This window comes from Aquarana catesbeiana, linkage group LG06 (genome assembly GCF_042186555.1).
Source record: "Aquarana catesbeiana isolate 2022-GZ linkage group LG06, ASM4218655v1, whole genome shotgun sequence".
Lineage (NCBI taxonomy): Eukaryota > Metazoa > Chordata > Amphibia > Anura > Ranidae > Aquarana > Aquarana catesbeiana.
In genome coordinates this window covers 330,133,194-330,421,551 of record NC_133329.1, presented here as the reverse complement: position 1 = coordinate 330,421,551, position 288,358 = coordinate 330,133,194, and the positions used below count along the sequence as shown (strand labels likewise).

General features: G+C 42.4%; 1 protein-coding gene across 1 annotated transcript; it reads right to left on the bottom strand.

Annotated features, from left to right (window-relative positions):
* Positions 1 to 131,629: 131,629 nt before the first annotated feature.
* MTX2 (metaxin 2) lies at positions 131,630 to 274,491 on the bottom strand. Its single transcript, XM_073633848.1, has 10 exons — positions 274,342 to 274,491; positions 255,317 to 255,364; positions 240,795 to 240,841; positions 204,635 to 204,707; positions 171,841 to 171,917; positions 164,474 to 164,566; positions 159,904 to 159,942; positions 159,303 to 159,428; positions 150,970 to 151,046; positions 131,630 to 138,302 (listed from the first exon to the last, which is right to left on the bottom strand). Exons 1-10 carry the CDS (start codon positions 274,379 to 274,381, stop codon positions 138,092 to 138,094), a joined length of 831 nt encoding a protein of 276 aa, XP_073489949.1. The 5' UTR covers positions 274,382 to 274,491; the 3' UTR covers positions 131,630 to 138,091.
* Positions 274,492 to 288,358: the final 13,867 nt, after the last annotated feature.

The following is a 288,358-nucleotide window of genomic DNA, read 5'->3' as shown; positions in this document are numbered from 1 at the left end:
CATGGGCAGAGAAAATGATAACAGAGCGAGATTCTTTCCTGCACACAATTGATCTATTGACTCCGCCCACCCAACCATAAGCAGAGACTGAGCTCCTTTTCTTTGGGTTTTGGCACCCACTGATGCTCCGCAAGCGTCATCTCTGCTGTCCCGCTGGGTCCCTGGCTTGGCACTCACTGAAGCTTTTCCCACTTCCTCACCGTCCCCGGCTGGCAAGAAGACTTCTCTGGTACTGGCTTCAGATTACTCACAGTGGCCTCCGGTAACAAGGTGGTCGGCCCCTTAGTGGCGACAGCTTCCGCTTTTTACTTCTGACCACAGCTGGCTCCCCGTCCGGCTGAACCACTACTTCTGGTTCGACTGCAAGCCAACAATCCCAACCCTACGCTGCACTCCTGCTTCTGGATAGGCCTCACACAGCCTAGCAGCCAGATGTCCCCAGGATAGGCCTCAGGTTTGGCCTAACAGCCCGGGGCAGTATACAACACACGTCCACCCAGACAGCTGTCCAGGTGGCACAGAACCCCGATCACCTGACTCCACCCAAATAAATAAGCTCTCCCAGCAGGCCAAGGGACCAAAGAACATCCTTGCCCATTGGCTGAGACTGTAAAGCCCCTGTCTTATCTAATGTCACTAGCATAGTGCCACCCAGTGACAGAAGAGAAAGGGTGCAACAAGTCCAGATTTAGAGAGGAATCAATTGATCTCCTGACAACTGGCCAAGGGAATTATCACCTGGCAACTAAATTTGATAGCAACCCTGCCTAAACATCAGGGTGCTACATCAGAATAAAGTAAAAAAAAACATGATCTCTTTACAGTAGTAAATTGTGATGTTTCATGGCCTGATAAAGGGGTCCTGTGTGGCCCCGAAATGCTGCAATTTACTGGTGTAATGCAATCATCCTAATAGATTTTTGGACATTATTCTGAAGATCCATGGTGTTTTGGTGATTTATACTTTGAGTTGTGCTGGAAGTGAGGACATGTAAAAACCTTCAGTTATAAGAAGGCAATGCTGTATATCACAGTCCTTTATAAGTGTGTTTTATAGTTTTTTTGTATCACCTTACAGAAAACTTATTGGTTGTACTGTTCTCCTGAATGTACAAGCCCTACACCGTAGAAGAGGAAAGACATATCTTTCACCGATGACAGCAAGAAACAGTTGTATGCAAGTTGGTAATACTGGGTCTGTAAAATTATGTCTGTGCAAGACATCAGCAGTTCTGGATGCACAGATCGCTAAAAGAGGCAAAAAAGGACTAATTTACATGACTTTGTCCTCTTACCTACTAGCAGAGACTGAGCTCCTTGTTTTGAGTTTTGTGCTGGAAGCAAGTACATGTAAATACTTTGGGCTTGATTTACTAAAGGTAAGTATACTGTGCACTCTGCAGGTGCAGTTGCTCCAGAGCTTAGTATGCGAGGTAAAGCTTCACTTTGCAAAGAATACCCAATCATGTGCAGGGAAAATAAAAAAACAGCATTTTTGCTTGCACATTATTGGATGGTGGAATTCAGCAGAGCTTCTGCCCATTTACTAAGCTCTGGAGCAACTGCTCTTGCAAAGTGTACAGTCTATTTGCCTTTAGGAAATCAACCTCTTTATGTTATAAGAAGGTAATGCTGTATCTCACAGTAGTTTAGAGACACATTTTTTAGTCACTTTTGTACCACCTGACCCCAACCTTATAGGATGGTTGTACAGTTCACAAAAGCTAAGCCTACACATTTAGTATTATTTAGGACTATATATGCAGTATCTTACATAGGCCGAATCATGGCAGGTTCTCTTTAAACCTATGAAAAAAAAAGAACCATTTACAGTTTATCTGAACCCTAAAACCTAACCCCACAATTTACTACCTAACCCTAAAACCTAACTGTAACCCTAACCTAACTCCTACAAGCCAACATTGAATTAACCCTTGCAAACTTACCTTTAAAATGTCTAGCATGGGAATTATTAACACTCTAAGCTCCATGTTCATCTACTAATGTCAGGAACCACAGAAAAGTCTAATAGATTTCCCCTGCTCTCTTTAGTCTGGAAATATTGTGAATTCTGAAACATTTTGTAGGTTAGGACTACTCTAGTAGAAGATGTGGTATGATGTGCTATGATATGGTATATGCTTTTGGAGCTTCTAGGAATGTGGAAAATATGAATAAAGGGTATTTCCAGAAAAAAAGGGAAAACCGTTTATTTGCCTGCCTTTAATCACACAGGGAATTCCCATCTTCCTTCCATTGTTGTTTTCAGTGCATGGATGTCTTTCCTGTTACTAGGGATGAGCTGAATGAGTTGAACACAGTCCAAAACCCAGTGGGAACCTGTGGGAAGCTGTCACATGATTACATACCTGCTGACCCAATAGGCTGCAAGCGGGAGATTCCCCCCTTAATCAATTTCATGTAACAATGCTTATGACATCCTTAAGCTAATATAAACTAATATGGCCAAATGGTCTTATTAGCCCCACCCCTTTGTAAACATGCAGTTGTGAAGCAATACATCTCCCACCTACAGCTCATTGGCCCAGAAATGCAACAAGCTTCTGGGTTCAGACAGCACCTAGTTTGGACCACACCCAAGCTCCTCCCTTCCTTGTTATTACAAAAATATGGTGGTTTTAAAAAAGAATACTGTATTTTGTGGTTATATTGCAATTCTACTTTTCACCGGCAGATGGCAGAAGTATATGGATTTTATAGCTTCAAAGATACAATCTAGCACTAAAGTAAGATGACTCTTTCAGCTTACAAATTTAGTCTAAGAACATGTTCAGCAAGTATAAAAAATAGTGTGGTCCCTCTTGTTACTAAGTAAATAGTGAACAATCCTAGCTATAATGTAGAAATATTGAAATCGCTGCTAAATCTAAAGTGTACACTGCACACAAAAACAATATATGGTAATAATAGTGATCTGCGCGGATTTCAAAAAGAACTCTAACACGTGAGTAATAAAGTGAAATGATCCAAATACATGTATAAAAATCGACACAATAAATGAAATCCAAAATAAAGTGAATGAATAAAATAAATGACTATAAATACAGTGAAATCGAGCTAGTCCAAATCTAGACTGTAAAGTAATGTGAATGGCGACAATGATAAATGTCCATAAACATGACAAATCTTCAAAACACCAATACTCTTAGATGTAGATCTCCGTGACTAAATAGCCACGCAATGCTCACAGAGCTCTTACCTCCATAAGGAGAGAAATAAGCCTCAAAACGATATCCTGTGATGAAACCAGGTGTGTGGCATCCGTATTTCCAACCCATGCCCGTATTGGAATTCTAGATGTGGATCACGGTCTATTGGGTCCTGCCTTCTCTCTGTTATAGACTAAGTTAACCTCCAAACCCCGTAGTTCCATGGTTAACATTCAGTATTCACCATTAGAGAAAGTAAAAGAAAACAGGCCTCCCATAGTGTAATATGTACAAATAGTTGAAATATTAAAATGCCAAATGGCCTCTTACATTTGAGAAGTTAAAAACAGGCTTATCTGTGCAAAACACGTGTAAAACTCGCTCCTTACGTCACTTCCGGTCTTTCAGAACATCCGGACACGCCCTACACGTTATGTCGCGACACTTGACTTCATCAGGGGTCACCCGTTTTAGAGTTCTTTTTGAAATCTGCGCAGATCACTATTATTACCATATAAAAAATACCCGTTGATCTTGCTGTGAGTTGATTTGAAATCACAAACAATGTTATCTTCCTTCTGTAAACTATTGATCCCCAATCCTCCATGTAATGGGGATAAAAAAAAAAGACAGGCATGTGAATTTATTTCTGGCAACCATGGGTTGCCGAAAAAAAATTCACACGATTCTCCATTAACACAGACAGTATTGACAGGGGAATCAGCAATTGTCTTCTCCAGCCTGATTGTTGCACTTAGTGATGTCAGATGCCGTATTGTCAGCTCCTCCTCTGATGGAACTATTTAGGGAGGGATATATATGTACTGTGGTGGTGTATGTAACTGGATAGCCAGGTAGCGCTTATGGGGGGGTAGGTTATGTGGGTCTTGCGTGTGTTTTTGCAATGCCAGTCATTTGCCTGTTAGTGGGGTGATATGGGAGTCTTTTGAGGGTGGCAGAGTGGTTGGTTGTGTGCTTAGTTTCTATAATGTGGGGGGGGGGGCTGTTATCCTGATGGGTTTAGGGTTTGGGTTATGTGTATGGGCTGTGTATGTGTTTTCTGAATTGGTGGTATCTAGTGTGGACATAGCCTTTGGCCATTGATTAGTGTGGTTTGTATGAATGTTGGGGCAATTATGAGTGTTTTGAGTGCTGTGGTTGTAAGGTCAGGATGTAGGGAATGGCTGGTAGTGTGATGTTGTAGTTGTATAGAGTTTATGTGGGAGTATCTGACAATATGCATTGTGGCTTTGAGGTAGGAGGAGTGGGCTTTGTCTTATCCTGTATAGGAGGCTGTATGAGGGATTAATGCTCCAAAGGATCCTTGCGGATGGTAAGACTGAGAGTTCATTAAAGGGGTTGTAAAGGTAAAAATTTTTTCACCTTAATGCATTCTATGCATTAAGGTGAAAAAACTTTTGACAGTACCGCCGCCCCCAGGCCCCCCGTTTTACTTACCTGACGCCTCGAATCTTCGCTCCTCGTCCTCGTCAGCTTCATTGCAGCTCAGCCTGGTCGCTGATTGGCTGCAGTGGATGGATTGAAAGCAGCGCAGCCATTGGCTCGCGCTGCTGTCAATCACATCCGATGACGCGGCGCACCGGGGGGCGGGGCCGAGTGATACAGCGAGCGGCTATAGCCGCCGGCTGTATCACGGGAGCGCGCCCGCAAGCACTCACCACCGTGCGAGGGAGCTCGCATGAAGGTGGTAAATGCTTGCGGGGAGGAGCTGAAACAGCCGCCGAAGGACCCCAGAAGACCAGGTTCGGGGCCACTCTGTGCAGAACGAGCTGCACAGTGAAGGTAAGTATAACATGTTTGTTATTTTAAAAAAAAAAAAAAAATAACTTTACAACCCCTTTAATTTGTGTGTAGGTGTTTGTGTAGTCATTCTGACTTCTGTTGCTCCCTACTTTGTGTATTAGTGAAGTAGGGCCATATATAGGCAAACTTAGAGTTATGTTATTTTTGCAGTTGTAACGGTGTGGTTGGTTGTGGCCCTCGTTTCCCCTCTGCGTGGTTCAGTGCCCATTACGCCACCCCCATGCTTGGTTGGTGAGGGGCTGGCTTTTAGACCTTGAATGTGGCATCCTCTTTAGATCTAGCGGTTGATACAAATATGACAGACGTTGTGGTAAGCTTATTAGTTTACATGTTCTAATCTAGTATATTCAAAGTGTAATGATATTTGTACTGTAAAAATGTTTTCCTGGTGATAGCTGATGAAGCAGCTATTGACTGTGAGATGCGTCGGCACAGATCAGCGGGATACACCTTAGCATCTAATTTGTCACTTATGCACCTGAATTGTTCTCAATGCTATGCATTATACTGTTTGTAATCAGAGTATAGTGGTTGTGTATTACCCCATCATCTACTTTTAACAGGTTTATAAAATAAAAAAATATATATGGAATTGTGCTGCTATATTTCCAGTATGAAGCCTTTAAAGTCTCCCTTTCTCTTTTAAAAGAAATCTCCTTTTTGTTGTTTTTGGTATAATTTGGAATGTGGCCCACCCCCTGAGACATGGTAAAATTTCTGGCTGTAGTATGCATACCATAGTTTGTAGATGCTATAACTATGGCACAAATCAATACTATATACACTTATTGGATTTTTTTTTTTACCAAAGACATGTAGCAAAATATAATTTGGCCTAAATTTATGAAGAAATTGAATGTTTTGGTTTATATAATAAAAAATAAAAAACCCAGTGGTAATCAAATACCACCAAAAGAGAGTTCTATTTGTGTGACAAAAATATATACATTTCATTTGTGCACAGTGTTGCATTATTGGGTAATTGCTAGTTAAAGTAACGCAGTACTGAATAGCAAAGCATGCTCTGGTCAGGGGGGTAAAATCTCCTGGTGGTCAAGTGGTTAATAAAGAGAATGCATTAAGGTAAAAAAAAAAAAAAATGCCTTTAATACCACTTTAACCACTTCCCGCCCAGCCTATAGCAGATTGACGGCCGGGCGGAGGTTCTGTTATCTGGACTGGGTGTCATATGATGTCCAGCAGGACAACATGCAGGGGCGCGCAGCACAGCGATCTGAGGTGCAGTGTGTCAGTTTGACACACTGCATCTCCGATTGTGGTAAGGAGCCTCTGATAGAGCCGGACAGAGCAGCCTGTGCTGATAATCAGCACATTGATTATCAGCACAGCCCCCATCAGATGTGCTCATCAGCTGCCAATCAGTGCCCATCAGCTGCCAGTCAGTGCCCCATCAATAACGTTTGTCAGTGCCAATCAAAGTGCCAATCAGTGCTCACCACAGTGCCAATTAGTGCCCATCACAATACCAATCAGTGCCCAGCAGTAACACCTGTCAGTACCCCATCATCAGTGCTGCCCATCAGTGCCATCTATTAGTGTCCATCAGTGCCACCTGTCAGTGCCAATCAGTGCCGCCCATCAGTGCCACCGGTCAGTGCCCATCAGTGCCGCCTGTCAGTGCCCATCAGTGCCACCTGTCAGTGCCCATCAATGCCACCCATCAGTGCCCATCGGTGCCTCCTATCAGTGCCCATCAGTGCTGCACATCAGTGCCGCCTATTAGTGCCCATCAATTCTACATATCAGTGCCTCCTCATCAGTGCCCATCAATGTCACCTTATCAGTGCCAACTCATCAGTGCCCATCAGTGCCACCTCATTAGTGCCCATCAGTGAAGGAGAAAACGTAATTTTATGACAGACAGTAAGAAAAACTTTTTTTTTTCAAAAATGTTGGTCTTTTTTAGTTTGTTTAGCAAAAAATAAAAACCCCAGAGGTGATCAAATACCACCAAAAGAAATCTCTATTTGTGGGAAGAACTATAAAAATTTAGTTTGGGTAGAGTGTTGCATGACCGCGCAATTGTCATTCAAAGTGTGACAGCGCTGAAAGCTAAAAATTGTCCTAGGCAGGAAGGGGCGAAAGTGCCTGGCATTGAAGTGGTTAAAAAATGTAAGCTTTGCAGTGCTTCTGAAATTCCTCTTTAAAAAAAAAATCCAAATTTTGTACATTTTTGTTGGTTCAGGTTTTTGTAATATTTTGCGAAAAGCAAAGAACATTTTCCTCTTATGTTACTGTTTATTTCTGGATTATTGTTGTTCCCTGTCTTCTGTCTTAGAGGGATAACACACAGAAAAACCCTTGAGACAACACATAATTGTTTTGCAGTCCTTGGCATTTCACCATAACTAATGCTATCTCTCAAATGTCCAGTTGAATATTTAATACACAAAGCTGTATAACTGTCAATGGTAACTTAATATTCCATTAGGAGCATTGTTTTTATTATCCTCATTCCAGAAGCCTGTATATCCATCTAGATAATTGCATTTCATTCACAAATGCAGCAATAGTATTCGGCTTCATGGACAACGAAAATGAAAATGAGATAATAGAGAATATTGGTTTAAAATCTGTGTATTGCAGTATTTCCACATTCTGTCACATTTATGTTTATAGAAGATCTTGTAAAGTGTGTCTAGTTATCTGTGTGTTAATACAGACAAACAATGCATTTACTAATTTTCCTGTATCTGTAGGCTATTCTAACAATTAGGTCATTTGTATTAGGTGGCACCTACCAAGAGGCGCAGAGCCAGGGCTCCCACACTACCCTCTGGCTCTGCCACATGCTGCCAACACCATTTAAGAAGAAGCTTGGTGTGATGCGGGTCACATTCTCATATCTCTGCAACCACTATTCAGAGATCCTAATGTCAGTCACTGTGACCTGAATTACTGTATTTTTATCAATTTATCCACGTCCATGGCTCGATAAAACAAATCGCTGGGTCCAGTTCCGTCATCCATGTTGCTGGTATACTGGTATACCTTTTCTTTTCAACATGTGACACTCAGTTACTTTAAATTGTTCATTTTCTTCACTTTCTGTGCCCTTTTTTACCTCTGAAAAAGCTCTATTTGAAGAGTGAAACATGTTAGGTTTTGGTGATTTGATTTTGGGAGCACCTTCTGACTTTATTTTCATTTAGATTCACATGATCAAATTTTTGTCCTGACACATTCTTTCCCTCTCCCCTCCATTTTTCTTTTTTGTGGGTTGACATATGCCTTGTGTCAATGCAGTCTTGATTAAGAGAGAAGCTTTTTTGTGGCTATGGTGATATATGGGGCTCGTCCATCAGTGGTTATTTGTGTCCACATGGATGAGTGTACCCGTACCGCATATCTGAGAGATATACATCACCTTACAGGCATATCTATGGTCATACACATACCTTTTACAATTTGCAATAAACATTTTAGACAAGTGGCATTTAGCGCTCAGGGTAGCTCACCCTCATCTAGTTTTATTTGCTGGTATACTGGCTCACAATGCCAAGAGTCCATTGCAGTTTGTTTCTGAAATTGGGTTTTTGTCACTAGGAACAAGTGAAAATTGCAAAGCCCAGAAAATGCCCCTAAGTTCTAAACCATATCCTGCACTAACACTCAAATTGTATCTTCAGCTAATTTTTTATTTATTTTTTTTGGATGGAGAAGAAAGGGGTTATATCCATAGATAATGTAGCACCTGGGGCACATGATATCCTGCACATGATATCCTACCCAATGTTAAAGAGATTGTAAAGGTAAATTTATTTATTTTTAAAATACCAAACATATCTATACTTACCTGCTCTGTGCAATTGAATTGCACAGAGCGGCTGGGAACCTCCTCTTTTTGGGTCCCCTGCTGGCGCTCCTGGCCCTTCCCCTCTGTCCAGCGACGTCCCATGGGGGAACCTGAGCTCTGCTAGTGTGTCTATTGACACATACAGTAGGATTCGGCCCCTCCACCCGCACTCGTCACTGGCTTTGATTGACAGCCCTGAAAGCCAATAGCTCCCTGTGCCCCAGCAAAGGCAGGTGAGGGGAGAGAAGACCTGCAGACTTGCACAGCGCTGGATCGAATGAGGGCTCAGGTAAGTAAAGGGGGGGGGGGTGTGAGGGGGGATGCAGGCACCTAAAATTTTTTTACCTTAATTCAAGGAATGCATTAAAGTAAAAAATGTTTAGGCTTTACAACCACTTTAAAAGCATAGTTCCTTCAGCACTCCATGTAAGATATTGTTTTATTACTGCAAACAGCAATTAATTACGCAAGGTTTAGGACATGCAGGCCCTCTTTGTCAAGACATCAATGCAAGAAATGTTATGGTCAGGACAATGTACTTTATAATGTGTTATCTAGTAATAGTAACATTCACACTAATAGACTTGTTCTATTAGTTTGAAGTCATTATGAAGGTTACCAAGCCACTTGTTCAGTTCTTTCCGACGGAAAGTGTGTGATAGGACCTTGTTGTCGGAAATTCTGACCATGTGTAGGCTCCATCACACATTTTCCATCGGATTTTCCGACACACAAAGTTTGAGAGCAGGCTATAAAATTTTCCGACAACAAAATCCGTTGTCGGAATTTCCGATCGTGTGTACACAAATCTGACGCACAAAGTGCCACGTATGCTCAGAATAAATAAAGAGATGAAAGTTATTGGCTACTGCCCCGTTTATAGTCCCGACGTACATGTTTTACGTCACCGCGTTCAGAACGATCGGATTTTCCGACAACTTTGTGTGACCGTGTGTATGCAAGACAAGTTTGAGCCAACATCCGTTGGAAAAAATCCTAGGATTTTGTTGTCGGAATGTCTGATCAATGTCCGACCGTGTGTACGGGGCATTAGAATGTCAGGCACATGCCCCAGCATTTATATTCACACCCTAGGACTTCTTAATCCAATGACCACCTATTTCAAGTACATAAGTTACTTTCACAGAAGACAGCCTTGGTTCAGGTAAGTTGACTTCAGAAATACAAGATTTTGGTGATAAATACACAGACACATAAACTGGGTGGACACATACATCAAGTTTGAATAGGAAGAGGCACATAATAAAAAATTGGACATTGAGATCTACAGGAAACCTATCCACACAGACCAGTATCTGCTTCTTTACATCCACTGAAGCACAAACTTACTACTAGATACTGTATACTAAGACCTGAAAGAATGAGAACATTTACAGAGAAATATATTTGTTAATCAATAAGTACAGTGGTCAGGACTATGTAATGTACAATATACAGTAGAAAGTTCTATTTCAAATGCTGATGTATGCAATGAAGTACCTCTAAAGACCCAATATGGTCATCTGCTGACATTGGCCCCATTCACATGCAGCTTAACCCTTCAATAAGACACAGAAGTTACTGCCATTAGAGAGTCTAAGCCCTTAGAAGCTACCCATCTAGCTGTCCCATAGCCTTGTCACTGCCTGCAGGCCTTGCTGTGACTGTCCTTATGTGCACCAACAGTATGATTGGGTCCCAACACTAGCCGGCTAAAGATTCAGGACCAAAGCCTGACTATTTACAGTTGCCACATAGAGAACTTTGCTAGTCACTTTATTTATAGGTACCACACAAGGAAAACACATAGGACTTAGTCATAGCTTGAGTACACCCTAAGTAGTTGTAATATCCCTATCGTCAACTAGGTTACTGTTCATATTCACTCTCTATTACTGATCTTGGTGGATACTGCGTTGACACCAGTCTAGCATTACAGAACTTTAATTTAACCACTTCGCTACCGGCTATTGTAATATTACGTCCACAGATGGGATCTCCCATCCTGGGTGGACGTCATATGACGGCCTGGGCTTCCCGGCTGACCCGGTACGTGTGCCCGGCGCCCGTGATGTCCACCGGGCACCCACAATTGCCGGGCTGGACCGTGGATCTGCGTGTGTAAACACACAGATCCACGTCATGTCAGTTGAGAGGAGACCGATCTGTGTTCCCAGTACAGTGGAACACTGATTGGTCTCCTCCCTTTGTCTGTCCCCGCCCCCTACAGTTAGAATCATTCCCTAGGAAACATATTTAACCCCTTGTGTCCCCCTAGTGGTTAACCCCTTCACTGCCTGTCACATTTACACAGTAATCAATGCAATTTTATAGCATTGATCGCCGTATAAATGTGAATGGTCCCAAAAATGTGTCAAAAGTGTCCGATGTGTCTGCCATAATGTCGCAGTCACGAAAAAAAATCGTGATCGCCGCTATTACTAGTAAAAAAATAAATAAATATTTTTTTTTTTAAAATGCCATAAATCTATCCTGTATTTTGTAGACGCTATAACTTTTGCGCAAACCAATCAATATACGCTTATTGCGATTTTTTTTACCAAAAATATGTAGAAAAAACTTTTTTTTTAAATTGGGACATTTATTATAGCAAAAAGTAAAAAATATTGTGTTTTTTTCAAAATTGTCACTCTTCTTTTGTTTATAGCGCAAAAAAATAAAAACCGCAGAGGTGATCAAAAACCACCAAAAGAAAGCTCTATTTGTGGGGGAAAAAGGACGTCAATTTTTTTTGGGTACAATGTCGCACGACCGCGCAATTGTCATTTAAAGTGCGACAGCGCTGAAAACTAAAAATTAGCCTGGGAAGGAAGGGGGTGAAAATGCCCTGTATTGAACCGTTTAAAGCGGAGCGCCGCCGAAAAATTTTTTTTTAAAAGTCAGCAGCTACAAATACTGCAGCTGCTGACTTTTAAAACATGGACACTTACCTGTCCAGGGCGCCCGCGATGTCGGCACCCGAGGCCGAAGCGTCTCTCCGTCCTCGGGTGCTGCCGCCTCCATCTTCGGTAAGGGAATCAGGAAGTGAAGCCGTGCGGCTTCACTTCCCGGTTCCCTACTGCGCATGCGCGAGTCGCGCAGCCCAATACGGATGGTCCCTGCTGCCTTTGGGACCCGTGTGTTTCCCAGCAGGCAGCGGGGAGGGAGCAGGAAATGGCGTAAATAATATCTATGCCAGAAGTGGGTACAGATACCTGTAATATACAGGTATCTGTACCCCCCTCCCCCCTGAAAGGTGCCAACTGTGTCACCGGAGGGGGGGAGGAATCTGATGAGTGGAAGTTCCACTTTTGGGTGGAACTCCACTTTAAGTAGCTCTGGCATAGTGATTCTACTGTCTAGCATACTGTGTCTAAAACCTACCTCCTATATGTTTATTGATGCTAAAGCCTCTATTTACTCCAATTCACTATAATACACATAGTCTCATATCCATTTCCCGGTACTAGCTTGCTACCTGTCATGGATCTGCCACCTATGGGTTAAAATAGTGCTGACTGATTTCAGTGATTGGCAACAGGCTGCCTTATTTAAACACCTCAGCAGCACTGTGTCTTTGCTGTCTGATTTGCAGCTCATACCTGTTCCCGTGACTTCCTGTTCCTGTGATTCAATCTGCTTCCTGTGTTTGACCCGGCTTGTTTGACTATGATTGATCTCTGTTATCCTGACCCCGGCCTGCCTTGTAACCACGCTCAGCTCTACACTGCTTGATATCCCATTGCCAAACTTTGCCTGTATCCTGACCATTCTCTGCCTGTCGTCTATATCTACATCTGTTCATCTGTTACCAAACCCGGCTTGTCTGACTACGTATTCAGTGTCTTCCCATTCTCTGCCTGTCGTCTATATCTACATCTGTTCATCTGTTACCAAACCCAGCTTGTCTGACTACGTATTCAGTGTCTTCCCAGCTCTGCACCTACCAGCCTGCTTCCTGTTTCCTGCTGCACCAGCTGAACTGACAAGACCAAAGACAAACCAGGCACCCATACACCGCCAGGCTCTCACGGCCACTGTTGCAACACCGGCCACCAAGGGCCACCAAGGGCTCAGGGCGCCTGAGGAGGTTACCATAGTCAAGGCACAGAACAAAGAGCCCATGTTACTTAGATGTTCCTTTGGGGGTGGGGCCACAAAAACAACAGAAAGTACATTGCATGTGGGACACAACAGACAACAAGGACTGTACTGCTGCAAGGGAGTAGAAGCCACTTTGTTTTCTTGCTCAACCATAGGTTTATTGTATAAAAAAATGTATGCACAGGTAAACAAACATCAACAAAGGAACCTTTATGCATTTCACACAAAGTGCTTAATTGTAAGGGCCAATGTACAACCTGGTTTATAGAGTGCTACAGTCCAGACTATGCAATGTTCAACAGAGTGTATGGAGTGCAGCACTCAGGACTGTGTAATGTACAACATAGGATATGGAGTGTAATGAACAGGACTACGTAACATTAAGAAAAGAATGCAACAGTCAGGAGTAATTGCCCCCTTACTTCGTATTTTGTGCCCCATTACTTATACTCACTTCCTACTACAAAGTAGGCCAACTTAAAAACACTATCACTAATTGAAAAAAATTGTAGGTAGAAGCAAAGAAATCAAGAATTATAAAGTCATAGTAAGGCCCCTTTCACACTGGGGCGGTAGGGGGCGTCAGCGGTAAAACAGCGCTATTTTTAGCGCTGTTTTACCGTGGTATTCGGCCGCTAGCGGTGCGGTTTTAACCCCCCGCTGGCGGCCGAAAAAGGGTTAAAACCCCTCGTATAGCGCGGCTATAGCCGCAGTATTACCGCGGTATAGCCGCGCTGTCCCATTGATTTCAATGGGCAGGAGCGGTTTAGGAGCGGTGAATACACCGCTCCTTCACCGCTCCAAAGATGCGGCTGACAGGAGATTTTTTCTTCTCCTGCCAGCGCACCGCTTCAGTGTGAAAGCCCTCGGGCTTTCACGCTGAACAAACAGCGGAGGCTGTTTAGGGGCGGTTTGCAGGTGCTATTTTTAGCGCAATAATGCCTGCAAGCCGCCCCAGTGTGAAAGGGGCCTAAAGCTTTGTTTTGTTTTTTTTGTTTTGTTTTTTTCTTTTTTCCCACTTCAGCAGACATGTTTGAGAGACTTAAATCAACTTTGCAGTTCATCTTTCCATCCCTTCTCATTGTCACATCATGGTAGCTTATATCAATTGCACATATATAATTAATTTATCATTCCTTTCACAACTGAATTGGTGTCCCATTAATACAAAATCTTAAACCCAACCTCCCTCCACACCCCCCACCCCACCCTCAACCCTACCCAGCCTCTACATATTATGCCGCGTACACACGACCGGACTTTACGGCATACTTGGTTCGACGGACCGGAGTCCATTGGACAATTCGATCGTGTGTGGGCTCCAGCGGACTTTTTTGCCCCAAAAGTTTGACGGACCCAGAAATAAAACATGTTTCAAATCTTTTCGACGGACTCGAGACCGGTCGAAAAGTCCGCTCGTCTGTATGCTAGTCGGACGGACAAAAAACGACACTAGGGCAGCTATTGGCTACTGGCTATGAACTTCCTTGTTTTAGTCCGGTCGTACGTCATCACGTACGAATCCGTCGGACTTTGGTTGATCGTGTGTAGACAAGTCTGTTCATTCGGAAAGTCCGTCGTAAAGTCCGTCGAAAAGTCCGCAGGACAAAGTCTGCCGTAAAGTCTGCTCGTGTGTACGTGGCATTAGGCTTAATCTAGGTTGTAACATTCCAAATGATCAATTCCCCGTTATAGATCTAAACTCTCAATTCCTCCGCGTAACTCCATGATTTTTTAAATTCTTTCCAGCAATCCCACTTATCTTTAATCCCTTTGTTTTTATCAAAGAAGCAAAGCAAAGAAATCAAGAATTATAAAGTCATAGTAAAGCTTAGTTTTTTTTAAAATAAAATAACAAATGTGTTATACTTACCTGCTCTGTGCAATGGATTTACACAGAGCAGCCCTGATCCTCCTCTTCTCAGGTGCTCCACTGGCGCTCCTGTCTCCTCCCCTCCATTGAGTGCTTGCCCCTTCACCTAGGCTTGCCACAATAGCAAGCCCCTTGCGTGCTTGCTCCCAAGTCACTGGCTGTGAATGACAGTAGCGGGAGCTGCTACTAAGCCAAAGAGGAGGGAGAGAGCCAAGAGAGCCTTAACTCTCGTGCACATCACTGGATCGAGATCAGGCTCAGGTATGTATTTAGTGTAGGCTGCGTAGGGAGCTGCATGCAGATGGTTTTTTACAGTGCCTTTAAAAAGTATTCATACCCCTTGATATTTTCCACATTTTGTCATGTTACAACCAAAAACGTAAATGTATTTTATTGTGATTTTATGTGATATACCAACACAAAGTGGCACATAATTGTGAAGTGGAAGGAAAATGATAATTATTTTTTTTCCCAATTTATTTTACAAATAAATATCTGAAAAGTGTGGCTTGCATTTGCATTCAGCCCCCAGACATGTCAGGGATAAAGTTGTGGAGAAGTTTAAAGCAGGGTTAGGTTATAAAAAAAATATCCCAAGATTTGAACATCTTACAGAGCACTGTTCAATCCATCATCCGAAAATGGAAAGAGTATGGCACAACTGAAAACCCCCCAAGATATGGCCGTCCGCCTAAATTGACAGGTCAGGCAAGGAGATCATTAATCAGAGAAGCAGCCAAGAGGCCCATGGTAACTCTGGTGGAGCATCAGAGATCTACAGCTCAGGTGGGAGAATCTGTCCACAGGACAACGATTAGTTGTGCACTCCACAAATCTGGCCTTTAAGAGTGGCAAAAAGAAAGCCATTGTTGAAAGAAAGCCATAAGAAGTCCCATTTGCAGTTTGTGAGAAGCCATGTGGGAGACACAGAAAACATGTGGAAGAAGGTGTTCTGGTCAGATGAGACCAAAATTTTACTTTTTGGTCTAAAAGCAAAACGCTATGTGTGGCGGAAAACGAAAGCCTCGTATACACGACCGCATTTTCTGCAGACAAAACCTCTGAATTTTGTCCGAAGGCGTGTGCCTGGATTTTGTCTTCCATACAAACGGCGAGGAATTGTCAGGCAACAAACACGTACATAGTGACGTACTACATGGTTTTTCAGCTCTTTAGCGCCACCCTTTGGGCTCCTTCTGCTAATTTTGTGTTAGTAGAAGTTTGGTGAGTGTTGATTCGTGCTTTTCATTTAGCGTTTTTCAGTTCGCGCTTTTCATTTCGTGCTTTTCAGTTCGTTTCATGAACGGCTGTTAGTCAACCAGACATGTTGCAGAATCTGAGGAGATAATGTGTTATTTATTATTGGCCGTGGAGTTATTGCTTTGACCCAAGTCCAGTCCAGGAACTGGAGGAGTTCCTGGACCAAAAATTGGTTGCTTTATTAATCGTGAGCAATTATGTCATATGCCTTTGCTGCGGGAGCTCCAGGAGAATAATCCAGGTATTTTTTGGAATTATCTCCAGATGACGGACCCCTGCTTTCACCAACTCTTGGCATTGTTGACCCCCTATATTAAGAAGCAGGACACATGCATGAGGCTTTATTTTTGAATGCACAGAATGCACTTTTTGGTTAAGTTCTATTGGCAGATAGCATGTCTAATTTTAATTTGTTTTCTTTTTTTAATGCACAATAAAAAAAATGTGGAGAAAAATACTTGGCTATGTGTTTTACTTCAAATGACAGTTTGGGAGTAGGCAGTTACATTTAAAAAAATACAATGTAAAATTGACAAGGGGCACATGTTTGATCTTAAAAACTACGGGATAATGGTGCTGTGGTAACTTGCCCAGAAAAAAAAAAAAAATGTTATTTTTGATATCACTAGAAAAAAAAGCTTTTAAAAATGTGTTTGCAATAACTCCATCAGTATCACCAGCAAAGCAGCTTCATTATTATCCCATTATAGAAGAAGAGAATGTGCTCTGCATTTCGAGATTTCATAATTTGCCACGTCACGAATGTGAATTCTCCATTACGAATGCTAGTTTACAAGACCGACCGCTTCTGGCTCATCCTTGCTTCCGAGTATGCGTGTTTGTACTTTGGACTTTTGTCTGACGGACTTGTGTACATACGCTCGGAAAATCCGACAACAGACATTTGTCAGCGGTAAATTTTAAAGTCTGCCATCCAACATTTGTCCGCAGAAAATCCGACAATTGTCTGATGGAGTGTACGGTGGTCGGATTTTATGCCAACAGCTTGTCATCACACATTTCCCATCGGAAAATCCGATCGTGTGTACGAGACTCAACACTGCACATCACCTGGAACACACCATCCCCACCATGAAACACGGTGGTGGCAGCAACATGTTGTGGGGATGCTTTTCTTCAGCAGGGACATGGAAGCTGGTCAGAGTTGATGGGAAGATGGATGGAGCCAAATACAGGGCAATCTTAGAAGAAAACCTGTTAGAGTCTGCAAAAGACTTGAGACTGGGGTGGAGGTTCACCTTCCAGCAGGACAACGACCCTAAATATACAACCAGAGCTACAATGGAATGGTTTAAATCAAAGCATATTCATGTGTCAAAGTCGGCCCAGTCAAAGTCCAGACTTAAATCCAATTGAGAATCTGTGGCAAGACTTGAAAATTGCTGTTCACAGACGCTCTCCATCCAATCTGACAGAGCTTGAGCAATTTTGCAAAGAATAATGGGCAAAAATTTCACTCTCTAGATGTGCAAAGCTGGTAGACACATTCCCAAAAAGACATGTAGCTGTAATTGCAGTGAAAGTTGGTTCTACAAAGTATTAACTCATGGGGGCCACATACAAACACACTTTTCAGATATTTATTTGTAAATCATTTTGAAAACCATTTTTCATTTGCCTTCCACTTCAAAATTATGTGCCACTTTGTGTTGGTCTATCACATAAAATCCCAATAAAATACATTTACATTTTTGGTTGTAACATGACAACATATCGAAAAATTTCAAGAGGTATGAATACTTTTTCATTGAATGCAGTAAGGTACAGAAAACATCTGCCTTTACAGCCACTTTAAATGCCTGCTTGCAGTGGTTTTTTTTCTTTCTATAAATTGTTTTGAATTCATTTGCAGTGTGCCTTTGGCCTTGCTATGGAATTCAGCCACTCCAGAAAGAGTTAATTCCCTAGAACAACCAAAGTACCCCCGATCTTCTGCTACATTATAGCCCTCTCCTTGTCTTGGAGTGTCTAAATAAAGTCTGTGCTGGCCTAGCTACTGCACCCCTTCCCCTAACCTCCCTACTGAACTTTTTATGTAGTGGCGGGTGGAGGAGTGAAGGAGAAAACTATAGATCAGCCATTCTCAACCATGGGTTCCATGGAGCCCTAGGGTTCCTCTAGAGGTTGCTAGGGGTTTCTTGAGCTGTGGCTGATTGACCTCCCATCTGTTTGTTTCTGGATAATTTTGGGTCCAACATTACTTGTTGCACTTGTTGCTACAGAGCCAGTGGCATGACTCCAATGATTATTTTTAACTCTGTAAGAATTCCATTCTGACCACCACCGTAAAGGTTGTATTCTTCCTAGTGACCGCTAATGTAAGGGGCATTTGTGCCATTGATCCTAAATACACTGGTTTTAATAAGGGTTCCCCCAAGACCCAACAAAAATATTGTTGGTGCCCACCAGCAGTCACAGACCTTTTCGAATGTCTACACAAGGGAGGCTTTTACAGGTAAATAACATGTATAAAATATGTTAAATGCCCATATAACCCAATGGAAATATTTTGTTAAAATAAATGGCCTGGCGTCGGGGTCTCTAAAAATCTAAGTGCACATAACCATATGTTACCTAATTTCATTGGAGTTTTATAATGAAAGGATTTTTCCTTAACTGTTATAAATGTCGCACCAATTACTAAAATAACAGATTTAGTTTAGCTGCAAATTAAAGTTTCTACATTTCAGACAAGCTACATTTAATTCTACTGTAAAACTTTGCAATGAATATATATTTCATAAGTGCGTTTTTAGCTTTATGGCCCATTAATAAACTCAAAGTCGTGTTTTACACAACTCCATCTGATTTTAAAGTAAGCAACAATTGTTTTTAATAATGCATTTCAAGCTCCAGATGTAAAGCTTCTAAGTAAGCGGGGCCTCCTTCTAGATGGATTTACAAGGGCAGTTATATAATCCTCAATACTTAAGACACTAAATAATCTGCCGTTTGCTCTCTCTTCTCTGCATCGGCTATAAATTAAAGAAGTGTAAATCAGGAGCTATCACTGCTGAGAAATGCTTTACACATGTGTAGACCTTTGTGGTATGTTAGAGACTCCAAACTGTGATGGTTGATGGAAGTAAAAAACACTTTTGAAACGCCCATCACTTAATGGTATGGACCTTATCCAGAGCAATTATAGAGCATTGAGATAATGCAAGAATGTTCAACTTGAAGAGAGGCTATTAAATATAGCATGGTTTAGGATGCATTAGGGAAAGTGAAGATACCTTTACCTCGCTTGTCACTGGCTTGTAATATATTCAGAGTTTTACAGTGCTCATTGAAACAGAAAACCAGCGATCCCGTGACATCAACTTTACTGAGGCCACTTAAAGGACAGCTAAGTATGAATGAACTGTTAATGTTATAGTTATATATATATATATATATATATATATATATATATATATATATATATATATATGCGCTGGTAGATTTGCAATCTACCGCATGTTAGGTAAATTTAGTAATTTGTGCGTTAGGAAGGTTAAGTTTGCCTCTGTTCCAGCTTGGCTGACGTTGTGTGTATTTCCGTGCTGACCGGTGGGTGTCGCTGTTATCACCGGTCGGGGTTGGAAAGGCAACGTGTTGAAGCGTATGGATGCTCCTCTGTCCCGGAGACAAGCTCGGTGGAGGTGGTTCTCCGAGTTGCATTCTGGGCGAGGGTATTTATGGGACAGATGCCATATTTTGGGGTTCGTTTTACAGCCACCTGCAGGCCCTCCTGGCCGACAGGTATGCGTTAAGGAGCTACCTCGTGGTCCTCCATTCCGGAGGCCCACGATACTACGGCGCAGGGGTGGGCCCAGAGGCTTGTCGGTCCTGTGTGACGAAGCTGGACAGCCGAGGAGATCCCAGGGGAGGACCTGTCTTGGAGGGATCACGCAGCGTGCTGGTCTATAGAGGGGCCTGGTGACTCGGTTGGAGGACGTATCCAAAAGTAACTATACAGTATATATATATATATATATACACACACACTAACTATATTGTCAAAAGTATTGGGACACCTGCCTTTACACGCACGTGAACTTTAATGGCATCCCAGTCTTAGTCCGTAGGGTTCAATATTGAGTTGGCCCACCCTTTGCAGTTATAACAGCTTCAACTCTTCTGGGAAGGCTGTCCACAAGGTTTAGCAGAGTGCCTATGGGAATGTTTGACCATTCTTACAGAAACGCATTTGTGACGTCAGACACTGATGTGGACAAAAAGGCCTGGCTCACAGTCTCCATTCTAATACATCCCAAAGGTGTTCTATCGGGTTATTCTCAATATTGCACCCTATGGACTAAGACTGGGATGCCATTAAACTTCATGTGTGTGTAAAGGCAGGTGTCCCAAAAGTATTGACAATATAGTGTACATATATACAGTGTATATATACACACATTTACCAGCCACTTTATTAGGTACACCTGTTCAATTTCTTTTTAACACAAATTGCTAATCAGCCCATCACATGGCAGCATTTAGGCATCTAGACGCGGTGAAGACGACTTGCTGAAGTTCAAACCGAGCATCAGAAGGGGGAAGAAAGGGGATTTAAATAACTTTGAATGTGGCATGGTTGTTTGTGCCAGATGGGCTGGTCTACTGGGATTTTCACACACAACCATCTCTAGGGATTACAGAGAATGGTCTGAAAAAGAGAAAATATCCCTTAAATCGGCAGCTGTGTGGACAAAAATGCCTTGTTAATATCAGAGGTCAGAGGAGAATGGGCAGACTGGTTCGAGATGATAGAAAGGCAACAGTAACTCAAATAAGCACTTGTTACAACCAAGATATGCAGAATACCATCTCAGAATGCACAATACATCAAACCTTAAAGCAGATGGGCTACAGCAGCAGAAAACCACACAAGGTGCCACTCCTGTCAGCTAAGAACAGGAAACTGAGGCTACAATTCACACATGCTCACCAAAATCCAACAATATCAGATTGAAAAAATGTTGCCTGGTCTGATGAGTCTCGATTTCAACTGTGATATTCAGATGGTAGGGTCAGTATTTGGCGTATACATGAAAGCATGGATCCATCCTACCTTGTGTCAATGGTTCAGGCTGGTGGTGGTGTAATGGTGTGGGGGATATTTTCTTGGCACATTTTGGGCCCCTTAGTACCAATTGAGTATTGTTTAAAGGCCACGGCCTATCAGAGTATAGTTGCCGACCATGTCCATCCCTTTATGACTACAGTGTACCCATCTTCTGATGACCATTTCTAGAAGGATAATGCACCATGTCACAAAGCTCAAATAATCTCAAATTGGTTTCTTGAACAGGACAATGAGTTCACTGTACTCCAATGGCCTCCACAGTCACCAGATCTCAATCCAATAGAGCACCTTTGGGATGTGGTGGAAGATTTGCATCATGGATGTGCAGCCGACAGATCTGCAGCAACTGCGTGATGCCTTTCATGTCAATATGCACCAAAATCTGAGGAATGTTTCCAACACCTTGTTGCATCTATGTAATGAAGAATTAAGGCAGTCCTGGAAGCAAAAGGGGGTCCAACTCAGTACTAGCAAGGTGTACCTAATATGCCCCGTACACACGGTCGGATTTTCCGATGGAAAATGTGTGATAGGACCTTGTTGTCAGAAATTCCGACCGTATGTGGGCTCCATCACACATTTTCCATCGGAATTTCCGACACACAAAGTTTGAGAGCTTGCTATAAAATTTTCCGACAACAAAATCCGTTGTCGGTAATTCCGATTGTGTGTACACAAATCCAGCGCACAAAGTGCCACGCATGCTCAGAATAAATAAAGAGATGAAAGCTATTGGCCACTGCCCCGTTTATAGTCCCGACGTACGTGTTTTATGTCACCGGGTTTAGAACGATCGGATTTTCCGACAACTTTGTGTGACTGTGTGTATGCAAGACAAGTTTGAGCCAACATCCATCGGAAAAAATCTATGAATTTTGTTGTCGGAATGTCCGATCAATGTCCGACCGTGTGTACGGGGCATTAAAGTGGCCTGTGGATGTATATGCTGCATTCAATATAAAGCCTGGTGTTTCTGCTACTATCTGTTGATTCTTCACATCCTTTTTTTGGAGTAAAAAATCCTTTTCTACTACAGTGAAATCACTGAAAACTCATCTCTCTCTAAAGCCAATCCCACCTTATCCTAACAACTGAACTTTTACTTTCTCCATCAACTCATCACCCCATAGTCACTCCATTGGGTTCAGGTTTGGGTTCAGCTCTACCCAGAAGTTAGCTGTCATTGCTGGGCCAATGAGCTGTGGGCAGGAGATTCAGGCCTGGTTTCCACAAAGGGACTATTTTCTTTATGCTATTCAGCATCACATTTTTACATCTGTGTGCGGTTTTAAGCGACAGTGTCCCCTAGATTAAGTACTACCTGGCCATATTTAGCTTGGGCTTAGTTGATTTTTATCTGTCTTTACTTGGTCTTCCCTTAACTCCGATTGATTGTTTACTTCTACCGGCAACCAGGGAGGGGCTCTGCTAATACAGTGGAAAGAGGCAAGGGTCAGGATATTTATGTCCCTCTCTGGCCAACCACCAGGAGGTTTATACCTAGTGGTGCATGCTGTGGAAAGGTATAAATATCTGGATACCCTTGTGGAAACGTCTTTCCCCCAGGACTTGGCCTGGGGAGGAGGTGTATCAGTTCTTCTGTCCTCTTAGAACTGATGCCAAGATAGGACCTGCATGTAATGGGTCTGGAGTTTAGACCCGAAGCTAGCCCAACCTGTATGAAGGCAAGCTGGTCCAATAAGATAGTGGTGCAAGGTGAAGAATTGGAGGAGTGCTGTAAAGCCATGTGAAGCTAGAACCTCAAAGGCAGAGTAGTGACTTTTCTGGGAGGAAGAATGGAGTCATCCACCCCCTGAATAAAGGTACTTCAAGATACAGAATGCTGCCAATGGCCTTTTTCTTGTGTGGCAGAGAGTTTGGAATCTGGTGTCTATATGGAGCCACAGGTATCCATACCTCCCTATAACAATTTCACCATAAAATGGGGCCCATTGTTTTCCATCACCCACTACCAGTCAAGAGAGCAGCCCTGGGGTAACTATCAGCCTACTTGACCTCAGGGGAACCCCGCTAGTCTCCGGGGAGTAGGGAACCTCTACGCGTGCAAGCCAGGTTTACCCAATCAGGTTTCATATTCTTATGCCCCGTACACACGGTCGGATTTTCCGATGGAAAATGTCCGATCGGAGCGTGTTGTCGGAAATTCCGACCGTGTGTGGGCTCCATCGTCCATTTTCCATCGGATTTTCCGACACACAAAGTTGGAGAGCAGGAGATAAAATTTTCCGACAACAAAATCCGTTGTCGGAAATTCCGATCGTGTGTACACAAATCCGACGCACAAAGTGCCACGCATGCTCAGAATAAATAAAGAGATGAAAGCTATTGGCCACTGCCCCGTTTATAGTCCGGACATACGTGTTTTACGTCACCGCGTTCAGAACTATCGGATTTTCCACAACTTTGTGTGACCGTGTGTATGCAAGACAAGTTTGAGCCAACATCCGTCAGAAAAAATCCTAGGATTTTGTTGTCGGAATGTCCGAACAAAGTCCGACCGTGTGTACGGGGCATTACAGAACGACATAAGGGATCTAGTGACTACAATCCCATTTTATTTTTTTGTACTCAACCTTTTATAAATTGTCCATACTATATAAAATGGCTCAGTATACTGTATGCTCAAATTTTGAAAAAAAAAAAAAATGTTTTCTTCCATTTCTGAATAATGCTTGGCTGGTGTGATTTGCAGTCACCTTTTAATCCCAGAGCAGTGATTCAAAGCAAATTTATTTCTGACTTATTATCAGCTTATGAGAGGTATTTTCTTTTTTTTTTAGGCTGGCAAGGCAAAGACAAAGCTCTTTCTAATATTCGTGATACAATCTGGCAGCGGCTCTGCGAAATGCAATTATGATGGAAATAAATGCATATGCTAAAAGCTTGTCTAATAAGCAGATATTAACCTTCCCCAAAGACATACAAGTGATACGCTCGGCTTGCACTCTGGAATGCGGCATCTCAATATGTGAACAGGCATGGTTGCAGATTTGGTGTTATTCTTTATGAAACTTTCCCAAGCAGATGAATAATATGATTCTATTTGCAAAGTTTCCAAGAAATCCTCTTTCTGCAGCTCTCTATTTTTCAAACTGTGCTTGGCAGATTATCCTGCTAGGCAGGGGACAGTACGAAAAGGGAGGTGATTTAAGGTAAATAGACTGTTCACTTTGCAAGGGAGTTTTCCCCAGAGCCTCACTTTCTTTCCTTGGGACTCACAAGTGAAGTGGCTGGGACTGGAAGGCACAGAGGCAGCAATAGATGACCACTTGACTTCCGGAAGGTTTTACCCCCTTGATGACCAGGGTATCTTTTCTATTCAGCACTGCGTTACTTTAATTGGCGATTGCTCGGTCATGCAACGCTGCACCCAAATTACATTTATATCATTTTATTAACACAAATAGAGCTTTCTTTTGGTGGTATTTAAAGTGATTGTAAGGGTTCGTTTTTTGTTTTTTTTTAAATAACAAACATATCATACTTACCTCAACTGTGCAGCTCGTTTTGCACAGAATGGCCCCAATCCTCCCCTTCTGGGGTCCCCTGAAGCACTCTGCTAGGGGGTTACCTTGCTGGCATGCTCTCGAGTCCATCATTCCATAGTCGCCGAATGTATGACTCGGCCCCGCCCCCCGCATCATTGGATTTGATTGACAGCAGCGGGAGCCAATGGCTGCGCTGCTATCAATCTATCTAATCAGGACACAAGACACCAGCCGGAGCTGGTGTGCTCATTCCATCGCGCAAATTTCGGGGCTCAGGAAAGTATAAGGGGGGCTTGGGGGCGCTGCTGCATTAAAAAAAAATTCACCTTAACCACTTGCTTACTGGGCACTTAAACCCCCCTCCTGCCCAGACCAATTTTCAGTTTTCAGCGCTGACACACTTTGAATGACAATTGCGCGGTCATACAACACTGTACCAAAATGAAATTTTTATAATTTTTTACCCACAAATAGAGCTTTCTTTTGGTGGTATTTAATCACAGCTGGGATTTTTATTTTTTGCTAAACAAACAAAAAAAGATGGAAAATTTTGAAAAAAAATAAAAATCATGTTTAATAGTTTGTTACAAAATTTTGCAAACAGGTAATTTTTCTCCTTCATTTATATGCGCTGATGAGGCAGCACTGGTGGGCACTGATAGGCACAGTTAAGGCGGCACTGATGGGCACAGATAAGACGGCACTGATGGCCACTGATAAGATGGCACTGATGGGCCCTGATGTGTGGCACGGATGGGTGGCACTGATGGGCACTGATAGGTACCACTGATAGATGGCACTGATGGGCACTGATAGGTGGCACTGATAGATGGCACTGATGGGCACTGGTAGGTGACACTGATGGGCACTGATAGGTGGCACTGATGTGCAGCACTGTTGTTGAGGCGCTGATTGTGGGCACTGATAGGTGGCACTGTGGGCACTGATAGGTGGCACTGTGGGCACTGATGGGTGGCACTGTGGGCACTGATAGGTGGCACTGTGGGCACTGATGGGTGGCACTGTGGGCACTGTGGGCACTGATGGGTGGCACTGTTGGCACTGGTAGACAGCACTGTTGCCTATTGCTAGGTGGCACTGGCAGGGGGCACAGGTGGGCACTGATGATTTGGTGGCAGCTCGCCATGATCGGGACTGATGTCCCTCTCACGGCCGCTGTGATCGGCTTTCTTTGTTCTCCTCACGCTGTCAGCGCTTACCGACTCTGTTGACATCACATGATCAGCTGTCATTGGCTCACAGCTGATCACAGAGCGCGCCGCGCACGCCCTGCAGGGGGCACACAGGCCGCTCGGGCACAGGACGACGTCAATAGACGTCGTCCCGGCAAAGCAGGTCCGCGCTGTAGCCGTCATTTGGCTATAGCGCGGATCTCAAGTGGTTAACGCATAGAATGCATTAAGGTGAGAAACGGCAAGGGTTTACAACCTCTTTAATCCCTACTGGGTTTGTTATTTTTTGCTATATAAATAGAAGTACCATCTTAATCAATAGTTAAAATATAACTAAGGGCAAAACCTTTCTTTTTTTAGTTTTTAATAGATTGGAGAGGGGTTAGAACACCTGTCAGTTTTTATCATTGTCTGTGCTCCCATTAGGGAGATTTTCTCTCTCTTTTTGTCATGTTTACCGTTATCATCAATAGTGGAAGTAAGGGAAAATCCCCAAATTTGGTTTGTCCCCAGAACAGGAATCATGGGAATATCCAATGAGGACACAAGTTCTGGTGACAACCAAGGAATTCCTTCACTTTGAAGGCATTCCCTCTCACCTCCTCTTTTGGCTAGGGAAGAGAAATCTCCCCAATGGGACACAGATAGAAAAAAAAAAACCTTACAGGGCTTATAACCTTCTCTTACTTTATCCAAAATGAAAAAAAAAATGTTGCCTTTAATTCCAGATATGATTGTTAGGCTTCATTCACACCATGCATGCAGCTTCCCGAAGACGCCCAATCAGTGGCGGCTGCTCCATTAGGGGCGCCACCCCCCTAATCTATGCGTCCGGCCCCTAATCTACATGTAGGGCACGAGACGCATGGATTTCTTAGGGTTTTATTTTTTTTTTTTGGAAGAACGCGATTAAAGCCTGAAGCCCTAATTGGCAAAAAAAAAAAAAGGGAGGGCTCCCGGCTTTATATGTTTTAATAAAGTCGGCTGCTTTGTGCAATGAACTTTTTCTCTGTAATTGTTTTTTGAGTGGCAGTGTATGGCCCTGGAAGGAATTGCATTCTGCTACAATGGTCAAGGTGGTGAAAAGATACACAGTGGGTCCAACCAAAAAAAAGTGCAGTGAGACCTATCTAGTAATAAAAGATCCATCCATTGTGGTGAGTGCACATCCATGTGGGGTCACCTGGAGCTCCTGGAAGTGGTCACCTGTTTATCTGTTACTAATGAAACCAGCATCTGTTCACTTACCTTTTGTTTTATAAAGTGTTACTAAACCCACAACAGTAAAATCAGTCTGTATATGCAGTAAAGCTTGTTAAAGTAATGTTTGTTATATCCTCTGCATTATGTTCCCAATTTATCTGCTGATTGTACAGAGCCTTGGGAGCACTCTGCACACGCTCAGTTTGGTGTGTATTGCTAAAGAATTTTTTTCTCTTGGGAGGGTGTATGTGATCAGCACAGGGCCAATCAGCACTGTTCAGACAGAGGGTCAGGGATCCTGCAGCTTTATAGGACAGTCAGAGTAGAGAACTCCTCCTACAAACTTCAACCAGACACTGATAGAAGTCACAAGACTGCTATATACTGCTGATCAGGAAAGGTATTTAGCAGTTTATATTTACTAAAATAGTTGCATTTTCATGTTCTGTGTACTGTGGGAGACTAGATATAGTAAATGCAGGGTCCTGGGTTTAGTACCACTTTAAGCAATTATTTTTTGAATGGGACTTACTGATACTTTGGGCATTAGTTGTATTTTTTGGTGCTGTTCATTTACTTTTTTTCTTTGCACTTTTATGTAGTAAACTGTTTAGTAATGTTAATTCACATGTTTGGAAGCACAGTCTATATACCAGTGATGGCGAATCTTGGCACCCCAGATGTTTTGGAACTATATTTCCCATGATGCTAATGCACTCTGCAGTGTAGTGGAGCATCTTGGGAAATGTAATTCCAAAACTTTAGGGGTGCTAAGGTTCGCCATCACTGGTATATACATATAATATATCCACGCATTGCATCTAAGGCAGCCCATTTATTTCAATGGCCTGCCCTACACTCAAGAAACATGCAAAGGAACTGCTGTGGCACCATGCGTTTTCATGTGTGCAAAAACATGTGCGTTAGCAGATGCATGGGGGGAATTAATGGTTCCGCCACGCATCCTTTAAGGGCAGCACAATTCTGTTTGAGTTGTGATCTCATAATCTGATCAAAGTACAATTGTTTTCACAAACTAAGGGTGCTGATTTACGAAAGCCGTGCGCCATCAGTAGAGGTGCACGGCGAGGCGCAAAGAATATTTTCATATTTACAAAATGGTGCCCCGGGAACAGAGAGCGAATCCCCCATTTACTATAGCGATCTCGGCACACAGGAGAATGCAATCTGTGCACCACTATGGACAAGGCGCATGGCATCTCCAATTCAATATTAACAGAAGATGGAGATGCCAATATTATGGGGTGATGTGAGGAAGTTTAGTAACAACTGCCCAAGTAACAAATATGCCCAAAATAGAATGAGAAAGTAACGTTTTCAGAGAAAGTCTGCTGTGCCTGCAAGTACGTTTAGAACTGTGTGAGATCAATGTAAGCAGTGCGCATGCGCAAGCGGCTCTTGCGCTCGTTCAAATGCGTTTGTTCACTGCGCAGCCAAAATCTTAGTAAATGTTAAGCAACGTACATGGAATTGCGTGGGTTGAACGGGTGCACCTCTAAACTTGTCAATTTTTTTTTTTACGCTGGTTCACCTTTACTGTATGTATTTTTTTATGGAGATTTGCACACAGGTCATGTTAGCATGTTACATTACCAACATGTGACATGCACCTTGTTAAAATTATGTAAAAAGACTCTCGCTCCTCTAGCCCCTCCTAAAAGGGCATTTAACCTTCCCCCTCTAATGCATATGATTTCCTTGGGCTAACCTTTGTGTTTAAAGGGGAACTCCACACTCCACTTCATTCTCAAAAGGCTGTGAGCTGTCTTCACCAACCCAAACCACATCCTTTTTCAGAGCATACAACAGGGCCAGTTAGGAAAGGGGTGAGAAGAGCGATCGCCCAACCCCCTCCTGAACCATACAAGGCCACATGCACTCAACATAGCTGGCTGCCTTTGGGGCATGTTGGACCCAACCCAATACCAACCACAAAGCACCTTGTACCCACTAGTTTAAAGGGGCTTTCCACATTCCGTAAAGCCCCCTGTCTGCAGCCCCCCACAACCCCAGCCTAGGGTTGTGTGGAAAAGGCCCTTGATCACAAGGTGGTTGACTTTTGGGGGGCCCGAGCCCCTCCTGCCCCCAAGCATCCACCCCCCTTTCATGGGCTGGCTTGCTGTGTGTTTGGCTAGGGGTTTGTTAGTGTGTGGGAGGGGCACAATATTTTTTTAGTTTAGGGTGGTATTTTTGATGTGGGGGTTCTCATTTTAAGCCTTAACAGACCCAAATGGAATTGTATGTATTGGGGAGCAGGCTATCTTTTGTTTTGTGTTAAAATTTTGCAGCTGCAATGTTATTTGTAAGTTTTCTCTAAAGCCGTACATCTTTGAAGCAGCATTTTGGATACATGCAACAGATGCACCACTTTACAGGCAGAGTAAAGCCCCCCCCCCCCCCCAAGTGACTAGCTTTTAAGCAATTTTGCAAGTTTTAAGCAAGTCAGTTCCCATAGACTGCAATGGTATTTGTTGTATAACTTTTGCCCATGTTAGGCTCTTTGTTTTCCCCCCTGGACTGGGGGGTGTTTGTCCCATCAATTTTGCAGCATGCTGGTTAATGTGCTTAAGTTTGGACAGGGGGGTGGCTTATTTTGTGCTATTGTGTGTGTGTGTCAAAATACTAAAGTACAATTTACCTAATGGGAAAACTGACCTGTGTGTCCCCAAGGAAAGACATTGGTAGGGTTTCACCCTCACTTCCTGTTTGGCTATGTGACAGGAAGTGAATAAATTTGAAGGAGAAAGTGGCAAAATTTGGGAGGTGTCTTTACCCTATCAGGGGTGCAGACATCCCCAAAAACTGACAAGGCTTCTAATCCCTCTGCACTCTATCCCCAACCAAAAATAAGAAAGGATTTAATTTAGTTTAACTTTGCAAAGACACATTCCTAAGTTCAACTGTGATGCATGTCAACGGCCCATTTAGACCTTGTTTAATAGAAAACACCAGTTGCCTTTCACTATAAACATTTGTTAGTCCAGTCCTGGAAATCTGCATCTGCTTTACTGTTCATTTCCCTAAAAATTGGGTTCCTGCAGCTAGATGCATGACAAATGTGTATGTGAGATGCACAACTGCTGTGTGCGCAGAGGTATGGTGCATATCTGGTTCCTGGAAATGGTGGCCAGCACACAGGAATGACATCACACCCCTACAGGAAGTTGCTTGTACTGCTGCTAATTTCTTCCTACCACCGTGCCCCGCTCACTGTTCTCTGAGGAAGAGATAATCCTTATTTACAAATTAAGATTTTTTTTTTTTACATGGGTTGGTGTTTGTGTGGGTCATGTGTGGGAGGAAAACCATGCAGGCACAGAGAGAACATGCAAACTCCAGGCAGATGGTGTCACGGGTGGGATCTGAATTAGCAACCCTTTTTGCTGCTAGGTGAAAGTGCTAACCACTACACCACTGTGCTCCCCAAACATATCTCTATAGATGTAGGTTCTTGTGTCCACCAGCTGAGAGAAGTTGGGTAGATGCCACACTCCGAATTCTGGAGGCATAACAATGATCTAGCACAGGGGTCTTCAAACTACGGCCCTCCAGTTGTTCGGGAACTACAATTCCCATCATGCCTAGTCAAGTCTGTGAATGTCAGAGTTTTACAATGCCTCATGGGATGTGTAGTTCCGCAACAGCTGGAGAGCCGTAGTTTGAAGATTCCTGATAACTCTAGCATGCCCAAGAAATATTGTTTGGAAAATACAAGTGGGTCATGGCACATCTACATTCCAAATTTGGCACTTATGATGGTCATGCACTATGCAATCTGATTGGCCAATCTCTGTCCAACTCAATATTTAGGCAAAATAGGTAATAGGAAGAAGCACTTGAACAATTAATTCAAATTATAGGAAATCAAACAGGCTCTTGAACTAAATCTTATTTATTTAAGATCTAACTGATTGCAGTGTATGGTCACCTTTAAAGATCATATAATATTAATTTATTGGGTTTAGAAACACTTCTCTGTTCTTTGTAATGTATTGAAAGATTTGGTTAAAAAAAGAAAAAAAAAATTCAAAGATATACTTAGGGTTACCACCTCATCCCTTTAAACCCGAACACATATGAATTACACAGGTTCTGAGGCTAATTTAATGCAGATAAGGCACCAAGTGAGTTTAATTACCACCTCTGTAATTATTATGTGTTCGGGTTTAAAGGGATGATGTGGCAACCATAAATATATTAGAAGTGATAGGAATGAGATTAGCATCAAAAGGGTTAATTAACTGAGAACACCTACTAATTGCCTAACAAGACACATCCAATGAGATGAAATTAACCAATTGGATTGGGCATGCACAATTATCAATGAGAACACCGCAGTTACCCTAACGACAGTTGCAGTTTACATATGCGGGTATTTATTATCGTTATTTGCGCTTCAAAGTGCGCCAGTTTTCACATTCGGTTAATGACTTTTCCAGCGCACCATTTCATGTATGAACTGGCGCAGCGCATTTTTCTTAGTAAATCAGCCCCATTGCATCTCAATGCCAAACGTTTGATGTTATTCCGCCCTGGCCGGTCGACTCAGTTTGATTGAAATCGATTTGGAAAGTGAAAGTATGGCTATTCAATTGTTTGCAGATTCAATCATTTTGACTGAACCACATATCGATCATATAGTAAAATTGGCGCATGTATGGCCACTGCAACAGTCTTTTTTTTTTTTGCTTAGCTCTTGAAAATTATTATTTTACAGGAACTTTTTCCAGAGACAGTCAGAGCCTCATGGAAAACGGCTTTTTGATGCACAACATGCATGTGTGCATGACAGGTTCACTTTGAAAGCCGCGGCTTACAGTCATTATAACAACATAAAACCGTTAAACAAAAGGTCTCGGGTGGTGTTTAAAAAGCCAGTAAAAGGCAGACACAAGAGGATGACAAAACTCTTATTACATGCCATAAAATGCTGTTAAATAATACATTGTGCTCAGCATCCTATAAAGCTGACAAGCAGAAATGGTGGGTTAATGTTATTTTAACAACTTCTAAATATTTAGCACACACTAAACAAAGGTTCTTTTATGTTTGCTTGTTAACTTGTAAATAATATTTTTGTTTTTTGCATACAGGGACGGAAGATTAGAGATCCTCCAATACACACATAGGCTTGACTGGGAAAGCACACATAAAATATTAACTGGGTTTAACTAGAACGTCCAATAAAAGAGATAAGGCGATGTGATTAACGTTTGTTTCCTGCATACACTAGAAATCCCCATCTACAATCTGATTGGCTGTTAGAGCCTTTTTTTTTCTCATCCTTATCATAAGATCTCAGGTTTGAAGTCAGTCACCCCAAGGAAAGGGGAACTCCGATCAGCGATTCTTAGCAGGACTGCGACATTGCGGCGGCCAAATCTGACACTAAGTGACTCTTTTTGGGGACCGGTGACTCCAATACAGTGATCAGTGCTAACAAAAAAAAAGCACTGTCACTGTACTAATGACACTGGCAGGGAAGGAGTTAATATCAGGGGCGATCAAAGGGTTAAATGTGTTCCCTGGAAGTTTTTTCTTACTGTGAGAGGGGGTTTAACTGTAGGAAGACAGAGATCCGTGTTCCTGCTTAGCAGAAACACAGGATCTCTGTCTTCCTTACTAGCAGAACGGCGATCTGTCTTGTTTACAACAACCGCCATTCTGCCTCTCTCGGAACAATCGCCAGGTTCCCGGCGGACATCGTGCTGACCCGCTGTATGCCTCTAGCTGTGTCTAACCACATCGGGAGCGGGTCGCCGGTGGCATGCGCACGCCCCAGACCCGAATTATTAAATCATGTACAGGTATGCGATTTTGCGCTTAAGGGCCACCCTGCCACGTATGTCAAACAAAAGCCAAGGAAAAATCCTTGGACAAATTTGAAAATACATGCAGTGGCACATTTTTTGTATGCTTGATTTTAGGTCAGGCAACGCATTGACACCTTTGCAGCCATTGTGCTACATGCTGAGTGTTCAATGTGCCCCTGTACCTTTAAGGAGGGGTGGGCTCCCTCCAGTCCATCTGCCTTCATCGATCTCATCAGAATGCATGTGCTTCCACTGTGGAGCCTCTTATAAGTTAGAGGTAGGGTCTACAGATCACAGGGTGCCTTTCCGGGGCCTGTAGCTTACGCATGTATTTGCAAATTTGTGCAACTAAACCCCATTTTTAAACGCATACTGTTAGACATGTTAATCTGGTTGGTCGCAGGCTGGTTGGTAAGTAGAGCTTGGAATTTTTCCAAGAATTTTTCCTTGGCTTTTGTTTGATATGCATTGCCTTCCAATGCTCCTTGCTGCAAAGGTCAGTTATAGGTGAGGGCAGTAGCACATTTTTTGTCTGCTGCAGTATATGTACATGGGTCAGTCCCTAAACGGTTAAATAGAAGTGGGGAGATGGGAGAAAGAGGTTTGGTAGTTCACGGGAGGACATAACATGGAGGCAGAAAAACTATTTAATGAAACATACACTATCTCACAAAAGTGAGTACACCCCTCACATTTTTGTAAATATTTTCTTCTATCTTTTCATGTGACAACACTGAAGAAATGACACTTTGCTACAATGTAAAGTAGTGAGTGTACAGCTTGTATAACAGTGTAAATTTGCTGTCCCCTCAAAATAACTCAACACACAGCCATTAATGTCTAGACGCTGGCAACAAAAGTGAGTACACCCCTAGGTGAAAATGTCCAAATTGGGCCCAAAGTGTCAATATTTTGTGTGGCCACCATTATTTTCCAGCACTGCCTTAAAACCCTCTTGGGCATGGAGTTCACCAGAGCTTCACAGGTTGCCACTGGAGTCCTCTTTAACTCCTTCATGACGACATCACAGAGATGGTGGATGTTAGAGACCTTGCGCTCCTCCACCCTCCGTTTGAGGATGCCCCACAGATGCTCAATATGGTTTAGGTCTGGAGACATGCTTGGCCAGTCCATCACCTTTACCCTCAGCTTCTTTAACAAGGCAGTGGTCATCTTGGAGGTGTGTTTGAGGTCATTATGTTGGAATACTGCCCTGCGGCCCAGTCTCCGAAGGGAGGAGATCATGCTCTGCTTCAGTATGCCACAGTACATGTTGGCATTCATGGTTCCCTCAATGAACTGTAGTTCCCCAGTGTCGGCAGCACTCATGCAGCCCCAGACCATGACACTCCCACCACCATGCTTGACTGTAGGCAAGACACACTTGTCTTTGTACTCCTCACCTGGTTGCTGCCACACAAGCTTGACACCATCTGAACCAAATAAGTTTATTTTGGTCTCATCAGACCACAGGGCATGGTTCCAGTAATCCATGTCCTTAGTCTGCTTCAGCAAACTGTTTGCTGGCTTTCTTGTGCATCATATTTAGAAGAGGCTTCATTCTGGGATGACAGCCACGCAGACCAATTTGATGCAGTGTGCGGCGTATGGTCTGAGCACTGACAGGCTGACCCCCCACCCCTTCACCCTCTGCAACAATGCTGGCAGCACTCATACGTCCAATTCCCAAAGACAACCTCTGGATATGACGCCGGGCACGTGCACTCAACTTCTTTGGTCCATCATGGCGAGGCCTGTTCTAAGTGGAACCTGTCCTGTTAAACCTCTGTATGATCTTGGCCACCGTGCTGCAGCTCAGTTTCAGGATCTTGGCAATCTTCTTATAGCCTAGGCCATCTTTATGTAGAGCAACAATTCTTTTTTGCAGATCCTCAGAGAGTTCTTTGCCATGAGGTGCCATGTTGAACCTCCTGTGATCAGTATGAGAGAGTGAGAGCGATAACACCAAATTTACCACACCTGCTCCCCATTCACACCTGAGACCTTGTAACACTAACGAGTCACATGACATCGGGGAGGGAAAATGGCTAATTGGGCCCAATTTGGACATTTTCACTTAGGGGTGTACTCACTTTTTTTGTCAGCAGTTTAGACATTAATGGCCGTGTGTTGAGTTATTTTGAGGGGACAGAAAATGTACACTGTTATACAAGCTGTACACTCACTACTTTATATTGTAGCAAAGTGTAATTTCTTCAATGTTGTCACATGAAAAGATATAATAAAATATTTACAAAAATGTGAGGGGTGTACTCACTTTTGTGAGATACTGTAGGTTACAGGGCCATTAAGTAGTGGATGAGAATCAATTATTTTTGAAAAATAAGGATATAGTATAGCGTTAAAGTAAACGGCCCATACACCCGTAGATTTTACAGAGAGTGAACGAACAAATGAATCAGCATGTCAGACCAAACCTTTGCATTTTGGAGTGAATGTAATTTCCCGAACGAAAACCACAGTCACTGTTAGAAATTTGATTGTTCGAGAAAATGTTCCCATCCTGCTCCTTGGAATTTTCTCATCTCTACGCTCAAAAACAAATGTTGATTTGACCCCACTAATGATTAGAAAATCGAACAAACATTTGAAAAACAAAGTAGTGTATGGCCAGCTTTAGTTGAGTTGCACAACATTTGTTGCTTACTCACTGCAAGTCTCCCCGACAATGTCTGCCCGACTAAAAACAATAGATTTACTGCAGTCTCTAACTACCTGAAGCACCCACAATGCTCCTGGTGGGCAGAGATCATGTGATCTAATCTGCTTAGGATGCAGGTCACCTGCGGGGGCTCAGGCGCAGTAGCATTTGATCCAAAGAACAAGGGATGGTTTGGTAACACTGACATGTGCCTCACTGATTCATGAGATGCTTGAATTTTATTGGTAGTTCCATTTCAGGGCTTATTTATTCAGTGCAATAATGTATGTGTGTTACTATGTATTATGCCACACGTTAATGTGCATTGTGCTAAGGCAGCCTGCTAAAAACAACAGGTTGCATCCCAGAATAACTTTATACTGTATTTTGTTGTTTTCGATTTTGTAGACTGGGAGCTGTTCACCCTTTTTCACATTCTTTTTGTATATTTGATATTGATGATTAATGTCCTTTTGTACTATTGTTGCCTTTTGCGTTTATACAAAATCAATAAAAATATTGAAAGTGAAAATAATGGGCTGCCGGTGCACCAACTCGTCCTGATAATTGGATGGACAAAAAATGTGTAACACAACACGCTATGGTGATCTGCCATGCGTGGCAATGCATGTGTGTCACCTTAGTGAGTTAGATGATATTCAAAATGAATCGCACCGCATTGCGTCTAACAAGCATGGGGCTGCTTTCACACTGCTCTGCTGAAAAAAAAATCATAAAAATGCAGATGCGATTTTGGCAGATTTTTGATGTGTTTTCATTGCATTTTCTACCCAGCATGCACCTGGAAACTTGGACATGTGACAAAGCACACCAAAAATGCAATGCAGGTGCGTTTTTGCTGCGTTGTCTATTCATTACAATGATGACCTGCGTTCTTTGTGCAGTTTTGAAAGCCGCACCAAAGGTGCTGCAAGAAGGACTTTTCAAATGCACTGCAGCAGCAACGCAGTGGTGCGAAGAGTCCCATTGGATGCAGTGCGATGTGCATTGCATTACATTCAGTGGAGCACAGGGGAGACATCCAGGGACCCTGTCTTATTAAAGAGAACCTGTCACCAAAAAATCATCACATGATGGGGACTTTTTGTTCCTTATATGAGGGAAAAAAGTTAAAGTGTTACTAAACCCAGTAATATGAAAATAGTTCATCCACACCCCCACAGTGCCCACAGCTTATAAATCTTCTTTTTACATTAAAATACTGCCACTATATACCTTTTTTTGATGATCCGTATACCACGGTTACATGATAAACTGCACAGTTTCTCCAGTGCTGAGAGTTCAGAAAGGTGGAGATTTTCACTAGTGCCTGTATACACACCCACATGTGTGATGTCAATATCATGTGACCTGGCTAGCTCTGAGAACAAAAAAATGGTTCTCTCCAGCATAAAAGACACAACTGAGCATGTGCAGGTAGGCTACTCTGCTTATGTTAGCTGGCCTCCCCCAGATAGACCCTGCAGGAGGTGGAGGATCTGTCCATACAGGATCAGAGAGCCTTTTTACACAATGCAGAGAAATAAACCCCTTAAGTTCCACAGTGAGTATAACAAGCATGCTATGCTGCATATACAGACTGATTTTACTGTTGTGGGTTTAGTAACATTTTAAGTTAAAAAAAAAAAATTAAATTAAATTGTAAAAAATTTAAGTTACACCGAAGCACATAAAATCCCCCCCAAAAAGTTTTTGAGGCCCCACCCCCATGTATAGTCACGCACATACATATGTTACATATCGCTGCGTATGTCGGAGTGAGAGCAATATTTATAACACCAGACCTCCTCCGTGACACTTAACTGATACCTATAGAGGGCTTTAAAAGCATCGCCAATGTAAAATATAAGGTACTGACGTTTGTTGCCACTTCACAGGCGCATGCAAATTTAAGGTTTGACATGTTGGGTATCTTTTTACTCGGTTTAACCTCATCTTTTATATTATACTGAAAAATTGGATAATATTGTGTGCACTAAAATTACCACTAGGGACAGTCAGAAGGTTTGGTTGATACGATCTGGGGAAAAAAGTGCTCACTAAATGGAGCCACAAGCAAGGGACCATATATAGTGTAGTGTATTTATTAAAAAGTAGAGATTTCACATAAAAAAGTAAAAGGCTTCATCCAAATGCCAGTGAAATGATTGCCATGACAAATAAAACAATACACTTACAAAGAAAGCCGCCAGTTCCAAGCATGGAAGCGGTGACAAGACGTCAGCGTGTAGCTCAGAACCTAACACGTTTTATGCAAATATGCGACTTCAGGGGATGCTAGTACGCCGACGTCCATACATTACCTCCTTAAATAGCCTGCAATTGAATAAAAGATTGGAACTACCACTATTTTATTCTCTGGGGTGTCTGCTTTTAGAAAATATATAATGTTTTAGAGGTGTTTATGTAATCTTCAGGCCTAAAATCATAGCTCCCAACTGTCCCTGATTTCGAGGGACTGTCCCTGAACTGGAGCAACGTCCCCCTGTCCCTCTTTCTTCCTCATTTGTCCCTCATCTTAGTCTGATCTATATAGTTGTATATAAAAATCTACTATTTATCTTTCAAAAAGTGTTTCCCAGCGCTAGACCTTTCATCCAATTTCTAAATTGCTGCATTTGTCACTTTTAAAAGCCAATATAAAGGAATATTAGTGGTAAAAAAAAGCACTTGTGGATTTACTTAACTTTTTTTTTGGTTATGTCCCCTTTAAGGGGCATGGCAGGGGGCGTGTCCTATTTCTACATACATTTTCTGGTAGGTGTCCCTCATTCCCATCTCAAAATGTTGGGAGGTATGCTAAAATGTGTGCAGTAAAATGCAAAAATGGCAGCGAAAGCGTTAAATACACTAACAAATTTAAGCCAAACTCCAGCTCTCACTTCATAATCAGTTACAGCAAATATTTTTTTTTTCCTTTTGGGATAAAGGTTTTACATAAATAAAAGCTGATCACTGTAAGCACCCCTGTCAGTGGTAAATGGTTTGTCTCATCGCTATCAACTGATACATCTGAAAGAGAGCTTGTTCTTTTGGAAAACAACAGACTTACTGGCCAAATCACCAGATGAAAATAGAAGAAAAAATGCCTAAAAAAGAAAATGATTGCAGTCGTCACATCTAAGAATTGGTAAGCTGCAATATAATAAATGTTTGCTTTTGGGTATAATTCCACTTTAAAAATACATGCTTGAATACATTTTTATACCAGACTTTAGTGTCACTTTATTTTTATTTTTCAAATGAAGCTAGAGTTGGGCTTTAAAAAAAAAAAAAAACAGCCATAATAAGCATCTGCCAGAGTTGGAAGGGCACACTATTACTCAGTCAGCAGTTATTCCAGTTCCTCCATGGAAAAGAGGTCAGTCTCTTACTATGTGTGCAGCATCCAAGTCATCAAGAGAAGATCTGATTCCAAAGCAACAAATGAGGACAACCAGATTTCACCTCCAGATATTCACAGTAAGAAATCAGCCAATGTCTGGCAGCTCTAAGCCCTAAACATCTCTTGTACTAATAAAGCCAGCAGCATCCAATGTGCCTGCTGCAGCAAACCATCCATTAGGTCACAGATTTTGTGTTCTTGGAGGTGTAGTTCCTCCCAAGGCCAGTAGGGGGAGCCCAGCCTGCAGAAACTTCTTTAACACTGACTGCTTTTATCAGCACTATTAGCATGAAGTGAATATGACATTGCATTCCCAAAACTTTATTTGAATCAGAAGGGGACCAGCAATAACTGTTTTAAAATAAAGCTTGATTTATGACAACTTTTATAATACTTGATGAAAACCTTTTAAGATTTATTCTCACAAAAACCTGTAATCGTATATTGCAAAAACTTTTATAGCTGACTGCATGTGAGTCCGTGTAACCAATCCACCCGGGACTAGATAAACATGGCTGAAATTGTTTCAGGATGAACGCCTATTACTTTAATAGCAATATGTTTACAATATGACAAGGTGGGTTGTGCGAGTTTCATGGGTTTGGCATTACTGAACAGTACCAGCCGGTGGCCATATACACCGCAAAATTCTGGCAAATTCATCCAGCTTTGCATTGAAAAATAACTGAACTGTTAATGATCAAAATTGTGGTTAGGGTGGTAGACGACCTTGTATTCCTTGATGGATTTTGCAACCAAACCCTGAAAATTGCAAGAAAGGTTCCATGTGTTGTCCACATAATATCACAATTTTTCATTTGTATTGTAACAATTGCCAATTTGTTGTCCACATAATACCACAATTGTCTATTTGTTGCCCATGCTTCATCACAGTTGCTCATTTGTTGACCAAGTAATACCATGATCACCCGACTGTTGTAAATGTTTTGTCACAATTGTTCATTTGTTGCCCACCTAATAGCACGAATGCCCTTGTGTTGCCCATGTTTTGTCACAACTGTCCATTTGTTATCCACGTAATACCACGATTGCTCATTTGTGGTCATGCTTTGTCACAATTGTTCAATTGATGTCCACATAATACTATGGGGTTGATTTACTAAAGGCAAAAAGACAGTGCACTTTGGAAAGTGCAGTTGCATACGGCAAGAGCAGTTGCTCCAGAGTTTAGTAAATGAGTAGAAGCTCTACTGACTTTCATCATCCAATCATGTGCAAGCAAAAATGCTGTTTTTTTTTTATTTTCCTTGCATGTGATTGGGTATTCTTTGCAAAGTGTAGCTTTACCTCATTTACTAAGCTCTGGAGCAACTGCACCTGCAGAGTGCAACTGCACTTTCCAAGGTTCACAGTCTATTGGCCTTTAGTAAATCAACCCCTATGAGTGCCCATTTGTTGGCCATGCTTTGTTACAATTCATTCATTTGTTGCCCACATAATACCGTGATTGCCCAAATGTTGCCCATGTTTTTTTTCACAATTGTTCATTTGTTGCCCACTTAATACATGGTTGCCCGTGTTATGTCACAATTGTCCATTTGTTAGCCATGTAATGCCACAATTGCCCCATGTGTGGCCCATGTTTTGTCATAATTGTTCATTTGTTGTCCAAATAATACTATACTATGAATGCCCTTGTGTTGCCCATGTTTTGTCACAACTGTCCACTTGTTATCCACGTAAAACCACGATTGCTCATGTGTGGTCATGCTTTGTCACAATTGTGCGATTGATGTCCACATAATACTATGAGTGCCCATTTGTTGTCATGCTTTGTTACAATTCATTCATTTGTTGCCCACATAATACCGTGAATGCCCAAGTGTTACCCATGTTTTTTTCGCAATTGTTCATTTGTTGCCCACTTAATATATGAATGCCCATGGGTTGCCCATGTTACGTCACAATTGTCCATTTGTTATCCATGTAATGCCACAATTGCCCCATGTGTGGCCCATGTTTTGTTACAATAGTTCATATGTTGTCCACCTACAGTGCCTTGAAAAAGTATTCATACCCCTTGACATTTTCCACATTTTGTCATGTTACAAAAACATAAATGTATTTTATTGAGATTTTATGTGATAGACCAACACAAAGTGGCACATAATTGTGAAGTGGAAGGAAAATGATAAATGGTTTTCAATTTATTTTACAAATAAATATGTGAAAAGTGTGACGTGGATTTGTATTCAGCCCCCCTGAGTCAGTACTTTGTAGAACCGCCTTTCACTGCAATTACAGCTGCAAGTCTTTTTGGGGATGTCTCTACCAGCTTTGTACATCTACAGAGTGACATTTTTGTCCATTCTTCTTTGCAAAATAGCTCAAGCTCTGTCAGATTGGATGGAGAGTGTCTGTGAACAGCAATTTTCAAGTCTTGCCACAGATTTTCAATTAGATTTAGATCTGGACTTTGACTGTGCCATTCTAACACATGAATATGCTTTGATCTAAACCATTCCTTTATAGCTCTAGCTATATGTTTAGGGTCGTTGTCCTCCTAGGTTAAATTCTGCCCGTCTTTTGCAGACTCTAACAGGTTTTCTTCTAAGATTGCCCTGTATTTGGCTCCATCCATCTTCCCATCAACTCTGACCAGCTTCCCTGTCCCTGCTGAAGAAAAGCATCCCCACCACATGATGCTGTCACCACCATGTTTCACGGTGGGGATGGTGTGTTCAGGGTAATATGTAGCTTTTTTTTTTCTTTTCTTTTTTCTTTTTTTTTAGCAAAACTATACTCCTACAAAAGCTTATGGCTCAAAAACGCTGATAGATGTCAATTAGCCGCGTTTTTAGTGTTTACTAGCATTTTTCATTGTTTTTAAGCTTTTGTTAAGAATTGGAGCGTTTTTACAGCTGAAAAACTCCTCTTACAACCCACTAGTTCTGGGAATTTTTTACAGCCAGAAAACTCCCCTGGCAAAAAACGCTGATGACAGCCTATGTATGCATGGACACATAGGATAATATGCTGGGGAGTTTATTGGCTGCAGAAAAAAACAACTAAAGCCAAAAACAGTAGCTGTAAAAATGTCCAGTGTGCATAATAGTTGTCCTGTGGACAGATTCTCCCACCTGAGCTGTGGATCTCTGCAGCTCCTCCAGAGTTACCATGGGCCTCTTGGCTGCTTCTCTGATTAATGCTCTTCTTGCCCGGCCTGTCAGTTTAGGTGGACAGCTATGTCTTTTTAGGTTTGCAGTTGTGCCATACTCTTTCCATTTTTGGATGATGGATTGAACAGTGCTCTGTGAGATGTTCAAAGCTTGGGCTATTTTTTTTATAACCTAACCCTGCTTTAAACTTCTCCACAACTTTATCCCTAACCTGTCTGGTGTATTCCTTGGTCTTCATGATGCTGTTTGTTCACTATGGTTCTCTAACAAACCTCTGAGGGCTTCACAGAACAGCTGTATTTATACTGGAATTAAATGACACACAGGTGGACTCAATTTATTAAATAACTTCTGAAGGCAATTGGTTACACTTTTAGTTGGGGGTATCAGAGTAAAGGGGCTGAACACAAATGCGCGCCACACTTTTCAGATGTTTATTTGTAAAAAAAATTATGAAAACCATTTATCATTTTCCTTCCACTTCACAATTATGTGCCACTTTTGGGGGTGATTTCCAAAAGCCGTGCACCATCGGTAGAGGCGCACGGCGAGGCGCAATGTACATTTCCATATTTATGAAATGGTGCTCCGGTAACAGAGCGCGAATCCCCCATTTACTATGGCGATCTCGGCGCACGGGAGTATGCAATATGTGCGCCACAATGGACATCTCCAATTCGATGTTGACAGAAGATGGAGGTGTCAATAATATGGGGTGATGTGAGGAAGTTTAGTAACAACTGCCCAAGTAACAAATATGCCCAAAATAGAATAAGAAAGTAACTGTTTCAGAGAAAGTCTGCTGTGTCTGCAAGTACGCTTAGAACTGTGTGAGATCAATGTAAGCAGTGCGCAAGCGGCTCTTGTGCTAGTTCACATGAGTTTGTTCACTGCGTGGCTAAAATCCTAGTAAATGTTAAGCAACGTACATGCAATTGCTTGGGTTGAACGGGCGCACCTTTAAACTTGACAATTTTTTTTTTACGCTTCACCTTTTATGTATTTTTTTTTTTAAGGAGATTTGCACACAGGTCATGTTAGCATGTTATGTTGCCAACATGTGACATGCCCCTTGTTAAAATTATGTAAAAAGACTCTCGCTCCTCTAGCCCCTCATAAAAGGGCATTTAACCTTCCCCTCTAATGCATATGATTTCCTTGGGCTAGCTTTTGCTTTTAAAGGGGAACTCCACACTCCATTCTCCAATGCTCTTGTCTCACCCCTTGGTTTTCCATGGGCTAGCTTTTGCTTTTAAACGGGAACTCCACACTCCACTCCATTCTCAAAAGGCCGTGAGCTGCCTTCACCAATCCAAACCACATCCTTTTTCGGAGCATACAACAGGGCCAGCTAGGAAAGGGGCGAGAAGAGCGATCGCCCAACCCCCCAACCATACAAGGTCACATGCATTCAACATAGCTGGCTGCCTTTGGGGCATGTTGGGCTCAGCCCAATACCAACCACAAAGCACGTTGTACCCACTAGTTTAACCACTTGCCTGCTTGGCACTTACACCCCCTTCCTGCCCAGGCCATTTTTCAGCTTTCAGCGCTGTCGCACTTTGACTGACAATTGCGCAGCATGCTACATTGTACCCAGATGAAATTTTTATAATTTCTTCAAACAAATAGAGCTTTCTTTTGGTGATATTTAATCACTGCCAGGTTTTTCTTCATTTTTTACTAAAAAAAAAAAAAAAGACCAAAAATGTTGAACAGGAAAAGTAATTTTTCTCCTTCACTGATGTGCACTGATGAGGTGGCACTGGTGGGCACTGATAGGCTGAACTGGTGGGCACTGATGAGGAGGCACTAATATGCCACACTTATGGGCACTGTTAGGTGGCACTAATAGGCAGCACTGGTGGGCACTGATAGGTGGCACTGATAGGTGGCACAGATAGGCGGTACTGATGGGCATTGGTGGGCAACACTGATGGGCATTGATAGGCGGCACTGATAGCCAGCATTGACTGGCGTCGCTAATGGGCACAGGTGGCACTTGCTGGCACTAGTGGGCACTGATTGGTGACACTGTTGGCGCTATATTGCAATCAGGACACTGATGATCAGTGCCCTGATTACATGTGTAGATGTCCCACTGCAAGGAGATGATCGGCTCTCCTCACCACACACCCTGTCAGTGTGAGGTGAGGAGCGCCGATTACTGGCATCTCCGTGTTTACATGTGACCGGCTGTGATTGGACACAGCCGATCACATTGTTAACTGCTTGCCGCCCGCCCACCGTCACATGACGGCGGGGCGGTGCAGCTCTTGTTCTGGAACGACGTCATACGACGGGTATTGCGCGCCCGCAGGAGCGCACAGCGCAGCGGCCGCGCCGTGTTGCTAGGACACGGCGCGACCCCGATCTCTGTAAAGAGCCGCGGCTCTTTAACCATGTGATCGGCTGTGTCCAATCACAGCCGGTCACATGTAAACAAGGAAGTGCCAGTAATCGGCTCTCCTCACCTCACACTGACAGAGTGTGAGGCGAGGAGAGACGATCAGCGGCATCTCCTCACAGCGGGACATGTAGGCATGTAATCAGGGTACTGATCATCAGTGCCCTGATTACAATAGTGAAGAAAAGTGTCACAAAGCAGTGCCCACAATTGCCCACCAATGCCAGCTATCAGTGCCCACCAGTGGCAGAAAACAGAGTCCACCACTGCCCACAAATGGCACCAATCAGTGCCCATTAGCAATGCCATTCAGTGCTGGCAATCAGTGCTGCCCATAAATGCCCATCACTGCTGTCAATCAATGCCCATCAGTGCCACCCATCAGTGCCCATCAGTACCGCCTAATTGTGCCGCCTATTAGTGCCCACCAGTGCCGCCTATTAGTGCCCACCAGTGCTGCCTACTAGTGCCCACCAGTGCCGCCTATCAGTGCTCATTAGTGCCAAATATCAGTGCCACCTATCAGTGCCCATAAGTGCAGCATATTAGTACCTCCTTGTCAGTGGCACCTAATCAGTGCCCATAAGTGCCGCCTCATCAGTGCCCATAAGTGCCACCTCATCAATGCCCACCAGTTCAGCCTATCAGTGCCCATCAGTACCACCTCATCAGTGCACATCAGTGAAGGCAAAAAATTACTTAGTTACAAAATTTACTGACAGAAAAAAAGTAAAAAAACATATTTTTTCAAAATTTTTGGTCTTTTTTTTTTTTTTGTAAAAAATAAAAAACCCAGCAGTGATTAAATACCACCAAAAGAAATCTCTATTTGTGTGAAGAAAATGATAAAACATTTGTTTGGGTACAGTGTAGCATGACCGCGCAATTGTCATTCAAAGTGCGACAGCGCTGAAAGCTGAAAAATGGCCTGGGCAGGAAGGGGGTGTAAGTGGCTGGTAGGCAAGTGGTTAAAGAGCTGTGGACATGGCTCTTTACAGAGACTGGGTTCGTGCCGTGTCCTAGCAACACGGTGCGGCCGCAATTGCCGCGCTGTGCTCCCCCGTGGCCGTTCTGGGACAGCCACGGGGGCGTGCAGCGTGGCGATCGTGGGCACGCAGTGTTGCTAGGACACTGCGTGACCCCAATCTCTGTAAAGAGCTGCGTCTGCGGATCTTTAACCATGTGATCGGCTGTGTCCAATCACAGTCGGTCACATGTAAACAAAAAAATGACGGTTATCGGCTCTCCTCGCCTCATGCTGACAGAGTGTGAGGAGAGGAGAGCCGATCAGTGACATCTCCTCACAGGGGGACATGTAGGAATTTAATCAGGGCACTGATCATTAGTGCCCTGATTACAATAAAGAAAAAAAGTGTCACCAATTAGTGCCCACCAATGCCAACTATCAGTGCCCAACAGTGGCAGCAATCAGTGCCCACCACTGCCCACAAGTGCCACCAATTAGTGCCCATTAGCGATGCCAGTCAGTGCTGGCAATCAGTGCCATCTATCAGTGCTACCCATCAATGCCCATCACTGCTGTCAATCAATGCCCATCAGTGTCACCCATCAGTGCCACCCATCAATGCCCATCAGTACCCATCAGTACCGCCTATCCATGCCGCCTCAGTGCCCACCAGTGCTGCCTATTAGTGCCCACCAGTGCCACCTAAGAGTGCTCATCAGTGCCACATATCAGTGCCACCTATCAGTGCCCATAAGTGCCACCTCATCAATGCCCACCAGTTCAACCTAACCCACCAGTTCAACCTATCAGTGCCGCCTCATCAGCGCACATCAGTGAAGGCGAAAAATTAGTTACAAAATTTACTGACAGAAAAAAAAGTAAAAAAACAATTTTTTTTCACAATTTTTGGTCTTTTTTATTTTTTACAAAAAAAAAACAAAAAAACAGCAGTGATTAAATACCACCAAAAGAAAGCTATATTTGTGTGAAGAAAATGATAAAACATTTGTTTGGGTACAGTGTAGCATGACCGTGCAATTGTCATTCAAAGTGCGACAGTGCTGAAAGCAGAAAAATGGCCTGGGCAGGAAGGGGGTGTAAGTGCCTGGTAGGCAAGTGGTTAAAGATCAAGATCTGAAAATATGCATTTAATGGGCTTAGAAACACTTCTCTGTTCTTTGTAATGTATTGAAAGATTTGGGTAAAAAAAAAGAAAAAAAAACATTTCAAAGATGTATTAGAAGTGATAGGAATGAGATTAGCATCAAAAGTGTTAATTAACTGAGAACACCTACTAATTGACACATCCAATGAGATGAAATTAACCAATTGTATTGGGCATGCACTTTTAGACGGCCATGGTGTCGGCGGTAAAATGCCGCTATTTTTACCGTTGGATTTGCGGCGCATTTCGGCCACTAGCGGGGTGCTTTTACCCCCCGCTAGCGGCCGAGAAAGGGTTAAAAACGCCCACAATGCGCCACAATAGCGGCGTTTTGCCGGCGGTATCCCAGCGCTGCCCCATTGATTTCAATGGGGAGCAGCGGTGGAGAAACGGTAAACACACCGCTCCTTCACCGCTCCAAAGGAGCTGCTGGCAGGACTTTTCCCCCGGGGGGCTTTCACACTGGAGACAATGGAGCAGCTGTTTGAGGGCGGATTGCAGGCGCTATTTTTAACGCTATAGCGCCTGCAAAACGTCCTCAGTGTGAAAGGGGTCTTAATGAGAAAACCGCAGTTACCCTAGTGACAGTTGCAGTTTACATATGCAGGTATTTATTATCGCTCTTTGCGCTTCAATGTGCGCCAGTTTGCACGTTCGATTAATTTCCGGCGCACCATTGAATTTATAAACTGGTGCAGTGCCTTCTAGTAAATCACCCCCAAAGTGTTGGTCTATTGTATAAAATCCTAATAAAATCCATTTACGTTTTTGGTTGTAACATGACAAAATGTGGAAAATTTCAAGGGGGTGAATACTTTTTCAAGGCACTGTAATACCATGATTATTCATGTGTTGCCCCTGCTTGTCACAAGTGTTTGTTTGTTGTCCATGTAATACCATGATTGCCTATGTGTTGCCTACGCTTTGTCTCAATTGTTCATTTGTTGTCCATGTAATACCTTGATGGTTCTTCTGTTGCCCATGTTTTGTCACAATTGCCTGTTTTCTGCCCACTGCCTGTGTAGGACCAATGGGCTCATTGTTTTGTTTGACCTTCAAGGCCACAGAACTGTTGTCTCATGCTCTATTTACTGTCAATTCATTAAAACAATTTAACATTTATTAAAGTGTATGGAAACCCTAATCAAGAACTTCCTTTATTTGGTCCCTTTTGATCTGTTAAATATACCATTGTAACCATTTTGTATATATCTGGATATTAAATGAAAGGAAAAAAAAACTGTTAAACCCGCCAGAAATCCAGTGTTGTCCAGTGTCCTGTGCACTCTGCAGTGTTCTATCAAGCCGTCTTATCAGCCCTGCCCAGCTCAATTCTAATCTAAAGAAAACCTTTCCCCCATGTAATGATGATGAGAAGTGTTGATGTCCTGTAGTCCTAACACACTTCCTGTGCTTGGGTGACAACGCTGTTCCTCCATAGATACAGTACAATGAGAGTTGTCATCCTAGGGCAGGAAGTGTGCTACTGGCAGGATCACCAGGTGAAACAAAGGGGAAAAAAAGCCTAAAAAAAGAAAACCAAAGAAGACACCACATATAAAGACTGATAAGTTTAAATATATCACTGGATTTCTGTTTATTCAAAATTGTCACATCAATGCATGTAACGCATTCATTCTGAAGCATAGACATAAATTGTCCCTTAGGGCTCCTTCAGACAGGTGGTAATGCTTACCACCCTCTTTTATAGGATGGTATAGATACAACTGGCAGGTGTTCAGGAGCAGTGGCGGCTGGTGTTTTTTTGTTTGGGGGGCGTCAAACACAAACCCCCCCCTTACCGGCACTATCCCCATCGGTGCGGGCACATCGGGGATCGGCGGGCACATCGGGCAGTGGATCAGGCTGCGGCAGACATCTGGCAGCGTCTCCTGTGTTCTCGTCTCTTTTGAGCATCACGGCGGCTTCCGACGTGCATCTCTTCCTCTCCTTCTAGGCGCCCAATAGGGTTGCCTGACCTTTCAACCAATCGGGAAACGAGTAACAGAGCCGCACTTCCTGATTGGCGGAGAGGCGATTTAGTGTTAGGAAGACGAATATTCATTTGCTTTACTAAAATATCTGGGTGGGCTCCGAGCGCAATTCTCTGCGTTCCGAGTCCACCCTATTTTGAAGCCTATTAGAGCCTATGGCTCTAATCGGGTGCTTAAAAAAAACACACCCCCCCGCCGCTGTAATTCAGGCGCGTCGGTGTCCTGTAAAGGGGACGGAAGCTATAATAGAGGGGTGGCCATGGCGGCGGTGGATAGATTCATGCAATGCATGAATCTATCCATTACCATATAGGGGGTGGCGTGAATAGAGGGGGCGGCACCCATGGGAATTTAATGGATGGGCCGCCACTGTTCAGGAGGCACTACTGTCCCCTCTTGTGTGTTTTTTTTTTTTTTTTCTTTTTTTACATTCCAGGACCGTGCCGTATTTGTGAGCCAAGCGTTTGCCTTGCAGCTGCGGTGTGGCCCCATTGATCTCAACGCTCCCCCATCCGCCAGTGTGAAAGAGCCCTTACAGTGTCTTCACCTTTATCCTGTGAGTGAGAGACAAGAGAAGAGCTCAGCCTGTCTGACATATGTACTCAACATGGCAGTGGAAGCACCCGGAGAACCAGGACTACAGAACACATTTCCCTGTAATGAGTGTAAAAATATCTCCAACGTTCAGCAAATCTCGTCCTATGAATGTTATTAGTACAGCTGTTTCAGATAATATTTTGGGATGGATGACAGTTTAACACTCATTCATCTGCTTCAGATTAACATTCTGGCAGCTGAGAACACATCTCATCCACCTTTTCCTGTCACTGGAAATTCCGCAGTTAGAATTGTGTCTGTGTATATATACGGTATATACTGTATGTAGATGATACCATTTCTCACTGATGAGATGTCAAAGGTCAGACCTTTATTGTTAAAGCGTGTCTAAACCCAAAAACAAAAATTCATAGTATTGCAGCTTGCCGGTCTTTAGATGTGGTGGCTGCATTCGTTTTGTTTTTCATAATTATTTCCCTTTATTTTAAACTGATGATCCTGCCATTACCTGGGTTCACAACTGTACTGAGCAGTGTTGTCAACCTAGGACAGGGAGTGTGTTAAGACTACATAACACCTCCCTCTTTTCTCCATAACAGGAACAAGAGAGAAGAGTGCACACACTCTGGTGCAATACCCTTTATTTTATGATTAACCCCTTCCCACCCACACTGTAGCCATCTTAAAATGCCGGCAGGGCGTCCATGGACGTCCTCTGGTGCTTGCGTTGCGGCGCACTTTGTGATCACAGATCGGGGTAAAGGGCCAATTACAGTAGCCCTTTACCACATGATCAGCTGTCAGCCAATGTCAGCTGATCACATGATGTAAACAGAAGCCGGTTATCTGCTTTTTTTTCCCCCTCATTCTGACAACGTGACGAGAAAAGGGGAAGGCCAATAGCCGGCTTCTGTTAAAGGGACATTGGTCCCAAAATTGATGACCATTGCCACCTATCAGTGCCCATCAGTACTGCTATTCAGTGCCCACCAGTGCCACCTATCAGTGCCCATCAGTGCTACCAGTGCCCATCAGTGCTGCCAATCAGTGCCCATCATTGCCTCATCATCAGTGTCACTTATCAGTGCTGCTAATCAATGCCACCTACCAGTGCTTATCAGTGCCCATCACTGCCATCTATCAGTGCCCATCAGCGCCACCTATCAATGCAGCTTCATAAGTGCCTCCTGATTAGTGCCCACCAGTGCCGCCTCATCAGTGCAGCCTATCAGTGCAGCCTCATCAGCGCACATCAGTGAAGGAGAAAAATTACCTGTTTGCAAAATTTTATAACAAAGATAACTAAGAAACACACAATAACATTGGGACAAGCCCTACCAATGTCATTGCGTGACTCTACAGCTATCTTTATAAGCGCTTTTATCTGTACAGAAATGTGAGTGTTCCTAATTTTTAATAAATACTCTCTTTATCAACGATATCACACTATGCGGAACCTTTTTTCATTTCTGGGTTACATTGTGTGATTATATGAGTATGATCCGACCCACCCCTCTGTGAGAATCTTTTTCCAGTAAAGAAATTGGGAATTAGTTGAAGGAAGGAGTGAATGTCCTCTATTTGTGAGAGTGGCTACAGATGTCAAGTTCTTGATCATTTGAAGCTTCACCAGAAGCCTTGACAACTCAGGGGGCGGCCTTTGGAGGCCATTAACTCCAGTAAGCCTTTTAACAAGTAAAAAGGCCAATGCTCAGATACCTCAATATTGCTCGTATATGGTCCATAATAGTCCAAAAGGTAGGTATCAGGGAAGAAAGATTTGGTGAGTCTGTCTGGGCTGCCACCAGAGGTGACCAGAATAAAATTTCAGTACAAGTGCTTGACAAAGGAGCGCGGCCACCGTACCACTCGTAGCACGCATGCTCGGAAACGAGTCGCACTATAGTGACGTCACTATTCTGTGCCATGCCGCGTACGATCCAAGCCTCGTTTTGGCTCCCACACTGCACGGCCATCCTCCATCTTTGCGGTGACCAGACGGGATTTCTGAAGCTGCAGCGGTGTTACTCTGCAAGGACCTGACAACACTGCCCTCATCATCCCTGGGATCTGACGTGCTGCTTCCTGCCAGCCTGAAAAAGGACTCTCTGCTACCTGTAGTCCCACCTGCTCATCCCAGAGATGTACCCAACGCCATTTACTTCCATGTGAGTGGATATTGTTTTTACAATAAATTGTTTTTGATATAATCTTAGAGGTGCCCCTGTCCTTGTTCAACTCCGGTATGCCTTCTCATTGTCGGTGGTGGTCGTTTTCAATACTTACTCTCCTCGACTGTCTTCCCTCTGATGTTCCAATGATGTCATCTAGTTGACTCCACTTCCAACTGCCAGGATCTATCTATGGCAGTGGTTCTCAACCTTCCTAGTGCCGTGACCCCTTGAATAAATTTCCAAAGTTGTGGGGACCCCTAACAGTAAAATTATTTTCGTAGCGTGGGTTGTCAGCACCCAAGGCAAGACAAGTAATTTGCGCCCCTAACCCATGGACATTTAGCGCTCCCTGAGTCCTTTTAATGGCAACTATAATCACAGGTAGTGTAACTCGCTGTGTCTCCGGCTTCACTATGTCTCCGAATTTGTGATGTCTCGTAGCAGTGACACCTATGCCGAAATCAGGGGATAGGGTCTCCTCCAGCCCCTCCCACTTCACATTCCTCACCAGTCAGCTGACCTCTAGTCTCTACCCCCCCAGCCATGTCGTGAACTGAATGGGCGCCTGCAAAGAGGCTGAGTGGGCAGCCAAGGGCTCCAGGAACAGCCCTGCCGGGCAGCCGCAAGAAGGCTCGGAGAGTGGTGCGGGCTTCAGGAACAGCCCAGGATTCGGTGACCCCTGGCAAATCATCATTCGACCCCCAGGTTGAGAATGACTGATCTATGGACTCAATCCTCTTTTGGTTTCACTTATGTGTTTTTGTACCCAATATTCATCTATTTTTAACTCATCACGTCGGTAGGATTATTCATTATTTTTATATTTTTATTAATGTAAGAGTTATATGTATCAGCATATTTATCACTTATGCAGTCTCTTATCATTTTAGTGACTGTTCTTTCTAGAGCTGCACATTTATTAGTTATTATTTGTTTGCAATTGTCTCTTTGCTGTGCTGGCTGCTGTTTCTATATTTTTTGAGCGACAAGGTATTTCACCTCCACTATGTTTATTAGAACATCCTCTCTGTAGTTTCAAAGCACAGGAAAATGTGCACGAGCCAGACTGTAGTACATACAATGTGTTCTGGTTTTACTGTTCTGGAAATGTTGGATATTCTACAATCAGCACTTTTTAGTAACATTTTTTGGTTTCTATGACAACAGCCGAGACTTGGATACTTTGGTTGCAGCTTTATTGGTTTATTTTAGGCTTCTCTGCACAATTTAATAGACATAAAAAGATAAAGAAAGCTATATATCTGCCAAAATGAGCCATTAGCAGATATGTAACAGAATATACAGTATATGTTAACACATTAACCGCTTCAGCCCCAGGAGATTTGGCTGCTGAATGACCAGGCCATTTTTTGCGATTCGGCACTGCGTCGCTTTAACTGACAATTGCGCGGTCGTGTGATGTTGCACCCAAACAAAAATTTTTCCCACAAATAGAGCTTTCTTTTGGTGGTATTTGATCATCTCTGCGGTTTTTATTTTTTTGTGCTATAAACAAAGAGCAACAGTTTTGAAAAAAACACAATATTTTGTACTTTTTGCTATAATAAATATCCCCCTTTTTTTTTTTTTTAAAAAGCTATTTTTTTTTCTCAGTTTAGGCCGATATGTATTCTTCTACATATTTTTGGTAAAAAAAAATCGCAAAAAGCGTATATTGATTGATTTGTGCAAAAGTTATAGCGTCTACAAAATAGGGGATAGATTTATAGCATTTTTATTATTTTTTTTTTTTTTTTACTAGTAATAGCGGCGATCTACGACTTTTATCGTGACTGCGACATTACGGCGGACACTTTTGACACATTTTTGGGACCATTGGCATTTATACAGTGATCGGTGCTATAAAAATGCACTGTTTACTGTAAAAATGTCACTGGCAGGGAAGGGGTTAACACTAGGGGACAATCAAGGGGTTAAATGTGTTCCCTAGTGTGTGTTCTAACTGAAGGGGGGATGGGACTGTCTAGGGGAGATGACAGATCACTGTCCATACTTTGTATGAACACACGATCTGTCTCTTCTCCCCTCAGCGAACCGGGATCTGTGTGTTTACTAGGGATGAGCCAAACGACCCCCGGTTCGGTTCGCATCCAGAACATGCGAACATGCAAAAAGTTTGTGTGAACACCGTTAAAGTCTATGGGACACGAACATGAAAAATCAAAAGTGCTCATTTTAAATCCTTATATGCAAGTTATTGTCATAAAAAGTGTTTGGGGACCTGGGTCCTGCCCCAGGGGACATGGATCAATGCAAAAAAAAGTTTTAAAAACGGCCGTTTTTTCGGGAGCAGTGATTTTAATAATGCTTAAAGTGAAACAATAAAAATTAAATATTCCTTTAAATATTGTGCCTGGGGGGTGTCTATAGTATGCCTGTAAAGTGGCGCAGTTTTCCCGTGTTTAGAACAATACCACAGCAAAATGACATTTCTAAAGGAAAAAAAGTCATTTAAAACTGCGTCTGTAATGAATTGTCGGGTCTCGGCAAGATAGATAAAAATCATTGAGAAAAATGGCATGGGTTTCCCCCAGCCCATTACCAGGCTCTTTGGGTCTGGTATGGATATTAAGGGGAACCCCGCACCCAATTTTTTTTTAAAAATGGCGTGGGGGCCCCCAGGCACTATATTCTCTGAACAGAAGTATATATACTATACTGCCTTCCCATATATATATTCTGCAGAAAATTGGGCCTTAGGTGTTGGTGGTACCAGAACACTGTAACCCCTCACAGATACTCTTGGTGGGCGCAGGAACGGCCCTGCTGTGAAATATTATATCAAAAATTGTAATTACAATGCAGTGCAGCCGTAGTCCAGTTGCTACTACTTTTCTGGTGGTGTACACAGTACACAATACAGTGTAGTGTGGTGTTGCAAAACAAAATATACATCATGTCCGGAAGGCCACCAAGGAGAGGCAGACGCGGGATAGCGGGATAGGATAGTCACTCAGCATATGCAGTCTTCAAGGGATCCCACATCCATAGAAAAATCAATCAGTTACAGCAGAGAAATAGGACAAGCGTGCCCCACGGCCACCTGGAGAGGATGCACCATGTCCACGACCAGCACTGTTGACTGTAGACACAGAGCCTGCTTGCCCTCTTTTAGTGGCCTGTGAGCGTCTGCCTCTCCTTGGTGGCCTTTTGGACATGAAGGGGATTTTGTTTTGCAACACCACACTACACTGTATTGTAGTAGTAGAAAAGTAGTAGCAACTGCACTGTATTGTGTACTGTGTACACCACCAGAAAAGTAGTAGAAATAGCACACCATGGAATGCACTGTAGATATAGGCTACACTGGATGCTACAGAGTAATATATAGATATATATATATATATATATATAATATATATATATATCTATATATTAGACTGACTGTGTGTATGTATATGTGTGTGTGTGTATATATATGGGGCGTGGACTTAGTCCACCTGAGCCATGATTGGCCAAAGGCACCCCGCCTTTGGCCAATTATGGCTCTCTTAGCAGAGAGCGCTGGGATTGGCCAAAGCATGCAGGTCAGGTGCATGCTTTGGCCAATCACCATACAGCAATGCACTGCGATCTCACCCCATAATGTTCATTCTTAGGCGAATGGGCGAACACCCGATGTTCGAGTCGAACTTATGATCAACCCCAAAATCGAGCTCATCCCTAGTGTTTACACATACAGTTTCCAGTTCTCGTTGTGTCACGAGCGATCACGGGAGCCCGGCGGTCATCTCGCCCCCTGGGCCCTCGCTTCGGCTTGGGGGCGAGCAGCGCGTGCCCATAGTGGCCACAGGGCGAAACGACGTAACATAACGTTGTTTCGCCCAGCAGTGCCATTCGGCCGCAGTGAAACTGCGGCAGCTGGTCAGCAAGTGGTTAAGGTCCCATTCACAATAGGCATTTTGGAACTGTGGAATTTCCGCTATTCTGCCCGTGATTCCAAATCGCAGCAAAACACTCAACACGTGTTTGGGTTCCATCATTCTATTTTTTAATGAATTCTTTTTGAAACCAAAAAGTTTTTACATAGTTTTACAAAAGTAGAAAATACAATACAGACCACCCTAAACGTGGGTGAACAAAATTGTCAAATATACAGTGGGTATAGAAAAGAATCTCCCCCCTTTGAAATAATCATATTTTGCTGCTTTGCAGCCTGAAATGAAGACACATGTTTTGTTTTATCCAGCTGTATTTAATATAACATCCAAGTAAAACATAGAACACCAACATGTCAGAAACAAAAAAACAGAATCACTGAGAATCCTTGGAAAAGGGGTCACCCCCTTGTGTCAGTATTTTGTTGCACCACCTTTTGCTTTAATTACATCCTTTAGTCTGTTGGGATATGTCTCTACTACCTTTGCACATCTAGACTTTGCAATATTTGCCTACTCTTTTTTGCAGAACTGCTCAAGTTCAGTTAAATTGGATGGTGACCGTTTGTGGACTGCAGATTTCAAGTCATTCCACAGATTTTCAATGGTGTTTAAGTCTGGGCTCTGACTAGGCCCTGCAAGGACATTCACCTTTTTCTCCTTCAACCGCTGTGTGGTCATTTTCGCTGTGTGCTTTGGGTCATTGTCATGTTGGAAAGTAAACCTTCTTCCCATTGACAACTCTCTGGTAGAGGGCATTCGATTTTCCTCAATAATTTGACGGTATTTTGCCCCATCTGTTTTTTCCTTCCATCCTTCCATCCTGACATGTGCTCCAGTCCCTGCTGCAGAGAAACACCCCCATAACAAGATATTACCAACTCCATGCTTAAGCCCTGGTTCACATTGATGCGATTTGGCATGTGATTTGACATATCAAATTTGCATGTCAAATCGGCGGCAATTGACGGCAATGGCAGCGCTCGAATCAGTGCAACGCCACATTTGCGGCGCTGCACCGATTCCCAAAAGTAGTTTCTGTACTACTTTTGCCGATTTCAGGGTGCGTTTTCCATTGACATCTGTGCAGAAACCCACACAGATGTCTCTGAAATCGCTCCCGAAGTCGGGACTGACATGCGGGAATGAAATTGTGCGAGTTCAGCTGAATTCGCACAATTTCATTCCCGCAGTCAGTGTGAACCAAGGCTTACTGTAGGAATGGTTTTATTTGGATGGTGAGTTGTATTGGATTTGAGGCCAAATAATTCAATTTTAGTGTCATCTGACCATAACACATTTTTCCATGTGGCCTGAGAACCTTCAAGGTGTGTTTTGGCAAAGCTCAGTCATGACTGCATGTGGCCTTTCTTGAGGAGTGGCTTTTTTCTTGCAACCCTCCCATACAGACCAAATGTGTGGAGAATTTGTGATATTGTTGTCACATGTACACAATTACCACTCTGTCATAAATTCCTGCAACTGCTTCACAGTTACTGTAGGGCTCTTGGTATCCTCTCTGATCAGTTTCCTCCTGGCTCTTTCATCCAGTTTAAAGTGACGTCCTGATCCTGGGAGGGTCTGTGTTGTACCAAATACAGTGGGGACAGAAAGTATTCAGACCCCCTTAAATTTTTCACTCTTTGCTATATTGCAGCCATTTGCTAAAATCATTTAAGTTAATTTTTTTCCTCATTAATGTACACACAGCACCCCATATTGACAGAAAAACACAGAATTTACATTTTTGCAGATTTATTAAAAAAGAAAAACTGAAATATCACATGGTCCTAAGTATTCGGACCCTTTGCTCAGTATTTAGTAGAAGCACCCTTTTGATCTAATACAGTCTTGAGTCTTTTTGGGAAAGATGTAACAAGTTTTTCACACCTGGATTTGGGGATCCTCTGCCATTCCTCCTTGCAGATCTTCTCCAGTTCTGTCAGGTTGAATGTAAATGTTGGTGGACAGCCATTTTTAGGTCTCTCCAAAGATGCTCAATTGGGTTTAAGTCAGGGCTCTGTCTGGCCATTCAAGAACAGTCACGGAGTTGTTGTGAAGCCACTCCTTCGTTATTTTAGCTGTGTGCTTAGGGTCATTGAAGGTAAACCTTCAGCCCAGTCTGAGGTCCTGAGCGCTCTGGAGAAGGTTTTCCTCCAGGATATCCCTGTACTTGGCCGCATTCATCTTTCCCTCGATTGCAACCAGTCGTCCTGTCCCTGCAGCTGAAAACACTCCCACAGCATGATGCTGCCACCACCATGCTTCACTGTTGGGACTGTATTGGAGAGGTGATGAGCAGTGCCTGGTTTTCTCCACACATACTGCTTAGAATTAAGGCCAAAAAGTTCTATCTTGGTCTCATCAGACCAGAGAATCTTATTTCTCACCATCTTCGAGTCCTTCGGGTGTTTTTTAGCAAACTCCATGCAGGCTTTCATGTGTCTTGCACCGAGGAGAGGCTTCCGTCGGGCCACTCTGCCAAAAAGCCCCGACTGGTGGAGGGCTGCAGTGATGGTTGACTTTCTACAACTTTCTCCCATCTCCCAACTGCATCTCTGGAGCTCAGCCACAGTGATCTTTGGGTTCTTCTTTACCTCTCTCACCAAGGCTCTTCTCCCCCGATAGCTCAGTTTGGCCGAATGGCCAGCTCTAGGAAGGGTTCTGGTCGTCCCAAACGTCTTCCATTTAAGGATTATGGAGGCCACTGTGCTTCTAAGAACCTTAAGTGCAGCAGAATTTTTTTTTGTAACCTTGGCCACATCTGTGCCTTGCCCCAATTCTGTCTCTGAGCTCTTCAGGCCGTTCCTTTGACCTCATGATTCTCATTTGCTCTGACATGCACTGTGAGCTGTAAGGTCTTATATAGACAGGTGTGTAGCTTTCCTAATCAAGTCCAATCAGTATAATCAAACATAGCTGGACTCAAATGAAGGTGTAGAACCATCTCAAGGATGATCAGAAGAAATGGACAGCACCTGAGTTAAATATGAGTGTCACAGCAAAGGGTCTGAATACTTAGGACCGTGTGATATTTCAGTTTTTCTTTTTTAATAAATCTGCAAAAATGGCAACAATTCTGTGTTTTTCTGTCAATATGGGGTGCTGTGTGTACATCAATGAGGAAAAAAATGAACTTAAATGATTTTAGCAAATGGCTGCAATATAACAAAGAGTGAAAAATTTAAGGGGGTCTGAATACTTTCCGTCCCCACTGTACGTCTTAATAATAGACTTCACTGTGCTTCTAAGCTTTGATAAAGCCTTTGACATTTTTTGTATCCATCTCCTGACTCGTGCCTGCCCGCAACTTTATCCTGGAGATCCCGCTGAAAGTGCTTTGCCATCCATAGTTGATTGTTTACTTCAGTTGCGCTACCAGGAACTGAAATGCTCCAGGATAGCTCTTGAGCTAATCAAAATGAGCACAGTTGAAAGTCAGATGGCTTTGTGTGCCATTGAGAAGGTGCTTAGATACACCTGATTGAGTGTACAAATAATAATCACTCAGTGATTCTGTTTTTGAATTTTTAAAAAAAAATTTCTGACATTTTGGTGTTATATCTTTCACTTGGTTGTTAAAGGTTGCACTGAGTAAATATTTCTGGATAAAACAAAAACTGTGTCTGTCTTCATTTCAGGCTGCAAAGCAACAAAATGTGATTATTTTATAGGGGGTTATCCTTTTCTATACCCAGTGTACAATCATAGAAAAAAGAACCTCGTATACAGCTAATCATGAAAACAGTGGTAGCACAGGATGCATATCAGGTGTCCAACAAGATGAGGTACTGGTCTTGTCACCCATCATCACAGCTAGTGTGCTCCACCGATATCTCCTAATGGTACTCACTTCCAGGGACCAAAGCTCCGTATCAAAGCTCTAAGGGAAAAAAAAGGGGGGAGCAGTAGAGGAAAGCCCACTCTGCCTCCAATCCCCCATCTGCTCGAAGCTAGTCCCAACTTCACTTCGTGTCAACAAAATGTGGTCAAATTCAGCAAGCAAGACATGGATGAATGAGTTTGGGGTGGAGAGTCCTGACCTCAACCTGATTGAACACCTTTGGGATGAATCAGAGTGGAGACTGCAAACCGGACCTTTTTATCCAACATCAATGCCTGACCTCACAAATGCGTTTCTGGAAGAATGGTTAAACATTCCCATAGACACACTCCTAAACCTTGTGGACAGCCTTCCCAGAAGAGTTGAAGCTGTTATAGCTGCAAAGGGTGGGTCAACTCAATATTGAACCCTACGGACTAAGACTGGGATGCCATTAAAGTTCATGTGCGTGTAAAGGCAGGCATCCCAATACTCTTGGCAATATAGTGTGTAGCACCCTCTAGTGTGCTAGGTGTGAAAGATACGGGTTTTTTTTATTTCCAGAACATGCTGGAACCTTATGGAAAGATAGGAGGAGAAGTGAGGTGGAGCTGCCTGGAGTATTGTGAGGGCCCTGACCAATCCCCAACTTGGATTTGCAGGGGGCAGGCCTCCTCAAATACTCAGGGTCAGCCTAGCTGGGGAGGAGTTGTTCAGGTGGAAGCTGGAGATGGAGCGTTAGGCTGTCGTGGCCTTTGAAGGAGGCCTTTGAGGGAGCTCCCCAGTCTGGGGTGGGGGATTACTTTGGGCCTGGGCTCGGGTGCAGATGGGACCTTCCTACAAGCAAGAGAGGTGTCCTGGACAGGAGGCACGGGAGCAAGGAGAGAACAGCAGGAGAACACTGACAGGCAAGTCTCCAGGAGGAACAACAAGGTGCAGCCAGGAGGACTGGGAGGCATGCCTGAGAGGACTGGGTGCAAGCAGTCTGGGATGGGTGCAGAGAAAGTAAGGAGGACTGTGGTGGCATGGGCAGTTGAAAGAGGCAGCTGCAGCCAGGAGGGCTGGCAGAGCCTGAAGAGGTGGTACTGTGATCAGTAGCCACGTGGGACAGCTAGCACTGGGACTACCATTTTGCTACACCATAGGGGCCCGCAGTCCCTGCCTGCAAAAGGCATTTGCTTTGGGCCTGGCTGAGCCAGTGTCAGGCCTGCAATTCAGTGCTAGCTGGTCCTGGGAGTTGTAGTTCTAAAAGCAAGTTTGTGCTGGAGGTAGAAGAGGAGAAGTGTGTATATACCGATTGGTGTATATAGTTTTAGACCCTAATTTCCTATCTGCCATCAAGTGGGCATCCCATAAATACCCTATCACCATCCAAGTTAAATCCCCTGAATAAAAACAACAAAAAAAACAAGTACATGGACTGTTTCTTGACTATTGGATGTCTGGGAAATCGTGTGCCTGGCTGTTCAGGATGAGAGACAGACTATAACTACCAGCAGCCCCTACGGGAGTACCGCTACAAGTGTATATGTAAACAGTAAATTGCACCACACATATGAGGTATTGCCGCAAACATCAGAGTGAGAGCAAAAATTCTAGTGCCGGGCTTCATGTTGAACTCTGAACTGGTAACCCGTAAAGGCTGCCGATGAGTAATTTTAGGGACCATAATTTTTCACCAAAAAAAACAGATGAGTGTATTGTCATATGTGCAAGACGATGTGCGTTACACCATGCCTACTAAGCTGCAGTATTTTGGGAAATCTCGAGATCTTGCAAGTTTTTAAAAAAAAAAAACATGAGTATAATGTTGTATGTGCAAGACAAGGTACGTGACATCATATGTTCCATCTCACACATGCGTACTAAGCTGCAAGATCTCACTGTATTCTCATCTTGCACATGCAACGTATGGCATTAGCATCATTTGCCGTTAATAAAAGAAATACAATTTCTGCAAAGCTTTAAAAAAAAACAACAGATGAGTGCAAGACATGATCCCATACATTCCATCTCACACTTGCGCAGAACATCATATTCTTGAAAATGCTAGTGTGGGAGCCACAAGCCACAAAAGGGATCCACTAGAACAAAATGCAGTGTGGACAGAGGTAAATGTACTTGTTAATATATAATGTATTATATATTGTTATCATTTTATTCGGGGGCTCTGCCAACCGCCTCATAGCACATTTACTCCTACAGGTATATATACATATATACAGTGCCTTGAAAAAGTATTCATACCCCTTGAAATTTTCCACATTTTGTCATGTTACAACCAAAAACATAAATGTATTTTACTGGGATTTTATCAGATAGACCAACACAAAGTGGCACATAATTGTGAAGTGGAAGGAAAATGATAAATGGTTTTCAAATTTGTATTCAGCCCCCCTGAGTCAATCTGTAGAACCACCTTTTGCTGCAATTACAGCTGCAAGTCTTTTTGGGGATGTCTCTACAAGCTTTGCACATCTAGAGAGTGACATTTTTGCCCATTCTTCTTATCAAAATAGCTCAATCTCTGTCAGATTGCAGACACTAACAGGTTTTCTTCTAAGATTGCCCTGTCTTTGGCTCCATCCATCTTCCCATCAACTCTGACCAGCTTCCCTGTTCTTGCTGAACAAAAGCATCCCCACAACATGATGCTGCCACCACCATGTTTCACGGTGGGGATGGTGTGTTCAGGGTGATGTGCAGTGTTAGTTTTCTGCCGTTTTGTTTTTAGGCCAAAAAGTTCAATTTTGATCTCCTCTGACCAGAGCACCTTCTTCCACATGTTTGCTGTGTCCCACACATGGCTTCTCGCAAACTACAAACAGGACTTCTTATGGCTTTCTTTCAACAATGGCTTTCTTCTTGCCACTCTTCCATAAAGGCCAGATTTGTGGAGTGCAAGAATAATAGTTGTCCTGTGGACAGATTCCCCCACCTGAGCTGTGGATCCATGGGCCTCTTGGCTGGTTCTCTGATTAATGCTCTCCTTGCCAGGCCTGTCAGTTTAGGTGGACAGTCATGTCTTGGTTGGTTTGTAGTTGTGCCATACACTTTCCATTTTCAGATGATGGATTGAACATATATATATAAAGATCCTGTACTTTTTGGTATCAATCGCAAGTGCGCGCCGCCGGCGGCTCTTTTCCACTGTGATTCTGCACAGCAGGAGCTGATCAGCGGGTCCCACGCACCCAATGTCCGCTGGCACCTGTTGATCATTCTGTACACAGGCAGAACAGCGATCTGCCTATGTAAACAAGGCAGATTGCTGTTCGTCAGTAGGGATGAGCCGAACACCCCCCGGTTCGGTTCGCACCAGAACCTGCGAACGGACCGAAAGTTCGCACGAACGTTAGAACCCCATTAACGTCTATGGGACTCGAACGTTCGAAATCAAAAGTGCTCATTTTAAAGGCTAATTTGCATGGTATTGTCCTAAAAAGGGTTTGGGGACCCGGGTCCTACCCCAGGGGACATGTATCAATGCAAAAAAAACTTTTAAAAACGGCCGTTTTTTCGGGAGCAGTGATTTTAATGATGCTTAAAGTAAAAAAAAAAAAAGTGAAATATTCCTTTAATTATCGTACCTGAGGGGTGTCTATAGTATGCCTGTAAAGTGACGCGTGTTTCCCGTGTTTAGAACAGTCCCTGCACCAAATGTCATTTTTAAAGGAAAAAATCTCATTTAAAACTGCTTGCGGGTTTAATGTAATGTCGGGTCCTGGCAATATGGATGAAAATCAGTGAGACAAACGGCATGGGTACCCCCCAGTCCATTACCAGGCCCTTTGGGTCTTGTATGGATATTAAGGGGAACCCCGCACCCAAATTAAAATAAGGAAAGGTGTGGGGCCACCAGGCCCTATATACTCTGAACAGCAGTATACAGGCTGTAGGTTTGTTGTTAAGTAGAATCTCTTTGTAATTTTGAACGGGTACATTTTTAACGTGTTTAGCTCCAGCCAAAAAATCTTTTTTAAGCTTTTTGGAAAACATAGGGAAGGGTTATCACCCCTGTGACATTTGTTTTGCTGTCTTTCCTCCTCTTCAGAAGATTTCACCTCACTTTTTGTCCCAATGGATTGGAAAGCATCAGTGGAAAGGAGAAATGTTTTTCCCATATTAGCTCTTACAGGAGAGAATTTCTCTTCCTAGGGGTAGATTTATTCTCACTTCCTGTTGTCTCCTTCCGTTTGCAAGTAGGAGTCGTTTGTAAGTTAGTTGTTTGAAAGTAGGGTCCTGCCCTATATACTCAGCAGAAATTTGGGCCTTAGGTGTTGCTGTGGCCACAACACTGTAAGCCCTCACAGGGCTCTGCTGTGAAATATTAGATCAAGAATTGTAATTACATGCCCCTGTTGAACAGGAGCTGAAAAATTAGGCCTTAGGCACTGGTGCTGGTGCCACAATACTGCAACCCCTCACAGACACTCTAGTTGGAATGCAGGAACGAGCCCTGCTGCAAAGTATTGCATCAAAAATTGTAATTACACGCCCCTGTTAAACAAGGGCTGAAAAATTGGGCCTTAGGCACTGGTGCTGGTGCCACAACACTGCAACCCCTCACAGACACTCTAGTTGGAATGCAGGAAGGAGCCCTGCTGCAAAGTATTACATCAAAAATCGTAATTACACGCCCCTGTTAAACAGGGGCTGAAAAATTGTGCCTTAGGCACTGGTGGTGGCACCCAGAACCAAAAATGTTCTTACAAGCTATCAGCGTGATGATTGAGGAGGAAGAGGATAATTACTCAGGGATAGTCACTCAGCATCAGCATAGGCAGTCTTTGAAGGGATCTGAGATTTCAAAAAAAATTATTCGGTTACATCAGCATCAGGTGCTTGGTAGCTGGTGGTGATCCAAGACTCATTCATTTTTATGAAGGTCAGTCGATCGACCGAGTCAGTGGACAGACGCACCCTGTGATCGGTTACCACGCCTCCAGCAGCACTGAATGTGCGTTCCGAAAGAACGCTGGATGCAGGACAGGCCAGTAGCTCAATTGCATACTGTGCAAGCTCTGGCCAGTGATCCATCCTCAAGACCCAGTAACCCAGAGGATTTTCGGTGGGAAAGGTGTCCAAGTCTGATCTTGCCCCTAGGTATTCCTGCACCATGTAAAACAGACGCTGGCGATGGTTGCTGGAACCGATCATACCTTGGGGCTGCGGACCAAAAAATTGTCTGAACGCATCGGTCAGACGGCCACCTTCTCCACCGCTCCTTCTTTGACTGACCGAAGCCTCAGCAACACGTTGTCCAGAAACAGGAGTTTGTAACCTCCCAGTCTCTGGGAACGCGTTGCACAGACCTTTCTGCAAGGCCTCCCGAAGATGTTTCATCCTCTGCTCCCTCTGCGATGGCAAGATAAGGTCCGCAACCTTACCCTTGTAACGTGGATCAAGGAGGGTTGCCAGCCAGTATTGGTCCTTCTCCTTGATACCACGAATACGAGGATCCTTATGCAGGCTTTGCAGGATCAGGGAGGCCATGCAGCGTAGGTTTGCTGAGGCATTCGGTCCGGAGTCCTCTGGGTCACTAAGGACGACATGGTCCGCAGCCACCTCCTCCCAGCCACGTACAAGTCCATGTGTTTCTTGGGACTGATCCCTTAAAGACTGCTGCTGATGCTGAGTGCCAGGCTCCACCTCCATACTGACACAATCTTCCTCCTCCTCCTCCTCCTCTTCCTCCTCGTCCTCTTCCTGTGTGATCGGCGGGCACGCAGGAACACTGTCTGGATAAAGGGGGCCTTGAGAGCTAAGGAAGTCCTCCTCTTCCTGCCTCTGTTCTGCCTCAAGTGCCCTGTCCATTATTCCACGCAGCGTGTGCTCCAACAGGTGGACAAGGGGGACAGTGTCACTGATGCATGCACTGTCACTGCTCACCATCCTCGTGGCCTCCTCAAATGGTGACAGGACAGTGCATGCATCCCTGATCATGGCCCACTGGCGTGGGGAAAAAAAACCAAGCTCCCCTGACCCTGTCCTGGTGCCATAGTCGCACAGGTACTCATTGATGGCCCTCTGCTGCGTGTGCAGCCGCTGCTGATGAGGATGCACCGTCTCCACGACCAGCACTAGACACAGAGCCTGCTTGCCCTCTCTTATTGGCTTGTGACTGTCTGCCTCTCCTTCTTGGCCTTCCAGACATACTAATGGCCTGTAGCTGCACTAAGCTGGGATATATATATATATATATATATATATATATATATATATATATATATGTACTGATACTGCAGCTAGCAAAATCAACTGCCTGCCTGTAGTATGAGAACACCACCAACCTTCTACAGGTAGCTTTAGCTGAACACTGTGAGGTGGACGCACCCAACTAACTTGTAGGTTTAGCAGAACACTGTGAGTAGGACGCACTGCACTAACTGTAAATAGTCTAGCTGCCTGACTGTGGTACTAATAGGATCAAAAGAACACCAGCAATTTTCTTCAGGTAGCTGTATTTACTGTAACAAGACAAGCCTGCCTGTCAGTAAGAAGATAACAGAAACGGATCTAGCTGAACACTGTGAGCAGGACGCACCCCACTAGCTTGTAGGTTTAGCTGAACACTGTGAGGTGGACGCACCCCACTAACTTGTAGGTTTAGCTGAACACTGTGAGCAGGACGCACCCCACTAACTTGTAGGTTTAGCAGAACACTGTGAGCAGGACGCACTGCACTAACTGTAAATAGTCTAGCTGTCTGACTGTGGTACTAATAGGATCAAAAGAACATCAGTAATTTTCTTTAAAATACTGTAACAAGACAAGCCTGCCTGTCAGTAAGAAGATAACAGGAACGGATCTAGCTGAACACTGTGAGCAGGACGCACCCCACTAGCTTGTAGGTTTAGCTGAACACTGTGAGGTGGACGCACCCCACTAACTTGTAGGTTTAGCTGAACACTGTGAGCAGGACGCACCCCACTAACTTGTAGGTTTAGCAGAACACTGTGAGCAGGACGCACTGCACTAACTGTAAATAGTCTAGCTGCCTGACTGTGGTACTAATAGGATCAAAAGAACACCAGCAATTTTCTTTAAAATACTGTAACAAGACAAGCCTGCCTGTCAGTAAGAAGATAACAGGAACGGATCTAGCTGAACACTGTGAGCAGGACGCACCCCACTAGCTTGTAGGTTTAGCTGAACACTGTGAGGTGGACGCACCCCACTAACTTGTAGGTTTAGCTGAACACTGTGAGCAGGACGCACCCCACTAACTTGTAGGTTTAGCAGAACACTGTGAGCAGGACGCACTGCACTAACTGTAAATAGTCTAGCTGCCTGACTGTGGTACTAATAGGATCAAAAGAACACCAGCAATTTTCTTCAGGTAGCTGTATTTACTGTAACAAGACAAGCCTGCCTGTCAGTAAGAAGATAACAGGAACGGATCTAGCTGAACACTGTGAGCAGGACGCACCCCACTAGCTTGTAGGTTTAGCTGAACACTGTGAGGTGGACGCACCCCACTAACTTGTAGGTTTAGCTGAACACTGTGGGCAGGACGCACCCCACTAACTTGTAGGTTTAGCAGAACACTGTGAGCAGGACGCACTGCACTAACTGTAAATAGTCTAGCTGCCTGACTGTGGTACTAATAGGATCAAAAGAACACCAGCAATTTTCTTCAGGTAGCTGTATTTACTGTAACAAGACAAGCCTGCCTGTCAGTAAGAAGATAACAGAAACGGATCTAGCTGAACACTGTGAGCAGGACGCACCCCACTAGCTTGTAGGTTTAGCTGAACACTGTGAGGTGGACACACCCCACTAACTTGTAGGTTTAGCTGAACACTGTGAGCAGGACGCACCCCACTAACTTGTAGGTTTAGCAGAACACTGTGAGCAGGACGCACTGCACTAACTGTAAATAGTCTAGCTGCCTGACTGTGGTACTAATAGGATCAAAAGAACACCAGCAATTTTCTTCAGGTAGCTGTATTTACTGTAACAAGACAAGCCTGCCTGTCAGTAAGAAGATAACAGAAACGGATCTAGCTGAACACTGTGAGCAGGACGCACCCCACTAGCTTGTAGGTTTAGCTGAACACTGTGAGGTGGACGCACCCCACTAACTTGTAGGTTTAGCTGAACACTGTGAGCAGGACGCACCCCACTAACTTGTAGGTTTAGCAGAACACTGTGAGCAGGACGCACCCCACTTACTTGTAGGTTTAGCAGAACACTGTGGGCAGGACGCACTGCACTAACTGTAAATAGTCTAGCTGCCTGACTGTGGTACTAATAGGATCAAAAGTACACCAGTAATTTTCTTTAAAATACTGTAACAAGACAAGCCTGCCTGTCAGTAAGAAGATAACAGGAACGGATCTAGCTGAACACTGTGAGCAGGACGCACTGCACTAAATGTAAATAGTCTAGCTGCCTGACTGTGGTACTAATAGGATCAAAAGAACACCAGTAATTTTCTTCAAAATACTGTAACAAGACAAGCCTGCCTGTCAGTAGGAATATAACAGGAACGGATCTAGCTGAACACTGTGAGCAGGACGCACTGCACTAAATGTAAATAGTCTAGAAGATAACAGGAACGGATCTAGCTAGACTGAATACAGTGTATATATATATATATGCAACACCTGGGATGCATATATATACACAATACACTTTAAGTGCAGCTAACTGACTGACTGTCCTGCCTAATCTAGCTAACTCAAATGAAATGACACTGTCTCTCTCTCTCTCTAAGCACACCGGAACACACTGCACAGGGCCGCCGTGCAGGCGGCCTTATATAGTGTGGGGCGTGTACTAAATCCCCTGAGCCATAATTGGCCAAAGCCTCCTTGGCTTTGGCCAATTATGGCTCTCTGTTAAGGCGGCGCTGTGATTGGCCAAGCATGCGGGTCATAGTGCATGCTTGGCCAATCATCAGCAAGCAATGCACTGCGATGCCGCAGTGAATTATGGGCCGTGACGCGCCACACGAATTTGGCGCGAACGGCCCATATCGTTCGCAATTCGGCGAACGATCGAACAGCCGATGTTCGAGTCGAACATGGGTTCGACTCGAACACGAAGCTCATCCCTATTCGTCAGTAAGTAAGGCATGAATCCTGTGTTCCTGCAAAAGCAGGAACACCAATCCATGCCTTCCACTAGTAAAAGTACCTTCCCCACAGTTAGAAAACACATTTTAGGCACACAGTTAACCCTTTGATCACCCCTGATGTCAACCCCTTCCCAGCCAGTGTCATTAGTACAGTGACAGGGCATATTTTTAGCACCGATTACTATAATAATGTCATTGGTCCCCAAAAAAGTGTCAAAAGTCTAAGTTAGCGTCCAATTTGTCCACCACAATATCCCAGTCCCACTATAAGTCGCTAATCGCCGCCATTACTAGTAGAAATAAATAAATAAAGGTTCCATGAATGTATCCTATAGTTTGCAGATGCTATAACTTTTGCGCAAACCAATCAATATACGTTTATTGGGATTTTGTTTACCAAAAAATATGTAGCAGAATACATAATGGCCTAAATTGATGAAGAAATTTGATTTTTTTTTTTTTTTACATTTTCTAATTGGATGTGTTTTATAGCAGAAAGTAAAAAATATTGTTGTTTTTTTTTTTTAAATGGTCTTTTTTTTTTTTTTTTATAGCGCAAAAAATAAAAACTGCAGAGGTGATTAACTACCACCAAAAGAAAGCTATATTTGTGAGAAAAAAAAAATATAAATTTTATTTGGGTGCAGCATTGCACGACCGTGCAATTGTCAGTTAAAATAACACAGAGCCGTATCTGAAAAAATGGCCTGGTCATGAAGAGGGGGAAATCTTCCAGAGCTGAGGTGGTTAAATTGTTTAGTTTGGGCCTCATATAACTTACTTTTAGTATGTCTACAAATGATCTCACAGAGATTGTCCAGTCAGATTGTAACATATATGGCTTAAATTCTGCACTCAGGTAAAAAGCATCATTTTCTAACAGTCCAGTCACAGCTGGAGCTTTCCATGACACCAAAAGTTGTGTCACCGCCTGTCACTGTGCTTAGGTGACAGGTACACTTGAACTCCCTGGGCAGGTAACTTGGCGGTGTCCTTACTGTTCATACTGTAATAAAATAAATATTAATGAGCTGTGATAAGGATCTGGTAGCTGGAAATGTCCTCTGTTCTTTATTGCTGACAAGTGAAGCTTCACAAGGTCTCATTGCTGTATCTGTCCTTTCCATCTGCTGTAGAGAGATTTCACAATCTAGCCAGGAGTTTTACTAGAAAGCTCTATAAAGTCATTGCAGATACAAATGGCAGATTAGAGATCACGTTTGAAGTATCTGCTCCATAGTCAGGAGTGGGACAGGAGGGTCTGCAGCTCCATAACTCTTTGTAGGTTGATGAATAGCTTTTTAATCACCAGCTCTTGTTCTAGTCTGCTCTGGGTATGTAACTGGACATATTTATGTGTCACAACACCATTTACTCTACATCTATATGACAAGTACGGATATGACACAAAGTATTTTAATGTATTAGACCCCTCTGGATAAGTTTGCCTGTCTTGTCTGATGTATATGTCTTCTTTATAATGGCCACCCATGCCGTTATATGAACATTCAAAACCATAAAATTTGCATGGAAATACAACCAACTTATCACTTCTAGTGCCACGGGCTTGTCCTTGTCCCTCTGGCATTGCTGGAATACACTAAGACAACCCATCCTCATACTGGCACCAATCTGATGATCTGGGAACACCTAATCCTAAACCAGAGATTCTACATGCTACAAATACACAGGCTACTCTGCCCATCAGTCTGTCTGAAGTCCAAAGCTGGCCATAGATGTTCAAACCTCGGTTCGATCCATCTATGAGCGGCGTATTAACCCCTTCGTGCCTAATGCCCTGTACACACAGTCGGACATTGATCGGACATTCCGACAACAAAATCCATGGATTTTTTCCTGACGGATGTTGGCTCAAACTTGTTTTGCATACACACGGTCGCACAAAGTTGTCGGAATTTCCAAACGCCAAGAACACGGTGACGTACACCATGTACGACGAGACTATAAAGGGGCAGTTCAGTACCAAGCGCGGCACCCTTTGGGCTCCTTTTGCTAATCTCGTTTTAGTAAAAGTTTGGTGAGAGACGATTCGCGCTTTTTCAGACTCGTGGTTTTCAGATCGTATTTCTGCTGTTCAGTTTGTGCTTGTGGGTTTGTATCTGGTCTTCAGTGCGTACAGCGAGTTCCCATTGACTTGTCATTGTGTTCTTGTCCGTTCGTTACTGATTTTCAGGTCGCTCTTCACAGACCTTGCTGTTCTTCAGTGCGTTCTGTTACTTCGTTCTGACCAGCCGACCGTTTTCTAGCCATGTTGCGTGTACGTACTCATCGTAGAGTTCGTGCTGTGCGGGGGCTTGGTGTCGGGGTCCTTACTTTGACACAAGCCCAGTCCATGAACAGGGCGAGGAGGAGTTCATGGACCAAGAATTGGTTGCTCCAGCGTGACCAATTCTGTCACATTCCTTTGCTCCGTGAGATCCATGAGAATAATCCTGACGATTTTCTTTTCTTTAACTTTCTCCGGATGACGGACCCCGTATGTCACCATTTGTTGGCTTTGCTGACCCCTTATATCAGCAGGCAGGATACCTGCATGAGGCAAGCCATCACTCCGGAGCAGAGGTTAGTCGCCACCCTGCGGTACTTGGCGATGGGGAGAAGCCTGTAGGACCTCAAGTTCTTGACAGGCATCTCCCCCCAGGCTCTGGGGATCATTATCCTGGATACCTGTTCTGCCATCATCCAGGTCCTGCAGAAGGAGTATATTAAGGTAAGTTTTTTATCCTTTAACCTCCCTGGCGGTTTTCCCGAGTGTGGCTCGGGGTTAAAATTCAGGACCATTAGCGGTAACCCCGAGCCACACTCGGGATTACATCGCAGGATCCTGGTGTGGCTTTACTTACCTTGTCCCCGGGATCCTGCGATGTCCCCCGCTGTGTCTGCGGGCTGTGTCTCCTCCGAAGCCTCTCCATGCCAGGCTCCGTTCCCTGCGAGCGGCGCGACGCACGGGGGCGGAGCCTGGCAGCAAATTCAAAAAAGTGTAAAATCATAACACACACAGTACTGTAATCTTACAGATTACAGTACTGTATGAAATTATTTCACATCCCTTTTGTCCCCAGTGCTTTGTCCCATGCCCTGCATGCAGTTTTATGTTATATATACTGTTCTTTCTGCCTGGAAACTGGAGATTGTCCATAGCAACCAAAAAGTGTCCCTTTACATCAAAAGTGGCTTTAGACCAGCTAGAAAACAGCAATAGTAAATTAGAACACTTGCAAAATTGAGCGATAGTGAATCGTGGGGAAATTTATTTTAGTATTAATTTTTTTTTTTTTTTAAATTATTTATTTTTATTTATTATATTATAATTTATGTTTTTGTGTTTCAAACTTTATCATACCCGGGATATCTACTAGACTCTTGTTTGGACAGATTTAAGTGTGTTATTGTTAAGAATTACAGACCTACACTATAAAACGCCAAATTTCCATGCAAAATAATTGTACCGCTTTCAGCACCTAAAATCCGAAATAATCATACCGCCAGGGAGGTTAACATCACATTTTATTGTATTTAATGTTTGCTAATGTAATGTATTTCTTTCCTCATTCCCTAATTACCATGATTGTAATATGCTGTGAATGTCTCCTTTGTCCTCATGCATGCTGGATTTAAAAAAAAAAAAATTTTTGTCCTTCATACATATTCGCCTTCACTTACCTCCCCAGCATGCTCTCCTGGGCCTATATCCACCTCTTCTAGTCACTTAACAATGTATTTTGTCTGCTCCATAGTAGTGCTCTACCCTTTTGTGATGGGTGCTTTAAATTCTGGCAGAGTGCCAGAGGCTTTTTTTTGTGTCCCAAACTTATTTGGAACCCTCCCTCCCCCGAACTGCTAGCTCAGCTGATACCAATCCTCTATCTGCTGCCTTTGCCAAACCCATACACACTATACCCAGCTCTTTTGTGGTCAGATTTCTGGATGAATTCCCCAAAGTATGTAGTGCAAGGGCCTGCCTGAATACTTTCAAATGGTACTGTTAAAAGTTTTTGTATCCTATTATTTTCTTTATACGTAATATCAGAATGTAAAAATGTGCTTCAATTTGTACAGTGTATATTTATATATTTGTATGACACTTCTTACCTGTCCAGTGGGCTGCCAATAGTGTAAGTAAGGAGGGGCTGCCCAAAGTAATAGACATTATTTTTCATTCATCTCTCAATGAAGTGGAGAGGGTTACCTGTCCAAAACATCTCCCCCTCCCTAAAATTTTTTAAATGGCCCGTGAGAGGGGGGGGGTCTGATAGGTGGACCTTATACCTTTGTCTTTAAATACTCCCTAAAATTAAAGTTTATACTGATGTTGGCCAAGAATGTTTGTGTCTAATCTGCTTTCCATGTTTATGTGCAAAATGATTTTTTTTTTTTCTTGTTTGACTTCACAGTTTCCTTCTAACCCACAGGAATGGCAGACTGTGGCCTCCCACTTTGCCCAGCGGTGGGACTTTCCTAACTGTGTCTGGGCAATTGATGGGAAACTACAAGGGGTTCAATAGTATTGTGATGTTGGCGGTGGTGTCGGCTACTTACGAGTTCCTGTATGTGGACGTGGGGAAGAATGGCCGGATGTCAGATGGTGGAGTCATCACCCACATGGAGTTCTACAGGCATCTCCAGAATGGCAGCTTGGGCTTGCCACCTCCAGAAGACAATGCGGAAGGACTCCCATTCGTCTTCGTTGCTGATGAAGCGCTTGCGCTGGGGGACCATCTTATGCGGCAATTACCTATGAGGACCCTTAACCTGGACCAGAGGGTTTTTAATTACCGGCTGGCCAGAGCCAGAAGAGTGGTGGAGAACACGTTTGGAATAATGGCCAGCCGGTTCCGCCTATTTCTTACACCTATACACATGGCAGACTATAAACTCAATCACATCATCCTGGCTTGCTGTGTTCTCCACAACTTTTTAAGGAGAAATTCTTGGAACTATGCTGGCTCAGTTGGGCCTGAAGCTGGAATTAATATGAATGAACCAAACCTGACAGCGCTTGAAGCTGGCCATCCTGGTTTGCTCCCCCCAGAGTGCCCGCAAGGTCCGTCTAAGATATATGGAACGCTTTGCGGGTAGGGGGGCAATTGATATGCCAGACAATGTCTGAGACATTTTTTGAATAAAAATATATTTTAAACTGAACAAATATTTGCTTAGATTTACTGCTTGTCTTTCTTTTAGCTGACCATGACTGAAATTTGGGGGGTCCTGAATTTGGCGTGATTGTGTAAAATTATAAAGCACTGTTGGGTGCTATTTACTAAACTTAAATACACTTTGCACTACAAGTGCACTTGAGACTGCACTGAAACTGCACTTGTAGTGCAAAGTGGATTTGCCTTTAGTAAATAACCCCCATTGTCACTGAAAACACCAACTTTACTACAAAAAATGATTTTGAGCATTGAAAGAAGAAGCCACACATTGTTGATTCTCAATCTTTTTAATCAAAGCACAATCACATATACATTTATAAAAGGTTTTTAGAACAAACCAACATGTTTGTTGTATAACAATTTTTTAGGTCACATTAAAAAACAGAAATTGCCTTTTAAGGTAAAACAGGCATGTTTAAAACCAAAAAGAAATACACAACTCTGGAACTTACAAAGTTCAACTTTTATAGAAAGTGAAGGCAATATCAGACATGAGTATTTATAAACTGTGTATGATATTGTGTTCAGCAGATGGGGTGAAGTCACCCCTGGAAAAGCCAAATTTTGAAGATGCACACAAATTGCCGAATGTCAACATGTGCTAGCTGCCATCATGGGGGATCAATGGACATGTTTTGTGGGTGCAACCTCTTCCTCTCAGCTACTTTATTATTGAGGATGGGGTTGCACCCACAAAACGCATACATTGATCTCCCGTGATGGCAGATAGCACATGGTGACACACTGTGTGCATCTTCAAAATTTGGCTTTTCTATAATATGTCACAAAATTTTCACAAAATTGGCAGAAAAACACAAAGCACAAATAAGTTAGGGATTTCTAGGGGTTTTAAATTCTCCCTAAAACATCAATGATGTTCTTCATTTTGTTTTGAACATCATTGATGTTTTGCTTGATGTTTTCCAAGTCCCTATTACACCCCATGATCTCCCCGATCAGGATCTGGGCACTTTCACTGGTGAAATGACCTTCTTCCACAACATCACGATCACCTAAAAATATATAAAAAACAAAAACACCATGTATTATAAATATGCCGGCATCCATCTCTTACCTGAGCCTGTGGTCGCAGACACTCACCTGTTGTGACAATTTCCACCACGTCTCCCTCCTCCTCCTCTGCTTGGGTTTGGGGGATTTCCACTTCTTTATGAGGTGGGGGGTCTGTTGTCTCCTCTGAAGAGTGGTGTCCTCCGAGTCTTTTCTCCCCATGTAAAAAAAAAAAGGTATACTTAGCACAGATATTTGAGGCCAGAAATAGGAATATGAAACATTGATTGGAAGTGGGGTACAATTGTCTCTTTTGGCAGAGTTCCAAGATGAAGAAATATTGTTGTCCTTTGTGAAGCTTGAATACTTACCTGTTTTGTGCAAGCTTCACAGATGGATTCACCCCTATTGTATACACTGGAACACCTGTGTGGGCCCCCTAATGAAAAGGGTGTTCTTGTGTCCCACACTAGTGCTCCAACGTCCAGATGTGTAAACAGCTGCTGAGTGTCCTCTCCTTACACAGAATCTAGTTTGCATATCATTCTAGTTACTAACCCATCTAGACAACAAAATTATTTTAAGAGAAGTAGTAGGCCAGAAAAAATGTATTGAAATGCATCTGGACAAAACATGGTGTTTTATTGGCCGAACGAACAATGTTTCCTACGAACAAATAATGTGTCCATGAACATGAAAGTTGCCATTTTAAACTGTACAACAGTAAAGAAAAGCACATGAAGCAGCACGAACGTTCTAAAAATAAGGAATAGGAACACAGCACAACTACTTACTTTTTTGCAGCACTCCCTTGATCCTTCTATACTGATCGTGCTCCCTTAATTTGAGGTCCGACCACCGCTTCCTGAGTTGATTCTTGGATCGCCGTACCCCAAAATTTCTGTGCAGACTCTTAACAACTTTTGCCATGATCTTGGCCTTTCTGACATTGGGGTTGGGGTACGGTCCATACTTCCCGTCATTGTCGGCCCTCTTCAGTATGTCCACCATCTCCACCATCTCAACAAAGCCCATATTTGAGGCCTTAAATCTTCTCCTCCGGGATCGTGACGTTTCTGGCTCCAAGCTTTCCTCCTCCTCCTCCTCGTTACTGTAATTAGCTCTGTCTCTGCCATGTGCTCTTCCCCACTGCGCCGAACGAGAAGGGGCGGGGAATAGACTAGAAAGAACGCCAGGGGCGGGCGGAGTTTCACGCATGCGCAGTGTATATAAAGCGTTGTGCATACGATCTGTGAGCGGAGGAAGGAGTATAGGAAGCGCCGATCGTGATAACGAAGGTAACATTTAAACTTGGGCCTATACTGCTTAGAGATTGAGGCCCATATTGGGACAAGATTAGGAGACTTTAGCCTGACATTAGGGTTTGTCTTGTGTATTGCAGATAAAATGGATGGCTTCAATGACCACAACTTCTTCCCCCTGTTCATGGATAAATACAGGGAGCTGCCCTGTCTGTGGCAGGTGAAACACCCGCAATATAATCATAAACAAAAGAGTCAGGCAGCGCTGGAGAAACTGCTGGAGTTGGTGAAGCCGGAGGTCCCCACAGTAACCATCCCCTATTTAAAAGCCAAAATTGGTGGCCTGAGGAGCACTTATCTTAGGGAGCGCAAGAAGGTCCAGGGTTCCCAGAGATCCGGAGCTGCAGCAGATGACGTTTATGTCCCCAGGCTGTGGTACTATGAGAGACTGCGATTTCTGACAGACCAGACTGAAGTCAGGGAATCCCTCTCAACCCTTCCTTCTACTCTTCCTTCCACCCTATCTTCCACCCCAGCTGAGGCTTCCGATGTCCAACCTGGGACTTCCAACCAGGAAGAAATGGAGGAGCCCAGCTTGAGCCAGGTATAGCATTCTTCTACAGATTTCTGGACAAAACATAAATGATGTTTACTAGATGTTATTATTGATCACTAATTGCTGATTTAATAAAGTGTTTTACATATCAATAGACAGTAGTGGGCAAAAATAATTGGGACAAGAATGAAAAATGCTGGGCTCAGAATGATAGTCTTTCTAAAACTAAAACTATGTTTCTTTTTCATACACAGGAAGACCTCAGCCAGGAGGAGGCTGTGGAAGGTGGCACACAGGAGGAGGCTGTGGAATGTGGCAGCCAGGAGGAGGCAGGGGTTAGTGGCAGCCAGGAGGTGGCCGGGGTAAGTGGCAGCCAGGAGGTGGCAGGCCCCAGTAGGAGCCTGACAGAATCACAGGTCCCTCCCCTCTGCCTTCCAAACAAAAGACCCAGGAAGAGGAGTAACGTGGAGGATTCAGCACTCAGGCTGATTCAGGAGGCTTCTGCGTCCCTCAGAGCCACCCCCACTTGTGAAGAGGCCTTTGCCTCCATGGCTGCCACAAAACTGCAGGACATGCAGGAGGGCCAACGCCTCATGTGTGAGGAAATCCTTTATAAAACATTAAATAAGGGGTTGAGGGGCCAAATCACACCCAATACCCACCTGAGTGAGTTGCATCATCCTCCTCCTCCTCCTCCTCCTGCCACAACTCCACCACCACAGACACAGCATGGAAGGAAGAGTGGAAGGAAGACAAGAAAGTGATGGCCTGGGTTCAGTCTGGTCTGACAAAAGATGCGGGCTCTTGTATGACCACAGCCTGGGGAGAGATATGTCATCTGCTGCTATTCATGATCTCTTGGACTTCTGGACCAGATTGCACTCCCTTATATTAGGATTCCTCAGGCCACCAATTTTGCAGTAAAATAATTGATGTGTGCCCTGGGGGCCAAAGGCTTCGCCAATTTCTGCTGTCTCTCCAGCGTTGCCTCCCTCTTTATTTGGTTAGGACCCCTTAATAAATTTTTGTTTTGTTTTATTATACTGGCCTATGTGTGTTTTCCTTCAAAAAGGACAGTTTGTTTGTGAGGATTCAGGTACATTTCAAAAATACAATGTAAAATTAACAAGAGACACCAACACCAAGCAACCTCCTTGAGATTAAATAATACAAGATAATAATGGTGTTGTGGTAACCTGACACACAAAAAAACACCCAAAACTATTCTGGAGTTAAAAAAAAAAAATAACACAAGATCAGGATTTAAAAAAAAAGAATTTTAATCTAAAAACATCAAAAAATTAATTTTTTTTCGGTAGATGTGACAAATAAAAATATTATATTGATGAAATCACGATAAATAGCGAAAAAACGGCAGCACGCCGCACAGCCGTTTTTTCGCTTGTTATGTTTGGTGCACATGAGCACCTTATAAATGTGAGTACCCCACTGTGGGGATTGGATGTCATTCTAATAAAATTTTCTTACGGTATTATACTATATTAGCCTTTCTCTTTTCTATGATATGATGTGAGTGGAGCCATAACGAATCTGTTTGGGGAATCAGCTGTACCAATCACTGAGCCCAGGGGTGGCTCCAAAAGCGTGCATTGACACAATTAAACACTGTGTCACACGCTCCAAGGTAAGCGCAATCACATTGGGGGTCACCAAGGCACTCCACAGCATGTTTTTGGGCACGTTTGATTCAGTACTGGAACTTTTTCTTTAAAACATCACTAGTATATTGATTTTTGCCGGAACTTTGTCACTTCACGTTTTTGAATTGGAAGATTTTTTCCACGACTGTGATTTCAATACCACAATAAGGACGATTATAGTTCTATTTTTCTACACGTGTGATTTATTTATTTTATATGTGTTTTATATTTTTTTATTTTTTATCATTTTTTTTCACCCTCACTTTTATAATCACAGTGGACTTTTTGTGTGTTATATGTATAACACTTTTTCAGTATGCAACCTATTCAAGGATTTTTGGTATTTTATACATTTAATCACAGATGGTTTTAGATCTATATTGTCATGGTTATATCGCAAGATTTAGGTACGCTTTTTATGCACATTGCACTTTGTGATTTAATGTACACGGCACTTTGGTGTACATGGTTATAGGATCTATACGGCAAGTGATTTGAGTTTTATACTCTTTGTGATTTGCACTCTATATATTATTATTTTCGATTCACACTTAGGGTTTTAGTTACTCAGATATATCCCCAGGCGCAACGCATTCTTCATTTATAGTTTATCGCACGATCATGAAAACGTGATCTGCGTCTGCAGCCGGGTATTTATTCGGTTGGTTCTTTACTGAGGCATTGGATCATTGTGGCTCGCAAGATTTTTTCCCATATAACTACTATGTGCATACCTTATTTTTTTTCAGGACAAATTGGGCTTTCATTTGGTGGTAATTGGTAATGGATTTCTCTTCTTTTTTTTTATTATCAAAATATCAAAAAATATATATTTTTTAAATTTATACAGGATGTACAGGCAAGCAGATACACTGGCAGATTTGCATGGCACCAGCAATCTGCTGAACGCCGGTGCAATGCTTTATAGGCTCCAAAAAATAAATAAATAAATATAATTTTTTTTAACCTGTAAAAAAATGTGCATTTATTGTTTTTTTTGCAAAATGTGAATTTATCCTTTAAGCACACTTATTTATTCAGAAAGGAATTATTTATATTATTCTTTAACTCCTCCTTCAAGACTAAGCCCTTACTGGGGAGCAAGGCAACAGAGGAGTAGTAGAGGGTCTGGCGGTGGTCAATGTGCCACAGTCTGGCGTTGTGAGTTTGCACTAGGTGCAATAAAGCTTGTTGAATTAAAAACAGCAGAAGTGCATATAACGGGGTACCCCTTCTTTTTTTTTTTGGTTGTCTCACTTATGGGTTACTAGGTGGACCGCTTTGCCCATCATCTTAAATCAGTAAGAAATATATAGCCATGCCATGGTAGAGAGTGGGGAGTAGCTGGTGGAGCAGTAGGGAGTGCAGGCCTGAGTAGTGTTGCTGCATCAGTTTTTTTTAAGGAAGTTGATCATTTTTCAAAATCCCAGCGTAGTGACATGGTGTAACACTATGCCTTCCATCAAATGAAGAAGTAATGGGAAGTCATGTTATTTTTAGCCAAACATATGGACTAGGACTAGAAGTCATTTGTGGGTGCTGTGTCTTCATCCTGGTACCAGGGGCTTGGCCTTCATAGAGGCTACGTATAGAAGCTGAAGTTGTGGTGAGAACTGCTGTGCTCTGCATTGTTAGTATGTTCTGTAGTATGTCTTACTGTGATAATGTATGAAAGAAGAAGTACCTGTTATGTAAATGTTAAAGATCAACTTTTCAATAAATCTATAATGATGTTGAAGGTAATGCATTAGGCGTTTGCGCCCTCCTTTTCTTGTAGGGATAAAACAATATGCATAAAACTCAAAAACCTCAGCCGAATGCGATGTGCTCGTCACAGGATCAAACCCGATTGGATGGCTGACGAGTTTCGGGGAAAACCCCCTTTCTCAGAGCTTACTTTTTGTCTCAGTGGCATTGTTCATCGGGGCAGATAGAGAGGTGAATGTCCTTCAGCAGGGACACAGGCAGCAATAAAAACTTGGTCTAATCCTTAATTACTTGATTCAAAACAAAACAAAAAAAATTGTCTCTGCTTACACTTTAGGACCTTTTTCACACAGACAGTTTACTTTACAGCCCTCTGAAAGGTGACCCATGGCAGATCGCTTTTTAGACTGTGGTTTAAAGTCCGGAGGGAGATATTTTCCTGTTACAATAGGGATTATACATTACACATGCCGTAACCATCATAGCCATGTTTGGCACACAGTTGAAAGTTGTCCTGTTAAGTCAGTTTGACACCTGCCAAGTTCGACACACCAAGTAAAATTGCCGCACTGCGAAGTGAACTTTGGCCACCATGTAAATTTGAAGGTGGGCAGTCAGGGGTTGGCAAATATGTGGATCAACGGCCTGATTTTACTGCCTCTCTTCACCAGTTTGAGGGTCATCATGCACAATACAATCTGACTGTACAATCTTTACCCAATAAACTTCACATTGATCAAAAGCACACATGTGGTGGAAAACTAACACTGCACATTACCCTGAACACACCATCCCCACCATGAAACATGGTGGTGACAGCATCATGTGGTGGGGATGCTTTTCTTCAGCAGGGAGAGAGAAGCTGGTCAGAGTTGATGGGAAGATGGATGGAGCCAAATACAGGGCAATCTTAGAAGAAAACCTGTTAGTCTGCAAAAGACTTGAGACTGGGGTGGAGGTTCACCTTGCAGCAGGACAACGACCCTAAAAATACAGACAGAAATACAATGGAATGGTTTAGATCAAAGAATATCCATGTGTTAGAATGGCCCAGTCAAAGTGCAGACCTAAATCCAATTAAGAATCTGTGGCAACACTGTAAAATTTCTGTTCACAGACGCTCTCCATCCAATCTGACAGAGATTGAGCTATTTTGCCAAGAAGAATGGGCAAAAATGTCACTCTCTAGCAGAGCTGGTAGAGACATCCCCAAAAAGACTTGCAGCTGCTATTGCAGTGAAAGGAGGTTCTACAAAGTATTGACTCAGGGGGGCTGAATACAATGCACGCCACACTTTTCACATATTTATTTATAAAAAATGTTGAAAATCATTTATCATTTTCCTTCCACTCCACAAGTGTATTGTAACTGTACTGTCTCCTTTTTATATTGTAAAGCGCTGCGCACTCTATAAATCCTGTATTATAATAATATTCAATCAATCTGTATCCAATCAGACAGGCCCTTGCGCTACATAGTTGTTGGCAGATTTAAAGGAAATTGTACAATCAGGTTGTAACGTGTGTGATGAGCTTTATACAATTCTTTTAAGGTCATTTCAGTGAACGATCATGTTGTTTCAAGTATGGCCAGCATAAGTACGAAGCAGCAGCTCATCCATGTTGAGCGCAGAGCACTGCGATCTAAAGTTAACCACTAGTTGGCGCCTTTTGTTAACATATTGTCTGTCTGCACATAGAGAGCCTGGAATCAAAGCTCCATCGTTGTGTGTTTTCTAAACATGACATTCAAATGTTCTGAGCTGGCCATGAAGAGCATACCCCATAAGGTGCTGAGTGTACTGGGGGCCGGGGATGGATGGGGGGAAGAAAAGGGCTGAATGAAATATTAAAGGCTGGATCTCATGTGTGGGGGAGGGGAGATGATCCATAGGACAGAGGAAGGAAACACACATAGAATAATTGGAAGGCCGGCGAGTCTTATCAGGGCAGCGCACGGTTATTATCAGCCGCTCACAGCCATAGGTAAAGGTGGAGGGTGCCATGATATTACAATCCGCTCTGATTGGATTTCCAACACTAATTACAATAAAATCATTGTCGGTGAGAATGTGATCTGCCCTCTCTTCTCTCTCCCTTCCTCTTCTTTCTACTATATTGGGATCATTTACCCCCCGAATTTCGATGATATCCAAATTTTCCTAGACACCCCCCCCCCCCCCCCCGAATGAATATATTTATAGTGATTGGTGATCGGCTTAGTCGTTTGTTAGTGGGTACAAGTGCATCCAATTCACCAAAACTAGACTGAGCATACACTATACAATCTGATTGTACAATCTCCTCTGGAGCTACCATAAATCATGTAGTGTGAGGGCCTGCCTTAATACAAATTGAATGGATTGATTTAGGTTTGTCCTCATATTTCATTATTGTGGTGTCTAATGCCGCGTACACACGAGTGGACTTTGCAGCAGACTTGGTCCGGCAGACCAGACTCCGTCAGACAATTTGATCGTGTGGGGGGTCCAGTGGACTTTTTTTTCCCCAAAAGTCAGACGGACCTAGAAATAAAACATGTTTCAAATCTTTCCGATGTACTCGAGTCCGGTCGAAAAGTCCGCTCGTCTGTATGCTAGTCCGACAGACTAAAACCGAGGCTAGGGCAGCTATTGGCTACTGGCTATGAACTTCCTTGTTTTAGTCCGGTCGTACGTCATCACGTACGAATCCGTCGGACTTTGGTGTGATCGTGTGTAGGCAAGTCCGTTCGTTAGTAAAGTCCATCAGAAGTCCGCCGAAAGTCCATCAGATAGACCGTCAGACCAGTCCAGTCGAAAAGTCCGCTCGTGTGTACGCGGCATAAGGCTGACCATACACTATACAATCTGATTGTACAATCTTCTTTAGATCTCATATCAACAATGTAGTGCAAGGGCCTGCCTGATTTGATACTAATTGAATGAATGGTTTAGAATTGTCCTTATATACACAGTCTTGTTAAGACTCAAGGAGTTTGAGCTGAGATTGCACAATCAGATTGTGTAGTGTAGGGTCAGCTTAAATTATCGTTTAATTATTACTAATACAATTCAAAAACTAGTATACAATGTTTAGTATGTATTTAGCAAAAATATCGATTTCTTTAATATTTGCTGCCACCTGTTGTGGCCGTTGCCATCATGATTGTGGGCATGTGAAGCCCAATCGAGATCTCTTCCTGGATTCGTTTGGAGAGGTGCAAGCTGGGTAACCAGCATGTACCTCTCGATCTCGCGCATTCGCGATTCACCGGCCATAGTCTAAAGTTGACATAACAACGGGCGGCAACGGAGGAAGGTCCCGCCCTGTTGTTATGGCAACATCACAGTATTGCCCACAGACAGGCGAGGGAGGAAGTGACAAGGAGCTCCGCGGACCAGGAAGTGGCAGATTAGGAGGGCTACATAGCAACAGGGCGATTCTGGTAAATATAAAAAAAAAAAAAATTCCTCCAAATGTTTTTTTATAGGTTTAGAGGAGTCTGGTTCAGGGTGAAACTCCGCTTTAAAGTGGTTGTAAAGACAGAAGACTTTGTACCTTAATTAATTCTCTGCATTAAGGTAAAACACCTTCTGCATGCGACCTCCCTCCCCCCTACATATACTTATGTATATGAGAGTAGCGGCTCTCTCCCTCCTCATTGGCTTAGATACAACAGTGGAAGCAATTGGCCTCTACTGCTGTCAATCACAGAGAGTGAGGAGGGAGCAGGGGTGGGGCAGTGCCATGCTCTGTGTGTCTATGGACACACAGAGCGGGCCACGGGAGAAAGCGTGCATGAGTGCCCCCACAGCAAGCGACTTGTAATGGGGGGCACTGAGTAGGGGGGAGGAGCCAAGAACACCATCTGGGGACCCAAGAAGAGGGGGATTGGATTTTTCAATCACTTTAAGCTGGCCATGCACAGTTGTTTTTCTCATTCAGCCAGCAGGATGAATTAAAAAAACACACACAGATTCCTCCATCTACACAAACAAGGTGGATGGAGGAATTCCCCCTCCCGTGAAATTGTATTCTAACAGAGGGACCCGCCACTGTCACAATACACTGATCAGTCACTTCAGCCAATGGGTTGCAGCCGATGAAAGAAGAAACGTTTCCAACATGCCCTTTCCACAGAAGTCGATTGATGGAGTTCTGTTGAGCAGGGATGGCCACACACTGACCAAAATTTGTCTGGTCGCTGCTGAACTAGACACATTTTGACCAGCCTATGGCCAGCATTAACCTTTTCGCTGCCACCGAACACAGGCACACAAGTTTAAATATCAGTTTAAGTCTGAAGATTAAAAAAAACCCCAAACATTTTATATTTTCTGAAAGCAGAAATAAAATGGTGGCTGCTCCAAATTTTTATGACGCACAATATTTGTGCAACAGTTTATCAAGTGCAAATTTTCAGTAAAAAAAAAATACCCTAAGGTTCATTTTAGGGCAATCAAACTCAATATATTACCCAAGTGCATGCCCACCATACCACCCCCACCCCAACCGCACCCCCTTTAACTGCGGTGGCCAGGGGAGTACACATGTCGCAGCCGCAGCAGGGAATATATGCCCTGTCATGGTTGGTGGATGTAGAACCTACTGTACCAAGGATGATCCATTCAAATGAATGAGGCCACTCTGCAAGTGCCCTGCAACCATGTGCAGTACAGCAAACAAGGGGTTAAAGCAGGCAGCGTTGTGTTGCTTTCTCACCACCTGCTTTAACCCCTTGGACCCCGCAGAAGCATGCAGTTGTGGGCGTTTGTAAAGTTACCTCATTTACTTGCATGGGGTGCGATTTGTAGGCAGTAGCACCCACCAAAAGCAACAGGGGGCTTAGTTCCTGGTGCGAAATGTGTAAACCATTTGGCTGCTGCCTCAGCAGCTAAAAGGGGGTGAGGACTGGAGGCAGTAAAAACTTGACTCAACTGTAGGGTTTTACCACCCCCCTACTTTATGTGTGAACGAGCCCTAGGGGTGCCACTGTCAAATGCAACTAAGGCCTCATTCACAAGTGCAACAGGCACTGCTGTTCCTCTGAAAAGCGATCTGAGTGTGTTTGACAGGTGGTGAGGAGGCGATATGTTGCCTCCTCACCACCTGATTTAAACCCATGATTGCCATGCAATGCACACGAATGTGACATGGTAGTACGGTAATTAGAGGTTTAAATCAGGTGTGAGGAGGCGACACTGCGCCCGATGATCTTTGACTTCTCCCATGTTTTTCAGGTTGATCTCCACCACTATAGGGTTGCCTAGCACTGCTATATAGTAAGCACACCACATAGCCAAAAGGGCTTTGGTAATAAGTTTGTATTAGGCATACAGCAGGTACAGATAACCAAGGATGTCATCCAACATCAAGTGTAATACAAAAAAGATATCCACTCAGTGGCGGTGCGTCCATAAGGGCGTACGGGCGCCGCCCCCTCTCTCCAGCCACCCCCTCTATGACCAATGGGTAGATTCATACATTGCATGAATCTATCCACGGCCACCGCTGCCAGAACCTTTTCGTGCACCGGGCTCCTGAATTACAGCGGCGGGGGGTGTTTTTGAAGCACCTGATTAGAGCCATAGGCTCTATTAAGCGTCAAAAAAGGTGACCTGTGAGCGCCATGCTTGGCGGTCGCAGTTCACCCAGGTGTGTTAGGACAGTGAATGAATATTTGCTGTCCTAACACTGAACCGCCTCTCCACCAATCAGGTGCTTGGGTATGTTACCCGTCACCTGATTGGCTGAAATGACAGGCACTGTGATTGAATGCCTGACGGGAGGAGAGGATGGGAGGAGACACATGGAGGACACCACTCAGAGGACATCGCTCACCGCCGTCACACGCTGCCCCACCGAGAGAGGGTGAGTGCCCGGCAGACAGCGAGTGGGCGAGGGGGTCACAGCTGCAGCAGCACTGTGTTTTGAACCACCCTGGCACATTTATTATCACATACAATCCACGGTTCCACTGCCTATTGTGCACGCCTACTGACTCCTTCACCTTTCATTCATCAAGCCCGTGCCAGGGCATTAGTCTACAAGGTTACATGAAGTCATTTTTTTGGGGGGCCTGCTGATACCACTTTGCCAAACAAGGGACTCTTATCCTCATACGCTCGGGGTCTTTATCATATCATTTCAGGGAGACCACCGCTCAGAGACGATCTGCACATATGGGGGAGGGTGTGCCAGCATGCTTGTTTTTAATGTAACAACGTTGTTTATTATCACCCCTTTTTTTTCTACAGTGTGCTATACATGTTAGTGTTGGTGTTTTTTGTGAGGGAACCCATCTCATTTATATAGTGCCACATCAGTGAGATTTATATATTTTTATAGTACTGTGCAATAATCAATAAAGTTGTATTTTTCATTGATCAATACCGTTGTGATTCTCCCATTGATTGCAGTCCTGGGACGGCTCTGGTCCCAACCCCCCTTTTTTCCTACTGGGTCACAGTGGCAGCATTGGATGGGCAGAGTGGCAGCATTTGATGGCAGAGTGGCAGCATTTGATGGCAGAGTGGCTGCATATGATGGGCACAGTGGCTGCATATGATGGGCACAGTGGCTGCATATGATGGGCACAGTGGCTGCATTTGATGGCACAGTGGCTGCGTTTGATGGGCACAGTGGCTGCATTTGATGGGCACAGTGGCTGCAATTGATTTTTTTTTTTTTCAGTATTTTTAAGTTTGTTTGCGCCCCCCCCCCCCAAAAAAAAAAAAATTGAGCACCAGCTGCCACTGCATTCACTCCACAGTTGAATTATAACATTAAACATGCATGAACATGGGTGCAATGAGCTACACTTAAAACATATAAGAGGTGATGTGCAGAAATACATACAGGAATTCAGTACCATAGCAGTGTAATGAAAAGGAAAGCTAAGCCAGACCCTGGTGGAAAGAGAGAGAAGGAGGAAAAAAAATAAATGTTTCGGGATGTAAAAACCCTTTTCTCAAGAATCTTCTACCCCTTCCCCCCCCCCCCCCCAACTGCCACCACAATGGCAGTAAAATTGTTAAAGGAGATTGAAGAATAATCAGACTGATGGGCACAGAGTGACAATAAATGGCCATACACCTTGCAGTCAATATGTGTCAAATCTACCAAAAACTACAAAGTATGAGAGGACAACTGGATACAATCAAATTATTAGGCAGGGCTTTGGTTACATCGTTTTAGCAGATCTAAAGCTGGTTGTGAAATCAGATTGTAACAAACTTTTTCGGTAAAATGTGACAAATTAGACTTTTCTGGGCAACAAACTAACCATTGCTCACATTGTAATTCCATCGCTAAGTGGTAACCCAGCTGTCAGGCTCTGGTTCATAGATTGTAGTATGATCAGCCTCAGCCACTGGGCACCTCCACAAATGAGGGACTACGGGACGGTATGTAGATTCCAGTGGAAGTAATAGGAGAACAAACCTCTCCGAACCAAGACAGGAACACAGGCACTATGGCATCTGAGAATACATTTTCTGATAGGCTGATATAATGTCTCTATAGTGGTGATATTTACCTGCTCGGTCTTCTCATATCTCGGTACATGAATAAACAAGATCATGGTTGGTTCCCTTGCTTAGTCTGATCTGAGAGAGGCCAGATTCACTCTTATGAATGCAGTGTATGCACATTGCTCACATTTCTCTTTAATTTCACCCATTCTTAACCACTTGAAGACCAGGCCTTTTTCTAACACTGCTCACATACATTATATTGTCAGCATGTTTGACCATTCTTCCAGAAGCACATTTGTGAGGCCAGACACTCATGTGGATGAGAAGGCCTGGCTCACAGGCTCCGCTTTAATTCATCCCAAAGGTGTTCTATTGGGTTCAGGTCAGGACTCTCTGCAGACCAGTCAAGTTCCCCCACCCCAACCTCGCTCATCCATGTCTTTATGGACCTTGCTTTGTGCACTGGTGCGCAGTCATGTTGAAACAGGAAGGGGCCATCCCCAAACTGTTCCCACAAAGTTGGGAGCCTGAAATTGTCCAAAATGTCTCGGTATGCTGACGCCTTAAAGAGGAGGTAAAGTCTTCCTCTTTAATTGCATCTACATGTAAGACAAGAAAAAGGCTGACCTGTAGGTATTGTAAATATCTCCTAAACTTGCCCCGTTTAGGAGATATTTACTATATACGCTGCCGCCGACATCATCAGCGCGTGCGCACTGAAGGAAGGAACACTCGTGCCATTTCTTGAGGGCCAGTTTGTGACTGGCGGGTCCCGTCCGCATGCACGGGAGGGACGTCTTCACGGCTTCGTCCAATCACACCGCCGGAGCCTGCGAACCCGGAAGTAACTCCGGGAAAGATGTCAGCCCTGTCAGCGGTGTGCCAGCGCCGATTCAGGGCAACCTTCTGAGGTAAGTATTTCATAATGAGCTAGTATGCGATGCAGCATGCCTTTGTCTTGCAGGTTGTTTTTTTTGGGGGGGGGGGGTTTGGTGGTTTACAACCTTTTTAACAGTTCCCTTCACTGGAACTAAGGGTAGAAAGTTCAACCCTTAAAAAACAACCCAAAACCATAAGCCCCCCCAGTGCACAAAGCAAGGTCCATAAAGACATGGATGAGCGAGTTTGGAGTGGAGAAACTTGACTGACCTGCACAGAGTCCTGACCTCGACCCATTAGAACACCTTTGGGATGAATTAGAGCGGAGACTGCGAGCCAGGCCTTCTAGTCCACATCAATACCTGACCTCACAAATGCGCTTCTGGAAGAATGGCCAAATATTCCCATAGAAACACTCCTAAACATTGTGGACAGCCTTCCCAGAAGAGTTGAAGCTGTTATAGCTGCAAAGGGTGGGCGGACTCAATATTGAACCCTACGGACTAAGACTGGGATGCCATTAAAGTTCATGGGCATGCAAAGGTAGGTGTCCCAATACTTTTGACAATATAGTTATATATTTTTTTAAAGCAGAGGCCCTGGAGAGTAAAATGATGGGTGCAATCCCACAGTCGGGTTACTTTCTCTCTACCGCTTGATTCTATCAATTTTCCTGTAAGTGAAGTTTAATAAATCTTCAATGTGGCTTTATTGCATGATGAGCCCTCCTCTGTTTTTCATGTATTATACATACCACGTCCTGAGCATAAGGGAGACCTGACTCATGGTTTTCTACGATCGAGATCACACATGTGGATGAGTGTGGCTGTGAGAGCGAGATCTGGCTGCAGGGGCGGCTCTAGGCTTTGTGAGGCCTTAGGCAAAACTTGACATGGGGCTCCACTCACGCTCGTGATGGGAAGAAATTTGCCTAATTAAAGAGTCTGTCTGACTGTCTTTTGGATATCCATTTATTTTATGTTTCTCATGATCTTCTATAATTTATAGATCGTATCGGTCTGGTAAGAGGCTTACACTTCTTTTTGAGCACTGGTGGAATATGGATGGATAGTTACTCACAAATCTGTCAACTCTAAACACTGGGAGCAGTGCACCTTCATCCATTTGTTTTGAAGATCTATATGGACACTTATTTTCATTTCACAGAATATATTTTATGGACATTTGTTTATATTTGACACCATATTGTTGCATACTTAATGTGGATACATTTATATTACTAGGTTGATTCACTGTTCACTGTATTTTTGTTGAATCATTCATTATTTAGACACATTTTTTGGAATTTAATTCTCTGTTAGTTAACAGACAGAGCAACTTTTTTCACGTTTGAGATATTTTTTTCTGTATTCAGGAATTTGAAAGTGCAGCAGTTTGTTTTGATATTTTTCTAGCGTAAGGTGTACCAAATATATATATTATTGGGGTCTATTAGATCTCAGATGTCTCCTCTGCTCCTAAAAGCTTCAGATCATACCAAGATTGGTATAATCCAATGCTTTTTTTAAACTAATAATGGTTTGCTTACAAGTGGTGAAACCGGAAGTGATGAAATACTCATTCCGTATCCTCCCAGTAATAATCACCCAAAGTCAGGTACAGATGAATTGCCTGGAATCAAGTAGTTAAGCTGGCCATACATTATACGATTTTCCAATTCAACTTCCTTTAGCTATATCTTCAACTCTGTAGTGCAAGGGCCTGCCTGATTGCATACAAATTGAAAGTGTTTAGGTTTGACCTCATATTATATGGTTTTGGTAAATCTAAAGGAAAATTGTACAAGGGAATTGTATAATGTATGGCCAGCCCCAGTGCTTTTCATAGACAATTGTCTCTATCAAGCCTTAATTTTGGTCTTTAAGTAAGAGTGATTCTATTATCATCCACTGTTCAAGCCCTGAAGGAAGGGACCTTTTCACCTGAAAGCTCTTGTTTGTAACCAGTAAACATTCCAAAAAGACTCTCTTTAAGTAGTATGATCATTTGTATGAGGTGCTACTTATTATACATGCTGGTGGGTTAATGGGCCGTAGTATGTGTGTATACATGTGAGATAAGGACTAAGGATGAGCTTGGGTTCAGTCCAAACCCATGTTTGGCCAAATTCAGAAAAAAGCTGTCAATGCCAAACCAATCAGACCCTGCATGTACACAAAGGTCATATTAGGTCAATGATGTCATGAGCATTCCTGCCCTTTTGTATACTGTACATACAGGGGTAGAGAGTCCCCCATCTGCATCTGATTGGCACTGACAGCTTCTTTCTGGGCTTGACCTAAGCTCATCCCTAATAGAACCTTAGGTGTAAGGTCCCTTGAGGGCAGGATTGATGTCACCTCAACACACAAACACAGACCAAACTCACCAGCACCACAACACATGTAACAAAGAATAGGTTTTGTAAAAAAAAAAAAAAAATAGGTACATTCCTTGGCCCGAGGATGTGTGTCGAGTGCCCACTGAAAATGAATAAGTTCAACTCAATACTTAATGCATACATAAGACACTAACCTTGGGTTTAAAAAATTATATTCAAGTATGCATTCTTAATTCCAAAAAGTACCTTCTAATGCTCCCATTCATCTCCAAATTCCTTTTTTTTTTTTTTTTGCTGCTGTGATCTGACTTTCTGTTAGAGCATAGCTACATTCCTTCTCCATGGTCCCACTGCATGTAGGAACATAGCCACCCTCTTTTGCTCTCTCTTGACGTGGACTATGGACTATGATATGTGTTGTGTGCATAGACCAGTGCACATTACCGCAACTAACATGCACTGATACTCCAAAGACATGCTGGTAGGTTAATTGGATCCTGTCTAAATTGTCCCTAGTATATGAATGTGAGTTAGGGACCTTAGATTGTAAGCTCCTTGAGGGTAGGGACTGATGTGAATGTACAATGTATATGTAAAGCGCTGCGTAAATTGACGGCGCTGTATAAGTACCTAAAATAAATAAATAAATAATTCCAAACAAAAGTACCTGGGGAGCAATTGGAGGACATTACAAGGTGGCAGAAAAACACAGTAAGGTTGGCCAAAGATGAAATGATTTTCTTTCCTTCCACCATGCGTAGAAAAATCCAAAATGCTAGTTGTACCCATAGTTTTGTCACTTCCTGGCCCTCCCCAATGCGGGGCTTCGTCATCCTGACACTTTCAAGAGGCCTAATGAAAACGTTAGGATGACGAAACACCACATTAGGGCAGGCCAGGAAGTGATGACATCCCACACAGTACACCCAGAAGTGACAAATCATACACCCCGAGAAGAGTAGGAAGAGAGAATTCGTGGCCACAGAATAAAGCAGGCACCCTATTACTGTTGATGTCAGCAAACGAGCGAATGTACCATAGTGCAAGGCATCACACGTTTTAATGTCAGTTGGCAATGTGGAAGTAGTTTTATGGCAAATTAAAGTTTTTCTTCCTTATGTTGCATGAGTCTATATGATTATAACACCAGCAAGAGGAGAGAAAAGGAGTTGGTCCAGGTGGAAAGTGGATGGTGTTTAACCCCTGTGTAGCATGTGTTTTTTGACTTACCTGTAGTGGGTGGTAATATAAATCTGGTGAGTTTTCTGTGTTGGTGATGAAGGATCACTGGAGCACTGCGTTATTTGTCTGCATGTATTCAGGAAGTGAACATGAGAGCACTTTTATGGAATCCATGATATGGACACTATATCAAGGGCATAGAGCCTGAATTTGTTGGAAATATCTGCACTACTGCCGTTTTATGGAATTTTGATAAATGGACACTTTATTGTATAATATATATTTATTTTTCTAGTTGTATGCACATAGATTTGTATACACGGACCAATAACACTGTATAGAATTGATTAATACAGGACTCAATTCATATAATTGTTGAATCCAGTAATGCATAGACTTTAGCTGGCCATACACTAGTACAGGGTTTCTCAACCAAGGTTCCTCCAGAGCAGTGGCAGCTGGTGCTCAAAATATTTGGGGGGGGGCACTAAAAATCTTTGAAAAAAAAAAATATCAATTGCAGCCACGGTGCACAGGTCACCTTTTTTTATGCCTATTAGAGCCTATGGCTCTACTCAGGTGCTTCAAAAACACCCCCGTCGCTGTAAATTCAGGCGCCCTGCGCCCGAAAAGGGGTCGGGCGCCTAAATAGGGGGTGGCAGTGGTGGCCATAGATAGATTCATGCAATGCATGAATCTATCTATTGGTGATAGAGGGGTGACAGGAGAGAGGGGGTGGCACCCGTGTGCCCTTAATGCATGGGCCGCCACTGCTCCAGAGGTTCCTGGGGGTTCCTGGAGCAATGAGCAATTTCTGCCTCTCAGGTAAGTTCCCACTGACACCATTGATCTTTTTAGAGATCTGTAAGGGGGTAATTCTTCCCAATGACCACAAGTGTAAGGGGCATTTTTCCCAATGACCATCGCACAATGTAACATGAGATGTGGATATAGTCATTTTTAACAGGGGTTCCCTGACATCGGAAAGATCTTTCAAGGGCTCTTCAGTGTTGAAAAGTAGAGAAAGGAGACACAGCAGATTTTCAAATGAACACTCATATGGACTCTTTTTCAAAAATGATCGAATTTAGTTAAAAAAATTTAATTTTGAGAATGTTCAACTTTCGAATCTTTAGTAGCTTCAAATAGCATCAAATCGACGTTCATTTTCGACCACAGTGGCAAGAAAATTCAAAGCTATGGATGTAGAATCTTTCTGCAATGAATGAACTTCTAACAGCGAATGCAGTTTTCATTTGGGAAATTATATTTTATGCAAAATTTAATGTTGAAAGCACACGCAATTTTGAAGTACTTTTGAACACAATTCTTCATGTCAAGTTCTTCTTTTTTTAATATACCAGGGTATGGCCTACAGTTAGAAAATCAAACAAATGTTCTTAAAATGAAAAATTTTGCACAACATTCTGCTAATGTAAGTCCAGCTATAGGTAAGGTGCTCCAACACTTTGGTGTGAATGGGCTCTTGTGGTTTTGCCACCATTTTTTTTTTTATTTGGCTATAGCCAATACTTTGCTGTGGATTGGGTGACTATGGAGGCCTCTATCTTGCCTTATAAGTTTATTGGATTACTCTCCAGATATAAGAAATGATATTCTGACCACCCAATGGCGAGGCCGCCATAACATGGTGATGGACTCTCTGCAGCACTTTAATAAAGGAGCTGAAGAGGTAAATTGAATGTAAATATTTATTGCAGTCTTTGTACTCATACAAGTTGTAGATTGTAAAAGGGAAAAAGAAAACCACTCAAAGCCAAGTAAGAAAAATGAGACTGATGGAATTACATTGTGTGCGTTGACAAGTGTGTTTTGATAGCGGGCCAGGACAGTCATATGAGCAATGTTTATTAAGAGCTTTTACAGAAATCAAATAAGTTATTTCAGAGATTTGTGTAGTATGACATCTATTTATGTTATGTTTTGACTCCGTCCGAGCTATTATGACATTCATTTCTTTAGATCTTTGCTGTAGTCGTGCTTTCAACGCAATCTTTCAGGTAGAAAATCTGTGTTATTGAAATGAGCCTGCCACCCAAACACTGCGGGGCAAATGCCGGCAGAGCAGAAGAAAAATCATTAGAATGTTTTTGTTGGATTTTCTGTTGAATGTATAGATTGAGAATATAATGTACTTCAGGCTCTAACATTCTGCGGCATTAGGGTTGTCTCCGTGAATCTGTTTATAATCAGTCATTATATGGATAGAGGTACACTCCAGTTAAACATAAACATTTTACATAGGGCTGCGGAAATTAATGATTAATTCCTTGATAAATTGTTAATTTTTTTGATCGATCAAAATTCTTTTGATCGGTACTCACCTCTCCGCCGGCTTCAGGGTCTTCAGGGAGTTCCGTCGGAGATCCGGTGACGTCACGGACATCAACGTCACCGCACTCCTCCCCCCTTCCCCAGTCATTGACGGTGCCCACGCTGGACAATGGTAAAGTAATGGAATACAGCAGGCGCCTGACCAATCCAATCATGGCCTGAAAATCTTTGACAGAGTGGGCGTGTCCGCGAATTGCAGAGGTGTGGCTGCGAGCCGGTTTTGTGATTGGCTGGACACGCCCCATGCTGATGATACGTGACCCTTGCTGGGAATAAACAAGCATTGGAAGGCTTTATGAAGGTGAGTGTGTTGTCTGTACTGGACAGGTCAATTGTGGAGGAGCAATCGTGGTGATTTAAAGTATATATACAGCTTGAATCTGTATTCTAGTTTTAGATTAGGTCATGCAGAGAGAATACACCTCTCGGTTTAGGCTTTGGCTTGTGCATCCCAGTGTGGAGCTTTCATTTCACTTCCTGTCCCAGAGACACAACGGGAAGTAAAATGACATTCCCATTTTAGATGGTTGTCAACAAGACTGGTATACCCATTGGAGGCATTACACAGATAGCAAGCAATTGAGCTTTCAGGGGATTTCTTTCAGTAATTACCTCCTTGCTGCACCTATCATCCTCCCTGCCCACATCTGATTCACCCTGTCACCTGGGCCCCCCTGCAGGCCTGGGCCCTGTATAGGAGGACTGGTGGTATCCCCTATCCACGGCCTTGTGTGTAATGGGTGGATGTGTGGCATTTACTATTCAGAGCATATGGACTTGCAATACATCTTTGCCACTGGGTGTCATCGTCTGCAGCTGTCATCCAGGCTAGCTAGAAGGCATCTTTCATACAGGAGGCTGGGGAGGGCGCATAAAACAGTTAGCTGAGCCATCTTTCTTACCTACTCCAACATTGAGTTGACAAATGTCACCACCTGTCAAGTCAACTGGGCCATCCTGCAACTTCAAGCCAAACGCTTGGCTCATGGTTGTGGCTCATTAGTCCTACAAAAAGCTTTTTCGTTTGACAAAGGGCCGTGTCTTGTGCCCTGAAACGCGTAGATATGCCCCCCAACAGAATGACATTCTCTGGCATCTCCAGAGCTGAGCCAATCTAACCTGGGCCAGTGGGCACTATCCGGAATCGGCTTAGTTGACACTGAGCTTGCATTGTACTCTTCAGCCTTGACAGTGGTTCCTCTCATCCCACCAGAAGCTTCCTTACCAGCAGCTTCCTTGCGGATCTCTGCATATTGCCAAACGCTTGCCTGCCGATCTCTGCACACCCTGGTTGCTCCAAAGATGACCCCATTCTACATCTTATGACATGCCTTCTTCACACCGAATGCAGTGGATCCATTATTTTATTACTTTTCTTTTTTAGTAAACAGCTTATGCTTAGATGGCGGCACCCTCTTTTGTTTGTTTTCTATTGCAAAACGCCGTTCACCAAAAATCTGCATTCAGGACCACCTCCTGAACACCACACAGCAGCCACTTAGCTGCACTCTAAAATGCAATCCACCGTAGATCCCTTTTCAGAGACTGGGCTAGTGTGAACCTAGCCTAATTCCCATGCTTGCTGATATCTCCATATTTTGAATGGTACTGGGAAAATGTATACATAGTGGCTCAGTAGTTAGTACTTTTGCCTTGCAACACTTGGGTCCTCAAGTCAAATCCTGGCAAGGATGCTATCTGCATGGATGTTCTGCCTGTGCTTACATGGTTTTTCTCCCACATTCCAAAGACATACTGATATGTTAATTGGCTCTTGGCTAACATTGGCCCTAGTATGTCTGTACATGTAAAATAGACACCTTAGATTGTAAGCTCCCCGAGAGCGGGAACTTATGTGAATGGACACTATGTAAAGTGACGCATAAATTGACAGCACTATATAAATACATGTACTAAATACGTTTACTACATATTTCTGGTCTTGTCTTCACACTTATGTCTGTGGTAAGGCAGCTCATTCATCCTGAATAGATAATCAACACACAAAAAAACACACCTGTTGCATGTAGTGCAGGTTCATTATGATCTAATACAGATACATCACACCGGTGTTATGTGGGCCACATGGTCATGCGACCTTCTTGCGCATTCTCTGTGGCCCTCAGAGGTTCAAGGATACAAAAAAGAATGTGTGCCCAGCTGTTCTCCAGTTGATAAGTTACTCCACTTCCTTACATAATTTTGTAGCCACAGTAAATGCTTCAGGAAATATGTTTTGACCCTTTTCTTTTGGAATATATATTGTTCCTAAAGTAGAACTACACTACATCTGTGCCTCACAAACCAAGGATGCTATTTAATTCATTTTTAATATTCACAGCAAACTCACCCATCCGTCCATGTCTCCATGCTTTATTTTGTAGAGAAATGCCGTGGCCATCTTGTGTAAGGGCAGATTATTCATGTAACATTTACTTCCTGCAATCCATCTGCCCTTAGCTCAGGCATAAAGGAAGGAGTGTGAAGGAGTGTGTGCCTAGCTGAGACTCCTGGAACATATGACATATGACATCATTTGCCTAGGCCTGGAAACCAGGATGTAACTGAAGAAATGTAAAAAAAGTTTAAAACACATAAATATAATATACTTTTCTTATCTATTTACTAATGCTAACAGCATAAGGATTAACCACTTGCCGCCCCACCCACAGCCGAATTGCCAGGCACAATCACATACATGTATGTCGCTGCAATCACTATGCGATCACATTATCAAACAAACACAACTGTTATGAATGGGTTTCCTTCATTACAGCTCTGCTTAGTATTGTGATGCTGTGATTGGCCTACAGCTATCACATTGTACCTGGGCAAATCACAGCACCCTGTACAATGTGATTAACTGTAGCCAATCACAGATCACAATAGTAATCAAGCTGTCATGAATGAAAGCCATTTATGACAGCTAAAACTATTGCTATTGGTCTACACTGAACTACTCTGATGACTGGATATAGAAAAAAAAAAGTTTAAAAATTAAACAAATTATTTCAAATGTTGACCCTTTTTTTCAAAAATAAATATTGTTCCTAAAGTAGAACAACACTACATGTTTACCACAGTGTAGCATCCTCTATCATCCACTTCCCACCCATATGACATCACATGACGTCCTCGGGTTGAAGTGGTTATACCGGTATGATGCCTGCACCTGCACCTGAAGGCATCATCATGGTATGAAAATTTTCAGCCGCCGATGCCCTCTTTACCAGAAGTGATTTGAGTGGCTTAGAGTCCCCCCCCTCCCCCCCACCGCTGCCACCACCTTTCCCGGACTCTGCCGTCCAATCAACCAATGCGACCGGAAGTGATGGCGGCACTACCGGAAACATTAAGCAACAAGGACAACAAGTCTCCTATTACTAAAGAAAAGCATTTTTTTTTCTGTCTCATCGGAAAATTCCCAAAGAGCAAAAAAATTTACAGTGGTCCTAACCCTTCCCCACTATATCAAAAAAACAAAAAAAATGAACGCAGTTTATAAATGTGCGATGTGGTAATCCCAGTAAAATGTGTGGTGCCAGCTTAAAGGAAACCTGTATAGAGAAAGATACAGGGCCATTGCACTTTATTTTTATTTCACCTCACTGCTTGTTATTTAACCAACCACATATATGATTTTTATTTTTAAATCTATCTCTTTCTGTCATATAATGTTTAATTAACATTGGTTAGTCTCGTAAATAGCACCGCTTTTATTACTATTTTATTATTAAGTTACCTTATATTATTCCTGCTTGGATATTCCCATGTTAGTTGCTGGCAGGCGAAGCCCACAAGCATGAACTTTCGGGATACGGTGCTGCTGTATTACCAGCATGCACCGCCCATTCTTGCGCATGCGCAGTAAGCACAGCAAGCGGCGCAGGAAACTTCTCATGTTGCCATCACAAAGGGGCGGCATCGTTAAAAGTGCCCGCCTCGTTGTGATAGCAACCAAGATGGCGCTGTGATCCGCCTTAAATCGCGTCATTTCCTGTCGGGAAATAAAGCAATTTTTTCTCACAGTACTGCCCACTGACTTCTGGGAAATGATGGCTCACATTTCCCAGGAGCACAGGTGAGGGAGGAAGTGATGCGGACCCGGAAGTGGCAGATTAGGAGCCACCACATAGCAACAGGGCATTTCAGATGAGTTAAAAACACTTTTCTCTCCACATCTAATACTAATAAAGGACTATGAAAATGTAAAAATGTTTTTCAGGATGGAACTCTGCTTTAAAACGACATTAATACCAAAAATGTAATATATTGCATTTACTAATCTGTAGATGCGATGGCTGCATTAGTCTTTGTTTAGGCTTTTTTCTCCCACTGTTTTCACCTGGTGATCTGGCCAGTAACACACCTCCTTTATTAGATTGCCCCCACTCTGCATGAAGGAGCACAGGGGGCACCTTTGGACAGCAGAATTGTCATCCTGGGGGGGGGGGGAGAAAGTGTTATGCCTCGTACACACGGACTTTCCGAAAACAAAACCGTGGAATTTTGTTCGAAAGTTGTTGGCTCCAACTTGTCTTGCATACACACGGTCACACAAATGTTGGCCAACAATTCTGAACGTAGGAACGTGGTGAAGTACAAGACGTACGACGAGCCAAAAAAAAGGAAGTTCAATAGTTATGTGATATCTCCATTAGGAATGCTAGTTTTACAAGACCGAGCACTTCCGGCTCGTACTTGATTCCGAGCATGCGTGAACTTTTGTGCAACGGACTTGTGTACACACAATCAGAGAGTCCAACAGCAAAAATTTGTTGGCGGAAAATTTGGGAACCTGCTAGCCAACATTTGTTGGCGGAAAGTCCGACAACAAATGTTCGATGGAGCATACACAGTCGGACTTTCCGCCAACAAGCTCACATCCAACATTTGTTGTCGGAAAATTCTATTGTGTGTACAGGGAATTCGATTTACTAGCAGATTAATATACACTAACAAATTGAAGCTGAACTCCAGATCATTTATAATCAGTTACAGCAAACAGTTTTTTTCCTTTTGGGATAAAGTTTTACATAAGCAAATAAAAACTGATCATTTTATGCACGCCTGCCAATGCTTACTAGTTTGTCTCATCCTTGTAACTGATACATCTGCAAGAGAGCTTGTTCCTTTGAAAAACAACAGACTTACCTGCTGGATCACCAGATAAGTGAAAGAAAGCCTAAAAAATATGCATCAGCCAGGCAACAAACATTTTCAGAAAGATAAATCAGCAAAGATAGCTTTCTAATTTCCTTAATATTAGGAACCTGATTTCAGAGATGTCCTCAGCCTGCTTTTGCTGACCGCTCTTTCTGAAAATAGTACTTGCCTGGCTAATGCATATTCAGTCTTATCAGGAACCAGGAACGTGTAGAAACATTGTAGTGAGTCGGTAAGTACTGAAGCCAGAGAAACAGCATGGTAGCCAGACAACTAGCATTTTCAGGTTACAATTTGGGAGATTTTTCTCAGTACAGGTTTCCTTTAAATTTAAATTGTGGATCCGCTTTACCAATTAGAAATGCCTTGGGAATGCTACAGTAGGTATTGGAATCACCATAAACCCTCTTGGTCGCTGTAACAAGGGGATCCCATGAATTTCCTTTCTTTCCCTGGCATGTGTGCCAATACCATGAATGGCGTATTGTAGGGTGCTGACATCAGCAATGTTTTTTTAGTCAATGTAAAAGGACAATTTGCTGAACCCAGTGACCACATTGCAGAGCTTCTGTAGGCCATGTAACCTAATGGCAGGGCTAGGTCACATGACCACGTGGCGCTCCAGTTCGAGATCTCCTTGTAAAAGTGGACAGGTAAGTGGTCATTGCCTTACAAAAGATATTGCAGATTAAACAGCCTGTGCTAGGCAGATTTACCAGCATATGTCTGAAGATGAGCCCGAGCCACGCAAGCAGTCATTTCCAATAGGCTTATGATTTAGTGTGATGGAGAGCCTGGTGCGTATGTACATGTAATTGTATTTTTATAGGATACGCAGGGGTTCCTAATTAAAATAAAGGCCATAAATAAGTGCAGTAATAATTAGAGCATACTGTGAAATCTAATTCAATGTACACAGAGATTGACAAAACAGTTGGAAACAAAATAAGTACAATTCATAATAAATCGGGTGGAAGAGACAGAGTGTAGAACAATACTGAAAATCATCTCTTGGCACATCTCCTTACATAACAATGGAGACGTATGCAGTGTCAGGCAAGATGTCTATGCAAAGCAGGGACTGATGTGAATGTAGAATATATACACTATATTGTCAAAAGTATTGGAACGCCTGCCTTTACACGCACATGAACTTTAATGGCATCCCAGTGTTAGACCCCATACACATTAGATTTCTGCAGATTTTTTGTCTTCAGATTTACCAAACCCATATATTATGAGGTCAAACCTTAAGAGTTTCAATGTGTATGCAATCAGGCAGGCCCTTCAACTACATGGTTTTGGTAAATCTGAAGACAAAAATCTGCAGAAAATGTAATAGTGTGTATGGGGCCTTAGTCCGTAGGGTTCAATATTGAGTCCGCCCACCCTTTGCAGCTATAACAGCTTCAACTCTTCTGGGAAGGCTGTCCACAAGGTTTAGGAGTGTGTCTATGGGAATGTTTGACCATTCTTCCAGAAGCACATTTGTGAAGTCAGGCACTGATGTTGGAGGAGAAGGCCTGGCTCGCAGTCTCTGCTCTAATTAATCCCAAAGGTTTTCTAACGGGTTGAGGTCAGGACTTTGTGCAGGCCACTCAAATTCCTCCACCCCAAACTCGCTCGTACATGTCTTTATGGACCTTGCTTTGTGCACTGGTCCAAATCATTTGGTGGAGGGGGGATTATGGTGTGGGGTTGTTTTTTTCAGGGGTTGGGCTTGGCCCCTTAGTTCCAGTGAAGGGAACTCTTAAGACATCAGCATACCAAGACATTTTGGACAATTTCATGCTCCCAACTTTGTGGGAACAGTTTGGGGCTGGCCTCTTCCTGTTCCAACATGACTGCGCACCAGTGCACAAAGCAAGGTCCATAAAGACATGGATGAGCCAGTTTGGGGTGGGGGAACTGGACTGGCCTGCACAGAGTCCTGACCTCAACCCAATAGAACACCTTTGGGATGAATTGGAGCAGAGATTGAGAGCCAGGCCTTTTCGCTTCTGGAAGAATGGTCAAACACTCCCATAGACATGCTCCTAAACCTTGTGGACAGCCTTCCCAGAAGAGTTAAAGCTTTATAGCTGCAAAGGGTGGGCCATGAACCCTATGGACTAAGACTGGGATGCCATTAAAATTCATGTGCATGTAAAGGCAGGTGTCGCAATACTTTTGACAATATAGTCTATTTAAAGGGCTGTGTAAATGGATGGTGCTGTATAAGTACCTGTAGTAAATAAATATATAAAATAAATAAAGCTAGTTCCTGACACGTTCTTGTTCACATAAGGGCCTCATCCATGCAGGAAAAGTGCTCAAGCATGCAAAGGCTCCCCTCTTTTTGAAAATGCTAGCAGCCTGACTGGTATGCTAACCCACTGGCTTCAGTGCTTCAGTACTGACCTGGAACACATGTCCAGTTCAAAAAAATCTGAAAGATTTACTTGCATACATGTTCCAGCTTATTGACTTAAAAATATTAAATCAAGAAGGTTACCAAGACAGTCAGGCAATTAGCATTTTCAGAAAGAGAAATCAGAATTGGTAGCCTCTATGTTTCTTATCCAAAACAACAGCTGGAAACTTACAAACTATTATGTGCAGTCATATGACGAAAAACATCCAACAAGTTCAATGTCTCTGGCAAGGCGGCTGCCACACAGCAAGGCTTCCCTCGATGGGCACCAGACAGTAACTCAAACTATAGAATACAGTAAGGAGTGCCAGAGCAAAAAAGATAAGAGTCCAAGATCATTTAATTTGTCGGTAAATAAATCATATAAAACATCCAACAAGTTACAGGAACACAACTCTTCCTTCATCAGGGCTCTACACAGAAAAAACCTTGGATGGACCTCACAGATCTGTATTGGAACCAGTAATAAGCTTTCCACATTGGTAACAATGTCACAGTAGCAGAGCTCTATTGCTACTCAGCTACTGTTACATGGGTTCTAATATAGATCTCTGAGTCCAACCAAGTTCTCTGTTTCTTATGACAGGTATTCTATAAGTCATTAATTATGGCTTGTCCTTGATTTGGGCTATTTTACCTGGCATGGTATCTTCTCATATCAAAGCACCATTTTCACAGCAGAAGCTACTCCATCACATTAGAGCCCCCCTTCTAAAGGAAATCCCCTTTCAAATCAAAAGCCCCCCCTTTCACTTCAGACGTCCCCCCTTTACATCAGAGTCCCCTAATCCTATTAAAAGTCCCCCATCACATCAGAGTTACTGTGGACCGGATAAACTCTTGTAGCAGGCCAGATGTGGCCCTCGGGCTATAGTTTGGAGACCCCTGTTCTACACCATACATACTTCATATCTTTACAAAATGGAGTATAAGCCTACAGAGACAAGTGCATATAAAGTGTAGCGCTAATTAAATCTGACAAATAGATGGTTGTAACATTACATACACCAAAAAAAGGAAAAAATAAATAAAAATACATGTATTTGCAACCATACACAACAGTTTGTATAGAGAGTCTTAACGATCATCAGATATCAATTGAATGTGAAGACAGTTCATAGTCCAATATTGTGAATAAAATGATTCTGTTCACCACGTGAATAACTGGTATATAGAAACGTGCATGTAATGAGCCCTCCGTATAGAAGCAATGCAGGCTTACCAAAAGGGTTGGACTCATACGAACATACGCTCAATGAGTCAACAAGGCTTGTATTACCCACAGGCAATAAGGGAGGATCTTTAGACCAGATGGCAATGAAATCCAAATCACATCAAGAACTCTGAAGGAACTTTTCTAAAAAGCGGCTCGTCTTAGTGGAATGGCCCAGAAAGGATAAAAAAGGGGCCACATAGCATAATTCCGTTTGATAAAACAAAATTTATTAAAAAGTAAAACACTTACATATTCCGTGGTAAAAAAGCGCTTGGTATAAAATTATGGCAGGCAGTGGAGTCTCCCGATGCGTTTTGTCTGATCAGACTTCATTTGGGGTACCCTGCCACCGCTGCCATACTCTCTTATAAAGGCACTATGACCCCCTGATGAGAATCCAGCTCATGCCCATTGCTTTTATGCACTTCCGGGTATAGCCAAAATGGCGGACCCGCATGCGTTTCAAGCCTCTTTCTTATTGAATCATGTGCGTTCCAGCACCCTTATATAGATACTAAATATATTATATATATTGTTTCCCCACATTATGGGTGTAATTTTAATTGAACCCCTTGTAAAGAATGAATCCAAAAGAGGGATGTACCAAAAGATGTAATAAAAATGTAAACCAAGATAGAGGGGGAGGGAGTTTCCGTCTCCAAGAGTAATCAGTTCCGGGTTCGGCTTAAAAGATGTAACCAGCTTTGCCGGAGAGAGCGGCGTATCCCGAGTGACGTTGACAACGTCAGGATCAGCCGTGCACCCCACGTATGTGGAGCGCAAATAGGGCCGCCGTCCATCGAGTGCGTGTCACGCCTCAGTGTAGTGATTGGCTGAGTGTAATGCCGTTAGCCATTGGCTTAGCGTAACTGCATGCTTATGGAACTGAAGTAATGTGTTGTTTATGGAACTGAATAACGTGTTGTCACAACAACGCGCAATGCTATGTTGGGGTAAAGGCAATCCTAACGGAAGTGGACATAAACCACCAACCAAAGGGACTCTAAATATATGGAAAGAAGTTCTTATATTAATTACAAGAACATTGTAAAAGAGGCGGTTAAACACTTCTTAGGCCAAGAACAGTCCCTGGCATCCTTCCAGGGTGGATATTTGATAGAGCTTCTGGAATTCACAACTAAACACAACTATTTTTGGTTCGATCAACGTTACTACCTCCAGCAGCGTGGTGTAGCCATGGGAGCGAAATTCGCTCCCAGTCTTGCGAATCTTTTTATGGCTAAGTGGGAGGAGGATGTCGTCTATGCCCATCACACCACCTCATTGGTGCTGTAGGCGAGGAATATAGACGACATCCTCCTCCTATGGAGTGGGACTTTTGAAACTCTCAGGGAATTTTTTGAAGGCCTTAACTCTAACGATAGGGGTATCTCTCTCACATATGAAGCCAGTGAAACTGAGATCCACTTCCTTGATTTGGAAATCAAGATTGTTAACAAACAATTCAAATTCAACACTTATTTCAAATCCACAGATCGAAATAGTTTCATTCCCAGGGACAGTTGCCATCATCGATCTTGGCTCAATGCAGTCCCCCGCAGTCAATTTTTAAGACTCCGGAGGAACTGCACTGATACAGACACCTTTATCACTCAAGCTGGGGTCTTGAAACAAAGATTCCTGCATAAGGGATATGACAATGCGGCCCTAGACGTTGAACTTCAGAGAGCTATCAATACTGACAGGGGTTCCCTCCTTGCGACTAAACCTGAGAGAGAACCAGATGCGACATATAAATGGGCCATGTCAACTACATACTCAATACAGCATAAACAAATTAAGAACATTATGAAGAAACATTGGGGGGTCCTTAGACAAGACAACATTTTAGGGAAGATGCTACCAGAACAAGCCAAGATCATCTTTAGAGGAGCACCATCCCTACAGGGTCGTGTATCACCCAATGTTGTTAACCCCCCAGTTCGTCCGTCCTTTTTCCACGATTTGACAGGTTTCTTCCCCTGCAGAAAGTGTGTTGTTTGTCGACATAACACACCAATAGGACGTAAACTGACAGAATTTACATCTACTGTTACAGGGAGGAGTTATACCATCAAGCCCTTCTGTACATGCAATTCTAGATATGTGGTATATTTAATTGTTTGCCCTTGCGGCAAACAATATGTCGGCCGTACAACTAGAACCTTTACTATAAGAGTAAGTGAACACATCAGTATCATCAAAAGTAGAGATTCGAAACATAGTGTACCTAGACACTATAAAGAATCCCATAACAGCAGCCCTATAGGCTCACTTTTTTTGGTAATTGACAAATACACACCACCCTGGAGGGGTGGTGCAATGACCAGAGGTGTTTCTCGTCTTGAAACGTTCTGGATACACGAATTACGATCTCTTCACCCACATGGTATGAACATAGAACTGGATATCAATGATTCATAAATGATTCATAAATATCTAATCTAGTAGTTGGGATATCTCTTTAATTGTTGATTATATTATATTTATTATATTCATTTTTTTCCTTTCCAATATGTTTTAGGATTACATTTTTATTTCAATATCCATTTTTCATATTTTTATATGGATATATTTATTTAGGCTATGTATATATTTTCAAGAGGGGTATTATCCCCCAGTTACACCTTATATAGTGTTAACCCACTTCAGAATTAGTGGGATTAATACATACACATATTTTATAATTTAATTTATCTTTTGACACATTTATGCACAATCTTCTATTTACACTTTTAAACATCCCATAGCATTATGAGAAGTCTATGGACTTTTTTTACTTTAACTCCTTCTTTTGGATTTATTTAAGCACTGTTTTACAATGTTCTTGTAATTAATATAAGAACTTCACTCCATATATTTAGAGTCCCTTTGGTTGGTGGTATATGTCCACTTCCGTTAGGATTGCCTTTACCCCAACATAGCATTGCGCGTTGTTATGACAACACATTATTCAGTTCCATAAACAACACGTTACTTCAGTTCCATAAGCATGCAGTTACGCTAAGCCAATGGCTAACGGCATTACGCTCAGCCAATCACTACACTGAGGCATGACACGCACTTGATGGACGGCGGCCCTATTTGCGCTCCACATACGTGGGGTGCGCAGCTGATCCTGATGTTGTCAACGTCACTCGGGATACGCCGCTCTCTCCGGCAAAGCTGGTTACATCTTTTAAGCCGAACCCGGAACTGATTACTCTCGGAGACGGAAACTCCCTCCCCCTCTATCTTGGTTTACATTTTTATTACATCTTTTGGTACATCCCTCTTTTGGATTCATTATTTACAAGGGGTTCAATTAAAATTACACCCATAACGTGGGGAAACAATATATATATAATATATTTAGTATCTATATAAGGGTGCTGGAACGCACATGATTCAATAAGAAAGAGGCTTGAAACGCACGCGAGTCCGCCATTTTGGCTATACCCGGAAGTGCATCAAAGCAATGGGCACGAGCTGGATTCTCATCAGGGGGTCATAGTGCCTTTATAAGAGAGTATGGCAGCGATGGCAGGGTACCCCAGCTGAAGTCTGATTAGACGAAACGCGTCGGGAGACTCCACTGCCTGCCATCATTTTATACCAAGCGCTTTTTTACCATGGAATATGTAAGTGTTTTACTTTTTAATAAATTGTGTTTTATCAAACGGAATTATGCTATGTGGCCCCTTTTTTATCCTTTCTGGGCCATTCCACTGAGACGAGTCGCTTTTTAGACGAGTTCCTTCAGAGTTCTTGATGTGATTCGGATTTCATCGCCATCTGGTCTAAAGATCCTCCCTTATTGCCTGTGGGTAATACAAGCCTTGTTGACTCATTGAGCGTATGTTCGTATGAGTCCAACCCTTTTGGTAAGCCTGCATTGCTTCTATACGGTGGGCTCATTACATGCACGTTTCTATATACCAGTTATTCACGTGGTGAACAGAATCATTTTATTCACAATATTGGACTATGAACTGTCTTCACATTCAATCGATATCTGATGATCGTTAAGACTCTCTATACAAACTGTTGTGTATGGTTGCAAATACATGTATTTTTATTTATTTTTTCCTTTTTTTTGGTGTATGTAATGTTACAACCATCTATTTGTCAGATTTAATTGGCGCTACACTTTATATGCACTTGTTACCTTCACAAATATCCTTGTTTGTTGTGTGAGCTGCTATTGGGTTGAGTAAGCGCGGAGTTTTTTATATAGTCTAAGCCTACAGAAACACACTGGGGGTTATTTCCGAAAGGCAAACCCACTTTGCACTACAAGTGCAAAGTGCACACTGTAAATCTAAGGAGTTGATCTGAAATGAGGGGAAGCTCTGCTGATTATCATCCAATCATGTGCAAGCTAAAATGCTGTTTTTTATTTTCCTTGCATATCCCCCTTGGATCTACAGCGACTTTACTTCCAAGTGCACTTTCAGTGCAATTTCAAGTGCACTTTGCACTTGTAGTTTGCACTTGTAGTGCAAAGTGGATTTGCCTTTCGTAAATAACCCCCACTGTATCAGACATACTTATTATCTCCAGTGGAGAATGTGCTCTCCCACAGAGATACAATATTCTGAAAAAAGACTAAATGAAAAATCCTGCCATAAGGTAGTCAGGATCATTATGATTTATTAAACGATTTCTTCCCGAATTTCCTTGTTCCACAAATTAATGACACCTTTTCCTTCTTCATCTCGGTGACGGGGAAGATCTAGTGTATGAGACACCAGCTTCAGGTGCAGCGATAGAGAGGAGACTGGAGTTGTCAGTAATTCCATTATCTTTATTTAGCTTTCCGTCACAGATAAATGAAATCAAGAATGGCATTGCATCGCACTAAATTTATTCTAAAAGCAGAAGAGGAAGGTACATTTATTTTATTATATTGCCTGGTAAAACAATTTAATTCTAAAAGATTCGTCACAGTTTATTTAAATAAGAAATCGTTTACATTTTAAAAGTGAAACTGCCACCTACATCCAATATATTAAAGAAAGAGAACGCAGAACAAAAATAAATGTAACACCGACTGCCTGCTACAGCTGCAGATTTCCTCCTATATTCATTTGTACAAGGGTGGGCATAGACATCAGTGGTCCCCATTGCGGTAAATGAGTTGGACCTCCACCCTAAATAAGTTGTCCCTCCAAGTAGTGACCATGGGGCAATCACAACATTTGGCCAATGACAGTCTAGCGGAATAATGATTTACCCATGCAGTAAATTGACAAATAATTTGACAAACAAAATCAGATTTTGGATATGCACTCTCTAGGGCAGTGGTTCTCAACTTCAGTCCTCAAGTACCCACAACGGGCCATGTTTTGGGAACTTCCCTTAGATAAAATAGTTCTTATCAATACCATGTCATTGATATTGCTTTAAAGCAGCTGTGCAAAGTAAAGGAAAACCTGAAAGCATGGCCCATTGGGGGTACTTGAGGACTGAGGTTGAGAACCACTGCTCTAGAGGACTTCATCGGTAAGGTACCTGAGCTTGAGTTTCCAGGACTGCACATCTACTGTGACCATTATGAAAGGGTCCTATTCTCCCTTCTGGATTTTTCTTTTTCATTTTGTTTTTTGGAGAATGCAACAGGAGGTGCTACAACTCAAAAAGGTGGGTGCAATGACATTAAACACAAGGAAGAGTTAGTTGGTTCAAGTGGAAAAGCTTTTGATAAATTTTGGTGAACCTGTTTTTTTTTTTGGATCACGTTCTCAACCACTTGAAAGAATGAGGCTCTTATGCACACTAATACTTTACAATGAGAGGCCTGAACCACCTGTGAGGATGAGGCTTGGGAACTGGGTCAGAGGGAGGGGGTGCTACCTTTGCCCCTTTCTTCCTATTTTTTTCTTCAAAGCCCTTTGCTTTTTCTCAACTCATGCAACAAAGATTCAGGGGTTAATTCAAGTTGGCCATACACAAACAAAAATGTTTTCAGTCATTTGCTTTCCTTTCGGCCCCACATCCAATCACTTTCCAAAGCTTGCCGCCTCAACCTCCGCAACATCTCTAAACTACGTCCCTTTCTAACCAACGAAACCACAAAGCTCCTGATTCACTCCCTGGTTATCTCTCGCCTCGACTACTGCAACTCCCTCCTCATTGGCTTACCTTTAATTAGACTACCCCCCCTTCAGTCCATCATGAATGCTGCTGCCAGACTCATCCACCTTACAAACCGCTCAGTGTCTGCTACCACCCTCTGCCAATCCCTCCATTGGCTGCCACTCACCCAACAAATTAAATTCAAAATACTAACAATAAGTTACAAAGCCATCCACAACTCTGCCCCCAGCTACATCACTAATACCAACCTAATCGCCATCTCCGTTCCTCCCAGGACCTCCTGCTCTCTAGCTCCCTCATCACCTCCTCCCATATCCGCCTCCAGGACTTCTCCCAAGTCTCGCCCATCCTCTGGAATTCCCTACCCCAATCTGTCAGACTGTCTCCAAATTTATCCACATTTAGGCAATCCCTGAAAACTTTCCTCTTCAGAGAAGCCTATCCTGCCTCCATCTAACAACTGCATTATTTTCTCTATTAGCTCATCCCCCACAGCTATTACCCTTTTGTATAACTTGACCCTCCCTCCTAGATCTAGATTGTAAGCTCTAACGAGCAGGACCCTCTGATTCCTCCTGTATTGAATTGTATTGTACTTGTACTGTCCTCCCTAATGTTGTAAAGTGCTGCGCAAACTGTTGGCGCTATATAAATCCTGTATAATAATAATAATAATAATTTGCTGGGGAATCGGCCAAAACTCAATCCATGGGTGGTCCTGCCAGCATCATCTGGCTCAACAATCTTAGATCTGAAGATCAAAGAGAACATTTCTAATAATAATTTGTCACACAAGCAGTGACTACAGCCAATAAGATGCAGCCATTGATAGGGTATTCTTATAGCCACAATAACTGGCAGAGGAAATTCTTCCATCTGCACTGTCTAGCTTGATTAAAAAGCTGAATGAAAGAAATCTATGCATGTTTGGACAGCTTTAGTCCACCAGGCTCTTCCTACCTGCCCCCTGCACATTCTCAGCTGTCAGTGGGGCAGCCCACCAATAGTACTGGGCTAATAGGAATGTGTGATGATGAGACTTATTGGTAAGCTCGAGCACTATTAGGGTGTAGCGAAGTGTCACCTGTTATGGCTTCGCATGACCGTTAAGCTTAGAAGGGTTCTGTAGATATTTGCAGATACCTCTAGGTGCCTACACTTTATACACGACAACAGGTTTGTTTTTTTTTGGAGACAGCTACTTTAATGAAGTGTACCTATAATAATTTATGAAGCAGTCATGTGCCCTGGCACAAAACTCTTCACCTCTCTTTAGGATGTTGTGTGGCACAACTAACCACATACTGCTCTCTTTCTTTCAGTGGCGTGTTATAGAAGAGCCATTGCTGACATAACCAACTAGAAACGCACAACTGTTGTGTCATCAAAAAACAGACTCCTTGGTCTGTGAGCAATATAACGTATACAGCAATGTGCCAGCTCCTGTTCTTTTACATGTTCCAATTTGTTATCATTATTAGTTTTCCTCCATCCACCATACACTTACCTTATTTCATGGGTCAGAGTTTAATTTCTCTTCTATATTATGACATCTAACATGTACAGATTTGCTGTTACAGTTAAACAATAAGAAGTCAACAACCTGATGTGGCTGAAAGATTGCATCAGTATCTGAAATGGTTGTCTTGTGTCGTTTCATGGGCTGAGGTCATATGTGCCCAGGAAACCTTGTTGGCACCGATGAATCATATTTCAGAATTATCAACTCCGCTGATAGTATAGATCTTGATGATTTATGATGGATGATCACAGGCTGACATATTTGCTTGCTGCAAATATGAGGCTTCACATCCCGCAAAAAGTGTTTTGGAAGATAAGGCCTACAACTGTACACCACTTGTGACTTATCACACAGGACTAATATTATTATTTCTTTATAGAACTGTGTATGCCCTTGCGGTCACAGGGGGGATACAGTAGTTATCATATATACAGATCTAAAGGCGAAAAATAAACATTGGAGATATTTATACAGTGGTGTTCATAGACATATCCACCAATAACACTCTATATAGTCTAGATTGTGCAAAGTGCTGCAGCATCCAGCAATTAGTCAGAGATATTTGATTTGAGTTTACCTGAAATGACCCATTTTAATGTGTTTGAACAGCCCATTTATTGGGTCTGTGTTTGTTTTCTGTGTTTTTTAGAATCTTGCTTTAACTTGCTGAGATTTTCTACATAAACCACAGTTGATGGCTTTGAGCGGTCATCTGCAGTTTAGAGCAATAGCTCTTGCCATTACATTTTTGGAAGAGTTACCTTATTATTTTGTTTATTACAGGTACAGTGCCGTCAATTTATGCAGCACTTTACATATATAAATTGTACAATTACATCAGTCACTACCCTTTAGGAGCTTACAATCTAAGGTCCCTAACTCACATTTATACATACACGTAATAGTGCCAATTGTGACGGGCCAATTTACCTACCAGCATGTCTTTGGAGTGTGGGAGGTATATGTATATACCATAACTGGCTGATGCCCCTGGATCTGGAAATCCCTGTAGTAGAGACCGCTCCTTCAGTGATCTCCACTTGCTTCTAGGTCCCGTACTAAGTGGCTGCCCTGCTCATTTTGAATACAGGAGGTCAGACGCTCGGCATGGTTGCCATTCAGGGAATGTATCGCATTTTCTAAATGAATGCAAAACGTTCCCGGATTGAACCAGGTGGAGTTGTAAGGCGGTGATGTCACGCTCTCCATCTCATCTAATCAAGGAGCGCTTTGTATTCATTAAGAAAGAGGTTATAACTTTTACCCACTCTAATGCCCTGTACACACAATAGGATTTTCCGGCGGAAAATGTTTGATAGAAACTTGTTGTTAGAAATTCCGACCGTGTGTAGGCTCCATTGGACGTTTTCCATCGGAATTTCCGTCACACAAAATTTGAGAGCTGGTTCTCAAATTTTCCGACAACAAAATCCGTTGTCGGAAATTCCGATCGTGTGTACACAATTCCGACGCAAAATTCCATGCATGTTCGGAATCAAGCAGAAGAGCCACACTGGCTATTGAACTTCATTTTTCTCGGCTCGTCGTACGTGTTGTACGTCACTGCGTTCTTGACGTTCGGAATTTCCAACCAATTTTGTGTGACTGTGTGTATGCAAGAGCCAACATACGTCAGAAAAAAAACACGGATTTTGTTGTCAGAAAATCCTATCGTGTGTACAGGGCATTGGAAAACATTTTTGATGGAGTTGGGCTGTAATAGGAGTGCTTATGGAAGCTTTTAACAGCTTTAAGAAGGCATTACACCAGCATCCATTGATGTAGCCCACTAAAAGTTTGTGCTTCATACTGGAGCTGAATGTTTTTTATCAACTTCTGCATGAGCCTTATTAAATTCAGTTTAAGGTTCCATGCACACAGGATATTTTTTTTTCCCTCACCTGGATGCCCTTGTTTCGTGGGAGGAAAAATGAGATTTAAAAGCGTACCTATAGCTGCACTTTATACAAGCATTTGCGCGTTCATTCATTTCATTTCCATATTCATTTATTCTGACCAGTGGAATGACTGAACACTCAAGCGCTAAGTGTGCTTAGTGTTTAGGCACGTTCAGTGTTTTTTTTCTGCCCAAACACTCCTCTCCTTAACGCACCGGTGATCCATTTTTTCTTTCAGCCTTTAAAGTGATACTAAAGTCTCATTTTTTGGGGGGTTTAAAAATAACATGTCATGCTTACCTTCTCTGTGCAGTGGTTTTGCAGCGCAGCCCTGATCCTCCTCTTCTTGGGTTCCTTTTTTGGGGCTCCTGGCCACTCCTTCCTGTTGAGTGCCCCCACTGCAAGCAGCTTGCTATGGGGGCACCCGAGCCAAGCCGCTGCTCTGTGTGTCCATTCACTGCTGTCTCAGCCAATGAGGAGGGAGAGTCCCAGACAGCCGAGTTTCTCATGCAACATTGCTGGATCAAGATGGGGCTCAGGTAAGTATTAGGAGGGTACTGGGGTGGCTGCTACATATAATACATTAAGATAAAAAAAAAACTTCTGCCTTTACTACCACTTTAAATGCTTCACTTCTAATATGCTTGTAAATGCCTGTGTGCGCATGATTACATAGGATAACATAGAGGTGTGTTTAGAGAATTAAAAAAATAAATAAATAGTGAAACGCCTGTAAAAGTGGTGTTTTTTTTTAAATCCCATGTGCATGAGGTCTAAATGTTTTCTGAATCTGATGTTTTATGTAAAATATACAAATTGTTTAGACCTTACAATGCGGTATGATCTACTGAAGAAGTAAAGACTTTTGACCTAGCAAAGTAGGCGGTCATTTTGGAAAGTGTATGATAGAGCTGCACGATTCTGGCTAAAATAAGAATCACAATTGTTTTGCTTAGAGGATAGATCACGATTCTCACGGCGTAACATCATCTTTCACATTAAAACAAAAAAAATTGGGCTAACTTTACTGTTTCATTTTTTTTTTATTCATTGAAGTGTTTGAAAGACTGCTGGGCAAATAGAGTGTGACATAAAATATTGCAGCAATTGACATTTTATTCCCTAGGGTCTCTGCTAAAATATATATAATGTTTGAGGGTTCCAAGTAATTTTCTAGCAAAAAATATTGATTTTAACTTAAGAAAGAAGTGTCAGAAAAAGATTTAGACCTTAAGTGGTTAAACTTCCTGCATTTACAAAAAACTTGGCAGACTGCCTGGATTTTTTTCTTTAGACACAGAAGTGTATCCCTTTGATCTAAGAAGGAAGTTAGTTACAATGTTTCATGTTAAAAACTTGGCAGACTGCCCGGATGTTTTCTTTTGACAGCTGAGTGAGCAGATAAGTCTCTCCACTTGTTATATGAAAGAATCAGCAAACTCTGCAATAGAGATCGTCAGGGGGTTGAATCGAGATCACGATTTTTTAATGATTAATTGTGCAGCTCTAGTGTATGATCAATTGTCAAAAGTGAATGTTCGCGAATAAGGTGAAACTGCATTCACTAAGAATACCCAATTATGTAAGAGTGAAATTTAAAACATCGATTTTTTTTTATCCTAAAATATGATTCGGTGAACAGCCTTTGTTCCTTTACCCTTTCTAAACCTTTTCTTTCTCTATTCATTCATGACAGCTTTTTCTATACATAACCATACTTGCAAAGGTGTCAGATAGATCAGGTGTCAGGATAGCAGATAGATCATGTAATAACAATGAATAAGGCTGGGTTCACACCTATGCGAATTGGAAGCGGATTTCTCCACATCCAATTAGCATGACAGGAGATTGTGACTGTCTCTCTATGGAGTTGCGGCTGCGGAGCTGTGCGTCTTGGTCTCCGTTTCAGGGCCGAATTCAGGCAAAAATTTGGCCCTGATTTGTTTCTGAAACGTAGAACAGGGAAACACCGGACCCCTGCTGCAAGCCGCATCGTCGGAGGTGTGAACCCAGCCTAAAGCTAGCCATACGTCATTAGAATTTCATTCATAGGTTCATATGCAAAGTCTAAAAAAAATCATTTGTCAGAGTGTTTAATTTTGCCATCACTCAACTCATTTTGTTTGAAAGCTCTTAAACTTTCATCCAGATCTTCTACTTGAATGGAATCCCAGAAGTATTAAAAAGGTTTTGTACCTAGAACATGCGCATTACAATACGTGAGCCCCAACAAAAGCCACTTTCACAGTTAGAATTTTGTTTATTTGAGAAAATATTTCCATTCCACTGAATTTGAATTTTTTCAAAAGAGTTAAGGCTGGGGTCCATGCGTAATTGGCAGAGTTTATTAAATCAAGTGGTCCAGTATACAGCAAAAAACTAACACAATTCAGCTTGCAAGGCCTTATTCATAGCTCATAGCTTTATCATCACAACAGTCGAAAACGATTTAGTTGATTTGACCCCACTAACCATTAAAAAATTTAACAAATGTTCAGAAAACAAAAATCTCCAAATGTAATTTGTACAGATGTACGGACAGTTTTAGGCTGGATATACAGCTATATTTCTTATATTCAGGGGTGTTGAAACTCCCTTGCTCACTATTGTATTCAGAAGTGGCACTAGTGGACACCTGACTACCCAATCAGTGGCTCCAATTGATAGGATGCAGTAACAATTCAGCCAACAATTTTCCATCTAGCTCAGAAGATTATTAAAAACGTTTTTCTAGCTGAGTGGTGCTTGCAGGGTCACCCATGGCCTGAATTTTGGCTGATTTACAAAGAATTGGCTGAAATTTGAGTCCTCTATGGCTACCTTAACCCATAGTAACAAATCTGTTTGAATCTAAAAAAACATTAAATACTATAAAAAATGGTTCACATGTGAAAGAAAATGAGAAATGCAAAAACTTAGTGAAGTTATTTGTAAGATGGTCAGGTCTCTGCTTATCATCACGAGACAGCAATGAGAAATAAGAAAATGAAAATGTGTCACTTCTTCTTTAATTTGCTATCTGTTGACCTTTCCTTCTCTGCTTGCACTAATAGTTCCATCAGCACTCACTGTTCTGTAATAAAACACATAGATTGCCATTTCTTGTTAGCTAAAGTGCCATCTCCTTATTAAGCTTCTGTCCGAGCAGGCACCCTATAAATCAATGTGGGTTATGGTTATGAAATGTTACAAAAGATGCAGCTCTACTTTATTCTCATTTTAGGAAATAGAAAAACATTTTTAAAGTGGAGCTCCAGCTCCCCATCCAAATACAAATACTGCAGCTGTTGACTTTTAATATTAGGACACTTAGCTGTCCAGGGGTCCCGCAATGTCGGCACTAGACATGTGCAATTCGTCTCGTAACGAATCAAAATTCAGCAAAATTTGGAATCGAATTTCAACTAATACGAAAGAAATTATAGTGAATATAATGAATGAATTCGACATGATTCGGTAATTCGTTAAAGATCTAATGAAACAAAAGGTCAATTCAAAGTAAATCTTACAGTCCAATCAGTTGATTAATCTTGTGCTGGAGGTTGGATTACTGGCAAAGTGCATTCCTGAGAACTGAGTGGGAAGGGTGTTGTATTGTATTTGAGCAGAGGAGAAGAGACATGGTCATTGTGTGTGTTAATAGATTAAATAAACAAACGACTTTCCAAACTACGAATCGTTATCACGAATATATACATACATAAATATCGAATTTCAACTAATTCGAAAGAAATTATAGCGGATATAACGAATGAATTCGACATGATTCGAGATCCAGTATAATGAATATCGACACTCTACGAATAATAATGAATTATCCGAAAACGAATTAATGTAACATAACGAATATAGCAGAACGAATTTATGTATTTTATGAATGACAACGAACCGAAACTAAACAAAATTTCCTGTTGTGCACAAGTCTAGACGGCACCCCACCTGATTTTTCAATCGGCACTCGGGTGCTGCCGGCTGCGCTAGCGGAATGGTGCACCTAGCGGTGCGAACATTCAGGGCAGTATGCGCCCAGGAGCAAAGTCTGCATTCCAGACATTCGTCCCTAGATGCCTACTGCCCTAAATGTTTGTACTGCTAGGTGAACCATCCACCCAGAGCAACTCTCATTGTGTTTGACAGACTGCCAGCAGCGAGGGTGGCCGGTGCACTTGAGCCCTTTGCCTGCAGCTAAATGAATTCCATGCCCATGAGTTCCAGCCTCTTGTAGTCCACTGTACAGCAGATCTCAGACAGGGGGAGGGAGAAGCACCACAAGGAGCCAATCAGGTGTGCTTAAGTGCTCATGTGCTAACAGGAAAATGCTAATGAGAGGCGAGAGCAGAGTGAAGGAGTGATGACCTCATCAGTGGGCTGCTTCTGCTTTTACGGTCTAGTCACATGCTTCATAAGGGTCAAGACCCGAAAGGTTGGTCATAAACAAAGATTTCTGTTGTTACCTTCAGTGGACTGAATGAGAGAAATCTATTGATCCCCCATCCACACTAATCTCCCGCTGCCAGCTCTTGTATTCTGACAACTGGCACCCATGGCTGACAGAATACCCAAACAGTGACTGCACATGATTGGCTGCAATAACTGTTCAGCCAACTTATTCGATTTCCCAAAGTTTTTGTCGAGTTGGGTGGAGTCGGCAGAACTATCCTTAGATTAAATTTTGGCCAATTCCTTTGAATCTGAGCCATAATTGGCCAACTTAAAGTGGAGCTCCACCCAAAAGGGGAAGCCCCGCTTGTTCGCACCCCCCTCCACCACCACATTTAGTACTTTTTTTTGGAGGGGGGAGTGGGGACCTGGTTTTGACAGGTACCCACTCCCACTTCCTGGTAAGATCGCTGCATCTGCATGGGACCATCCAGAAAGCGCAGCACGACTTGTGCATGCGCAGTGGGAAACTGGCTGTGAAGCCTAATGGCTTCACAGCCAGTCTCCCATACTTGCAATGCCGGATGAATCGGCTTAGGGTACCGACATCGCGGGAATCCCTGGACAGGTAAGTGTCCTAATATTACAAGTTAACAGCCACAGTTTTGTAGCTGCTGACTTTTTTACTTTTTTCCCCCCCAGACTGGAACTCCGTTTTAGCCCAGGTTCACACTGACTGCGGGTTCAGCTGAACTCGCACGATTTCATTCCCGCATGTCAGTCCCCACTTCGGGGGCGATTTCAGAGACATCTTTGCGCGTTTCTGCACAGATGTCAATGGGAATCACACCCTGAAATCGCCAAAAGTAGTACAGAAACTACTTTTGGGAATCGGTGTGGTGCCGCAAATGAGACGTTGCACCCATTCGGACGGTGCCATTGCCGTAAATTACAGTTGATTTGGCATGCGACTTGACATGTCAAATCACATGCCAAATCGCATCAATGTGAACCAGGGCTAAAGTGTTACCTAATTGCAGCAGTGAAAACTCAGGCAGGGTTGTGGAATTTAGCAGGGCTGTATACATTTCAGAACTGAATAGACATAAATATAAATCCTATGGCAGGTAAAACAGCCCCATGTATGTATTTCATCTCTATGTTTAGCTGTTTGCCTGAAGTTCGGCTTTAATGCCCATCTCCCTACAGCTGGTATATTTTACGTACAGGGCAGTCTCCCAGCTACGTGCTATAGCTACCTTCCCATTAAATTGGGGGGCAAACAAATATAATAAAATTCAATTTGTTTCCGAACCCTTCTAAGCCTAAACGTAAAATTTAGACCACAAGAGGGATTTACGGAAATGATGCGAAATGGCAGTGGCGCGGTTCATATCGTAAACTGACAGACTCCGATTACTGCACGGACAATACCCAGGCATATGTCAAATGATTTGCAAATTATTTATGTCACCTTATCTTCCATGATTGTTTTTGCAGAGGACATAAACTGTGTCACTAATATTAAATTGCGTCTGTAGGAAAGTGCCGAGCTCAGCTTTTCCCCCCTCGCCGAAGATGTAGAGCCATCTGCGGAGACGCACTTGCATATGGCCCATCATTTGTCCGACATCTTACACAATGTGAAGGTTTTTACTTGAAATGCCAACCTATGTGGCAGATGATGTATGTGTTTCCTCAGCCCCGTGATTACCAGCGCAGAGCTGTCTTGCAGTGCTCTTCACCTCATCAGTTCCACAAGCTGCACTCGGAGGTGCGTGAAGCATTTGCTGCAAGATGGCTTCTGACATGCAGCAAGAAAATAGCATTCCAGTGTGAATATTTGACTGGAGCTGCTGAAAAGATTAGGGTCATGCTCTAACCTGCAGGAATTAGTATGGGTAATGATTCCATGATGAAAAAAAATAGAGATTTTAAAAAAAAACATATTTAGAGAGAGGAGGGATTGGAATTTGAGTACTGACCCCCAAGTTCACTGTCATATTGAAATATCTAATAAATTAGCAATGAAGAGGCCACCAGGCTCCAGTCTGTTGTTGCCATAGCAGCTATTAGCGGATAAACATTCCCTTGCCATAAAATATGTTACTGCAGTTCGGACTGACATGACTGACTAAAAACGCATCTACCATCAGAGCGAACGATTCTCCAGATCACAATGTGAATATTGTGATCTGGGGCATCTTTAGCTTTTGTGGTGTTTTTAGTCAGTCATATCAGTCTGAACTGCAGTTTAACCACTTTGCGCCCGCGCTATACCCGAAAGACGGCTACAGCGCGGGCTTAAAATGCCGAGAGGGCGTACATGGACGTCCTCCCGTTCTCACGCCGCTCGCGCGCCCCCGCTCTCTGATCGCAGAGTACTTGGGATTCGGCTGATCACAGAGCAGGGTAAAGGGCCAATCACAGCATGCCCTTTACCATGTGATCAGCTGTCAGCCAATGACAGCTGAACGTGGAAGTAAACAGAAGCCGGTTACCGGGTTGATTTTATTCTTCACACTATCAGCGTGAAGAAAAGAAGAAAGCTGTTAACTGGCTTCTGTTAGAGGGACATCGGCCCCCTTAGTGATCACCAGTGCTGCCAATCAGTGCCACCTATCAAAACTTCTAATCAGTGCCACCTAAAGTGCCCACCAGTGCCACCTATCAGTGCCCATCAGTTTTGCCAATCAGTGCACATCAGGGCTGCCTATCAGTGCCCAATATCAGTGCCCATCAGTGCCACCTATCAGTGCAGCCTCATCAGTGCCTTCTGATCAGTACCCACCAGTGCCACCTCATCAGTGGCCATCAGCGCAGGTGAAAAATTACCTGTTTGCAAAATATTAAAAAATATTATAACAAAAGATTAAAAACATTTTTTTTTATAATTTTTCTGTATTTTTTTTTTTGTTTGTTTAGCAAAAAAAACAATAAAACAAACTCCAGTGGTGATTAACCACTTCAGCCCCGTAAGGATTTGCCCCCTTCCTGACCAGGCCATTTTTTGCGATACAGCACTGCGTCGCTTTAACTGACAATTGCGCGGTCGTGCGACGTTGTACCCAAACAAAATTGTTGTTCTTTTTTTTCCCCCAACAAATAGAGCTTTCTTTTGCTGGTATTTGATCACCTCAGCGGTTTTTATTTTTTTTGCTATAAACAAAAAAAGAGCGACAATTTTGAAAAAAAAAAAAAAATATTTTGTACTTTTTAAAATAATATCCAAAAATAAAAAAAAATAAAAAAATGTTTTCCTCAGTTTAGGCCGATATGTATTCTTCTACATATATTTGGTTAAAAAAAAATCACAATAAGCGTATATTGGTTAGTTTGCGCAAAAGTTCCAGCATCTACAAAAAAGGGGATAGATTTGTCATTTTTATTATTTTTTTTTTTACTAGTAATGGGGGCGATCTGCAAATTTTTTTTTCAGGACTACGACATTGCGGCGGACAGATTGGACACTTTTGACACTATTTTGGGACCATTGACATTTATACAGTAATCAGAGCTAAAAATAGCCATTGATTACTGTATAAATATCACCGGCAGGGAAGGGGTTAACACTAGGGGGCGATCAAGGGGTTAACTGTGTTTCCTAGGTGTGTTCTAACTGTAGGGGGGATGGGACTGACTAGGGGAGGAGATCGATTGGTCTCCCCTCCCCTGAGAGAACCGGGATTTGTGTTTACGCACACAGATCCCGGTTCTCGCTCTATCACGGGCGATCGCGGGTGCCCGGCGGTCATCACGCCCGTCGAGCACTTGCATCGGCTCCGGGGACATGCGGCGGGCGCGTGCCACCTGCTGTGACTTCTTAAAGAAGAGACGTACATCTATGGCGATTTGCGCAGCCATGCCAACCTGCCACAGTATAACTGCGGCGGCTGGTCGACTAGTGGGTAATATCAACCAAAAAAAGCTCTATTTGTTTGAAAAAAATTCTAAAAATGTAATTTGGGTACAGTGTTGCATGACTGCGCAACTGTCATTCAAACTGTGAGAGTCCTGAAAGCTGAAAATTGGCCTGGGCAGGAAGCAAGTGGTTAAGGGTATGGCAGCCCACTTTTTTATACAAAAAAAAAAGAAAATGTTCACACATGGTAATTCTTCTTCTCCAGCAAAACACAATAACTGAATATACTGAGCCACCGGGCTATGCTTCAGCAGCACCTCTACTCTTAGCACCCAACTTTCCGTTTCACTCAGCCTCAGTTCCAGACCCTCACAGCACAGGCCCACTCCTGGCCTCTAAATGGGGTTTTCCAGCCTTCCAACCTCCAGATTCCCTTGACTTACTAGCTGTCTCAGCTTACTTCTCTCCTAGACTTGCACAGCTGTCCCAACTTTCCCATTCCTGTGGCAAGGAATATCCCCACCATGGGGTACAGTCTCTGACAGGAACACACTTCTCTCCTGACAGGGTCCTGTCTCCAAAATGGGAGCCCATTGTCTTGGTTTATAATGACCCTGCACACCTGTGTACTCATACAGGCTGCAGGCCTCCAGCAAAATCTGGACAAAGGATTGAAGACTCCGTCCCACCCAAGACACTTTGGAACCATCAAACTCCAGGCCACGATCTAGGATTACAATTCCCAGTGAAAGCTTAGAAACATGACTTTCCCTGCTCATAACAAATACTCTGGAGCTTCTCAAACTGCAACTTTGAGAATCCTTTGTCATTTCTATATCCATTTCCTTAACTCACACCGTGGCAGGGCCTCACACTGGTACAACATGTTCAGATGGTCTTAAAGCTGATGTCCAAGGCAGTTATTAATACCCTTACAAATTTATAAATAATAATGGCGCTTTATTGCAGCCAGTATTAGCATTGGATTCTGTCTTTATGTTTTCTTTCTTGATTCCCCAAAACAGCAAGAAACTGGAAGCCTGAGTGGCAGCAATTAAGCCAATTAGACTCTACCACATGGCACAGTGCTGTATGTCTAACACTAGGAGCTTGCTGACAGGAGGGAGCAGAGTGTCTGCGTGGTGTTACCCCATCCTTATCCTATCAGAAGGGTTGGGGCAGGTCAGTGACCAAACTGTATTGTATTATATCTGAGGTGGAAAAACTGAGCTCACCTATTGGGCAATTTGGTGCGGCAGGAGTGTGTGAATCACTAGAGTAGCCTAACTAGATTACAAATAACGTCACAGATGTATATTACATCTGTGTTTAGATATGTGTCTGGAGTAAACGTGTTCCTTAGTGCAAATATATTGGAGTATGTGATATATTCTAATAGAAAAAGATCAATAAAAATACCAGAACTTTCATGACAAAGGGTTAAGCCGCGTACACACGAGCGGAATGTCCGACAGAAAGTCAGACGGAAGCTTTTCATCGTCTATTCCGATCGTGTGTATGCCTCATCTGACTTGTTTTTTCGAAATTCTGACGGACCTAGAAATGAAACTTGTTCTAAATATTTCCGACAGAACCAATTCCTATCGGGAAAACCGCTCGTCTGTATGCTGTTCCGACGGACCAAAAACAACGCATGCTCTGAATCAAGGAAGAGACGGAAGCTATTGACTACTGGCTATTAAACTTCCTTTTTCTAGTCCCGTTGTATATGTTGTAGGTCACCGCGTTCTGGACGGTCGGACTTTGGGTTGACCGTGTGTAGGCAAGACCGCTTGAATGGAATTCCGTCGGAGAAACCTTCGGAGTTAATTCCGACGGCAAAACCGGTCGTATGTACGTGGCCTAAGAGATTTTTTTTTTTACAAATATTTTGCAATGTGCAACAGCATGATTTAGGAATATTCAGAACAAAGTGTATAGTAAACATCACATTGTTTGTCATTCATCAGCTAATGAACATATCTGAGTGCCCACAACACAGAGGTTAAATTGTCAGTTTAAGTCTTTGACAATGGATACAGTATATCTTAAGCCCTAATGAAGGGGACAATCATGCGGTCCCTGAAGTATGTTAGCTGTAGCACCTGTTATATGTTTGGAATAAAACCTACTTTTGTGCTCCAACCCTTGGTGTGGCACTTCCAAATTCACACTCAAATATTACATTTACAGTCCAAGGCAACTGTTCCAATTGCTAGGATTATATAGCAGCCTACCTGTCACTTAGACACCCCACTGAGATACCACCTGAACATTTTTGTTAAAGTGGAGTTCCACCCAAAAATGGAACTTCTGCTTTAAGGGAAGGTGACCCCCTGATATGCCACATTTTGCATGTCATTTTTTTTTTGGGGGGGGGGCAGAAACCCTCTTTTTTCCAGCTCCCACTTCCCCCTGACGCACCGCGGTGCCAAAAGCAAGTTAAACTCTCCCCCTTGGCAATCATCTGGGACATGTCACGGGTCCCAGATGATTGCCTGGCCAGTCATCGCGCGCATGCGCAGTGCGTGCCCGGCTGTGAAGCCACAGCCGGACGCCTGCAGTGACAATGCCGTTGCCGCAGAGAGGAGGGGGAGACTAGCGGGGCTTGGTTGCCCTGCATTGCTGGACCCTGGGACAGGTAAGTGTCCAATTATTAAAAGTCAGCAGTTACAGTATTTGTAGCTGCTGACTTATTTATTTATTTTTAAGTGGAACTCCGCTTTAAATATATTATTAGCACCTAAATATATCCACCTAAGATTCCAGTGTCATCAATCTACTACTTCAAGGATCAGAGTGCATTGACAGTATCAGCTATTCAGAACCAGATTTTCCATTTTTCTGCAGTGGATGTAAATCCTTACAGACTACTTTTTTGCTACAGGTAAGCCTATAATAAGGCTTACCTGTAGCTACCCAGGATATCTCCTAAACCTGCACGGTTTAGGAGAAATCCCCTGTATTTGCATGTGTGTGCTGTTGCTTCAGTGAGTGTGCCGTTACCGGCAGCTCTCACGCGCATGCGCGGGAGTGACGTCATTGCGGCTCTGGCCAATCACAGCGCCCCCATTATGCCTTTGTCTTGCAGGTGTTAGTTTTTTTTTTTTTTCAAAGTGGGTTTACAACCACTTTAACAAAGTCAGAAATCCTAATATGCATACTTGCTTACACTTGCAGTTGGGGGGCTGTAAAAACACATGGTTGAACTGCTTTTTACTGTCCCCAACCCTCCCCCTTTAAAGTGGTTCTAAGGGCTGAAGTTTTTTTACTTTCATGCATTCTCTGCTTAAAGGTAAAAAACCTTCAGTGTACAACTTCCCCCTCTGCCCCCCTAATACTTACCTTAGCCTGGTGCACAAGAGCAAAGGCTCTCCCGGGTCTCTCCCTCCTCACTGGCTGAGATGCAACAGCAGGAGCCATTGGCTCCTGCCAAACACAGCAAGTGAGGAGGGAGCAGGAGGCAAGGCTGAGCCGCAGTATCTATGTCTTATGGACACAGAGAGTGGAGCTTGGGAGCAATCGGATTGCTATGGGGGCACTCGGCAGGGGTGAGGGACCCAGAGCGCCGGAAGGGGACCCAAGAAGAGGAGGACAGAGCAGGTAAGCATCATGTTTGTTATTTAAAAAAAAATTGGCTTTACAAACACTTTTAACACTTTTGATGCAGCACCCCCTCCCCAGCACCCTCTTATATTTGAATGAGCCTGAGCTAAATTCAGCGATGTGCATGGGAGCAGCGGCTCTGTCGGCTCTCTCCCTTCTCATAGGCTTAGAGACAGCAATGAGAGCAATTGGCTCATGCAGCTATCAATCACAGCCAGTGAGGAGTGAGTGGGGGGCAGGGCCAAACTGCACTCTGTGCATCTATGGAAACGAGACCTGAGAATGAACTTCTCCAAATTCCCCCTTTTTGGTTTGTTAAAAAGTACTTTCAAATACTTTTAATGGTATATCTGTCCAATAAATGACAGACAGCAGCTTACTCGCCTGTAAAGGATAGAAGGGTTTAGTTCCACTTTAAGTCTTACAGACGCACAAAAGGAACACAAAAAACATCCAGCAATCTCCTTAAACCATTATATGCACATGGCCCATTTAATTCAATAGATACAACTACTTGTGGATATTTTCTATAACCTGAATTGAGTTGATGGCTTGTATGTGGTCCAGCAAGTTTATATATGTTGCAAGGAAGGAAGGACCTAGTTACTGGAATTTTTCTGCAGATAGTTTAGCTATTATTGAATACCCATCAATACACATATTTCAATAAAAAAAAAATACAAATTCAATAATAAAAATATGCAATGTACAAGTAGATATATAAGAAATAAAATATAAATACTTTGATCTTCTCTTTGTTTACGATGCATTATTTGATACAAAAATCAATTATCCATAATTTTTCTAGCCAGGCAAAAAAGTAAACATATAAAACAGCCTCCTGTGTTGTTAGCACAAGTGGAATTTGCACGCAGTGCTTTATAGTATATTTATTGCTGTATCTTACAATATAAAAACATAAAGGAAACAAAACCAGGTAATATTGGATTACTTCAGCCTGAATGGAGCTCTTCTTTAAAATAAAACTATCTGGAAATATTCACGTATTATGTGATGAAAACCAGACTGCATTGGACCCTGATTAATGAAAAGGTTGCGCTAAAGCTTCAGGGCTCTATGCCCAATTTAAAAAAATATGGGCGCTTTGGGTCGCAAATTTCTTGCCTGCAGACTTTGACAGGCACCTTCTCGACTTTTTATATTGATACCATTCTCCTTATTCAAAGAACTGGACTGACCAGCACCCATGGCCACTCTTTCCCCTCCTCACCCATTTCCCCCTCCTACGTTCCTCCCCCCCCCCCCCCCCCCACACACACACTTTACCCTTTCTTTGTAATCTTAAGTTGCAGTAATACGTCTTTTCTCATTGTACATGTATTCTCTCAAATAAATGTTTCCCTTCATTTAGATGAGCGTGAGCACTTTCAGGCGACTTTAAAGCATTCTCTTTTCGGCAAAGCAGTATCATCTGTGATATCATATGCTGTCCTCCTTGTCTCTGTTTTTTTGGGGTGTTGTGTTGTTCTGTGCTATTAGAGCTCTTGAGACATATCCGCTATGCCAATACCTTCCCAGGCCCGCTGTAGATTGCCATGATTCTTGTAATGGGCATCACTAGAGTCAAAGCGGTGGGTTGTTTGGGCCCTTACCAGACGGAAGAAAGTCTCCACATCCAGCATGGACACTTCTGAATTCTCAATTTTGTTCACAGGCCTGAGATTGCTAGTAGAAGACCAGTTCATAGGTGCAAAGAAATGCTTGTTTCATTTGTTTTTTAGGTAATCACATTTAAGTTCTTGGGCCCAAAGCACACGATTCTGCCTAAAAAAGCTCACGTTGTTTTTAATATGACAAGCGGCAGTGCGATGAACAGGTGTGAGCGGACATCTTCGTGATGAGTTGTCACGCTTCGGGAAATGCACAACAAATTGTCGTAGTCTAAATGGGGGGCTTACTCATGCAACTTCTGTGTTTCTGAAAACTTTCTTTCAAGAAACATGACTGAACAAGAAAATCAAACTAACATTACAGCTTAACTGAGGAGGCAGTCAAGGCAAGATGGGACTTCTAGTTCCTTGAAACCTAGAAGGCCACAAACCAACCAATCATGTCCTTATAAACATTTTGAGGAAACACTATGAATAGAATTGTATAGCAATCTATTAATCAGATAAAAGGTTCTAAGTAGCGATTAGATGCTTTGCTTCATTTCATACCTCTGGCCTGCTGCCCTGCCAGCACCAAAATATTATTTTTCACTCAGCATGTGATAAATAACAACTTCAGTCATGATTAATACTGCAAATTTCTCAACCTGACTAATGTAGAAAACTTAGAAACCTGCAGAAAAAGTGTGTGATAATTGTAAGAGCCGGGGGAGCCATGTGCTGCTTTTAAGGAAAGAAATCCACAGGAAATGAAGCATCTTTCAGCCATCCAGCTGATCCTAAGAGGCCTCATTAAGCTCATCCCAGCTCACCATTTGTATCTTGGTGGTAATCTGTTCTCCACATAGCCGAGTTTTAACTGTCTGCAAGAACACATTGTCCTTTCCCAACATGACACCTAAGTGCACTTTGATAAACTTTCCAGATTAGATATACATATGTTTAAACATGGCTGTCATGGGTTTTACGCTGGAATTTATTAACAAATTTCAGTTGGCCTAAATCAAACAGGTGAAAATTGCTTCTGGTCGCCCAACATGCACATCCAGTATTCTGCGCATGTCAAGAAATTCCCTCAAATGGTTAAGGAAAGTGGAAAAATAGCACTGGACCTGTAATAATTTCTTATTGGTATTGCTATTGACTAGGGATGAGCCGAACACCCCCCTGTTCGGTTCGCACCAGAACATGCAAACAGGAAAAAAGTTTGTTCGAACACGCGAACACCGTTAAAGTCTATGGGACACGAACATGAATAATCAAAAGTGCTAATTTTAAAGGCTAATATGCAAGTTATTGTCATAAAAAGTGTTTGGGGACCTGGGTCCTGCCCCAGGGGACATGGATCAATGCAAAAAAAAGTTTTAAAAACGGCCACTTTTTCAGGAGCAGTGATTTTAATAATGCTTAAAGTCAAACAATAAAAGTGTAATATCCCTTTAAATTTCGTACCTGGGGGGTGTCTATAGTATGCCTGTAAAGGGGCGCATGTTTCCTGTGTTTAGAACAGTCTGACAGCAAAATGACATTTTGAAGGAAAAAACTCATTTAAAACTACCCACGGCTATTGCATTGCCGACAATACACATAGAAGTTCTTTGATAAAAACGGCATGGGAATTCCCCAAAGGGGAACCCCGAACCAAAATTAAAAAAAAAAAATGACGTGGGAGTCCCCCTAAATTCCATACCAGGCCCTTCAGGTCTGGTATGGATATTAAGGGGAACCCCGGCCAAAATTAAAAAAAAAAAATGACGTGGGGTTCCCCCTAAATTCCATACCAGACCCTTCAGGTCTGGTATGGATTTTAAGGGGAACCCCGCGCCAAAAAAAACGGCGTGGGGTCCCCCAAAAAATCCATACCAGACCCTTATCCGAGCACGCAACCTGGCAGGCCGCAGGAAAAGAGGGGGGGACGAGAGTGCGGCCCCCTCCTGAACCGTACCAGGCCACATGCCCTCAACATTGGGAGAGTGCTTTGGGGTAGCCCCCCAAAACACCTTGTCCCCATGTTGATGAGGACAAGGGCCTCATCCCCACAACCCTGGCCGGTGGTTGTGGGGGTCTGCGGGCGGGGGGCTTATCGGAATCTGGAAGCCCCCTTTAACAAGGGGACCCCCAGATCCCGCCCCCCCCCTGTGTGAAATGGTAAGGGGGTACTTACCCCTACCATTTCACAAAAAAAACTGTCAAAAATGTTAAAAATGACAAGAGACAGTTTTTGACAATTCCTTTATTTAAATACTTCTTCTTTCTTCTATCTTCCTTCATCTTCTGGTTCTTCTGGCTCTTCTGGTTCTTCCTCCGGCGTTCTCGTCCAGCATCTCCTCCGCGGCGTCTTCTATCTTCTTCTCCTCGGGCCGCTCCGCACCCATGGCATGGGGGGGAGGCTCCCGCTCTTCTCTTCATCTTCTTCATCTTCTTCTCTTCTTCATTTTCTTCTCCGGGCCGCTCCACACCTATGCTGGCATGGAGGGAGGCTCCCGCTGTGTGACGGCACTCCTCGCCTGACAGTTCTTAAATAACGGGGGGCGGGGCCACCTGGTGACCCCGCCCCCCTCTGACGCACGGGAGATGACGGGACTTCCCTGTGGCATTCCCCGTGACGTCACAGGGAAGTCCCGTCAAGTTACCGTGCGTCAGAGGGGGCGGGGTCACTGGGTGGCCCCGCCCCCTGTTATTTAAGAACTGTCAGACGAGGAGCGCCGTCACACAGCGGGAGCCTCCCTCCATGCCAGCATGGGTGCGGAGCGGCCCGGAGAAGAAAATGAAGAAGAGAAGAAGAGAAGAAAAGAAGAAGAGAAGAGCGGGAGCCTCCCCCCCATGCCATGGGTGCGGAGCGGCCCGAGGAGAAGAAGATAGAAGACGCCGCGGAGGAGATGCTGGACGAGAACGCCGGAGGAAGAACCAGAAGAGCCAGAAGAACCAGAAGATGAAGGAAGATAGAAGAAAGAAGAAGTATTTAAATAAAGGAATTGTCAAAAACGGTCTCTTGTCATTTTTAACATTTTTGGCAGTTTTTTAGTGAAATGGTAGGGGTAAGTACCCCCTTACCATTTCACACAGGGGGGGGCCGGGATCTGGGGGTCCCCTTGTTAAAGGGGGCTTCCAGATTCCGATAAGCCCCCCGCCCGCAGACCCCCACAACCACCGGCCAGGGTTGTGGGGATGAGGCCCTTGTCCTCATCAACATGGGGACAAGGTGTTTTGGGGGGCTACCCCAAAGCACTCTCCCAATGTTGAGGGCATGTGGCCTGGTACGGTTCAGGAGGGGGGGGGCCACACTCTCGTCCCCCCCTCTTTTCCTGCGGCCTGCCAGGTTGCGTGCTCAGATAAGGGTCTGGTATGGATTTTTGGGGGGACCCCACGCCTTTTTTTTTTTTTTTGGCGCGGGGTTCCCCTTAAAATCCATACCAGACCTGAAGGGTCTGGTATGGGATTTAGGGGGAACCCCACGTCATTTTTTTTTTTTAATTTTGGCCGGGGTTCCCCTTAATATCCATATCAGATCTGAAGGGCCTGGTATGGAATTTAGGGGGACTCCCACGTCATTTTTTTTTTTTAATTTTGGTTCGGGGTTCCCCTTTGGGGAATTCCCATGCCGTTTTTATCAATGAACTTCTATGTGTATTGTCGGCAATGCAATAGCCGCGGGTAGTTTTAAATGAGTTTTTTCCTTCAAAATGTCATTTTGCTGTCAGACTGTTCTAAACACAGGAAACATGCGCCCCTTTACAGGCATACTATAGACACCCCCCAGGTACGAAATTTAAAGGGTTATTACACTTTTATTGTTTGACTTTACCATTATTAAAATCACTGCTCCTGAAAAAACGGCCGTTTTTAAAACTTTTTTTTGCATTGATCCATGTCCCCTGGGGCAGGACCTGGGTCCCCAAACACTTTTTATGACAATAACTTGCATATTAGCCTTTAAAATTAGCACTTTTCATTTCTCCCATAGACTTTTAAAGGGTGTTCCGCGGCATTCGAATTTGCCGCGAACACCCCAAATTGTTTGCTGTTCGGCGAACTTGCGAACAGCCAATGTTCGAGTCGAACATGAGTTCGGCTCGAACTCGAAGCTCATCCCTACTATTGACATTGATCTATATAAACTGGTTCCCAGGCAGGTGGCTTCTACACCCCAGAGGATCTCCATGGTTTTATTGGATTGTAGTGTACGGCAACAGAAATGGAAATTAAAGCAGCACACCATTGCTAAGAGGTGCAGATACAAAATTTTATTGCAATAAAAGCGAAGGGGACAATTCAGAAATGTCAATCTTTTTCAGGGGTACAAAGAAGCCCATTTTTTTAGGGCTTGAAAACAATATAAATAGACTAGAAGCGAACTGCATATTTAATGTAATTTCTTTCAGAGTGATTTTAAGCATAGGCATTGTCATCAACTGATTTGACAGCCTGTTTTCAAGGAACTTTGGACCTTAAAACACATTGGCTAATTTTTGGATTGTCCATTTGGCAGTTGTGTGGCACTTCAATTCCATTTTTGAGAAATTATTTTAAGAAGCAATCTGAAGGTCTGTTGACATACACAGAAAACTGAATATGCTGCAGTTCAGCCACCCATACAGAGATTTAGATATACAGAAGTTCAGATAACGATACCCATAGACAGTGCTGGGTGTGCTGCAGGTCACGTGGTTGAAGTTGATAACTATATAACAATCAATAGCACATAATTGGACACTTGGGCAATCAAGTATGATTCATTGCTACTACATGCTACAGGTATAGCTTACTCTACAGTGACCCATTTGTTATATCTGATTAGTGATCAATCATTACTACTGAAGATTAATCTCCAATGATTTTAAGGGTGTGAACAGACTACTGAAAGTTGCCCATGTAGTACTATCCTAAGCCAGTGGATCCAGTTATATTTCTGGCAAACAGTTGGATCTATAGCAGATTTGACTTTTTGATGGATGGCTGTGGTTTTCAGGTGGTTCAGAAGCTACTTACCTTATCTAAACCATTTCTGTTTTTATATTTATCTTTAAAAGAGTGTTGATTTAGTGCTCAACACAGTTCTATTAACAGATAAAAAGATTTCATGTCTACTCAGAGTATTTAATCAGCCCGTTGATCTAGCACCTCTTTATTTTTCAGGAACAGGCATAAGATAAGAATAACCAACAATGGTGTTTGCTTATAAGGTAGCCACCTCCTAGGTCAAAAGGTAAGCTACTTGTGACCTGCAAGACACCGATATGCTTCAAGGAACTGACCTCTGCTTACTCTGAGGAAGAAGGAATGTTAATCAATATCTACTCCGCCTAAGGTAGCAAGTGATGGGGAGAGTATGGCTTGCCAAACTAAAATCTGTATAGAAGCAATAAGTCCTGGAAAAAGCCTTTGCGATCCTGTGTATGGTATGGAATCTCCATGTGATGCAGTAAAGCAGCCAATATAATGATTGCTGCTGGATACAAGCAAAATATGTAAGAGATACAAGCTTAATTTGTAATAATAGGACTGATTAAAAGGTTACTATAAAGACTGCAATTATAAACATTTAAAGTGGAAGTAAACCCTCCTATCGTTTTCAGCCAAGGAAGCTGCCATCTTGGCCTCTGTTTAAACTTCAGCTGCCATGATGCTGCACATGTGATCAGTTATGACATCAGCCATTGGATGGTTTGACAGTTTAGTTGAGAGCACAACCAATGTGACAGTTACATTGCTGGGAATTTTTTGAAACTGTTAAATCGATAGGTTTACTTCTGCTTTAAGGGGCCTAGAAGTGCCCATTACTTTCTTTGTTGGACAATCGCTGCCAGTCAAACGCTTCTTACTTCTGTGCAATTGCCAGTCCTTTCCTTCTCTCCACAAAAAAATAGAACAAGTATAGTGGTTATATCTGCTGGATACTGTCCTATTTTTGGTGTAATCCCTATTGAGGAAATATTCACCAATGTACCTAAAATTTAGGTCAAACATGTCAAGGTGTTTGGGTTAGAGGCAATATCCTTGTTATACCACCAATACCAGCCATATAGATAGAATAGCAAGTAAAACAAAATGGCAACCATCAATTTTTCATTTCATCATTTCAATCTACAAACACATCAACAGAAGGATTAAGTTGAGATGGAATTTATTCCTAGTTTCTTTCAGACAAACCATTTTCTTGCATAACTGTTTTTTCGTAATCTTATAATACTCAAATGCACACAACATGCATGTATATTATCTTCATTAGCATCAATTTCATATTATCCGACACAGCTGCATGTGTGTTTCACAGAGTATTTTTGGTACAGTAAAACATTTCTGAATGAGTAATAATCTTTTGTGTGTTACAAGTGTTACAAGTTGAGTCAGCACTGCTATATGTCTAAGAGTAGCCCTTATGCCGCGTACGCACGGGCGGACTTTTCGACCGGACTGGTCAGATGGACTTTCCGGAAGACTTTTGATGGACTTCCGACGGACTTTTGAACAAACGGACTTGCCTACACACGATCACATCAAAGTCCGACGGATTCGTACGTGAGGACGTATGACCGGACTAAAATAAGGAAGTTGATAGCCAGTAGCCAATAGCTGACCTAGCGTGGGTTTTCGTCCACATACGGACGAGTGGATTTTTGACCTGACTCGAGTCCGTCGGAAAGATTTGAAGCATGTTTCAAATCTAAAATGTCAGATTTTCGACTGGAAAAGTCAGCTGAAGGTCTGATGAAACTCACACACGATCGGATTGTCCGCCGGACTCGGTCCTTTGGACCAGTCTGATAGAAAAGTCCGCTTGTGTGTACGCTACATAAGGCATACTTCCTAGCACTCGAAAAGCTCATATTGATACAAATTTTAACTCCACCATCCACAGTTAGAAAATTATGATGGTTTCGTGGATTGGACTAAGTCCTGCCCTTTAACAGCAGATCTATACTAACCACCATATATTCTAAAAATTCTGCTCTGGAGACCCTATGGCAGCCAATCACAAGGCCAATGCTGCCATAGTGATCAAATGGCCCAAGTGGCTTAAAGGATTATAAACCAGTGGTTTTGGCTTTGGGAGACCCCATGGGGTTGATTTACTAAAACTGGAGCATAAAATCTGGTGCAGCTCTGCATAGAAACCAATCACCTTCCAGTTTTTTTTTTTTTTTGTCAAAGCTTTCTTGAAGAAGCTGAAGTTAGAAGTTGACTGGCTACCATGCAGAGCTGCACCAGAATTTGCACTCCAGTTTTAGTAAATCAACCACACACGTCTAGTGTCATGTAACTGATCATATGACTGGGCCATCTAAAGAAGCCTGGAGTACCTGTTTCTGCAGGAAAATGACTTCAAGGCCTGTTTTTAAAGTTTAATGGAGCGGTTTTGAAAGGATAGTTGTTGGTTGGTATTAGACTACAGCTCTGGTTTAAAGGAAACCTGTCTATGAGAGAAAGGGTTGACTTTGCTGACCTCCTGAAAATTCAGGCAATGCAGCAAATGAAATCCAAATTCCTTATCCTCAATGATGGCTATTCAGCATAACCACCATGTAACTAGCATTTTCAGAAACAGGTAGCAACACCAGTACTTCTCTTTGGGAGTTTTCTTTTAAAGTACAATTCCAAACAAATAAAACCAATCAGTGAACTGGTAATGCTATCCAGCAAACACTGCAACCGTACAGAAAGTCCACTGAATTTATCTTATATGTGTCCTATGTATTCTACCGCAGCCAGACTCCAGAGAGCTCCCCTTACTTGAAGGAGGTGGATTTAGTAGATTGTAAGCGCTCATGAGCAGGGCCCTTCTAACGATCTTGTCTTGAATTGTATTGTAACTGTACTGTCCCCCTTTATTGTGTAAAGTACTGCGCAAACTGTTGGGTAATATAAATCCTATATAATAATATTAATGATAACATCCCTGTGCTGTAACTCTCTCTGCTTGAATTATCGTCAATTATATTCAGGCTTTCAAGGCGATTAACAGCTGTAAGAAATGTCTGTTACTGACATTTTGATACATATGCCAGAGACAGGAGGGAATCTACAGTGGGTGTGTTTGGGAATGTCTCATGCATTACAAACAGGTTATCAAAACAGGTTCTCAGATCAAATAAAAAAAAGCAGCAGGGTTGACTGGTGCACTACAGCTACAGTGGATATAAAAAGTCTACACACCCCTGTTAAAATGTCAGGTTTCTGTGATGTAAATGAGACAAAGATAAACCATTTCAGAACTTTTTCCACATTTATTGTGACCTATAAACTGTAAAACTCAGTTGAGCAACAAACTGAAATCTTTTAGGTGGAGGGAAGTAAAAATAAAAAACTAACATCATATGGTTGCATAAGTGTGCACACCCTTAAACTAATACTTTGTTGAAGCACCTATTGATTATTACAGCACTCAGTCTTTTTGGGTATGAGTCTATCAGCATGGCACATCTTGACTTGGCAATATTTGCCCACTCTTCTTTGCACAAACACTCCAATTCTGTCAGATTGCGAGTGCATCTCCTGTGCACAGCCCTCTTCAGATCACCCCACAGATTTTTAATCGGATTTAGGTCTAGGCTCTGGCTGGGCCATTCCAAAACTTTATTCTTCTGGTGAAGTCATTCCTTTGTTGATTTGAATGTATGCTTTGGGTCGTTGTCATGCTGAAAGATGAAGTTCCTCTTCATGTTTAGCTTTCTAACAGAAGCCTGAAGGTTTTGTGCCAATATTGACTGGTCTTTTGAACTCTTCATAATTCTAAGGCCCCTGTTCCAGCTGAAGAAAAACAGCCCCAAAGCATGATGTTGCCACCACCATGCTTCACTGTGGGTATGGTGTTCTTTTGGTGATGTGCAGTGTTGTTTTTGCGCCAAACATATGTTTTGGAATTATGGCCAAAAAGTTCAACCTTGGTTTCATCAGACAGAACACATTTTTCCACATGCTTTTGGGAGACTTCAGATGTGTGCTTGCAAAATTTAGCCGGGCTTGGATGTTTTTCTTCGTAAAGAAAAGGCTTCCGTCTTGCCACTCTACCCCATAGCCCAGACATATGAAGAATTAGGGAGATTTGTGTCACATGTAGCACATAGCCAGCACTTGCCAGATATTCCTGCAGCTCCTTTAATGCTGCTGTAGGCCTCTTGGCAGCCTCCCTGACCAGTTTTCTTCTCGTCTTTTCATCAATTTTGGAGGGATGTCCAGTTCTTAGTAATGTCACTGTTGTGTCATATTTTTTCCACTTGATGATGTCTGTCTTCACTGTGTTCCATGGTATATCTAATGCCTTTGAAATTCTTTTGTACCCTTCTCCCGACTGATACCTTTTAACAATGAGATCCCTCTGATGCTTTGGAAATGCTCTGCGGACCATGGTTTTTGCTGTAGGATGCGACTAAGAAAATGTCGGGAAAGACCTACTAGAACAGCTGAACTTTATCTGAGCTTAATCAGTGGCACTTTAAAGGATGGCAGGTGTGTACTGACTCCTAATTAACATAAGTTTGAATGTAATTGCTTAAGCCTAGGTTCACACTGACTGCGGGAATGAAATTGTGTGAGTTTAGCTGAACTCGCACGATTTCATTTCTGCATGTCAGTCTTGGCTTCGGGGGAAATTTTAGAGATATCTGTGCAGGTTGCTGCACAGATGTCAATGGAAATCGCATCGCCAAAAGTAGTACAGAAACTACTTTTGGGAATTCGTGCGGCGGCGCACCGATTAGGACAGTGCAATTGCCAGCAAATTGGCATGCGATTTGACATGCCAAATCACATCAATGTGACCCAGGGCTCATTCTGAACACATTTACATCCCCAGTTATAAGAGGGTGTGCACACTTATGCAACCACATTATTTTATTTTTTTTTACTCCCCCCCCCCCCAAAGATTTCAGTTTGTTTTTTAATTGAGTTGTACAGTTTATAGATTACATTAAAGGTGGAAAAAGTTCTGAAATGATTTATCTTTGTCTCATTTTTTCTACATCACAGAAACCTCACAGACATTTTAACAGGGGTGTGTAGACTTTTTATATCCACTGTATGTCTGAAAGTGTATGCATATCAAGGCATAAATAAATATATATATATATATATATATATATATATATATATATATAGGAAAAGATAAATGTACAAACATTTCAGTTTTGGATGTGTACATTTATATACCAAGGCTTGATTTTTACTTTTGGGTGAAGTACAGCATATTTTAGAGGGCTCTGGACTGGAGAGAGTTCCAACAAGGCTGGGATAGTTAAAAATTGCTTCCTAATGGAAGAACAAAATTAAACATTGGGTCTTGTATTAGGGGGAAATGTGCTGGGAAGGGTTGAGTTGTTCATTAGGCTGGCCACAGGAAAAAAAATGTTAATGAGCGGTGAGTGTCTTTAGCATTTGATCACACAGTATTTGCAGCACACTGAGTAATCTACGGCACTGTAATCATTCTTTTCATGCCTATAGCAAAAGATAACTACCCTTTCACTTTGCATATTTTAGTCATTCATATGCATGTTGGAAAAAAGGGTTCTGAGAAAATATGTATATTTGTAATGAGTGAAAACTGCTCAAGAGCCAAATTTAACACAATTACTTAAAATGTATCTAAACTCAAAATAAAAAATGGCATTTATTGCAGCTTACCAGTCCTTAAATGTGATGGCTGTTTTAGTTTTTTTAAGGCTTTCTACCCTTTTTTTTCACCTGATAATCCTGTGAATAACACACTCCTTGTCCCTGGGTAGCTACACTCACTGCTCCACTGCATCTATGGAGAGAGCCCATGGCTGTCACACAGGCTGAACTTTAAACAAGTCTTGCTTTTGTTCATCTCCATTACATGGTGGATTGATGAGATTAACACAAAAAAATTAGGATGTTTGTTTTCTGTTGAGTGAAAAGGGAACTACAGTTCTGTACTTGATGAAAATGTGTTTAGCCTGAAAAATAAAAACAACTGCAGCCATCACATCTTAGGACAGGTAAGCTGCAATATATTACATTTTTGGTTTTAACTTTAGATATACTTTATATTAAAAAAAAAATGATAATCATGGGATAGTGTCACACCAGCTACTGCTGAGTAGCGGTATAGTTTCATTTTCTTAAAAAACATAAATATTAAAATGTTAGCAATAATTGTGTTAATTCCAATACACGAATATCATATTTTCTTTGTTTCCAACACTTTGTAATGTTTAATGCTGCCTTTTGATCTTGCCCTTAATTTTTTTTGAGCACTATGTAAGTTTCTACATACATTAACAACTTACTGTTATATAGTTTCCCGATAAATGGACTGTGCTTTAGCCCTGAAACACAATACATCTGCATCTTCAGTACATATTGAGGTTCCACTTATTAACATATATCATTAACATTAAGTTTGTGCAATCTTTCCTGTGACATTGTCCTTTCAAAATGTCAACAGATCTCCTTATATTTGTTTGTATCCTCCGTTTTGATATATCTGTGATTTGTTTCCATTTTTTTATTTCAGTGGTGCAATATTCAGTATTCATAAATTTCCTGAAGAAGCCAGTGATTGGCGAAACATGTAGAGTGGAAGTCACTACATATGTGAACCATATTGAATGTTTCTTGGTAGATTTTTAAACGTCATATTTTTGAAGTTTTATTGTATATTCAAATAAAAATTGGTATTTTTATCTATATAATGCGTGATTGTCCAGCACTTTAAAAATCCTTTGGTAACCCTTTCTCTATAGATCTCCTTACTGTACTATGCATAGCACAGATGCAAGAAATATATATTCTTTTATTTGGCTCAGACATATACCTTAACCCAACAGATGGACCTCCTATGACACACACACACATTCCATCTATGGGCAGTATATGCTGAAATAGGATGACAAAGGAAAAAAAATCCAGTCACTTCTGATTCTCATGAAACGGGCATGTTTGGGTGACGGTTACCTAATGTGTGATTGCATTCAGATTAAGAGAGGAGGCTGCTGGACAAAGCTGACCTGATGCAAACCTCTCCAAAAGATGTAAAGGAATAGACACCAAATGGCTTTGTTTCAAGAGGAAGTAATGTAAGCAATAATAATATACATTTTTTTAAGCAAAACTCAACAGGGAAAAAAGAGAAGTTGGTTACTTAACTGGATTAACTTTACACTCTCATCTTTGGAATGCTAATCTGTTACAGGGGATAATCACCTTGTAAACACACAGATTTTCTGAGTCCATCCTTGTTAAACCCCCGAAAACAGTAGTTTAACTAGCCCTACTGCATCATGTAACTAGCATTTGGGGACTGTGATCCCTGGAGTGTAATGCAAATGAAATGTCCTTTGTTCTTCTGCTGTCAGGAATTAAAGCCACTGTTTGCTACATCTGTATAGGTCTTGGGGTAAGATCAAAAAGAAGGAAGTGTACTCTTCATTCAGTTGTCTTAAATTTATTATGATGCAGATACAGTCTGGTTCTAAGGGTGCTTTGTGTGCCATGTGAAGGGCCAGTCTCTGTATGCACATAGTAAACTTTACAAAACATTTTTATTCTCATTCCCATAACGTGCCCCCCCCCCCAAAAAAAAAAAAAAAAAAAACATAACAGAAACTCTAAGGCAGTGTTGGACCTTTGGATAATCTCATGGAAGAGCCAGTGGAACTGTCCCTGTCATGGTCTTCAAAATAGTTTTGCTCAATTCTTCGGCAGAAAGCAATCAAGTTGCTGTAATTCTTGACTTTTTCATGGAGTTCATCGTTAGTCAGCTGAGTGGTGAGGATTGTGAACAGATGTCCGAATACCAGAGCATCCAGCTCAGTGGGTCTACAGGAATAGACAAGAAACAGATCAGTGCAATGTTCGAGGCAAAAACCATCTGTGACTTCTATTAATGAGGCTAAAACACGTAACATAAATTCTGCAAATGTTTCCGATCAGATTAACTCCTTTCACGGCTAAGGGCTTGCCACGGATTAATTTGGCAAACAATGCTGGAATGGAAAGGTTTAGAATTGTCCAGATGATGATCTTAGGTCTATGATAGTTTTTTTTTGTGTATGGTAAAGTTAAATGATAACTGCACTGTACTGTTTATGTGCAGAGGTATTATATTTATTTATTGCCCTTTGCCCCCATAAGGTTCCTATAGACATAGATGACAGCCAATAGTCTAATGTCTATTAGCTATCTGTATAGGCTCATCTAGGGAAACAGTGCTTGGAAAGGTGAAATATCTTGATTTGATCGCCAAACTGGTGCCACCAGTGTCTGCAGCTTGCCTGTCCTGCTCCATAGGCCTAAACACAAATGGTTACCTGAGATGTCTGTTCTTGTTAGGGGTGGACTGGCTGGCAAAGAGGCCTGTGGGCAATCAGACTGAGCCTGCACTATATATATATATATATATATATATATATATATATATATATATATATATATATATATATATATATATATATATATATATTACATACACACATACACACACACTTATCTGCACAATTATCACAACATGGTAGGCAGTTAGCAATAAATGGCCCTGTATTATTAGGCCATATGGGTGCTGCAAAATTAGCAGTTCAATAACAGTTGGGCAAAGGAAAGAGAAAATGATTTACATGGATCTGGCCACTATCCTGAAATAAAAAATAAGCCTCACTGAATTTATGTTAGAAGTGAAAGTTCTACTGTAATTCACAAGGGTTTAGTAGAAGGCTCTTTACCTTGACCTGTCTGCCTATGATTTCACACATTTATTTGTTTAATTACCATCCATGGAAGATATAGTCACTGTATTCATTCACCCCTGAGCTTACTAAGAGTACAAAATATTTGATACTGTAGAACAGCCATAGACAATAGTGGGTAGTCAGGCATGGAGAAACAACTCTGACTCTTCTAGGGTATCTCCATCTTCAGCAAGCCCCTAAATACAAAAGGTTGTGTCAGGGTACCGTTCGAGGGAGGGGCCAGGAGCACCAAAGGGAGGATCTGGGCTGCTCTGTGCAAAACCACTACACAGAGCAGGTAAGTATGACATGTTTGTTATTTAAAAAAAAAATCACTTTATTATTAAAAATACATGCCAACATTTGTTAAAGCAGTGTGACATGTTAAGGATAGATATGTTGCAGATAGTAGCTAATATAGGACAGTTATTTAACCCCCCCAAAAATTACTTTGTCTCACACATGATATTGTCGTGTGCATAAGCAAGTTAGTTAAGGGAGTTTCTGATAGGTGTCCTCCCCTTGACCAGTAGATTGACCGGTGACAACTGTTTCTCACCCTTTCAGCTGGTGGGACAAACTAGATAAAATGCCTGTCCCTTCCTAATGTCCCCCACAGCTCCTGTGCATAACAAAACTTAGTAAGAAAAGACTAATACACTTCAAACACTCCCTGACATCCCTCCTGGGCTTTTCATGTGTCTAGAATTCCTTGCCAAGTGAGAATAGGAACTACCTAGTGATGGCAGTGAGATCCATTTCTGTTGTGTTAATGGCTAAACAAATGGTAATAAACATCACTGCAAAATCAAAGAGAACCGGTGTCCCTGTGAAAGGCAGCACTTCCACCTGACAGCCATGAATGCTGTGACCTTGTCACTCAGGGCGATGTCAAGTCACTAGGAATAGGATAAGGTACACTTATCTCCTGCAATATTACAGGACATAAATATGGACATCACACCAGCAAAAAAGAGACACTCCAGTCTTTCACCTTGAAACAAAAATCCACCAAAGACGTGCCACAAGCCACTATGTTTAGACAGCCTTTATTCAAAAATGATCTTGATATGATTGTGATTTACCAAGTTTGTTTACTTCTGGCGATTTGTATATTTACATAAGGGTTTATTCCCATAAGATTGCTGTGAGCTGCAGTGTGTATTGAAATAGGTTAGTATGCGTTTCATCAGGCATAGCACACACAGGGGTTTTCCTGTATGCACAGCTCACCCTTCACATAAATTTGAAAAGGTGAAGAGAACAGAACAGAAGGACCCATGAAGGTGAAGAAGCCAAAAAAAAGTCCAGATTTTTTTTTTTTTTACGTGAATGGGATTTTTTTTGTCTCTCCTCAAGTCCAGCATTACAGTGGCTGCAAGGTCCCATGTGAAGACCATACTCAATGTCTGTGCTCAGACCTCTATTAAATATGATTGCCCATAGACTATTACTAGCAGAGGTATGCCTATTCATGTAATGGCAAAAAGAATAGAAGATGGAAAAAAAACAGGTTTAAAATTCTCTTACTTTAGTGTTATGATTTTCCATTCAGCAAACAGTGTCCCTGAAAATGTTCTTGAGTCGCCATCCCTGATTCATCAGCAAACTCCACCTGGAAACCTCTGTATGCCCCTTTCCCAGTTTGGTAGTGCATTGTAAATACCATCATACTAGAATCCCAGCACAGAACACGGTGTCCCTGGAGATGTCCAGTGTCTCCATTCCTGACCTAGCAACACAAAGTTCTTGGCTCATTTTCAGTTTTGTATTGTTCCTAGAAAAATCACTTCCTAACAGACTCAATTCTGATGTTTCTCTACAAATGCCTTATTCCAGTCCCAGCTCAGCCTTAAGCCCTGGAAGACTGGGAGTATATAAATATGACAATGCCAGAGACAATGCAGCACTTGCTGACCAGTATGTTGGCTGTTATGGTGCTTGTAATGTCGCTAAAGAGAAATTGCAGGAACTGAAATAGATCCCTAGTGTTATCAGAAGGTATGTGCTGTCCTAATGCAGAAATCACCAATCTTGAAAGGTTACTAAGAATGCATAGAAATGTAGCCATATTAGTTACTGGTGATGAAAGGCAAAGTGACAGTTTTTCCCATCCTAGACCCACTTATAGTCACTTATCCTTCTGTTCCATTCCTCTGTTTTCATAACCATGTGTATGCTCTGTGTCAAATGTTATTTGAGCTTACACAGGATTGATAACATGTCCTCCTCTTTCTCATGTGATAGTGATTAGGCACAGCGATTGGCTTTTGAGAGGGGATCACATGCTCTCCAAATACCCAAAAGCACTTGGTAATTTGCATCAGCAACAACAGAGCGAAGAAGTGGCAGGGGGAATGCAGGGAAGGCAAGTGGGTCAACCACATCTGACAGCCTCTTCCATGTATAGCTATCTTTAGATATGCTTGTAGCATTTATTGTCAAATTTAAAGAGTATCAACTTTCAAAAATGGCCCATGTTTTGTCAGCTTGATGCAATGTGAATAAATTATGTACAGGATAAACACAGTGTGTATAACTCCTTGTTGGTCAGTTTATACTTTAAAAACTGCCATATGGACTATGTTATATTACAGACTTAATGGGATAAAGAGCTAGATAAGAGCATCATAATGATTTCTAAATTGCTCACAACACGTGTTTTCCATATGGAGTGCTGGCATGCTAGGTAGATATACAGTGGGGGCAGAAAGTATTCAGACCCCTTAAATTTATCACTCTTTGTTATATTGCAGTCATTTGCTAAAATCATTTAAGTTAATTTTTTTCCTTATTAATGTACACACAGCACCCCATATTGACAGAAAAACACAGAATTGTTGACATTTTTGCAGATTTATTAAAAAAGAAAAACTGAAATATCACATGGTCCTAAGTATTCAGACCCTTTGCTCAGTATTTAGTAGAAGCACCCTTTTGATATAACACAGCCATTAGTCTTTTTGGGAAAGATGCAACAAGTATTTCACACCTGGATTTGGGGATCCTCTGCCATTCCTCCTTGCAGATCCTCTCCAGTTCTGTCAGGTTGGATGGTAAACCTTGGTGGACAGGCATTTTTAGATCTCTCCAGAGATGCTCAATTGGGTTTAAGGCAGGGCTCTGGCTGGGCCATTCAAGAACAGTCACAGAGTTGTTGTGAAGCCACTCCTTCCTTATTTTAGCTGTTTGCTTAGGGTCATTGTCTTGTTGGAAGGTAAACCTTCAGCCCAGTCTGAGGTCCTGAGCACTCTGGAGAAGGATTTTGTCCAGGATATCCCTGTACTTGGCCGCATTCATCTTTCCCTCGATTGCAACCAGTCGTCCTGTCCCTGCAGCTGAAGAACACCCCCACAGCATGATGCTGCCACCACCATGCTTTACTGTTGGGACTGTATTGGACAGGTGATGAGCAGAGCCTGGTTTTCTCCACACATACCGCTTAGAATTAAGGCCAAAAAGTTCTATCTTGGTCTCAGACCAAAGAATCTTATTTCTCACCATCTTTGAGTCCTTCAGGTGTTTTTTTAGCAAACTCCATGCAGGCTTTCATGTGTCTTGAACTGAGGAAAGTCTTCCGTCGGGCCACTCTGCCATAAAGCCCCGACTGGTGGAGGGCTGCAGTGATGGTTGACTTTCAACAACTTTCTCCCATCTCCCGACTGCATCTCTGGAGCTCAGCCACAGTGATCTTTGGGTTCTTCTTCACCTCTCTCACCAAAGCTCTTCTGCCCGATAGCTCAGTCTGGCCGGACGGCCAGCTCTAGGAAGGGTTCTGGTCGACCCAAACATCTTCCATTTAAGGATTATGAAGGCCACTGTGCTCTTAGGAACCCTAAGTGCAGCAGAATTTTTTTTGTAACCTTGGCCAGATCTGTGCCTTGCCACAATTCTGTCTCTGAGCTCTTCAGGCAGTTCCTTTGACCTCATGATTCTCATTTGCTCTGACATGCACTGTGAGCTGTAAGGTCTTATATAGACAGGTGTGTGGCTTTCCTAATCAAGTCCAATCAGAATAATCAAACACAGCTGGACTCAAATAAAGGTGTAAAACCATCTCAAGGATGATCAGAAGAAATGGACAGCGCCTGAGTTAAATATATGAGTGTCACAGCAAAGGGTCTGAATACTTAGGACCATGTGATATTTCAGTTTTTCTTTTTTAATAAATCTGCAAAAATGTCAACAATTCTGTGTTTTTCTGTCAATATGGGGTGCTGTGTGTATATTAATGAGGAAAAAAATTAACTTTTTATTAACTTAACTTTTTTACCCTTAAAATCAGGGGAAAATCGCAGGTGCGTGTTATACGCCGATCCCCTGCGATCCGGAGCTGCCAGATTTTCAAAATCGCCGACCGCGATTTGAAAATGGCGCCGAAATACACAGTACCGGTCCTCGGCTCTTCTCGGCCACTTTCGTCTTCACTCGAGCGCCGCCCGAACCTAGCCGAGTGTACTCGGCTAGGTTCGGATAGCTCCGCTCGGGACTACGAGTGGAGCCGGAAGTAAACGAGAGCCGCCGAGAACCGGCTCTGTGTATTTCGGCACCGGCGGTGCCATTTTCAAATCGCGGTCGGCGATTTTGAAAGACAGGATGGCAGGGGTCCGGGATCACGGGATGCAAGGCTGCACTGGGGAAGGCTGCACTGACCAGGCTGCACTGGGGAAGGCTGCACTGACATGGCTGCACTGACATGGCTGCACTGACATGGCTGCACTGGGGAAGGCTGCACTGACATGGCTGCACTGACATGGCTGCACTGACAAGGCTGCACTGACAAGGCTGCACTGACAAGGCTGCAATGATGGGCATTTAAATGTAAGTTTTTTTTCCTTCAACTTCCCTCCTAAAAGTTTTTTTTTCCTTAAAATTCCCTCCTAAATTGGGGTGCGTGTTATACGCCAATAAATACGGTACTTTCCGTCCCCACTGTAGAAGAGAATGCAATTTCTTTTAGCTAGCTTAAGGAGTAACCTCAACAGACAAAGACAGATTTGAAAAAAAAATATTACTAACCACATATAAAAGGCTTCATCCACTGTTTCTAAGCATAACTAAGATATTATGACTTTGTGCATTTGTATAACGGAGCAATGACACCCTAAGAACTTCCAGAGCTTGGCACATTGAGGGAGATTTATTAAGCAACATACCAACAGAACCAGGTGCATCTCTTGTGCAAACCAAGCTATCGCTCATTTACAATAGGACTGCTTTGCATCCGAGACCCCTTCGCTGCAATTCTGGGCAGCTGACAAAGATGTACATTAGATGTACCATTGAATGATGTTTTTCCACCTAACACATGCACAACTATATGATATGATCAGCAGCATTTATCTATGGGGCAACTGCTACTGAGTTAAGCTGAGATCACATGTTCTTATACAGGACCATAATAATTTGTGTAATGGGGCCTCATACCAAAACAGTTAGGAGGGCTCCCTTACATTTTATTGCCCATCTCAAAAGCAATATATCTAAAACCCCAATTCCAGAAAAGTTGGTATGCTGCATAAAATGTACATAAAACAGAATGCAATGATGTGCAAATATCATAAACCCATATTTTATTCACAATAGAAAATATAAGACATATCAAAACTTTAAACTGACAAAATGTAAAATTTTTTGAAAAAAATAAGGTAATTTTGAAATTGGCATCAATACGTCTCAAAAAAGTTGGGACAGGGCAACAAAAAGCTGGCAAAGCAAGTGGTACTAACAAGGAAGAGCTGGAAGAATATTTTGCAACTATTAGGTTAGTCAAAGTGTCTCAGAAGTAAAGATGGGCAGAGGTTCACCAATTCGTGAAAAGCTACATCTAAAAATTGTCAGACAATTTCAGAATAATGTTCCTCAACGAAAAATTGCAAAGACTTTAAAAATATTATCTACAGTACATAATATCATCAAAAGATTAAGAGTATCTGGAGAATTCAATGTGCGCAAGGGACAAGTCCAAAACGCAATATTGGATGCCTATAATCTTGGGCTATAATCTTGGGGCCCTCAGATAGCGCTGCATTAAAAACAGGCATGATTCTGTGATGAACATCACTGCATGGGCTCAGGAATACTTCCAAAAATCACTGTCTGCGAACTCAGTTCACCATGCCATCCAAAAATACAAGTTAAAGCTCTCATGCAAAGAAGCAGCCATATCTGAACATAATCCAGAAACACCACCAACTTCTCTGCGCCAAAGCTCATTTAAAATAGTCTGTTGCAAAGTAGAAAACCGTTTTGTGGTCAGACTAATCAAAATTTGACACAATTTTTGGCAGCCATGGGTGCCACGTCCCCTGGACTAAAGAGGAGAGGAACCTTGCAGTTTGTTATCAGTGCTCAGTTCAAAAGCCTGCATCTCTGATGGTATGGGGGTGCATTACTGCATATTGAATGGGTAGCTTGCACACCTGGAAAGGCATCATCAATGCTGAAAGATAAACGCAGGTTTAAGAGCAGCATTTGCTCCCATCCAGACAACGCCTTTTTCAGGGAAGGCCTTGCATATTTCAGGAGGACAATGCTAAACTGCATACTGCATGTATGCCAACAGAATGGCTTTGTAGCAGAAGAATGTACTGGTCTGCCTGTAGTCCAGACCCTTTTACCAATTGAAAATATTTGGCACATCTTGAAACAAAAAATATGACAAAGAAAACCCAGGACTGTCGAGCAGTTAGAATCCTATATCAGAAAAGAATGGGACACCATTCCTCTCCTCTCCGTGGTAAACATGGCCCTGCCCCAATTTTTTTTTTAAGACCAGTTGCTACCATCAATTTAAAAATGACCTGATTTATTTTATTAAAATGGTACATTTTCTCAGTTTAAACTATTGATATAATTTTTATTTTCTATTGTGAATGAAATATGGGTTTATAATATTTGCAAATCATTGCATTCGGTTTTTAAAGTAGATTTTACACAGCGTGCCAATTTTTTGGGGGTTGTACAATATGATATAAAGTAAGATATCTACAGAAATTGTATAAAGGTTTTCAAATCATTAATTTCTTTTTTTTTTTCCAATGTACTGTATATGCCCAAAGCTTTTACTGACTTCTTTAATCACTGCGTAACCTGACATTGCTGGGCCCTTTGTGCTTCTGGGCCCCTTACCAGCCACATGATCAGCTGGGGTTACAGTTACATCCTTGTTCTTCTATAAAATCATGACAAAATACATTTATGCAAACACTGCTACTTACAGTTGATGCTGAATGAAGGACAAGGTTTAACTAAACATCATATCATGCTAAAAATTTGAGTATTAGCCAATCTCTGGGCTTCAGCACTTTTTTGCTCACGGTGATGTCAAATACTATCAACTTGTATGAGGTATTAGCTCATGAGACCACCATGCTCCTCATTCACTCCCTCATTATCTCTCGCCTTGACTATTGCAACTCCCTTCTCATTGGCCTGCCTCTCCATGGGTTATCTCCTCTTCAGTCTATCATGAATGCTGCTGCCAGACTTATCCACCTTACCAACCGCTCAGTGTCTGCCAACCCTCTCCTCCAATCCCTACACTGGCTCCCAATCACCCAGCGAATTAAATTCAAAATACTAACCACAACATACAAAGCCATTCACAACTCTGCCCCAAGCTACATCACCAATCTTGTCTCCAAATATCACCCAAATCGTCCTCTCCGCTCTTCTCAAGACCTCCTACTCTCAAGCTCTCTTGTCTCCTCTTCCCATGCTCGTCTCCAGGAATTCTCCAGAGCCTCTCCCATCCTCTGGAACTCGCTACCTCCACCGGTCCGGCTATCCCCTACTCTTGCTACCTTCAGGCGATCCCTGAAAACTCATCTCTTCAGGGAAGCCTATCATGTCTCAAACTAATCTCCTACCACTTCCATTAGCTCATTCCCCACAGTTACAACGTTTTGTACAACCTCAACCCCATCCTATTAGATTGTAAGCTTTTCTGAGCAGGGCCCTCTTAATCCTTCTGTATTTTATTGTATTGTAACTGTATTGTCTCCTTTTATATTGTAAAGCGCTGCGTAAACTGTTGGTGCTATATAAATCCCGTATAATAATAATAATGAGAGCACCATAAAGTGCAACAGGGTTTCAAGCAATTGAAAAGATTGTACTACTAAAAGTTCAATGAGCAACATATGTAATAGTAAGTTATGTTTTAAGAATGATAATTCATTAAGGCTGCATTCACACCTGAGCATTTTCAGCTCATAAAACGCTCGTAAAACGCCAGAAAAACACCCAACAAGCAAAATCCCATTAATTTTAATGTAGGCACCTGTTCACATCTGAGCATTTTGTCACCTGAAACAAAAACGCCTGAAAAACGCCCTAAGCTCACAAAAGAACATGAGGTTCTTTGGAGCAGATTATAGGCGTTTTTCTGCCTTTTACATTGGTGACCTGAACAAAATGCAAAAACGCGTCAAAATTGCAGTTAAAAACGTGACAAAATCACTGTAAAAACGCACAACTTTGAAACACTCAGGTGTGAATGCAGCCTTAATCTAAATTTGTTAAAAGGTCCTCTCTGAGTTCACTGGAATTCAATAATGCACCTGTGACACTCCACCACCTTCAGCTCTAAATTAACAGAGAGAACCTGGGAAACTTTGACATTGCTTGTATGGTTCATTGAACTGTATGAGGAGCACAACTGTAGTAGAGACAGGGGCCTAAATTTTATGGTGATAAAAAATGTATAGGAAAGGTCCTGTTCAGCTATGTAATATGTAGCTATGCTCCAGGCATGGTTCAATGAACTCTACAAACAGCATCATATCAATTCCAACATATTGTGCTGAATCGAGCCAAAAGCCAATTGTCAGGGGAGTAAAGCTGGAAGGGTATATACACTTAGCTTACAGGAAACTTGGTATCTCAATACAACACATTGTACATACATACATCCACCTTTCTAGTTACAGAAAAAGTTACCATTGTCTAGGCAAACAGATATTCTGGTAGCAGTACATTTACCGAAAAACAACATGGCAATGAAATCTGTTGTGCTATAGAAAACTCCCAAAATGTTTGTGGCTGGGAATGGTCGCATGCACTGTAGTGCATTAGCTCTGGGCATGGAGGAGATGGTGGGATTTTACAGGCTAAATTCCTCATTAAAAACGTGAAAGCTCTTTTTGTCCTCATACCTATTTTCCTAACAGGTGATCTTTAAAGTGTGCGTAAACTCTAAAAATACATTTCTCTTATTTGCTCCCTTATGGTTTGTTAAAGTGGTTGTAAAGTCAGAAGGTTTTTTAAATTTAAAGCGGAGTTCCGCTCATCTGATTCCTCCCCCCCCTCCGGTGCCACAATTGGCACCTTTCAGGGGGGGGGGGCAGATACCTGTATTAGACAGGTATCTGCACCCACTTCCGGGAATAGACTCCCGTGGGAGACACACAGGTCCCAGGAGATAGCGGGGACCACTTAGGACGCGCATGCGCAGTAGGGAACCGGGAAGTGAAGCCGCAACGCTTATTCCCTTATCCCCTCACCAAGGAAGGCGGCGGCAGCAGAAAGCTTGGCTTCGGCTGCCAACATCGCTGGACTCCGGGACGGGTAAGTGTCCGTTTATTAAAAGTCAGCAGCTGCAGTATCTGTAGCTGCCAGCTTTTAATAATTTTTTTTTTTCAGGTGGACTCCCTCTTCAAGCATTCTATGCATTAAGATAAAAAGCCTTCTGTGTGCAGCAGCCCCCCTCAGCCCTCCCTAACACTTACCTGAGGTCCCTTCTCTGTCCAGCAATCTCCACAGGTGTCTCAGCCATCTGAGATTCTCCCTCCCTAATTGGCTGAGACACAGCAGCGGGCCATTGGCTGCCGCTGCTGTCAAGGTTAGCTGGCCAATCAGGACAGAGAGGGGGTGGGGGCAGGTCGGGGCTCCAGGTCTGACTGGACACAGGGAGCTGTGACCCGGCTCGGGTACCCCCATAGCAAGCTGCTTGATGTGGGGGCACTGAACAGAAGGGAGGGGCCAGGAGCACAGAAGAGGGACCTGAGAAGAGGAGGATCCGGGCTGCTCTGTGCAAAAGCCACTGCAACAGAGCAGGTAAGTATAACATGTTTGTTATTTTTATAGGAAAGAAAAACGAGACTTTACAATTGCTTTAAATATATCATTCAAAGAATGATGTTTTAGCTGTTTACAAGAGCACAAAAAAAGCTGTTTTATACAACCAGAAATCTTCTCAGCCGATAACTTCATGTGCTTTATTCCTCTGCACTTAGTTATCAGTTAGCATTGTTCACAGCTATCTCTGACTATAACACACATCCTCCTATGTTATAGGGAGGGACAGGTGATGTACAGTATAGTACTCTCTCTTCCTGGGGTGACAATACTGCTCCTCCCAGATACAGTATATTTGTCATCCTACAACAGAAAGTGCATTCCTAGCAGAATCACCCGGTACAAATAAAGGAATAAAAAGCCACCTGATCCAAGGACTGGTAAGCTGCAATACATTAAATTTTTGTTTTTGGATGTAGATACAGTATAAAGCCCAACTCAAAGATGGAGAACACTGGGATATGACCCTAGAATCAATCCCCCTCATCTCCTTGTCCTCACATAAACTCTCTCAGCTCTTATTGCATTGAGCCTTTAGAACACTGGCCCAACTGTTTAACTGGGGAAGGAGAGAGTCACTTTTATGTCTGAAGTGCACCTCTCATAGAGACGATTTTGTCCATATGATATAGAGGTGTCCGCAACGTAAGAGATACTGGGCGCAAGTGGTCCAAGCGGTTTCTTCAGTTTCTCAAGCTATCATAAATGTTGATCCATTAGCATTCTTAATAGGTGCCTTGGACCCTGAACTATACCACCTACATGTATACACAATGACATCATGACTCCTATATTTGGCTAGAAAGTTGATAGCAAGACATTGGATGTCCTCCACTATTCCAAAGGTTAAACAATGGGTAGAGTATGGTAATTCTCTACTAATGAGAGAGTAACTTGCTTACCGCCACTGTAAAACTCTGGCAGGGATGGCCAGACTCACCAGGGTTGGCCTCCCACAATTAGTAATGGATAGATTACTGCAGCTGTAAACACTATGGAGGTTATACCCCATGGTACTCTGGTCTTTAGTTCCCCCGCTTTATGGAATCTGTTTAGTTTAATTTTATTTTTTTTCTGTATGTTAATTTTAATTTTATGTTTTGCACTGTAACTTACAAAACTCCTCTGGAGTTGTAACAATAGACTCAAAAGTTACTGATGTAGGAGTTATGAGCTTTTCTGATCTATTGCATCTATCCATGTCTGTATATCCTATATGCAGTGCTGATGTAATTATTTTCTTGCTCAGATTCTTGATATCAATAAAAGAGTTTGGATTTAAAAAAAAAGCCCAACTCAAGACAGTTTTTTTTTGGAGTTTTGTATAAAGCAGGAAGAAGTTTGATTTATGGCAGGTTTTAATTGTCCTCTGTGACCTTACAGAGTGAATATCTATCATTGGGACAGAAAGCCAAAGACAACAATAAAGGCCAAACATAGTCTCCAATACGTCTCCATTTTCTTTTTTTTTAATAAAAATATGTTTTTATTGATGAGTTCATATCCTTTAGGGAGATTTTTGTAATTTCCTGTTCCTGTGGTGCAAAACCCCTCCAACAGGGAAACAATAAAAACCTGACAGAGCTTCTAATAATTAAAGAACGCTTTGGCTGGAGTCAAGCTTTCAGCATATGAAGAATAGTACAAAAATACAGAAACCTATTTTAAACCAAATGACTTACTGTTTATTAAAGAAATAGGGCTGGGTTCCTAATCTCTGTGATAAGGCCTGGCAGCACTGATCTACATCCTCATAAACCTGAAAGAACAAATTAAAACACACAATTATTCACTTTAAAACAACAGATTATCTTTAATATCTAAACATTTGCTATTGGCCTAGCCCTTCTATTTTAAAAAGAGACCTCATCATCAGAACAAATATTTCATCAAATTTATTATCATAAGATTATATGTGTATTTCATGTGTTTTATACATGTTATTTACTGTAAAAACCTCCCCTGTGTAGATATCCAAAAGCCCTGAGACTGCTGTGGGGCCACAGCCATTTTGGATGTGAAGTCAGTAGGCTCAGCAGACTCAAAGCTGTCACTAAGTCATACTCTATAGCAGACTTCCTCAAAGGTTTTTAACCTAAAGGAACCCTTAAAATAGGTTTCAGAACCCCTGCTAAAAAGTTCTACAGTTGTGGGGTCAAATCTACTATCGTTTCTGACCATAGTAGCAAGAACATTTAAAGTTATTGTACTAGGCATGTTCTATGCAAGAAAGTATCCTGTTTAATACATCTGGAATTCCTTTCATGTAGCAGGTTTTGACAAAATTTATAGAGCTTTCAAACAAAATGAGATGACCAATAATGGCAAGATAGCATGCTCCGAGGAACGATTCTACACAATTTCCACACAACCATTTGAGTAAAATACGACAAGTTTTATGCTGGCCATAGATGGCCTAAATTTCAGCTAATTCCTACTGAACTGGAATTCAAGACTTGAGTGGCCCGTCAAGAACAGCTAGGCTCAACAAAAGTCAATAAAAAAAAAAAAATCAACCAAGCTGGATGGAAAATTGTTGGAGAAAAAGTGACTGAATACTATTAGATGAATACATCCACATTGTTTTGCATTGATGAGGGAATTGATTGATTTTGCTCAATCAGCCCATGGACTGAACAAAAAAAAAAAAAAGAGCCATTTGTGACCAGCTTTATAAGTAAAGATCTTTGATTGTTGACCAACATCAGATCACCGAAAGGTGATCACAAAGGCATGAAAAATGCAAGTGAGAACCTGTACGAAGAGAAATATAAAGGCTGCCCTTTCTGAAAATTGCCTACCTGTCACGATTATCCAAAGACTTTATCCCAAATCACCAATCTTGAGCAAGTGTACAGATTTACTCTTTTGTTTGTTCCAAATCAGTGACCCAGAATGTATTGAAATCAGACAGCCAGTAAGCTAGCAATTTTAGAAGGATGCCAACTGAACAGCTGATCAGCATATATGTTCGGAGTTAGGCTGACCATAGAAGGATCGAAATTTGACCTGTTCAGCAGACACCGGACAAATTTTCAATTCATCCATTTCCATTCCCATTCGACAGAAGTTGATCTAACAATGACAGAGCGGTGAGGATTCCCTTCATCCAACTTGTATGTGTGGATGAGCGAATCCATTTATTTTTGTTTACAAACCGCTCACGGGCTGATCAAAAAAAACTAAAAAAAACTAGGTATCTAGGGCCATCTTAAGCAACCCAAAATATTGAAGACATTGGATCAGTATGACAGGCAGGCAACTTACAAGTAGGTAGGCAATGGATACCTATATACTCCCTTTTATACAAGTTTTCTTTTAGCAAACGTTCAGTTAATAGACCAGATGGAAAGTTTACATTAACCATGTTTTTTTGTTTTTTTTAAAAGGCACTAGAAATTAAAGTACTTTATATAAAAAGAACTATACACTGAGAAAAATAAATTAGGATCTAGGGTCTTGTTGCTAGGCAATTTATGAAATCAGTCTATTTTGAAAGCCTTTATCAGATAAGACAAAGTGAAGATAACAGATCATGGCCTTGAGGTGTACAAGAACCAGACATGTAAACCATCTCTCCATCTGCCTCCAACAAAACGCACAGAATTCCTCTGTTTAGCGGCTGCAGGAAAATAAAACATCTCTACTTTCACAGTTATTTAAGTCTAGCAGAACAAAACGCTAAAAATGCCACAGAAATTTTAATGACAGAGATAAAAGTTGTCAATATCTGCAGTGTATGCTTGTAGGGGATCTAGCTAGGTATGTCAGCTTAAGAAATATGTTACTGATAGCGATCACCGTGTCACCTGGATAATTCAGCACAAATTTCTTCATCTGAAACCAACATATGACAGGAGTTATTGATGTGTTGTCTTGTCATTGTGCTACACATAGGTGTAAAATACCTGAAATGCTTTCTAGTTTGAATGTATGACAGTTTGAAAAAAAAAAAAAAACCCCAAACAACAACAGGGCATACAGTCCGAATAGATAACAAATGACACCCAAAAACCCTTTAGGTCTCATGCAAACCGGGTGTTTGCTCAGCTCTTCTGAACGCCATTTCTCCTATTAGGAGAAAAGTAGCATTTAAAAACCATGCCTAAAGATGCGTTTTGCAAACTGGTTTAAGTGCGTCAGGCATTTGGGCGTTCATTTCATTGGCTAGAATATTGATGTATTATGCCCACTGAAATAAATGAACGTTCAAGCACTAAACATACTTGGCGCTTAGGCGCAGTTGTGTGTATTTAGGCATGTGCAGCGTTTCTTTCTGCTGAAACCCTCCTCTCCTGAATGTGCAAGATGGGGGTTTTTTTCTGACTCTAAACGCCTACAAATGCCTGTGTGCAAGTACCCAAAGACTTACATGGAGGCAGAAAACAAAACACTGAACACCCCTAAAATTGGCGTTTTTGACTCCCAGTGTGCTTGAAGCCTTAAAATCTTTAGAAAAGTTGAACAGTCGTGTTAGAACATTTTCTATCCTAGAATATACTAAGAATTATCCTAGGATAGGGGAGAAAATATCACTTGATCTAAATGTAATGACTGCGATGCATCATGGCGCCCCAAAATAGAAGGTGGCCTATAAAGGTAGTGCAGGTAAAGCCTGAGCTCTTAGCAGCAAATAGTGCAGACAGATCAGATTAGTGTGCCCCAAGACTGTTTCTATGGTATACCTAGGGCACATCTGTTGCATAGGAAGCATTAAAGCTGAACTCCAGAAAAATAAAAAGTTCTCCTTTTCAGTGGGCAGTGCCTGAATTGCAAAGGTTAACTACTCATTTAGCCTAGGGACAGTAATAGCAGATTTACTTACCTGATCTTCTGCCACCATGGCAAATGTTGTTTTTCACCAGCAGTGGACTGTCCCTTGGGGTCCTCACATCCAATGCAGGTCAGTAGTCCTTGGATCAACCTTGACATCAGAAGACCTAGACGACCAGAGTGCAGGGAAAAAAAGGCAGCAGGGCCCAGTCTAGCAATGTGGGGAGCTTTGGGAGTGTAGGATTAAGTAAGTAAATCTGCTGCACTCTCTCCTCTAGGCATAAACAAACAAACAGTTGGTCCTTGCAGTGCGGGCACAGCCTCGTGGCAAGGAAGGACTTATTCCTTTTCTGGAGTTCAGCTTTAAGTGATATTAGGTGGCAGGATCAGAACTTTAAAAGTAATTATCTTCTTGTGAAAAGGATATGGGTGGCAGTGGTTAGCACCTAATGGTTTTCTGCACAGGAGCCTTTGAAGTCTATAACCGCCCCGCTCTGTGCGCACAGAATGCAATCCTTCTTGTACAATGTATACATAATAGAGTAAGTGTGTGTGTGTGTGTGTGTGTTTAGCACAAAAGGAATCTGTCAGCAGGTAAGGTCATTTTTCAATAAAACAAAGTACACGGGGTCTCTGTTTATACCAAGATTGTGTAAAGGAAATTAAAGCCTATTTTACATTTTCTACAATTTTAAAGTAATTCTAAAAGGTGCAAAAGTAAAAAGATACTTGTTTTTGGGTGTAAATACACTAAGTTCATGATCATGCATGATTTTCATCCAGTTCATACCTATTTTACAACTAAGCAGGGCTGTATTTAGACATTATGCTGCCCTAGGTACATCTGAACGATGGCACCCTTTGTCACAAGCTCCACCCACTGCGTCATGTTATTATTTTAGTAAAACTTAATGGAAGAATGCACTGCAATGCCCTGTACACACAATAGGATTTTCCTATGGAAAATGTGTGATAGGACCTTGTTGTCGGAAATTCCGACCATGTGTAGGCTCCATCACACATTTTCCATAGGAATTTCCTATGACAAAGTTTGAGAGCTTGCTATAAAATTTTCCGACAAAATCCGTTGTCGGAATTTCCGATCGTGTGTACACAAATCCGATGCACAAAGTGCCACACATGCGCAGAATAAATTGAGAGGAAAGCTATTGGCTACTGCCCCGTTTATAGTCCCGACGTACGTATTTTACGTCACCGCGTTCAGAACGATCGGATTTTCCAACAACTTTGTGTGACCGTGTGTATGCAAGACAAGTTTGAGCCAACATCCGTCAGAAAAAATCCATGGATTTTGTTGTCGGAATGTCTGTTCAATGTCCGACCGTATGTATGGGGCATTAGAAGCATCATTTGGTGCGCGGTTCATGCAAAGCTACAGATCATCAAACAAGAAAAAGCAGAGATAGCTAATGCTTTTTTTTTTAATTATAAAGAGCCTTCGGACTCCTCTTGATATTCCCTGTTCTCTCTTCTCCATACAGTTCTCTATTGTCCAGAGGTGGAGAGAAAATGGAAACAAAATAAACAAAAATTTGCCACAATTTGTACATTTTGAAGTTTGGTGCTGCCTCCTCTAGTTCAGTTGCCCTAGGCACTGGCCTGTAAGTGTCGTTCTAGCCGGTTCCCGACCGGCGCACGCCGATGTACGTCGGCAGAATGGCACGGCTGGGCAAATGGGCGTACCTGTACGTCCATTTGAATTCCGCGCGCGCCGGCTGGGAGCTCCGTGAGTCGGGTCGCGGGTCCCGCGGACTTGATCGCCGCGGGGATACCCACGATCGCCTCACAGAGAGGACGAACGGGGAGATGCTGATGTAAACAGCGTCTCCCCATTCTGCCTAGTGACAAGTGTCACTGATCTCTGCTCCCTGTCATCGGGAGCTGTGATCAGAGTAATGACACACACAGCCCATCCCCCTGACAGTTAGAATCACTCCCCTAGGACACACTTAACCCCTCCCCGCCCCCTAGTGGTTAACTCCTTCACTGCCAGTGTCATTTACACAGTAATCAGTGCATTTTTAATCGCACTGATCGCTGTATAAATGACAATGGTCCCAAAAATGAGTCAAAAATGTCCGACATGTCCACCATAACGTCGCAGTCACAATAAAAATCGCTGATCGCCGCCATTACTAGTAAAAAAAAAAAAAATATTAATAAAAATGCCATAAAACTATCCCCTATTTAGTAAACACTATAACTTTTGCGCAAACCAATCAATAAATGCTTATTGAGATTTTTTTTTACCAAAAATATGTAGAAGAATATGATCGGCCTAAACTGAGGAAAAAAAATTTTTTTTTATATATTTTTGGGGGATATTTATTATAGCAAAATAAAAAATAATGCGTTTTTTTCAAAATTGTCGCTCTTATTTTGTTTATAGCGCAAAAAATAAAAATCGCAGAGGTGATCAAATAACACCAAAAGAAAGCTCTATTTGTGGGAAAAAAAGGACTTAAATTTTGCTTGGGAGCCACGTCGCACGACCGCGCAATTGTCAGTTAAAGCGACGCAGTGCCGAATCCCAAAAAATGCTCTGGTCAGGAAGGGGGTAAAATCTTCCGGGGCTGAAGCGGCTAGTAAATAGAGCCCTGAGCACAGGTCAAACTGTAAAGGTCTGCAAGACTTTCTGTATATGACATGCCTGCATCTCCACATCTCCCAGTACTCAAGCATCCCCAGGGTGATCACAAGGTGTGTCATGTCAAACTGCACAGGGAAATTTAAACAAAGTGGCTTATTGACAATGTTGTATTCTTTCATGCTTGGTTCACACTAGATGTACATCTAAATCGCAAACCGTGAACCAATTACGGCATGTATGTTAACGAAACCCCGCAATCAGTTTGCAAAACGCAGTGCGATTTTCAGAATCGGATCGCATGGGTGTGAACATCCATGTGATCCGATTTTGGTGCGGACAAAAAACACGTCCTGCACGAGTTTGGTCCGGCATCGCACTAGTGTGCACTGGCCCTTAGGGTGGTTAACATTGAACTCAATAAAAAAGCGGACCCACTGTACTATCTTCTTCCGTCTAAGTAAAAATGTCTACAACTGTCACCTCTGGTCTATAGGTAACTTTAAGATAGGTATTAAAACAAGGGGAGGAATTCCTATGGCCAACAAGATCTTAGAACACCTGATTTAATGAGCCTTATAGATATTGCAAGCCAGGTGCTGGAACCAATTGAATAAGTTACACAGAAACTGAACGGGATAATGGTGAATGATAAACTTGTGTGTGCCCTTACCAGCATTCAGTTAAATTCAATAAAACCTGGCCACCGTGGCTTTGGTACTTGGAGAGGGTCTACTGTAGTACCACTTAGGTACCTCAGCTACATTCATTTTTGCTTTATGCTTCTCACTTGCACTCCATGTCTATCTATTCCTTAACTTCCACCACACCCTCCTTTTTTTTTTTTTAATAAAAAAAATAAGATCTTTCTCCTGGAGATCTTGAACATCTTCAACCTTTTTGTACCTTATTTACACTGTGTACAAGAAAAACAGTAGCCTAAAATACTGGTTATGTAACACAACCTTATTAGATATTGTTCACTCCTTTATTCTGCAATACACTGTTATGTCATAGTCATAACTTTCTTTATGCTTAAGCTGAAAGCCTTGTTATGGTTGATTGTGTAACAACATTGATGATATATGTACCCAAGTGCCTGTTCACTCTTCCCCATTGTTGGGGGCCTTCTTTGTTATATAAACTCAACAAAAAGATGGAAATTAAACAATGACAGCACAATTTTACTTACAATGCAGCACATGGGGCTCACACATGTACCATGATGATGTATATAAGTGGAATATAATTTGTGTTCAAGTAGAAGGTTGGGCATTATTTATGAAGAATTATACATGTGTAGCAAGCATCAAAAGTAAGCTCCCAATGTCTTGAATTACTCACTAGTTTCAAGTAATTAATGTCACCAAAGAATAACAAGTTAAAGTAAACCTGTGACTAGGCAAAGGCCATTTAAGGTCTTTGAAAGGCAGTAATTGAGCTTTATAGCAATCCCTCACTGACCAATGTAGCTACAGTTACTGTGGAGTAATTCCTCCCTAATGCATAACTAAACTCTCTCAATCTACATTAACCAGTTTTAATCCGTATGATGCTAACATTAGTAAATAGATAGGTAGGTATATTATATTTTCTAGCTTTAACCTTTTTTTTTTACCATTGCCTAAGCCAAAATGATGTCATACATCCCAAAAGTCTTCGTGGGCTTTTTTTTCTCTTTCATCTGGAGGAGGGGAGGAATGGTTTCTCAGCTAAGCACACCCTCCTGCCTGCATGTCTGAACTAAGGGCAGAGGGATTCCAGGAAGTAAATACTACATGAATCAACTGCCCTTAATCAAGACAAACGCAGCTAGGAATGCTAGGGGGTGTTTTTCAAAGTGATTTCTCAACAAAATAAAGCATGGATACATGGATGGGTAAGTTTTCTTTGAATATCAAAAATGAATTAAGTAGCGTTTTTCAGTTTGTGGTGCTCAGATAAGGTTTAGTTCAACTTTTTTTTCACAGCAGATTTTCTTCTGAAAAAAAAATAAAAAATTTTTCACAACAGAAGTACTGAATTCATTCCTTCTCAGCAGCTCAGCTCACTCTGCTACTCTCTCTCTCTGTTCTATGTTTACAATGCTGATTAGAAAGCTTGAAGGCTGAGTCACTGCAGGGAGGGGGAGCAGAGGGAGCTGAGCTCCTGAAAAGTCTTTAGTGCTTCTGCAGTGACTTTTGAGGAGGAATTGCTTCATTTTGCCTGCAGCTCCAGAAGTCTGGGATGGCTTGTTGAAAGGTCATTTACTACTTATAATATAAAAATACCTGAATGTCCATAGCCAGGCCAGAGGTTTACTGTAAAGGTCAATGCCTTGAAACGGTTATTCACACAAATCAAAGAATGTAAGCTTTCATCTGAGGACTCTCGCATATTTATTCAAGACAGATTCTCTTTAAAATGAATAAACTACAATTACAAACATGTTCAGGCATATTTAATAAGCCAAAGAGAAGTAAAGCTCGGTAATGCAAAGCTGACAATCAGAATTTGTTTCACTGATCTGGCTTTAGAAAATCCATACTCATATGGGTTACGTCACCTTGTAGATCCTCATTGATATTTTTTTTGAATATCACCTTTTTTTTTTTTTCCTAGCATGCAGTATGGGAAAGCAACTCCTCTACTCACCTGTTCCAGTGTCTTCCCGGCCCACCCAATGGCTTTCATTTTCCTCTTAATTTCCCATTTCTTTTGAAGCACTAGGATTGCATTGAGAGGCCATGAATACGGTGAGCTATACCGGGGCTGAGTGATCTGCGTAAACACAAAAACCACAAGAACCTCAAACACAGGAAGAAAACATACAGCACTGCCTAATAAGCTGCATTTATCCACAATGGATATTTCCCAAATGAAAATCATAGCCTGCAGCAGTAAATGTTTCCATTTAAACATTGCTTATTCTAAATAAATAAATAATATTTTATATATATATATATATATATATTTCTTATATTTATATATATATATATATATATATATATATATATATATATATATATATATATATATATATATATATATATATATATATAAAATGGCTAACAGCTATATTAAAATTTGCCAGATGTATTGCAAAATGTATGTGCCAGCAAAAAAAAAAAAACACACTGTATCAACTAATGGCATAAAACCTCAATGTTTCATTTATGAGAAGGGACCAACAATTGTGAGCAAAAGTGTTTTCTCATTAAATTTTAACCAAGATAAATGCTTTGGAGTCACTCACCTCCTCTAGTGTAGCTTCATCACACCACTGAATATATAACTGCAAGAAAATAAACAGTACAAAAAAAGATCATGTACAAAGAGAGAAGGCAGAGGGAGAAATGCATTCAAATATAACGTGTTTTTCTTTGTTTTCAGACAAGGTCCAGTAAAGAGGACTTTAGAACAGCAACAGAAATGTTCCAAGCCAAAGACATTAGATGGAAGTTGGACGTCTGGAGACCAATCCAACTACTGAATTATCTTTTACCAAAAATGAAGGTGTTCACATCACACACAGATTGTTGCTCTATCAGATATGCTGGGTTTGCCACTAGTTGTGTAATGTGAGGGCCTACCTGACTTATGGCCCGTACACACGACCCGAAAAACGGACGAAAAATACCGCTTTCGACGCGATTGTACGATAATCAGGTCGTTAGTACAGAGCTTTCAAGAGCCGATCACAACAGTTCATCCGATATTATTCGATCGGAAAAGCATGAATATTTTCCTCGTACGATGCCAGATCGTACGATTTTCGTATAGTCAGTACAGTTGTCCTCCGAAAATACAATACAAATACACTACGACACATGACATCGCTTCCGATTTTTTTGTTCTGTCGTACGAGAATTTTCGTGACTTTAGTAACCTATTCAATTTCTACTTGCGACTAGTAAGCGGAAAACGTCGGACGATCTGTCGTCTGATTTTCGGATCGTGTGTACGGGGCATTACAGTTAGGGAAGAAAGGATTTGATCTCCTGCTGATTTTCTACGTTTGCCCACTGACAAATGATCAGTCTATAATTTTAATGGTAGGTTTATTTTAACAGTGAAAGACAGAATAACAACAAGAAAATCCAGAAAAACACATTTTAAAGTTATAAATTGATTTGTATTTTAATGAGTGAAATAAATATTTGATCCCCTATCAATCAGCAAGATTTCTAACTCCCAGGTGTCTTCTATACAGGTAACGAGCTGAGATTAGGAGCAGTCTCTTAAGCCCCTTTCACACTTGTGCGACTTTTCCTGTGACTTTGGACATCAGAGTCGCATGACAGATCATACCTCATGATTCCCAATGATAACCATTCATATCTGTGTGACTTCAAGTTGCACCAACTTCAAAGTAGTCCCTGTACTACTTTGGTCCTAATTTGATGCGAGTTGAGGTCCATAGACATCATGTTTACACAGGCATTCCCTAAAATCGTGGCTGCAAAATTGCACGACTTTCAAGTCGCGGCAGTGTGAAAGGGGCCTTAAAGGGAGTGCTCCCAATCTCAGCTTGTTACCTGTATTAAAGACACCTGTCCATAGAAACAATCAATCAGACTCCAATCTCTCCACCATGGCCAAGACCAAAGAGCTGTCCAAGGATATCAGGGACAAGATTGTAGACCTACATAAGGCTGGAATGGGCTACAAGACCATCGCCAAGCAGCTTGGTGAGAGGATGACAACAGTGGGTGCGATTATTCGCAAATGGAAGAAACAAAATAACTGCCAATCTCCCTCAGTCTGGAGCTCCATGCAAGATCTCACCTCGTGGAGTTTCAGTGATCATAAGAACGGTGAGGAATCAGCCCTGAACTACATGGGAAAATCTTGTCGATGATCTCAAGGCAGCTGGGACCATAGTCACTATGAAAAGAATTGGTAACACACTACACCGTGAAGGACTGAAATCCTGCAACGCCCGCAAGGTCCCCCTGCTCAAGAAAGCACATGTACAGGCCCGTCTGAAGTTTGCTAATGAACATCTGTATTATTCAGAGGAGAACTGGGTGAAAGTGTTGTGGTCAGATGAGACCAAAATCAAGCTCTTTGGCATCAATTCAATTCGCTGTGTTTGGAGGAAGTGGAATGCTGCCTATGACCCCAAGAACACCATCCCCACCGTCAAACATGGAGGTGGAAACATGCTTTGGGGGTGTTTTCTGTTAAGGGGACAGGACAACTTCAATGCATCAGAGGGACCATGCACGGGGCCATGTGCTGTCAAATCTTGGGTGAGAACCTCCTTCCCTCAGCCAGAGCATTAAAAATGTGTCGTGGATGGGTATTCCAGCATGACAATGACCCAAAACACATGGTCAAAGCAACAAAGGAGTGGCTCAAGAAGAAGCACATTAAGGTCCTAGAGTGGTCTAGCCAGTCTCCAGACCTTAATCCCATATAAAATATGTGGAGGGAACTGAAGGTTCAAGTTACCAAACGTCAGCCTCGAAACCTTAAGGACTTGGAGAGGATCAGCAAAGAGGAGTGGGACAAAATTCCTCCTGAGATGTGTACAAACCTGGTGGCCAACTACACAAAACGTCTGATCTCTATGATTGTCAACAAGGGTTTTGCCACCAAGTACTAAGTCATGATTTGCAGGGGTCAAATACTTATTTCACTCATTAAAATGCAAATCAATATAGAACTTTTTTGAAATGCGTTTTTTCTGGGGTTTTTTTTTTTCGGTATTCAGTCTCTCACTGTTAAAATAAACCTACCATTAAAATTATAGACTGATCATTACTTTGTCAGTGGGCAAACGTGCAAAATCAGCAGGTGATCAAATACTTTTTTTTTTCACTGTACCTGCCGAAAGATCTGTAATTCTGATCAGTCAATCCTGTGAGTCGCCACCTTCCCCACCCTCACTACACAGCATAACTAGATGACCACTTTTCTCAGCTCTTTTTAAGCAATACAATTTGGTCACTGTGCTATCCTCTGCTAGATGATTGGACAACGAATAGGAATCACCAAATTCTGCTCACACTGCTCCCCCCCTCCCCGTCAGTATAGTGCAGGGGTCTCTAAACTTTCTAAAGGGCTGGTTTACTGGCCTTCAGACTTAGGGGGTCAAACTATGGCCAGTGAGAGTATGTCTTGGCGTCAATAGGAGTAAACAATGCCCCATCATTGGTGTCAGTGGAAGGAATAATGTCTCATTGTTGGTGTCAGTAGGAATAGTTCTCCATAACTGGTATCAGTGAGAGGAAAAGTGCCCCATCATTGGTGTCAGTGGGAGGAATAGTGCCCCATCATTGGTGTCAGTGGGAGGAATTTTGCCCCATCATTGGTGTCAGTGGGAGGAATCGTGCCCCATCATTGGTGTCAGTGGGGGGAATAGTGCCCTGCCGTTGATATCAGAGGGAGGAATAGCGCCCCATTGTTAGTGTCAGTGGGTGAAATAATACTTCGTATCAATGGGAGGAATAGTGCCCTAAAGGCTGGATAAAAGCAGGCAAAGGGCCACATTTGGCCCTTGGGCAACAATTTGGAGACCACTGGTATAGTGCAATACAGTGAGCTTGACTTTCGTACAGTGCTGGCATTCCCTTTTCCAGTCTGCATTATACTGTGCAGAAGAGTACAGGAAGCCAATATTAAGACATATTTGGGTACTAATTAGGTGAATTTCTTAAAAAAATTATATTCAATGATTTCATGATGAACATTGTTCTTCCAACTGACAACGAGGCACCATTCCTCCCATTGACACCAACAATGGGGCACTATTCCACCCACTGACACCAATGATGGAGCCCTATTCCTCCCACTGACACCAATAATGGAGCACTATTCTTTCCACTGAGACCAATGATGAGGCACTATTCCTCTCAATGACACCAATGATGGGACACTATTCATTCCACTGATACGAATGATGGGCAGTATTCTTCCCACAGACCGCAAAGATGCAATGTTTACTCTCACTGTTGCCAGGACAATTTCTACTCCCAATGGCCACAGTTTGGCCCCCTAAAGTCTGAAGGGCAGTTAACTGGCCCCTTGTTTAGAAAGTTTGGAGACCCCTGATCTAGAAACATCGAATCTTAACAGCACATCATAAGCTTAGAACCATTTATTGTTAAAAATGTAAGCAATGTTTCAGCACAATGGCTCACATATTTGTCTAATATAAAGGCTGCCACTGGGGGTCTTCACCTGAACAGGCAGCAAAATCAAAACTGCTGATCTGCATACTCAATACAGATCAGTCACTTGTAATGCCATTGGACCAGAAAGATAGGGTTAACCAACATTTTTCAGGAATGGTCAGCAGTGACAGTCTCTATATTTCTCTTAGATTTTATTTTGGTTGGAATGTCAGCATTTTCATCAAGAGATTAGCAGATCACATATCTGTCTATAGTCACTGTTTGCATGATGAAGGGGTTTGATGCTTTGAAACGTTGCTTTAATTGTGAATAATATTTGGCTCTAAACCAGAGATATGCAATTAGCGGCCCTCCAGCTGTGGCAGAACTACAAGTCCCATGAGGCAAAGCAAGACTCTGACAGCCACAAGCATGACACCCAGAGGCATGATGGGACTTGTAGTTTTGCAACAGCTGGAGGTCCGCTAATTGCATATCCCTGCTCTAAACTCGTGATGCGATGCTGAGATCTGATGTTCTAGATTTCTGTGGCACCATCCGCTATAGCCCAGCACTCAAGTTGGGCTGGAAACCGTTTGGAGCACACTGTTCCTTTTTCACTATGCAATAGATAGAGAAACCACTCTTAACCAAGCATGGGCATGGGTTTAACAGTGATAACATAAAATGAAGTGGCATAGTTACCTCTGCTGTCAAAAGCATGTTATTAACCAGTTCCATGTAGGCTTTCATCTCTGCTCTCTGGACTTCATCCAAGCCGTCACTGAGGGAATGGCCCTGTGTAGGGAGAAAGCCAATGACTGACTATAGGGTGGTCTTTAACACAACTCACATTAACATCGACACCTAATCACTTAAGCTTTAAGCTCAAGCTAATACTTCAATTTTGTGGGGAATTACCCTTTAAGTCCTAAAGGGTAATTCCCCACAAAACTGAAGTATTAGCTTAAGCTTATTGTGTGTTAGAAGATTTTTATGCACTGCACCAGTCTTTATCTTGGAATCCAAGTTGTAAGATCTCACACCAAAAAATAATTTTAAAAAAAGCAATAAAAACCAAACAAATGCACCAACCATATCTACAGACATCTATTACTTTCTTGGTTCTTGCACTTTAATGCTTGTTGCTACTCAGAGGGAAAGCAGAGGATTTAGGTTGCGTTGACAGATGTTCTCAGTGGTGCTTATCAGAGGAAAATAGTCCTAATCGGGGGAGATTCTCGAATTTGCTAGATCAATTGTTTCTTCTGAGAGTCTTAATGCAACAATCATGAAGGGCTTCCATACAAATATTAATGATCACTGCCCAATCCAGCCAAAAGCAGCAGGATTCGCTGATTAACTTGAGTACATAGGTCCACCTCATGCCAAATTCAATTGTTAGCCAAGATTTAAGCCTGCCATAGACCTATCAAAATTCAGCCAATTTAGCAGGAACCAGAAGAATTTTGATCCATCTATGGGCAGGTAGGTTGTACTGAAATTGATCTATATGGGCGGCACAGTGGTGTAGTGGTTAGCACATTCACCTAGCAGCAAAAGGGTCACTGGTTCGTATCCCAACCACAACACTACCTGCCTGGAGTTTGCTGGTAGGCTAATTGGATCCTGTCTTAATTGGCCCTAGTACAGTATAGTATATATATGGATGTATGAATGTGAGTTAAGGACCTTAGATTGTAAGCTCCTTGAGGGCAGGGACTGATGTGAATGTACAATTTAGATGAAAAGCACTGCGTAAATTGACGGTGCTATATAAGTACCTGCAATGAAAATAAATAAATATTAAAGACTACTTCAGTACAACCAGCGCGTGAGGTTTTTCTTTGTACGATTACTGCTGCCGGCTATAGCGGCAGCAGTAATCATTGTACTCTGACAGCGGGGATACTTCCCTTCCCGCTGTCAGAACACAATACCTCAGTGGGAGGGATTCCCCAATCAACACTAAATGTGTTGATATGGGAATCAAGTGATTTGTCTTTCCTTCAATCCCTGGTTGAAGGAAAGAAAGTTGCTTAACACATGGCCAGCCTTAAGCTGGAGGCTTGCTAGTGAGGGTACTGGTCAAGGGGGAGGAGCCAGGAGCACTGGCGGGGGGACCCGAGAAGAAGAGGATCGGGGCTGCTTTGTGCAAAACCACTACACAGAGCAGGTAAGCATAACATGTTTGGTTTTTTTTGGTTTTGTTAAGTAAAACATTTAATATCACTTTAAGACCAAATCATTTCAATAAAATATTTTCCATTAGGTCAGAATCCTCCTTTAAGGCAACAAATTCACATCCATACATTATTATACAAAACAACTGGAAAGGTTAACTTATAGGGCATTTACACTTTTGAAGCCAAATTAGGATAACAACTACTTTATATACAGCCAGGTCCATAAATATTGGGACATCGACACAATTCTAACCTTTTTCCTTTTTCAGGTAAACGGTATAGGAATTACAACAGTTTGTATATGTGCTTCCCACTTTTAAGGGACCAAAAGTAATGGGACAATTGGCTGCTCAGCTGTTCCATGGCCAGGTGTGTGTTATTCCCTCATTATCCCATTTACAAGGAGCAGATAAAAGGTCCAGAGTTAATTTCAAGTGTACTATTTGCATTTGGAATCTGTTGCTGTTCAACTCTCAATATGAGATCCAAAGAGCTGTCACTATCAGTGAAGCAAGCCATCATTATGCTGAAAAAACAAAACAAACCCATCAGAGAGATAGCAAAAACATTAGGTGTGGCCAAATCAACAGTCTGGAACATCCTTAAAAAGAAAGAACGCACCGGTGAGCTCAGCAACATCAAAAGACCTGGAAGACCACAGAAAAACAACTGTGGTGGATGATCGAAGAATTCTTTCCCTGGTGAAGAAAACACCTTTCACAACAGTTGGCCAGATCAAGAACACTCTCCAGGAGGTAGGTGTATGTGTGTCAAAGTCAACAATCAAGAGAAGACTTCACCAGAGTGAATACAGAGGGTTCACCACAAGATGTAAACCATTGGTGAGCCTCAAACAGGAAGGCCAGATTAGAGTTTGCCAAACAACATCTAAAAAAGCCTTCACAGTTCTTGAACAACATCCTATGGACAGATGAGACCAAGATCAACTTGTACCAGAGTGATGGGAAGAGAAGAGTATGGAGAAGGAAAGGAACTGCTCATGATCCAAAGCATACCACCTCATCAGTGAAGCATGGTGGTGGTAGTGTCATGGCGTGGGTATGTATGGCTGCCAATGGAACTGGTTCTCTTGTATTTATTGATGATGTGACTACTGACAAAAGCAGCAGGATGAATTCTGAAGTGTTTCGGGCAATATTATCTGCTCATATTCAGCAAAATGCTTCAGAACTCATTGGATGGCGCTTCACAGTGCAGATGGACAATGACCCAAAGCATACTGCGAAAGCAACCAAAGAGTTTTTTAAGGGAAAGAAGTGGAATGTTATGCAATGGCCAAGTCAATCACCTGACCTGAATCCGATTGAACATGCATTTCACTTGCTGAAGACAAAACTGAAGGGAAAATGCCCCAAGAACAAGCAGAAACTGAAGACAGTTGCAGTAGAGGCCTGGCAGAGCATCACCAGGAATGAAACCCAGCATCTGGTGATGTCTATGCGTTCCAGACTTCAGGCTGTAATTGACTGCAAAAGGATTTGCAACCAAGTATTAAAAAGTGAAAGTTTGATGGATGATTGTTAATCTGTCCCATTACTTTTGGTCCCTTAAAAAGTGGGAGGCACATATACAAACTGTTGTAATTCCTACACCGTTCACCTGTAAATACCCTCAAATTAAAGCTGAAAGTCTGCAGTTAAAGCACATCTTGTTCATTTCAAATCCATTGTGGTGGTGTATAGAGCCAAAAAGATTAGAATTGTGTCAATGTCCCAATATTTATGGACCTGACTATATCTTACATGCTCACATTCACATAAGCAACTTAAAAATATTAAAAATTGCTGCTTACTAAAAAAAAAAAAAAAGAAAAATCTACTTAGTTTTCCTCTTCTATGTAATAGTACTGGAGAAGCTGGGGAGGTATGTTTACTATCATAACTCTGTCTGTTCTGTGCTGGCATATACCATTATCAGTTGTAAACTAGAAGAGATAAAAGATCTCAATGCTCAGGTGGTACATTGTACAGCACTGTATTGTATGGTAATACACATTTAAAAAAAAAAACTGTCCCTCAGTCTGCACCTAATTGCACATTATAAACTATTCTAAACAATAAAAGCTGCCCACAGATTTCTACGTATGAACCTGGTGCAAAGAAACACCTAGAAATAAGATTTTTATATATATATATATATATATTTTTTTTTAGGTATGCAGTGTGAATGGGAACATATAACACACATAGTGGGGGTCTCAAATTTTGGCTGCAAAAGTGAAAATAAATATACTTTAAATGTAAATGTATGCATTTGCCATCTCACCACTGCAATCACAGAGATATATGTAACAAATTCCAGGTATTTGCTGTGTCTCAGTGGAGCCATTAGGCAGCCTGTGGTATAGATACACGTCATGCAGAGTGGCCCTTTACTAGGGTTATAAATTCAGCTTGACAGAATATCCCTAGACCAGCCTGGATGCTTTCCAATGCTTTTACTATAATATCTACAGACAGAACTTGTCCAGTGATTTTATTTTACTGCATAATATACAGCAGTATTTTGTTATATAAAGACTATATGTGGATTCAGGCTCACAAAATCCAGATTTTTTTAAAGGATATGTAAACGTATGTTTAAAAAAACTAACAAACATTATTATTATACGGGATTTATATAGCGCCGACAGTTTACGCAGCGCTTTACATTGGGGCAGACAGTATAGTTACAATACAATTCAATACAGGAGGAATCAGAGAGCCCTGCTCATTAGAGCTTACAATCTAGGAGGGAGGGTCAAGTTATACAAAAGGGTAATAGCTGTGGGGGATGAGCTAATGGAGAAAATAGTGCAGTTGTTAGATGGAGGCAGGATAGGCTTCTCTGAAGAGGAACGTTTTCAGGGATCGCCTAAAAGTGGATAAATTTGGAGACACTCTGACAGATTGTGGAAGGGAAAACATGTCATACTTACCTCCTCTGTGCAGTTGGTTTTGCACAGTGTGGCCCCGATCCTCCTCTTCTGGGGTCCCTGAGCGGCGCTCCTGGCTCCTCCTCTTCTCGAGTGCCCCGTTGGACAGCCGCTCTCCCTCGGGGCACTCCTGCGGGCACGCTCCCGTGTCCTGCTGCTGCATCCATTGACACAGACAGCAGAACTTGGCCCCGACCCCCCACGTCATTGAATTTGATTGACAGCAGTGGGAGCCAATGGCTGCGCTGCTATCAATCTATCCAATCAGGACCTGAGACACCGGCTGGAGCTGGGGTGCTCGTCCTCGTCACTGGAAAGACTGGTTCAGGTAAGTAAAAAAGGGGGGCTCTGGGGGGCTGCTGCATCACAGGAGGTTTTTCACCTTAATGCGTAGAATGCAATAAAGTGAAAACCTTGGGGGTTTACAACTCCTTTAAGCATCATTCCACCAAAAACAAATATTTCAGTTATGACTGGAAGCTGGTTGGTTGATTTCTTTCTTATATGTATCTGAACTGACGGGGTGAGATGTTTCACTTATGTTCCCAACTTTAATGCCCTGGTATAATGGAGGGCATTTAACTTCTGCTAAATGCTTTGTAAAGTGCAGTTATTAAAAAACCTGGTCCCCCCCAAAAAACTGTCTAAGGTCTCATTCACACTGGCAGCTGGGGGCAGTAAAAATAGGCAGTTGAGCCGCAGTTTTTACCTCCCCCTGATCACCATCCATAATCTAACATGGCAACCAGAGGGGATAGTACACATGCTGCAGCAGTATTGTCACCAAATGTGAGCCATTTAAATGACTAGGATCCCACTGCAACAGATATACGAAGGGTTTCAATTGTTAAAATAAGCATCCAGGACAAATCAGCTTCAGGTCTTCTGCCAGCTGCCCTCTAAAAAGCAATCCAGCGTCGTTCGCTTTTCTTAGGGCATCACAAGTGTAAATGAGGCCTAACAGTTAGGCCTCATGTACATACAGACGTTCAGAAGCTCTTGTGTGCTGAGGCGTAAAATCTTCCTGGCACCCAGAAAGCCGACACACACAGCCAGAACAGTGAACAGCGGAATGTGCCAGTGCATGGGTAAACGCTGCTGGCTTTTGCATCACCATTTTTCCTGCGCATACATGTATGACGCTTCTCTGCACACGCATGTGTGGGTAAATGCTAATACAGAAACCACATACAACCATTTAATTGTATTGGTGGCTATGTACTGCATGTGCGGATCCTCGGGTGCCAAAAAGTGCCAAGGATTTTACGGCTCAGCACACACGTTGCTGCTAAACATCCATGTGTATGAGGACTTGGGAGGATAGAACAAACTTTATGCTTCCCAGATCAGGTTGTCTTGTGTTTAAATGTATGTACGCTTACACGCGTTTACTGTATGTGCGTTTAGAGGCACTCAGAGTATCTACTTTGCTCCTGGTTGCACATAATTCTTTATTCTGTCAATAACCTATCACCTACCTATCAACCTACAGTCTCATAGCAGGTTTATACCAGTTTTACTTATCTAAACTTCTGCAGACCTACACTTTAAAGTAAACCTGTGCTAAGAGAAACCTAGAGGCTCCCATAACTAACTTGTTTCTCTACATGCTAGTTGCCTGGCTGGTCCGATGTCTTCGATTCTTTCTGAATCACTGACTTTGAATAAGCATGCAGACTAATGCCCCGTACACACGGTCGTATTTTCCGATGGAAAATGTGTGATAGGACCTTGTTATCGGAAATTCCGACCGTGTGTGGGCTCCATCACACATTTTACATCGGAATTTCAGACACACAAAGTTTGAGAGATTGGTATAAAAGTTTCCGACAACAAAATCCGTTGTCGGAAATTCCGATCGTTTGTACACAAATCAGACGCACAAAGTGCCACGCATGCTCAGAATTAATTAAGAGATGAAAGCTGTTGGCTACTGCCCCGTTTATAGTCCTGACGTACGTGTTTTACGTCACCACATTCAGAACGATCGGATTTTCTGACAACTTCGTGTGACCGTGTGTATGCAAGACAAGTTTGAGCCAAAATCCATGGATTTTGTTGTCGGAATGTCCGATCAATGTCCGACCGTGTGTACAGGGCATAAGAATTCTGACTTCCATTCAATGCATGCTTGTTATAGGTCATTTGTTCAAAAGTCCCAGAATCAGTACTACTGCCAGGCACCAAGCATTTTCTGAGGGAGCTCAGCAACAGAAGTCTTAAAGCGCAGTTCCAGCCTAAATCACAACTATGGCTTGATTAACAGATGATGCTCCCACCCCCACTTGTTTTTGGAGAATGAATATATATATATATATATACACATACACATATATACATATACACATACACATATATACACACATACGTGCATATTTTTTTTTTTTTGTCGTTTTCTACCTTTTATGATCTCTTGAAGCTGTACTTCTGGCCGTGGCGAGGTACGTAATTTCCGCTTTTCCATTGGCTCCTGGGATTGCTGTGCCATCAATCCCAGGAGTTGATGGGCATCCCCTGCAGATAGCATTGCGTTATTTCAAAACCGGAAAGGACGCCATGCTAGGCGGAGATAGGCGCCATTTTTCAAACGGGAATACAGTGGGGCGTGCTTCATTCCCACTGCACATGTGCAAGATCGGGAGATGCATGCTGGGTAGCCAGCATGCACCTATTCCCGGAAGAGAGTCCCAGCAGGCATCAGATGCCCACAGTCAGGATGGCCACGCCATGTATCAAGAGATCAAAGCAAGTCAAAAATGTTGCAGAAATAACAAATAGGGGACCCTTTTGAGGATGGCCGAATTGTAAAGACCAAGCAGTGACTGTCACAGGGGTAATTTCATATTTAAAAAAAAAAAAAAAGGTAAAAAAAAAAAAAAAAAGAACCGTCCAGAACTCCTCTTTCCTTTACACAATCACACACATTTAGTGCATTCTCTTGGAAGCCTTACCTTGGCTTTCACAAATTGTACTATTGGTCCCAGTTCTGATATTACTTGATTCCCAACATGGATAAAAGGAACTTTTCCTAAGTTAAAAAAAAAAAAAGGTCATAAAAAAATTAATAAATTAAAAAAAAAAAAAAAGAAAAAAAAGACACTGAAAGTAATATTAAAAAGCCATAAACAGAAATAAAAAAGCCACACATTTGTGGTTAGTTAGGTCTCTTCATTACTAGCATGATATCATTTAAGCCACAGGTTGGAAAAAGCATGGTACAAATAACAAGATAATAAATAAATACTTATTGAACTGCTATTTGTCAGAAGAAGGGAAACCTTATGCAGCCTCTAATGCTCACTGAAGGGGATTACTCCATATATATCCCCCTCAATTCCAGGCCATTAGCCAGTTCCAATGCCTATAAAACTAACCCTAAGCTTATTAGAACACTTGTTCTGCTTTTTTAGATGCACTGCAGTCCCAAACAGTTCCTTTCTTCTATCAGCGTCAAGGACAATTGAAGTTTTTTCATATAGAAAGTGGAGAACCCCTTTAGGTCCCGACTACAGAAAAGGAAATCATAATGGTTTTTCTTAGCATTCACAGTCTCGTCTGATCTGCATATCTGTAGTCAGCTTCAGTAGGCAGCAAAATCCAGAACAGGCTTTCTTCTTCTGAATCCACGAAGAACAATAAAGAATCAAACAAATAAATCCTGCCAGCCAGGTCGCAATACAATAATAGACATTTCTGCTGTAATCGGTAGTGCACCATGCCAGATATATAATCAAAAGCCACAGGGCACTGATGCAAACCTGAAAATTTCCCATTTACATCTCATACTGGGCGGCACAGTGGTGTTGGGCGGCACAGTGGTGTAGTGGATAGCACTTTTGCCTAGCAGTAAGAAGGGTTGCTGGTTCGAATCCCAACCACGACACTACCTGCCTGGAGTTTACATGTTCTCTCTGTGCCTGCGTGGGTTTCCTCCGGGTACTCCGGTTTCCTCCCACACTCCAGACATGCTGGTAGGTTAATTGGATCCTGTCTAAATTGTCCCTAGTATGTATGAATGTGAGTTAGGGACCTTAGATTGTAAGCTCCTTGAGGGTAGGGACTGATGTGAATGTACAATGTATCTGTAAAGCGCTGCGTAAATTGATGGCGCTATATAAGTACCTGAAATAAATAAATACATAAAATACAAAGAGGATTGATCATTTCAGTCAACAGCCTCCTATTTTTATTTTTAATTCTAAATGACTTTTTTAATAATAATATATATATTATAATAAAATATGAGGCTTTATTGTATAAAAAATGCAGAGCTGGTTACTAAAATGTCATCCTGGAAACTAGTGTTCCCTGTGTGATAAAGTGTATAGAGAAATCCTGGATTTATAGCACTACTATCTATAGTCAGCACATGGCTGCCAAATTTCCTTTCTACGCTCCTAAAATACTCATATATTTAAATGACACCCCTGTGCAGTTCACAAACAGCCATCGGTGAAAATGCAAGTGTCTCCAAAATAACTTCACGTTTTCAGATCCAGGAAACTCACACAAGAGTTTAACTCTACACACAGTATTAGGACACATTGAAGATAAGCTGATGGAGACCCATAACCTCAGGAGCCTGGGGACAGGAGAACTCCCTGCACCTTTTATAGTTGAGCCTTACCATCATACATAATGAGATTTTTTTATACTTCATAGTGTGCAGCAATATCCCTCTAAAGAGGACTACCGTTACAAGTAGACTAATTAGGGCCTCCTTCACACGGGGCGTATCAATGCGTGCCCCGTCTGAAGGCCAAGTTTACTTGCACGATTGGGAGCTGTATCTGTGTCTGTGCAGTCTCAGCATCTACATGGAACACCTGTGCAACCCTGTGCGGGTAAACATAGCCCTCGCATGTGGCACACATTGATATGCCCCGTGTGAGCTAGGCCTAAGGCAAAATTCTAGTTAGCTATACAAAACAACATTTTATCCAGTTATGTCACCATTCAAATCAATTTTACATACAAGTGTCTAAAATCGGTCTCACACTAGCAGCATTAAAGTGACAATAAACTCTAAACAGGTTAAAAAATATATATTTTCAGGTATTTATTTTTAAAGTGGTTCTAATGTCTAAAGGTTTTTCCCTAATGCATTCTATGCATTTGAGTTAAAAAAAAAAAACATTTTTCAGTAGCTGTTCCTCTCCCCCTCCCTAAATACTTACACAAGTCCTGTATCAATGGGAGCCATAGGTACAGGAGAGGGCCTGCACCAGTGCCACTTTAGGAAGTGACGTCCTATGGAGGCACACGAAGAAGATGAGGAGCCAAGAAAGCGATGGTGGTGATGGTGGTAATTCTATCAAAATAATATATAATAGAAATATATTGTGATGTGTGATGACACCAACACATAATAAAAGAGTGGGTAACTAAACCCACATAAGCATCCACTTAAATCTATGTATATCTATATCTAACCAAAAAACAAGAACAAAATTCAAAAGTCCATAAAGTGTCCCAAAGATGTAGTGCCAATAAAAATTGTGCCAGAAAAAATATTTATTTGTAAACATACGTATAAAAAAAGGGTTCAATAAAACTTTGTTTACTCCCACAAGTGTAAATAGCAGATTCTTTATATATTGTATCCTCCACCGCTTATGATCGAAATCAATAAGTGGCTGCTGATAAGGAACCAGCAAACATGCATTCTCCCGTGGGGACGTCTATCGACGAAACGTACGTAAGGTGAGCTGTTGGAGGCATCGTTACCATGCTATACTGGATGTCTACTCGTGGGATCGTGAGATCTGAATAGATATACTTTTAAATGTGAGTGCTATGTGGTTTAAATAAATAAGGAACTTTTTTTTAAAGGATTTTATGCTATGCTGTGCTTTTCTTTTATTTCCGATTACACCTCTCTGGAGAGACCGTTTAGATAATTGTGGAAGAGAGTCGGAAGCGACTATCTTTTTGGTTTTACAGACCATTACACTTTGAGAAGGAAAGGAATTTACCCGTTGAATGTCTAGATTGATTGCATCTGAGGAGATCATCATCTATTGCAGATCTGCAGAATTTTGCACCCTGCTAAGAGAGAATGCGTGTTTGCTGGTTCCTTATCACCAGCCACTTATATCGGTGAGTGATTTCAATCATAAGAGGTGGAGGATACAATATATGAAGAATCTGCTATTACACTTGTGGGAGTGAACAAAGTTTCATCTTTTTTTGATACATATGTTTACAAATAATATTTTTTTTGGCACTACATCATTGGGACACTTTATGGACTTTTGAATTTTGTTCTTGTTTTTGTGGTTAGATATACACAGATTTAAGTGGATGGTTATGTGGGTTTAGTTACCCGCTCTTTTATTACGTGTTGGTGTGGTCACACATCACAGTACATTTCTATTATATTATTCAGGTAGAATTACCACCATCACATTACAAATTATTAGATAGAGAATATAGGATTGTGTTAGGTTACACTTATTTATATTTTTTTGGATGTATTAGTTTAGCCCACACCTGGGCACAGCGCTGTCTCTCCTTCACACATTTTTTACATTGAGATTTCTCAATCAGATAGCAGTAGGGCAGGATTTATTAATTAATATCACCTTAGCATGGTCTAACTCCATTTCCTATCAAAATAAAAAAAAAATAAACGTTTACAACCGCTTTAACTCAAAAAGTAACTTCTATTGCTCTCAGATTCCTCAAAATTTCCAAATCCCCTTTCTTTAGCTGCTGTGAGATGACTTTCTGTTAGAGAGTGGCTAAGTTAGCTCTCTGCAGTCCCACTGTATATAAGAAATATCGGCACCCTCTCTTGCTCACTCCGGTGATTGACTATGGACTATGAGATTGGTAGTGTGCACACAGCAGTGCAGATGACCGCAACTAACGTGCACTGCTCATTCCAAACAAACAGAAGCGTGGAGGAAAAAGGAGAGGCTCAGGAGCTTGTGGAGGATGTTACAAGGAGGCATAAAAACACAATAAGACATTTTTAAAAGAGAATTATAGTTTTTTTTTTATTGCAGAGTCATACTTACCTAGCTGGATGCAGCATCAGTCCGATGCTGCATCTGTCCCCCGCCGTCTCTAACACTGAGAACCGAGCGATCAAACACCGCTGATCGCTCAGTTCTTACAGCTCCATGAGCAGAGAACTGGTGACTGACAGTCACTGGCTCTCTGCTCTACCCCCCCCCCCCCCCCCAGGCGCTCATTGGAGCGGCCGAGTCATGTGCCGATCCAGGTATGTGGGTGGATCCCGACCATATGGTCACGATCTTGCCCAAGCCTTGACCAGCACTGTGACCTCAGCCTGCTGTCTGCTAAAAACAGGTCACAGGAGTGAAGAACAAACTTCACTCTTGTGATCCACAGAAGTACAGCCAAACAAGCTTCCTTTAATGAAAAATAGATTATAGGGCCATCAAAAGAGGTTGTAAACCTCAGAAAAAAAAACCCTGTAAGACAAAGGCATAATGAGCTAGTAGCTCATAGTATGCAATGCATACTACCTTAGAACGAAGCTGTTCCAGCAGCGCCCACGCACCGCTGACATTTTCCCTGAAGTTTCTTCTGTGTCCGTGGGCTCCTGTGCTGTGACTGGCGGGAGCCGCAATGACGTCACTCCGCGTGGGAGCCGGCGTTTATGGCATGGGGCTCAGAAGCAACGGCACCCATGGCCGATCCTTCAGAGCGCATGCGCCAGTGATGTCACTGGCTGCATGCAATGTAAATATATTGATATATATGTAAAGATATAGGTAAATGTCAGCAGAGGAAGTTTACTTCCTCATTAAGTAGTGGATGTGTATGCATCATTAAGGCTGGGGAATGGAGGCCAAGCCCAATCAAGGCTCTACTGCAAATCACAATACTACCTAACACAGACAGCATGCTTAGGCCTCATGCACACTGGACGTTTTTGCAGCTGCTTCTAGGGGCATCAGCCATTTTTCCCCCCTACCACTACACTCCCCTACATAGGCTTTTAGCAGCGTTTAGTGGCAGGGGCTTTTAAAGGCAGAAAAACCCCACTGCCAGTGCTTCCAGGAGCAGCAGAGTTTGGGCGGAAAAAGCTTTAGGCGCATTTAGGGCTTGATCATTAATTTATTTCAATGACTAGAATATATTATTATTCTGGCCAATGGAATGAATTAAAGCCCAGGTGCGATTGGTTGAAAGTGCTACACAGATGTATAGGTGATTGCAGGAAATTTGTATAAAAGACAGAAAGATTTACTCTGTAAAACGCATCTTAACAAATTTACAGAAATGGAAAAATTGCAGGTCTTTTATACAGTGGTGGCCGGTCCATAAGGGATGCAGGGGTGCCGCCCCCCTAGTTTGCATGCCGGACTAATGCCTTTCTATGAGGTCTGTCTTTTTTTTTCCAAGCACATGATTGGCTTGAAAAAGGTTGTGCTACGAACCCTCCCACTTGTGATACGAGCAAATCAATATTTGCTATTGGTTTCTGGCTTCTCCTCCCTGCCAATCAGAAAAGAAGGCAGATCTAAAGAAGACCAGGTTAGCCAGGAGGAGAAGACGGGAAGGCTGCGACGCCGTGAGCGCTGGAGGGGTGAGTGCGGTAAATTGTGGACAGGGAAAGATTACTCTTGCGCTTGTGAGGATCTGTTTGGGTTTGAAAAAAGTAGTATTGTGAACTGTAGCAAAGCTAAAAGAGATGGTGTTGCATGTCCCGCTGCCCAGAAATTGACCCCGGGGTGGTCAAGTAAGGCAATATGGAGAGTGATGGATGAAGGGCGCGTGATCAATTGCTCACATCAAAACGTATAAAATGTATTCATATGTGTATAGAAGCAAATGAAAGCAAATAAAAACAATTGAATAATACCAATACTACGTGTTATGCAAACAGGTGACAAAATATAAAAAACATGGAAATTAAAAATAAAAAATAGGTTAAAAGTATCATAAGCCCATGTTGAGGCGGGTGTTTAGAATCGGCTGACGCGTTTCGAGGATAACCTCTTCATCAGAGCCTTTGAGAACCAGGGTGCATTCTTTATGGGCCAGTAGGCCAAAATATGTACATCGACATAATGGCTAGTTGGAAAAAGTGGCCTAAAATGGGAAATGCGATTTTCTGTGTTCCATACCAGTCCACGTTCAAGCGTTCTATGTGATAGTTGATGGTGTGTGTGTTTTCCTTTAAATTTGTAGAGAAGGGATAGTAGGGTGGTGTGGACCTGTCTCGGGCTGGATGGAAGAGAGATTTTTCGGCCTGTCTGCGTCCTCCTGGGAGAGTGCTGTCCTGTACTAAGGAGGATGGAGGGGGGTGAAGATCTCTTGAGAGGATACTGCAGCCAAGTATGTCCGCAGCTGTCTCTGCCTCAGATAAAGGAGGATAGCCATTATGTCGATGTACATATTTTGGCCTACTGGCCCATAGAGACTGCGCCCTGGTTCTCAAAGGTTCTCATGGAGAGGTTATCCTCGAAACGCGTCAGCCGATTCTAAACACCCGCCTCAACATGGGCTTATGATACTTTTAACCCATGTTTTACTTTTAATTTCCATGTTTTTTATATTTTGTCACCTGTTTGCATAACACGTAGTATTGGTATTATTCAATTGTTTTTATTTGCTTTCATTTGCTTCTATTCACATATGAATAAATTTTATACGTTTTGATGTGAGCAATTGATCACGCGCCCTTCATCCATTACTCTCCATATAGGGGTGAGTGCGGACCTGGGGGGTTTGTTTGCTGCTCCCCCAAAAATGTTTAGCACCAGCCGCCACTGCTTTTTTATCTACCGAAATTTATGCTAGCCATACACAGTTAGATTTTTTCTCATTAAGCCCACAGGCTAGGCAAGAGGACAATCAATTGATTCTGCCATCCTCACTAAAACAGAATGGATGGAAGAATCTCCACTGCTGACAATTGTATTTAGGAGTGGTGGCCCGTGCGCCTTTCTGAATACAGTGGTGCCTCTGTTGTTATCCTTTTTCCACCGAGCTCAGTCGATTTTTTAATCAAGTTTGAGTTGAGTAGAACTTGTATGACCACCAACAGCTTGAGTTTCGGCCCACTCAGCAAAATTCTGCCAAAATTCAAGCCATCTATGGCCGGCTTACCCTTACCTGCAGTGTAGCTGTAGGGGAGGTCTAGAACCTGCTATTTCTTCTGGGCAAGGAGAACGGTATCCTAAGACTGTCTTAAAGGGGTTGTAAACCTCAGACATGAAATATGAATAAAGCACATCCCTCTATAGCAGGGGTCTCAAACCGGTGGCCCTCCAGCTATTGCAAAACTACAAATCCCATCATGCCTCTGCTTGTGGGAGTCATGTTTGTAACTATCAGCCTTGCAATGCCTCATGGAACTTGTAGTTTTGCAACAGCTGGAGGGCTGCCAGTTTGAGACCCCTGCTTTATAGTGTGTACTTGTCTAAATCCAGAGCACTAAGTGTCATTTCTGTCTGCTGCTTTGTTCCTCTGCTATCAGCATGAATCACTTCTGACAAGTTTTCCTGACACCAAGAGAAAAAAGGTGACAGGGGAGGGAACTTCAGCAGATTGACAGCTTCAGCTCTGCTCCTGTGTGCTGTGTAATGGGGGATCTATCTCTTCCCTCCAGTCAGCTCTCAAAGCTTCCTTCACGGAGCTCTGCAGTGTGATTTCAGCTTTCTACTCCTTATTTTTTGACAGCTCAAAAACGTGTTATAAATTCTGGACTTTGAACGAATGTAGACAAGAGAAGAGAAGACTACAGATAAACAGGTACAGCTTATATTGAAAGATTTGTTTCATCTCTGTGTATCACCTGAGGCCAGTCACTTTATTGGGTATATGTAAAGGTTTACAAAAACTTTAAACAGAAATACAAATCCTTTAGCGGGTAACACAATTCACATATTTGTATTTTTAAATGAAGTGGTTTGCATGGAGTTCAACTGTTAATTGTCAACCAGAGCCTCATGCCGATAGTATTTGCCCTAATTCTTAAAGTTCCCCTACAGCACAATTCCCTGCGTTTTCAAGTGATATCCTTAAAAGATTCAGTACGCCTGTATTATTTATGAAGTGGTATGACTGCCCGTCCACAGAGCTCTCTTACCCCTCCAAGTTTGAAGAATTGTGGCCCTGCACAGACATGAAACCCCTAATCTATCATAGGCTTAGAGATCATACATCATATCTTAATCCTTAATAATCTAGTACATCGGGGTTTTTTTATCTCTTCTGACATCTGCTCTTCAAATGGCTTCTGCGCTCAAACAGAAAGCTGCTAAAGATCTTGGACCAATCATTACTCCAGAAACATGACAACGTACACCTGTTCCTTTATATCTTCGTTATCTTCTGCTAAACACAGATCACTCTCTGTACCACGGCCCCTGATCGACTGCTGGCACCATTACAGCACACCGGGCACAACACTAAAACAGTTGCATGGAAATCAGCTATTTATCAGTGTGGGATTACAAAGTGAAGAAAATGTTCAAAAATAATATAGAATACAGTGCCTTGCAAAAGTATTCACCCCCTTGGCATTTTTTGTGTTTTGTTGCCTCACAACCTGGAATTAACATGGATTATTTGAGGATTTGCATCATTTATTTTACAGAACATGTTTTACAGAAGATGTTTTTTTTTTTTATTATGAAGCAAACAACAAATAGGACAAAATAACAGAAAAAGTCAATGTGCATAACTATTCACCCCCCTAAAGTCAATACTTTGCCCTTTTGCGGCTATCACAGCTCCAAGTCGCTTTGGATAAGTCTTTATGAGCTTGCCACATCTTACCACTGGGATTTTTGCCCATTCCACCTTGCAAAACTGCTCCAGCTCCTTCAAGTTGGATGGTTTGTGCTTGTCAAAAGCAATCTTTAAGAATGGCCACAGATTTTCTATTGGATTGAGGTCTGGGCTTTGACTAGGCCATTCCAACACATTTACATGTTTCCCCTTAAACCACTCAAGTGTTGCTTTAGCAGTGTGCTTGTGGTCACTGTCCTTCTGGAAGGTGAACCTCCATCCTAGTGTCAGGTCACCTGAGTCCAGGTGACAGATGCACCCCGTTGGGGTCTGGAGTGCACCGCAAGGAAGTGGACCCTACGGCTGACTGCTGCGGATGGAACACTGGGTGGTTCAGGAAGGCAGGTCCACTAGAGCAACAACACAGATCCCACTGGGAGCTAGAGCATAAGATTCCCCAGTGCGTGGCGTCTAAGAGCCAGCAGGTGTTCACCAGAGCCTCTAGTGGCAAGGATGGACTGCGCTGCAACTGGCTCCTGGTCGCGGCCCCCAGGGACTCCGAGCTCACGCTCACAGAAGGCTACAGGATGACAGAGGAAGCAGTCTAGGACAACAAGGGATAGTAAGGAGATAAGCCAAAGGTCAGGGCGACTAGCAGACAGGAATAGACGGAGAACACGCCAAAAGGTCAGGGTCACAAGCAAGCAGGAATAGTCAAGAACAAGCCAAGATCGGTAAAGTATCAGACGTAGGAATGAGCACACGGAAGACAAATTACAATATTGATCAGCGAGGTTGGCTTGCAATGCACAGGTTAATATAGTGTTCCTAATTAGAGGCTGGGGTGGAGCTATGCTGAGGGAAGATTATTTAAGCAGCCAGGTGAGAGTGGCTGGCCTCTAAAGGTGAACACATGGAGAAGAGGTAAGCTAACAGACAAACATTACTGCATAACCATGACACCTAGCCTCAAATCACACACAGAGTGGTACAGGTTATGCTCAAGAATATCCCTGTATTTAGCACCATACATCTTTCCCTCAACTCTGACCAGTTTCCCAATCCCGACTGCTGAAAAACATCCCGAAAGCATGATGCTGCCACCACCATGTTTCAGACATAGCGTTTTCTTTGGCCAAAAAGTTCAATTTTAGTCTTTAGTATATATTTTGGGAGTCTCCCATATGCCTTTTCGCAAACTCAAAACGTGCCATTTTGTTTTTTGCTGAAAGTAATGGCCTTCTTCTAGCCACTCTGCTATAAAGCCCAACTCTATGGAGCGTACGGCTTATTGTGGTCCTATGTACAGATACTCCAGTCTCTGCTGTGGAACTCTGCAGCTCCTCCAGGGTTACCTTAGGTCTCTGTGCTGCCTCTCTAATTAATGCCCTCCTTGCCAGCTCCGTGAGTTTTGGTGTGCGGCCGTCTCTTGGCAGGTTTGCTGTTGTGCCACGTTCTTTCAATTTGGTTATGATAGATTGATGGTGCTAATAGGGATCATCAAAGATTTGGATATTTTTTTATGACCTAACCCTGATTGTACTTCTCAACAACATTGTCCCTTACTTGTTTGGAGAGTTCCTTGGTCTTCATAGCAGTGTTTGGTTAGTGGTGCCTCTTGCTTAGGTGTTGCAGCCTCTGGGGCCTTTCAAAAAGGTGTGTATATGTAATAACAGATCATGTGACACTTAGATTGCACACAGGTGGACATCATTTCACTAATTATGTGACTTCTGAAGGTAATTGGTTGCACCAGAGCTTTTTATGGGCTTCATAACAAAGGGGGTGAATTCATACGCACATGCCAATTATCAGTTTTTTATTTCTGAAAAATAGTATATATTTTTCCAATTTTACTTCACCAACTTAGACTATTGTGTTCTGATCCATCACATATAATTCAGATTAAAAAAACATTGAACTAAAGGCTGTAATGTAACAAAATAGGTAAAAAGCCAAGGGGATGAACACTTTTTCAAGGCACTGTATGTGAACCCAATCACTAAAATCTCATATACATTTAATGTGTTAATGTAATTTCAAAAGTATTTGAATTCCTTTTAACACTGCAGCTTTTAAAAGAGAAGTATGGGTTTGGAGGTTTTTCCATATTCATACTTAGGTGGATGCAGAATCGGAACGAAGCTGCATCTGTCCCCTGGCGCCTCTTCACTGAGAACCGAGCGATCGAACACCACCGATAGCTCGGTTCTCACAGCTCCCCGAGCAGAGAGCTGCTGACTGTCAATCAGCAGCTCTCCACTCTGCTCCCTTGTGCTCACTGGAGCGCTGAGCTGTGGAGGGGTGGAGAGTGGCCATCTCAGACTTTTAACGGCTCGCTGAGATGGGTATCAGTCCAGGCATCTGGCTGATCCAGACTTCATTGTCGCGAAGACATGGTACCTGGACTGATTCCTGTGAGGTCAGCAGAGAGCGGACAAAATGGGTCACAGGAGTGCAAAACTAACTGCTTTCCTGTGACCCATAGAAAGACCCATAGGAGAAGCCCAGCCATACAAATTCAGGCTGGACTTCTCCTTTCATAAACAAATACCTGGTAATCCTGCCATATCCTGTTTAGGTACTATGTCCCTGTCTGCTTCCAACAATAACCTGCTGCAAATCACAAAGTTCCTCCTTGCACTGGGTCTGTGCATGCACTACAAGAATTAAAGGAGTTTGTAGAAAAAGATAAAATAAATAAATGCACATCTTTTTGCAGGTAAAAAAATGTGGATTTATTATTATTTTACTAGCATCCTGCAAAGCATTGCACAAATGATCTGCAGATCGCGGGTGCAATGCAGGGTTCCTGCAGACTGTCAGGGGTAAGCTGTCTGCTCATACCTCGTACAGGAGGCAGTTGCACACTGACTGGAAGATGCAATAAACTACTAGAGCGTTCAACAGCGCCCTGGTAATTCATTGCGAACTACAAGCAGACAGCTGCAAAAGCTGTTGGTACTTGTAGCTTTCACATTCACAGAACTCTGTGAACACCTGAAGCTACAGACATCATCCCAGTATTGTTTCTTGCAGGAGGCAATCAGCTTTTTTGCTATTTAGCCTTTTACTTTTGCTTTTACAGGTGGCAGGAGTCGCCGCCTCAGAAGTAAACCGCACCATTTTTAAAAATTGAAAGCATCTGATCACACCAATCTTGGTGTGATTAGATGCTTTTAAGAGCAGAAGAGAGATCTGGGGTCTATTATACCCCAGATCTCTCCACAACCAGTGTCTGTCACTGCCTATTGCTGTCACAAGAGATGTATATATTCCTTGTGACAGCAATAAAAGTGATTAAAAAAAAAACATTTTAAAAGAAAGCGTAAAAAAAAATAAAAAAATAAAATTTAATTTTTTATTTTTTTTTAAATGCTGCTTACTTGCAGTGTTTTCCTTTACACAAATGATTTATTCACTTGCAATCTGCCTCTAAACCAGCGGTCACCAAACTGTGGCCTGTGGGCCCGATGCGGATATTTGCTTGCATTCATCCAACCCATGGGGCACTATATTTCCTGCTGACATCAAGAATGCAGGACTGTTCCTTCCATTGACACCAACAATGGGGCATAATTCCGCCCACTGTCACCCAGGAAAATTATTTTTCCCGCTCATGTAAATAATGGACTACTTAGACTCTGAACTGTCCTTTCAGGCCCATATCCAATCCCTGTCCAAAGCATGCCGCCTTAGAACTCCGCAACACTTCCAGAATACGTCCCTTTTTAACGAATGACATGGCCAAGCTTTTAATTCACTCCCTGGTTATCTCTCGCCTCGACTACTGCAACTCCCTCCTCATTGGATTACCTTTACTTAGACTATCTCCCCTTCAGTCCATATGAATGCCGCTGCCAGACTCATCCACCTTACCAACCATTCAGTGTCCTCCACCTCTCTCTGCCAATCCATCTACTGGCTTCCACTCACCCAACAAATAAAATTCAAAGTACTAACAATAATTTACAAAGCTATCCATAACTCTAACCTCCAGCTACATCACTAACCTAGTCCCAAAATACCAACCAAGCTGCTCTCTTCAGTGCTCCCAAGACCTCCTGCTCTCTAGCTCTCATCACCTCCTCCCACGCTCGCCTCCAGGATTTCTCCCGAGCTTCTCCCATCCTTTGGAAATCCCTACCCCAATCTGTCTAACTATCCCCTAATCTATCCATCTTTAGACGATCCCTGAAAACCCTTCTCTTTAAAGAAGTCTATTCTGCTTCTAACTAATACACTGTTTTACTTCCTCTATCAGCTCATCATCTAATGAATGTCTGTGCTGGCCCAGCACCTCTGCCCTCTCTATATAACCTTTTATGTAGGTGCTGAGGAAGGAGCTATAGAATATCACGAGTGACAGTTTTGACATCACATCCAAAATTGTGGTGCCCAGCAACAGTCTTGGGGCTCTGGAATGTCTACACAAGTGTGGCTTTTACAGATTAACATACCGAAAATACATATTAATTATATTCTGCAGCTGTCCATTAGTATATTACTGTTATTTTACTTACTCAACAATGCTGCAGATATTTGCTGATGCACCATAAATAAAACAGCCTAATATTAATTAGACTAATTGGATATCGCATGTACCCCTGGCTCTTCATATGCAGACATGTTTTCAGCTATGATAAAAATGTGAGTGGCACTTCTACATCTCCAGAGTCCAGATGCAGCAAACGATTATAAATAAATTTTATGATAGAAATCAGGAGCACTGATCGATTGCCCATTACAACATGCTAGAAGCTTTTTTTCTGCTATGTGCTAGAAAAATCGTTCTGAAAAATACTGATAAGCTCAGCCATAGAATCCACTAATTCCCAGTGCAGGAATTCAACAGTAACAAAGCAAACAAGGTGTTAGGTATGGATGGCAAGAAAACCAATGTGATATCAAACACTGAAAAGAATTAAGCTGGCCACAGACATTACTGCAAACAAAATCCCAAATGATCTTCTGCATGCAGCCCCCAATTACCCCTGTGGGTGTACAACATGTGACTACAGCACTGGTCCTCACCACAAGTAAAGACGCATATGGCAGAAAGCCTCCATTGGCCAAGCCCAAGGGCCCTTAAAGTAGGACTATAGGCAAAACCTTTTTTTTCCCCATTTTGGATAGAGCAAGGGAGGGTTATAACCCCGTCAGATTTTTTTTTTTTTTTTTTTCGCCATGTGTCCCATTGTAGAGATTTACCTTCACCTCCTGTCCCACAGCCAAAACAAAAAGTGAGCGGAAATCTCTGCAAATTAACTGCTTGCAGACCACCCCATGCAGATTTCCTGCTGCAGGGCAGCAGCTCTGCTCTGGATCACGTATCTAATATGTGATCAGCGCTTCTGGGTAGGGGGCATGTGCATGCAATGTGCTGTGCTTTCTTACAGCACAAGCCAATCAGCGAGTCCTGGCCAATGATTGATTGCCAGGAACCACTCTGTGTTGTAAACAACACATAGCTCCGAACACTGACAGGCGATCTTGCCATTTTTTTTATTCCCTGTAAAGGAAAGACCCCTGCCTTAGTGCATTGGGGTGGCTTTTAAAATGAATAGCACTGTAATCGTGTGTTGCCAGGTGTTACCTAAATGTACAGGTCTAAGACCCCTTGGAAAGGGGTATCTAGCTGGGAGACACAGGTGAATAGTCCAGTCTATGGCAGGCTGAAAAATGCAGCAGCTGGACTTGGGCTAGATGCTGTACTGAGCGGTTCTTGCGTTTAGGGCCCTAAATGTTCAAGGATTTAGAATGCCCCAAACCCAGACTTTCTTCCTTTTCAAGCATTTGTTCCTGAACATATAAGTACCCTAAACGCAAGTACCACTTGGTAGAACGTTCAGCCCTGTCCAGCCACAACCTGCCATAGACTTTGACAGGCTGCAGGCAGCGGAGGTGGACACTGCACCTGTTCCTCCTAGTTGCATTGTAACGTTGGTGGGACACACAGTAGCTAGATACCCTACCTGTGCAAGGGGCCTAAATGGGCCCTTAAATGATTACTGGTACAGTTTTTTTTAAATATTATACTACTGTTGTCTATTGTAACATGTGAGGAATTTATTCATGCAAACTTGGAAAGTTACTCAAAGTCCATTTTAATCACTAAACATAAAAAAACAAAAGAATCTCCCCCAAAACTACAGCAGTAGTTCAGTTCTGCAATGATGCTTGCATGTTCAGATCACCCACTTGATTCATACCATTTTCAGGCATTGTGGATGCTTTACAAGTCATGCAGCTCCATTCTCCACATTGCAAATGGCAGTGAGCAGAGCCAGAGACCACAGAGATCTCACCAACTGAGTTCCCAAAAAATGTAAGGAAGGAATGGACGATTTGACTATCCACCAAAAATTAATATCAGTTTTGTGCAGATTTAAAGAGAAAGTAAACCCTGATGGATTTTACTTCCTCTTTTTTCCCCTGCAAAGTAAAAGCATAATGGGCTATCATGCATCACATACTAGCCCACTATGTTGCACTTACCTGCAAACGAAGCCCACAATGTCCTAAGCCCACGATGTCCCTACTGTCCCCGCTGGTGACCGCATCCATCTTTCGGGGCCGTGACCTCCGCCTCTGTGACTGGCAGGAGTCGCGTGATGTCACTCCCGGTCACGGCACGGGCCCTTTCTTTAGGGCCCATATGCTGGTTTAGGAGATGTTTTTAGTACCTACAATTAAGCCTTATTATAGGCTTACCTGTAGATAAAAGTGGTGGAACTAGGTTTAAAATCCCTTTAATATTCTTAGACTGTGTTTGTGTTGCACAGGTTATTTTTCCTTATTTCAATTTGTAAAATCGATTCCTTTACTCCATCTTTTATTGCAGCATGGGGAAAAAAAAGACTTGAATAAAACACCGTCCATTGACCAAAGAGATTTTACTTTTTACTTTACTTTTTACTTTATACATAAATCATCAATATCCTCAATATTACAGGAGTTAGGCTATAAGTTGTTGACCAGATCATATAGGTCTCTGGAAAAATTACACCGTATGTTCCCAAACAGTGACCCTACATGTTGGAGATGTGGAGAAGACAGATTTTCACATCATCTGGACTTGTCCCTGAATCCGTCCTTACTAGCAAAATGTCTGTGCTTTAAATAAGGATCTTACTGGCCTTTTTGGTCAGAATCCAGAAGCCTGCTTACTACACCTTAGCGCTCTTTCTAAAATCAGTTATCACCAGTCTGTAGTGAGACATCTACTTAACGCGGCTAGGGCCTGTATACCAGAGCAGTGCCTTTCCTCCTACTATACTGTAGGTCATTGGATCAGAGCAGTAAATGATATAAAGCACATGGAGGAACCTACTGCATGAATAAATAGACAGGAAGCTCGATTTCGCAAAATGTGGATTCGATGGATCAATTTTATACTCTCGAGGAGTTATCGGACACTCGTTTGGTGGTGCACAACACATTTTTAGATTTACTTTTCTTCTTTTTCTGTCTTTTCTTTTCTTGAGGTCAGTTTAAAAATACGGAAAAATTAGTGGGGCCCTGCAATGCAGCCCTGCAAGCAACATATATTTATTATTGTTATTAATAGCGCCAACAGTTTGCGGAGCGCTTTACAACATGAGGGAAGACATTACAGTTACAATACAATTCAATACAGGAGGAATCAGAGGGCCCTGTTCGTTAGAGCTTACAATCTAGGTTATCTTTATTTCTCTTTTATTAATTATAAAGTTAGAGAAGTATATTACATAAGGGTTTTTTTTTTTTTTTTTTTTTTAGATGTCAGATCTATAAGTTACTGAGGCTCAACTTCTTTTTTACTGAATTATCGCTTTAAATGAAGAATAAAAAAAAGTAAAATTTCTTAAAACTCTATTGGTATCAACAAGACCTGGTAGGCCAAAACTGCAATGTTACTACACACCCAAGTTCTTGTTAGAAAACTTTATTTAAAAGAATACAGAATTTCTCTGCACCTTCTGGATTAGTAGAGTCATTTCACAGCCAGAGGAGGAAAGAGTATCCTATGAAACTGGTGGAAAAATGTGTCCTTTCCTGTGGCTTCACGTGATACTTGGAGGTTTTTGAGTGTTCTTCACCAAATGTTCCCCTGAAGCACATGTAGGAAACCTGCTGTTAGGCCTGGTTCACACAGAGTTCATGCTAACAGCAGGCTCTGTCATGGTCCTTTTCAACAGATTCCCTCTTCTCTTGCTTCACAGTCAGCCTAAGGGTAATGGATGAGGTGCATGGCACCAACAAAGACCTCATCTGCATCCATACTCTAAAGTGTATTACAAAAGAAATGAAGAGCTTTTTGAACTGCAAGGAGTCAAAGGTTTTATTCAGACTGTACAGCCATGTTACTGGTTGAGAGATCTTTTCATATTCTGGCATCCATATTCATCTGAAACTGGCCTTACATTCTTTTACTCCAGGAAAAAACATAACAGCACATCACGGATACAACATATAGGTGAGAAAACATTCAGATCAGTGATATAGAAAAGCCATGCAGAAATAGCTATCAACAGTCAGAAATGACAGTCTAGGTTTGGAACTCAATGGTATTAAGTGAGAGTTACAGCTACATACCACAAAAATAAAATAAATTGGGGAGCACTAGGGGTGGGGCTTAAAAGCAATTCAGTATGTGTTAATGTGGATCTAAACCCTATCACTAAAACATATAAACTCTATCATGGTTATGTAATCTCAATAGTCAGTTTCAATCTATTTTTTTTTTAATCTGCAGTTTTCATTAAAATAGCTGGTGATTTTGCTATGAAAGGTTTTGTTGTGGGGTGACAATGCTCTGTCCAGGTCTCCCAATTACTCTCTTGCGTTGCCATCTTGTCATATGCTCTCCTTGTGGAGAATACAAGCGGCCGTGCCAACATACACTGTGCAGCCATTGCCCACCATTGTCATTATGAGGAAACTGGGTCAGAAGAATTGTGTGTCTCAGATGCTGGAGTGCATGCATGCAAACAGGAATATCTAACATAGGATGTAGGAGATCAGCAGCGCTGAGGCACAAAAAAAGAAAAAGGATAAAAATAACATGGCAACTGTTTATGATACAAGGTGCACATATAAACTAATTGCCACCCAGTCAGCATCTAGATCAGCCATTCTCAACCAGGGTCCAATAGAACCCTAGGGTTCCTCCAGTGATTGCTAAGGGTCCCCAAAGCGGAACTTTACCCGTAACAACTTGATACAAAATAGTGTTCAACAAGTTCTTCAACATTACACATTAATAATGATGCTACCACAATGAAAGTGTGCTATGAATTGCCTCCAGCATTGCTCCTGTTTCTTCTTGCTGTAGGCTGGCATTTTGCTTAAGCTCCAAGCACCTGAACACCAGTAAATCATAAAGCGGAACTAAACTGATCGATTTAACAGCTTCAAAAAACAGTTACATTAGTGGAATGCCAGGATTGCTAACTGTCACATTTGCTTGGGTCTTCAAACAAACTGTCAAACCATCAAATGGCTGGTGTCATAACTGATCACATGTGCAGCACCATGGCTGTTGCAGATCAAAACAGAAGGCACCTCCTTGGCTATAAAGGATAGGAGGATTAAATTCCGCTTTAACCACTTCCCTACCGCCTCACATACATATACGGCGGCAGAATGGCACCGCTGCGCAAACCACTGTATAGGTACGTCGGCCCCTTTAAGAGTCATAGCAGGCTCGTGTGCACACCCGCTGCGCGTCGGGGGACCCGATGAGCATGGCCGGCAGGCGCGATTGCCACCGGCCACCAGCGATTGCTGGCACGAGAGCGAGAGCCGGGATTTGTGTGTGTAAACACACAAATCCCTGTCCTGTCAGGGGATAGGAGACAGATTGTGTGTTCCTACTAAGTAGGAACAACGATATGTCTCCTCCCCCAGTCAGTCACATCCCCATACAGTTAAAATCACTCATGAGGGAACAAATTTAACCCCTTGAACGCCCCTAGTGTTAACCCCTTCTCTGCCAGTGACATTTACACAGTAATCAGGGCATATTTATACCACTGATCGCTGTATAAATGTCAATGGTCCCAAAAATGTGTCAAAAGTGTCTGATCTGTCTGCCGCAATGTTGCAGTACCACTAAAAATCGCAGATCACCGCCATTACTAGTAAAAAAAATAAAAATAAAATAATAATGAAAATGCCATAAAAATGCCAAAAATCTTTCCCATAGTTTGTAGACTCTATAACTTTTGCACAAACCAATCAATATACGCTTACTGCTATTTTTTCTTACCAAAAATATGTAGAAGAATATATATCAGTCTAAACTGATGAAGAAATGTGTTATTTAAAAACTTTTTGGGGATATTTATTATAGCAAAAAGTAAAAAATATTGTGTTTTTTTTCAAAAATGTCGGTCTTTGTTTGTTTATAGCGCCAAAAATAAAAACTGCAGAGGTGATCAAATACCACCAAAAGAAAGCTCTATTTGTGGGAAAAAAAAGGACATCAATTTTGTTTGGGTACAGCATTGCATGACAGCGCAATTGTCAGTTAAAGCGACACAGTGCTGTGTCCCAAAAAATGGCCCGGTCAGGAAAGGGGTAAGGCTGTCAGCAGATCGGCCTCTACAATCTAAGTGGTACCTAAAAATGGAGAGCAACTGAGCATGTGCAGAGCAGGGTGAGACAGTGTATTACTGGGTTTTAAACAGTATAGACACTTATTTTTAATGTTTTACATAGCTATACCTGCAAAAGGGCCCAGCCTTAAGTGATCTAGCAGGACTTAAAGGGGTTGTATACCCTCATGTTTTTTCACCTTAATGCATTACCTCCTATGCATTAAGGTGAAAAAAACACCTGGCAGTGACCAGCCCCCCCATTTTACTTACCTGAGCCCTGGAATTTCACCAGGCGGAGACGCGCTCTTCCTCTGCCCGGGGTTCTCGGCTCTTGATTGGATAGATTGAAAGCAAAGCAGCCACTGGCTCCCGCTGCTGTCAATCAAATCCAATGAGGCGGGGCCGAGTCCGGCATTCGTGTCTATGGACGCAAATACTGAACTCAGTATTCGCAAGGCAACCCCCCCCGGAGAGCGCTTCTCCTATGGGGTTATCTGATAAGGAGAGGAGCCTTCGAGGGACCCCAGAAGAGGATGTTCGGGGCCACTCTGTGCAAAATGAGCTGCACAATGGAGGTAAGTATGATATGTTTGTTATTTTTTTTTTTAAAGAGCCTTTATTTCACTTTAAGCTCTGACTAACTGACCTCCCATATGATGGTGTCTGCATAGTTCTGGGGCCAATGTTACTTGGGAAAGTCAATGCTATGACATTAATGATCTCTTTTAGCTCTCTGTAAAGGTGGCATTCTGACCACAAATGTAAGGGGCATCATTCCCACTGACCACCAAGTAGAGCTGCACAATTAATCGTTAAAAAAAATCGTGATCTCGATTCACCTCCCCTGATGATCTCTCCTGCTGAGTTTGCCAATTCTTTCATATAAACAAGTGGAGAGATTATCTGCTCACTCAGCTGTCAAAAGAAAACATCCAGGCATTCTGCCAAGTTTAGAACTTGAAACATTGTATCTAACTTCCTTCTTAGATCAAAGGGATAAACTTCTCTGTGTAAACAAATAACAGGCAATCTGCCAAGCTTTAAACAACTTGTAAATGCAGGAAGTTTAACCACTTAAAGTCTAAATCTTTTTCTGACACTTCTTTCTTAAAGAGGAGTTCCACCCAGGGGCTCCATTAAAAAAAAAAAATTAAAAGTCAGCAGCTACAAATACTGCAGCTGCTGACTTTTAATTGGACACTTACCTGTCCCTGGGTCCAGCGATGCGGGGGATCGAAGCCCCACTCGTCCCCCCCCTCCGCTCGTCGGCGCCGGCATTTCAACTGTGGGCGCCGGGCTGTGGCTTCACAGCCTGGCACCCACTGCGCATGCGCGAGCGGCGCCGCGCGCCGTGATTGGCCGCTCAATCACCTGGGACCTGTAATGGGTCCCAGATGATTGACAGGAGGGAGGGAGCAGAGCCGAGCCCTTCCTGTGCCTGGGAGGAAGTGATGTCACCAGCCCAGGCAAAGGAAGAGGCAGACTACGAGGGACCACCTAGCAACAGGCTTTTAGAGGTAAGTAAAAAAAAAAAAAAATATTCAAATTTTTTTTGTTTTTTTTTTTTTTTTACAATTTTTCAGTTAGTTTTGTTTTTTGTTTTTTTTAAGTTAAAATCAATATTTTTTGCTAAAAAAAATTACTTGGCACCCCCAAACATTAGAGATTATATATATATATATATATATATATATATATATATATATATATATATAAATTTTTTTTTTTTTTTTTAGCAGAGACCCTAGGGAATAAAATGGCAATTGCTGCAATATTTTATGTCACACTGTATTTGCCCAGCGGTCTTTCAAATGCAATTTTTTTGGGAAAAAATACACTTCAATATTAAAAAAAAAACGAAACAGTAAAGTTAGCACATTTTTTTTTGTTTTAATGTAAAAGATGTTACGTCGCGAGAATCGTGAGAGAATCGTAATCTATCCTCTAAGCAAAAAAATCGTGATTCTCATTTTAGCCAGAATCGTGCAGCTCTACCACCGAGGGATAAGGCATTTTTCCCACTGACCCCAATGATTTGATTTTAGCAGGGGTTCTTCGAGACCTGAAAATTTCAAGGGTTCCTCTAAGGTACAAAGGCTGAGAAAGTCTGAGTTAGATCTACCTTGATGGGTCCATTTAAAAAGCAGTGTGCTTTACAAATGTGCATTAAAGGGGTTGTAAAGGTTTGTTTTTTGTTTCATTTTAATTTATATAACAAACGTCATACTAACCTCCTCTGTGCAAGGGTTTTGCACAAAGCGGCCCCGATCCTCCTCTTCTGGGGTCCCTCAGCGGTGCTCCTGGCTCCTCTTCTTCTCAAGTGCCCGCACGGAAAGACGCACTACATTGGGGCACTCGTGCAGGCGCACTCCCGAGTCCTGCTACTTCGTCCATTGACGCAGACAGCAGGACCTCCCATGTCACTGGATTTGATTGACAGCAGCGGGAGCCAATGGCTCCCGCTGCTATCAATCTATCCAATGAGGACTCGAGATAGCGGCTGGAGCTGGAGTTGGAGAAGTGCAATAAAAGTAAAAAGTAGGGTTGTCACATGACTGGCTCTTCTCCAATCGTGGAGTTCTCTCTGCTGCGTTAAGCAGACAAAAATTCTAAAGATACCCGAGTCTGCATTTTATGAATAGGTGGCAAATTGCAGGCCACAATATGCAGTAGTAGTGCGAAGTATTCATTCTTCTTTACAAATGGATCTAAGGGTAGTGATCAAAACTGTATTTTATGTTGCAACGCTTTAAACTTGATGAGGAATGATGATGATGTTTAAAGAGCATCATTCCCCTTCATAGTTCACAGACTGAACTATAATTTCTGATTGCTAATAGATACAAAACCATACCCCAGCTCAACCACTTAGTTCAGGATTCAAAAGCTGAAAACCGGTGCTCTGGCTGGGATGTTCCGTCCCCAATACAAAAAGTCCATAACAATTAAAGCCGGCCACTCTGTACTTTTTGATGTAAATCTTTATTGGCTACGTATATATTGACACGGTGCACAGACCTCTAACGCATTTCGGCTAATACAGCCTTCCTCATAGCAATCTTTTGATTGCTATAGGATATTACACATTTCTATTTAGGAGCTCTTCTGTCTTGGAATATTCTGTACACATTGCACATTTATTGTTAATAAACATCTTGCTGGAAAGCCATATGGAGCAGACTTTACTGCAAGAAAGGAGGATCCTTATCCTTCCATCACTACTTTGGGAGTCAGTGTCCCATAACAAGCATCCTTACAGCAGACATTCTAACACCTTATGTGCATGTTTGTTCCATGTCGGTGACTTGCTAAGTAATTACTAAAAGATAAAGATGACAGCCCTGGGGTATGTACAGTACCTATAAAAACACAATGTAATCTCCCATTTTCTTATACTGACAAGTCCCTTTTAAAGGAATTGCCTGGTTAAAAAAAAAAAAAAAAAAAAAAGGTAAATTTAAATAACAACCCCATTTCCAAAAAGTTGGGACGTTGTGTAAAATGTATATAAAAACTGAATTCAATGATTTGCAAATCTCATAAATACATATTTTATTCATAATAGAAAACATACTAAATGTTTAAATTGATAAAATGTACCATTTTAAGAAAAAAATAAGGACAGTTTGAAATTGATGCCAGAAACACATCTAAAAAAAGTTGGGACAGGAAATCAAAAGCTGGCAAAGTATGTGGTACTAACAAGTAAGAGCTGGAAGAACATTTTGCAACTAAGTTGAAGTAGTAGGAAAGTCATTTTCTAGACTATAATAGGGCTTACCTGTAGGTACATTGAATATCTCCTAAACTTGAGGTGTTTAGAAGACATTCCCAATGGATGCAGCCGGTGCCGTCACTGGCGCATGCGCACTGAAGGTCTGGCATACTGTGCTGACCTTCAGAGCTCTGTGCCGCAGTCGAGGGCTCCCACATGCATGCACGGAAGGGACGTCATCGCGGCCTGGCCACTCATACAGCCGGAGCCCACGAACCCGAAATGAAGACTGGGGAAAGATGTAAGCCCTGTCAGTGGTGACAGCTCTCCACTGGGGGGGCTTCATTTTAGGGAAAGTATTTCATAGTCTGCTAGTATGCAATGCATACTAGCACATTATGACATTGCCTTTGCAGGGAATTTTTTTAAATTTTTTTAAAGCTGCGGTTTACTACCACTTTAATTGGCAACAGGTCAGTAACACGATTGTGTACCAAAAGAGCATCTTAGATAGTTAGTGCCTCAGAAGTAAAGATGGGCAGAGGTACGCCAATCAGTAAAAAGCTGAGTATAATAACTGTCAAAGAATTTCACAATAATGTTCAACATAAATTGCAAAATTTAAATGTATCATCATCTACAGTACATATGATCATCAAAAGATTCAGAGAATCTGGAGAAAAAAATTCCAGCAAGCGACAAGGCCAAACCGCAATATTGCATGCCCGTGATCTTTGGGACCTCAGATGGCACTGCATTAAAACCAGCCAAGGTTATGTGATAGACATCACTGCATGGGCTCAGAAATACTTCCAAACATCACTGCCTGTGAGCACAGTTCATTGTGGCATCAAAAAATGCAAATGAAAGCTCTATCACGCAAAGAAAAAGCCATATCTGAACATGATCCAGAAATGTGGATGTCTTCTCTGGACCAAAGTTTATTTATAATGGTCTGTTGCAAAGTGGAAAACTGTTCTATGGTCAGGCAAATTGACATGTGTTATGGCAACTAAGGGCGCCGTGTCCTTTGGACTAAAGAAGAGAGGGACCTAATGGCTTGTTAAAAGCATTCAGTTCAAAAGCCTGCATCACTACGTATGGAATGGACATCTGGAAAGACACCATCAATGCTGAAAGATGTATCCAGGTTTTAGAGTTGCATGTGCTCAGGCAAGAATGGGACAACATTCCTCTTCCAAAACTCCAGCAAGCGGCCTCCTCAGTTCCAAGACGTTTGAAAGAAGAGGGGATGCTACACCGTGGCAAACATGGCCTAGTCCCAAGCTTTTTGGTATTGGGGTTGTAATTTGCCAGCTTTTTGTTGCCTTTTGTTGCCTGTCCCAACTTCTTTGGAAAGTGTTGCTGCTTTTTTTTTCCTAAAACATTTTCTCAGTTTAAACATTTGATAAGTTTCCAAGTTTCAATTGTGAATAAAATGTGGATTTATGAGACTTGCAAATTATTGCATTATGTTTTTATGTCGATTTTACACAGCATCCCAACTTTTTTTTAGAAATGGGGTTCTTCCCTAAAAAGTGTATTAAACATGAATACAGGTCACAACTCCAGACTCCTCTACGATGGCTGACATCACAGTGACTGCAAATTCCAGATGGAAAACTAAAACGAACTGACAACTGATGTAAACAAATAGGCAAGAATGGAAGTGACCATTTGTATGTTTTTCCTAATCTGTTTGTGTTGCTTTGTATTGGCACATAGGCCGATGTCTCCCAGCAGCGCTAACTGCTTTCCAATACTAGATCTAAAGCACTTCGCCTCAGCAGCCTTAATAACTCTTCCACTGATTTCTTGCTCAAGCTTTCCATTAGCTTCTCTATCAATTGATGCTTAGAGAAAAGTCAGCTCAGCACCTTCCCCTGGAGATCAATAGTCTCTTTATTGTGACACCCACAATAGCAGTAGAGTGGTTATTATTTTTAGATATTTTGCGGATAGGAAGCACCATCAAAGCTCTATTTCTAATGTGTTGCCGCACCAGGAAATAATGCACGACTCAGCAGGACTATGATTATGTCTGGACAATACATTCAATGTTATACAAAGTCGTAATACAGAGAAGAAATATGCTAAAGTTTTTTTGGTCAGGTGAAATCTAGACATGCAGGTAGTTTTCATCGGGGGGTTCAAAAATGCAGGACAAAAAAAAAATAGCGCAAGTGATTTGTCTGAAAAGGGGTGTGGCTTTAAAAGAGGGCTGGATTTTCATGAAGGTGCACAGATTACCCAGTGAGTTTAGTCAAGAAACCTATAAAACTGTAAGACTACCATGTTATTGGACAGACCGATATGTGAAAGTCCCACTGTATTACCAACGGCATTGGCAGTGCAGTGGTTGAAGCTATAAAAACTACTACTCCAGAGTAATTAGCACTATATTGCCAAAAGTATTGGGATGCCTGCCGTTACAAGCACTGGAACTAAGGGGCCAGGCCCAACCCCTGAAAAACAACCCCACACCATAATCCCCCCTCCACCAAATGATTTGGCCCAGTGCAAAAAGCAAGGTCCATAATGGCATTTAATGGCATCCCAGTCTTATTCCGCAGGGTTCAATATTGAGTTGGACCACCCTTTGCAGCTATAACAGCTTCAACTCTTTCGGAACAGTTGGTCCATAAAGACATGGATGAGTGAGTTTGGGGTGAAGGAACTTAACTGGCCTGCACAGAGTCCTGACCTTTGGGATGAATTAGAGCAGAGACTGCAAGCCAGGCCTTCTCGTCCAACATCAGTGCCTGACCTCACAAATGTACTTCTAGAAGAATGGTCAAACATTCCCATAGACACCCCCCTAAACCTTGTGGACAGCCTTCCCAGAAAAGTTGAAGGTGTTATAGCTGAAAACTGGGCCAACTCAATATTGAACCCTACAGACTAAGACTGGGATGCCATTAAAGTTCATGTAAAGGGAGGTGTCCCAATACTTTTGGCAATATAGTGTACGTACAGTTAAGTGCACATGCGTCCCTCTACCCTGGCAATGCCAGGTTACCTTCCGTTTCGAGAAGATCGAAATGCAAAGCAAGAACACACAGTAATATCAAAACAGAGAGGAACTGCTTTTTACAGATCTGCATGCAGAATAATAACATCAAGGTGACCGTTAAAAGATGATTCTTCAATAGCCACACAATATTTTTTTTAGATTTGCCAGAAACAAAGTAAGCCTGCTTAATCAATTCATATTTAATCAGAGCCCTGCAATACATAGTTGTTCATAAATCTAAAGGATATTGTACAATCAGATTGCAATTTATGTGGCTGAGAGCCATATTATATAATAAATGTTTTATACATCCTCTTCCAAATTTTAGGAGTGCCGTAGATCTTATGTGAGCCCCCATAATTTAGATTTATGTACTTAATAAAAAAATTAAACTGTAGCAGGCATGGCCAGTTCTCTACAATGCAAATGCCAAGCACCGACCTTAAAAAAATCCAAAGTAGACTAATGTTACCGTTCCAAAGGATTCATTCACGGAATGAGCACATTTTAGGGGGGCAGGGGAGGTTTATTTAGTTTTACAACCCATAATAATAAAATGTTTATATATATATATATATATATATATATATATATATATATATATATATATATATATATATATAAATAATTAGCATGATTAGATTTATACAACATGCCTAAACAGTAATTGAAATTTTAGAGCATTTACCCACTAACCGGAAATTTGTTACCCTCTCCCAGCATCCTTGACATACCACATACTGTACCTGTCTGCTCTGCTGAGATACATTCTGTTAAACACACAGAATGTATAACCCCCTGTGTGCTATATGCCCTCATCCTTATAAGGCAGTATACACTGAGAGAACTGATACATAGCCATAGACTTCTTGAGAGACATAGAGAGAAAAGCAAAAACACTGATATAAAAGCAGAAATTTTTATTTTTTACCAACTTTAAAAATCAAGAATAAGACTCTACAATAGTTATTAAAAGTATGTCTGCCTTCAGGTTTACATAGATGCAATGATTCCAAATAAAATACTACATGTAAACTCAACGCGTTTCAAATTATCTTCATCAGGAGTACATGTGAAAAGACTTGATACGATGGAACAAAGTTGCTATTTGGAGTTACAGAGTACAATATCAGCTGGAATAAACATCAGACGCAGTACTACCTTCATCCCCCTGAAGCCGCATGGACACCAAACAGGTAGAAGACTGCCATTTTCAAAATTGTGCATTATTCAAATTTGGTAAGTATAACAAACGCATATCTCAAATACAATGTCTTAAGAAAATAACATAATTTGGCAGTGTGTATGTAAACATTCATCACAAAAGGAAAGGAACCATGGATATACCTGGTGAGCAATAGCAGGTTATCCATCATAAGTGAATCAAGGTACAATTTGTAAACCATATTGCCACATCATAATTGTCTAGGTCCAGCAGCACCTCGCTTGATAATTATGCGAGCCAATATTGTACTCTAACTCCAAAAAGTAACTGAGCCCCATCATATCGATTTCTTTCACATGTACTCCTGAGGAAGATCATTTGAAACGCGTTGTTTGTGGATTTTTCCTTAGAATCATGACATCATTACATGTGAACCTAAAGGGAGACATATTTTAATGGCTTTTGTAGAGTCTTACTGTTGATTTTAAAGAGGAAGTAAACCCTGAGGGGTTTTACTTCCTCTTTGTTTCCCTGCAAAGGCAAAGCATAATGAGCTACTATGCATTGCATAGTAGCCCATTACGTGTCACTTACCTGTAATTAAAGCCCAAGATGTCCCCGATGGCTGGAAGCATCCATCTTCAGCCCTCTTCCTTCCCGGGGCTGCGAACGCCGACTCTGTGACTGGCCGGAGTCGCGGGACCCGCCAGTGACGGCATGACCCAGCTAGAAACGGCACAGTGTGCCCTTTCTAAAGTGCGCATGCACCGAATACATCGGTGTATGCACAGAAGGACTCATCGTACGGGGAATTGTAAATATCTCCTAAACCATGTAGGTTTAGGAGATATTTTCAGCACCTACAGGTAAGCCTTAATCTAAGCTTACCTGTAGGTGAAAGTGGTTGTACAGGGTGTACAACCACTTTAATGTTATTAAACATTTTTGCTTTTATATCAGTGTTTTTTCTATTCACTATATGCCCCTCAAAAATTCCATGGCATGGAGATACATTCTGTGTCATCTGATTGGCGCCACACCACCTGTAGTTAAAAAATCCTCACTTTCAGGTCTTGCTTCTTTCACGCATTTATTTCTCAATCACCAATTATTGCAATGCAAAATCTGTGCTGCTCTTGTCACAGTGAAAATCTAAGGGACAGGTAAGCATGCTACATGTCAGAAATGGGGGCCCTTTTACACTGAACACAGTTGGCTGCAGTTGGATGCATTTTGAACTGCACTCCAACTGCATAGACAGCTCAAAATCAAGGCAATCCTATGGGCACTGTTCACATCATTGCAGTGCAGTTCAGCGCAGTTAAAGAAAAAAAAAATAAATGTAAAAAACAAACAAGTAAATATGATCAACTTTCCTATCTATTTACTAATGCTAGCAGCACGAGGATTAAAAATACTCAATGTTGATTGGGAGAGTGAAGTTCCACTTTAAGCCAAGAAAGCAAAGCCCAAAAACCTATAGAAAAAAGCACTGCAAAACGCATTGCAAAATGCATCCAAGCGCATGTCAAGCACGCTTTAAATGCATGTACACATGAAGCCAAAAACACGCAGTTATGTGGAGTTTCCGGTGTGAATGGGCCCAAAAGGTACAAAATATTTTTCACTGTCATGCAAAAACTGCGAAAATGTCACTCACCTGAATAAAAGCAATATTAACCTCTTCACGCCTGCGCCTCCCACCCTTTAAAGACGCCAAAAGGTGAGGCGGGGCTTAAGAGCATGTGACTGCCGTGACAGCCAATCACAAGTGATCCAAAAACTCCCGATCGTTGCTCGCTATCAGTTGGGTGCCGGTAACTGTATCGAGAGCACGCACCGCGCATGCTCTGATCACAGCTGTATGGACAGCAATTCACGTAAATATGCGGCTCCCACAACGCCAAGGACCAGTCACCGGGAGGCTGCATATTTGCGTGCAGCCTGCGCCAAGCGGTTAAAGCCTTGTTATTTTTTCTTTTTAAAAAAGACAAACATGTTATTCTTACCTGCTCTGTGCAGGGCTTTGCACACAACAGCACGGATCCTCCTCTTCTTGGGTTCCACGCCGGTGCTACTGGCTCCTCCCTCCTGCTGGGTGCCCCCAGATCAAGCAGCTTGCTCTGGGGGGCACCCAAGCAGGCGCGTTCCAGAGCCATGGCTCTGTGTGTCCATTCACACACGGAGCAGCGGCTCGGCCCCGCCACTTCGGTCTCCTGATTGACTCACTGGCTGTGATTGACAGCAGCGGAAGCCAGTGACTCCTGCTACTGCCAAAAGCCAATCAGGAGTGCGAGCACTCAAGGACATTACTGAATCGATAGAGGGCTCAAGTAAGTAATGGGGGGGGCTGCTGCACATAGAAGCTTTTTTACCTTATGAAGGTAAAAAACCTTGTGCCTTTACATCCATTTTAATAGTTGATCGAGTCATGTATAGCTGCAATGACAGCTTGTAAGAAGTCTCTCCCTTTGCACAGCTGGAACTTGTAATTTGTGCCTTTTCTTGGCAAATTTTTTTGGCTTTCCCGGGTCGAAAAGTCACCATTAGTGAACAGTCATTTTTAAGCCTGCATTATCAAATTAAAGTGTGGGCTTTGAACTGGCCATTCTGTGACATTCATGTGTTTGGCTTAAACCACTCAAGTGTAGCTTAGGCTGTAAGTTTATAGCCGTCATTCTGCTGAACGGCTACCCGTCTCAGGTCCCTCGCAGACTGAAACCGGTTTTCCTCTAGAACTATCCTGTATTTGGCTTCACCCATTTTACCCTCAACAATGACCAGTCTCCCAGCAAGGGTTCTGTCTACAAAACATGCACCATTGTCATCATGACCATAAGAAAGAGAAATCTGAATTGACTGGCAGTAATATAAAGTCATGACTGACTGACTAACACTTGATAGCTCATATTCAAGAGAAGGAAGACCGTGTTTATGCTTGACACATATGTAAATTCATTTCCTGTTCCATCTGAAACCTGATGCATTTCAGATACAGTGAAGGAAAATAGGTGATGTTTAGGCAACATTTAGAGTTCAGGCCACCGCCAGATATACACTGCATCCGGAAAGTATTCACAGCGCTTCACTTTTTCCACATTTTCTTATGTTACAGCCTTATTCCAAAATGGATTAAGCCTAGGTTCACATGGGAGCGATTTTTGTCATGCGATTTGAGAGATCAAAACACGACAAGTCGCAATCTATTGGAGGCAATGGCACTGTTCCAATCAGTGTGACACCGATTTTGTGGCACCGCACCGATTTGCAAAAGTAGTTCCTGCACTACCTTTGCCGATTTCAGGTGCGACTTCAATAGACATCCGTGTATGAAGCCACACAGACATCTATGAAGTAGCACCTAAAATCTCGCTGACCTTGCTACTTTGAAATCGCGCTACTTCAAGTGAAGTAGCGCGATTTCAAAGTAGCATCAATGTGAACCAGGGTTAAATATATTATTTTTCCTCAAAATTCTATAAACAATACCCCATAATGGCAACATGAAAGAAGTTTGTTTGAAATCTTTGCAAATTTATAAAAAAAAAAAAATCACATGTACATAAATAAGTATTCACAGCCTTTGCCATGACACTCAAAATTGACCTCAGGTGCATCCTGTTTCCACTGATCATTCTTCATATGTTTCTACAACTTAGAGTCCACCTGTGGAAAATTCAGTTAACTGGACATGATTTGGAAAGGCACACACTTGTCTATATAAAAGGTCCCACAGTTAACAGTGCACGTCAGAGCACAAACCAAGCTATGAAGCCCAAGGAATTGTCTGTAGACCTCCAAGACAGGATTGTATGGAGGCACAGATCTGGGAAAGGGTACAAAAAAGTTTCTGCAGCATTGAAGGTCCCAATGAGAACAGTGGCCTCCATCATTCGTAAATGGAAGAAGTTTGGAACTACCAGGACTCTTCCTAGAGCGGGCCGCCTGGCCAAACAGAACAATTGGGGGAGAAGGGCCTTAGTCAGGGAGGTGACCAAAAACTTGATGGTCACTCTAACAGAGCTCCAGCGTTTCTCCGTGGAGAGAGGAGAACCACCCAGAAGAACCACTATCTCTGCAGCACTCCACCAATCAGACCTGTATGGTAGAGTGCCCAGACAGAAGCCACTCCTCAGTAAAAGGCACATGACAGCTCATCTGGAGTTTGCCAAAAGTCGCCTAAAGGACTCTCACACCACAGGAAACAAAATTCTCTGGTCTGATGAAAAAAAAAGATTGAACTCTTTGGCCTGAATGACAAGCATCATGTCTGGAGGAAACCAGGCACCACTCATCACATGGCCAATACCACCCCTACAGTGAAGCATGGTGGTGGTAGCATCATGCTGTGGGGATGTTTTCAGCAGCAGGGACTGGGAGACTGGTCAGGATCGAGGGAAAGATGAATGCAGCAATGTACAAAGACATCTTTGATGAAAACCTGCTCCAGAGAGCTCTGTACCTCAGACTGGGGCAAAGGCTCATCTTCCAACAGGACAATGACCCTAAGCACACTGCCAAGATAACAAAGGTCTGGCTACAGGACAACTCTGTGAATGTCCTTGAGTGGCCTAGCCAGAGACCAGACTTGAACCCGATTGAACATCCCTGGAGACATCTGAAAATGGCTGTGCACCGACCCTCCCCATCCAACCTGATGGAGCTCGAGAGGTCCTGCTAAGAAGACTGGGAGAAATTGCCCAGAAATAGGTGTGCCATGCTTGTAGGATCAAACTCAAAAAGACTTGAGGCTGTAATTGTAATTGTAATTCCACAAAGTATGTGAATACTTATGTACATACGATTTTTTTTTTTTTTAGCAAAGATTTTAAACAAACTTCTTTCACATTGTAATTATCGGGTATTGTTTGTAGAATTTTAAGTTAAATAATGAATTTAATAAATTTTGGAATAAGACTAACAATCACAAAATGTGGAAAAAGTGAAGCTCTGTGAATACTTTCTGGATGCATTGTGGTATTTTCCAGTGAAACAATATCAGACTTACAGTAGAAAATGGTGTTACAGTCTTTAGCTGGACATTTATCATGGGGAGCAAATAGACCGACAAACAGAATTCCCAGAAAAAGGTAGTGAGTGCCCATTATAACTGCATTAAAAGACTGGAGTTCTTCATTAGCAAAGAACAGAAGATGATATGCCAACATTTCCGACTCCAATGAAACACATGAGAATCAATGGAGGCATTAGAAAGGGAAGGTGACTTTCCTGCCGCCGCACATCACATGAAAATGTCCGCAGGCTTTTTATCCATGGGAGCTCCTGGCGGAGGTAGAAGCACAGCTAGCACACAGAAAACACAATGCTGCTCCCCTACTAGCATACACAGACTTTCCACTCGTACAGGTGAAAATATTATGCAAGATTTATCATTTTTATAGCCTTTTCAAGCAGCAAGAATTACAAGTTGTAGGGAGAAGAGTCAGCATGCACAGTAATGCAGATATATTTATGACTAGGAGGCTTGCGTGGAGTTGCCATGGAGTCAAAGCACCATTTCAAACACAGCATCTTAAATGAATACCATGCTTACCAGATGGAGACATATATTCAGCGTTTGCCCTACAAACCACCTGGACTGGCAGATTGCACATTTGTAAGAAGGCCTGAAAGACATTGAAAACAGAAATAAAGCATTTGTTGGCTGATGGCAGAAAAAAGATATCAAAAGACAATATGTAGCGGATCATTAAACATGTTTACTAAGACTTCCAGTTCTCTGTAAATTTCTACCATAAGCACAAAATTGTTCTACAAAGTCACATACTGCAGATAAACAGACAAAGTTTATCCGGACTTCATCAACCTACGAGGACATGCCGAGATCGGGGTTAGGAGCAAATTACTATAGATGACACCAAAGAGAAATTCAAATCATGAGTATGTACTGTAGTTGGGAGCACCTAGGAAAAACAATCATCAAGAAAATCGGATATAACCAACGCATTCTGAGAGATAGGCCTCACTCTTCTACAGGGCTAGTGTACAAAGAACAATTAAAAAAAAAAAAAATTATATATATGTATGTATATATATATATATATATATATATATATATACATACATATACACACACACACACACACACACACATATATATATATACACATAGACACAAGTAGACCACAAGTGCACAGTGTAGAAATGCTACAAGTGTGAGTATATATATAAATATGTTTATACTGTGAGGTATGGTCTTATTCAGGGGTCTCCAAACTTTCTTAACAAAGGGCCAGTTTACCGTCCTTCAAGGGGTTGTAAAGGCTCCTGTTGCTATCAATCTGTCCAATGAGGAGAGAGACAGCGGCTGGAGCCGATGCGCTCATGCACTTTGCTGGATTGGATCAGGCTCAGATAAGATAAAAGGGGGGGGGGGTTCTGGGGGGAGCTGCAGCATAGAAGGTTTTTTACCTTAAAGGGGTTGTAAACCCTTAATAACCCAATTTTGCCTACATGTAAGCCTATAATAAGGCTTACCCATAGGTACCGTGAATTTCTCCTAAACTTGCACAGTTTAGGAGATATTCATTGTATCCGCATGTGCCTACGTCATCGGCACATGTGCACTGAAGTAACAGCTTGTTTGTGCCATTTCTTCAGCTGCTGTCCCGTGACCGGCAGCTCCTGCGCGGGAGTGACATCATTAGTGACGTCATCACAGCGCCAGAGCCCGCAAACCCAGAAGTAACATTCCGGAGACATGTCGCCGGTCACGGTGTATGGGGACTGCTGCAACAGCTTATTTTTAAGGTAAGTATTTCATAATGAGCTAGTATGCGATGCAGGTTGTTGTTTTTTTTTTTTTTTTTTCACAGTTTACAACCACTTTATTGCATAGATGCATAGAAGACCTTGAGGCTTTACAACCACTTTCAGACTTTAGGGGGGCTGGCCTGTGGCCATTGGGAGTACAAAATGTCCCAGCGCCAGTGGGAGTAAACAATCCCTCATCATTGGTGGCAATGGGAGGAATTGTGCCCCATCATTGGTGTCACTGGGAGGAATTGTGCCCCATCATTGGTGTCACTGGGAAGAATTGTGCCCCATCATTGGTGTCACTGGGAAGAATTGTGCCCCATCATTGGTGTCACTGGGAAGAATTGTGCCCCATCATTGGTGTCACTGGGAAGAATTGTGCCCCATCATTGGTGTCACTAGGAGGAATTGTGCCCCATCATTGGTGTCACTGGGAGGAATTGTGTCCCATCATTGGTGTCACTGGGAGGAATTGTGCCCCATCATTGGTGTCACTGGGAGGGATTGTGCCCCATCATTGGTGTCACTGGGAGGAATTGTGCCCCATCATTGGTGTCACTGGGAAGAATTGTGCCCCATCATTGGTGTCACTGGGAGGAATTGTGCCCCATCATTGGTGTCACTGGGAGGAATTGTGCCCCATCATTGGTGTCACTGGGAGGAATTGTGCCCCATCATTGGTGTCACTGGGAGGAATTGTGCCCCATCATTGGTGTCACTGGGAGGAATTGTGCCCCATCATTGGTGTCACTGGGAGGAATTGTGCCCCATCATTGGTGTCACTGGGAGGGATTGTGCCCCATCATTGGTGTCATCGAGTCCCATCATTGGTGTCATTTGAAGAAATTGTGCCCTTTATGGAATAAAATAGCACCCCAAGGGCCAGATAAAAGCAAGCAAAGGGCTGCATCTGGCTTTGGAGACCACTGATCTAATTTAATGTGTTAGTATTTATTAAGAGCTCCCAAGTACATACCCATGATTTATTGTTCTGGTGACCAATTCCACCACCGTTATCAGAATGGGAGCAATCCTGGGACCTCAATTAGGTCTAAACAGAACATACTTCAACAATAAGTTTATTTCCTCCAAGGAAAACATCCCCTTTTTTGGCTTTAAAAATAAAACACATCCCATTTTACTGGTCCAGCGCTATCACAATTGACCAAAGAAAAGCTTGTAAGCCCAAAGTTACAAGGACGCTATATATCTGTGTAACCATCAATTACTAAAACTTGCAATACATTAATTCTTCAAAACTTGCTACATGCCTGCATACAGCCTGGATTAGAATTGATTAATAATGGCTACAAATAACTAAGAAATAATTCAACTGATGTGTTTGGCAAGTGATCATAGAAATCCACACCTGTAAGCAGTAAGGTCCAAAATCCTCCTGTATGCAATACAAAATGTATACTACCTTTGCTATTGTTTTGTTATAATAATTAAAATCACGTATCATGCAATGTGGGCCTATTTACACTTGTCTGTTTCCCTAAAGCAAAACTCCTGCATCATGCATTTTGCAGCATGAAGATGCATTTGGAGGAGAAACCCCATTCTTTCCCATAGGGCTGGTTCCAATGTGCTGCAGTTTATTGTGGAAGAAAACCAGAAACTATATGAGCCAACGGAACAGGGTAAATCCACCATGTAGACAAGACATCAAGTTCTGCTCTAAGCACTCCCACCCTAGCCTTGGAAGTTAAATGTATAGAATGTATTAATGTAACGGAATGACCCACAGCTATGCAACAGGAAACAAGGAGATCAAATCATGTAATAGCCAGCACGTTAGCAAGGAGTCTCTTACATGTAAACAAAATGCATATTGTATCATTTTTACATCGGAATGCAGGAAATCTTGCATGGTATCCACCAAGTTAGCTATAAATAACAATATATTTTTGTCTCTACTCTCAAAACGACCATCTGAAGTGCACACTCCCACTTCAAATCTTTCTTCTTCAGCTAGCATTGTATGATGATTAATGGAATATTAATAGGTGGCCAATAAATGAAGTCTAGTCTCAGTCTGAATTATTTTATATTCATCATGTGCTGTTTCAAGGATGGCTCAGGAGACATTGTGTCTGCATTACAGTGGGCTCTGTGAAGATGATCTAACAGCTTTCAGACTTGTAGTTATCAAACAATGGATAATAGAGTCCGACAGCATCGAAATGACAAAACTCTGCTTGTACAGCCAAAAGGAAGCAGGGCAAAATAGATACTTGCAATGCATTTCATGTCCCCTAATGCCTTTATTCATTTAACATTTACTCTTCCAGTTTAATGCTGGAAGCATAGATTTTGTATACAAACCTAAATTAATTTCTTAGAAAGTAGACCCACGTGTGCATTGTTCAATTGGATGTAGTACCAGATTTGAATTCAAATGGTACTTATGTTAACAATCTTGTGGAGATAATTAGCTACATGCATACCGGCCTGTAGTACCCCTTTATTACCAATCGATTCTCCAGTGCTATGATATTTTGACCGACAATTACTCCCATCATGCAACACTGTACCCAAATAAATTTGATATAATTGTTTTGAGACAGATAGATCTTTCTTTTGGTGGCATTTAATAACTACTGTTTTTATTAAATCATTTTTAACTATGAAAAGGAAAAATTATTTCCCCTATAAGACATATCAAATAAAAATACCAAGATGGTACAAAACCAATCACAATGGCCCTTTTGGAAAGTGGACAGCACAAGGTGATCTCATTTTTTGCCACAATTTTTTAGAAATGAAGAAATATGCCGGTATTGTGGGGGTTAAAACATGGAGCTTGGTACACTAGACAAGGCGCATCATAGGTCATACACAAAGGTAGGAGAAGGGGTTAATGTACAAGTCACATTCAGTGGCAGGATGGAGATGTGGGGGTTAATATGCGGATATGCAGGATAAGGGAGGTAAAGGGGTCATATACAATCTCATACACAGAGACAGGCTGGAAATCAGATGTGTAGGAGAGATGAGGAAGGGTTAAAAAAAAACCCACACTCAGTAATGAATGGATCAGCAGATGCTGTGGATCCACTCATTCATTTCCCATTCAAGGATTACTGTGATGTCTTCTCCCTCCACCATTGTAGAATGAAGGAGAGGGATCAACAATGCAAACAGTAGTGTGTTTACATTTGTGATCACTGTGATTGGTCATAACAGTGATCACATAGTGGTAGAGACACTCAGATTGATTCTGTACATGGTGTCCAACAGCTTGGTTCACAGCCATTAATGGGCTCAACGGTTGCCCACGGGCAATTTCTCCCGCAGTATTTATAAATGATAGGGAAATAAGAGTCCACCTCTCCGCCATTCGTAAATTTACGGCAGTAGTGGAAGGGTTAAAGAAAATGTACTGATAGAATACGGAGGCTGCCATTGCTGAGATTTCCTTCTAAAAATGTATGTTGCCTGGCTGTTATGGTGATCCACTGAAATTAAAATGGACATGAACTCAGGAAGGTAGAATCTTCTATATTAGAGGACAAATAAAAATGTTAAAATGTGCCTAAGCATAAGCAGTATCCTGAAATTAGCAGTGCACTTCTTGTACCTAGACCAGTACCTAGACCAGGCAAGGCTTGTACCTAGACACCCCTGTACCTAGAGCCTCATAGCTGTATAACTCCAGTATGAGATCTAAGGCACTGCTGCTTCTCACTGCTAGTCTCAGGATCCAATGGAGTCCAGATAACAACAGTAAAAACCCAAAAGGGAATCTAAACCTTCTCCACTACACTCTGAAATTAAAAAAAAAAAAAAGTTTTGCCTGGACATATACTCTGTAATTTTGAGAAATCTGCCCACAAGCTCACAGCCATTAAAAATGAACTTCTCCATGGGGATATTCTTTGCCTGCTGCTTCTCCTCCACACTGCCATCTTTAAAAATCATGCATGTCTATAGATATGCTGCAGGCCTCTGCTTGGGATTTGGGCTAGAGTTATGTTGGGACCCAACATCAGGAGGAATCCCAGGAGGATGCGGGGGTCCCGATATAAAATTCTAGCCTAAGCAAGGACCCAGGACAAAAAAGGTACTAAACCTTTCTAAAAATAATGAAATGTTTTCCAATTATGTGTAAGAGAAGGGGAAGATACCAGGACAGAAATAGATCTTTTAATAGGTGATGGTTTGTTTTAACGCCCAAATGAACTTTCAGTTTTACATCAGCTAAATACATGCCAGGTGCATCAAACCAAACAAACTTGCAGTTAGTTTTCTTTAGAAAGCAGCTGCAGACTGAGCAGAAAAGACAGTTACCAGCTTGCTGCAAAGAAGTCCCCGCCCTTTGTGTGGAAGCAGTGGTCTCTCTGCAGAAGTTTTTTTAAACACCCCATCTGATTTTATGTGAATTGAGTTTGTTTCTAAGATATGTATCAAGAGCCCTCTCTTTGGAATATATGTGCCTTGACTACTTTGACTACTATGCTGTCTTTATGGTGACTTGCTCACATTGGGTCTGGATGGTTCCCCATTGGAAAGTTGGTCCATTTATTTTAAGATTATGTGTACAACACTATTGGCTGTTTACTGAATTTACCTCAATTTCCCATCAGATAATGGCAATGGCTTCACCTTGGCTTACCCATTTACACCTGTATGGGCAACATACACATGCTATGAATTCCAGTCTACCCTACTGGCAAATAATTATTTGATCCCCTGCAGATTTCGTAAGTTTGCCCACTTATAAAGAAATGAAGGGACTATCATTTTTATCATAGGTGTATTTTAAATGACAGCGACCAAACATCAACCAAAAATCCAGAAAAACACATATAAAACAAATGCTATAAATTAAGTTGCAGTTCAGTGAGTAAAATTAGTATTTGATCCCCAAGCAAAACATGACTTATGCCGCGTACACACGACCGGACTTTACAGCATACTTTGCCCGACGGACTTTCCGAATGAACGGACTTGCCTACACACGATAAACCAAAGTCCGACGGATTCGTACGTGATGACGTATGACCGGACTAAAACAAGGAAGTTCATAGCCAGTAGCCAATAGCTGCCCTAGCCTCGGTTTTTGTCCGTCGGACTAGCATACAGACGAGCGGACTTTTCGACCGGACTCGAGTCCGCCGGATAGATTTGAAACATGTTTCAAATCTAAGTCCGTCAAACTTTTGATAAAACAAAGTCCGCTGGAGCCCACACACGATCGAATTGTCCGACGAAATCCGGTACGCCGGACCAAGTATGCCGTAAAGTCCGATCGTGTGTACACGGCATTAGTACTTGGTGGAAAAACCCTTGTTGGCAAGCACAGAAGTAAGAGGTTTCTTATAGTTGGTTACCAGGTTTGATCACATCTCAGGAGGGATTTTGGTCCAATCTTCTTTACAGATCTTCTCTAAATCCTTAAAGTGGATGTAAACCCTTACAGACCACTTTGACCTACAGGTAAGCTTAGATTAAGGCTTACCTGTAGGTCCAAGAAATATCTCCTAAACCTACACGGTTTAGGAGATATTTCCAAAAAGACAGGCACCGCTGTCTACGGCGGCGTGCAGGCGCACTGAGCCTGCCGCTGCTAACGGCGATATGCCGTTAGTGGCGGCTCCCGTGCGCATGCGCGGGAGTCACGTCATCGCGGCTCTGGCCAATCACAGCGCCGGTGCCACGATACCCGTAAAGAAGATGGACGTAGCAGAGGGGACAGCGGTGACATCGCAGGCTCCTGTGTCAGGTAAGTGACACATAATGGGCTACTATGCGATGCGTAGTAGCCCATTATGCTTTACCTTTGCAAGAAAACAAAGAGGAAGTTTACCCATCAGGGTTTATTTCCTCTTTAAGGTTTCTTGGCTGTCTCTTGGCAACTCAAAGTTTCAACTCCCTTCATAAATTTTCTATAGGATTAAAGTCTGAAAACTGACTAGGCCACTCCATGACCTTAATGTGATTCTTCTTGAGCCACTCCTTTGTTGCCCTGGCAGTATTGTGGAGGGGGCCCAGATATATTAAAGTGTTACTAAACCCAGGACCCTGCATTCAATATATCTGTTCTCCCACAGTACACACAATGGAAATGCAATTATTTTAGTAAATATAAACTGCTAAATACCTTTTCTCATCAGCAGTATATAGCAGTCTTGTGACTTCTATCAGTCTCTGGTTAAAGCTTGTGGTAGGATTTCATTCTCCCCTGATTGTCCTATGAGGCTGCAAGCCCCTGACCCTCTGTCTGGACAGTGCTGATTGGCTAAATGTGCACCCTCCCAAGAAAAAAAAAAACTATCTAGCAATACACACCAGAGCATGTGCAGCTTGCTCCCAAGTCTCTGTTCTATCAGCAGATAGATTGGGACTGTGGAAGAACCGGGGGATCAGTGGAGATGGGACAAAACAGCCTTTTAACAAAATGCAAAGGATTAACTGCCTAGGCTTTACAGTGAGTATAATAAGCATGCTTTATTGCATATACGGACCGATTTTACTGTTGTGGGTTTATAGTAACACTTTAAGCAGACCTTGCTTTTTACTTTTCAGTCTGCTGTAAGAGTTTGGTTTTCTGTAACCACAGAATTTAGAAGAGTAAAGCACATTTTGAATCTTCTAAGAAATAAAAAAAGATCCATCCTCCAGAATGTAAGCTAAGCATTTGAGTCAACGTGCTTTCACATCAATTTTGTTATGGAAGTATCACATAATAGATCAAAGGCATAGACAATGTGTATGAATGTCTTGGGGATACAGAGGGCGAGTGTAAGCGGTGGGTTGAGGGCTTGAAGTTGACACAAACTGCTGAACTGGGATGCCAGACTAATAGGAAAAGAGCCTCTACTGCTTGTCAAGTGTCTTCTACATGACTATTTTACCTCACTGACCTTGACCAGGGTCTTATGAATCATTACGGGTTTCATTTGACATTGTGGAAGTTATTCCTCACCAGGCTATCCCAAATACCCAAGGTGAAATAAAGGCTTCCTGACGATTCCCTACTGAGAAGATAAAGCTTGCTGACAATCTAGGTTTCACTCAGATAGGGTTACTGACAGCAAGATGGAATGGTCAACAAATTCTTCTATTCAAACTTAAACAGACCTGTTATAGCAGAAGGCATGGCTAGTTAACACAATTTTAAAAAAGACTATGCTATATGTTATTACAATGTTGTTGTTTGGTGCAGTGACTTCGGCACAGTCGTTTTAGAACAAGTCACTTCAGCACAAAGTGGTTTCAAATGCCAAAAAAGTAATAAAGCAGACCTGAAGGATAGAAGATTCAGAACTAATCATACTCAAAATTATACATGATCTGAACCCTAAAAACTGAACCCTTATCCTGAAAATTATTATAATACAGGATTTATATAGCACCAACAATTTGCTCAGCGCTTTACAATGTAGATGGGGAATAGTACAATTACAATACATACAGTTCAATACAGAAGAAATAGAAGGGTCCTGCTCATGGAGCTTACAATCTAAAAAGGGAGGGAGAGGTGGTACAAAAGGTAATAGCTGCAGGGGATGATCTGACCAAGGTGACTTGGGCACAGTTTTAGGTAGAGGTGGGGTAGGCTTCCCTGATATGCAAGTTTTCAAGGATCACTCAAAGGTGGACAGGGTAGGAGCTGACTGGACATACTGGGGCAGGGAGTTCCAGAGGATGGGAGAGGCTCTGGAGAAGTCCTGTAGGCGAGCATGGGAGAAGGTAACAAAGGAGATAGAGAGCAGAAGGTTCTGGAAGGAGTGGAGAGGACGATTTGGGCGATATCTGCAGATGAGGTTGGTGATGTAGCTGGGGGCGATGGTGTGGATGGCTTTGTATGTTGTGGTTAGCATTTTGAATTTTATACGATGGGGTAGGGAAAGCCAGTGAAGGGATTGGCAGAGAGGGGCAGCAGTCACAGATCCATTAGAAAGGTGTAAAAGGTAGACCAGCGAGGAGGGAGCTGCAGTAGTCAAGGTGTGAAATAACCAAAGTGTGAATAAGTTGTTTTGTGATGTTGTTAGTCAGGAAGGGGCAAATTCGAAATGTTGCCGAGGTTAAAAGGTGGTCAGATGTAGCCAGTGATTGGATGTGGGGGCTGAAGGAGAGGTCAGAGTCCAGGATTACACCCAACACCTTGGCATGTGTGGAGGGATTATTAATTGTACCGTTGAGTTCAATGGTAAAGTCCTGGGGAGGGGATCAGGGAGGAGGAAATATTATGAGTTCAGTTTTAGAAATATTGAGTTTGAGGAAGTGGTGCGACATCCATACTGATATGTCACTCAGTAAGTTTGTGATACAAGAGATTGAGGGGGTAAGTTGAGGAGTGGAGAGCTAGATCTGGGTGTCATCAGCAAACAGACTTAAATCTAACCCTTTCCTTAACATACCTTATCCTACTCCCTAAACGTAAAGCGAACCAACTCAAAAAAACTTTTTTCCCTATTGTATTCTTCCACCACTAAACAATGTAAAAAAGCTGATTTTTTAATGTGTTTATCTTTTTTTCTATGTTTACATTCCACCCTGCCCTCATCCTCCATACTTGCCCATGCGAGAAAGACATGTAACCCCACTCCTGGGGCCTCCTGGCATATCCACATCACATATCCCAGGAGGCATTAACTTCTACACACCACTCGATGCTAGCAGTCTGACAAAAGGGGCAGGGCCCCTGAAACATGTTGCTGCTCAATTATTCCCTCTGATGCTTTGCTTGCTGCTATAAGACGAGGATGGCCACACAGGATGGCCATAGACGCCACTAACCTCTATCTGTGTGGCGCATCCGGATCTCATACCAAGGAGGCTTACTGATTGAAGCTCTAATTCCATCCTTGGCTACATCCATGTGGTTTTCCCTCTGTAATTTATGCCGATCACAGTTTTACACCATGTAAGCGAGCTATGTGTTTTTTATGGAGTAAAGTGGTACTTTTACTGATCTGTGCACCCTGCCTTTCTGATTTTTTATACATACCCATTGATTGGATCGGTCCCTATCTAGGAGCTGCAGGACTATTTTCTCCCAGTCTGTACCATAGATCCCATTGTGGACAATGTCAGCAGACAGTTTTGTTCAATTAGCTCTGAACATCTGGTGTGTGTGCGCGTCATTTTTGTACACATCCAGTTATTCACTGTTGTTTTTACAGCACTAAATGACTAAAGAAAGGAATATGGTGGTACATAACCGGGCATGCAGCAGCAGAGTGGCAGATTACAGCAAAACATTGCTGGATTTACTGGGCAAGTGAGTATGTTAATTCAGGATAACCCATCAAAAAAGGTAAGAAGAGACTGAAAGAAAGATTAAAACAGGTATAAAGTTCCTCTTTAGCCAAAGCCTAATCCATAAACTTTAAGTAGAAGTCCACCCTAAAATCCCTGCATCTACAAACATCTACAATCTAACGCTAAATTATCTAACCCTGTAAAGAAGAAATCCGTATACATACTTTTTCTGCAGGCGATCCGACCCGATCCCACGCTGAGCTGTCAGCCGCGGCTTCGCTATAGAGGTGGGTGCAGAGGACACATCCGACAACGGAAGCCCCATAGTAACTATGGGTGACGTCACTCCCTATTCATTTCACAGCCATTGTTGGCTGTCCCCTGCAGAGCTTCTGGAGCTGGAGATCGGGTCAGATTGGCTTCAGGAAAGGTATGTATACTGATTTATTCTTTACAGGGCTAGATAGGTTAGTGTTAGAATGTGCATGTCTGTAGATGCAGGGATTTTAGTTTTAGGGTGGACTTACACTTTAAAGCGAAATTGCATTAAAAAAGTGAATTACCTCCCCCACCTTGTAACGGTTACAGGTTTTTTTCCGAGGCGGTGGATTTGGGAGGGGCTGTACTGAACACACCTCCATTCCACAATACTCGCCTACATGAGAAGGTCCCTTGCCCCGCCTCTCTCCTCCCGCAGCCTCCTGGGACATGTCACATGTCCCAGGATGCTGCAGGACCATTCACAGTATGCCACGCAAGCTCATGCATGTGCAATGGGAGCCGGTTGTGGTTCTTTATGGGATCCAGCCACAGCTGGATCCCATATCCAAGATGGTAGCACTAGAAAGCCGCAGCAGTAAGTAGAACCAACTGCAGGTTGACAGGGCTGAACTCCAGGCACTGCTACCTGATTTTTAAAATTCAGCAGCTACGATATTTGTAGCTGCAGACTTGAAAATAGAATAAGAGGAACAAAATAAGCAGTAAAATGTGTAAAATAAAAGTTAAACGTAATATATATATATATATATATATATATATATCTCATTATGAAGTACACTGCAACAATTGTTCTGTAATACTCCCTTTAAAAAAGCACTGCTGCTTCAGTATCCTGTATCCAATACTTAATACTTTATGAAAACAGCTGCAGGGATACTTGAAATTTGGATCATGTCCCAAATACAGCAACTCTTCTAAACGCGTTACTTTAAATTACTGTGGATATTTAGGAACCCATGCCAAGCCATACTCACTTAAGTTAATTGTTGCCTTATGTTTTATTTCACTTCCTGTACGGATTCACAAACAGATGGCACAACCACTGCACATAACTGGTAATGACATGACAGAAGATAAGCAAGGAGGGCAAAAACACTTACTACTCTAAAATCTGTAAGTTGCCTTCTCAAGGTCTTCTGATGAGCAAGATATTAGAGCATCCAAACTGGAGCGTGACAAAAGCCAGAAGTCAAACGCAAACATTTTGTGATTTTTCTTTTTTGTTACATTCCTAATTTAAAGTCCAAGTCCAGAAAAATTAGAACTGATCAATTGCAATGGGGCTTTGTCTGCACAGGGTAGAGGAGAAACGGTTTTACTCCTCCATTCCCCCGGGAGGCGGAGCTCCCCCACGATCCTGTGGTGGACTGTCCCTCAGCATCCTCTGGTCCAGAACTGGGCTATGGACCCTGCTCTGGTCCTGATGATGTTAGGACCCTAGACCAGTGGAGCATGGGGCACTAGTATAGCTGCAGTAAAGAGCAGAAAATCTGGTAAGTAAATCTTTTTGTTCCCCTAAACAAAAATAAGTAATTAACCCTTGTAGTGTGGGCACAGCTCCCTGCAAGGGATCATTTTTGTTTCCCTGGATTCAGGCTTTAAAGTAGGGCTGGGGAAAAAATCAATTTGAATCTTGAATCGAGTTGAGAGGTCAAATCGATTCAAATTTTCAGCAAATCGATTTTTTAGATATTTTTTTTTTCACCAGGACCCACGCTGACACCACGCCGGTCCTGAGGAGCTGTGGGCAGGAGTTTTTTGGCGAGGCCACGGCTTCGGCCTAGTCCGCGAGGCCGGACGCCGCGAACTAGGCCGAAGCCATGGCCTCGCCTAAAAACTCCTGCCCACAGCTCCTCAGGACCGGTGCGGTGTCCATCAAAAAAAAAAAAATAAATAAAAACTCGATTTGAATCGTGAATCGAGTTTTTTTTTTTTTTTAAATCGCAGATTTTTTTTTTTGCAGAAAATCGCCCAGCTCTACTTTAAAGTAGAACTAAAGGCAACATTTTGGATGGCGTAAGGGAGGGTTATAACCAATCAGGTTTTTTTGGAGAGATTTGCCTTCAATGCTTGTACCTTAACTGAAACAAAGAGTGAGATTAAATCCCTCCAATATGAGGAATCCCTGGCTGTCACCAGAACTACTGTCCCCATTAGAAGATTTCCCTTCTATTACTGTTCTGGTGACAACACAAAATTTGAGAATTTCTTGTACATTTGGCAATAAAAGTAAACATGACAAATAGAGAGGGTGAATCTCCGGTGGCATAGACAGCAATAAAAATCTGACAGGTGTGCTAATCCCTCTACACTCCAAAACTTAGTAAAGATACATACATTGAACAAGTTACAGCTTTAGAATAAGGATGAGCTCAGGCGTGTTCGTAACTCCATGTGCCTGTGCCCGCGCCTGCCAGGAAGCTGACACTCCGCAGTGCTAATCACAGGTAGTGAGACATTTCCTGATCTGTGCAGCCGCGGATAGGGAAATGTCTCACTGCCTGTGATTAGCGCTGGCCGGCGCGGGCACCTTGAGTTGCGAACACGCCTGAGCTTACCCTTACTTCAGAAGTAGCACTGTTTAACACGTATCAACAGTGTAGGTTAGAGTGTGGTGTTCGTACAGACTCCCATTGTCATATAGTCATTATGACTTCTTAAGATACTCAGATGTGGGTTGACCAGACCTGAACTTAGTTACATAGTTACATAGTTACATAGTAGGTGAGGTTGAAAAAAGACACAAGTCCATCAAGTCCAACCTATGTGTGTGATTATGTGTCAGTATTACATTACATATCCCTGTATATTGCAGTCATTCAGGTGATTATCTAATAGTTTCTTGAAGCTATCAATGCTCCCCGCTGAGACCACCGCCTGTGGAAGGGAATTCCACATCCTTGCCGCTCTTACAGTAAAGAACCCTCTACGTAGTTTAAGGTTAAACCTCTTTTCTTCTAATTGTAATGAGTGGCCACGAGTCTTATTTAACTCTCTTCCTCGAAAAAGTTTTATCCCTATTGTGGGGTCACCAGTACAGTATTTGTAAATTGAAATCATATCCCCTCTCAAGCGTCTCTTCTCCAGAGAGAATAAGTTCAGTACTCGCAACCTTTCCTCATAACTAAGATCCTCCAGACCCTTTATTAGCTTTGTTGCCCTTCTTTGTACTCGCTCCATTTCCAGTACGTCCCTCCTGAGGACTGGTGCCCAGAACTGGACAGCATACTCCAGGTGCGGGCGGACCAGAGTCTTGTAGAGCGGGAGAATTATCGTTTTATCTCTGCAGTTGATCCCCCTTTTAATGCATGCCAATATTCTGTTTGCTTTATTAGCAGCAGCTTGGCATTGCATGCCATTGCTGAGCCTATCATCTACTAGGACCCCCAGGTCCTTTTCCATCCTAGATTCCCCCAGAGGTTCTCCCCCCAGTGTATAGGTTGCATTCATATTTTTGCCACCCAAATGCATTATTTTACATTTTTCTACATTGAACCTCATTTGCCATGTAGTCGCCCACCCCATAGTTCAGTAACAATAACTAAGATCTAGACCACCAGATACAGGATGCACCTGAGGTTAAGTTCACGCTGTAGCAAATCCGGGCATGTGTAAATCACATGCGTTCCCCAACCCGCAGTCAAAACATGCCGCCCTTTTAGCAGGCATGTGAGTGTGCCATTAATTCTTAATGGCAACTCAACGCACTGGAAAAACACAGCGCGTTTTCAGGTGCATTAAAACTGCATGGCGCCACAGCAATAAAAGGATAATTTCACCTTTGGAACATATCACATGTTCCACCTGTATTCAGGGTGAAACGTAACATGTTCCAGCTCCTGCCTCTCTCCTCCCACTCCCCCACCTCCCTGTGACAGCGGGCGGGGGAACTTTTCCCCGCATCCACTGGCAGTATTAAACAGTGCAGCCAAGCGGGACTCTGCCCACACTGCTGCATCATTCATTCACAGAGCCCTGGAGCCGGTCCGCAGACCTTTTCCGGTCATGAACCTTCGACAGAAGCCAGAATTTCAGACGGTTTTTATTGGCCTGTGTGTGCTAGGCTTAAGGTTCTGCCTTAAAAACATTTTAGCAGGTACACAAAACATCTGTCGCTCCTGCCAGAAATGCAGTGCCCTTGTCACTTCCTGTGAGATGAAAAGAAAGCACAGAGAACTTTATCTTTATTGTGTAAACTACCAGTGTCAGGAATTTGGAGAAGAACACAAGTCCATCCTTTGTGAAAACCATGGCAACCCCCATAGATATAAAGAAGAAATGAATGTAGACATGAAGAAACAGAATAATGTAATTCAAAGGATCACCAGATGAAAATAAAAAAGCCTAAAAATAAAAAAACGAATGCAGCCACTATCCCTAAGGACTGTTAAGCTGCAACATATTACATTTTTGATTTGGGGTTTAGATACGATTTAAAGGACACCTAACATGAGAAAAAAAATCAGGGTCTGCTATTCATTTACTTATTTTATTTTTTACAGGTACTTCTATAACGCTGTCAATTTACGCAGCACTTTACATATATAATTGTACATTCACATCAGTCCCTGCCGTCAAGGAGCTTACAATCCAAGGTCCCTAACTCACATTCATACATACACATACAGTACAGGGGTCAATTTAGACAGGAGCTAATTAACCTCCCAGCATGTCTTTGGAGTGTGGGAGGAAAGCCACGCAAGCACAGGGAGAACATGCAAAGTCCAGGTAGGTAGTGTCGTGGTGGGGATTCAAATCGATGAGCCTAGTCCTGCTAGGCAGAAGTGTTAACCACCCCCTGGCTTCTTCTTGAATTTGCTGGCTGCTTGGCCGTGCCTGGCTTCAAACTGATCTGCCATAAAATGTAAAGGTCACACTGTAAAAGAAGATGCTGTATACTAATCCCTCTGGCAGCCCTGGACTTAAAAGTCCACTGCAGGTATGACACTTGTCTGCACGAGGCAGATGGGCACAGTACTGGATCAAGATCAAGCTCAGGTAAGTATATAGGGGGGTGAGGGGGCCATACAAAAACACTGGGACATTTTTTACCTAAATGCAGGGAAGGGATTAAGGTAAAAAAGGACCATGTTTTAGAACCACGTTAAAATTATTTCTAGCCTACTTCTATTAATCTGAACAATCTTTAAGTTAGTAAACGTACTTGTGAAGATCCCCACACATCTACTTCCTTCAATTCTGTGACACATATTCACTATGTCCTGTGAGTAGGCACTGCTAAGTCACACATTTCACAGAGCCTGCCTTCTGAACTTCCCGAGGTACTGAGGAGTTTCAGGAGGCGGAATTTGTACAGGAATCTCTGCCTGCATGCAGCAAGGTACCATGGGATATGTAGTCCTTAGAAATTGAAAGTAAATAGCAGAGGAGAAGCTGCAAAACATGCAGGGAATCCAGGAAGTTGTGGAAAGTGATGGCCAGCAGACAAGCAGCACTCACACGAAAGGAGATTTTTCAGGTACGCTTACATTTGAATAGAATTATTGTTTTTATTGTTATTAAACCAATGATATTATAAAATTAAATTGTATACTGTGAGAATAGTTTTCTGACCCCTCCCAAAGTTAAAGTGTTACTAAAAAGGTATTTTTTTTTTAAATTAAAATAATAAACATGTTATACTCACCTGCTCTGTACAATCGTATTGCACAGAGCGGCCCCAAACCTCCTCTTCTAGGGTCTAGCCGGAGATCTTGACTCCTTCTCTGCTTTGTGTGCCCCCATAGCAAGTCACTTGCTATGGGGGCACACAGTGCCTGCTCACTCCCGAGCTGTGTGCGTCTATGGAGCCACACTCCATAGACACACACACAGTGGGGCTTAGCCCTACCCCATGCTTCCTCCTCACTGCATTTGATTTTATTGATTTAATTTGATTGACAGTCCGAGTCCCTGTGTGAAGGAGAAGAGAGGGGAGAAGAGGGGGGAGAAGAGAGGGGAGAAGAGAGGGGAGAAGAGATGCAGCCATGCACAGCGCTGGATCCCTTCTCCTCTCTCTTCCCTTTAGACAGGAAAGGAAGAGGACAAAGCCATAAAACATTCACTGCATTAAAAAGTAAAAAAATGTTTGGATATGCTGCTCTTGGTTATCTGAACTTGTTATCTAATGAATTTAATAAAAAGTAAGTTTTTTTTTTTTTTTTAAAGGGTTTTGGCTTTAGAACCACTTTAACATGCATTCAACCCCTAACACAAACCCTAAACCTCGGGTGAAAATGATATCATCATGGCAATAAATCACATAAATCCTACATTATTACTGTTGTCAGGAAAGGGAATGATGGGTAATCTCTGCAACAGGGATAAAGACAAAATGTTTCGGAGTGTCGATGGGCTAGAACCTCTGGCAATGTTTTTATTGCCTTGTGTGACTTTCCATCCCAATGACAACTGCAACCCTCCTGTTACTTGTACACAAACTCACAGGGACAAGAAGCAAGGGAAATATTCCCAATGGGGTGACATAGAGAAATACTATTATCAAAAAAATAAAAATAAATCCTATCATATAGGGAGAGTATCTGAAAACACAAACTGTGAGTGCTACAGATTTCGATACCCTTACAAAATGTGTCTGCGATCATACCACCCCCTACATTCAATAAAGGCATGGAGGCGCAATGAAAAGAATTTTCAAAGTAAGATGTCAATATTCAAAATTAGAACACCTAACCTGTTACATCAAAGATTATTTTATAGCCAACATATTTTAAACACATACAACAACAACAAAAAAAAAACAACAAAAAAATGAAATCATAAAACAAAAATGTTGAAATAGGCTGTCATTGAGGTTTGCTGTCTAACCTTGTAGATTGATAACACAATTGTATTCTACTCCGTGATATACCAAGCTGCTAATTGATTTAGGGTAATTGTGGCATCTATAGTTTACCACAAAGAGGGCGCCTAATTATGTTTGTGCCGATTTACAGCAAAATAAATTCTTTTATACCTGAGAATTAAATTTATAGGAATGCCAAGTTAAGTTTGAGAAACTATTTATTTTGTGCCACCGCTGAACACTTCAGTAATGATATAATATAATTGGTGCAGGATTTAGAAAGAGTAAATTCACTTGTAGCACAGGGGAGGTACGGAAGATAAATGAAGATTCTATTCATTTGGCTGTAATTTCATCGGAGACCTGTATGAGAGATGGTTGCACTCACACGGTGAAACTGCTTAGCTGCAAATTTACAGCAGGTACAGACAGGATTCTGTATGCCCAGTGAGGGGTGATTGGCAAATAGTTCTCCCGTCACAGAGCGGTTATATATATACCTGGGGGTCCTCTGATCATCAGATATGCAATGCATTACATTTATTCAGATAACTGATCTAGATTGAAGGGTAATATATGAGATATTATTTTATACATGTGGCAACAAACAGCAACCAACCTGCTATCATATTTGTAGCTGAACTGGCTGTAGTGTAATGACATCTTCTTAGTTGTTTTACACTAACTTTTGAGGTCCAGGTTAGAATGGTTTAAAAACATACATAAAAAAATGTATTTTCATTAAACCCACTAGAAAAGCACACCGATCTTACTATAAAAGAAAAAAAAAATAATTTCTTTCATGTAATTCATGTTGTAAAGCGCTGCGCAAACTGTTGGCGCTATATAAATCCTGTATAATAATAATAATAATATAATACAATAAAAATAACAAATAAATTAATCCTATCCAGATCTAAGTGACAACCTTGCCTACCACATTTTTTTTTTTTTTTTTAAATCTAATGCCGGCCATACACGGTTCGAATTTCGAAAGAATTTTCTTTCGAAAATCGTATCAAAGAATTTTCGCACGAATTTCGCACCATTAGTGGGCTGCAGCAACGGCCGATTTTCGTGCGGCAATCAAATTTGAGGAATCGGAAATTTTTAGAAAAACTAACAATTTTCTAATCAATGATGGGAGAATCATGCAAGAAATGTAACAAGGAAAGAAAATTTACGGAGAGAAAAGAAGATTTCCGGTCACGAAAATTCTTTTCTGTAGCAACATGAGGTGAAATTGAAGGCTTGGCCGGCCGAATCTCGAAAATCAATGGTGGCATCATTGGATCGCAAAAAAAAATGAACTTTCTGATTTTGAAAAGAAAATTTGTTCGAAATTCGACCATGTATGGCCTGCATTAGAAACAGTCCAGGATCAACTTTTTGTACATTTATGCTTGCTTAGTCTATTTCCGACATACTTGTTGGGCAAACTCATTTTATGTTTTTTCTGAAACTTTTTTTTATAAATTGCTCAAAATAGAAAATGGCAGAATACCGCTGTCAAAGAGCAAGAAAATAGTCCTGGATGGCCACACGCCGATACAACACCTTTATTTCTAGATTAAAAATCCAAAAACAGTCAGTCAATACTGTACAGAGGAAGGGGCCTACAGCTTACACGTTTCACACCTTGTGGGTTGGTGCTTAGTCATAGCTAGTGTGGCATGGTTAGGCTGTGTGTGTGTGTGTGTATATATATATATATATATATATATATATATATATATATATATATATATATATATATATACACACACATATATACATATATAAATAGCCAATCAAGATAAATCTCCATTGAGATCACCTCCCCATACACAATCAAAACAAAAACCTGGGGGGGCCCAGAGGCCGGAAAAAGTATGTGAAATCCTAACAAAGAATATTCACAGACTACCTCCCTCCAAGAAGACCTCCCGCTCAAGGTGCTCAAACATATTATCACATCAAAAACATGTGTAGATGAAAGCTTGGACCAATAGCGTATTACATTACATTGAGTAAAATTGAACTGATATCATATATTTAAAAAAATCATTGGTATGCACATCTAGAACTGGTTTATGAATAAATCATAAACCACAAATAAAACCAAAAAATGTGATTTAAAATAATTGTCTTGGAAAAATTTATATATTCCAATGCCTAATCCATAATGAGTATCGCGTACAATCACTATAACTATATATTCCATATTAGACATATAAAATTGTGTATATATAATTATAATAGTCCCCGCATTAAATGCAGGGAGCCAAAAGAAAAAAAAAAAAAAAGGAGTGACTTCCGGTTGATCTGTATATGGATATAAGGCAGACCCTTAAAAATGGAAGTGAGAAGAAAAGAGATCAGAAATTAAAGTGAAAACTTCATGGGAGATATAGAGTATATGCATGTAAGCATGTTCGTAGTCAAATCAATGTGTTTTTATATATATTATCCAGAGACAAAGAATATATTGATAAATATATCGGTCAATTGAAAAGTTTATGTATCTAGCAATCGTATCAATCTTGTCATTTAGTGTGAAGACCCGGAAGCAGCTAGATTTGTGACAGCGATCGTTATCACACCAGTGATCAAGGTCACTAGCCACTGATCGAACGGCCGCCGATCAAATTGTCTTCAATCCCCGATGTTTAATCTCAGTTTTATTAAACCTTTCAGTAAAACATGAACTGTTGTTAATGTACAAGGTTCATATTGCTGACATTGAAAAACTGGGTGGAAGCTGAAAGCAACACACAAGAAAAACAAACCGTATTTAGATTAGAGGGAATGATTATCATATGGTATGATCTGTAGTGCTGTCACAAGCCTTTATTAGTGGCAACAATAGGGGGTCGGAAAAAATTATACATGTATATTGAGAGGCCGCAAAGATGTGTCTCATTTGTAAAACAATCTCATTCATAAAAATGAGACATATCCCACACGAAGTTGAGGCCAGCAGGTTTTCTAGTATTTAATCTGAAAATCCAATGAACTTCTTGATTACACAAGATTTTGAATTTATCTCCACCCCTGGGTGGCCTCACTATTTTTTCCATACCCTGCATCACCAAGCTGGACGCATCTTTATGGTGATGATCATTCCAATGACGAGCTACATTAGTGGAATGATTCTTCTCTATATTGTAGAGGTGATCGTAAAGGCGAGCTCGTAGTCTACGTGTCGTCCTACCCACATATTGAATGAACACAATGTGCATGTGATCACATATATTACAAAGCGAGTGTTACAATCAATGAAGGACAGGATTTTATAGGACTTGCTAGTAGTAACTGAAAGAAGAGTGTCTCCCCTTTTGATGAAAGTACAATAAGCACAGCTATTTGTCCCACATTTAAATGTGCCCTTAAAAATTGTAGCCAATGAGTAGATGCTGCTGTATTTGTGTAGAGACTAGGTGACAACCATCTGCCAAGCGAGGGTGCCCTCCTAGAGACAGTCCAGATCCCTTTAGAGAGTATTTGAGAGTATATTGGGTCACCGGATAGTACAGGCAGATATTTGACATTTTTTTTTATTTTATCAAATTCTGCACTATATGTGGAAAAAATTGGGATGCAGCTGAACTGACTAGACCTCTCATACTTGAATTTGTCCTTCGAAGAGGGTTCATCTAACAATAAATTGCACCAAGGGGTCCTGTCAGCAATACCGAATGTCCTATTAATGACCGATTTAGAATATCCTCTTTCCTAAAATCTGGAAGCCATATGAACAGCTTCCCGTAGAATCACTACTATATAAATGTTTAAGCCTAAGGAACTGTCCAACTGGAATGCTTTTTATTGTGTGTCCTGGATGACTAGAATCAGCCTGCAACAATGTGTTGCCTGCAGTGGGTTTTCTATATAAATTGGAAGATTTCATCATTATTTCCAGTTAGAACCACATCTAAAAACTCAATGGACAACAAATCATGGCGTCCAGTGAATTTTAGATTTAATTGATTGTCATTCATGTATTGCTATCATGTATCAAGGCTGTCCAGAGACCACAAAGAGGAGGTCACCAATATACCTACAGTAAAATACAGAATCACTTCGACGAGGACTATCGGGTCCAAAAATGTGGAATTTCTCCCACCATCCCATTTATAAATTAGCCAGGGATGGTGAGAATTTAGCCCCCATGGAGGCTCCGCATTTGTGGAGATAATGGTCCCCGCTGAACATGAAGAAATTGTGTGTGAGCAAATACTCTAAGCTCATCAAAATAAATTCCTTCAAGACTAGTGAAAACCTTCCAGATCTACCTAAGAAGTAGGAAATGGCTTGCAAACCCAAGGTATGTGGGACTTAAGAATAGAGACTTGACACATCACAAGAAATCCAACTGTAGTTGCTGTTCCACTTTAAATCTTTCAGTTTTGACAGGATTTTAGTGGAGAGAAAACCTGGTAGGTCCATTACTAATGTCTGTAGTTATTGACCTAACCATTGACCCAACCGTTTGTTTAAATGCCGGATACTATGAGTCTACCTGTAAGGGGATTTAACCCCTTATGTATCTTCGGTAGATGGTGGAATATTGGCATTACTGGAAAATCGGGGATGAATATTTCTTTTTTGTGTCAAGATACCCACTGATACAGCTCTATCTATGAGATTAGAGAGCTTCTTTTTAAAAGGCTCAGTGGGATCACCCCTCAATTTGCAGTAAGTGGCAGAATCAGAAAATTGTCGTAATGCTTCACTCCTATAACTTACTGAATCTAGGACTACCACCGAGACCCCTTTATCTGCATTTTTAACTACTTTGCTGGTATCTTTATTCAAACTTTCAAGGAGATATTTTTTCTTCAGCTGTAAGATTACCTAAAACATTATTTCTAACATTGCTTCGTGGTAGGTGTATTAAAATCCCTCTCCACCGCTGTTACAAAATTATTTCAGAATCGTCCTTTGATTTGTGCGATGCAATTACAGAACAGTGCACATACTTTAGATTTGTGCTACTTGAGCTATGAAACTAAAAACTGCCCAAGCAGTAACCTAAAACTTTATACGCTCTGATAGGAGGACATAACTAGACAATATTGTTTATGTAGTCCACTTTACCACATAGCTTGCTTCACAGGTTTTACTGTTTTAGGATGTACATATGGACTTTATATATATACAGTGGATATAAAAAGTTTACACACCCCTGTTAAAATGTCAGGTTCCTGTGATGTAAAAAAAAAAAAAAAAAAAGAGACAAGGATAAATCATTTCAGAACTTTTTCCACCTTTAATGTGACCTATAAACTGTACAACTCAGTTGAAAAACAAACTGAAATATTTTAGGGGGGGAGAAAAAATTAAAACTAAAATAATGTGGTTGCATAAGTGTGCACACCCTCTTATAACTGGGGACGTAGCTGTGTTCAGAATTAAAGCAATCACATTCAAAGTCATGTTAAATAGGAGTCAGTGCACACCTGCCATTATTTAAAGTGCCTCTGATTAACCCCAAATACAGTTCAGCTGCTCTAGTAGGTCTTTCTTTTGACATTTTCTTTGCATTCTACAGCAAAAGCCCTGGTCCGTAGAGAGCTTCCAAAGCATCAGAGGGATCTCATTGTTGAAAGGTATCAGTCAGGAGAAGAGATATACCATGGAACACAGTGAAGACAGTCATCGAGTGGAGAAAATATGGCACAACAGTGGCATTACCAAGAACTGGGCATCCCTCCAAAATTGATGAAAAGATGAGAATAAAACTGGTCAGGGAGGCTGCCAAGAGCCTACAGCAACATTAAAGGAGCTACAGGAATATCTGGCAAGTATTGGCTGTGCTCTACATGTGACAACAATCTCCCATATACTTCATATGTCTTGGCTATGGGGTAGAGTGGCAAGACGGAAGCCTTTTCTTATGAAGAGAATCATCCAAACCCAACTACATTTTGCAAAAACACATCTGAAGTCTCCCAAAAGCATGTGGCAAAATGTGTTCTGGTCTGATGAGACCAAGGTTGACATTTTTGGCCATAATTCCAAAAGATATGTTTGGCGCAAAAACAACACTGCACATCACCAAAAGAACAACATACCCACAGTGAAGCATGGTGGTGGCAGCATCATGCTTTGGGGCCGTTTTACTTAATCTGGAACAAGGGCCTTAGTCAAGGTAGAGGGAATTATGAACAGTTCCAAATACCATAAATAAATATATAATGAGACGAGGCCTAATGTCGCATTAAAAAACAAGTGCTTTAGGAGAAATTAACTTTCTAAGACAGACTAATTCTACCAGCCAAAATGAATGGCAACAGCTGCTGCCTAAAAAATCTTTCCTGAATAGAAAAGATCAGTAATAAACATAAAAAAAGGGGGTCCAGTGGACTCGGGCAGCACTTATGAATGTGATTAATCATAAACCATGAGCAATCAATGTAATAAAAGTTCATTCATTGAAGTTCGTACATCAATATGATCAGCACATTAATTAATACAGAGAAACGACAAGTCCTTTTGAAACCAGTCTTCTGGAGCAAACTTCTCAAAGGGAGCCACTGTCACCAAAAGGGAGACCAAACCACACATGCTCGGATAGAGAGGGGGGGTGTGCATGAGAACCCCCTCTTAATAAAACTCTTACAAGATAAGAGCTTGATCTTTGCATGTATGTCATCCAAATCGGTGAAGATCCTAGCTGGTATCCTCCTTCTTTTGTCTAAAACGGGACCGCACTCAGATCACTCAGTTATACAGGCAATGAAAGAGAAGGATCGGACATAGCGTAATCTCGTATATATAAAATTTTATTATATATAAAAGAACAGGAGAGATAACCCCCCTTCAAGATGTACACTTACAAGAATGTGCATATAAATAAGCGGTGTTCACAAAAGTGCATCAGATAACCACGGGTTCCACAGCGTCTCCTACTGCCCTCAGCAGATAATTTCCACGGGGATCAGAGCTGTCTTTCCCTGGGCTCCCTGATGAGTCTACGTACGTCGAATGGCTCCACCCTGACGCGTTTCATCACTCATGACATCATCTGAGGGTCTTCCAAATACCAGTTAATATTGGCACAAAACCTTCAGGCATACATCCAAAGCAACAAAGGAATGGCTTACCCAGAAGATGATTAAAGTTTTAGAATGGCCCAGCAACAGCCCAGACCTGAATCAGATTCAAAACTTGTGGAGTGATCTGAAGAGGGCTGTGCACAGGAGATGCCCTCGCAATCTGACAGATTTGGAGTGTTTTTGCAAAGAAGAGTGGGCAAATATTGCCAAGTCAAGATGTGCCATGCTGATAGACTCATACCCAAAAAGACAGTGCTGTAATCAAATCAAATGGTACTTCAACAAAGAATTAGTTTAAGGGTATGCATACTTATGCAACAATATTATTTTATTTTTACTTCCCTCCACCTAAAAGATTTTAGTTTATTGTTCAACTGAGTTGTACAGTTTATAGGTCACATTAAAAAGGTGGAAAAAATTCTGAAATTATTTATCTTTGTCTCATTTTTTTACATCACAGAAACCTGACATTTTAAAAGGGGTGTGTAGACTTTTTATATCTACTGTATGGTATGCTTTGTATAAAGCATATAATCATAAGCTGCATTCCCTCATTCAGGACTGGGTATTTATTTGAAATGCATTTTTGTGGTCTTCAGCCTATTGTTGATATGCTTTTGTATCATTTAATAAAGTTTGGAAGATATTGTCATCTTGCTAACCAATGTCATGTACACGGTGATGAGTCTCTGCCATGGCCTGCCAGCTGCAGAGCCCTGGACTTAATTTAGAGATGTAAACTACAGCATGGACATGCATAGCCTCTGTACTGCAAGCAACGTCACCAATGAGAGTACATAGCACCTAGTACAATGTGTATTGTGGGGCAAATTATATTTGTGTGTGCCCACCTCTGACCAGACACAAGGCAGTAATATCCTCAACTAATCTACACAATGCTAACTGTGTGCTGGTTCAGTTCTGGGGTGGTCACAACAATATACCTTAATATTACTTGGTTCCACTGCATTTAAACCAGTATTCTGCCTAATAATGCTGAAAAGATGGGGTACCTAGATAAAGTAAACGAAAAGTTTAGAGCAGAACAGAGAAGTACTTCAGAGCATTCACGGGAAATAAATGCAGTATACTCCAAATCTTAGCTTGTATCTGATCCTACCACATTATAATAAAAAGTTTCAACCAAGCACACAATTGTAAAGAAGAGAAGGCATACGTAACTCGTATGCTACAGAAGGCCACTCTGTTGCTGAAAATTGGGTCAAAATTGGTCCAAAATCTGCTGGAAAACCAACACTTCTTAGAGTACCGATCCCCTGGGTCCACCGCATCTCTCACCGGTTCCTTTTGCTGAACTCCACATCACACCAGGAGAGGGAGAGCGAGTACGGACCTGGGGATCAACAGAAGAAACCAGGCAAGGCTGCAGGGCACCCAAGAGATTTGTGTCTGTTTCCCTAGAGGACGTCAGGAGACCATTTCTCAGCAACACAGCAATGTTCAATGGGGCAGGTGGTAGAAGAGGCGGACATTCCCTTAGCATAGGTATGTGCTTCTTTACAAATATGTGCTTGGTTAACCTTTTTTTATTATGTGACCAGGTTGCTTTAAATAAGCCCGTATGGTTTTGAGAAATCCATAAATTTCAACATCAAGAAGATTTAATAATAAAGAAAAACAATTCTTCTAAGTGTTGTTAAAACGTGTATATTATTCCTCATGTAGCCGAGTTTATAAGCATGGTTTACTTCCCTCACGAGAATGAAATTCCATTTAATATTTCCGTGGCTCGCTGCAGTATGCAGATGTCTTTTACTTAATAAACAAGTTTCATTGTATAAATGAGCCATTAAGGAGCAACTGTAAAGCTGGTGAAGATAATATGCCGAAAATGAACAGGAAAAGTTTGGATTGACTTTTTAAACTGAGAATCTAATGAAGAAAACATATAAAACAAAGATTATATTTCTGGCATGTCAGAATGATTAACAGATCCAGAAATAAAGATGTTATATGCAAATCTAGGTTCCAATGAAGAATAAAGTGTGGCTCTCCCTCATACAGCTTCTCATGCTTCCTATTGGTGTTCTGGGGTAATAGATGGTGTGTTTGAAGAAAGGAAGGCAGGGGGAGGGGCAATCGTGACTCCTGAAAAGTTGAAATTTGCAAAATCCCAACTTCGGCCATAAACCGATGTCATCTGACCATGTATAGCAAAGTTGGAAGGTTAACGTGTTTCGGGGCACATGGGCCCTTCTTCAGAGCTAAGCTGATGTTTGAGTATGTTTTTGTCTTTTGTATTTAATAAACAGTGGTAGTGGTAATGCACTAGTTGTTTGCACCCTACAGTTCTTTTGGAAATTTCCCAGTCTGAGGTGGGCTGCATCAGATGAAGTATTACGAATTGTGACACCTTTGCATAACAATCAAGGCGTTGGAGTGTTTAAACTATTTTGATTGTTGTTTTGCATTTAGTGTCCACTAAGCTCCCATTCACACATGAGCATTTTTATGCTCGTTTTTCTATGACTGACTATGCAGAATCCCGTTCTTTCAAACTGTTCCTATTCAGTCTCCATACATTCTATGCACTATGCTAAAAAAGTACAGCTTCTTTTGAGCGTATTTGGACTACAATACTTCAATAGGAGTACCTGTATAGGAACGATGATGCTTGACACACATGCAAATATCACCAGGAATACACTCTGCTCAGGTGTGAATGCAGGCTCTGGTTTGTGACAGGTACACTTTTGAAACTATTTGAGCTCACGGTATGTCTGTAACAAGTGCACTTTGCGCAGTTTAATGCATCACTGTAACTTTAACCTGATAAGAAGCAAAACAGCACAATATTCAAACATTATTTGTCTTATTTAAACTTCTAAGGCCTTAACTTGAGATAAGCCAATGTTGTTTTATATTCCCAATGCAAGCTTCACGATAAAATAGATATCTCTTCATTCTGTCATTGTTAGATATCTTTATAGATCAAAAATATGCACAATCCACAGGCTGAATCTGTATTTAATGAACCTCATATAAAAATAAAAAAAGTCTTTTGAGGCTATTGGAATCAGATATTTTCATAAAGTGACCACGAATAACCATGGCTACTATCAGCTGTCAGTGAGGATTATTAAACTAAAGCATGCAGTTTCAATAAATACACAGTTTAATTTATCACTCTGCTGACAGATAAAGCTCTAGAACTGTACAGCCTGAAAATACAATATTACACATGCTGGTGAATGCTTGGTATATGTGTTCATGTAAATATATACACATGGAGGCATGGTGAGACAACCCTGTGACGGTGAAGGCATTTCTCATGCTCCTAAAGAAGCAGAAACACATGACAACCTAACATTATCTATTGAACCTGTGGACTGTTCCTGGATAGCTCCACGGTTGCGAGTATTACCTTTCACCTACCTTCTATTCTTGCCTAGCCCAAAATTGTCACCAGCTCTTACACTTATCACCCTTATCACGAGCAGGGGTTCCATTGCCAACCATGATTTTTTTACTCACAGAGGTCCCACTTGGTTGGCCCACTCATCATTCCTATTCCACACCAGGAGTGCCTTACGGACCTACATCCACCTTGGATGCTGTCTGTGTCGGTTGCTATCGCTGAATACGCCACCCCAGCTCCCGGCAAAGATGTCCCCAGATGGCTCACGATCCTCAACACTATACCATCAATGCACAGGTTTTTTTTGTAACAATTAGGGGGGGGAGGGGGTTTCACCCCATCCTCTCCTATGTTGATACATCATTTAGATAATTAATTTTGCAATTACAGATACATCACGTGTTTGCTCCTGAAGAGTGTCTCAAAGCCACGAAACGCATAAAGCTACCAGATGTCGCTTTTTATACAAATCATGCACTTATTAGATCCTCCTGTAATTATGTTAACCCCCTTAACAACAATGACAGGGATTAGTGAGGCCATAGGTCATGCAGGTATTACTCTGTAACGTGTGTGTGTGTGTTTTTTAATTGAACTTGAGCAGTTCTGCAAAGAAGAGTGGCCAAATATTGTAAAGTCTAGATGTGCAAAGCTAGTAGAGACATATCCCAACAGACTAATGGTTGTAAGACCCCTTTCACACTGAGGCAGTTTTCAGGTGTTTTAGCCTGTAAAGCACCTGAAAACTGCCTCTCATGCCTCCCCAGTGGGAAAGCCCGGGTGCTTTCACACTGGGGCGGTGCGCTTGCGGGAACGGGAAAAAAAAAAGTCCTGCAAGCAGCTATCTTTGGGGCAGTGTAGGAGCGCTGTATACAGCGCTCCTACACCCCCCCCCCCCTGCCCATTGGAATGAACGAGAAGCGCTGAAACACAGGCGGCCTTTCTTCTGCCGCTAGCGGGGGTTAAAAGCGCTGCTACAACAAGCGGCGCTTTACCGCTAATGGCCCCGCCGCCCCAGTGTGAAAGCAGCCTAATTAAAGCAAAAAGTGGTTCAACAAAATACTAACACAAGGGGGGCGATCCTTTTTTCAACTCAGTGATTCTGTTTTTTTTATTTTACAGCTGGACAAAACAGCTGGATAAAACAAAAACTGCTTCTGTCTTCATTTCAGGGTGCAAAGCAACAAAAAGTGATTATTTTAAAGGGGGGGGGTGAATCTTTTGTCTACCCACTGTATGTGGACGTGTAAGCCTGTGTAATGCCTCATGCACACTAGGCTCTTTTGAATGCTTTTCCCCTTACAGGAGAAAAGCAGTTTTAAAAACGCACATAAAGCTACATTTTTTTCAAACGCGTTTAGACGCATTCAGGTGCATCAAGCAACACTGCAGAGTGCATGAACATCATGGGAAATGTAGTTCCAAAACATCTGGGGTGCCAAGGTTCGCCATCACTGGGCTAGATTAATAACTTATTCTAGCCATTGAAATAAATGAACGCTCAAGTGCTAAACACACCTAGCATTTAGATGTGTTGACACACATTTAGGCACAATGGGCATTGTTTCTGCCCAAACACTCCTCTCCTGAATGTGATTCTCGTGTATGCAGATTTCTGCCCTTAAACATCCCTGTCTCGAAACCCCTGTAAACGTCTATGTGTGCATGGACACACAGGCTAACAGAGGGGCATTTAGGGACAGAAAAACGCCAAATGCCTGTAAAAGTAGCGTTTTTGACGTGTGCATGAGACGTAAAAGTTATTGGAAAGCTTAGTTATCATTTAGCACCTCTCACAACATAACTGTAAAGCCTCGTACACAAGGTACGATTGTTGGCAGGGGATTGTCTGTTGAGAGACTGTTGTCCTAAAATTTTACCGTTAGCACGCTGCTTTTGACAATTGTTGTCCAACTTTCGGCCAACAAATGTTGGATGGCAGGTTGGTTAATTTTCGGCGGACAACGGTTTGACGTCAGATTTTCGTATGGTCAGTACACAAATCCGTCACACAAAAGTCGAAAGTACAAACACGCATGCTCGGAATCAATGCTCACCAAACACAAAATTAGCAGGAGGGGCCCAAATGGTGGAGCTCAATAGCTGAAATTCCTTGTAGTTTGTCACTACGTTCATGTTTGTGACATGACAATTGTGTAACGTTAGTATGCAAGACAAAATCCTGGCACAGGCCCTTTTGACAAAAATCAGACGCTCGGTTGGCCAACAATCGTACCGTGTGTACGAGGTTTAAGTGAAACAAATCCATGCGACAACCTAACATTCCTACATGGTCTATTCTCTCCAAGACTGTATGTGAATTTTGATGACATTTTCTCTACAGCCTGGGGTTTTATTGCTACAGACACATCTGAAATATTGATAATCTGCTACACAGCAGTTGCAATCTCCTTGACACCAAATCACAAATAACAGTCTATGTCTAAGCTTAAAATTATTCTAGTATGGATTTTGCCTGCTATACTCTCACTGCTGCATCAGTAAAAAGATGACCTCAGGATGAAATGAACTCAGACTAAACTAAATAAGGCACTGAGCACTAGGGAGTGAGAGACTAATGGCCTTCCCATGAGTCTTTTAGGACTGAAGACCATAAGCCCTAAACTTTGACTGATGGGAGTAAAAGTTGATAAAAAGACCACAGACAGCTCATAGAAATACAAAGAGAACAGGCCAGCAAAACCATTATGCAGCTTCATTCAAACATTGGGTACGTAGGGAAGGCTAGACACAGTACATGGTTAAATGTCCAGATATTAAATAATTTATGGTATAAGGTAATGAGAATAAACAATGCTGCATTGACCATCTTTAGAAATAATGCACACGGCAGGAGGAATACACTTTAAAAAGGCACTCCAGTAAACCTTAAAGAGGAACTCCAGTTAAAATTGCACTGGGCACTACCTACCTATAAGGTATTGTCTGCACAACCTGACGGGTTCTGTAATGGAAGGAGATGTCATTTTCTAAGCCTACAGTTGTTATTATACAGGATTTATATAGTGTCGTCAGTTTACGCAGCAGCTTGAGGGTAGACAGTACAACTACAGTACACTTTAAAACAGTAGGAATCAGAGAGCCCTGCTCCTTAGAGCTTACAATCTAAGAGGGAGGGTCAGGAGATACAAGAGGTAATAACTGTGGGGGTACTATTAAGGTGGTGCTGCGCTAATCCTAGCATAAACAAAAATTATATTAAAGTGATAGTGCTGATCAGCTGCAGTGCTAAATAGATATACTAAGGCACAGATCCAAAATAAATAACAATATTAACCACTTCAATACCAGGCACTTAGACACCTTCCTGCCCAGACCAATTTTTAGCTTTCAGCGCTGTCGCAGTTTGAATGACAATTGCGTGGTCATGCTACACTGTACCCAAACAAATTTTTGTCATTTTGTTCCCACAAATAGAGCTTTCTTTTGGTGGTATTTGATCACCTCTGAGGTTTGTATTTTTTGCTAAACAAATAAAAAAAGACCGAAAATTTTGAAAAAAATAAAAGTTTTGCTTTTGTTTCTGTTAAAAAAAAAATTGCAAATAAGTAAGTTTTCTCTTTCACTGATGGGCACTGATACGGCGGCACCAATGAGCGGGCACTGACGGGCACTGATAGGCGGCACTGATGGGTGGCACTGATATGCAGCACTGATGGGCACTCATGGGTGGCACTGGTTGGCACTGATACGTGGCACTGATGGGCACTGATAAGAGGCACTGATAGGCATCCCTGGTGGCACTGGCAGTGGTAGGCATTGGAGTGGGCACTGATTGGCAGCTGCCTGGGCACAGATTGGCAGCTGCCTGGGCACATAGTGGTATTTCCCTGGGGGTCTAGGGGCATACCTGGTGGTCCAGTGTGGATGGCTTGCCTGGTGGTCCTGGGCGGCTTCCCTGGTGGTCCTGGGTGGGATCCGAGGGGGGGGCTGTGCTGATAAACAATCAGCACAGACCCCCCCGTCAGGAGAGCAGCCGATCGGCTCTCCTCTACTCGCGTCTGTCAGACGCGAGTGAGGAAAAGCCGATTACCGGCTCTTCCTTATTTACATCGTGATCAGCCGTAATTGGACACGGCTGATCACGTGGTAAAGAGTCTCTGTCAGAGACTCTTTACCTAGATCGGTGTTGCGGGGTGTCAGACTGACACCCCGCAACAACGATCGCCGTGCTGCAGCTCGATATTCCTGATCACGTCATATGACATCCGGTCAGGAATATCAAACCACTTTGCCGCCGTCATTTTGTAATAGGGCGGGCGGCAAGTGGTTAAAAAGTTTTGGATAGTATGTGACCAATTCTACATAAAAAAACAATCACTAAACAAAAAAGTGCATAGTGCAGACACACTATATACAATAACCATAAATAAATATCCATATCAGGAAATTGCAATGTGAAAATATCAGAAAAAGTGCAAAATGCTGTAGGGGTAAGCCCTCCTATATAAAGTGCAAAATGTCCAATGTAAACAGTAGAATCCTGTGTGTAGTATGCACACAGCAGGCATAGAAATCAAAGTGACTCATGCAGTAACACAATCCACGTGACTAATAATGCATAATCTTCAAATCAATCAAAGTGAGTGAACATATGAAAGTCCTCCTTCACAGAGTGAAACGGCTTCCTGGCATGCACAAATTGCAGTGAAGTGCTCACATAAATAAAAATAGTGTTCCTCTTCGTGTTTAGACACACACTAGTAAGTAATGGCCCCTTACCTTAAGGTAATGGGGTAACAGCACAAGACCAGTGTTGGGAGTACCATCCTTTATTTTTCTCCTCTATCCTCGCGGTCCTAATACCGGAACATTAATCCCTCAGGTAGTACAGGGGGCATGAAAATAGAAAGAAGGAAGGTCCCAAATAGCGTAATATTGTCAGGCTAAAACTTGATTTTATTAGCATAAAACATGGGTACTCACATAACAGCAGTAAAATAATGGCTTATCTCCAACGAGCGGCAAGCTCGTAAGCCTCAATCAGCATAAGGTGCCTGTCCCGTCCCTACACGTGACGTCACACCACACGTGACATCATCAGGGGATCCCCTGATGAAGTCACGTGTGATGTGACATCACGCATAGGGACGGGACAGGCACCTTATGCTGATTGAGGAACACTATTTTTATTTATTTAAGCACTTCACTGCAATTTGTGCATGCCAGGAAGCCGTTTCACTCTGTGAAGAAGGACTTTCATATGTTCACTCACTTTGATTGATTTGAAGATTATGCATTATTAGTCACGTGGATTGTGTTACTGCATGAGTCACTTTGATTTCTATGCCTGCTGTGTGCATACTACACACAGGATTCTACTGTTTACATTGGACATTTTACACTTTATATAGGAGGGCTTACCCCTACAGCATTTTGCACTTTTTCTGATATTTTCACATTGCAATTTCCTGATATGGATATTTATTGATGGTTATTGTATATAGTGTGTCTGCATTATGCACTTTTTTGTTTAGTGATTGTTTTTTATGTAGAATTGGTCACATACTATCCAAAACTTTTTAATATTGTTATTTATTTTGGATCTGCGCCTTAGTATATCTATTTAGCACTGCAGCTGATCAGCACTATCACTTTAATATAATTTTTGTTTATGCTAGGATTAGCGCAGCACCATCTTAATAGTACATTCATTGGTAAGCAGGGTCTGTTTGTACCCTATTCGGTGTTGGCAGCTTTTCCAGTAGCTCCGCTGTATCACACATGATAGCGCAGGAATAATCATATACATTTTTTGCATAATAACTGGGGGGGGTGCTGAAAACAAATGTACCATTGTTAGGTGGGGGCCAGATAGGCTTCTCTGAAGACATGAGTTTTCAGGGATGGTATGAAAGTGGACAAAGTAGGAGGTAATCGGACAGATTGGGGTAGAGCATTCCAGAGGATGGGAAAGGCTCTGGAGAAGTCCTGGAGGTGAGCCTGGAATGAGGTGACAAGGGAGCTAGAGAGCAGGAGTTCTTGGGACAAACTAACAAAACAATTTGGTTGGTATTTTGAGACCAGGTTAGTGATGTAGCTGGGGGCCAAGTTATGGATGGCTTTGTAAGTTATGGCTAGTATCTTGAATTTAATTAGTTGGTTGAGTGGCAGCCAATGGAGGGATTGGCAAAAAGAGCAGACGATGAGCGGTTTGTAAGGTGGATGAGCCTGGCAAAAGCGTTAATAATGGACTAAAGATGGGATAGCCTATTTAAAAAGTAAGCCAATGAGGAGGGAGCTGCAGTAGTCGAGACGAGAGATGACCAGGTTGTGGATTAGAAGCTTTGAGATGTCTTTGGTTAGGAAGGGGCGTATCTTGGAGATGTTACGGAGGTTGAGGAAGCAAGATTTGGACGGTGACTGGATGTGGGGCCGAAAGGATAGTTCAGAGTCCAGGATTACACCTAGGACCTTGGCAAGGGGGGACGGGTTGATAGATGAGCCGTTGATTTTGACAGAGAAATCAGGGGAAGAGGCACTTGGGGGAGGAAATATCATGAGCTCGGTTTCGGATAGGGTATTATTTAACTCTTCCACCAGAAACATTCCTGAACCCTGTATGCTGAACAATTACCTCACTTTCTCACCCCCATCTCAGTGCCTGAAAAATGATACTGTCAGAACTTCAGGTAGCAGCCAATGTGATTATGTGTTGGTTATCCTTGCTCTATGTTATTGCTTTTCAACAACAAGAGTATGACCTCCCACTCAGCCTGCCTGGACATTTTTAGCCGACCCGCAAAGGATGACAGGGGTTTTATTATAAAGCAAAATTAGAGGTAATTACACACAGCACAGTAATAATAACTTTATTATATTTTCAGTGTCAATGTTTTGAGCTACAGCCCTGTTTAATTTTCCTTTTCCACGAGGATGTACAACAATGACACCAACATCCTGTCTGCTACCATCCCGTAACTGCCAGCAGTGGTCATTATTAAAGAAGAGCTCCAGGCTCCTTCAGAAAAAAATAAAAAGTCAGCAGCTACAAATACTGTAGCTGCTGACTTTTAATATTAGGGCCCTTACCTGTCCAGGAATCCAGCGGTGTCCTCACTTGTGAAAAAATATATCAAATGAATATATATATACTAGCGCTAGAAGTGAATAAAAATAAGTGATACTAGTGTTTGTAGCTGCTGTACACAGTGCTCATCACTTGACAAATTGAAAGTGGATATAATTACAGCACTCACAATATTACAAAACAATCAATTGATGAGTGAAAATAAGTAAAAACGTCCATATAATAGTGAACAATGTGCTCCAATCGATAAAGTGCAATTGTGCTCCAAACTTCGAGGTGCACCACACACCCCTCCTGTGTACCCACTCACCGAATGGAATGGACCTAGCTTTTCAGTCTAGGGGTCGTTTAGGCTAGAATGCTGGCCAGGGATGGCAATTCACACCAGGATCCAATGAAGATCTCCCCCAGATATATCGGTCATGTGTGGATGGTTTTAACAAAAATGAAATAAAAGAAGGGAACAAATGGTGAAGAACAGTTTGGCAAGGCTTTATTGCGCAAACTAGGATAGGTACTTACAGAATGAAAGAATAAATCGCGCATGGATTGGCAAGGAAATGCAATAGGAAAGGCCGCATCCAGTGTGCGTTCCACCGACAACCGGAAGTGGTCCTTGATGACGCCTTGTGGGAGGGCAAAACGCGTTGACGTAAATTGCAGTTTCGAGTTCAAACAACGTCACTTCCAGTTGTTGGTGGAACGTACACTGGATGTGGCCTTTCCTATTGCATTTCCTTACAGACAGAAGTTCATCCCTTTGATCTCTAAAGGGACGAAATGTTACAATGTTTCTCCCCTGAGCAATGTTGTGATAAACTTGGCAGGCTGCCTGTTTTTTGGGTTCTTTTTGACAGCTGTCAGGTTGAGCTGAGAACTCTCTGCACTGAATAAAGGGTAGAATTGTGATCTCCATTTGTTAAGGATTAATATATGTATATACACACACACACACACTAGTTACTACATGGTTAAAGATCAGTACCAGCAGATAGTTTGCACTCCAGCAGATGGCCTAGGTTAGATGGTGAGATTTGCTTTGTGGATCTCCTAAAGAGAGGTAGTTGGATTTGGCTGAAAACTTGAAACGGGTCACTGGTGGACCACAGCTGCAGATTTTTAACAAGGCAGAGCACAGCAACCAAGATTTAAAGAATAAATCATTACCTGGACAGCAAGGCAGGATGCATTGTCAGAAAGCAGAACTTGTTCACCTGAGGAAAGACAAAAACAGCAGTTTGAACACTCTGAACATATTTAACAATGGGTCTGAGAAAGAATCCATGACAAACAGGCTTTAATATGACAACTTGGAGCTAAAATGCTTGCTATGGTCAGACAACCAGGAAACAGTTTAACCACTTGAGCCCCGGACCATTATGCTGCCTAAGGACCAGAGGTCTTTTTCCAATTTGGCACTGCGTCGCTTTAACTGCTAATTGCGCGGTCATGCAATGCTGTACCCAAACGAAATTTGCGTCCTTTTCTTCCCACAAATAGAGCTTTCTTTTGATGGTATTTGATCACCTCTGCGGTTTTTATTTTTTGCGCTATAAACGGAAAAAGACCGAAAATTTTGAAAAAAAATGATATTTTCTACTTTTTGTTATAAAAAAAATCCAATAAACTAAATTTTAGTCATACATTTAGGCCAAAATGTATTCGGCCACATGTCTTTGGTAAAAAAAATGTCAATAAGCGTATATTTATTGGTTTGCGCAAAAGTTATAGCGTCTACAAACTAGGGTACATTTTCTGGAATTTACACAGCTTTTAGTTTATGACTGCCTATGTCATTTCTTGAGGTGCTAAAATGGCAGGGCAGTACAAAACCCCCCCAAATGACCCCATTTTGGAAAGTAGACACCCCAAGGAAATTGCTGAGAGGCATGTTGAACCCATTGAATATTTATTTTTTTTGTCCCAAGTGATTGAAAAATGACAAAAAAAAAAAAAAAAAAAAATATTTACAAAAAGTCGTCACTAAATGATATATTGCTCACACAGGCCATGGGCCTATGTGGAATTGCACCCCAAAATACATTTAGCTGCTTCTCCTGAGTATGGGGATACCACATGTGTGGGACTTTTTGGGAGCCTAGCCGCGTACGGGGCCCCGAAAACCAATCACCGCCTTCAGGATTTCTAAGGGTGTAAATTTTTGCTTTCACTCTTCACTGCCTATCACAGTTTCGGAGGCCATGGAATGCCCAGGTGGCACAAAACCCCCCAAAATGACCCCATTTTGGAAAGTAGACACCCCAAGCTATTTGCTGAGAGGCATATTGAGTCCATGGAATATTTTATATTTTGACACAAGTTGCGGGAAAGTGACACTTTTTTTTTTTTTTTTTTTTTTTTTTTCATAAAGTTGTCACTAAATGATATATTGCTCACACAGGCCATGGGCATATGTGGAATTGCACCCCAAAATACATTTAGCTGCTTCTCCTGAGTATGGGGATACCACATGTGTGGGACTTTTTGGGAGCCTAGCCGCGTACGGGGCCCCGAAAACCAATCACTGCCTTCAGGATTTCTAAGGGTGAAAATTTTTGATTTCACTCTTTACTGCCTATCACAGTTTCGGAGGCCATGGAATGCCCAGGTGGCACAAAACCCCCCCAAATGACCCCATTTTGGAAAGTAGACACCCCAAGCTATTTGCTGAAAAGCATGGTGAGTATTTTGCAGCTCTCATTTGTTTTTGAAAATGAAGAAAGACAAGAAAAAACATTTTTTTTTTTTCTTTTTTCAATTTTCAAAACTTTGTGACAAAAAGTGAGGTCTGCAAAATACTCACTATACCTCTCAGCAAATAGCTTGGGGTGTCTACTTTCCAAAATGGGGTCATTTGGGGGGGTTTTGTGCCACCTGGGCATTCCATGGCCTCCGAAACTGTGATAGGCAGTGAAGAGTGAAATCAAAAATTCACGCCCTTAGAAAGCCTGAAGGCGGTGCTTGGTTTTCGGGGTCCCGTACGCGGCTAGGCTCCCAAAAAGTCTCACACATGTGGTATCCCCGTACTCAGGAGAAGCAGCAGAATGTATTTTGGGGTGTAATTTCACATATTTCCATGGCATGTTTGAGCAATATATCATTTAGTGACAACTTTGTGCAAAAAAAAAAAAAAAAAAAAAAATTTGTCTCTTTCCCGCAACTTGTGTCGCAATATAAAATATTCCATGGACTCGACATGCCTCTCAGCAAATAGCTTGGGGTGTCTACTTTCCAAAATGGGGTCATTTGGGGGGGTTTTGAACTGTCCTGGCATTTTATGCACAACATTTAGAAGCTTATGTCACACATCACCCACTCTTCTAACCACTTGAAGACAAAGCCCTTTCTGACACTTATTGTTTACATGAAAAAGTTTTTTTTTTTTGCAAAAAAATTACTTTGAACCCCCAAACATTATATATTTTTTTAAAGCAAATGCCCTACAGATTAAAATGGTGGGTGTTTCATTTTTTTTTTTCACACAGTAATTGCGCAGCGATTTTTCAAACGCATTTTTTGGGGAAAAAACACACTTTTTTAATTTTAATGCACTAAAACACGCTATATTGCCCAAATGTTTGATGAAATAAAAAAGATGATCTTAGGCCGAGTACATGGATACCAAACATGACATGCTTTAAAATTGCGCACAAACGTGCAGTGGCAACAAAATAAATACATGTTTAAAAGCCTTCAAAAGCCTTTACAGGTTACCACTTTAGATTTACAGAGGAGGTCTACTGGAAAAATTACTGCCCTCGATCTGGCCTTCGCGGTGATACCTCACATGCATGGTGCAATTGCTGTTTACGTTTGACGACAGACCGCCGCTTGCGTTCGCCTTAGCGCGAGAGCAGGGGGCGACAGGGGTGTTTTTTTTTTTTTTTTTTTTTTTCTTTATTATTTTTTTGCTTTTTTAATCTTACTTTTAAACTGTTCCTTTCATATTTTTTTTTTTAATCATTTTTATTGTTATCTCGGGGAATGTAAATATCCCCTATGATAGCAATAGGTAGTGACAGGTACTCTTTTTTGAAAAAATTGTGGTCTATTAGACCCTAGATCTCTCCTCTGCCCTCAAAGCATCTGACCACACCAAGATCGGTGTGATAAAATGCTTCCCCAATTTCCCAATGGCGCTATTTACATCCGGCGAAATCTAAGTCATGAAATACTCGTAGCTTCCGGTTTCTTAGGCCATAGAGATGTTTGGAGCCACTCTGGTCTCTGGTCAGCTCTATGGTCAGCTGGCTGAATCACCGGCTGCATTCTCAGGTTCCCTGTTGAGACAGGAGAGCCAGAGAAAAACACGGAAGACGGTGGGGGGGGGGGGCATTCCCTCCCACGGCTTGTAAAAGCAGTCTAGAGGCTAATTAGCCGCTAGGATTGCTTTTACATGAAAGCCGACCGCTGGCTGAAAAGAATGATACCAAGATGATACCTAAACCTGCAGGCATCATTCTGGTATAACCACTCAAAGTCGTGAATGGCGTACCTGAAGACAAAAAAATGGTTAACAATGGTTAACAATAAAGCACAGTAAAGTGTAAATAATTACACACCTGAAAAACAAACATGATAAAACATAATAACAATAACAATAACAATAAAACATTGCAGAATAGAATACAGTAAAAAAGAGCAGAACAATAGAGAGAGAGAATAGAGAGAGAGAGAACAATAAAACAACAACTATTTTTTTTTATTTCATATTTTTTTTTTTTTTTTACACTTTTTTTGTAACTAACTTTTATAACTGTAACCGGTTCCAGGTTCGGGTCTCTCAAAATGCGATGGCATCTTGGGAGACCCTGTGAAAGTGTGCCTAGTCTGTGGAATGCTGTACCCTACGCTAATACTCAACTAGTGAATGGTAGCGTTCAAAACATTCACCAATGCAAAGACCAGGATTGTCAGGACAGGAGGGACAATAATAGCGGGTGTCACGCCTATATCCGCGCTTGCTGCAGACACGACATCTTTTTTGGGGGGTTCGTTGGGTAGGGGTACTCGGGAGGACATAAAGAAAATGCCTCTCATGCAGCCGACTGCATTTGGTTGGGGATGTGAATGGGGGAAGTACGGGCGCTGCAGAAGCGGTGGGTTCCCAATTAGGATTGGCGAATGCAGCAGGAAGGGCACTATGGGCACGATGGGCCTGTGTTTGTCTTTTTGGTGGCAGCGGGACACTACTTGTGCTTGCCACCTCACCAGCTTCAACTGCACTTATGGGACTCGCCACGTCACCACGTGTTACTGCAGTGCTGGTTTGACTACGACCGGGGTGTACTAGGCCGCTGGCGCTTGCCAGTTCACCAAAACGCTACCAAAAAACGTTAGCGATCGCAGGGATCAGGCCTGACTCTGCGAACGCTGCAGTTATGCGTTTAGTGTTTTGTAAGTGTCAGTGATCGATACTGCACTTGGGTGGGCCGGGCCGGGCGGAGGGGCAAAACGCAGGTGCTAGCAGGTATCTGGGCTGATCCCGCTAACACTGCGTTTTTGGGAACCCTAAACTGCTGGTGATGCTAGTATAGATCTGATCGGATCAGATATTGATGCGATCAGATACTATACCACTAAGGGAGGTGTACGGTGCGTGCGTGGGTGTTAGCGGTACTGGCGCTAATCTGACGCTGCCTGGGGCTGGTGCTTGCCAGTTCACCAAAACGCTACAAAAAAAACTGTTAGCGATCGCAGGGATCAGGCCTGACTCTGCGAACGCTGCAGTTATGCGTTTAGTGTTTTGTAAGTGACAGTGATCGATCGATACTGCACTTGGGTGGGCTGGGCGGAGGCACAAAACGCAGGTGCTAGCAGGTATCTGGGCTGATTCCGCTAACACTGCGTTTTTGGGAACCCTAAACTGCTGGGGACGCTAGTATAGATCTGATCGGATCAGATATTGATCCGTACAGATACTATACCACTAAGGGAGGCGTATGCTGCATGCGTGGGTGTTAGCGGTACTGGCGCTAATCTGACGCTGCCTGGGGCGACGCATATCACCGCCGGGCGATCAGGGGGCTAAACCTTTATTTGGTAATAAACGGCGGGTGCCCTGACACTATAAAAAATAAACAAACTAACCAGCGTCAACCGTAACGGTTATACGGTGATCAGTGGTGAAAGGGTTAACTAAGGGGCAATCAAGGGGTTAAAACATTTATTAGGTAGTATATGGGGGTCCCTGACGCTATAAAACGCTGACGGCGAACCTAAATATTTACCTCACTAACTAGCGTCACCAGCGACACTAATACAGCGATCAGAAAAATGATCGCTTAGTGACACTGGTGACAGGGGGTGATCAAGGGGTTAAAACTTTATTAGGGGGGGTTAGGGGGGTACCCTAGACCTAAAGGGGGGTAATACTCACTGTCCCAACACTGTAACTGTCACAAACTGACACTATGCAGTAATCAGAAAAAAAAAAAAAAAAAAACTGCTGGTGTCAGTTTGTGACAGGGGGGGGGGGGGGGGATTGGGGGGGGATCGGGGGGCGATCGGGGGGGGGGATCGGGGTGTTTTGTGTGCCTGGCATGTTCTACTGTGTGTGTGTGTGTTGGTGCACTCACATAGATGTCTTCTCTCCTCGGGCCGGAACGGAAAATACCGACCCGAGGGGAGATGACATCACTTCCTTTGCTGCTGTTTAGCATACAGCAGCAAAGGAGTGTTTTCATTGGCCGGCGGCGATCGCGAGGGGGGGGCCACGAACGGATGGTCTCCCCCTCATCACCGATCGCCGCTGGACAAAAGACGACCGCCTCGGGCACCGGGGGGGGGTCCGATCGGACCCCCCACCCGCGGAAGGCAAATCACGTACCCTGTACGTGATTTTGCCTGTCCGTGCCACTTTGCCGACGTACATCGGCGTGAGGCGGTCGTCAAGTGGTTAAAAAAAAAAAAAAAAAAAAACAGGCTTATTTCTAGAAACAGAATTTCAAAGCATTAATGTGTACCCAATAGCTTCTCTTCTGAGAAACATATTGGATACATTATTCTACGTAATGAAAATTAAAAATCCTCCAAGGCTTTTTAATACAGATTTTATTGAACAGAAGGAAAATAGTTACATCCTCATGCTGCTAGCATTAGTAAGTGGATAGGAAAGTATATCATATTTACGTGTTTTAAACTTTTTTTTTTTTTACAATTCTTCTGCTGCTTCCTGGTTTCTTGCCTAGACAAATGATGTCATACAACCCAGGAGTCTTCAGGAGGGTCAACAACTGGGTTACTTTTTAAATAACCCAGGAGTCTTTAGGAGGGGAGGAAAGGAGGAGGGGTTTTCTCACCTATGCACACTCTCATGCATGCCTAAGCTAAGGGCAGATGGATTCCAGAAAGTAAATGCTACATGAATCATTTGCCCTTACTAAAGATGGCCATGGCCAGAAATGCTAGGGAGCTGTTTTTCAAAGCGATTTCTCAACACAATAAAGCATAGGGACATGGATGGATGGATGGTGGACTTTGCTTTGAATATTAAAAATGAATTCAAATAGTGTTTTTGGTTTGTGGTGCTCAGGTGCAGTGAAGATCCACTCTAACAAACCAGCAATCAGTAATGTTCTTCAAACCAGCCCTCCAGTGGTTTGCCGTCCTCAAAGGGGACGTAACCAACGGCTAGGCCAGTCTTATTATACAGGCAGACCCTACCCCCTAATTGTACAGGGGTTCTGCTCCTTCAAGGCAGTTGTCAAATTTGGAATGTGTACATCTGTGTGGGGCACAGGTCATAATCGTGGATTATGCCTGTAATGACATGTGGTCCTAAGTGGAGGTCTTTTTTACTCTGACTCAAGCGTCTGATGGTGGGGGAACCTCTTGTACACCCACCCTACTTACTTTTCTGTTTTTACGCTATGTGTATTGATGAATTAAGATGATATACAGTATCTCACAAAAGTGAGTACACCCCTCATATCTTTGTAAATATTGTATATCTTTTCATGTGACAACACTGAAGAAATTACACTTTTCTACAATGTAAAGTAGTGAGTGTACAGCTTGTATAACAGTGTAAATTTGCTGTCCCCTCAAAATAACTCAACATAAAGCCATTCATGTCTAAACCACTGGCAACAAAAGTGAGTACACCCCTAAGTGAAAATGTCCAAATTGGGCCCAAAGTGTCAATATTTTGTGTGGCCACCATTATTTTCCAGCACTGCTTTAACCCTCTTGGGCATGGAGTTCACCAGAGCTTCACAGGTTGTCACTGGAGTCCTCTTCCACTCCTCCATGACGACATCAGAGCTGGTGGATTTTAGAGACCTTGCGTTCCTCCACCTTCCATTTGAGGATGCCCCACAGATGCTCAATAGGGTCTAGGTCTGGAGATATGTTTGGCCAGTCCACCACCTTTACCCTCAGCTTCTTCAGCAAGGCAGTGGTCGTCTTGGAGGTGTGTTTGGGGACCTTCTTATGTTGGAATACTGCCCTGCAGCCCAGTCTCTGAAGGATCATATTCTGCTTCAGTATGTCACAGTACATGTTGGCATTCATGGTTCCCTCAATGAACTTTAGCTCCCCAGTGCCGGCAGCACTCATGCAGCCCCCAGCTCGCTGCAGTCTCTGTCAGCTGTGCGGCAACCAGCAGAAAGATTATATCATCTTTCACTGCCTGCCTCGCATCACCGCTGTTCTGCGAAGGCTGCTCTTGACAGAGAGCGAGCATAGAGATAGTTACGTCACCTCTCACCGCCCGCCCGCCTGTGTGTGGAAGTTTACCCGCTTGGACGCCACTGGAGAGAGGCTGCCAGAAGTAGTGTAAATAGTGACAAGCTGCAAATAGGTGGCAGGAGACAGTGGCAAGTGACATGCTGCATCTGGGTGGCAGGTGACAGTGGCAAGTGACATGCTGCATCTGGGTGGCAGGTGACAGTGGCAAGTGACATGCTGCATCTGGGTGGCAGGTGACAGTGGCAAGTGACATGCTGCATCTGGGTGGCAGGTGACAGTGGCAAGTGACATGCTGCATCTGGGTGGCAGGTGACAGTGGCAAGTGACATGCTGCATCTGGGTGGCAGGTGACAGTGATGTACAGAATATTGGCACCTGATATTGGCTATCGGCCTGAAAAGCGGCTAACAAATCGGCCCTGAAAAAATGATATTGGACGACCCCTAGTCTTGCCATCTAATGTAAGGGGGAGAGGGATGCTCTAGACATCTAGTCTTACAGATACAACCAGCCCTTTGAGGGCAACCACAATTAAATGAGTTAGATGTTCGATATGTTGACATTTTGAGGTGTCTGCCCCATGAGGACTTTTTTAAAATAAAAGTTTTCTTGAAGTCAACAATTATTTTCCTTATATTGTAATCCTATTGGTTGCAAGAACATAGGACATTTATGGATTAGTTTTACTGAGCAATAAATAAATATTGAGAAACATGTTACAGACGATATCCAAACGTTGACTGCTGAAAAATACTCAAGTCACAACTCCTTCCGCATGAGCCCCAATCAGTGCAGACAAAGCAATAGACAGCAATAGATAAAGTTCACAAACCAAGATGGTATCTGTCATTTTTTTACTGGCCATCGGACTTCTGGGATTTGTACAGTGCTGCATTTGTCCAACCTGAATCATTTATGTCACTAGACTCAACTAGCAAGTTCCTTCTTGGTTTTCCAAAGGAAAGGGCAAGAATTCTAGAATAATAAGGAGGGATCTCATTTATTATACCCAGAAATAGATTTTAAAAAGGTAAAAAACACAAAACACGCTGCAGTGAATTAACAATAGATAAAGAAATATTCATTCCCGTCAGTTTCTTTTGATGTGTATAACTAGATAGGGACTATTCCTAATGGCAGTGAAATAAATGTATAATCTGCATTAGCAGGATTAGTATACGAGCCACTCCCATAACCAGCTGAATGATTATGCAAATGAGGATTTCTGCAGCACAAAATAGAAATGCGTATTTAAAATAGGTCTACCCATAGGTGCAGATAAGAAACAAAACACACATAATAAACAAAAAGGATGGACCGAAATAATCAATCTACCGTCTACGGCACTGCCATATAATCAGGCTGCCTTGTGCACATATTAGTTTATATGGCAGGAAGAGAAAGGGGGGGGGGTTATAAAACTTGCACCAGTTAATCAAATGGACAATTTTTGTGCTTTATAGAAAATTATATACCTAAACATATGTAATAATTTATCGCTCAGGAAGATAAACATTGCAGAAGAAAACATTCAGCGCACAAGAATATTTTTCATGTAGCTTTCAGCCCGTTTCAGATTTCCCATTCATTTTTTTATGTTACAAAAAAAAAAAAAAAATCCATGTATATTAGAGCTCACAAACCATCTGAAATTCAGTATCATACCATACGAGCTTGCAGCTTATATTGCAAAAGGCAGCTCGAGCCATCAGACAAAAGAGGAATGACAAGATCACTGCAATAAAAATTCCATGCCTAAAAGACTACAGGCTGCCATGTATTAGTCTTCATTACTTTGCAGCCTTTTGACAATTGGAGCAGGCTGCAGATCACCAAATGTGGGCAATAATGTAATCTGATGATATATGAAGAGCTGCTGAAGGGAGCAAGGACCACTCCAGCCTGTGTATTTTAACAGCTCCTTCTCCAGCAGCCCCCTCCACCCCTTTCCATTAACCATGACACTTCCAATATCTGCTGGCTCAGCTTTTCCACTGCAGTAACCATGCCAACTGTACCTGCCTCGGTATTATTTCATATAGCCATCGGCGGCCACATTACCAAGTCAATAACACAATCCTGGCTGTTTGGGAGGGATTTTACAAGGCTGTGCTCAAAGTCATTCTATGCATTGATAATTAAGCACGTTGCAAGTGTCTCTTTAATACAGGGATTGCTTCAGCACTGTACTATACTACTTCAATATTAGGCAGTACTGTTACACTTTTTATATTATTTATTACAGGTTATTATATAGTGCTGTTAATTTACGCAGCACTTCCCATATATATTGTATATTCACATCAGTCCCTGCCCTAGATCCAGGTTCACACTAATTGTGGGTTTGTGAACTCGCACGACTTCAAACCGGCATTTCAGTCAGATTTCGGGGGCGATTTGGGAGATATTTGTGCGGGTTCATGCAGAGATGTCTATTGAAATCGCCCCCGAAGTCGCCAAAAGGAGTGCTAGAACTACTTTTGGGAATCGGTGCAACGCTGCAAAGTTGGCGTTGCACCGATTCAGACGGAGCAATAAGCTTCAATTTTGCATACCAATCGGCCCGATGTGAACAAGGGCTCACAGTCTAAGTTCCCTAACATTCATACATACATACACATACTAGGGATAATTTAGACAGGAACCAATCAACCTACCAGCATATCTTTGGGGAGTGGAAGGAAACCGGAAAACCCAGAGGAAACCTACGCTGGTACAGGGAGAACATGGAACTCCAGGCAGGTAATGTCATGGTTGGGATTCTGACCAGTTGCAGCCCGCCTATTGGGGCGCTCCCCATCCATGCGTCTGGCCACCTAATCTACATACAGGGCGTCGGAGTATAGATCCTAGAATACTATGGGGCAGGTAGTTTGAAGAATGTGATTATAGCCAAAGGTTCTAATAGGCTTCAAAAAAAGGGTGGGCTCGGGGTGCAAAGCACTGCGCTCAAAGGCCACCCAGTTGTGTGAGAATAGCGAATGAATATTCGCTATTCTCACACTGATTCTCCTCCCAACCAATCAGGAAGTGGGTTGTGAGACAGTTTCCCGATTGGCCAAAAGGAGAAGCGAAGTTATTGGCCAAGAGGGAGGAGGAGGGAGGAGACGCGTGGCCGGGGGAGAAGCAAGGGGGAGACCAACAGACCCACCAGGCGCCACTCCAGGGATGGCTCACCATCCAGCTCAGCCATCCAGCACTCCCAGGCTCGAGGAGGGTAGATCAGAGTCTGATCAGAGGGGGGGGGTGTTAATGCCCATCCCCCCACCCCCAAATTATCTTCCCACCCCAAGATTCAAACAGTTTGTGTAGTAAATACATTGCCCATTACTAAAAATGGGTCCATCTCTTTTGATGCAAGTTATTTATCAGTTAAAGCAGAGCTCAACCCAAAAAGAAGAAGTTACGCTTGTTCACACCCTCTCCCCCTCCACTGCCACATTTGTCCTTTTTTCTGGGGGGGGGGGGCGGGTACCTGATTTTGACAGGTACCCGCTCCCACTTCCTGGTAAGATCGCCATCAGCGATATATAATCTACATCATGTCTGGCCCCTCCTCCTTCCTCCCACTGCCTTCTGGGACCTGTGTGTGTACCAGCAGACGGTGGGATCATTCAGAAAGTGCAGCGCACTAAAGGCTTCACTGCTGGTGTCCTGGTGTCCCTTACTTGCAAAGCTGGCGCCTGCACCCGAGCCTATGGACGAATCGGCTTGGGATGCCGACATCGCGGGATCCCTGGACAGGTAAGTATCCTTATATTAAAAGTCAGCAGCTACAGTATTTGTAGCTGCTGCCTTTATATATTTTTTTTCCCCCAGACTGGAACTCCGCTTTAAAGGCTTCTGCCTGGCATCTCTAGGGTCACCGGTTCGAATCCCAACCATGCCACTACCTGCCTGGAGTTTGCATGTTCTCCCCATGCCTGCGTGGATTTCCTCTGGGAGCACCAGTTTCCTCCCACACTCCAAAGACATGCTTATAGGTTAACTGGGCCCTGTAAAAATTGGCCCTAGTATGTGTATGTATAAATGTTTGTTAGGGACCTTAGATTGTGCACTCCTTGAGGGCACGGACTGATGTGAATGTGTAATATATATGTGAAGCGCTGCATAAATTGACGGCGCACGGAACAAGGAACCTGTAATAAATAAATAAAGCCTAATTATCATGTTTTCTTTTTTTAAATAAATTCTATTAGTTTAAGAATATAGGGGAAAAATACAATATGTTATATATAAAGTAAGGAAGATAAATTCGCAAACTACATGGGGATATAGTAATATATACATAAGTAATGACTAGGGTAAGTCCTCAGCTCAGTCATACATCAGCCTTCTTCCTAACCGCAATCATCCCTCCTAGCAAACCCAACTCCCTCTGCCACCAACCCCAAGCTATTGATCAGTCTCACAATTAACCACTCTACTGGCTGACGTTACTGAACCTATTTAATGCACTGGCTAAAAGGAAAGATATGTGTCCTGTAGGAAGGTTGTCCTAAAATTGACACTGTAGACCTCTCAGGCCAGTGTCGGGTTATCATTCTCTATTTGAAGCTGTTGCGATATAAAGGGCCATTTCTAGTACATAAAGCATTTTAGAAATGTTCACATCAAAAATTATTATTTCGAAGGGGAATTTTTTTTTATTTTCAGGAAAAACCCAGGTAAAGCATGTTGAATAAGATGACTGCAACATACTTTTAAGATATTACATGACCAGGCAGAAGGGCCACACGTATAGCTTAGTACTGAAAGATTCCTCATAGACTAGTAGCTAAGGTAGGGCTTAAAAAAAATAAAAAGTAAAAGGAAGAAGGAGGAGTACCAGTCCAATGCTGCAGAAGAGACATCTGTGGCTGGTAACACTGTGCTTGGTGCTGGCCGGGATTGTAAAGCTTGTCTGGCTCAGCTTAGACCAGCTTTTTTCAACCTTTTTTAACACAAAGAACCCCTTAAAATAACTTTTTGGTCTCAGGGAACCCTCTGCTAAAAATGGCTCTCTCTCTATAACTCATGATACATTAGTGTGATGGTCAGTGGGAAGAATGCTCCTTACACTTGTCATTGGGAAAATGACCCCCTGATGGATAGCTAAAAAGATCAATGGTGTCAGTGGGAACTTATCCGAGAGGAAGAAATTGCTCATTGTTCAAGGAACCCCAGGCAACCTCTGGAGGAACTCTAGTTGAGAAACCCTGGCTTAGACTAAAGGAAACTAGTGCCCTGCCTCCCATAGGATCAGCCGACTGTTAAAGCGGTGTTCCGCCCAAAAAAAAAAAGCCAGCAGCTACACATACTGCAACTGCTGGCTTTAGGATAGACACTTACCTGTCCTGGAGTCCAGCAATGTCGGCACTGCAGCTGATGTTTCCATCAGCTGTCAGGTGCTGCCGCCGCCATTGCGGGTAAGGAAACCCGGCAGTGTAGCCTTGCGGCTTCACGCCCGGGAACCCTACTGCGCATGCACAAGGCCCGGAACCTCTCTTCTGCTGGCCCAGTGACAGGGAGAGGAGGGAGGAGGAGGGAGCCCCGGGGTCAAGTCATGGGCCGCGGCCCGGACTCCCGGAAGTGGGAACAGGAAATACTGTGGATACCCCAAAACCTGAACATTTTAGAGGTCTCTCCATTGTAAAAAAACATAAGAAAAGCTGCACTAGAATATTAATTGGACAGACTGCCTGGAAATCTTCATAATAACCAATATAAATTGTAGGGATGCAAAGGTAAACAAACAGATTTTTAGTCAAAGCCATCATTATAGGATACTTTGGGTGGTGGTCAACTTTCTAAAAACACACAAATACAACTTCCATGGTGGTTGAGACCAAAGAGGCCACTAAGATGTCTAAGAGTCCATTTACATTTATTCATTGCAGCAATGTGCATGTAACAAAAAAGCACATTACACATGTTTCTATCAATCTTAAATAACATCTCAGGCAATGCATATGTTGCAACGTGCTGCAAAACAGTCTAGTTGGTTGCAGAAAAAAATTATGTGACATTCAATTGTTTTGGAATGTTTTGGTACATATTCAGCACATACCTATTGATGTGGGCTACTTTAAAGTGGTTGTAAACCTCAGACATAAAATATGAACTAAGCAGATCCCTCTATAGTGCGTGCTTGCCTAAGTAAGAGCACTAAGTGTAATTTCAATCTGCTGCTTTGTTCCTCTGCTATGAGCATGAATCACTTCTGACAAGTTTTCTTGACACCAACAGAAAAAAGGTGACAGGGGAGGGATCTCCAGCACACAGCCTATGATTGACAGCCTCAGCTCTGTTCCTGTGTGAAAGGGGGGGGGGGGGGTGTCCCTTAAACTATGTTTACGATGCTTCAGTTTATGAATGGGGAGGAGCCGCTGTATCCTGTCCATTCATCTTTAGTGTAGCTAAGGCTGCAGAGAAAGGGACTGGGGAATCTCTATCCTCAGTCCCTTTACCTGTCTCAAAGGGGAGATATCAGGGGTCTGTTTAGACCCCTGATATCTCACCAAAGCCCACCCCCTCCCCCAACAGGGCTGATAAATAATATAAAAACTAAGAAAATGTTTGCAAATATTTAAAAGTTGAATTGTAAAAAAAATAATAATAATAATAAAGAATTAAATAAAGAACAAACACTGACACCATCCACCACACCCCCCCACCCAAAAAAAAAAAAAAGAAAGCATTGTAAAGAAACAGTCCACACCTCATCAGTGCCACCTATCAGTGCTGAATATTAGTGCCACTGTCACATGACATTAAAAAAAAAAGTTTTGCTACTCGGTATTGGCGAGTACTTGAAAAAAGTATCGGTACTTGTACTTGGTCTTAAAAAAGTGGTGCAACCCTAACACATACTAATACGTGATATAACCTACAATAATTAAATGCACAAATGTACAAGGGCCTCAAAGTTACCTAAATGTTCTGTTACAATATGCAAATGTTAGCCACAAGGGGACACTGACCAATATTGCTGTTTAAATGTTATAAGGAATACTCACTTTTCATCGGCTGATAAAGGGTTGCATTTTCAGGCCATGGTTCCACAGCTGCGAAGAAAAAACAAAAACAAAAAAAAAGGAAGAAGAAGATTTAGGTTTTACTGCACAAATTAACAAAAATATGCATTTACCACAAAGTATTTTACTCCTACTACAAAAAAAAAAAAAAAATCAGTTTAAAACTAACATGTGGCAAACTACTACTACTAAAAAAAATAAAAAAAAAAAATACAATGTAGCAATGTTTCCTGGGAAATCTTCAGTTTATGTTCAAGAATTGGACTCTACCTAGCTGTCTGGCTGAAAAGTGTAATACAAACACTGGTCTTGAGGGTGAAGTCAGGAAAACATGCTCCTCCCACTTAGCAATGCATACAATAGTTGAGAGATTAGGACGTGACGGTTGCACGGTTGTAACTTGCATGGACTTCTGTATACCGTGACCACAGATGTTCACCTGTTATCCTGCATGCATTACTAAGGATGAGCTCTGGCGTGTTCGCAAGCTGCACGTGCCGAGCCCGGCAGGAAGTCGGCACTGCACAGCGCTGAGACATTTCCCAATGTGCAGCTGCAGAGATCGGGAAATATCTCACTGCCTGTGATTAGCGCTGTGCAGTGCCGACTTACTGGCGGGCTCGGCACGTGCAGCTTGCGAACACGCCAGAGCTCATCCTTACTCTTTACAATAATGGTGTGCAGAAGGACATCTCTAAATAGTGTATATGTTAAACCTTTAAAAAGGAGAAGAAATATAGCCAAAGTTATTTTATCTATACTTCTTTTGTAGGTTACAGGGGTGCAGTTCATTCTGCACTCCGATGACCCATTTCCAGCCAACAGCAGTCCAAAGTCTGTCGTTACTCAGCCAATCCAGACTCGGGAAAGATCCTGACCGTATGGTCAGGATTTACCCAGATGCTTGGACCGAAAGCCTGAGCCAGCTCCTCCCTCCCCATTCACAGCCCAATGCTGCAGTGAACGTTGGAGAAGAGAACCAGAATGATCAGCAGCCTTTAATCGCTCAGTGGGTGATCGAGGCTGCATCCACCTAGGTGAGTATAAATGTGTGTGTTTTTTTTTTTTTTTAAGTCCATGCTTCACTTTTAAGAGCTCATCTATTGTGCATGGTTGGTGCTTTGCTTTCTTACAACTCAAGTGTTTTTTGGGGGGGGGTTTGTGTTTGTTTTTAACAGCATTGGGATACAAACCAATTGGGCTTTTGTGGCTAATCAATATTGATTCCCTCTAGATAAGGCCTGTACTCGGGGTGTATGATGCTTGTCCTCCATAACATTACCATAAACGCTTGAAAAAATGCAAGTGTGTATGTGAATATAATGATTGATTTAATAATAATAAAAAAAATAAAATTTAAATAAAGTCAGTCCGATTGGTCCTACATATCCAATTGTCATCTAATGTCCATGGCCCTCCCATAACTGATTACAGCATCAGGAGGTTCCTGGGCACTCACATGCTTTGGGATTATGTAATCTATTAATAAAGCTGTACTTCAGATAGGCACAACAAGAGTTACACAGCGCTCCCAAAACTGGCAGCTTCACTCTTGAATTGTGATCTGAAAGGTGAACAACATTTGTAGAACAGTAGGCATGGAAATTACACATTGCTACAGCTCTGTCATATTTCCAATCCATCAATTTGATTAATGTTATAATAACTCCACATAAACTTATCATTCACGCTATAATGAAGTCAAACTCTAGTTTATTCTCTGACTACAAGACTCCCCTAGGCAGACAGGCAGGCAGGTAAATAACACATTATATATACAGAATATTCCTGAATTTGATCCACTGAATTATGAAAGTATGCATTTAAAAAAGAGAGGAACCAAAAAGGGTTCTTAGCCTAACATTTTTAACAAAAAAAATGTTGATGCATTATATGTGCAGGTCTCATTCTTCTATATTTTAAACTAGTTGGCAATGGGGGTAAAGACAGGGGGTGGCAGGTGGTGGTAACAGTGGAAGGGAGATGGGGGGTCAGACACAGTGGTCAGGATGAGTCGGTATGCAGGTGCAAGTGGTGGATGTTAAGAGCACGGGGGTGGCAGACTGAGAGTGAGGATGGATGTGTGGACTGCCAAGGCAGTTGTGGGGGGGGGGTTTAATTAAGTGCAGTTGCTCACATTTTTCTCCAGGGCTAAATGGAGCTGCACAATTAAATCGTTAAAAAAAAAATCTCGATTCCACCCCCCCCTCACAAGCTTAATCCGGCATTTCCACGATTCTATGTAAAAAGTGCAGAGCAGTTCTGGCAAATGTTTATTAACATTTCTTAGTGCTGGGAGAGAACATGCCTCTGCCTCTGGGTGTCATGCTTGTGGCTGTCAGTCTTGCTATGCCTCATGGGACTTGTAGTACTGCAACAGCTGCAGGTCCGCTAATTGCATATCCCTGTTTTAGATCAAAGGGATGAACTTCGGTCTGTAAATGAGGTCAGTTTAAAAGGAGATGTCCAACCTAAGCACGTTTGGCTGGGCTTCTCCTGAGTCACAGGAGTGCAATTCGTTTTGCACTCCTGTGACCCGTTTCCAGCAGAGAGCCGACTGTAGTCCGCTCTCTGCTGACATCACAGGAATTAGTCACATTAGCGAGCCACTGAGAGCCTGAGACAACGGCCTCCCGACCCTCCACAGCTCATCGCTCCACTGAGCATGGAGGAGCAGAGAGGAGAGCTGCTGATTGACAGTCAGCAACTCTCTGCTAGGGGATCTGTGAGAACCCAGCCATCGGCAATGTTCGCTCACTCGGTTCTCAGTGTAGAGGCGCCGGGGGACAGATGCAGCATCGGACCGATTCTGCATCCACCTAGGTAAGTATGATGGGGGGAAAAAAACCCAAATCCATACTTCTCTTTAAAGTGTTTCTTAACGCAAACAAATAAAAATAAATCCTGTTCCCTTAAAGCATGTTATACAGCACAGTGCTTGTGCTGCATCATCTGGACCCCTTTATAACCCCCAATACCTGGCTGATCTTGTCTGACTTTACCCTCCCCCCTGTAAACTGACCATGGTGTGTCATGGCTGATGAGCCCGGACACTGTGGTCAGTTTACGTGCCTCCATTATCCGCAGCCCTGGTCTGTCTCCTCTGTGCTCTCTCCCCCCTTCCTCCCTGCCTGTCAGCTCTGTGTCCGTGTCGTTCTGCTCCCCTCCTTCCCAAATTATGGTTCAAATTACATAATCCTCTCTATGTATTAATGTAATGTGCCCTGTGTCTATGCCTTATTAAAATAATGCTGCAATATACCTGTTACAGAGCGCTGATCAGCGGTCACATGATCCGCCGTCTCTTTCCTCACTCACATGACAGCTGCAGTAGGCGGGGCCGCCTCTCTCCTCCTCCCCTCCTGGCTGATGTCAGCGGGGGATCATCGGCCCAGCCCACTGCAGCTGTCAGGAGAGGAGAGAGACGGCGGATCACATGACTGCCGATCATAGCTCTGAAACAGGTATTTTACAGCATTACTTTTATAAAGGCATAGACAGAGGGCACATTACATTAATACATAGAGAGGATTATGTCATTTTAACCTAGTGGGTTAATAAACCCTTTAACCACTTAAAGACCAGGCCTTTTTCTGACACTTGTTGCCTTCAAGTTAAAATCTGTCTTTTTTGCTAGAAAATTACTTAGAACCCCCAAACATTATATATTTTTTAGCAGAGACACTAGAGAATAAAATGGCGGTCCTTGCAATATTTTATGTCACACTCTATTTACGCAGCTGTCTTTCAATGCAATTTTTGTGGAAGAAATACACTATAATGAATAAAAATTAAAATAAAATAAATAAAATTAAAAAAAACAAAAGTTAGCCCAATTTTTTGTATAGTGTGAAAGATGATGTTATGCAGAGAATTGTGAAAGAATCGTGATCTTTAATCTAAGCAAAAAAAAAAAAAAATTGTGATTCTCATTTTTTCCGGAATTGTGCAGCTCTAGGACTAAATGATTGTGGTTAAGCTCCACTGATATCCATCATCCAATCATGTGCAAGCAAAATTGCAGGGGTTTTTTTCTTGTTTTTTTTTTTTTTTCCCTTACACATGATTGGGTATTCTTTACAAGGTGAAGCTTCACCACATTCACTAAGCTCTACCTCTGCCTTTAGTAAATCCACCCCCCAGTATTCACTATTTATTTCCTGAGGTGTATATAATCTGCACTGTGCAAGGCAATTGTTGAGGTTTCTAGCAACCATTATATCTGCTGATACTATGCTGGGGATTTACTAAAACTGGAGCACTCAGAATCTGGTGCAGCTGTGCATGGTAGCCAATCAGCGTTTAACTCCAGCTTGTTCAATTAAAGTGATTGTAAAGGCAGAAGGTTGTTTTTTATCTTATTGCATGCTATGCTCCGCTTCTCTCTCCTCTCTCTTTCTTTGCTCTTCCTCCTTTCCCCTTCTCTATTATCTTTTGTATGGTTGCTTAGGTGGGGGCCCCGGGGCCTTTCTCAGTCTGGGTCAGTTATGTGAGCATATAACTTTACTATTTAGTATTTGAAACATCACATGCTCTTAGAGCACTCTACATTATCATACATTTACAGTAGCATATATGGAGCAGAACTAAAACATGATATTGTGAAATCTTGATACAATACTGTTTTACGTATTTGTGTAGTTGGGCACTTTTACTTGTTTGCTCTCACTTACGGATGACGCTCTACTTATTTAGGCCTATCCTGTCATTTACTGATGTTCCTAAATAGTCAATTTTTCCTATGACTAGGACGTGCTGAATTTTGACATTAGATGGTTGTGCACCACTGCTTGATATTTGTTTCTATATCTCTGTATTTTGTCTAAACTTCTTTCACTCAAAAAAAAAAAAAGGCAAAAAACATTTTGTATAGATATAAAAAAATATATATAAATACTGTATTTATTGGCGTATAACACTCACTTTTTCACCATGAAAATTGGGTGCAAATAGCGTGTGCGTGTTATACGCCAATACTTCAATTTTAGCTGCCTCGGAGGGGACAGGGAGGGGGGCGGGACGAGCGCCGTCAGATTACATACAGTGAGAATTTCCTGTTTACTTGGCAGCCTCTGTAATAGGAATAGGCTGCAGATGGGCATCGATGGGCATCGATCAGGCTGCACTGATGGCAATGGTGAGGCTGCTGCACTGATGTGGACCGATGAGGCTACATTGATGGCACTTGTGAGGCTGCAGATGGGCATTGATCTAGCTGAATTGATGGCAATGGTGGAGCTGCCTTGATGTGGACTGATGAGGCTGCATTGATGGCAATGGTGAGGCTGCAGCTGGGCACTGACCCTTATTTTCCTTATTTAAAATTTTAGAAATTACCCTCTTAAAATGAATGTGTGTGTTATACGCCTGTGCGTGTTATACGCTGATAAATACAGTACCTTTTTTCCTTTTTTTATAAGTGATCATATTCCCTCCATTCTCAGCTGCATATGAGGTGGGGGGAGCAGAAGCAGCAGAACACTGAGCTTCCCAGTGAATGGCTGTGGGGGGGGCGTGTTAGGACAAGTCTGATCATTGGAGGAGAGCACACGGAGTTCCAGCATAGCTAGAGAACTGACTACAGTGTGCTCTCGTGCTTAGTGTGGTCAGTTTTAATAGGAAAGCAGAACACCAGGGATTTCACATAAAGGAAGCAATATAAAGAAAACAGGATACTTTCTCATACAAGTACATGGTACATCAGGCACATATCAAGAAGATGAAGTTTTAGGGTAACAAACGCTTTAAGGCTTCTTCACACTATAGTACATGCGTTGTCAAGTATATAATGTGTAAGTGACGGCATGCAAGTATTTTTAAATTGCACTGTATTGCAACCATCGCAGTGCATTTTTTGTTTTTGGACTTCCGCGGTTTTACCAGCAAGTTGCGATGCATAAAAATGCAATCTTTCCTATTTCAGCGCATGAACCAAAACCATAGATCATAAAGCATTTTGTCTTGCATATGCATTGCCCATCATAGCTGCTGTGAATGGGCCCTACAGCTAAATGCATTTACGGCCAACAAGATTACAACCCTCCCACCAATATGCATCCACATTTTGTCAGTCTCATTTGCATTTTACACAAGGACTACCCACCATGCTCTCCTGGGCTGACAGTATCAAAGACAGACCCAGGAATCCCCCTGAGATACCAGCTCTGCCACCTACTTCCATAGTCAGGCAACACTGGCTGGTGCTCTGTAAGGCATGCATGAATCAAGCAGAGAAGTGCAGTTCTAAAATGTCTCTTCCATTAGTCATGATCAATAATGGAAGTAATACCTAAGTTGGTAATTATATGCTGCCTGAACATCAGCCAATTCCACCCACCTTCATGAAAAGGGCAGATCAATTTTACAAGGGATACCAAAAATCAATTGACTAAAAGATTCGGATACTAGGGGTCAAAACATCCAAATAGATGGTAATGATGACCCCACTGGTTCGGTGTAAAAATGAACACAGTTTAGAGATGTTCTGTGGTCGGATTATTTGAAGATCTGTCAAGGTCTTTCAACACAAGACAGAAATACAAAGCTGTTTTGTGAGGAATGAAAAACCCCTAAGGATAATATTTGTTTTTCCAAGATGGAGACAATTCATCATATTGATAGTAATATACATGTTCCTGGATATTTAACAGATAGAAAATTCATTATATACTTCACCCGACTAAATAGGAGACGTTTTCTAATAACTTGCAGCCTCTGCTGCCTTTTTGGGCTTATGAAATTGATTCACAAGACAAAGAAAATTAGTCTTAAGCAATTTTAATAGAAGTTTCAAAGTAAGGATGTTTGTTAGATATATTGATGATTAAGTGTGTGCCTGCCAACCGGGAGGGGGAAAAAAAAAATAAAAAATCTACAGCAATTTTACAGCAGAATCTATTACATCTCGATGTTTTTCTAATTAATCAGAAGGAGAATTGGGCTGCTTATAAAATAAACATCAGAAAAGAAGTAACCAGATAAATAAGACACAAGGTAAAAATTTTAATGCTGTGTCATTTCTATTTTCCAACTCAAAGTACAGAAAGACAATAGCGGAAATATAATGGGTTCCTATGGGCAGCTTGCTTACGGTGTTGAGGAAAGGTTAGGTGTAGTAGAGGATTTAAAGGGAACGGTCGTCACGATACCTTTCAGATGGCGGCTGCCATTGTCCGACTCACAAGCTGCATGCTAATTCCAAGGCTCTGTAGCTCCAGTTCAGCATCACTGGGAGGAAGATGGAATGAGGCTTCAGCTTGTAAATCAGAGTTCGGTACCTTCCAGCAGACAGATGTTAAATATAATGACAGATTCCTTTTTTTTTTTTTTTTTAATCACTTCCCGCCCGGCCTATAGCAGATTGACGGCCGGGTGGTGGTTCAGTTATCCTGACTGGGCATCATAGAACGTCCAGCAGAATAACAGCCGCCGCGCGTCAGTGGGGGCGCGCATTGGGGCGATCGGTGGTGTGGTGTGTTAGTCTGGCACACCGATACACCGATCTCGGTAAAGAGCCTCTGACGGCGGCTGTTTACCACGTGATCAGCCGTGTCCAATCACAGCTGATTACAATGTAAACAGGAAGAGCCATTTATCGGCTTTTCCTCACTGCGTCTCGGCGGCTCTCCTGACAGGGGCAGTCTGCGCTGATTGTTTATCAGTGCAGCCCCCCAGCGGATGCCCATACTTGACCACCAGGGACACCACCAGGGCCACCAGGGATGCCCACAACAGATGGATAACCAGGGATGCCATCCTAGACCACTAGGGATGCCAGTAAGTGCTTAAATAATGCCAATTAGTGCCCACACATCTTGCCAGTCAGTGCCTGTCAGATGTCTCCTCATCAGTGATGCCCAGCAGTGCCATCTATCAGTGTCCATCAGTGCCACCTATCAGTGCCCACCTGTACCACCTATCAGTGCCACCCATAAGTACACATCAGTGCCACCTATCAGTGCCCATCAGTGCCGCCTATCAGTGCCCAGCAATGCCAACTCATTGGTACCAACTCAGTGCCCATCAATGAAGGAGAAAATGTATTTATTTACAAAATTTTATAACAGAAACAAAGAAAAAAACTTTTTAAAAAAAAAAAATTTCTGTCTTTTTTTATTTGTTGCAAACAAATAAAAATGCCAGCAACGATCAAATACCTCTAAAAGAAAGCTCTATTTGTGGGAACAAAATGATAAAAAATGTGTTTGGGTACAGTGTAACATAACCGCGCAAATGTCATTCAAAGTGTGACAGCGATGAAAGCTAAAAATTGGCTTGGGCAGGAAAGGACAAAAGTGCCTGGTATTGAAGTGGTTAATGAAAGTGAAAACAGGACTGAAGCTGTGTGATCTTCAATGTACTAAGCCTGGAGCACTTATGAAGGGGGTCAGCTGCTGCAAACTGTCAAAAAAATCTGACAGGTATTTTTCTTTTTCTCTGTCTGCAGCCATGTTTAGGAGATTTTTCCTTACTTCCTGTCCAGGACAACAATGTTGTTACCAAAACCGGAAGTAGATGAAATCTCTTACAGAGAAACAGCAGCAATAGAAACTATTGCTTTATTGTCTCCTGTGTTCCCACTTAAACTTGTTATTAAACCCAGTAATATGAAAATAGTTCCCCTCCGCCGTAGTGCTCACAGCTTATAAATCTTCTTTTTACATTAAAATACTGCCACTATATACCTTTTTGGCTGATCTGTATACCATGGTCACGTGATAAACTGCAGGGTTTGCCCGAGTGCTGAGTGTTCAGTTAGGAGGAGATTTCCACTACAGCCTGTGTCCTCATGCTGTTATGGCAGGCGGATCATCCATGAATCAAGATGTGACATCCCACCCACTGTGTTCTTTTTTTAGTTACTGGGCATGGAGGAGGAAGGAGGGACTGGGCTGTCATTTAGGATCTGTATACACGCCCACATGTGTGATGTCAATATCATGTGGCCTGAAAAGCTCAGCTAAAAACAGAAAAGATTCTATTCAGCAATGGAGACCAAACTGAGCATGTGCAGCTTTACTACTCTGTGTCTTATCTGGCCTTGCCAAGAGAAACCCTGCAGGAGGGGGAGGATCTGTCCATACAGGATCAAAAAGCCTTTTTATACAATATAGAGCAGTGGTCATCAACCCTGTCCTCAGGGCCGACTAACAGGCCAGGTTTTATGTATTACCTTGGGGAGATGCAGACTAGAATACTGCAATCACTGAGCCGCAAATTATATCACCTGTGATATATTTCAGTTATCTTGCAAACCTGGCCTGTTGGTGGGCCCTGAGGACAGGGTTGATGACCACTGATATAGAGGACTAACCTCATAAGTTCCACGGTGAGTATAACAAGCATGCTATTCTGCATAAAAAGAACAGATTTTACTTTTGTGGGTTTAGTAACACTTTAAAGCAGACCTTCACCCTCCCAAGTAAGATCCCGCCGCTCCACCCCTCCTCCCTTCCTCTGCAGGAATAGGGCTTTTTTTTTCCCCCTTTTCTTTATATCTTTTTTTTTTCTTTTTATTGAAAGTCCGCCCCACCTCCCCATGCATGTCACTCGCCTTAGGTGAATGGCGCGCCACGCAGACTGCCTGCTGTGTCTCCTGGGATATGTACATCACGAATACCAGGAGGCATAACCTTTCATTGAAGAACAAGAGGAGGGGACGGGCCTATCAGCACGTCATCAAGAGGCCCGCCCGCTGAACTCGGAAGGGCCGGCGGGCCTCTCGATGATGTCAGAGAGAACATGGCGGGGCGGGATGGAGCTGTGGCCGGGCATGAGATGATCTCAGCGGGTCAATGCTGAATCCACTGGATGAGCTGTGCAGATACCACCACCAGGTAAGCGGGGCCAAAAAAAAAAAAAAAGAGAGAAAGAAAAATGGGAAGGTTGGCAGAGTTCTTTAAGATTTTGCCTCATTTCTTGCCACAGTGATGTTGTCACCAAAACAGGAAGAGAAGAGAAATCTCTCCAAGGGCACATAGACAAAAAAAAAAATAAAAAAGGTGCTTACCTATTCTGAAGCCACTCTGGTCCGGTCACATGATCTCTCCAGAGGCGGCTTCAGTGTAGAGGAGAGATCGCCGACAACGGCTGCAAATGCCTGCGCGGTGACGTCATCCATAGGCTTAACATGGGGCATCCATTGTCAGCTGCCCCTTCTCTACACTGAAACCGGTGGTGGGACCTGATCTGCTTCAGGATAGCTGAGTATAAGCATCTTCCCTTTTACAGGATAGTCCTAGAACGGGGTAGGAGTAGGTTTAGCCTTAGTTAGAATTTGATTGAATTTCCACTTTAAAGCACTTTTTTTTTTTTTCGAGACTGAAGATCCTCTTTAAAGATACCCTTCTAAAAAGAAACTTCATGCAGCAGGTCAATCAGTGAACTACTAATACTATTGAGGAAACATTACAACTGTGCCAGGGCCAAGTCTACGCACAAGCTTAAAGTCCAACTCCAGGCAACTTTAAAAAGTACCTTTGCCATTAATTAACACCATCCCACCACCTCCTCCTCCCCAAAAAACAATTGTTAAATGCTTGTTTTGTCTAGGGAAATAGGGATAAGCAGCTTTACTTACCTTAGTTCTCGCTCCAGTTGGCTTCCTTTGCCCTGTACAACTGGTTCCCTAAAGCCACTTCTCTTTTGCTGCTCCAGTCGCAGACTCTTCAACATCATTAAATACAATGCTGGACCAGCAATCCTGCATTGTACACGAGGACAAGGAGAGCCTATTAAAATTTCAAAGGATCGAAGCGCGCCGGAAACCAGGACAACAAGGAATAAGATAAGGTTAGCTGCTTATTGCATGCGTAACTTCACTATTTAATGAGCCAGTGACATCAGGGGCCCACCCTGGATGCTTATTCCAGGTCATTTTAGGTAAGGTAAAAAGTATAACCATCAGGGAAATAGCAGCTATAGGAAGCCAGCAATGACTACAATTCATTATATCAAGTTTCCTCAAAGCCAAGTTTAATAAGATTCAAGGTAGTCAAACAGAGCAGGCTTCTCTCTGGCCTTCTGGTTGGAACGGCAACTTCCTGACCAGTGCTGGGATAAGATTCATTAGCCCCCAAGGCAAAAAGACTAAAGTGTGCCCACCAATGAGCTGTGAACCACTTTGAGCTGCAAAGGTTGTAAGTTCTGCCCTTTTTGCGCCCCCTCCCACTGAAGAGTCCAAGGCAGCTGCCTTTTCTGCCTACCCCTCAGCCTGGCTCCTGACAGTTTATATACTGTGCACAGTCTGTCTCATGCTAGAATAACATATGCGAGTAAGACTTTAGTTGGTCAGTTGGTCGGACTGTCGGGGGGAAAGGTGTAGAGCCGAACTTTCAGCTCCATTCGCCACAGCGCTCTGAGCCAGAAGTGGGAGTGGGTACTAGAGGTCGACCGATATATGGGCCGATATTTGGCGTTTTTTACTTAATCGGCATCGGCCGATTGTGCTGATAAAAAAGGCCGATTGTAACTTCAGCCGTGACTTGCAAATGACTTCTGTAATAGAGTCAATGCAAGTTGCCTGAAAGTTTTCTTCTCTCCTCCTCTGGGCAGCCTGCCAAGTCTGATAAGAAGATACATTGTATCTCTTCAAGTTCTTTTATCAATAGACTGAACTCCGTGTAGGAATTCTCAGTTTAACCATTTAAAGACTAAATCTTTTCTGACACTTGTTGCTTACAGGTAAAAATTCTGTATTTTCTGTAGAAAATCACTTAGAACCCTCAAACATAATATATATTTTTCTTATCAGAGACCCTAGGGAATAAAATAGCGGTTGTTGCAATATTTTATGTCACGCGGTATTTGCGCAGCGGTCTTTCAAATGCAATTTTTTTTTTTTAAAAATACAGTAATGAATTAAAAAAAAAAAACTAAGCAGTAAAGTTAGCCCATTTTTTTTTTCGTCCAAAAGTTTTGATTACCTGTTTTTGTGTATTTAATATTTAAGATAGTTTTTTTTGTTTTTCTAAATTATACATACAAGTGAACTGATTGGAGGTTTGTTTTGTTTAATGTTTAAATGTAAAAAAATTTCTGTATCACTTATCACTTAAGGTTGCTTTCACACTGGAGCGGGCATGCGTTGATGGTAAAACGCTGCTAGTTTTAGCGGCGCTTTACCGTCATTTTAGAGGCACTATTCGGCTGCTAGCGGGGCGCTTATAACCCAGCTAGCGGCCAAGGAAGGGGTTAAATGCGCCCCTGAAGCGCTGCTGCCAAAACGCTTTGCAGGCGCTTCGGCAGCGGTGCGCATTCATTTCAATGGGCAGGAGTGGTGGTATACACCGCTCCAAAGATGCCGTTTGCAGGACTTTTTTTTACATCCTGCCAGCGCATCGCCTCAGTGTGAAAGCACTCAGGATATCACACTGAGACTGCAGGGGAGCCGTTTTACAGGCACTTTACAGGCGCTCTTTTTAGCCCAAAAGCGCCTGAAAAACGCCCCAGTGTGAAAGGGGTCTAACTGTTAGATTTTATGAGATGAAGGGAAAAAAAAAAAAAAAAATCGGCCAAATATATCGGCCCAAAAAAAAAAAAAATCGGCATCACATATCGGAATCGGCCACCGCGATTTCTAAATATCGGCATCGGCCAGAGAAAAACCCATATCGGTCGACCTCTAGTGGGTACCTGTCAAAATCAGGTACCCGCTCACCCCCAAAAAGTGCCAAATGGGGCAGTGCAGGGGAGGGTGCAAACAAATGGAGCTTCCTCTTTTGGGTGGAGCTCCGCTTTTAGGAACATAAGAAAACACATTTTCACAGTCTCAAATGTAGGTGATTTAGAGGATCAGGATACTGACAACTAAAGAGATTCAGCCAGCTGGGTATTCAGTTGCACATAGAAATTGCCAGAAAGAAAACTAGAGGCAGTCGGCAGGCAGGCTGTGTTTCCTAATCTTTTTATGGTTGATTGAATATAAAAGTACATCTACATATTGAGCAGCTAACCGCCGTAGCTGAAAAAAATCCAAATGGCCTTTTGGTCATATTGGATTGACCAACCACTGCCAACAGACATCGGTTAGGACCCTGTGTTAGGTTTGGCCACACATATATAACAACCATTGTTCAACCTGTCCAGATAATCATGCAGTGTCTATAAGCACCATTGATGAGATTTTGGTGGGGGCTCCAAAAACCCAATGATGATTTCGGAGGTGGGCATTTTATTCCTCAAGCATAAATTTCTATATTGCCGTGTGTAGTGCTGTGAGAAATTTTCCTGAGATGATTAACTACCGCACGGGCTCTTGCAAAATATCAATAGCAAGAAAGCAGAACGCACAGTCGAGAACTCAATGGCTCCAGAAACCCATATCTCATTAAAATTATGAAACCGTGCAGCCAGAAAGAACACAATTAGAAGTGTTTTGATTGGCTGACTTGCTAGTCTGGACATGCCAAGGAGTTTCATAGCAGAGAGACTTAACGGACTGATTCACTGCTCCCGTTTCATTACTCCAAATCTCAATTTCCTCAGCTGATTCCCAAACTGTTTGAGACTTCGAGACCAAGCCAAGGTGGTTAACTCTTTACAAGAAAACACAACGGATGTTTAATATTTACAAAACCAATACTGTACTCATGAGGGGAAATACTGTGCACAAATGGAAGAGTGTATTATGATCAGCCAAGAATCCGCCTAGAGAAGTATGATTGTTAAATAAAAAGAAAACCTATATTTGTCTTTTAAACAGAAACAGCAGTCTTAACTTTTACATGGCCTAGGACCACAAACCAGGAAAAAGGTTGCGTGCGCCCGTGCCCACCCCCTCCACAACATCAGGTTGCAGCCTTGTCCACCCCTTCCATAACATCATCAACATCCTCTCCACAATATCATGTTGCATCCTTGTCCACCCCTTCCACGACATCAACATATCCTCCACAATATCAAGCTGCGTCCTTATCATCATCGATATCTTCTCCACAATATCAAGTTGTGTTCTTATCCACCCCCTCCACGACATTATCAACATCCCCCCCACAACAAGTCGTGTCCTTGTCCAAACCATCCACACAATCATCAACAGACCCTTCATAACATTACGTTGCATCCTTCTCCACCCCTTCTATGACATCATCAACATACCCTCCACAATATCAAGTTGAGTCTATGTCCACCCCCTTTGTGACATCATGATGTATCCATGCTCACCCCCACCGTGGCATCAGGTTATGTCTGTTCCCACCTCTTCCATGACATCATGTTACATCCATGCCAATCCTGTCCACCATGGCATATAACATCCTCACCCATCCCGTCCACGACATGTTGTTAAGTCTGTGCTCACCCATCCGTTATAGCATGCCAAGTCCATGCCAAAACTGTTCACAACATCTAGTAGTGTCCTTGCCCACTCGCTCAACTACCTCACTATGTGTCCATGCCAACCCCCTTCACTTTACTATGCTCTCTCTACACTCAACCACTCCACCACATCCTGTGATTGACCATACAGCTGACATGAAGCAGAATAATATGTTGCATTATGAAAATATATATATTCTGCTAAGAAAGGAGAGTGATCACAAAGGTCTTGGTTATTTAAAAAAAAGATATATATGCACCTGATAATAAATGCATATTGATAAATAAATACATGTTTTTTTTTTCAAAGACCAAGTAGTTGTTCTTTTGATATTGAGCTCTGTTATGTGACCAGTACAAAACCATACATGATTTAGCAGAGTTCTTATTTATTTCAGGTACTTATATTGTGCTGTCAATTTATGCAGCACTTTTACATATACATTATACATTCACATCAGTCCCTACCCTCAAGGAGCTTACAATCTAAGGTCCCTAAGAGTCGGTTCACACTGAGGCAGCACGACTTCCAGCACGACTGCCTCAGACGACTTGAACACGACTGCAGCGGCGACTTGCAAAACGACTTCTATATAGAAGTCTATGCAAGTCGCCTCAAGTCGCCCCCAAAGTAGTACAAGAACCTTTTTCTAAGTCAGAGCGATGGTTCCATTGTACAGAACGGGACGCTACTTGTCAGGCGGATAAGTCGCCTGACAAGTCGTCCTAGTGTGAACCGGTTCTTACTCACATTCATACATACTAGGGACAATTTTAGACAGGATCCAATTAACCTACCAGCATGTTTTTGGAGTGTGGGAGGAAACCGGAGTACCCGGAGGAAACCCACGCAGGCACAGGGAGAACATGCAAACTCCAGGCAGGTGATGTCGTGGTTGGGATTTGAACCAGCGACCCTTCTTACTGCTAGGCGAGAGTGCTACCCACTACACCACTGTGCCGCCAAGTTCTTGTATAACGTTCTTAATATTATCCCAGCTAAAACATTTGGAGGGCTACTATTGGGTGCAAGTCTATTCTTCCTGCCTACAAGTAAAGTATTCCTTATTTTTGGACCAACCAATAGCAGACTCCTACTGTTGACTCCCCCACTAACCATGAGATCAGTATAAAACACAAACAGGTCAGCTAGACATAGTTCAACAGGCAAGATTAAAGTATAACTATAGGCAAAAAACTTTTCCCCATTTTAGACACAGTGGAGATGGATTAGAACACCTATTAGGATTTTATTGTTGTCTGCCCCCCCCCCCCCCCCATTAGGGAGATTCATCCTCTCTAATTTGTTCTGTTTACCATTATCAAAAGTGAAAGTAAACTACAAAACCCCAATTATGGGTTCTCCCCAGAAACGTAAGAGGGGAATTTTCCAATGGGGACATTAGTTCTGGTGACCTGGGCATCCCCCAAAAATTCCCTTAATTTGCAAGGATTTTCACTCACTTCCTGTTTTGGCTATGGGACAGGAAGTGAAGGGAAACCTCCCCAATGAAACACAGATGGCAAAATATATGCTTACATGGGTTATAACCCTCCCTCACTCTATCGAAAACGGGGAAGAAAACAAGGTTTTGCCTACAGTTCTACTTTTTCAATTATGCAATGAGCTGCAGCAATTTACACTATGCAGTGACTGTGATTTACTAAAGGAGTACAGCATTTTCACTTACATTAGTCAGTAGGATGAGAAATTGTGCCTCTTCATTGGTATTAGTGGGAGGAAAAGTACCCCATTGTTGGTGTCATTGGGAGAAATAGCACCCCATCATTGGTATTAGTGGGAGGAATAGTGCCCCATTGTTGATATCATTGGAAGGAATAGTGCCCCATCATTAGTATCAGTGCCAGGAATTATGCCCCACTATTGGTGTCAATGGGAGAAATAGTGCCCCATGGTTGGTGTCAGTGAGAGAAACAATGCCTCAAATCACTGGGAGGAATAGTGCCCCATGGTTGGTGTCAGTGGGAGGAATAGTGCACCAGGGGCCGCATCCAGTCCTCAGACCACAGTTTAGAAACCACTTCCCTAGAATAATAATTTCTTCTAGCCACTAGAATAGATTTGCACGCATAAGTGTGCGTTTAGGCACGTTTATACCTGAACGTTGCTCTTGAATACGCCTGTAAACAACACAGTGTGTATATGCACATTAGATAATAATTGTAAAGCTTTCAGCAAGTGTCTAATCACTTTTTTAAAGCTTGAAAGCAAGCTTCAGCTCCGTACGGTGATGAAAATATTAAGGCAAAACTATTATATTTTTTTTCATTTTGGATAGCGTGAGGGGGGTTATAACCCCTGTCAGTTTTTGTTGCCATCTGTGTCTCAATCCCTTCTCTTCCTGTCCCATAGGTAAAACTGGAAATGAGAGGAAATCCTCCAAAGTGAGTAAATCCCTGGTTATCATCAAGGTGACCAGAACTAGTCTGCATTAGAGGATTTCCCCTCTATTACTGTTCAGTGAAGTATAGGAAAAATGAGAAACTCTGCCCATAGTACAGTCTCTCTTTCATTGCTGGGTGCTGAAACATAGACAGTGTTCAAGCACCTGGTGCCCTGCTGCCAATCTGCTAACTATATTGTGCCGAACAGCCTACTGGCACACAGAGGACATGCAGGCACCAGGGCTTTAAAGGCTTCACCAAAGCTTCCTAAGACCCCTTTCACACTGGCATTGCTCTGCGTTAGCGGTAAAGCACCGCTAGTGTTAGTGGCACTTTACTGTCGTTTTAGCGGCACTTTTCGTTCGCTTTTAAACCAGGCTAGCGGCCAAAGAATTGGGTTAAATGCGCCCGAAAAGCGTAGCTGCCGAATCGCTTTGCAGGTGCTTCGGCAACAGTGTCCATTCATTTCAATGGGCAGGGGCGGTGGAGGAGTGCTGTATATACCACTCCAAAGATGCTGCTTGCAGGACTTTTTCTAACATCCTGCAAGTACAGCGCTCCAGCGTGAAAGCTCTCGGGCTTTCACACTGGGGCTGCAGGGGAGGCAGTTTTCAGGTGCTATTTTTAGCCCTAGCGCCTGAAAAACGCCTCCAGTGTGAAAGGGGTCTAATGCCCCGTACACACGATCCGAAAGTCGTACGTAAAATGCCGCATTCGAAACGATCGTACGATAATCGGATCGTTAGTACAGAGCTTTCGAGAGCCGATCAGGACAGTTCATCCGATATTATTCTATCGGACATGCACGGAAATTTTTTCCGTACGATGCCAGATCGTACGATTTTCGTTTAATCGGTACAGCTATCGTTCGAAAATGCAATACAAATGCATTGCAACACATGACATCGCTTCCGAATTTTTATTCTGTCGTACGGGAATTTTCGGGACTTTAGTAAACTCATCAGATTCGATGTGAGATTAGCATGCAAACAAAAACGGACGATCATTCGTCCGATATTCGGATCGTGTGTATGGGGCTTTAGACTCAGTTCACACTGCTGTGACATGGGATCTGACTTGCGAGCCCCAAGTCATCTGACATGTCACATTCAATGTCTCCCTATAAAGAGCCGTCTTAAAGGGATTGTAAAGGCAGAAGGTTTTTTATCTTCATGCATTCTACGCATGAAGATTAAAAAAACCTTCTGTGTGTGTCAGCCCCCCTAATACTTTTCTGAGCCCATCTCTAGCCAGCGATGTTGCAGGAGAGACTCAGCTGCTCAGGACTCTCGTCCTCATAGGCTGAGGCAGCAGCGGAGCACCATTTGCTCCCACTGCTGACAAAGTCAGTGAGCCAATGAGAGAGAGGGGGCGGGGCCTAGTCGCATCTCCATGTCTGAATGGACACACCGAGCACTTCAGCCTGCTCTCTGATGAAAACGGGTCACAGGAGTACAAAACGAATTACACTCATGTTATCCACAGGAGCTTTGGCTGGACTTCTCCTTTAATCCGTTATCGCCCGCCCACAGTACACTTATTGTGGGTAGGCAGCACAGATCACGTACATGTATGTCATCCAGCCTGGGGTACACAACAATGCACCACTGCCGCTCCTGCAGACACAGCGGATCGCAGCTCCCAGTACCCAGATGATTTGAGCGGCGCGGGGATCATGTGATCGCGAATCACAATGATCACAAAACTGTTATGAAAGAATGTCATTCATAACAGCTGTGCTCCCTATACAGTGATGCTGTGATTGTCCCACAGCTATCACATAGTACCTGGGCTAATCACAGCACCCTGTACCATGTGATTAGCTGTAGCCAATCACAGATCACTGGCAATCACAGCTGTTATGAATGCAGCCCATTCATGACAGTTCAAAATATTGCTGAACAGCAGTTGTAATTTTTTGTTTATATAATAAACAATAAAAAACCCAATGGTAATTAAATACCACCAAAGGAAAGCGCTATTTGTGTGAAAAAAATGATATAAATATAACGTGGGCACAGAGTTGTATGATTAAGCAATCACCAGTTGAAGTAGCAAAGTGCCGAACAGCAAAAAATGTCCTGGTCATGACAGGGGTAAAACCTTCCGGAGCTGAAGTGGTTAAACACAATTATAATAGGTTGAGACAGAACATTGCCATTGTGGATCTCTGTATAGAATAGAAGAGGTGAGGACTGCATGTAACCTGTGCTCCTGTGTGATCTCTCCTATGTCCTGAGCTGCACACCTGTCCATCATAGGAAAACAGGACAGATCACCGTTACCTGCTATCTGCGACACAAAGGCATCGGTAACCAGAGACATGGCTGTCTGGAATTCCTCCGCTCCACATGCAAGGTTAAGGTCACAAAAACAGGAAGTGTGTGTGGGTGACAGTCCGGCCGGGGATTACTTCCGTCCGTATCCCTGGTAACGAGAACACGAACAGCTACATGTGTGCTTCGTGTCAATAAAGATTATTGAAAAAAAAACTGTTAGAAAGCTGTTCTTCCCAGCTCAGTGTAGAAGTCATGTGATAGGGAACGTGTACGCAGGGAGAGCAGGGCTGCCATATTTGTTTATGGCAAAAGGATTTTGTTTAAAATGAAACTATAGATTGTGACATAACTGACAACCATTTGTTCCCTGTAATGTTGGAATATAGTATTCCAGGACTGAAGAAGTAACAGTTGATGTTAATGAGAATTTTTTAAAACGGTTGTATACCCTTATTTTTAAAGTGGTTGTATACCCTTATTTTTAAAGTGGTTGTATACCTACTTTTTTAATTTTTACTTACAGGTAAGCCTATAATAAGGCTTACTTGTAGGTAAAATGAATATCTCCTAAACCTGTACGGTTTAGGAGATATTCACTTTGCATGCAGCCGCTGACGTCAGCGGCGCATGCGCAGTGAATGTCTGGCTGAAGGCCTGGCAGACGGTGCCGGACCTTGCCAGGAAGAAGACTCCCGTGCACATGCACGGGAGTGACGTCATTGCAGCTCCGGGCCACTCACAGCGCCAGAGCCGCGAACCTGGAAGAAACGCAGAGGGCAAGATATCAGCTCCCTGGGCGTGGACCGGGCTGCGATACGGGGACCTCATTCTAAGGTAAGTATTTCATAATGAGCTAGTATGCAGTGCATACTAGCTCATTTTGCCTTTTGCCTTACAGGGTTTTTTTTTCTTTCTTTTTTTTTTTTTTTTTTTTTACATGTGGGGGTATACAACCGCTTTAAAGCGGTGGGTTGTATACCCAGAAAGAAAAACCTATAAGGAAAAGGCATAATGAGCTAGTATGCACAGCATACTAGCTCATTATGGAATACTTACCTTAGATCGAAGCCCCCACACCGTCTTCCGGTCACCACTGAGGGAGCTGACATTTTGCCTCTGCGATTCTTCCGTGTTCGCGACTTTGGCGCTGTGAGTGGCCGGAGCCGCGATTATGTCACTCCCAGACATGCGCGCGGGAGTCGTCTTTCCGGCAAGGAGCTCTGATTTTCCGGCAGCATCCACCTGACCTTCAGAGCGCATTCACCGCTGACGTCAGCGGCTGCATGCAAGGTGACTATCCGTACAGGTTTAGGAAATATTCATTTTATCTACAGGTAAGCCTTATTACAGGCTTACCTGTAGGTAAAAAAGTGCTAAAGGGGTATACAACCACTTTAAATGTGCTACTTTAAATGCTGCAGTTAGAGCGTTTTGGGTCCAGTTCATGTGCGAATTCAGGCGAAAATTCGGACCTGACTCATAACTGAACCGTTAAACAGAAACGCACCGGACCGCAGGCATGAAACACATATGTGAACCCAGCCTAGAGCTACTTTCACACTGGGGCAGTGACGGCGTTAGCGGTAAAGCGCCCCTCATTTTAGCGGTGCTTTACTGCTGTTATAGCAGCGATTTGGCTTCGCTGTTCGGGTGGTAACGGGGCGCTTTTAACCCCCAAGAAGGGGTTAAAAAGGGCTTAAAAGTGCCTGTGATGCGGCGCTTCCGAAGCGCTTTTCAGGCGATTCGGAAGTGGTGCCCATTTATTCCAATGGGCAGGGTCGGTGTGGGAGTGGTGTATACACCGCTCCCACACCGCCCCAAAGATGCTGCTTGCAGGACTTTTTTTCCCTTCCTGCAAGCACACTGCCCCAGTGTGAAAGCACTTGGTCTTTCACACTGGGGTGGCTTGAGAGGCAGGTTTCAGACGCTTTACAGGCTTTATTTTTAGCGCTAAAACACCTGAAAACTGCCTGAGTGTGAAAGGGGTCTAAGGGTTGGGGTGGGGTTCATTCACAACAGACACAGTACTGTGTATTTCTGTATTTGCTGCAAAATGCATGTACCAGCTAGATAGCATAGTGTTGCATTGCTGCGTTTTTGGGGCAGCCACTTCACCTTTTTCGAAGACTTTCCATAATTCCTTCCTCCATCCAGAGCACATAGAGATGATAAGTCAGCCTTACACACTAGGGCCTTATGGGCCCATTAGCAGCTCTTGTGTGCTGGGGTGTAAAATCCTTTGTGCTTTCTGGTGAAAGTGACACGTTTAGGTTTCGTTCACACCATGGTGCAGAGACGTCAGTTTTTCTGCACGCACTTTGCAAGGGCTCAAAGAAAACAATGGTTCATGTGCCCTGTTCACACCACAATGTGCAGATTTGTTCTGCGCAGGAATTTTGCAATGTGTATGCAGATTTCTACAAGGAAAAAACTGACATGAAATCAACATTGGTGTGAACTGGGCACATAATTGATGTGCATAAAAACTGATGTCAACGTGCATAAAAACTCACTAGAATGTGCATGAAGACTGATGTGAAACTAATGTAAACTCTCTGCAAGTGAAATCTGTGTGGTTTTCCCATCAGTTTTCATGCATGTATGGTGTGAACAAGCCCTTAGGGAGAAACATGGCATGCACATGTAGGGGTAAATGCAGATGCAGAAATCATCACTTGTATTGGCAGTTGTAGGCGGCACGTGCGGCTTTCCATGCCTCAGAAAGCACTAAGGATTTTATGCCCCAGCACACAGGAGCTGCAAAGCGTTTGTGCAGAAGGGCAAAAAAAAGCCTAAGATGCCTCCTTCAAAGGGGCAATTTTGGGCTGCTCTTCAAATTCTGGGGACAAGAATCAGCAGATTCTTGCCCTGGAATTACAGATGTGTAAGCAGGTGTTTCCAAAAAGCCCTGTGTGTTAAAAAGGTTTTTCTGCTGTTGGGTTATATGCTCATTTCAACTGTATTTGTGTGTAAAGGTAATTTGTTACAATGTAAGCTTATTACACCATGGGGTTTATTTACTAAAGGAAAATCCACTTTGCACTGAAAGTACACTTGGAAGTGCAGTCGCTGTAGATCAGAGGGGGACATGCAAGGAAAATAAAAAACAGCATTTTAGCTTGCACATGATTGGATGATAAAATCAGCAGAGCTTCCCCTCATTTCAGATCTACCCCTTTAGATTTAGAGCGACTTCACTTTCAAGTGCACTTGCAGTGCAAAGTGGATTTGCCTTTCGTAAATAACCCCCTGTGTCCTTCATTGACCTATGAGTTGGTGATTCCTGAGAAGGGAGAGCTAACACTGCTGGTCAGGTTTTCCTGCTCTTTTCAGGAAGGTGTATTGCTGCTGCAGGTCATTTCATATAAGTAGGGGCTCATTAGTGCCCTAGAGAGGTAGTTTAGGGGAACGTCTGCCAAGATTTAGCCATTACTCTGTCAGATTGCACCACCCCTTGGGGGAGCCCAGTCAGAGTTGCCAAGGGTGTAGAGAGCCTATGTATTTATATGGACTTGTGCTATCTGTTGCTTATGGATTATTGCTACCTCTGCCCTAGATTTCTGCCAGTTATGGACTCTTGCATTGGAATGGAGTCTTTTATGGACCTTAATACCTAAACAAGGTATGATTACCTCATGGTGCACTATTCAAGGGCACTTTTTGGAGATGTGTTGCAGATGTTATCAAGTACAGCTCAAATGTCTCATTTAACTACCACGGTAATGCCCCGTACACATGGTCGGATTTTCCGACGGAAAATGTGTGATAGGACCTTGTTGTCGGAAATTCTGACCATGTGTAGGCTCCATCACACATTTTCCATCAGATTTTCCGACACACAAAGTTTAAGAGGAGGATATAAAATTTTCCGACAACAAAATCCGTTGTCGGAAATTCCGATCGTGTGTACACAAATCCGACGGACAAAGTGCCACGCATGCTCAGAATAAATAAAGAGATGAAAGCTATTGGCCACTGCCCCGTTTATAGTCCAGACGTACGTGTTTTACGTCACCGCGTTTAGAACGATCGTTTTTTCCGACAACTTTGTGTGACCGTGTGTATGCAAGACAAGTTTGAGCCAACATCCGTCGGAAAAAATCCTAGGATTTTGTTGTCGGAATGTCCAAACAAAGTCCGACCGTGTGTACAGGGCATAAGAGATCTTTATTGTTCATCTAAATTGCCTGGTCTGAAGTCCTTAAAGGAGTTGCATGTATAGCGTATCAAAAGAACAGGGTTTACAACAGGGGACTTATGAGAAGATATAGTACATGGGTCTAACGAGCAGAGAAGCTGTCCTAAGGAGGCTAGAGTGCGGTTGCTATGGACTACTGTGTTTGTGTCACTTGCTATAGCAACCAATCAGCCAGAAAACAGGTGACATGGAAAGGGTAATGGATGTTCTGGTAGTGAAGGGGTGGCATGCTTGGCCCCTTTGCTAACGACTGCCCCCCCACATACTGGAACTGACCTTGCAGCACAGAGTACCCAGGGACCTAGCCTGGAGTCACCGAGAGAGATGTAGAAGGGGCCCTGGGAGGAGAACAAGCATGGAGATATGAAGAAGTGTGTTTCCAGTAATAGTAATATATGAACATTGTCACTGCAAGTGAGGTGATGGGACTGCTGAGTTGGTGGAGACCGATACAAGCTACACGGTACCCGCGCAGAAATTCTTCACACCTGGGAGTGGTGATCTCTAAGAAGTTGTGTCCACAGTGTGGAAGTGTCATCAGTGTAAGAAGTATGGTCACCAATTACAAAGTGTTAACTGTGCAAGAATGTAAAGATAAAGGGGGGACAAGCCTGTTTAAGAACCCCCCCCCCCTTTCCTCATGGGATCTGAGGCAGCGGCAGTTATTAGCATCACCCTTTAAACGTTTTGAAAATAGAGTATTTCAATTTGCCAGCAAGTCATCCAATTAAAAAGGGCAAAAAAGAGAATCAGTTTAGGATAGGTCAATAAGATCAAAGAAATCCACCTATAGACATTTAGGGTATCCTATAAAAAAGGGCTCCAGTTAACGGATATTTGCCAGTTGCCAGAAGAAACAGCTCCCCCGCCCCCCTTGCCTTTGGCGGCTTTTTATGTGGTAAGATTTTTTTTTTTCATATAAGGGATATCAAATATGGCTTATTCGGAAAATAATATATCATTCAACCCGAGCCATAGTGGCTGGGTTGTACTGTTAATAGATGTTACCTGAAGTATTTTAATATTGAATTAATAGATATTTTTATAAATCATTAACATATTAAAAATTGTTATTAAACCAATAAAATGGCAGCGGCCAATATTTATCCAATAAAATTTATTTAAATGAGATTTCTTTTATGGTTTTAATTTATTTAGTTTGGAATGCCTGCTGCCTTCTATCCCATGTCCGGCTCCCTTCTAAGTCTGGAGTGATGCCTTAATGCTGAATTCACTGCTCTAGCTTGCAATACAGGCATTAGCAAACGTTGTTTCACGGTGCCCCCATTGGGGTGCCTTAAGCCCCACCCACAGGTGTTTTCATTTAGCTGCACTCACTCTGCCCGTGTGAATGAATGACAAACTGATAGCGGCTGTGGAGCAGTTACCTGCGGTTAGTTAGGGACTGATGATCGCAGCTTGATGTAAAATAATGTTTCTGTTGTTTTAAAGTGCACTTATCCTTTAGAGACATGATAGCTAGGGAAACACTTCATGGTTCTTGTAGGCAGGCAGTGGTTACTGCTTCCCCAAGTTAGGGGTTAACTGTAACTCCCAGGTATTTCTTGGCGGGTTTTGCTGAGTCCAAGTCCTGTGTGATATAAAATGGACGGAGGTCCGGATCCAGAGAGATAGATGGTGAGGAGAGAAATCAAGGTGAAGAGAAGATGGAGATCAGTTTAGGCCTGGTCCACCCCGCCAGGCTCGCCTGATGTCATTACCGGAGTCTGGATGGCTAGTATCATGTCAAAGTCGGAGCTAGATTCCAGGACTTAACCGGAATTGGACTTTTGCTTGAACAGGTATGCTTGTGCAGCTACAAGCCCCGTAAGAATCAGGGATGTTAGGAAATGTTGGCACTTTATTTTTGGACTGTCAATCGATTGACACTGTCATCATGTTAACTTATCCTTCAAGTAAAATGTTTGAAACTTTGCCCTTGCCTGGTCTGAAGTTATTAAAGGGATGCAATGCAAGTATCCGACACACATAGTCTACAGCTCGGGTCATTAAATACACTGGGGTATGAAGATATCAGTGCAAGAGTTAATACTGTATGAAGATACAGTGGTTACCAAGGGTAACAAAGGTTTCTCTAGCAGCCGGTCATTAAACGTGTACATGTGGCAGGTGGAGTGACCTCTTCCACCGAGGCAGATGTTGTCGGCACTCTTTCCGCTGCGATACGTCACCCATAGCAATGGGAGCAGATCTGCACTGCCGGGGCCCTCATCCTGTACTCAGGTATGGAAGAGAAAGAGATAAATCAGTACATGCATAGAGTCCACGCTAGTGCACGGCAGGACCCCATACTGTTACTGGGGGTGAGGTAGCGGTAATACATTGGACAGGTGGAGAAGGCAAGGGCTGTGCGAGTCCCTCCTAAATGAACAAGTGACTGTGTTGGTGTATATAACATCAAGAGAGTTTACTAGAGTTCGCTCATATTTGATCACCTGACCGGGTTGTGAGCGTGGCTCAAGTAAAGGTACCACAGGTGTAATGCAATGATCCTAAACAAAGTGCGTAGCGCAGTCCAGAAGAACCCACCCCGGGTAGGCCTCCGTGACCCTTGCTTGACGCCCTATGAGAAAGCAAACATGGAGAATGTGATGACCAACCTATCACCCTGAACTGCCCCATATACTCCTTTCCCTTGGTGCCCTAAGCATGTGACTATTTTGCTTATTGGTTAATCCAACCCTATATAAGGTTAGGATGGCAGGGGGCATATGGAAGGAAAGTACAGGACACTTATGCAGCAAACCTGTTATTTTTCTTTAGTATGGACAAAGTATAAGTTCTGTTGGAAGGCCTGTGTACACAGACGTTTGTGTGTTGCTATAATACGGTACAGGAACCCTGCGTTCCATGCACGTTTCCAGCACCATGTTCAAAAGGTACTGGTTGTGCGATCTGCTGCAGGTGTCAATGTATTCCTAATGACACCCTAAACGCAGATAAAACATACTGCATTAGTCTGCATCGGATTACATGATACCGTGGTGCCATGCGATCCAGTGCAGTGTGTTTTTAAAAAGTAGTGCATGCACTACTTTTGTTATGATCTGGAACAATTGTAGCCTATTCAAATAAATGGGCTAAAAATCATACCGCACTGAATCGCACAGGAATGCACACTGCGTTCTTACTGTATATGCGATTCAGGTATGAACCGGCCCTTAATGTGTGAGGTCGTTTTCACTTGTGTTTATTGTAGCTTTTGCCATGCATTGCACTGCATTTCTTATTAATTCAGCATTTCCTATTCTGCTTTGTTTGAATGGATTTTACTCCTCTATGTGAATGCAATCTAAATGTATGATAAATGCACCTCAAAAGCAATTTTTATCTGAAAAGCACCTTATCCCGAATGCATCTGACTTGCTTCTGAGTCTGACTCTTGTGTCCACCAGCCCAAAAGTTGTAAATTTAAACATAATGAACATAATTTCAACAGCACATATTCAATTGGATTTAAAATAAAATAAAAAAGTTATTATGTTGATCAGTATTCAAAACCAGTAAAGTTTCTCATTACTGATCTGCAAAGCCTGTGAGTGAAAATCTGGAACAGTTGGCAGCTATGCATGCAATAGAGGGCCAGCAAAATCAATCAGGACTAGAGATGAGCATAAATGCTTGGATCAAGACTTAAAATAGGGTCAATCTGCAAATCATGAATGCCAACTGGTCTAGTCATGGTTTAGTCTTTTTACACCAATCATTTGTACCTGTAACCATGTGGCAAGAGCCCTATGAACATTCAGCCCCCTTGCTGGACTGATTTAAGTTTTTATGATGCCAGGTTTCCAGTAAACAAGTGATTTTAGAACAGTAAACTTGTGCTAAATTGAACAGTGAAGTTTCTCTTTAGCAAGGATGGGCTCAGGCATGTTTGTAACTGCACGTGCAGAGCCCGCCAGGAAGTCGGCACTGCACAACGCTAATCACAGGCAGTGAGACATTTCCCGATCTCTGCACTGCCTGTGATTAGTGCTGTGCAGTGCCGACTTCCTGGCGGGCTCTGCACGTGCGGTTGCGAACACACCTGAGCCCATCCTTACTCTTTAGAAACTTTTACATGTGTTGTGCTGAAGGTGTTGAGGGAAGCCGTTATGTGCAACCCTACCTGCTCTAGGCACTAGCAGGAGTAAGTTGCTTCATATTCCCTGGGGAATTGGCAAAGTGGGGTCATTAGAAGTCATTCCCTATTTACATATGCAACAATTTAAAATAAAAAAACTACTCTAAACTCAATAAAGTCAATTTTATAAGTCAATATCATAATTAATTGTCATCTAGCTCTTAGAATAGAGTATTGGAAAATGTCCAAGGTGTGCAACATAGCTTGAGTTAATTTGTACAGCTATAAGAATTCTTTGATACCGCCGTCATCCCCATTTCCCCCATCCACCAACATTTGGAGCTGGTCACGCAATGTAAAAATAAAATGTAACTACAGCTTATACATATTGGGGGAGATTTACTAAAACTAGTGTACACAAAATCTGGTGCAGCTATGCATAATAACCGATCAGCTTCCAGGTTTCTTGTCAAAGCTTAAAGTAATATTAAAGGCAATAAAAAGAAAATAATAATAACAAACATGTTATACTTACCTGTGGAGATGAGCCCAATGTTCGAGTCGAACGTACGTTGAACAGGAACATCGGGTGTTTGCCCGCTCACCGAATTTAGAACATTATGGGGCGTTCGCAGGAAATTCGAGGGCCCGCAGAATGCTCCATAACGAACGGCGAGACCCTCAATGCACTGCGAGATCTGCATTTTATGTCCAATCACAGCTGCTGTGAGAGCCATGATTGGCCAAAGGCAGGGTGCCTTTGGCCAATCATGGCTCAGGGGGCTGAGTCTATACCCCACACTATGTTAGGCTGCTTACATAGCAGCCGTACATAGTTTTATGAATGAGAGCAGCAAAATGACATTTGTGAAGGGAAAGATTTCATTTAAAACTGTGGCTGTAATGTATTGCCGGATTCCAGCAATATAGATAAAAATCATTGAAAAAAACGGCATAGGTCCCCCCCCCCCAGTCCATTACCAGGCCCTTAGGATCTGGTATGGTTATTAAGGGGAACCCTGCGCCAAAATGTAAAGAAAAATGGCGTGGGGGGGCCCCCCTTAAAATCCATTCCAGGCCCTTCAGGTCTGGTATGATGGGTTTTAAGGGGAACCCCGCACCAAAATTAAAAAAAAATGGCGTGGGGATTCCCTCCCAAAATCCATACCAGACCCTTATCCGAGCACACAACCTGGCAGGCCGCAGGAAAAGTGGGGGGACGAGAGAGCACCCCCCCGAACTGTACCAGGCCACATGCCCTCAACATTGGGAGGGCGTTTTGGGGGGTCACCCCCAAAACACCTTGTCCCCATGTTGATGGGGACAAGAGCCTCTTCCCCACAACCCTTGCCCGGTGGTTGTGGGTGTCTGCGGGCGGGGGGCTTACCCGAAACCTATGTGAATGGGTATTGGGTACATTGTACCCTACACATTCACCAAAAAAAGTGTCAAAAAAGTAAAATTGACAGTAGACAGTTTGGGACAAGTCCTTTATTTAAAAAAAAGTCCCACAATGTAAATCCATCTTCGATTACAGCGCCGACGGAACGAGAAAAAAAAACCAGAAAAACTCTGCCTCTATGGGAGGCGCCCCCACGACTGCAGGCTTTTTGCTTTGACAGCTGTTATATAGCTGAGGGCAGGGCCACCCGGTGTAGTAAACAGGTAACACAGTCCCCCTCTGACGTTTCGTGATGTCACATGACGTCAGAAGGGGGCGGGGACATCGCGGGACATTTTTGTTTTTTAAAAGGACTCGTTCCAAACTGTCTACTGTCATTTTTACTTTTTTGACACTTTTTTTGGTGAATGTGTAGGGGTACAATGTACCGATACCCATTCACATATGGGGAATCTGGGGGTCCCCTTGTTAAAGGAGCTTCCAGTTTCCGATAAGCCCCCTGCCCACAGACCCTCACAACCACCGGTCAAGGTGTTTTGAGGGGGACCCCAAAATACCCTCCCCATGTTGAGGGCATGTGGCCTGGTACGGTTCAGGAGGGGGAGGGGCCGCTCTCTCTCCCCCCCTTTTCCTGTGGCCTGGCAGGTTGCATGCTCAGATAAGGGTCTGGTATGGATTTTGTGGGGACCCCACGCCATTTTTCTTTTAATTTTGGCTTGGGGTTCCCCTTAAAATCCATACCAGATCTGAAGGGCCTGGTATGGATTTTGGGGGACCCCCACGCAATTTTTTAAAAATTTTGGTACAGGGTTCCCCTTAATATTCATATGAGACCCAAAGGGCCTGGTAATGGAGTGGGGGGAACCCGTTCTGTTTTTTTCAATGATTTTTATGTATATTGCCGGGACCCGACAATACATTACAGCCGCAAACAGTTTTAAATTACATTATTTCCTTTAGAAAAGTAATTTTGCTGTGGTACTGACGGTAAACACGGGAAAGATGCACTACTTTACAGGTAGACTAAGGACACCCCCCAGGCATGATATTTAAAGGAATATTCAATTTTTATTGTTTCACTTTAAGCATTATTAAAATCACTGCTCCTGAAAAAAACAGCAGTTTTTAAAACTTTTTTTTGCATTGATACATGTCCTCTGGGGCAGGACCTGGGTCCCTAAACATGGCAATAACATACATATAAGCCTTTAAAATTAGCACTTTTGATTTTTCATGTTCGTGTCCCATAGGCTTTAACAGTGTTCACGTGTTCGTACAAATTTTTTGTCTGTTCGCAAGTTCTGGTCCGAACTGGGGGGTGTTCGGCTCATCCCTCCTTACCTGCTCTGTGCAGTGGTTTTGCACACAGCAGTCCTGATCCTCCTCTTCTTGGGTCCTTCCTGCCGTGTGCCCCCAGAGTAAGCAGCTTGCAATGGGTAAACCCAAGCAGGCTCACTCCCGAGCTGATGCTCTGCATATCCATTCACACACAGAGCCCCGCCTCCTTTATCCCCTTATTGGCTCACTGGCTGTGATTGACAGCAGTGGGAGCAAATGACTCCCACTGCTGTCTCAGCCGATGAGGAGGGAGAGTCCCTGGAGAGTAGAGGTCCTTTGCACATCACTGTATGGCGAAGGGGCTCGAGGAAGTATTAGAATGCATGAAGGTAAAAAACCTTAAGGCTTTAGAAGCAATTTAACTGAACAAGCTGAAGTTAAAAGGTGGTTTTTATACACAGCTGCACCAGATTCTGTGTGCACTCGTTTTAGTAAACCTCCATCATTGTGTCTTGGTACTGGACTCTCTATCAATTTTACTGTAGGTGCTGGTCCATTACAGCATATAGTAAATAAGGTCTTGGAAGGCTTGAGCCTTTTTATTATGGATAGACAAAGCTGGTAACTCTGGTAGGGAGATCCTGTCTATGGAATGCCCAGTTGATGCAAGAAGGTGGTTAGAGGTGATTCAGATCAGCTGCATCAATCTGTGAGTGAAGTATCAATTTTCAGTGGACAGGGCATTAAGGCTTGGTTCACATTGGTATGATGCGGGAACCACCGTGATTCCTGTGCGGTTTCCTGCATCGCATCTGACTTGTAGGCAGTTCACACTGCTCTCTGTGAACCGCTGCAGATGTCAATATAAAGTTAATGACACCCCCAAATCGGTTCACAGAATGCAGTGCGAACTGTGGGATCAGATTGCACGGGTCTGAACACCCATGCAATCCAATTCCAGTGTGGACCAAAAAAAGGGTTCTGCACCATTTTCGTGCAATTGTGATTCAATGTCAGCCATACAAACTGTATGGCTGATTTGGCATCGCACAGACATCGCATGTGATGTGCACAGAAATGCGGTGTGAATCACATGTGTTGTTTAGCATCGCATTAGTGTGAGCCCAGCCCTAAAGAAGAACTTTGTGTCAACCTTCCTTAAACCTTCAACATTAATGTGCAGTGACTCCCACCACCTTTCACCACCATTGCGCTTACCTCCAATTTAGACCTGCTTCTAGGTCTAAAATGTCTTCCCCTGCTGGGGGGATAAATCCAGGCTTCTCAGCTATTTAATCTCCTCCTTCCTCCTCTTCCTTAACTGCATTGCACTTTTCTGGTTAAACCAAAATCTTTAATCCTCTTTCCTCCACCATCAACCTCAGTTAAAACAAATGCGCTTCCATGGTATATAATAAAAAATACCGCGCTGGAGCAATAGAATAGAGCAGCAGTAAACAGTGCGACAACACAAATCAACAATATTAAACATAAACTGCGCTAAATGTCCTTTAGTGGATATTGACATAAACATGGAGTATAAATGGTATAGTCCAAATATCGCTTAGAGTGAGAGAAAACTCCCCAGATCCTCCAAGTGGTACAACATGCGTGGGAATAATTAATAATCCAAAAAGATCACGACCATAAATTGCCCTTACCAGAGCGCAAAGTATATTGAGCAGACGGCTTAAACCCAGCCAGGGCCTTTAGGGACAAGGACCGATCAGATCTGTCAGAGTTCAGGCGTAGTTCCCTCAGTTCATCACCGAAAGAAAAACAAAAATGCTTGCCATAGTATAATATTGTTTGCAATCAAGTTAAGCATGCACCTGAAACCAACACCCTATTGTGCATATGGGATAAAGGTGATAACCCACCACCACAGCTGTAGATTGTGCTTACCAACTCTCAGGCTTTAGTATTCATTGAGCTGTATATCACTGGGAGATTGGTAGCTGTGTTAGGAAATCCTTATCCATAGTATGCGACTATCAAACACATTCAGTATCTGGAGTGTGTATTCCCAGTCCTAGTAAAAATCTGGCTCTTTAGCTTCCATGGTATAGTATTTAAAATCTTCCACATTTATTAAATATCGCACACTTACATTAAAAACAGAGACAATACACATGTACGTAAACATGCAACGGGGCCGCAGCTCCCGTGTGACTCATGATCTACAATCCTACTTTACCCGACTCTGCCCAATGCGTATCGTCACAGTCACGTGACTTCCTCAGTTTGAATGAAAGAAGAATGTGTCACATATGAACTATATATTCACATATGAACTGTGTAAGTATTTTTTTTTTTTAAATCAGATCATTTTTTTTTATTAGTTTCATAACCAAACAATACAAAACACATATACATCCCATGCACATATTGATAATCACATAAAGCATATAATACAATAAACATAAAAGAAAAAAAAAACTCAAAAACCCCCCTCTCTCTATATAGTCTCTCACTAAAATTATCTATCTGCTCCGAACTCAGCGTTCAATCCAGAGTATCCGACCACCTTATCCATATTTTCTCTAATTTCCCTGGGCAGCCTCTATGTAAGAAAAAAAATATTTTTTTTAATTATAATTTCCTTTATTTGTGTTCTCCATTCCACTATTGTTGGAGGGTATGATGGCATCCATTTTTGTGCTATGAGCTTACGAGCCTGAAACAGACTCCTTACTATTGCTATAAAGGTCTTTTTCAGGATCCTAGATTCGTCTAACATACTCAGAAGGTATATACCTGGCTCCATCGGCATCTTTATCCCAAAAAGACCATTGATAGTAGAAACAATCCCCTGTCAGTTTTGACGGCATTTGGGGCATCTCCATAACTGTATTAAATTAGCTGAGCCCCAGTTACAGCTAGGGCATAGTGGTGTGTTTTTACGCTTACATTTAAATAACTTCTCAGGTGTATCATAAATCCTATGTAAAATAAATAATTGAGTTAGTTTTTGGGTAGGGGATATGGAAACCATGGGCACTGCTGACAGTATCCCCTTTTTATCCAGCGATGATATTATTATAGATTTATGAAGTTT

Bases quoted from the DNA above. Each gene is read 5' to 3' on its own strand.
- MTX2 (XM_073633848.1), bottom strand. From the start codon at position 274,381: ATGTCTCTGGTTACCGATGCCTTTGTGTCGCAGATAGCAG. The intron at 255,365-274,341 runs GTAACGGTGATC...TTTTCTTCGCAG, and splicing joins CTTTGTGTCGCAGATAGCAG to CTGTGGAACCATGGCCTGAA. The intron at 151,047-159,302 runs GTGAGTAGAGGA...TTGTTCTTTCAG, and splicing joins CCGGGAAGACACTGGAACAG to GTTTATGAGGATGTAGATCA.